The sequence below is a fragment of the Sciurus vulgaris genome (genome assembly GCF_902686455.1).
Source record: "Sciurus vulgaris genome assembly, chromosome: 8".
Taxonomy (NCBI): domain Eukaryota; kingdom Metazoa; phylum Chordata; class Mammalia; order Rodentia; family Sciuridae; genus Sciurus; species Sciurus vulgaris.
The window spans coordinates 67,403,541-67,664,400 of record NC_136468.1 but is presented as its reverse complement, the minus strand read 5'-3'; the positions used below and the strand labels follow the sequence as shown (position 1 = coordinate 67,664,400).

At 37.4% G+C, this 260,860-nt stretch overlaps 1 protein-coding gene and 1 long non-coding RNA gene across 9 annotated transcripts; both read left to right on the top strand.

Annotated features, from left to right (window-relative positions):
• Positions 1–53,374: 53,374 nt before the first annotated feature.
• Positions 53,375–258,161, top strand: SRPK2 (SRSF protein kinase 2). Of its 8 annotated transcripts, none has more exons than XM_079150014.1 (18): positions 53,377–53,521; positions 54,100–54,154; positions 137,682–137,745; positions 187,128–187,282; positions 207,586–207,694; positions 208,572–208,659; positions 208,876–208,963; positions 213,139–213,245; positions 226,368–226,533; positions 227,695–227,720; positions 228,772–229,018; positions 229,599–230,081; positions 239,529–239,629; positions 239,748–239,855; positions 244,673–244,742; positions 245,388–245,480; positions 245,867–245,959; positions 256,516–258,161. In XM_079150014.1, exons 1-18 carry the CDS (start codon positions 53,492–53,494, stop codon positions 256,698–256,700), a joined length of 2,268 nt encoding a protein of 755 aa, XP_079006140.1. In that variant the 5' UTR covers positions 53,377–53,491; the 3' UTR covers positions 256,701–258,161. The 8 variants fall into 8 exon arrangements, with proteins under 8 accessions (XP_079006139.1, XP_079006142.1, XP_079006141.1 ...); XM_079150020.1 differs by lacking the exon at positions 53,377–53,521 and adding an exon at positions 53,945–54,009; XM_079150013.1 differs by lacking the exon at positions 137,682–137,745 and having other exon boundaries at positions 53,375–53,521.
• Positions 100,797–105,971, top strand: LOC306667967. The gene is made up of 2 exons (XR_013765692.1): positions 100,797–101,543; positions 101,641–105,971. It is a non-coding gene; the product is annotated as an uncharacterized lncRNA (long non-coding RNA).
• Positions 258,162–260,860: the final 2,699 nt, after the last annotated feature.

The window sequence follows — 260,860 nt, the reverse complement described above, 5'->3', positions numbered from 1 at the left end:
ATATTTTCAGTGGAATATATTTTACATTTTGTGGCCAATTTGCACTTTAAAAGAAAGCATGTATGTATGTATGTGTGTGTGTGTACGTATACATATGTGTCTCTAGTAACCTGTATAGATACATACATGTATGTGTGCATTATACAGCTACCAGTTTATGCTGATACGTAAGTGCTTTCTTGGAGCAAAACAGATAAGGAGCCAGGCATGGTGGTGCCCACCTGTAATCTCAGCGACTCAGATGGCTGAGATAGGAGGATTGCAGGTTCAAAGATAGCCTCGGCAATTTAGCAAAGCTGTAAGCAACCTAGTGAGACTTATGGTTTGCATGTGAGGTGTCCACCAAAAGCTCAATTGTGAAACAGTGCAAGGTTCAGAGGAGAAATGATTGGGTTGTGAGAGTCTTAATCCAATTATTGAATTCATCACCTGATGGGATTGAGTGCTAACTGAAGGCACTCAGTATCACTGGTGTATCACTGGAGGAGTTGGGACACTGGGGGTGTGGCTTTGGGGTATATATTTGTATCTAGCAAGTGGAGACCTCTCTCTGCTCCTGATCATCTGCCTGAGCTGCTTCCCTTCACCACACTCTTCTGCCATGATGTTCTGCCTCACCTCAAGCCTCAAGAAACGGAGCCTGCTGTCTATGGATCAAGACCTGACACTGTGGGCTGGGGAGATAGCTCAGTTGATAGAGTGCTCGCCTCGCAAGCACAAGGCCCTGAATTCAATCCCCAGCACCGCAAAAAAAAAAAAAAAACCTGTAAGCCCCTAAATAAACTTTTCCTCCTCTACAGTTGTTCTGGTTGGGTCTTTTAGTCACAGCAGTGAAAAAACTGACTGAAACAGAGTCCCTGTCTCAGAAAATAAAAAGGGCTGGGGATGTGGCTCAGTGGTTAAGCACCCTTGGATTCAATCCCTGGTTAAAAAAAAAAAAAAGAAAGAAACAGATTAGGTGAGTAAACCATTTTATTTCATACATGAAAAAGTAAAAACATTGTAGAGTGTGCTCAGGTTCTGACCTTCATAAGTTGAAAAGAAAGTACTACCAGAGCCAAGGATAACTTTAAGGTTTTCTTTGTTCAATGGAATCTTTCTTACTTTGTGGGGCTATATTTCTATAGGAGAGAACTTCTTAATTTTGGACAATGAACACTAAAGAAATATGAACACTGTCTCCAGAGGAAGAAAAGGGGAAAAGTATATGTAACACTTGCTCACAGTTCTCATAGAAGTTAAGATACTTCAGCATATTTAGATTAAGATCCCCTATTATAGATAGGTGCTCTTCAAACTTGGATGTGCATAGGAATCACCTAGCAGTCTCCAGAAATTGAAGAATATATTTAAGGACGTCTGAGTAGTATCTGATACTGCATTTCTGACCAAGTCCCAGAGGGTGAATATGCTGTTGGTCTGTACACACTTGAAGTGGCAAGCAAGATTCTAGACCGATGGTGGCCACAGTGGCTACATGTGACTGCACTTGAATTAACTAAAATAAAATTTAAAAGTGAGTTCTTCAGCCACAGTAGCCACATTCCAACTGCTTCACAAACACATATGTGGCTAGTGGCTCTGTACTGTGTATCACTGCCCTCGTTTCAAAACCAGTCACCCAAGATAGAAGAGTCTGCTTGATGGGGTATGACACCCGGTAATGCCAGTGACTAAAGACAAATGCCCAATGGATATGTGTGCAAGTGGGATTACCTTGTATTTAGATTCAGGGCTCTTGCTGGTTTAGTTCACCCTTGAAATAGATCCCTTTCTAGGAAACTTCCTTTAACTCACTTTCATACCCCTTTTCTGACTTTTTCCAGGATCACCTGTAGTCTGTTCTTTCTTTTCCACCCTTGTTCTCAATAAGCCCGTGGATATGCCCTTATCTAGAGGTTTAAGACTCTAATTTTGTTTGTCCTTACAAAAAGTTTATCCCCTAAAAAGTTTTAACTGTTATAACCAAAAACTTTCCTTCTTTGCTATAACTTCTTAGGAAAACAGAAGCTACAAGACGCAAGAATGGGTAGAGAGTCCATATTATTTCGTCCTATGAGAGTATAGTGTCGATTTTGTGTTAACAGCTTTTCCACCTGTATGTAAAAAGATGACAACAGGAAACTGTAATAGAAGTTATCCAAAACCTTGGTCTCTTAATACATATTTACTATCCCATCAGAATCTCTATGTGTTTTTCTACAGCAGTTCTGTCCAGTGAAATACAATGTGAGCCATGTACAATATTCCTTATTTGTGGGGAATACGTTCTAAGACTGCCAGTGGATACCTAAAACCTCAAATAGTATCAACTCTGTAGATGCTCTTTGTTTTTTCCTTATGCAAACATAAATGCACAGTAAAGTTAATACTAACTGATACTAGAATGGAGGAAGGATGGATCGTATAGAGGAAAATGAGGGGTGAGGAGGGGTGGGGGAAGGAAAAATAATAGAATGAGACAAACATCATTACCCTATGTACATGTATGATTATGCAAATGGTATGACTCTACTTCATCTACAACCAAAGAAATAATAGTTGTATCCCATTTGTGTACAATGAATCAAAATAAATTTTAAAAATAATAACTAATATTAAAAGAGAACAATTTTGCCAGTATGCTCTAAGAAAAATTATATGGATGTGGTCTTTCTCCCTTGCCAATATTTTATTGGTTGACTGCAAGTAACTAAAATCGTAGAAAACAAAACCAAAATTAAGAGAAACTACTATATGTAATTGAAATTGTTCTTGCCACAGTAAGAATATGAAAAGAAACAGGTGAAATTAATTTTATGTATTTTATTTAAGCCAATATACCCTAACTATATCATTTCAAGTTTAATATTAAAAACTAAATTTTTTACATTCTCTTTTATGTACTAAATCCTCAAACTCTAATGTGTAATTTACACTTACAGTATTTCTTAATTTGGACTAGCTATTTTTCCAGTGCTCAATAGCCACATGTGGCCAATGGCTACCATATTGGACAGTACAGTTCAAGAAAGATCATTTATTTGTTACATGTCATCAGTATAATCAGTATAAGGTAGTTTTATCTTGGATATTAAGGCTTAATTTGTAAAATTTTGAATATGTAGGCTAGAAGTAAGGCTGGTTAAATGTGATTTTGAATTGCATAGTGTGGAGAAGTTTTATGGTGATTAGGAGTAAATATTTTTCCTATGGGAGCACACATCAGACATGATTGTTAATAGGTTCTGAAATACTTCAGGATGCTTGAAGTTTTCCTTAAGTAGTTAAGATGACACCCTGCAGCTTTCTCTCTTCTATAAATAATGCAATGTTAATCCCTGTGCAGCCTCTTTGGATTTTAAATTCCAAATTCATGGGATATAAATTGACATTTGGGGAATGAGAATAAGAATAGAGGCAGAAGTAAAAGAAAATTGTGTGAGTAGTTAGCACAGAAAACTGAGAACTCAAGTTATACAAAATGGTAAGGCAATTTAGGCAGCCTAAGCTTTTGATTTTATTTGGTTTTATTTGTATTAATAACAGCTTTATTGAGATATGATTCATATAGCATATCGTTCACTCATTTGAAGTATTCAAGTCAAAGATTTTTTGGGGGGTGGGGGCCAGTATCAGGGATTGAACTCAGGGGCACTCAACCTCTGAGCTCATTCCAGGCCTGTTTATATTTTATTGAAAGACAAAGTCTCACTGAGTTGCTTAGTATGTCGCCATTTCTGAGGCTGGCTTTGAACTTGAGATCCTCCTGTTTCAGCTTCCCAAGCCTCTGGCATTACAGGCATGCACCACCATGCCAGCACAAATGTTTTTAATATAGTCAGAGTTGTCCAACTATTATCACCCCTAAAAGAAACCCCATACCTATCACATTGCATGCTCACCTTAGCCCCAGCCCCTGGAAACCACTGCTTTCTGCAGTTCCTGTGGATTTGTCTATTCTAGTCACTTTTTCAGGTTTCATCCATGCTGTAGCATGTATCAGTACTTCATTTTATAGATTAATAATATCCCATGTATGAATATACCACGTTTTGTTTATTCGTTCACCAGCTAATGGACCTTAGGTTTGTTTTCACCTTTTTACTAAAGAATGCTTTTTAAAAAATTAATGCTGTTGAGCCAGGCGCGGTGGCACACACCCGTTATACCAGCAGCTTGGGAGGCTGAGACAGGAGGATTGCAAGTTCAAAGCTAGCCTCAGCAATGGTGAGGTGCTAAGCAACTCAGTGAGACCCTGTCTCTGAATAAAATACAAAACAGGGCTGGGGAGGTGGCTCAGTGATAAAGTGCCCCTGAGTTCAATCCCCAGTACCAGAATATATATATATATATATGAATGTTGTTAACAAACATTTCTGTACAAGTTTTTGTACAAGCTTTTCTCTAGGGCACACAGGAGTAGCATTTCAGTCATATGGTAACTCTTTAATCTTTGAGGAGCTATCAGCCTGTTTTCTAAATAATTGCAACATTTTATATTCCCACTAGAAGTGTATGAAAGGTCTGATTTCTGTTTTATCCTCATCAACACTTGGTATTGTCTTTTTTTTAATAGCCATCTTGGCAGGTACAAAGTCGTATCCCACTGTCGTTTGGATTTGTATTTCCATAGTAACTAATTATGTTGAACAACTTTTGTATGCATATTGTCTATTTTTCTATTTTCAGATTTTTAAAAAAAATCTGTTGAGAACCTTTGCCCATTTAGTGGGTATGAATTTATGTTGTTAATACTGGGAGTTCTTTATATAGTCTAGGTATACACCCTTTTTAGTATATAATTTAGCAACTGTTTTCTCCCATTCCATCGATTGTCTTCGTGTTCCTGAGGGTTGAGTTCTGAGATGTTCTTGTTTCAGATATCATCTATAAACTCGACCACAGCTTTCCACTCTAAGTGCTTTGTTTCAACTTATATCTACTCTACCCATAGCATTTGAGAACAAGATACCTGCAAGTAGTCATATGGGGAACACGACTCTCCTTAAACCAGCACGCACATCTGCTTTTTACGAGCCACATTACTCTTATTTTCTGTACTTTTGTCTTCCTGTTGGCAAAATAATTTTCAACACATAGCTTTACTATACATGTTTTGATCTAGGCAAAAATGTTTCATTACCAAAACGCTTGGTCAAGAGGACACACATTCGGGCTGGGGTTATGGCTCAGTGGTAGAGCGCTTGCCTCACATATGTGAGGCACTGGGTTCAATTCTCAGCACCACATATAAATAAGCAAATTAAATAAAGGTTCATTAACAACTAAGGAAATATTAAAAAATAAAAAAAGACGACATAGTCATTCCATTTGGCAAGGGAAGTCATATTTCTTTAAATTGACCCTTTGGGAAGATGACATTGCCTTCGTTGATCTTTTTCCTAATAGTACATGTCCAATAAAGTAGAGCTAAAGTCTGTTTCTTTCCTATGCCACCCTAGCTTTTGGGGCCCCTGTGCATTAATTAGGAGGAAGTCATGATGCAGATAACTTCAAAAAGTGAAGGTCCAAAATTAGAGATAGCTTATTTAAATACAGCACAACTCATTGACATATCTAATCAGCTTTCCTGTAGAAAAACATGCATTATTCATTCCATAAACGTTTACTGCATTCCCAGTTTGTGAAAAGCACTGTGTTGATATCTTTAGGTAGACCTTGTCCTCAAGGAGCTCCTGAAATGAGTTTGTCTGGTATCATCTTCCTGTGCATATGCCAACTGATTGCAAGAGGAAAAACAGCTCAAAGGCATGCAGTAGGAGGCTAGGAAAGGGAACCTGGGTAGCATAATGAAGCTATGGGAAGCAAATCAGAAAATGGAAAATTTATTAAGTGGATCATCAAAAGAATGAAGATCACTGTTTTTCACAAAACTTGGAGAAAAGTTTGTAACATTTAAGAAGTTAAGAATATAGTCCTTAGAACACTTGGGGAAAAAAAGAATATAGTCCTTAGGGCTGGAAACAGCTTAGTGGTAGAACATTTGCCTAGTATGTGCCAGGCTCTGGGTTTGATCCCTAACACCACAAGAAAAAAAAAAAAAAAAAAGCACAATTTATTTTATATCTTCAAACAACAAACCTGTTATTTTGTTGTGGTTTTTGGTTTTGGGGTTTTTTGTTTGTTTGTTTTTTTTTTTTTTTTGGTACTAGGGATTCAACTTGGAATTCAACTCTACCACTGAGCCACATCCCCAGCCCTATTTTGTATTTTATTTGGAGACAGGTCTCACTGAGTTACTTAGTGCCTCACTTTTGCTGAGGCTGGCTTCAAACTCGTGATCTTCCTACCTCAGCCTCCCAAGTCACTAGCATTACAGGTGTACACCAGTGCACCCAGCCAAACTTTTGATTTCATTGCTTTTCTCAATTGTTTTCCTGTGTTCGATTCTCCCTGATTTTTGCTTTACTTTTTATTATTTCTTTTTTTTATTTGCCTTAGGCTTAAATTGCTCCTTTTTGTAGTTCTGTGGTAGAGAGTTAAATTGTTGATTTTAAATCCTTTTCTAACCTATTAGTTTAGTATAAATTTCCCTGTAAATACTAATCTTCATGCATCCTAGAAACTTTGATAAATTATAATTTTTTCATAAATTAAAAACATTTTTAAATGTTTCTTGCTACTTCTTGACCAATGTTTCAAATCTTATTGTATCTCCAAATATTTTGAGATTTTTCTAGCCATCTTTCTGATCTTCATTTCTAATTTATTTACACTATGATCTGAGCACATAATTTTTATGATTTGTTTTTAAAAATTTCTTCAAGTAGCTGGCCATGGTGGCACTCATCTGTAATCCCAGCAGCTTAGGAGGCTGAGGCAGGAGGATCGTAGCTCAAAGCCAGCCTCAGCAACTTAGCAAGGCCCTAAGCAACTTATCGAGACCCTGTATCAAAGTAAAATATAAGAAGGACAAGGGTGTGGTTCAGTAGTTAAGCGCCCCTGGGTTTAATTCCCCCCACAAAATTAAGTGTTTTGATGGTGCTGTTCAGGTCAACTATACCTTTATTGATTTGCTGCCATCCAGAACTACTATTAAAGAGGGGTGCTGAAGCCTCCAACTATAATAGTGGATTTGCCTGTTTTTCTTTGCAGTTCTATCAGTTTTTGCTTTGCTTATATTCATGCTTTGTTGTTAGATGCAAAAGTGTTTAGGACTATGTGTCTTCTTGGAGAATAACCCCTCTATCATTCTGTAATTCCCTACTTTCTCCCTGGTAATTTTCCTTCTGCTGAAACCTGTGATATCTGAAATTAACATAGCTACTCCCAAATTCTTTTTTTTTTTTTTTTTTTGTTTTGTTTTGTTTTGTTTTGTTTTTGAGAGGGAGGCGGGCAGCAACCAGGGATTGAACTCAGGGACGCCTAATCACTGAGCCACTGAGTCTTATTTTAAGACTGGGTCTCAATAAGTTGCTTAGGGACTCACTAAGGTACTGAGGATGACTGTGAACTCACTATCCTCCTGCCTCAGCCTCTCAAGCCACTGGGATTATAGATGTGCACCACCATGCCTGGCCCAAATTCTTTTGATTAATTTTAGCTTGATGTATCTTTCTCCAATTCTTTGCTTTTAACCTGTGTCTTTATGTTTTAAAGAATTTATTTATTTATTTATTTATTCTTGTATTTTGCAGTACTGGGAATCAAACCTAGGGCTTGTTCACGTTAGGCAAGCACTATGCCGCTTAGCCACATTCCCAACCCTAAAAGGGCTATAGTTGTGTCTTATTTTGTGATCTATTCTGACAGTTTGTCTTTTCATTACTGTGTTTAGACATTCACATTTACATTAATTATCAACACAGGAGAACTAATAACTACCATAGTTTTAACTGCTTTCTATTTGTTGCCCTAGTTCTTTGTTGTTCTTTTTCTGCCTTTCCTGGTTTTAGTAAACCACTATATATGATTCTGTTTTACCTCTCTTAGCATATCAATTTTTTACTGCTTTTAAAAATGTAGTAATTATCCCCAATTTTTGTAGCTAATCTAAGTTCACTTTCAAATAACACTAACCTGCTTCCTGAATAGTACAGAGACCTTATAACAATATTCTCTATTCCTTTCTACCACTTTCTCAAGCAGTGAAATTTTGCTTTCATTGACTTTTACTTTTCCACATTCTATTCAATTCATTTTTATTTTGAACAGTTACCTATTAGTTCAATTAAGAAAAGTAAGCCGACTTTGGTGGCACATACCTGTAATTCCAGTAATTTGGGAGACTGAGGCAGGAAGATCTGAAGTTCTAGACCAGCCTTAGTAACATCACAAGACCCCCGTCTCAAAATTTGAAAGAGAGGCTGGGGTTGTGGCTCAGTGGCAGTGCGCTTGCCTAGTACATGTGAGGCACTGGGTTCAATCCTTAGCACCACATAAAAAAAATAAATAAATAAAGGCATGCTATCCATCTACAACTACAAAAAAATATATATATTTTCAATAACAAAAGAAAAAATGGGGGACTAGGTATGTAGCTCATTGGTAGTATGTTCAATCCATGATACAAAAAAGTAAGTAAAGTTAAAAAAAAATTTTAAAGGAAAGTAAAAAGATGTATTTTATGTCATTTCTTCCTTATCCAATTCTCTTCCCTTCTTGACATGCATCCAAATTTTTGACGTCTATCATTTTCCTTTTCCCTGAGGAATTTAGCACTTAGGTGAGACAGGAAGATTAAGGGGGCCATATTTGAATAATTTTCCTTTCCCAAGTTAGATAAGGTTCTGGTAAAGTTTTTGCCCTGTTGAATAGGACTTTGTTATAAATAATACTCGGGGCATATTTCAAAATGCCCTTTACTTCTTTCCCTGCCAAAAACACAAGTGTTTCTTGGTCCTTTATAATGAGGACTCAGTCATGCTCCTGAAAGTAAAATTCATTCCAACTACAACCCTCAGGAGTTCCTCATTATCACACCAGTCCATACCCAACCTTTAATAGTTTGTCAAAATTAGCATTGAAGTATTTCTGCCAGTTTCTGTTCAGATAAACTAACCTTATCTGTGATTTTTTTCTGGGATCCATCAGTCATTGATTTTCAGTTTGTTCAGCTTTTTTTCTTGTAAGGATGCAATAACTTGTAAACTCTTTAACATGCCAGAACTGAAACTGGATGTCCCCAATTTTTTAAAATTAAATATGAATATAATTGTATTTAATTATTATATAATACTATATGTATTAGTCCCTCTTTCTTGGAATAGATTTTATGATGCTAATCCATCTCAGTCACCATAGTATTAATCCTAAACCACCTAAAATAATTTGTTAAGAGTTTGATATGGGGCCTGGGGTGTAGCTCAGTGATAGAGCGCCTGCCTAGCCCGTGTAAGGCACTGGGTTTGATCCTCAGCACTGCATAAAAATAAATAGATAAAATAAAGGTATTGTATCCATCTACAACTAAAAAAAAATTTTTAAAGGGGACTGGAGATATAGCTCAGTTGTGAGGCAAGCACAAGGCCTTGGGTTCAATCCCCAGCACCACAAAAGAAAAAAAAATTCTTTTTAAAAAGAGTTTGATGTGGGGGAAAAAAGAGTTGATAGTTTGATGCTGGGGGCTAGAAGTGTGCTTGCTCATTAGTACAGTATGCATTCCACATTTAAAAAAAAACTTTGATGTGATTATTTATTCTTTGTTTATACATGTGTATATACACAAATATATAGATGTTTTATATGTATGTGTGTATCTATAGATATGTTTGTATGTATTTATACATCTGTATTTGTGTATGTACATATATAGTTACATGTCACTTAATGAAGGGGATATGTTCTCAGAAATGCATCATTAGGCTATTTTGTTGTTGTACAACAATATCTACTTACACAATTCTAAATTGTCTAGTCTACTACACACCTAGGCTATCTGGTATATTGTCTGTTGCACTGTACTGTACTGCATACTGTAGGCAATTGTAACACAGTAGGGAGTACTTATGTCTCTAAACATGAAAAGGCACAGTAGAAATATGGGGTAAAAGATAGAGTAGTACACTGTAGAGGGGACTTATCATGATTGGAGCCGGTAGGACAAGAAGTTGCTCAGGATGAGTCAGTGAGTGAGTGGGGACTGCACGTGAAGGCCTAAGACATTACCTGCACTACTGGAGACAATATAAACACTGCACACTTAGGCTGCACTAAAATGAAAAAATATATTTGAGGGCAGGGGTTCATTGGTAGAACCCTTGTCTGGCATGCAGAAAGTCCTCACTTTCTGCACTACATGTGCTACAAAAATTAAAAAGTAAAAAAAATAAAAAATCTTTTCTTCAATAATAAATTAAATTTAGATTACTGTTAATGTTTTTCTTTATAAACTTCTAATTTTTTTAACTTTTTGATTCTTGTAATACCACTTAAAACACAAACACATTGTATGACTATAAACATTTCCTTTGTATCCTTAAAATTAATTTACTTCTAAATTTATTTATTCATTTACTTACTTACTTACTTACTTTTTAAGCTTTTTGTTTGTTTTACAAAACTAAGACACAGACCCACACATTAGCCTTGGCCTCTGGAGAGTCAGGATCACCAGTATCACTGTGTTCCACTTCCACATCTGTCCTACTGGAAGATCTTCAGGGGTCAGAACACACACAGAAGTTCATCCCTGTGATAACAGTGTCTTCTGGAACAGCTTTTAAAGAACATGTCAAGCTCTTGCGGTGTCACTCTTTTCAGAAATACGTCCACAGCGGTTTACTTGGTTTGATTCTTTTGCTTTTCATTGTCACATTATAGTTATGCATACTGATGGTTGAATTACTTTTAAATTACAGTTAATGCACCATGAACATTACTCTCTACTAATGAAAACATTTTAGTGTTGCATTGTGTGTTTTCAAACATCTAAGGAGCTTTTTTGAGGTCTTCAAAAGCTTCTGCTAAATCCTTCACTGTATTTTCTTTGTTTTTGTTTTTTGTTGTTGTTGTTGCTGCTGTTTTGAGACAGAGTCTCCCTAAATTGCCTCATACTTACAATCCTCCTGCCTCAGCCTCCCAAGTCGCTGGATTCCAGGCATGCACCATAATGCCCACCTCCCTACATACATATTTTTCATGTGAGAATTACTATGCCATAATTTTTTTTTCCATTTAATGCTTTCTATACCACCTTCTTTTTCCCCCCTGGGTAGGGATCAAAGCCACTATCTACATCCCAAGCCCCATCTTTTTCTTTTAAAACTAAATTATTTCAACTAATAAAACTTTTTCCTTTAGGTATCTTGAAATTTCATCTATTTTTTTAAAATATTTATTGGTTCTTTTTAATTACCCATGATAGTAGAATCTATTTTGATATAATTGTACAAGCATGGGATATATCTTATTTTAGTTAGGATCCCATCCTTGTGAATATACATGCTGGTGGGATTCACCGTGTTGTTTTCATACTCTATGTACATAGGAAAATTTTGTCAGATTCATTCCATTATCTTTCCTTGTCCTGTCCCCCCACCCTTCCCTTTATTCCTCATTGTTTTATCTACTGAACTTTTATATACTTCCCTTCACTGCCCCCTTATTGTGGGTTAGCTTCCACATATATCAGAGGAAACATTCAATCTTTGCCTTTGGGGACTGGCTTATTTCATTTAGCATGATAGTCTTCAGATCCATCTATTTACTGGCAAATATCATAAAGTCATTCTTTATGACTTAGTAATGCTCCATTATGTACATACACCACATTTTCTTTACCCATTCATCTGTCGAAGGGTATCTAGGTTAGTTCCGTAGCCTAGCTATTGTGAACTGAGCTGCTATAAATATTGAAGTGGCTGTGTAACTAAATCACACTGATTTTAAGTCCTTTGGATATATACCAGGGAGTGGGATAACTGGATCAAATGTTTGTTCCATTCCAAGTTTTTTGAGGAATCTTCATATTGCTTTCCAGAGTGGTTGCACCAATTTGCAGTACCATCATCTATCATTTATAATCACTTTTTTCCTTCAATAAATAAAGTGCAGCACACAATGGCACACCTGTAACCCCAGCGGCTTGAGAGGCTGAGGCAGCAGGATGGAGAGTTCAAAGCCAATCTCAGCAAAAGCCAGGTGCTAATCAACTCAGTGAGACCCTGTCTCTAAATAAGATACAAAGTAGGACTGGATGTGGCTCAGTGGTCAAGTGCCCCTGAGTTCAATCCCCAGTACCAAAAATCAAATAAATAAATAAATATTTATGTAAGTAGTTATTAAAATCTTGTTATTCTATAGAAAACAGGCAAAAAATCTTTAACTCATTTCCCACTAATTTTTTTAACAAGTATTCAATTAACATTATTTTACTAATTTCCCCATAAAAATCAACATATAATAAAAAGAAAAATCTATATTTTTCAACCTTCCATCCTGTAAGAGTTCAACAAATGTTTTAAAATAATTTTTTTGATAGCTACATTTTTAGATACAGTTCTGGTTTAAGATGACAGATTAAATACACACATCTATTTTCTTTCCTTCCCTAGGTGTTGTTGAATTATGGAAACACAGGAAAGAGCAAGAGGAGGGATCATATTAAAAGAGAAAGAGAAGAGTTGCAGTTAGCCCAACTCACCATATGTAACGAAAGAAACCCTGGCAATTGGCAAGCTCAAGGTCAACAAATAGAGCAGGACTGAGCCAGAAAGCCATCTTCAGAGTAACTCATCAAAGAAGCATGATCATAATTGCAAAGACTGTTGGCTCCCTCCCCTCTCCTTTTTCATCATTCAATCATTCCACAAATATTCATTGAGCACATTGCAAAGCACTACACCCTGCTATAAGAGCTCTTGCCCTTGGGATAAAGCCAATGAACAGTTCTCTAAAAAAAGTGAGCAGGTGGCCTACAGAGGGCACCCAAGGAAGTTCAGGTCTCAAGCCTAAGTAGAAGAGAACAGAGCTGCATGGAGCTGAATTCACAACCCCAGCAGATGGGTGGGGAGCACAGGACTAAAACTCTGCCTAAGAGAGAAACATACCAAACCTGTTCCAAAGAAGGAGGACTGCCTCCTTAATCTAGCAATTGTGGGGTTCCCCAGTCTACTGCTGTATCCTCACCCACACGTCTTTCATTTAGTGAGGCATGCCCTGCCCCTTAGTGAAGCATCAACCTTCCCCATAGGGAGAGGCCTGCTAGAGAACAAAGATCATCTGTTGAAGAAATCCATACACAGCCAGGCGGTGACACATGCCTGTTGCAAGCTCAAGGCCCAGCCTGGGCAACTCAGTGAGACTCTGCCTGAATATTTTAAAAAAGGATGGGGAATGTAGCTTAGTGAGATAGCACTTGCCTAACATCCAAGGTTAACTGGGTTCAGTCCCCAGTTACTTCAAAAAAAGGGGGAAAAAAAAAAAAAAAAATATATATATATATATATATATCCACACTCATCTCAGCCCAGATTAACTAGTGGAGGCCTTTTGCTCCTAAATAAGAGAATTTCAGGGCTCACTAGTCAGGAGAAAGGCAACAGCAGCAAGAAGTGAAGGGCCAAGATGAGCAAACGGATGCAGGCCCTGGTTGGAAACAACAATGAGAGTTTCAAGTTGTTCTAACTGGTATGCCCAGAGGATAGTGCATCTGTCAAGCAAAAAAGGCTTCAATGAAAGGGAATTAATCAGACAACTGAAAGAGTAACTGCCAAATGGATTGTTGTAATGGATTAGAATGATCAAGAGATCTGCTGAAGACAAAGCAAAGGAAGCCACCAAGAACATAAATCGAAGACAGCGATGGAGAACATTCAATGTAAAGGAGAGAACAAAGACGAGTGGGGGGGGAAATAATAGAATAAAATTGCCACTAATGGAAGAAAAATATGTACCAAACGGGATTAAATAAAAAGATCCACACTTTCTGGTGAAATTTCTGAAATCCAAGTATCTTTCATAGAGGGAGATAAAGTCATGGCACTTGTAAAATATCCGGTCAGATTGGTTCTCATCACCAAGTGCTGGAAGACACAGATGCAGTGTCCTCCACGATGGAGAAAAATGTTAGGCCCTATAAAACCCATACTAACCAACCTCTGACACCAGCTCGGTATCCTACAATTTAATTCTGACACTATCCACTTGGACTTAGTGTCAGTTTCTACAAATTAAAGAGCTCAGTCCCATAAGACTGCCCTGTTTCAGATGCTAATCACAAGCCCAGGCCTGTTTTTCTGACCAACTTGCTATAGAGGGGGTTTCCTATGACTCCTGCTTCAGGTTTGACAGAGTGGCTTATAGAACTCATGGAAACACTACTTATGTTCACTGGTTTATTATAAAAAATACACCTCAGGAACAGTCAGATTACAGAGCTGCACAGGGCGAGTTACAGGGGCCAGGGGTACAGCTTTCAGGCAGGACAACTGCTGAGCACCTCGCTGTTCACCAACTCAGATGCTCTCTAAACCCCAGTTTTTAGTTTTTATGGGAGTTATCATGTAGACATGATTGATTAAATTTTTGCCCACAGGTGATTAAGTCAGTTCCAGCCCCTCTTCCCTCCCTGGGTAAGGAGAGGAGCTGAAATTTCCAACCCTCCAATCCAACCCTGTGTTTCCCAGGCAACCAGCCCGGATTCTGCAGTTATCTACGGACTATCCAAAAGTTGCCACATAACTTACAGGTGTTGTCGAAAGGGGTTTATTATGAATAGCAAAGACATTCCTTTTACCTCCTGTCATTCAGGAAATATTTCAAAGGTTTTAGGAGTTCTGTGCCAGGGATTGGAAATATATATTTCTTATGAATTATAGTATCACAAATATGTAATTTTGTCATGATAAATGCTGTAAGGAAAATTAAACAAGGGATAAAGAATGAATGGGGTGGAAGGAAAGGGATGCTCTTTTAGTTAAGTTCAGGGAATTCCTCTCTGAGAAGGTTACGTCAGAGCTGAAGTCTGACTCAAGTGGGAGGGAACCTCACAGAGCAAATGCAAAGGCCCTGAGGCAGAAGCATGCACAACTTACTAAGAGAAATGTTAACCAATTAGATAAAATAAGTAGATAAACAGCATATAAATAGTTCATCTTTTTTCCTTCTTTTTTCTTGGAGGTATTGGGGATTGAACCCAGAAGTACTTTATCTCCAAGCAAAATCCCAACCCTTTTTTTTTTTTTTTGAGACAGGGTCTCACTAAGTTTAAGTAACCCATGCTGGCCTCAAACTTGCAATCCTCCAACCTCCAATCTCAACCTTCCAAGTATCTGGGTTTATAGGCATGTCCCACTGTGCCCAGCAATATTTTGTCTTGAAAAGGTAACAATACTATAGCAAAAATTTAGGAGGTAGAAGGAATAAATTCAGTAATAAATTTAGTAATTTACTGATTTTTATAGGGGAAATCAATAGAATCTGATGTTTAAAACTTTAGAAATAGACAACATAATATTTAAAGGCAGAAAGGCAGTCACTGGGAGAAGTAAAAATAGGAACCAACAACAATTTGTAAATAAATAGGGCAAGTCAAGGGGATGTGTTTTAAGTATAATAAATGATTTACCTTATGAAGCACAAAGGAAAATACAGTCCAAAGTTTGTAAGTTTGGCCCCAATCTGTGGTTTGAGGTTGCTATTAGTTTCACAAAAGTAAAGGGTTTGTCTTATCTTCTGAAAAACTTCTACACAGTAGAATTTGGCATTTTGCAGGAATAGGAAGGCAGGGATGAAGGCCTTGTGAATTTGAATTTCCATTAAGTAGAGAGGGAAGACAGTGATTATAGTTTGAAAAGGCCGAATGGGGTATAGCTACCTCTAGAATGCAGCCTGGGCTTCATGACAGTCAGAGTGAATTCCTCAATCAAAACAAAACAAAAGAGAAACACAATTCCCGAAGTTGATAGATTAGCACACAAAAGCAGAGGCCTTTATGCCGCAATGATAATGAATCAAAACCATAAACTATGAACAGTGGTTGGCTCTACTTGTCAAATGGAAATGAGGAAAGAAAGCCTCGCATTTCGTTTTCTGCCTTTCAGTACTACTTCAGTTCTTTGTGTTTTCTTTCTTTTTACCTTGCATACAAAACTATGGTTTAAAGACAGCTTTGCCAGTTTAACTCAGTGAGGAGGATCCTAAGTTTGAGGTCAGCTCAGCCTCAGCAACTTAGTAAGACACCGTCTCAAAAAAAACTATGATCTATCATATGGCCTCCACCCTCATGATTTAATCACCTTCCCAAAACCTATCTCCAAATACCATTATATTGGAAATTAGGGTTTTGACATGAATTTTGGCTACCCAAGCATTCAGTTTATAGCATATTATAGGAAGTCTGAAGCTAGAGTAACATTAATATTTTAAAAATCTATTAAGTACATAACAGGTTTTTTATGATTTAGCCATCAAAAGATTAGTGCTCTGATGACTTTTTCTTGAAATTCTTTTAATTCCAATGGGATATTTTTGCTCAAGACATAGTTATCCACTATAGATATCTGAGGGAATGAACCAAGTAATTTTAGCCAGAAGCCCTTGATTGACAATATGACAGTTTCAAGTCTGATCTGCTTTTCTAACTTTAATGTTGATAATGAGTACCTAAAGACACAGACTGTTCAGTGTTTGTGTGTATGTAATCAGATTTGCAACAAAAGCTGCCTATATTTATCAATTGGTGAACATTTAATGTGTGGTTAATAATTCCTAAAACTTGAGAACTCCTACACTAAAAATTAAAAAATCTTCTGATGACTATTTATTTAGATACTGAGGATTGAATCTACAGGTGCTCAATCACAGATCTTTTTTATATTTATATTTTGATTTAGAGACAAGGTCTCACTAAGTTGCTGAGGCTGGCTTTGAACTCACAATCCTGCCTCAGCCTCCCCAGCCACAAGGATTACAGGCATGCACCACTGTGCCTGGCTTGATCCCAATTTGTAATGGCCCCTTTTAGTTTTTATTTTGAGACAGGATCTCACTAAGTTGCCCCTGCTGGCCTTGAACTTGCCATCCTCCTGCCTCAGCCTCCCAAGTAGCTGGGATTATAGAAGTGGTCTACCATGCTAAGCTAATGGGTTAACCGTTTATGGAATTATATTTTAGGATAAATTAGATGATTAATACATTTTATGGATAATAAGAGCATTATAAAATTTTTGTAATGATCTTTGTCAATAATCCCCAAATAGACCTATAAAATTCCATAACACTTTTGCAGAAAGAATAAATGTTCTAAAATCGTATGAGAATCTGTGGGACCCCAGATAAGCAAAACAATTTTGCAAAAGAAAATCTGGAGGTTCACTTTCCAATTTCAAATCGCATTACTATATTAACGGAAACAATGTGATGCTGGTATAAGAGCAGATATAGGGATTGATGGGGCAGAATTTAGAAATTTAGACTCCAGATGTATTCATCTATGGTAAATGGACTTTTGGCAAGAGTTTAACTTGTTGTTACTAGGGATTGAACTCAGAACCTCACACAGGCTGGACAAGTACTCTACCACTGAGCTATACCCCCAGTTTTAGAATGATTTTTTTTTAACATACGGTGCTGGGACAACTGGATATTGACAAAGACTCTCCCCATGTCCTAACTCTAGTTAGCCTTGTGTAAGCCCCATATACCTCAACCTTCAGTGTCTTGTTGGGTCTACATTCTCCTGGTTTCAAGAACAAACCTTAGTCAGTTTAGAAAGAATTCCAAACTCAATATCTGATCACCTTGACTAGCTAGCTGATCAAATCTCCACCTCCTTCAATCCCCCAGCTGATATCTGAGCACATTGGACTGCAAGAACCCTACCATGTCAACTTACTCAGAATCTCCCCATATTCCTACATTTTGTCTTAGTAATTTTCTATCCATTGACCACCCATTCTGCTCCTTGGCTATAAATACCCATTTTTCTTCAATGTTGTCAGAACTGAGTCCAAACTCTCCCTTACTGCAAAACACCATTGCAGTAGTTCCTTGAATACAGTTTTCTTTACTAATATATTTAACAAGTGTCAAAATGATGTATTCCTTTGACAGTATCTACAAGCAAAACATGAATTTAGACCTCTACCTTACACCATATGTGAAAATAAATTAAAAATGGAACAAAGATATAAACCAAGAATGTAAAACTTTAAAATTCTTAGAAGAAAACCTAACTGTAGATTTTTATTACCTTGGATCAAGCAACAGCTTCTTAGATATGACACCAAAAGCACAAGAACAAGAGAAAAATTTTTTAAAATTTTTTTTGGTTGTTGATGGACCTTCAATTTTTTTATTTATATATAGTGCTGAGAATTGAACTCAATGCCTCACACATGCTAGGCAAGCACTCTACCACTGAGTCACAACCCCAGCCCCAAAAGAAAAAAAAAATTTTTTAAATTAAAAACCATGTGCACTGACTCTTGCTTAAAATCCCAGTCACTTGGAGACTAAGGCATGAGGACCTCGAGTTCAAGGTCAGCCTGGGCAACTAGGGAAGATCCTATTCCAAAATAAAAAATAAATAAGGGTTGGAAAGTAGCTCAGTGGTAGAGTACCCCTGGGTTCTTGCAAAAACAACAACAACAACAAAAGCCTCCATGCATCAATGTACACTATCAAGAAAGCAAAGAGTTTGAGTTGTAGCCCAGTGACTAAAAATTTGCCTAGTATTTGGGAGGCCCTGGGTTCAATCTCCCACACTGGGGAAATAAAAAGTGACAAGACAACCAAAAAAATGGAAGAAAATACTCCCAAATCATATATCTGATAAAGTTCTAGTATTCAAAACATATAAAAGAACTCTTACAGCTCAACAATAAAAGACAATCCAATTTAAAAGTGGACAGAGGATTTGAAAAAAATGTACAAATAGCCAAATATGCACATGAAAAAAAGAATGTTCAACATCATTAGTCATTGGGGAAATGAAAATTAAGGTCAAATGTGATGACCACTTTGTACCCATTAGAATGACTGTGACTCTAAATAATAATAATAATTACAAGTATTGATACAGCTTTGGAAGAACTGGAAACTCATATATTATTGGTGGGAATGTAAAATGGTGGTTCTGTGGAAAATAGTTTGGCAGTTCCTCAGTCAAACACAAAGCTACCATATGACCCAATCTTAGGTATAAACCCCCCAAAAAGAAAAATTTTACCCACAGAAAAACTCGTATATAAATGTTAGTAGAAGCATTAGTTACAATACAAAAAACGGTAATAATCTAAATGTCCATCAGTTGAGGAATTAACAAATAAAATGTGGTATGTACATGCATGTAATATTATTCAACCATAAAAAGAATAGCATACAAATATGTAGTACAACATAGATAAATGTTTTGAAAATGTAATGGTTATTAAAAGAAGTCAGACAAAAAAAGGTCACTTGTATGATTTCATTCATGTGAAATATCCAGGACAAAACCATTGACACAGAAAGATTAGTGTTTACTATAGGATGGTGGAGAGCAGGAGGATTTGGAAGGTATGGAGTTTCTTTTTGTGGTGATGGAAATGTTCTTAAATTAGATCATAGTGATGCTTGCACAACATTGCGAATATAATAAAAATCACTGAATGTTACAAATCAAAATGGTTAAAACAGTGAATTTTGTTTTATGTGAATTTCATTCAAAATTTAAAAAATTAGTACAGGCAATATTTTTATGAAAATATTTTACAGTTTTGAAAGTCTCTTTAATGTTTTCTGCAATAGAAAGTAAACCAGTTGTTGCTTAGGGATGGGAGAGTGTAGTGGGGTTAGGAGGGTGTGAGGACCAAGGGGCCTGAGGAGATGTTGAAAGCGGTGAATATCTGCATATCTGCTTTTGCATTTTATCTGCCGCAATGTGTTGGTTTGGTTGAAGACTAGAAAGACTGGCATTATGCAGAAATATGGTTGGAAAACAGAAATTTCACATAATTTTCTAATATTTAAGTGGGTTTTTTTTTTAATTTTTTAGTTGTAGATGGACACAATACCTTTATTTATTTTATGCAGTGCTGAGGATCAAACCCCAGTGCCTCAACACATGCTAGGCAAGCGCTCTATCACTGAGCTATACCCCTAGCCTTAAACATTGTCTAAATTTAAAATTCACCATAGTGATCATACCCTACTGTTGGTGAGAATGTGGAGCTTCATAACTTCATAGTCTTTCTGTAGAGAGCAGTTGCTGAAAGACAGTTGAGTGGTTTCCTAAAAATGTAAGCATGTGGGGGCTGGGGAGATAGCTCAGTCAGTAGAGTGCTTGCTTTGTAAGCACAAGGCCCTGGGTTTGATCCCCAGCACCCCCCCCCAAAAAAAAAAAAGAGTGTAAGCATGTGTACCTACCATAACCAAGTAATTCTACTTTTGTTTTTGCCAAAGAGAAACAGGAGACAGGGACAGGCACATACAAAGCCTTTTAACAAATGCTCATAGCAGCTTTATTATTAATAACCAAGAACTAGACACACCTCTGATGTCCATCTCCAATTGTATTAATGGATATAAAAATCACAATACATATGTGCATGCAAAGTTATTCAGTAATAAAAAGAAATGACATATTGATACATGCAGTACCGTGATTAATTTCAAAATAATTATTCTGTACAACAACAACAAAATAAATAAATAAATAAATAAAAGGGGAGTTAAATTCTGTATGATGGATTTTTAAAAAATTTTAGAAAATACAAATGAACCTATAGTGACAGAAAGTAGACCAGTGGTTGCTTAGGGATGGGAGAGTGTGGTGGGGTTAGGAGGGAGTGAGGACCAAGGGGCCTGAGGAGAAGTTGAGAGCGATGAATGTGCTCATCACCTCCATTGTGGTGATAATATCTCAGGCGAATAACGTGTCAAAGGTTCCCAATTGTACACTTCAAGATGTATTATATATTGTATGCCAATTATTGCACCTCATTTAACCTATTATTAAAAATAAATAAAGGGGTTCTGAGGATATAGCTCAGTTGGTAGAGTGCTTACCTGACATGCACAAGTCCCTGGGTTCAATCCCCAGTTCCACAAAAAATAAATAAGTAAATAAAGGGCTGGGATTGTAACTCAGTGGTAGAGCGCTTGCCTAGCACATGTGAGGCATTGGGTTTGATTCTCAGCACCACATAAATAAATAAAGGCATTGAGTTCATCTACAACTAAAATTATCTTTAGGGCTGGGGTTTTGGTCAGTGGTAGAGCACTTGCCTAGCATATGGGAGGCACTGGGTTCCATCCTCAGCACCGTATAAAAATAAATAAATAAAATAAAGGTATTGTGTTCATCTATGACTAAAACAAATATATTTTAAAAAATAGAATAAACAGATAAACCCCAAACAACAAAGGCCGAATGTTTTCTCTAGTAAGCAGATTCTGATCATAATGGGCATGGGTAGGAAAGAATGAAGGAACTTTGGATTGGGCAGAGGGGAGAGAGGGGAAGGGAGAAGGGTGGGGTTGGGAAGGACGGTGGGATGAGACAGACATTATTACCCTGTATACATGTATGATGACACTACAGGTGTGACTCTGCACCATGTGCAGCCAGAGGAATGAGAAGTTGTGCTTCATTTGTGTACAGTGTGTCAAAATTTATTCTACTGTCATGTGTAACTAATTAGAACAAATTAAAAAATAAAAATTTTTAAAAAACTAAAATGAGAAAAATAAATAAGTGATTCTCCTGCCTCCCGAGTAACTGGGATTATAGGTATGCACTCCTGTGCCTAGCTAAATTTATTTATTTATTTTAAAATTTTTTGTGGTGCTGGGGATTGAACCCAAGGCCTTGTGCACTCAAGGTAAGCACTCTATCAACTGAGCTCTATCCCCAACCCTAAATTTGTTTTTGTTATGGTTAGGGTACAGTTCAGTGTATTAAGGACATTGACATTATTGCAAAACCATCACTACTTTCCATCTCCAGAACACTTCTTGATCTTATAAAAATGAAACTCTGTCCTATTAAATAATAACTCCTCCTAGTCCCTGGAAATCACCTGTTCCCTTCTGTCTCTAGATTTACTCTAGATACCTCGTACAAGTGGAATTATACAGTATTTTTTTATTATTGGTTTATTTCATAGCATGATTTCCTCAGGCTCATTCATGTTGTAGCATGTCAGCATTTCCTTCCACTTTAAAGCTGAGTAATATTCCATTGTGTGTACATATCACACTTTATCAACTCCTCCATCAATAGATATTTGATTTGCTTCTACCTCTTGGCCATGTGAATAATGTTGCTGTGAACATGGTTGTACAAATACCTCTTCAAGATCCTCCTTTGAATTATTCTACATATGTATTGAATGTATAATTTTAAAAAATATTTTTAGTTGTAGATGAATGCAATACCTTTATTTTTATTTACTTATTGTTATGTGGTGCTGAGGACTAAATCCAGTGCCTCACACATGCTAGGCAAGTGCTCAATCACTGAGCTCCAACCCCAGCCCTGAATGTATAATTTTTGGATAATTTTTGGGGCCAGGTTTTGAGCCCAGAGACATTTTACTACTGAGCCACATCCCCGGCTTTTTTTTTTTTTTTTTTTTGCTTTTTTTTAAATTTTGAGTCAGGGTATCCCTAATTTTCTTAGGGTCTCACTAAATTGCAGAGGATGGCTTTGAACTTGTCATCCTCTCACTTCAGCCTCCCGAGCCACTGGGATTATAGGTATATAACATCATGCCCAGCATTGATAAATGTTTAATTTAAAAATTCTTACTGTCAAAGAATTAAGACTCCCCTCGATGACTGTGAGAAGGCAGGGAGAACCAGCCTGGTCCACAATGTTGGGTCTGGTTGTCTTTCCTGGCACTTCTTCAACTCCTCTCCCACCCTCTAAGGCCCTCAATACAATGATTCAAACCCCTTTCCTCCCCAAAATATGAAGATTTCTTGTAAAAATTAAAAAAGCAGAAGGCTTCTTTTCACTTTTCCCAATTTATTTTCCAAAGGAAACAGGTAGGTAGGTAGGTAGATAGATAGATAAATAATAAGATAGATGATGGATGGATGGATGAATAGATAGATAGATGGATAGATAGATAGATAGATAGATAAACAATTAATCACTATTCTCCCCTGTTACTGGATTTACTGTAGAAACAAAAAGTATTGCTAATGACTAGTCAATGAGGGGAATAGTTAACTCTGCTGAAAGAGAACTTTGAAAGGTTGCAGCAGTTCCAAATCTCCCTGTGGGATCACTAAGCCTCAGGGTTCCATCGCGACCTATCTTTCCCCCCATCTGACCCTGCTTTCCTTCCTTCCTCCATAAATATGGATCCCAAGAGCACTTTCCGATAAACCTTCTACACATAAATCTTCATCCCCAAGTTTGATTTTCTAAGAATCCAACCTGTAATGCAATTATTCTGCAACTGTTTTTTCCTCTTAATCATACTTTGGGCATCTTAACATATAAGGCCATGTAGTCTTATTCTTACCAGTTGCATAAAATTCTATTGATTCTATCATTATGTGTTCAATTTCCTTTTCATGGACTTTTACTATTTTTCAATTATGCCTAAAACTATAACAACGATCCTTTATTTGTATGTAAATAGTTTGTAATGGCTGCATAATTTTTCACTGAAAATACTATGACGAATTTTCCCCTATATTTGATATATACGTAGTCATAGAACAAAGATTTGAATGTATGTCTAGTTGATTAAATTCATGTCCTTTTCCATTGAATTGTGTCAGAAATTATCGAACATCGTATTACTGTCATATTTGAGCACTTCATCACAGTTCACCAGAGATCTCTATATATTCTTCTTGGATCAGTTATAAACAATTCCCCACACTTATAGGCACAGGATTCTGAAAAACAAACACAAAATATTGTTAAGACAAATCTAATTATTTCTTTGTCCCTCTTAATCCTTTTCCCCCTTCTCACAATTCTGAAGTCTGGAAGCTAGAGATCAGGTTGCCAGTGTGGTTAGGTACAGACAGGGCCTTCTTCAGGTTTACAGACTGCTGACTTCTCATTATATCCCCACACCGCTGAAAGAGCACTAACTAGCTGTCTGGTCTCTTCTTATAAGGTCATTAATCCCATGTATAAGGGTAACATCTTCATGACCTCATTACCTCGACCCACCTTCCAAATGCCATCGTAATGGTTTAGGGATTCAATATGTGAATTTTAGGACACACAAACATTTACTCAACTGTACTCCTAAATTATATTTTATTTGAAATTAGTTACATTAACTTTCTTTCTTTCTTTGCATAAAATTTTCTCATTCATTTATTTTCAAAAATGTTTGTGTGACTTTTTGGAAATTTGCCACCACATTATGTCATGTTACTTATTTATTTGGTAGAGATGGGTCTCACTATGTTGCTCAGACTGGTCTCAAAACTGGCCATAGGTTCCTGCCTCAGTTTTCCTAGTAGCTAGGTCTATAGGCTGAACCCAGCTAACAGTAAATGATGTTTTTGTAAGTTTCTTGTATGCAATCTGAAAATTACTGTCTATTGACAAATAAATATAAAACTCTGGGGTACTGAGGTTGTAGCTCAGTGGTTGAGGTTGTAGCACAGTGGGAACCCAGTGCTTTATATGTGCTTTGCTAAGCACATATAAAGCACTGGGTTCTAACCACAGCACCACATAAAAAATAAATATATAAAATAAAGATGGTGTGTGGATCTACAACTAAAAAAAAATCCGTTTGCATGTACCTATGTTATTTGGATTTATTTCATGCAACTTGTAAGGTTTTAATTTACCATTCTTCTTCTTTACTATATTCTTTCTCATGACATTTTATAAACCGATACTATTTACTACCTTCATTTTTTATTTCTCTGCTGATTCCCCCTCCACCCCCCCCCCCCCCCCCCCCCACCCCCACCCCCGTACTAAGGATTGAGCTCTGGGCTTTGCACATGCTAGGCAAGCACTGTACCCCTAGCCAGACTGTTGTTGTTGTTTTTAAATTGGTCTGGAGATCAAACCCAGAGCATCATACATGCTAAGCACTCTATCTCTGAGCTCCACCCCCAACCCCTTTAGTATTCCTTGTATATTCTAGATAAAAATCTTTTATCAGATCTGTAATTTGCAAATATGTGCTCACAGACTAGGAATTGTCTTTTTACTTTCCTAACAGTGCCTTGTGAAGAGCATAGGATCTGCTGTTTGATGTTGTCCAATTTGGGGTTTTTCTTGGACTGCTTTTGGTGTTATCTTTATTTTTTCAATGTACATATGTTATTACAAATGTTTCTAACAAAATCTGTAGCTATTAACTATTTAAATTCTGAAAATGGTCACACTGCTTCTCTTGAACATTTCTCCTTGTTCCAACTAGTTATTGTATTAAAACCCCCAAATTTTGAAACACAAAGTTCATCCAATTATTTTAATATTAATGCTGTTTTTTTATTTTCTTGCGGGGGGGAGGCAGTGCTAGGGGTCAAACAGAAGGCTTTGTGCCTGCTAGGCAAGCACTCTTATCACAGTCCTACTGACTCATTTTTATCAACATCTTCTGTGCTTACTATTATTTCTCCCTCTGAGTTTGTTTTACTTTTTGTTGTTATAGTTATTTTAGTAAGAGCGTTAGAATGCGCAGAAACATTATAACTTGAAATGTTCATTTAGGAATAAAAAATAGAAGTCCTTTCCAAAACAGGTACATTTACGAAACATATTTCTCTTAAGAATGGTATAGCAATCAAAAGTCCATAGAAATTTATGAGGAACAAAGGGAAATTACCAAATAACAGATCCCAAGCTTAAAGATCTATAAATTTACCTTTTTGAAGTAAAGTCATGGCAAACATTTTATGTGAAGTCCTTGATTTGCCACTGTCAGGAAAAAAACCCTACTTAGACAAATGAGTCATTGTTCTCAACTTGCATGACACTTGAAGAATTTTACATCTCATTTTGTCTTTAAATTTCACTTCTCATTATTACTACTATTAAGAACTTCCTATAACTGACACTTATTATTAGATGCCTGTCACATATTAGTTCTGTTCTTTACAAAACCACAAAAACCCCAGGAGGCAAGTATTGTCATTCTCATGTTACAGAAAAGAAAACTGAGACCTGGAGAAGTTGGATTACTTGTCCCTGCTAGAAAATGGCAGAGCTGAGGTGGGACTTTAACTTCGTTGTATTCATTTAAATGACATTTTCCTTCTGATTTTACTTTCTACTATCATTTTATTATAAAGATACAGTGTGCTATGAATGTACTTGTTAACTGAACAGCTAATGTAGTACAGACTTAAATGGAAACACTTTTTTTGTTTGTTTGTTTGTTTTTTGCAGTATTGGGGATCGAACCCAGGGCATTAAAGACTCCAGTAAGATGGGTTTTCACACTTCTCCTTTTTCCTTCCTTCCTTCTTTCTTTCTCTCTTTCTCTCTCTCTTTCTTTCTCTCTTTCTCTCTCTCTTTCTTTCTTCTCTCATTCTCTTCTCTCTCTCCCTTTCCTTCCAACCTTCTCCTGCCTTCAAACCCTTGCTTTACGTTCTCATATGTATGGAATGAACAACCTGCCTTCTCTCCTTTCAATCTCAGCTACAATCCTTCTCCAAAATTATTTCCCCAAAGAACTAAAGTTATTATCCTATTTCTAGAAAGCCAAGGCAGGTACTTCAAAGGTAAGATTTTAGAGGTTCATTAAAGGATCCTAATTCTAGTATTTGGCCTTCATTGACTACACAGGTTTCACCATTAGAAAGTCATTTCTTTGGGTTAAGGATTTTTATCTCAAGTAATTTTTCTTTCTTTTTTGTACATTGAAGATCAAACCCAGGACCTCAGGCTTGTGCAAGTAATCATCTTTAATCCTTCCTGGATTAAATTACTTGAGATAAAAATCAAGAAATTGAAAGGAGAGAAGGCAGGTTGTTCATTCCATATGTATAAGAACCTAAAGGCAAGGGTTTGAAGGCAGGAGAAGGCTGGAAAGAAAGAGGGAGAAGAGAAGAAAGAAAGAAAGAAAAACAGAAAGAAAGAAAAAGAAGAAAAGGAAAGAAAGACAAAGAAAGAAAAGGAGTTGGTGAAAACCCATCTTAAGAGAGTTTAAATAATGAAATTTATTGTGTTACATAATAACAAACCTCGAGATAAGCAGTTTCAGGGTTGGTTTGCACAGTGGCTCAATCATGTTGTCAAGGACCCAGAATCCTTCCCCATTTCCCCTCTACCTAATCTCTTCCCATTAACCCCCTTCCTAACTCCCCCTGTGGTTGCCAGGTATCATGACACACAGCAGAAACAATAGGACCATTTCTTCTTTTACCTGTTGTGGATTCTTGGATTGGTTTTTCTCAATGTTCACTTTATGTCTCTTCTGTTTGGAGATGCTAGAAAGTTTTTTTGTTTGTTTGTTTGTTTGTTTTGTTTTTTTCCAGAATTCTTTGCAGCTAGAGTTTCAGATATGAATGAGGTCCTGTCAACAAGAAGTGGTGGAGAAAGGTCCAAGTGGGAAGTGAGCCGGAAACCTTCTTCCTGAGGCAGAGGTGACTGAGTGGTGAGTGTTTTCAGTCGAGGCCCAAGTCTGCCAGCTGCTGTGGCAACTTTCTGATCTTCGATATGCTCTGGTACAATGCTGAGTCCAGTAGCAACTCTCAGTGTGTTCTGCCAGCCTTTTCAATGACTTTGAAAACACCTCTTCCGGAAATAAATCCCTTTTTGCTTGATATATTTAGAATGGCTTCTATTCTTAAAACAATCACTGGCTGATAAACATTAATTTCTGAAAAAAAAAAAAAAAGAATTAAACGAAGAAATTCTTTCCAAAAGTCCTCTAGAAGAGGGCCCCTCCCATCTCATTAGAAACAACGGGGGTCACCTGCTCACCCCTAAGGGACCACTATGATTGGTTTAAATCAATGAATGGCTCTTGACCTGTGGTCTGAGAAGCTCTGGAGGATCTAGAGATCCTTACAGATAGTCAGAACTTTCTCATAATAATACTAAAATTTTGTTTTGGATTTTCTTTCTGTTTGTTTGATTTTTTGCTTGCCTTTCATTCTCTCCTGAGAAAATAAAATACTTGCAGAGGCTCCATGGAATGGGATGGCAATGGATTGAATCAGAAGCAGATGTGACTATTTGTCTTCTAGTAAGCCATACATTAAAGAGATCTGCAGAGATATAGCTTCCTTTTTGTAGTGCTGTGGATTGAACCCAGGGCCTTGTGCTTGTAGGGCAAGCACTCGACCAGCTGAGCTACATCCCCAGCCCTAGCTCGGCTATATCCCCAGCCCAAGATGTAACTTCTAACTGAAGATTTTGCTTTAGGAAATAATGTTATTTTTCTTAATAAAAAATGTTATTTAAGGGGCTGGGAATGTAGCTCAAGAGATAGAAGTCTTGCCTATTATTTATGAGGCCCTGAGTTCAATCCCTAGCATGGAATTTTAAAAATAATGTTGAGATTCTCATCTACTTTTAGGAATGTCAAAAAGTCCTAAGACGAAAATTTTGGGAACTACTGGCTTAGGCTAATTGATATGTACCTAAGTCACCGACTCGGGGAAGTAGATACAGGAACAAAAACTGGGACTCTGCCAACATGGAGGAAGAGAAAAATGGTTTTAGGGTAGGCATCCAGCAATATCCACTACTGGAGGGTGTTGGTTGGGACCTGGTACATGACAAAGGAGGAGGGGATAACATGTAAGACTGGCTCAAGAGAGATAACAAATAAGCTTCTCCCCCTGCTAAGGTTATGGAAAGTAAGTTTTTAGAAGGTTATTGTTAGCAGTGAGAAGTCTAAAGTAGGGGATGAGAAGAGTGGCTATAGTGTTAGTACCATAGCTTATTTGTTAAAAGGATAGGCTGGATATTAGAAAACTAGTTAACCAATGAAGGAGGTTACAGTAATTCTGTACTTCTAATGTAAAAGAATTTTTACTGAATTGTACATTTACATTTTTGAAAAACCACAGTTTTGACCAGGAGCAGGAGGGGTTCATGACTATAATCCCAGCTACTTGGAAGGCTGAGGCAGAAGAATTCCGAGTTTGAAGCCAGCCTCCATAACATTTTTTTTTTTTTTTTTTGCAGTGCTGGGGATTGAACCCAGGGACTTGTGTTGCAAGCACTCTACCGACTGAGCTATCCCCCAGCCCCCTCCATAACTTAGTAAAACCCAGTCTCAAAATAAAATTTAAACAGGACTAGAGGGCTGGGGTTGTAGCCCAGGGGTGGAGCGCTTACCTAGCATGTGTGAGGCACTGTTTGATCCTCAACACCACATAAAAATAAACAGCCAGGCACGGTGGCACCGACCTGTAATCCCAGTGAATTGGGAGGCTGAGGCAGGAGAATCATGGGTTCAAAGCCAGCCTCAGCAACAGCAAGGTGCTAAGCAACTCAGTGAGATCCTGTCTCTAAATAAAATACGAAATAGGACTGGCGATGTGGTTCAGCGGCCAAGTGCCCCTGAGTTTAATCCCCGGTACCCAAAAATAAAAATAAATAAATAAAATATATTGTGTTCATCTACAACTAAAAAAAATATTAGAAAAAAAAAAAAAAAAAAAGGACTGGGAATAAAGCTCATAGGTAGAATGTTCCTGGGTTTAATTCCTAGTATTGCAACAATACAAAACAAACCACATAACTTTATGTCGTCAAACAAAATAATACAAGGGGGCAATTATTTAAAATATAGTTTCACTCCAAGATGAGGAAGTGGAGGGAACATGGCTGTGCAGGGTCTAAGAATCCTATAAAAGAGCCCCTGAGAGCTATGAGGGTGAATAAACACACACACACACACACCCCACACACGTTTTCTCTGTCCAAGGTGCTACAAGTGAGTGGGCTCTCAAAGTTCTGTAGAAGTTAAAGTGCAACATCAGCCATGGCCCCCTTCTTCCTGTCTGTATTATTACCTTTAAATAAAACCTGCTTAATATGCAAAAAAAAAAAAAAAAAAAAAAAAAAAGAAGTTAAAGTGCAGGATATCACTCTGTAATTGTCATTGTCACTGGTCATGATAGGGCTATTTGTACTTTTGGGAGATAATTGGTCTATTTTTCAGATCTTATCCCACTGAAAATGCATGGTAAACTTTTTGTGTGTTTTATAACTCATTTTCTGGTCACTTCTCACATCATTCTTTTCTAAATTGATTTAAATGCTCATTAAGGAACTATTACCAATTAAGTTTGCTGTCCTGGAGTTCTTTTTGTCTTCAGATAGCTTAACTTGCCTTGCTTCCAGTGGTGCTAAATATACATGTATATGAAGATAAACCGTGGACTTAATTTTTCCCTTGGAACTATGGATTGAGTTACAGGAACTTTGATTCCTCCTGAAATTCTGCCATAGCTGGAACATGTGCCTGCTGATATGGCTATGGTGAGAACTCACTTTTTTTTTGGTCATAGTTTTAATGGTGTCTAGTTCTTTGTATGGATATAAAGGGGGAATTTGTAATGTGTTATGATTCTTTTTCAGAGGAAAAGCCAATATGGAAAAGGAAGGGTACATAGAATCAAACTATTGGGTGTGTGCCAGCTCTCCTATCTTTTCCACAGAGTAGTTTTGAAACGATACAAAAAAATTTTTTTGAAAACATTTGTTTAAACAGAGACTGCAGGATAAATGAAATGTATATTCCTATCAGATTACTTTGTTTCTCATGATTGCTAAGAAAAAAATCTGTTGGCTGACTGACCTTGTGGAGGCATAGGTGAATTGAATTGACAAGCATGCCTCAGATGAGGTCCAGCAGGATTATACATGTATATACACTATGTATACATTTCTGGTAGATTGGTATAAAATCAGCTGCAATGAATCATGCTTCCTTAAATTCACACGTTTCTGTGGTTGCTTTTTGCAACAAGTCTGGCCTTAGGATTTGCTTAAACCAATAGAATATTGTGGAACTGATACTGAGTGAGTTCAGGGGCCTGCACATTTTGTGCCTCTGCTCTCTTGGGACTTGCCATCTAGGAAGTTCAGATGGACTCCTTAATTAGGAAAGATCACGTGATGAAAAGGGCCCAGCCTTCTAGTCAGTCATACCAAGGGTCCAGATATATGAATCTTGGACTCTACAGTCCCAGTTGGCCCACCAGATGGGTGCAGCAGCATGTATGAGCTCAGGTGAGAGCAGAAGAACTTCCCAGAGAAATTCACATAATTATGAGAAATAATAAATCACTGTTGTCTTAAACCACTAATTCAGGATTGTTTTATTATGCAGGAATAGAAAACTAAGGCAATAACCAACTTGTGTTCTTTAGATGTTACATGACTATGAATTTATCATTAGACAGGAAGCAGAACGGAGAGGGAAAGAACAAGAACTGAAGAAATATCTGAGAAGTCAGAAATAGGAAATACTTATATCATGATGTATGATGGTATCAGAACATGATTGCTTCCTCTCTGGTGACATATAGTGTATGAGAAGAGACATCCATTTGTTCTCAGTCCATGACTGAGACTGCCTGTGATGAGTTACAAAATATGCTGCCCATGACCAGAGATTCAAAATAAATTTGAAATTCATAGTTAAGGAAATCTGTGTCTTCACCATTTTTCCTATGAAAAAGTCCTCATTTATGGATTTATTTATTTATTTATTTATCTGCCTGCAATAAACAGTGAGACAGGGTCTCACTGCAATAAACTGGGGATTGAACCCAGGAGTCACTCTACCACTGAGCTACACCCTGAGTCCTTTTTATTTTTCATTTTTGGGTAAGATCTTGCAAAATTGCAAGAGGCTGACCTGGAACTGGGAGATCCCCTGCCTCAGCCTCCTGAACTGCTGGGATTACAGGCACATGCCATCACACATGGCTATGTATTGTTTTAATTACTCTGTTAATGGAACTTTTATAAAGTTGCATTGCTTGTAAAAAATCACAAGAAAGACATGCCTATAATACTGTAGTATATAAAAACAAGTTTTTGCAACTGATAACTGTGTTATTTTAGAAAGCATAGATTTTTTTTTTTTTTTTTTTTTTTGCAGTACTGGGGATCGAACTCAGGCTTTGTGCTTACAAGGCAAAGCACTCTACCAGCTGAGCTATCTCCCCAGCCCTAGATTTCGTTTTAAATAAACAAATACATGTGTTGCTTTTACTCCTCCTCCTTGCCCCTCTGCCTTGGTTTTTCTTAATTGGATATGAGTGCTAGATGGTAGTCAGTCTCCCATATTAACATTTTGGAACATGCTGTTACTTTTCCTCCATGATCAGCTTAGGTTAGAAACCCTGATCTCCCAGCAGGTGCACAAATCTATTGAGGTTTTCAAATCTGGCCTATGAAGACCGAGGTGGGGGTCTACAGATGTGGATTTTTTGTCTTGGGACTTGAACAGGTGATTCTTAAGGCATCATAGACTTTTTGAGTGGGCACCTTGAAGTCTGAGTCGCTCTAAGAATAACTCTTAAAGGGTTCAGTTTCATTTGGGATTCCCTCTTAAAGATTCTTCAGAGAGGATTCAAACTATGAGGTTGATGTACCAGACACAAGGCTGCCCCAGTGTATACTCAGAGCCCTTGCCACTGTTTTTGTGGGATCATCTCAGGTATCAATTCATTTAAGCAGTTAGTGAAAAGAAAATGCTTCTTGCAGAACAATAGAAGCAACCTATGGAAACCAAGGACTGTCCACCTATAGCTGCCCAATAGTGTTTGTGCTGCGATTACTTCCCTAGGTAAGACTGACCTCAATTTACATTACTGATTCATATTAATTCAACTACATAAAAGAAAAGATTTAAGTTTCCCTTTTTCTCCTTCTTATTGATTCAACAGTACCTACTATGTGCCATTCACTGATAGAGAAATTAAGAATGGAAAGTTTATAGCCCTGTGTGGTAGTGCAGGCCTGTAATCCCAGTGGCTTGGGAGACTGAGGCAGGAGGAGATTGGGTTTCAAGCCAGTCTCAGCAATTAATGGAGGCCTTAATCAACTCAGTGAGACTCTGTCTGTCTGTCTGTCTGTCTCTCTCTCTCTCTCTCACTTTGAATTTTTTTTTGATAGTTGTAGATACAGCATGCCTTTATTTTATTTGTTTATTTTTATGTGGTGCTAAGGATTGAACCCAGTGCGCCTCACATGTGCTATGCAAGTGCTCTACCACTGAGCTATAGCCTCAACCCCTGTCTCTCTCTCTTTTTTTTTTTTTTTTTTTTTTTTTTTTTTTGCGGTGCTGGGGATTGAACCCAGAGCCTTGTGCTTGCAAAGCAAGCACTCTATCAACTGAGCCATATCCCCAGCCCTCAGCCTCTGTCTCTTGATAAAAATATAAAAAAGTACTTGGGATGTGGCTCAGTGGTTAAGTGCCCCTGGGTTCAATCCCTGGTACCCCCCCCCCCAAAAAAAAAAAAAAAAAATCTGGAGTAGATTACAATAGCACATGGAGTTTATTGACTTTTTCTCTAAATTTAAAAAGTTCTGAGAATCAGGTATAAAATTCTGGGAATGCTTTAATGTCATTGAAATTATTGCTACAACTGTTTTGGAAAACTTTTTTGGCGGAATCTGCTAAAAATTAACATAGACATAACCTATGACTCAGCAATTCCATTTCTAGGTTCTCTCATTCACCAAAGGACATGACAAGGACATTCACAACAGCAGTACTCAGGATAGCCCACACTGGATACAACCCATTCACCTACTACAGTTAGAATTATGTGTACATCAGAGTGGACACAGAAATTTCTTACTTTTTATTGAACTGGACCAGTTACTTTACCAAAAAGAAGTAATATGAGGAATTGTTTGGGTGACATGTAGAAAATGATGGTGACAGGAACGGCAAGCAAACAGGATGAAATGTGTCCCTTCACGCTTCTCAGGCCTCGTTACCCTATGGTACTCCTATTTGGCAGAATAAACAAGGAACCTATTGGCAAGGTGAACATGTGGTCATATTTGCCCAATTACTAACCTAAACATAGAGGGGTGAGGTTGGAGACAGTAGTTTCATAAATGGCATTAACAGAGCAGGGGATGTAACTTAACAGCATATGCCAAGCTCTGGGTTAGATTCCAACACCATAAAAAAATAAAAACTGGCATCAATAGATTTTTTTTAATATGGCAAATTCATATAATGGTATACAATAAAACAATAAACATATTGCTACACATAGCACAGGGAGGAATCTCACAATGTTGAGCAAAAGAAGTTAGATACAAAAGTAACAAGCTAGTAACTAGCTTCTTATTTCATTTCTATGAAATTAAAAACTGGACAAACAGGTGGTGTTAGAATAAAGGACTGGGCACTGTGGTGCATGCCTCAAATCCCAGCTACTCAGGAGAACGATGGCAAGTCTGGGGTCAATCTGGGCAATATAGAGAAATAGTCTAAAAATGAAAAAAAAGGAGGGGGCGGTGGTGCTGGGGATATAGCTCGGTTGTTAGAGTGTTTGCCTTGTAAACACAAGGCCCTGGGTTCAGTCCCCCAAAAAAACTCAGTAGTAGAGTGCCCCTGGGTTCAATTCCTAATACCTCAAGAAAACAACAACAAAAAGTTAGAATTAAGGTTATCTTGATGAGGGTAGAGTCTCGGGGATAAGTGGGATATTGGCAATTTATTTTCATAAATAGATGTTTTCACTTTATTCTATGCTTGTGATTTATGCGTATTTTTCTGGAGGGCCATACCAAGATTGAACTCAGGGGCACTCGATCCCTGTCCTATGTTGTATTTTATTTAGACAGGGGGTCTCACAAAGTTGTTTAGCGCCTCACCATTGCTAAGGCTAACTTTGAACTCTCTATCTTCCTGCCTCAGCCTCCAGAGCAGCTGGGATTATAGGCGTGACTATACTATATTTATATTATGTAATTACAAAGAAGTTTTAAAAATAAATACAATTAAGTATCATAAGAATGATGATTCTTAAAGCTGCTTTTTCTTTTTTCTTTCTTTTTTTTTTATTTTTGAGACACTATGTCTCACTGTATTTTCCAGGCTGATCTCAATCTCGTGGGCTCAAGTGATCCTCCTGCCTTGGCTTTCCAATGCAGGGACTACAGGCATGTGTCACTGTGTCTGGTTTAAAGCTGCTTTTTAATGGTAAAGTGTATTTTATCTCCAGGTACAATGCCATGTTGCTTTTGCTGAGGCTGTCTTTGAACTCATGATCCTCCTACCTCAGCCTCCAAAGCTGCTGGGATTACAGGCGTGCACCACTGCACCCGACTCTATTTATTTATTTTAACTTTATTTATTTATTTTTTATGTGGTGCTGAGAATCAAACCCAGTGCCTCACATATGCTAGGTAAGCACTATACCAGTGAGCCACAACCCCAGCCTCTATTTTTTTTTTTTTTTTTTTGCAGTGCCAGGGATTGAACCCAGGGCCTTGTGCTTTCAAGGCAAGCACTCTACCAACTGAGCTATCTCCCCAGCCCTTTATTTTTATATTAGATTTTATATTGGAGTTTTCATCAGCTCCAATAAAATCGAAAATCAAGTTTTTTAAAAGACAAAAACAATTTTTAAAGAAAAATATATTGTTTAACCAATTGGTTCCACTTCTAGAAATCTGTCCTAAGGTAATAATCAGAATATACAGTGCAGCAATTATCAGCTTAAACTTTTCAAATTATTTTAAGCCTGAGGACAGGCTTAGTCAGTGAGTTTGTATTTTATCTATTTATTTATTATTATTATTTTTAAGTTTAGTTGGAGACAGACAGTACTTTTATTTTATTTATTTATTTTTATGTGGTGCTAAGAATTGAAACCAGTGCCTCACACATGCTAGGCAAGTGTGCAATCTTTGAGCTACAACCCCAGCCCTATCTATGTATTTCTTATATTTTATTGTGACATTGGGGATCCAGTCCTAACTTTCCACATACTAGGCAAATGCTCCTCCCCCAGCCCTATCGCTGGCCTGACCCCGTTCCCAATTTTTTTTTTCTTTTTTGAGACAGGGTCTCAAGAAGTGACTGAGGCTTGGCTCAAACTTGTAATCCTCCTGCTTCAGTCTCCCCAGTCACTGAGACTACAGGAATGTGACACCACACCTGGCTCCTGGTTCTTTTTATTTTGAGACAAGGTCTCAAGTTGCTTAGGCTGGCCTCAAACATGCAATCATTTTGCATCAAGCCTCCCAAGTACCTGGGATTATAGGTGTGTGCCACGACCAGTGTGAATTTATATTTTAAAGTTCCTTTGATGAGTCAGGAAAACATTCATTACATAATGTGTGAAAACCGCTATATACAAAACTATTATGAAATGATACAATTTGGTTTTCTTTTGCAGTACTCAGAATTGAATCCAGGGGTGCTTTACCACTGTGCTACATTCCCAATTCTTATTTTAAGACAGGGTCTCTCTAATTTGCCCAGGGTGGCCTTGAACTTATTATCCTCCTGCTTCAGACTCCAGAGTTGCTGGGACTATAGGTGTGTACCCCATGCCCAGCAATACTAATCATTTAAAAACACCACAATATCGTAAATGTTTCTCTCTGGATGATGTAACTACAGATATTATTTCCTTGTTTTTTGAGACAGGATCTTGATATTTTGCCCAGTCTGGCCGCCAATTGATGAACTCAAGCAATCCTCCTGCCTCAATTTCCTGAGTAGCTGGGACTACAGGAATATACACCATGGCTGGCTTGTACTGTTTAAAAATATGCTTTTTTTTTTTTTTTTTTTTTTTTGCGGTACCGGTGATCGAACTCAGGGCCTTGTGCTTGCGAGGCAAGCACTCTACCAGCTGAGCTATCTCCCCAGCCCTAAAAATATGCTTTTATTTTTAGTTGACCATAGCAATTATAAAACCAAGTTCTTACACCTAGACAGCTCAAGTATTTGAGATTTATTGTGGCTGTAGCTGTATCTGTGTCTAAATGCTTGGAAAAAATGAAACCCAGGGTATAAAAGTCAGCATAGATTATGGCTAGACCCCATCTAATTTACTTATATATGTGCTGGCATATTAGCTGATATTCTAAATCTACTCTAATACATCCCTGGGCAAACCATTGGGAGCCTTTTTTTTTTTTTTAATGGCCCTGGGTATTAAACCCAGGGATGCCTAACCACTGATCCACATCTCCAGTCCTTTTCTTAAAAAATATTTTTTTAGATGTTGATAGACCTTTATTTTATTCATTTATTTATATGTGGTGCTTAGAATTGAACCCAGTGCCCCACACATGCTAGGCGTACACTCCACCACTGAGCCACAACCCCAGCACTCCCAGCCCTTTTTACCTTTTTATTTTTTATTTTGAGAGAGTCTCGCTAAGTTGCTAAGGGCCTTGCTAAGTTGCTGAGGTTTGCCTTGAACTCACCATCCTCCTGCCTCTATCAGCTGAGTCCTTGTGATTATAGTCATGTGACACTGTGCCCAGTTTTAGGAGTCATTTTCGAGACAGCATATGTAAGAGTTGTGTGTATGTGTGGGGGAGGATATAACTGGGGATTGAACCCAGGGGCTCTGTGCCACTGACCTTCATCTTTCATTTTCAGCCTTTTTCTTTTTTATTTTGAGTTATTTTGAGACAGGCTCTTGCTGATTTGTTGAGAATGGCCTTGAATTTATGATTCTCCTGCCTCAATCTTCTGAGTTGCTAGGATTTGTAAGAGTCTTTTTCTTTTTAATTTTTAGTTGTCAATGGACCTTTATTTTATTTATTTATATGTGGTGCTGAGAATAGAATCCAGTGCCTTGCACATGCTCGGCAAGTGCTGTACCACTGAGCCACGACTCCAGCCCTGTAAGAGTCTTATGTAGTATTTTACTTATGGCAAATTTGTTACTCTTGATGATTTTTCTAGATAATTTATCTTGTCTACATTCTCTTCTCTTTCCTCTGAATGTCGAACTGAAAATTCCCTTCATTTCTACTGTTTAAACAAATAGCAGAACGAGAAGTCTCTAAGGATTCTCACTTGGAATCAAAGGCATTTAAAGGAAAGAAGGAATGACCTCTTGTGGTAACTGTAAAATATCCAACATTCTTTGATAATCCTCTCTTCAAGAAGTGTAGCTTAATGCCTCTCCTTTGAGCATATGCTGTACTTGTTTCTGATGTATAGAATGTGGCAGAAATGATGGATTATGACTTCTGAGGTTAGGTCACAAAAGACAGTTTTTTCCTAGTCTCTTGGATCATTTTCTCTGGGGGAACGCAGCCATTCCAGCAGCCCCATGGAGAGGTCCAGGCTGTGAGGAAGAGATATCTCTGCAACAGCCAGGAAGGACCCACGGCCTCCTGCTAACAGCCATGTGAATGAACCATCTTGGTAACAGCTTCCAGCCTCAGTCCAGCCTTCAGATGACTGCACCCCCCTACTAACATCTTCACTCTCCAGCCAACCTGCTCCCACATTTCTGGACCACAGAAACTGTGAGATAATAAATGTTTACTGTTTTATTTTAAAATCTTTTTGTGGTGCTGGGTATCAAACCCAGGGCTTTGTTCATGCTCTACCACTTAGCTCCATCTCCAGTCCTACATGTTTAATGTTTTAAGTTGCTAAATTTGTAAGAGGTTTGTTATGCAGCAATAGATATGTAATACATTCCTTAATATGCATATATATTACTAGCTAATATTTATTGAATGCTTAGATATTTCCCTAAGAATTTTATGTGCACTAAGTGATTTAATCCTCATAATAAACATGATTATGTGCTTCTCCAAATGTTTTATGTGAATTAACTTGTTTGCGGGGAAGGTAACATTCTTACCTGTATTTGGCAGATCAGACAACTTGAGGCACAGGGAGACAGTATCCTGCCCAAGTTTACCCATGTAAGCTAATGCAAACCAGCATTTGAACCTTGGCAATCTGGCTCTGCTATCTCTACACTAACTTTAAAAAAAAAAAAACACCTATATTTTATTTATTTATTTTTATGTGGTGCTGAGGATGGGACACAGTGCCTCACATGTGCGAGGCAAGCCCTCTAGCACTAAGCCACAGCTCCAGCCCCTACATTAACTTCTATTGTGAAGTTAGTGATGTTACAATGGTGCTAATATCATTAAGAAATACTCTCAAATGGAGTAATAAAAACAGGTTTAAGCTTCATAATGGAAAGTGATAGACATAAAGAGACATTTCCTAAATTTAGAAGCCTTGGGGAGTTTTTAAAAGGAGGCTAGTTTCTTTTTTTCTTTTTTAAATTTTTAAATTTTTTGTTGTTTTGAGTACAGGGGATTGAACTCAGCAGCACTGGACCACTGAACAACATTCTCAGCCCTATTTATTTAGAGACTGAGTTGCTTAGCACTCACTTTTGCTGCTGAGGCTGGCTTTGAACTCAGGATCCTCCTGTCTCCTGAGCTGCTGGGATTATAGGTATTCACCACTGCTCCTGGCTAGTTTCTCATTTATTAAAGGTCCCCCAAGATGATGGATTAGATGACCCCTCAATCCTTTTTGTTTTGTTTTGGTTTGTTTTGTTTTGGTAATGGGGATTGGGGATTGAATCCAGGGCACTCTGCCACCACAGCCCTTTTTAAAAATTTTATTTTGAGACATGGTCTCACAAAATTGCCCAGGCTGGTCTTGAACTTGTGATCCTCCTGCCTCAGCCTCCCAAGTAGTAGGTCTGTGCCTCTATGAGTCAGCTACCTCTAAAGTCTTTTTCTAATTCAGTGATATACTAAATATACCTTCTAAGATACAACATGATTTAATGACTCCACTTGGAAATATCAGAGTGTAATTGGGTTTAAAATATTCTTTTCATTTTCCACTACATTTGGTAAAAATTAATATGTGGATGTCTTGAGTTACATTGTACTAGACTAGGAAAAAAATGTGTATGTTCTGCCCTTTTGTACTTCATTTAGATAGCTAGAGACCAAAATATCTCCAGTTCTAAAACCATATAATACTATTCATTCTTTTTTAAAAATTTTTTTAGTTGTTGATGGAATTTTTATTCATGTATTTATATGTGGTGCTGAGAATTGCACCCAGTGGCTCACACATGCTAGACAAAGTGCTCTATCACTGAGCCATAACCCCAGCCCTCTTTTTTTTTTTTTTTTTGCACCAAGGATTGAACTCAGGGGTGCTTAATCACTGAGTCACATCCTCAGCCCATTTTTTTTTTATTAAAATGTTTTTTATTTTTACAGACACATTTTGATTCATTGTACACAAATGGGGTACAACTTTTCATTTCTATGGTTGTACACAATGTAGATTCACACCATTCATGTAATCATACATATATATAGGGTAATACTGTCTGTTCATTCTACTGTTTTTCCATCCCTACTGGCTCCCACCTCTTTTTCCTCTACATCATCCAAAATTCCTTCATTCTTCTTTTCTCCCCATCACCCCCCTCGTTATATATTGTCCTGCACTTATCAGAGAAAACATTCAGCCTTTGGTTTTGTGGGCTGGCCTATTTCACTTAGTATGATATTTTCCATCTTCATCCATTTACCAGCAAATGCCATAATTTTATTCTTCTTTATGGCTGAGTAATAGTCCATTGTGTATATATACCACAGTTTCTTTAACCATTCATCAATTGAAGGGCATCTAGGTTGGTTCCACAATCTAGCAATTGTGAATTGAGCAGCTATGAACACTGATGTGGCCGTATCACTGTAGTATGCTGATTTTAAGTCTTTTGGGTATAAACCAAGGAGTAGGATAGCTGGGTCAAATGGTGGGTCCATTCCAAGCTTTCTAAGGACTCTCCATACTGCTTTCCAGAATGGCTGCACCAATTTGCAACTCCACCAGCAATGTATGCGTGTGCCTTTTCCCCCCACATCCACACCAACACTTATTATTGCTTGTGTTCTTGATAATAGCCATTCTCATTGGAGTTAGATGAAATCTCAGGGTGGTTTTAATTTGCATTTCTGTAATTACTAGGGATGATGAGCACTTTTTCATATATTTGTTGATCACCTGTATATCTTCTTCTGTGAAATGTCTGCCCATTTCCTTAGCCCATTTATTGAATGGGATCTTTGTATTTTGGGTGTAATGTTTTTTAAGTTCTTTATAAACTTTGGAGATGAATGCTGTCTGAAGTGTGTGTGGAAAAGATTTTCTCCCACTCTGTAGGCTTTCTTTTCATATTATTAATTTTTTCCTGTGCTGAGAAAAAAACTTTTTAGTTTGAATCTATTCCATTTATTGATTTTTGTTTTTATTTCTTACACTATGGGGGTCTTGTTAAGGAAGTCTGGTCCTAAGTCAACATGATGGAGATTCAGGCCTACTTTTTCTTCTATTTGGTGAAGGGTCTCAGGTCTAATTCCTAGATCCTTGATCCATTTCGAGTTGAGTTTTGTACAGGGTGAGAGATAGGAGTTTAATTTCATTTTACTGCATATGGATTTCCAGTTTTGCCAGCACCATTTGTTGAACAGGCTATCTTTTCTCCATTGTAAGTTTTTGGCACCTTTGTCTAGTATGAGATTACTGTACTTATGTGGGTATGTCTCCGTGTCTTCTATCCTGTACCATTGATCTACCTGTCTATTTTGGTGCCAGTACCATGCCGTTTTTGTTACTATTGTTCTCTAGTAGAGTTTAAGGTCTGGTATAGTGATACTTCCTGCATTACTCTTCCTGCCCAGGATTGCTTTGACTATTCTGGGTCTTTTGTTCTTCCAGATGAATTTCATGATTGCTTTTTCTGTTTCTATGAGAAAATGTCATAGGGATTTTAATTGGAATTGCATTAAATCTGTATAGCACCTTTGGAAGTATGGCCATTTTGATAATATAAATTCTGCCTATCCAAGAACATGGGAGATCTTTACATCTTCTAAGGTCTTCCTCAATTTATTTCTTCAAGGATTTGTAGTTTTCATTGTAGAGATCTTTCACCTCTTTGGTTAGATTGATTCCCAGGTGTTTTTTTTTTTTTGGTTTTTTTGTTTTTTTTTTGAGGCTATTGCAAATGGAGTTGTTTTCCTCATTTCCCTTTCAGATGTTTCATCACTTATGTATAAAAATGCTTTATATTTATGTGTGTTCATTTTATATCCTGCTATTTTGCTGAATTCATTTAGGAGGTCTAGAAGTTTTCTGGAGGAGTTATTTGGATCCTCTAACTAGAGAATCATGTCATCAGCAAATAGTGACAGCTTGAGTTCTTTTCCTCTTTGTATCCCTTTAATTTCTTTAGTCTGTGTAATTGCTCTGGCTAGTATTTCAAGTATAATGTTGAATACAAGTGGTGAAAGAGGGCATCCCTGTCTTATTCCCATTTTTAAAGGGAATGCTTTTAGTTTTTCTCTATTAAGAATGATGTTGGCCGTGGGTTTAGCAAAAATAACCTTTAAGAATGTTCAGGTAAGTTCCTACTATCCCTATTTTTTCTAGTGTTTTGAGCATGAAGGGGTGTTGTATTTTGTCAAACGCTTTTTCTGCTTTGGTTGAAATAACCATATGATTCTTATCCTTAAGTCTATTGACATGATGGATTACATTTATTGATTTACGGATGTGACCCAACCTTGCATTCCCAGGATAAACCCCACTTGATCGTGGTGCACAATTTTCTTAATATGTTTTTGGATATGGTTTGCCAGTATTTTGTTAAGGATCTTTGTGTCTATATTCATCAAGGATATTGGTCTAAAATTTTCTTTCCTTTATGTGACTTCCTGGTTTGGGTATGAGGGTGATATTAGCTTCATAGAATGAGTTTGGTAGGGTTTCCTCCTTTTCTATTTCCTGGAATACTTTGAGAAGTATTGGAATGAGTTCTTCTTTGAAGGACTTGTAGATCTGCTTCTAGGCTTTTCTTGGATAGTAGTCTTCTGATGGCTTCTTCTATTTCATTGCTTGATATTGATCTGTTTAAATTGTGTATGTTCTCCTGGTTCAGTTTGGGAGGATCATATGTCTCTAGAAATTTGTCGATGTCTTCGGTATTTTCTATTTTGTTAGAATATAGATTTTCAAAGTGGCTTCTCATTATGTTATGTATTTCAGTGGTGTCTGTCGTAATATTTCCTTATTCATCACGAATTTTAGTAATTTGAGTTTTCTCTCTCCTTCTCTTTGTTAGTGTGGCTAAGGGTTTGTCTATTTTGTTTACTTTTTCAAAGAACCAACTTTTTATTTTGTCAATTTTTTGAATTTTCTTTTGTTTCAATTTCATTGATTTCAGCTCTGATTTTAATTATTTCCTGTCTTATACTACTTTTGGTGTTGTTCTGTTCTTCTTTTTCTAGGGATTTGAGCTGTAATGTTAGGTCATTTAGTTGTTGACTTTTTATTCTTTTCTCGAGTGCACTCCATGCAATGAATTTTCCTCTTAGTACTGCTTTCATAGTCTCCCAGAGAGTGTGATATGTTGTATCATCATTCTCATTTACCTCAAAGAATTTTTTAATCTCCTCCCTGATGTTTTCTATTATCCATGCTTCATTCAATAGCATGTTATTTAGTCTCCAGGTGTTGGAGTAATTTCTTGTTTTTAATTTTGTCATTGATTTCTAATTTCATTCCATTTTGATCTGATAGAACACAAGGCAGTATCTCTATTTTTTTGCATTTACTAAGGCTGCTTTGTGGCATAATATATGGTCTATTTTTCAGAAGCTTTCATGTGCTACTGAGAAGAAAGTGAATTTGCTTGTTGATGGATGGAATATTCTATATATGCCTGTTAAGTCTAGGTTATTGATTATGTTATTGAGTTCTATGGTTTCTTTGTTTAGTTTTTGTTTGGAAGATCTATCCAGTGGTGACAGCAGTGTGTTAAAGTCACCCAGAATTATTGTGTTGTGGTCTATTTGATTCCTGAAATTGAGAAGGATTTGTTTGATGTACATGGATGCACCATTGTTTGGGTTATAAATATTTACGATGGTTATGTCTTCCTGATTTATGGTTCCCTTAAGCAGTATGAAATGTCCTTCTTTATCCCTTCTGACTAACTTTGGCTTGAAGTCCACTTTTTCTGAAATAAGGTTGGAAACCCCTGCTTTTTTACTGAGTCTGTGCACGTGGTAGGTTTTTTCCCATGTTTTCATCTTTAGTCTGTGGATGTCTTTTTCTATGGGATGATTCTCTTGAAGGCAGCATATTGTCGGGTCTTTCTTTTGAATCCATTCTGCCAGTCTATGTCTTTTGATTATTGAACTTAGGCCATTGACATTCAGGGTTATTATTGAGATATGATTTGTAGTTCTGGTCATTTTGGCTTATTTTTGGTTTTTAACTTGACTTTGTTTCTCCTTCAGTTGGTTTTTCCTTTAAGGTAGTTCCTCCCTTTGCTGACCTACATTGTTGTTTTTCATTTCCTCCTCATGGAATATTTTGTTGAGAATATTCTGTAGTGAAGGCTTTCTATTTGTAAGTTCTTTTAACTTTTGTTTATCTTGGAAGGATTTTATTTCATCTTCAAATCTGAAGGTTAGTTTTGCTGGGTATAGGATTCTTGGTTGTCAACCATGTTCTTTCAGAGCTTGAAATACGTTGTTCCAGGCCCTTCTAGCTTTTAAAGTCTGGGCTGAGAAATCTGCCGATATTTGTATTGTTTTCCCCCTATATGTAATCTGATGCTTTTCTCTTGCAGCCTTCAAAGTCCTATCTTTATTTTGTATGTTAGGCATTTTCATTATAATGTGCCTTGGTGTGGATCTGTTGTGATTTTGTGCATTTGGTGTTCTGTAAGCCTCTTGTATTTGATTTTCCATTTCATTCTTCAGGTTTGGGAAATTTTCTGATATTATTTCATTGAATAGGTTGTTCATTCCTTTGATTTGTATCTCTGTGCCTTCCTCAATCCCAATCATTCTTAAATTTGGTCTATTCATGATGTCCCATAGTTCTTGGAGATTCTGTTCATGATTTCTTACCATCTTCTCTGTTTGGGCAACTTTATTTTCAAGATTAAATACTTTGTCTTCATTGTCTAAGGTTCTGTCTTCCAAGTGGTCTAGACTGTTGATAATGCTTTTCATTGAGTTTTTTATTTGGTTTATTGTTTCCTTCATTTCAAGGATTTCCATTTGTTTTTTTTTTTTTTTTTTTTTTTTTAGAATCTCTATCTCTTGTTGAAATGATCTTTTGCTTCCTGCAGTTGCTCTTTCAACTGCTTATTGGTATGATCATTCATTACCTGCATTTGTTGCTCTCTTATCTCATCCTTTGCTTCATGAATCATTTTAATCATGTATAATCTGAAGACCTTTTCTGACATTTCTTCTATCATACTGTCACTGGATTCTATTAACATAGAATCTAGATTTGTTTGGATCATTTTCTTCCCTTGCTTTTTCATATTGTTCATTTATCTTCCCCTCTAGAGTGCAGATCTGGGGTATTGCATTTCCACCCCTATAGGCTTATAGTGACCCTATAGGTTTCCAAAACCTTTTCTTTAAGGGGGAGATCAATATTAGCAGTGCCCAGTTCAGACAGTATGCAACCCAAGACCAAATAGCCCCTATGAGGATTTTAATAATATTGTCATAATAAACAGAATGAGTTCAATTATTATCTTCAGTATACTAGATAGATTTGGAATAAGGTCTACAGTTTCTAATGGAAGACAAAGAGGAAGCGGAGGGGTGGATGTAGCTGTTAATGGGATAAGAAAAGAATATATAGAAGTTCTAGATCATAGAAAGAGTGAGAGTGTAATCAAAAGAAGTTGGCTGTTAGCATGGGGAAAGGGAGAAAGAGACTCTGAGGGAACAGGTAAACAAAAGGAAAAGAGAGTGAGAAAAGTACAGAAATAAAAACTTAAAATTTTTCAATTTTAAGAAAAATTAAGGAAAATTAAGGAAAAAGAAAATCTACACTATTACAGTCATATAGTATTCAAACCTCCCAGTCTTCAGTAGCCTGATATATGAGAGGTACCTGACAATGAGCTTCAAGTCTCCAGCAGGCATCTCAGGATGGGATTTGCCCCACCTAAAGATGGGAGCTACCACTTCCAGGATTATCCAAGATGACTGCTCTGTCTTCCAATTGTGTTGGCAAATGGGGAGCTGCAGCTCAGGGTTGGCTGGAGGTCCTGGAGGTGGGGTGTAGTTGGTCGGGCAGGGGTCCTGGAGGTGGGGTGTTATTGCTCTGATTGCAGGATCCTGGAGGCAGGATGCGATCAGTTGGTCTGGGGGTCCTGGTGGTGGGTAGCAGTCAGTTGATGTGACAGCCCTGGAGGCAGGGAGTGATCAGTCAGGTTGAGGGATCCTGGAGATGGGGCTTAGTCAGTCTGGGCAGGGGTCCTACAAGTCCTGACTGTTGTCTCAAAATGGTGGCAGCCACGTGTAACCAAACCTACAGGTACTGTGACAGTGAACTTCTAGGCAACAGGCAGCTAATACTCCACTGGTGGTCTGTGGTCAGTCTCCCTCAGCCCATTTTTTAAAGTTTTATTTATTTATTTATTTATTCATTTATTTCTCTCTCTCTCTCTTTTTTTGCGGTGTTGTGGATTGAACCCAGGGCCTTGTGCTTGAGAGGCAAGCACTTTACCAACTGAGCTATATCCCCAGTCCCTAAAGTTTTATTTTGAGTCAGGGTCTTAATAAGTTGCTGAGTGCCTCCTTAAATTGCTGAGGCTGGTCTTAAATTTATGACCCTCTTCCTGCCCCAGTCTCCCAAGCTTCTGGTATTACAGATGTGTACCACCATAAGCAGCTCTTAATACTTTCCATTCTTAACTGTATCCACTAAACTAGTGACTTGATGTATACAGCAATATTGATGGTAGAATATAAATTAGGAATAAAGATTTTGTTTCTTTCTTTCCTTCCCTTTTTCCTTGCTTCTGTCCTTCCTTCTTCCTGTACTGGAGTTTGAACCCACGGTTAGTTAACCACTGAGCTACTACAACCCTTTTTATTTTTTATTTTGAGACAAGGTTTTGCTAAATTGCTTAGACTAGCCTTGAACTTGAGATCCTGCTGCTTCAGCCTCCCAGATCTCTGGGATTATAGGTGTGCACCACCACATCTGGCTAATTTGATATATTTAATTCAATACATTTAAAGCAATTTACAAATATTCTAGGTAGTGAATATAGTACTCTCCTAATTTATAGAAGTGAAAGGACCTGCAAAATAGTCTTAAGGCCAGCAGTGCACACCTGTAATCCTAGCTACTTGGGAGGCTGAGGCAAGAGGATTGCAAGTTTGAGGTTAACCTCAGCAATTTAGCAAGACCAGCTCAATAATAATATAAAGCCAGGTTTGGTGGTGCATACCTGAAATCCCAGAACCTTGGGAGGCTGAGGCTGTAGGATTGAAAGTTGAAAGCCAGCTTCTGCAATTTTGTGAAGCCTAAGCAACTTAATGGGAGCCTGTCTCAAAAAAAAAAAAAAAAAAAAATAGGGCTGGAGATATGGCTCAGTGGATAAGCACCTCTAGGTCCTCTAGGTTCAATCTCTGGTACCAAAAAAGTAAAATAATAAATAAAAAGGGCTGGGGATGTACCTCTGTGGAGAACACTTCTGGGTTCAATCCCTGGTACCAGGAAAAAAAAAAAAAAAAAAAAGATAAACTTTAGGTATTTTTTTTAAAGTTTTTATTAGTGCATTATAGTAATACATTATAGTGGGGTTTATTTTGAAATAATCATACATAAACACACATACATTCATATAACTATATATGAATATTTTACATAAATATATATAATATATAGCTTTTATTTATATAACATAATATAAAATGTTCACATATATGTATATATGCATAAATACATATATAAGTGTACAAATATGCAAATATCTCATATATATATATATATATATATGAACATTTTCTTTACCCATTCATATGTTGACAGGCACCTAGGCTGGTTCCATAGTTTGGCTATCGGGAATAGCATTACCATAAACACTGATGGACCTGCATCACTGTGGTATGCCAATTTTAGTTCTTTTGGATAAATATTAAGGAGTGGGAATAGCTGGGTCACATGGTGGCTCTATTTCTAGTCTTTTGAGAAATCGCCACACTGCTTTCCAAAATGGTTGTACTAATTTGCAGTCCCACCAGCAATGTATGACTCTACATCTTCCCCACATCCTCACCAAACATATATTATTATTTGTATTCTTAATGATTGCTTTTCTAACTGGAGCAAGATGAAATCTCAATATATTTTTGATTTGCATTTCCCTGATCACTAGGAAAGCCTTTAGATCTTTTAAAAAAATGTTTTTTAGTTGTAGGTGGACATGATACCTTTATTTTTATTTATTTTTATGTGGTGCTGAGAATTTAACCCAGTTCCTCACACATGCTAGGAAAGTACTCTACCACTGAGTCACAACCCCAGCCCAGTCTTTAGATCTTTAATTAAATGTTACCTTCTCTTCCCAGACCACCTTTACAACAGGTTGCGGATTTTTAGTATTTTTTCCCATAGATATGATCAGACTGGGGGTATAGCTTAGTGATAGAGTGCTTGTATAGCATGTACATGGTCCTGGGTTCAATCTCCAGCCCAGAAAAAAAGAAAAAGAAAAAAGAAAAGAAATTCTTCACCATCTAGTAAACATGGTATGTGTTTCACTCATTTATTTTCAGTCTTCTGGCAGTAGAATGGAAGCTCCATGGGGGCAGAGAAATTTTCGTGTATTTCGTTCACTGGGGTAGACTCAGTACCTAAAACAATGCCTGCTACATAAAAGGTTTGGCTACATATTTCTCAACTAATTCTATTTACTACTATGCATTGAAGGTTTACTTATTTGGTTATTGTACTGACTTGTGAGGATTGGAATTACTATTGTTTCCATTTTCCAGAAGTTGTAATTAAGTAACTTACCCATGGTTATGCAAAAATTAAATAGCCAAAGGGGGGTTTCAACATAAGCTGAGGGAAAGAAGCCTGTCACAAAAGCCCACATATTATATGATTCTATTTATATGAACGGTCCAGAACAGATGTAGAGAGACAAGGAGGCACATTCATTAGTGGTTGCTTAGTGCTGGGACAGGGAAAATGGGGAGGGACTATTTGACTACTGATGGGCATGAAATTAATTTTAGGCAGAACAAAAATGTTTAAAAATTAGATTGTGTACATATATGTAACAAATTCCATCATTATGTACAACTCTACTGCACCAATAAAAAATGTGGGAAAGAAAACAAATGTCGTATGTAGTTAAAGATGTTAACATTAGGGAAAACTGTTTGAGGGGTATGTGAAGACTATACCACTTTGCAGCTTTGCTGGAAATCTAAAACTTTTAAATAAAAACTTTATTTAAGGGACTGGGGTTGTGGCTCAGTGTTAGAGTGCTTGCCCAACATGTGTGAGGCATTGGGTTCGATCCTTAGTACCACATAGAAATAAAATAAATAAAGGTATCATGACCCATCTACAACTAAAAAATATTTTTAAAAAGATAAAAATTTTATTTAAAATATACTAAAAAATTAGATTGTAGTGTTTATCTAAATCTGTGAATATAGTAAAAGCTATTGAATTTTATGCTTTAAATGGGTGAATTGTGTATGTGTTGTATCTCTATGAAACTGTTCAAAGATAATGAAAGAAACTGGTTTCAAACTCAGAGCTCTTTTACTTCAAAGCTTCTGACTACCCCCTAGAAGCAGTCAGAACTGAAGAAATGGCTGGTTCTAAAGACTGAATTAGGGAGACCACAAAGTTTTCTGGAATGCAGAAAGGAAAGGGGTGCACAAAAAATGATTGGGCAATGTCTAAAGAACACTGCAAGGTTAATCTCCCTGGCCAAATTTGAGCATAAAAGAAAAAGAAAAGTGACAGTAGGTACTGTCAATATTGAAACCAAAAAAAAAATTAAGCCTAAAATTAAAAAAAAAAAAAAAAAAAAAAAGAAGTAGGTGGGTGGAGAATTTTCTTTTCTTTTCTTTTTTTTTTTTTTTTTTTTTTTTTTTTTTTTTTTATAGTGCTGGGGATGGAAGCCAGAGCATCAAGCATGCAAGGCAGGAGCTCTACCACTGGGCTACATCCCCACCTCCAAAAAAATTCTTCCTTATACAAGGATGTCACTGGGGCTAAGGGTGTCAGTGCTCATTGTAAAGGAGGCCCTGGTTCAGTACTCAGCATGTACCTGTGTCCCCACCCACCAAACCCTTGAATGTGATTAAATTTCCATAGATAGGATGGCTGGGCTGGGAGTGTAGCTCAGCAGTAGAGATTACCTACCATTGCAAGGATCTGGGCTCAATTCCCAGCACTGCAAGAAGAAGAAAAATCAAATAAGTAAATAAGAAAAGGGTTGGATGATAGTTATGACAATTGATCTAGGCAAGCGACATCAATGGATGATAACCCAATAAAAGATTGTTAGGGAAAAGATATTTACACGTCTTAAAGTATTATCTCACAGACAACTTTTTGGTGTTCGTCTTTTTTTTTTTTTTCTTGGTACCAGGGATTGAACTCAGAGGCACTCAATCCCTGAACCACATTCCCAGCCATATTTTGTATTTTATTTAGAGATAGGGTCTCACTGTTGTTGAGGCTAGCTTTGAACTCGCCATACTCCTGCCTCACCCTCCTGAGCTGCTGGCATTACAGGCCTGCCACCACCATGACTGGCTGCTTTTTTGTTTTGAGGTGAAATTATAACATTTAATGAACAATTTTAAAGTAAACAATTCAGTGATTGGTATTTAGTATATTCACAATGTCGTGCTACCACCACCTCTATCTAGCTTCAAAACATTTTATCACATCAAAATATAAATAACTTTTTTCTTCTTACCTCAAATGCTGGCTGCCACCAATCTGCTTTCTGTGGATTTGACTATTTTATATTTCATACCAATGGAATCATCCAACATGTGACCTTTTGTAAATTTGGCTCCTTTGACTTAGCATAATGTTTTCAGGGTTTGTGTTGCAGTATGTGTCTGCACTGCATTTTTTTTTTTTTTTTTTTTTTTTTTTTTGCTTCTAGAGATTGTACCCAGGGCCTTGCATATGCTGTACCATTGAACTACATTCCCAACCCTGGTACTTTGTTCTATTATGTCATTATTTTTTATAACTTTCTTTTCTTTTCTTTTTTTTAATGTGGTGCTGAGGATCGAACCCAGTACCTCACATGTGCTAAGCAAGCACTCTACCCCTGAGTCATAACCCCAATCCCTTCTTTTTTATTCTTCTTCTTCTTATTATTATTATTTGAGTTTTAGATGGACACAATACCTTTATTTATTTTCCTGTGGTGCTAAGGATTGACCTAGCGCTTCGCACGTGCTAGGTAAGCACTCTACCACTGAGCTACAACCCCAGCCCCCTTAATTATTTTTTATGGCTAGAAAATATCACATTACATATAAGTACTGCAGTTTATTCATTTGTGGATAGACATCGGGTTGTTTTCACCTTTTGGCTACTGTGATAACTTTTTCATAGTACCTGCTCCATTTTACGCTTCTACCAGCCATGTGGGAAGGTTCCAACCTTTCCAATTATGTGAAGGTTCCAAAATTCTAACCAATACATATTTTTCTTTATTTCCCTTTTTTTTTTTTTTTTGCAGTACTGGGGTTGATCTCAGGGGTGTTCACACTGCCACATCCCTGATAACTTTTATGTCTTGAGGCAGGGTCTTGCTAAGTTGCTCAGGTGACCTCAAACTTGGGATCTTTCTACCTCAGTCTCCCAAATTCTAAATTTCTGGGATTACATGTATGTGCCATTGCACACAGCTTGTATTTTTCTGTTAAAAAAATTGTTGTCATCTTAGTAGGTGTGAATGGTATCTCATTGTGGTTTTGCTTTATATTTCTGTAATGACTAGTGGTATTGAGTATCTTGTCAAGTGCTTGTTGACCCACTGTATTTTTGAAGAAATGTCTATTTAAGTCCTTTGCCCAATTTTCACACAGACTCCTTTTTTTTTTTTTTTTTTTTTTTTTTTTTGGGTACTGGGGATTGAACTCAGGGGCACTTGACCACTGAGCCACATCCCCAGCCCTATTTCATATTTTATTTAGAGACAGGGTCTCTGAGGCTGGCTTTGAACTCATGATCCTCCTGTCTCAGCCTCCTGAGCCGCTGGGATTACAGGCATAAGCAACCGCGCCCAGGGCTACTTAAATAAATAAATAAATAAAATAAAAAATAAATTTGTTGCCATAGATAGACAGCATGCCTTTATTTTGTTTATTTTTATGTGGTGCTAGAGATCAACCCAGTGCCTCACGTGTGCAATGCAATGCTTTGCCACGGAGCTATAGCCCCAGACCCAACACACACACGGACTACTTCTTAAATATAAAGGGGAAAAATAAAAAGGGAGAAATGATTAAATGTATCATCACCAATAACGGAACAAACTGATATCACATCTTGATGCACTAAGATGGAAACGTATCATCCGTCTGTGTACCTGACAAATTTATGTAGGGAAACAGAAATTCCAAATTGAGAAACATTTTGCAAAACAGTAGAATGAGATTCTTCAAAAAAGCCAACGTTATGAAAGAACCCCCACGCCCCCAAAACAAAAACAAAAACAAAAACAAAAACCCAGAGATTATTCTAGGCTAAAGAAGTTTAAAAAGGCATGCCAACTAAATGCAATAAATGATGCTTGAGTGTAACCTGGAATGGAAAAAAAAATTCAGCTAAAAGGGATATTACTGAGTTATATTGAAAAATTTGAATATGACCTGTGTATTACAGATATACTGTTTTAGTATTAAATTTTTCGAGTGATCATGGAATTCTTATTATGTAGGTGAGAAGTACTTAGGGGTAAAGGCGATGTCTGCAAAAAACCTAAAATGATTCAGCAAAATAAACCACATTCACACACAGAAAACAAATGTGAAGAAATGTTAAAACCGATGGAAATGTGTTAATGTGTTTATGGCTGCTCATTATACTTTTCTATAGGTTTGATATTTTTGAAAATAAAATACTCGAGAAAGTAAAATCTCTTCAAAATTCCAGCAGCATTTGTTTTGTTGGGTTTAATACCTTCAGAGTAAGATTAGCCATTTTGTTCGGTTAAGGATAGTTGTATAACCAAGGAAGGAGTTAATGGTCAGGATGTGTATCTTTCAAAACTACTGTATTATTTAAAGAAACAAAAGAACACTGTGATTATCATTTTTGTGTCATCAGCTTGATTCACGTTTTTATCAGGTAGCCTGGTGAGGTGGAGAGTGGAACCAGACAAGCTATAAATTCGGATCCTGGCTGGGTGAATTGTTTAGCCTCTTTAAGACTCAATTTCTTCATTGTAAAATGGAGAAAAAAACTACTTGGCATGATTGTAAATCGTTATCACATGGCATTTACAAAACTGAGCTTCAATTAATGTACAAAAGCTTCATCCTACTTTCAACGCTATTTGCATCTTTTCCTTCAGTAAACTCATGCCGTCCCGTGGGGTACATAAGTGGGAAAGAGAAAATGACTTCTCCAAGGTCACACAGCAAATCAAGGACCCAGGTTTCCCAGCTTTTGGTCCAGTGCCCTTTCCACGCCCGCCAGAGAGGAGGAAGCGGCGCTCATGGGGATGCAAGGATGTAGAGGAGCAAAGGGAGAGAAGAGGCCGCGGGAGGAGAGGTGGTGTGAGACCCGCGGAGGCGCGGGCCAAGGAAGGGCGCATGGAGAGGCGTGCGGCGCGACCCGCCGGGGTGCGGAAGGGAGAGGCTGTGGCTGCGGAGGGAGGGTCGCGCGGGCAGGGGGCGGGTGCTCAAGGAGGCGGTCGGCCTGGGCCAGCCGCAGGGTCTCAGGAGGCAGAGGCCCGAGCCGTGGGCTGGGGAGGGGGAGACCGTGGGCGCAAGCGGACGCGAGTGGCTGCGGGCGGCAGCCACTTCTGCACAGGGGGGCCAGACTAGTGGGTGCGGGGCTCAGGGCAGGGGCGCGGCGCTGGGGTCCGGATCCCCCCCAAGGGCCGGCGGGTGGGGGCGGGGCGGGGGCGGGGCCGGCCGGGGGCGGGTCTTATTGGGCCCCCGCGGGAGCGGCGGCAGCGGCGGCGCCTGCGCGGTTCCCGCCTCCTCCCGGCTGGCGGAGCTAGTGGAGGCTGCAAGCCGGCTCGGCTGGGCTCCCGCGTCGCCACTGCCGCCGCCGCCGCGAAGCCCCCCGCCCAGCTTCCGCCGCGTCAGGATGAGCTCCCGGAAAGGTGAGTGGCCCGCGGCGTTCCCTCCTTCCAGCCACGCGGCCCCTCAGGCCGGCCGGCCCGACCGTTAATGTGTGTCTTGTCTTTCCCTAGTGCTGGCCATTCAGGCCCGAAAACGGAGGCCGAAAAGAGAGAAACATCCGAAAAAGTGAGTCCACGCTGCGCTCGACCCCGGGCCCCCACCCCCGCCCCATCGGGGTCAGTTCGCGACCGCGCAGGGGAAAGTTGCTTGGGTCTCCCGGCCGGCGGGCGGGCTGGTCCCCCGGGACGCCGGCGCCCGGCTCCTGCGCGCCCCGCGGGCGACCCGGGGGGAGGGGCGGCGGGCGGGGGAGGGGCACGTGGGCCCGCGGCCGGCCAGCGGAACATCCCCGGAGCCCTGACCCCCGGGCGGGTGGCTCGGGCCGTCGGGGGCGAGCGGGGGGTCGGTGGGAAGGCGCCCGGCGTGCGCGCCCCTCCCTTGCGCGCCGGGCTAGTCCGGGGGTCTCGAGCCCTTCCCGAGAGGGACCGTGGCTCCCGCTTCCTACTCCGGGTGCAGCCGGTGTGGGCGTGAGGCGGCTGCGCGGCTCCCACCTGGACAACCCGGCCATAGAGGAAGAGGACCCGAGTATGTGAGCGTGTACCGCCTCCTCTTCCTCCTGGTCCCCGCCTCTCGGCCTTTCTGCTGAAAACCGAGCTGGTTGTCAAAGTGGTTTGCCTCGGGCGTGTTCCTGGCGCGAGTTCAGCTCCAAGACCTGTGCGTTTCGGCGCTCGGGTTTTTATTCGAAACTTTCTGCTCGGGTCGAGTGTGACTTGGGTGCGTTGCGGCCGCAATCAGGTCTCGGGCAGCGCGGGGCGGTGGGCGTGTGCGCGGGCGGGCTGGTCTCTCATTGTGCCGGGGACTGGATCTATAGCCTGGTGATATTTCACAACGTGCCAGTGCCAGCCACCTCCAGCCTGGCCTCGCATCCGAGTTGGGCGGCCGCTGCCTGAGAAGCTTTTCCTGGAGAGCCGCTCGGAGACTGCAGGGCGCCGCCGGGTCGGCCTCCTTTCCTCTAGCTGTGTTCTTAATCTACCAACGTTCAACATTGTTACCTCTTCCTCGGGTTTGGTTGCTTCTATCTTTCTTTTGAGCAAGAAATCTGTGTGGTATATTTGATACTTTGGGGAATGAAAGTCCAGCATCACCATCGTCTTTAATGAAATTGTGAAAGCATTTCTGTTTGTTTCCTTTGGGGGGTACCCTGCAGCTCGCTTAGACTTTTCCTCCTCGTGTATTGGTCTTGGTTGATGCCTAGCGAATTTCCTATTCATTGGTGACATCTGGGAAAACTCTTAAACAAATTTTTTTTTTAGTTGTAGGTGGACACAGTATCTATATTTTATTTATTTATATGTGGTGCTGAGGATCGAACCCAGTGCCTCACACATGCTAGGTGAGCTGTACCGCTGAACCACAACCCCACTCCATAGGAAAACTCTTAAAAAAGTCGTTACTGATGTGACGATCTTTCATGCCTGGATTTTCTTCATTTAAAACTATGAAAGTATTTTTAGGGGTTCACAAAATGTGGATATTAGTATCTACTTAAAAATATGTTTCTTAAGAAAAACGTATTACGGAAAAGTATTTGCTATTTAAGAACTGGGAAGGATCAGAGAGTAAACATTAGATATTGGGTTTTTTTCCACCTCCTGCCCCCATTTTGCAGTCCTGGAGATTGAAATCACGGGTGCTTTACCACTGAACTACATCCCCAGTTCTTTTTATTATTTTTATTTTGAGGCAGGATCTTGGGTCTTGTGAAATTGCTTAGGGCCTCATTAAGTCGTTGAGACTGGCCTCAAACTTGTGGTCCTCCTGACTCAAACTCCCACCCTCAAGCCCAGTTACGGGGATTATGGGCACGTGACAACACTCCTGGCTGGATATTTAATTTTTAAGATACTAAAACAATGGGTTTTTGATAGTTTGTTGCTTTAAAAGAATTAATACTGGCTTTCAAGTCATTCAGAACCTTAAATTTGGGATTTCCTTTGGTGAACCACTGAAGCAGCAATGCTTCAGATTCTGAGTGTTGGGGTTTAATCATAGCTTTCAATTCAAAGCATTGATTTAGTTTCACGTAGCTCATAATATTCTGAAACATAAAAGGCAATTAAAAAAATCTTAATTTTGAGGATGGTTGTGTGGGTATTATGTATGTATATAGGCGAAGAAAAGCTTTAATTAAAAGTCAGTGTGGGTGCTGGGGATATAGCTTAGTTGGTAGAGTGCTTGCCTCACATGCACAGGGCCCTGGGTTCAATCCCCAGTACCCTGCGGTACGCGTGTGTATTTCATATTTCAGGATATGATTTTCCTGAGGTAAGAACCTTTTGGATTTATGTGGTATGTTTATAAAGAATTAGTGCATATCCACAGTATTTTACATTTACCCTTAGTCACAGTATTTTACATTTGCCCTTATTCCAGTCTGTTTGCTGTGAATTGTATATATGTGATAAGATTTGAAAAAACAGCTAATGCCAGTTGTGGTGCCTCACGCCTGTAATCCAAGTGGCTCTGTAGACTGAGGCAGGAGGATTCCAAGTTCACAGTCAACCTAGCAACTTAGCAAGGCCCTATCTCTAAATAAAATATAAAAAAACGGCTGAAGATGTAGTTCAGTGGTTAGGTGCCCCCCACCCCCCTGTTCTATCCCTGGCACCAAAGGAAAAACAAAAACAAAAATAAAACCCAGCTGAACAAAACAAAACAGCTAGATATGAAGTGAACTGACTGGTCTGCAAGGTATTTAGCAAGTAGAGGAGACCAGCCCAAATACACAACTGATTGAGGCACTGCTGTTTTTTACTTAATTTCTTTGAATCAAGACGTTTAAGATTGCTTCAGAGAGGGGTAGCTTGGTGATAGAGTGCTTGCCTCACCTGTGCAAGCCCTGGATTTGTATTCACAGTACTCCCGCCCACCCAAAAAAAATTGCTTGATAAAATTTAATCATCTGTTCAGTCAGTATTTGACTTAAGGAAATGATGAGAGAGCTTTGACCAAGACAACTTCTCATGAAGCTTACATTTTATGAAGATTTGGGGAGAACCACAGAGGATGACAAATGAGAAATAATTTCAGATTAGGAGTAGAAAGGAAATTATTTTGGAGCACCTTCAGTAATACTTAGTGTAGGTGACATCTGAATACTGTGCCAGTCGTGGCTATTGCTTATGTGTGTTTATACGTAGTGACAACCCTGTGAGCTAGGCACTGTTGTTATTACCATTTTAAAGATTAAGAAACACGAACACACTATTAGTAACATGCCCATCTGTTAGGTTGATTCTAGGTAGCCTGGGAGCAGAGTCCATACTCAACTTTGAGGAGGTGACATTTGAATAGAAGCTAGAGATGAGATGAGAATGTGACAAAGCCCTGGGGAGGAGTGGGTTGGGACAAGGTCACAGTGCCAGAGTGACTTGAATGGATGAAAGAGGCAGGAGTTGGAGTGTGTAGAGCCTTGCAGGCCATGGGAGGCTTATGTCTGGGAGGAAAAGGCTCTGGTTCCTTTTTTAAAGAGCATTAGCTGATATGGGAGGGATAGATTATAGCAATGGGGGTTAGTATAGAAATTGGGAGCCAGCTTGTATGTGGGAAATGAGACCACTTGCTTTGGATGCAAGGAGTGACACTAGAGGGACTTCAGGAGACTTGTGTGTTGGTATTCCTCACTTTACAGATGGTTCTGCCAGTTAAGGTCATACAGCTTAGTCTGGATCAGAATTCAGTTCTGATGCCTAGTGTTTTTGCTTTTTTTTTTTTCAATATTTTTTTAGATATTGATAGATCTTTATTTTATTCATTTATTTACATGTGGTGCCGAGAATCGAACCAGTGCCTCACACATGCTAGGCAAGCATTCTACCACTGAGCCACAATCCCAGGCCCCGTGTTTTTGCTTTTTGATGAAGTCTCTAGAGGAGAAAATGAGTAGGTCTAATTTTAAACTATATTAATATGATGACTGGCAAAATAATTACATGACTCTATATGGCCCTGATTTGATGCATTGTGATTTACTTTTTTAAAAAAATTGAATTTGTTTTTGAGATTGGGTAACGCCATGTCATCCAGGCTGTACTTGAACTTCTGCGCTCAGGTGATCCTCCCACCTAATCCTCCCAGGTAGCTGGGTGTTTGCCATCAGGCCCAGTTCAGTGTGATCTACTTTGTGATTATCTACTTAATCACATATATGTAATCACATATATGTAAGCTGCTCGTCATTAATTTTAGATCATTCAAGTCCATGAGGTTTTATGAATTAAGCCAGTTCTTTGAGAATCTCTTTAATTGTCAGTAATATTCTCTATTTAGTTGAGCCAAAGCTTTTATTTAATTTTTTACAGAGCCAAGGATTGAGTTTAGGGCCTTGCACGGGGCTAAGCTCTTCCCTGCTCTACCACTAAGTAGAACTTTCAACCCAAGTCAAAACTTTAATCTCATTAGATTGTTCCAGTAAAGTTTACTTTACTAATTATCATTAATACTGCAATGTGAGTAGCAGGCAGCAGGGGAGTACTAGATTGTCATTCAAGTATAAATCTTATGACTTAGCTAAATCTTAACAGCTTGGGATAGATTGTTACCTTAGGGCATTTGAATATGAAGGTAAAAAAAATTAAGGTGTCGGGGCTGGGTTTGTGACTCAGTGGTAAAGTGCTTTCCTATCAGGTATGAGGCACTGGGTTTGATCTTCAGCACCACATAATAAATAAATTAAATAAAGGTCCATTGACAACTAATGAAATAAAAAAAAAAATTAAGCTCATTCATTTGTTGATTTTTTTTTTTTCCCACATAACTCCCCCCCCCCCTTTTTTTTTTAGTGGTACAGAAGATTGAAATCTGGGTTTCATGCATGCTAGGTGTGTGTTCTGAGCTACATTCCCAGCCACATTACTTTTTTATTGAGACATAATTGACATACCATAAAATTTATCTCTTAGTGAGATAGGTGTGGTGGTATACTCCTGCAGTGCCTGCTACTTGGGAGGTTGAGGTGGAAGAATCCCTTGAACCCAGTGGGTTTGAGGCCAACCTGGGCAACAGATAAGGCCTGGTCTCAAAATAAGGTATTTTTTTTAAAGTTATAATTCATTGATTTTTAGTCTCTTCACAAGGTTGTTTAGCTGTAACTAATTCCTTAAACTTTTTACCCACCCCAAGAAGAAAGCAGTTACTGTTTCCTTTGCCAGTGACAATAAATGCCTGCCTTCCTTTTTCTTTTTCTTCCCTTTTTTTCTCCCTCTCTCCTTCCTTCTTTCCTTCCCTCCCTCCTTCACTTCCTTCTTCCTTTCTTTCTAGAATTAGGGATTGAATTTAGGCCCTCAGACATGCTAAGCTTGTGCTCGGCCACTGGGCCACTGAGCTGTATCCCGGCTCTTTTTTATTTTGTTAATAGGGTCTTGCTAAATAACAGGGTTGCCTTGAATTTGCTGTCTTCTAACCTCAGCCTCCTCAATAGCTGGGATTACTGGCATACACCACCATGTCTGACCACTGATGTACTTTCTGCTTCTACGGACTTACCTATCCTGAGTATTTCATAGAAATAGAATCTCATAATATTTGACCTTGTGTTTGGTTTCTTTCTTTAGTGTAATGTCTTCAAGGTCCGTCCATGTTGTAGCATGTTTTGGTATTGTGTTCTTTTATATTGCCAAGTAATATTCCATGATGTTGATACACCACATTTTATCAGTTCATCCATTTTTGGGCATAGTAGTTGTTTCCAATTTTTTGACTGTAAATGCACTTTTGAACTTCTTTTAAAACTTTTTAGTAAAACTTTTTAGTTTGGAATAATTTGATTCACAAGAAGTTGCAGAAATACTATAGAGTTTCTTGTGATGCCTTCATTCAGCTCCCCTCCTGTGGTGGTTTCTTACAAAAACATAGAATATTATCATACCAGGAAATTGAGATTGATACAATTTATTCTCTTTTTGGTATCAAGGATTGAACTCCAGGGGCACTTAACCACTGAGCCACATCCCCAGCCCTTTTTTATATTTTGTTAGAGATAGGGTCTCATTGAGTTGCTTAGGCCCTCGCTGAGTTGCTGAGGTTGGCTTTGAACTCGAGATCCTCCTGCTTCAGTCTCTCTAGTCCCTGGGATTACAGGCATGTGCCACTATGCCTGGCAATACAATTTGTTCTTAATTCAAAGAAAACTTGATTTTACCAGTTTTTACATGCATTCCTTCCGTGTGTGTAGGTCTGTCAAATTTTATCATTTGTGTGGATTAGTGTACTCCAAGCAAGCAGGATGCAGAACTGTTTTATCACCACATAGAAACCCCCACTTGTAATCCTTTAATAGTCACACTTTTCCCTTAACCCAGCCTGTGGTGAGTGCAGGTCTGTTCTCTGTCACTATAATTTTGCCACTTTGAGAGTGTTCTGTAAACAATTACATAACATGTAACCTTTTGACATTCATTTTTCATTCAGCATGATGCCCTTGAGGTTCATTTGTGTTGTGCCTGTGTTAGTAGTTCATTTCTTCTTATTGCTGATATTATCACATTGTATAAATAGGTTTTTTCATTCCCCTTTAAAAGGACTTTTGGGTAGTTTTCAGGTTGTGATTCTTAGAAATAAAACTGCTGAACATTGGTATACAGGTTTTTGTGGGAATGTAAGTTTGCATTTCTGAATGATAAATGCCCAGGAGTAAATTAGAGGAGGAGGTTTTTTTGTTTTTTGTTTTTGGTTTGTTTTTGGTATGGAGTCCCACTGTGTTTACCTGGGCTGGTCCTGAATTCCTGGTCTACAGAGATCCTCCTGCCTCAGCATGATGAGTAAGGGGATTTATGGGTATGCACCATCATGCTTGACTGTTAGAGGAGTTTGTTTATAGATGCATATATCCTTTATCATGAGCTACATCCCCAGGCCTTTTAATTTTTTATTTTGAAACGGGATGCCCAGACTGGCCTTGAACTTGTGATCCTTCTGCCTCAACCTCCTGAGTCCCAAAGATTACAGGAGTGCACTATTGCATCTGGCAGAAGTTTGTTTATTTTATTTTGACTTTCTGCCAAGTGAGCACCCTGCTCTTTTGGTGTCTTTTAAAAATATTAAATTTATTCTTCAATGGATACATAAAAACATAAAAATTGTGTGTATTAATGTGGTACCATTTTATGTTTCCATACCTGTATACATTGCATAGTGTTTAAGTTGAACTAAACATCTTCCTCCTTAAACATTTATCATTTCCTTATGGTGGAAATATTCAAAATCCTTTCTTTTAAGTTTTTGAACAGTACATTATTATCTGTAGTCACCCTGCTGTGCAGTAGCACACCAGATCTCATTCTGTTCTAATTGTAACCCCTTGATCAACTTTTCCCACAACTAAGTCCTTCCTACTTTCTCCAGCCTTTTGTAATCACCGTTCTACTTAACTTCTATGAGTTCAGCTTTTTTAGCACCTCTCAAAACAGTATTGATGTCCTTTACACCTCCAGTAGCAATGCCTTCCTTGGCGCTGTCTGCCCTAATTTAGAAAGCTCACTTTTGTTTTATGAAGAAGACGTTTTATTCAGATGCCCCCTGCCCTTTTTTTTTTTGGTGGTGTCAGGGTGAAATCCAGGGTATCCTGCATGCTAGGAAAGCACTCTACAATTGAACTACACCACCCCCCAGCCCTATTCAGACATTTTCCATTTGCAACATCAATGATTAATATCATTAATAATGCTTTTTGATTCAGTTAAATGGCTTTCCATTTTACACTTTGTTTTAAAAGAGTAAGTTTACAGAAAACTGTGAAGATAGTACAGAGAAAGTACATGATATATACTTCAGTCCATGCTGCTAGAGATACAGCATGTCTTGAATCCATACATGATGTCGATACTGGATATTTTTCATTTATCTATTTATACGTGTCTGTGTGTATTAATTAATTAATTAATTAATTTTGTTATTGTACTGAGAATTGAACCCAGGGGTGGTTACCAGTGAGCTAAATTCCCAGCCCTTTTCATGTTTTATTTTGAGACAGTCTTGCTAAGTTGCCCAAGGTGGCCTCAAACTTGTGATTCTCCTGCATTAACCTCCTGAGTGGCTGGGATTACAGGTGTGTACCACCATGCCCTACTATATTTTATGTATCTTATATTTGTGCCAATTAAGTGTTTACAAAACAATGGGACATTTTTAGTTTATTTTGTGGAGTTATGTTTGTTACTCTTGCAATAAAATGACTAACTGGCTGTTTAAAGTGATTTTAGAAAAAAGACTTGTATACAGCATTAATGAGGTTATACCTTAGGCAGTAATTCCAAAAATGTGTTTAGTTTGCTTGCCACCTTTTAAATTGGTTTTGCCGGGTTGATGTCTCTAAGTCTCCCACATTTGTATTGATTAAAGTGATTTCAGACTTGTCAGTTTTTTTGAACTGCTCAGACTTGTCAGTTTTTTTTAACTTCGAGCAGTTCTTAGCCATTTGGCGAGTACTTCACGGGCCGTGCTCCTCCAGGAGTGTATACTCTTGTTACTCAGGGTAGTTTTCTTCACCATCAGCCAGCACAGTCAGCCCTGCTGTATTCCACTTGTTTATTTCTCCTTTGTTTTTGCCTTTATTGTATTAAAAAATAAGATAATTGAGGGAACAGTTTGTCATAAAAAGAGATTTGTAAAGACTAGAGTACCAGGAAACTTTTATTTAAGGGGTAGTTTTTTGGAAAAAGATCTTGACTTACTCTGAGTTCTTAGCCTACACTTGGATGTTTTATCACCTGTGTTTGAATCAAGTTCTACGTTAAATATCTTTATAGTCAAGTGGTTTTGCTAATGTGTTTACAATTGATAATTGGTTTGTCAATTCCAGAGTGCATTTGTTTCATATATCTCTTGGACAAGTTATTGATCTAAATATTTTTAGACATAATTTTCAAGTGAGGGTTTTAAATTGTGAGGCCTAAAAGTGTAGGGACAAGAGGGAATGGTATTGTCAAATACTTTAAACGTGCATATGTTTAGGACATAACACTGTCACTCACTTTAGCTGGGTATACAGCGTGGGTCTCTTAATCTTCTGTACTGCTGATACTTGTAGGTGTGTCTCTGAATGGACTGGTTCGGTAGGTAGGGTAAAAACAGATTTAAGGGTTATATCCCCAGGAAGCATGGGTTTAATTGAGGTGGAAAGATGGAAAATCTGCTTAGAAGAGATTGCTGGCTCTTGGCAGTCCTTACTTGTGTACCTGAATGTTTCTTTTGGTCACCAGGTACTGTCATTGCTTCTGGCATTCAGTGTGCAAAGGTTGATGCTACTGTTTCTGCTGCCTGCTGGCTCTTGCAGTCACTTGTGTAGGGAATCTTTCTAGAATGTCCTATTGGTAATTTTTTTTTTTGGCAGGGAAAGAGGAATGGGACATATTGTGTTTTATCCTAAAAAAGATGTTACTGAATGTTAATTGCAGATTTAATGTAAAATTGACTACATCTTTCACAGATGAAATATACTGCATATAGTGGATCTGAGGATGCATGGAGTGGCAGGGACTTTAGAGAGCACTTGGAGCAGTGCTTTTCACCCTTTGTACGAGCACAGATTTAAAGAGCAGAACTTTTGGGCGCAGTTGTGCATGCCTGTAATCCCAGTGACTCAGGAGGTTGAGGCAGGAGGATTGGAAATTCAAAGCTAGATTTAGCAGTTTAGTGAGGCTCTAAGCAACTAAGCAAGACCCTATCTCAAAATAAAAAAATGAAAAGGACTGGGGGTGTGGTTCCTCATTAAGCACCCTGGGTTCAATCCGTAGTACCAAAAAGAAAAAGAAAAGAAAAAAAAAAAAAGGCAGAACTTTTAAAAGTAAAATCTAAGTAGACCTCTCTCTATATATATAAAGTGGAAGAAGTATCTCTACCCTGGGAGAATTGGCAGTTGACAACTTGGTCCCATCCACCTGGCCTGCCTCTTGCCCACTGTACTGCTCCCTGAGGCAGCTTCTTAGAACACAGTTTAAAATCCACTACCTTTGAGCATTTCATATTTCCATTGAAGGAAGAATGAAGTCCTGAGGACTGAGTTACTCAGTTAAAGTCACTTATCCATTTAGCATCTCAGCCAGCTTTGTGCTGGTTTAGAATCTTGGATTCTGATTCAGTGATATTTGATACTACCCAACTGCAGGAAGATAAGCCATTCTGGGACTGATGCAGAAGGTAAAATTTCTAATCCTCAAAGGGATTAAAGTCTTAATTTTTAACTCTTTCCTTTGCTGGTAGGAAAAAAATGCATTGTTTCCTTGAATGGAGACTCCTTTTATGACATATGAGTCTGTACTATTTTATCATGTGCATATATGTTTAGGCATGCGAGAGAAAATGCTTTATGAAAATCTTAATATACAGGAAGATAGTTTTAAAAAATATTTAACTGTTTTAGTCTTAAAGAATTCATTTTGTTTTTTTTGTGATACTAGGGATTGAACCCAGGACCTTGTGCGTGCTAGGCAAGTGCTGTTGCGCTGAGCTACACCCTCAGCCTTGAAATTAATTAAAATTTTAGTATTAGGGATTGAACCCAGAGGCACTTAACCACTGAACCACATCCCCAGCCCTTTTTATTTTTTATTTTGATACAAAGCTGCCCAGGCTGGCCTCAAACTTGCAGTCCCCTGCCTCATCCTTTGGAGTCTCTGGAATTAACAGGCATCTGCCTGTGTACCTGGCCAGTTTTTAACATTTTGTTTATCAGTAGCTGCAAGGCTAAGTCTTTATAAAGTATATAGCATTGCAGGCATGACCAGTAACAGCAGACGTGATCTCCACTGATGTTAACTTCCGACCATCAATGTTTTTGTTATCAGATAAATTCCACTTTTAGAGAATCCTTAAGCTTTGTAACTTTGCTCTCTTCAAGTTTTAAATCCCATTACTGAAAACCTCGCTTCCCTTGTATGGCAGAGGCTGTCTCTGAACTTTCCAGAGGAGATGTTACTGGTTTCTGATTTCCCCAAGACTGTTTATCTTTGACTGTGTTTTGCGAAGTCTGATATGACTGCCAGAGGCAGCTAACCAGGGTTTCAGTTTTGTTTTATTTTCCTTTTGTTTTTCTGTTTTTCTTTTCTGGTCTTGCTTTGAATTGGAACCCAGGACCTGGCACATGCGAACATGTGCTCTCACCTACACCCCCAGCATGGGATTCTGGTTTCGATGGCATCACTTTTTTTTTTTTTTTAATATATTTTTTAAGTTGTTGATGGACCTTTATTTTCTTTCTTTATTTATATGTGGTGCTGAGAATGGAACGCGGTACCTTGTGCATGCTAGGCAGGCGCTCTACCACTGAGCCCCAACCCAGCCCCTGACTTTTATTGGTGGTGTTAGGTAAGTTGAAAAAAACTGTTAGAAGGCTTAGGTTCTTCATCGTAAAATAGACTTAATAAAACCTACCTCTCAGAGTAAGGAGACGTGAGGATTAATGAGATAATACTTATCCTTTGTATGATACATCATAAATGTAAGTAGTAGCTATTATTTTTTTGTGTGTTTCAGTTATATTTTGGGAATTTTTAGAATGGGAAAAAAGAAAAGCTGTGAAATTATGATAAACTTTTCTTAAGCATCTAGCAGAGTATGCCTTTATTTTGGTCAACTTAAATCTTTATTTTATTAAAAATTTTTTTCTTCAGTTGTTGATGGACCTTTATTTTTATTTATATGCGATGCAGAGAATCAAACCAGGTGCCTCACACATGCCAGGCAAGTGCTCTGCTACTGGGCCACAACCATAGCCCAAATCTTTATTTTTCTAATAGCTTTTATAAGTTATTTATAAGAGCTGTGTCATCTTAGCATGGGTTCTCAGAGTGAGTTAAAGCTGCACAATTATCATCAGATCTAGAAATCATGAACAGATAGTCATTGTTCATAACAAGTGAAACTCTATCAGGTCTGTGGTTTCAAATTTGAATAAGGGGAAAGGGAGAGAATTAAGACGTGATAAAAGAAATGGATGGTTCCAGCAGTTTTTAAAATTATTTATTTAATTGTGCTAACATTTTTAATTTTTCTTTTTTCCTCCTCTTTCCTACCCTTCCTTCCTTTGGATTGAACACAGGGGCACTCACCACTGAGTCCATTTCCAGCCTTTTTTTTTTTTGCGGTGCTGGGGATTGAACCCAGGGCCTTGTGCTTGCGAGGTGCGCACTCTACCAACTGAGCTATCTCCCCAGCCCTCCAGTCCTTTTTTAAGACAGAGTCTCCTTGAGTTGTCCAGTTGGCCTTGAGATTGAGATCCTCTTGCCTCAACCTCTGAAGTAGCTGGGATTGCAGGTGTGCACTACTGCACTTGGCCATTTTAAATTTTTCTAATCATAGTGAAGAATCATAGGTAGAAGATCCAAAAAAGAACTATTTTGGTTTCTGTCTCTTACAGTGGTATCCCTTGTTTTGTGAAATATATATATATTTTGGGCAAAATTGAAAAATCACCTCCTGCTTGGAGTGTGTGGCTAATGCCAGCAACTTGGGAAGTTGAGGCAGGAGGATTGCAAATCTGAAGCCAGCCTCAGTAATTTAGTAAGGTCCTGAGAAAGTTTTCAAGAGCCTGTCTTAAAAAAAAGTGAACTGCATCCCTAGCCCTTTTTTTTATTTTGAGATGGAATCTCACTAAGTTAGTTAGGGCCTTCCTAAGTTGCTAAGGCTGGCTTCGAACTTGCCGTCCTCCTGTCTCAGCCTCCCAAGTTGCTGGGGTTAAAGGAGTGTACCACTGTACCCAGTAGAATTGTAGCTTTCTGTTAGCCTAAATTTAAAAAAGAAAAAGTGATACTTTCCCATTTCTTAAGGCTGGGGATATAGCTCAGTGGTAGAGCATGTGCTTAGCATGTTAACATGTGCAAGGTCTTGGATTCAGTCTTCAGCACTGCCAAAAAAAGAAGACTTTCAGTTATTCATTTAAGTCAGGTTGAGTTGGATTTTCTTTTACTTAAAGCTAGAAGGGCAGCACTACTCCTGATAACCAGGTGGTTAATACAAGCCATTTGCCGTCCAATTGATGCATAGATTACAAAGTGTATTATGCCCATACAGTGAAACATTATTCAGCAATAAAAAGAACGAAGCATTATTCCATGCTACAGCATGGTTATATTTTGAAAACACTGTGCTAAATGAAAGAAGTCAGTTATAGAAGACCACAAATTATGTGATTCCATTTATGTGAAATGTCCAGAAGAGGCAAATCTGTAGAGACAGAATAGATTAGTGGTTGCCTAGGGTTGGCAGAGAGTGAGGGAAATGAGGAGTGATTGTTGATGGGTATATGATTCTTTTTATCTTTTTCTTTTTTTGTTGTGGTACTGGAGATTCAACCCCAAGGCCCTCTACCACTGAGCTACGATCCCATTTTGTTTTGAAACAGTGTCTTGATAAGTTTCCTAGGCTGGCCTTGAGCTTTTGATCCTCTTGCCCTCAGTGCCCTGAGTTGCTGAGATTATAGGTGTGTGCCACCACACCTGGCTGGTATGTTTCTTTTTGCAGTGATGAAAAAGAAAATTGATTATGGGGTGATTGTACAAGTCTGTTAAGGTATTAAAAGTTATTTTTAAATTTTAACTTATTTTTTTAATTAGCACATTATAGTTACACATGGTAGTTGGGTTTATCTCAAAAAATTTATATGTGCATGGAATTCAGTTTCAGTTTATATTCCCTTCCTTTCCCTCCTTTCCTCCCTCCCCCTGTTCTCCTTCCTCTACTCTACTGATCTTCTTTTCGTTCATCCATTTATTCATTTTTGATTGATTCTTTCTGCTTACACATAAAGGTGAAATTCCCTGTGGTTTATTTATATATGCACATAGCATGCTTTTTAAAAAATTTATTCCACACTTCCTTCTCTTCCCATCGCTCCTCTGACCCTGTCACACTCTTCCTATTCTATTAAAAGTTAAGTTTTACAACTTAAGTGGGTGAATTATATGGTATGTAAATTATATCTGATTAAAGCTGTTATTAAAAGTAACAAAAAATGGAGTTCTAATAGATAAACACTTTTCACAAACTGAGGCACAGAAATCTTAGTAGTAGGCCCATTGTTGAGAGCTAGGATTTAAAACTACCAAGTCTAAGCTTACAACTATACAGTACTGTGTACTGCCTTTTTCAAATGATAAATAAGTCATCCTTATGGAACTTTGGAGTTGGGGGTTCCTTAGTAGTTACTTAATCCTGCCCTTTCATTTTACCAATGAGAAAAATCGAACCTCAGATAATGCAGTGATTTAGGATTGCCCAGCTAATTAATGGTAGTGAGGGATTTATGACCTATTCATAAAGACAGACAAGTAAACAACAGTGACATAAAGTGGAATGGAATGTTAGCAAATAGGAGTACAGTCATTGCACTCTGAAATGAAGGGAAGAATCAATTATGTTGATGGTTATAACCAAGAGGATGTGATATTCTGAGGGAATAGCCTAGGAAACTTATCAAGACACTGTTTCAAAACAAAATGGGATCGTAGCTCAGTGGTAGAGGGCCTTGGGGTTGAATCTCCAGTACCACAACAAAAAAAGAAAAAGATAAAAAGAAACATCAGTGTTAAGGAGAGAGGGAAATGCCCTGCATGTCTCTGTACACATGGAATATGCAGGTTGCAGAAGATGATTTGAGTGGAACAATCAGGAAGCACTATCATGGTAATGTCAGGGATTGTTACTTTCTCTATAAGCAGTGGGACCTTTGCAGATTTTTGAGGATCTGAGTAGCATGATCACCTGCTGAGAAGTATAACTGGTAACTGTGTTACCAGAAGGATGGATTGAGGCAGGGCAGGGATTGAAGATTTGGAAAGAGATTTTAGAATGCTGTTAGTGCCTGGGTGTGGGGTCAGGGGAAGGATGGATGGTTGTGGTAGGAATAGAAAGAAGGAGATGGAAATGTTGAATGTTGGTCTTTGCACAGGTGGGCTCATTAGGACTTGGCCACTGATTAGATGCTAGATAGTGAGCTCCTAGGGGCAGTACACAACTGCATGCCATGTGTCCTGGGCATCCAGCGTGGTGCCTAATATATTTGTTGAAAGCAGATGGGGTAGGATTTTAATACAACTTTGGACATTTCATCCTCTATGACTTTGGAGATTGATCTGTTAATGAATACAGAAGGAGAAGCAGGGTTGGGAATGGGGAAGACTGCAAAAAAAGGGGGAAAGGGGAAAGATTAGTTTTTGTTGAATTGGAGGTGTGGGGCATTTATATGGAGATACTGAGCTATGGAGATTGGGATCTATGAATCAGATGGTAGGTGGAGTTGGGGAGTCATCCATAAAGAAGGGGTTATTGAGGATGAGAATTAAGAAGAGGACCAAGGAGATAACTTTGAGGCTAGATTGCATTTGAAGGTGTGGGGAAAGAAGGAACAGCAGAAGTAACAGAAATAAGAAGAGAACCACATTTGTTTATTCTCTGGGAGCCATAGAAAAGGGGCAGTTTTACATGAGTGTTGTACAACAGCAGAAGAGTGACCTTAATGAAGACCAGTGAGAAAAAGATTTTGAAGGATTTAGGGCAGTAATGGAGATGTTCTTTGTTGAGAATTGGGAATTTTTAAAAGCTTGGTTATAAGCCTGGGGAAGCTACTAGTGGAGAGCAGATTAAAGAAGTAAGATTCGAAGCAATAAACATTTACTAACCCTTTATTGCATGTTAGGTACCATGCGACTTGGCTGGTCACATTATTCTATTATTTCTCGTAGTGACTCTGGAGAGATTAGATTAGTGGAGAGATTATTGTAAAATGGGGAGTGTTTTTAAAATTAAGAACTTACTATATCTCATTAACAGATGACAAAACTAAGTTTGAGAGATTGCTCCTTAGGTCACACAGTTTCTATTAAGAAGTGATCTGCGGGGCCTAGACTCCTCTTCAGTGCTAATTTAAATAGCAAGGTGGTCACACACAAAGGTTGTGTTTTATGTTTTCTTTCCCAGTTGTATTAGTTCCTTATTACCTTTTTTAATGAATTACGGTAAATGTTGTAGTTTAATAACAACATTTTTCATCTCATAGTTTCTGTGTGTTATGAATTTGGAGGCAGCTTATTAGCAGGGAGATTCTGGCTCAGGGATGCAGTCTTTTGAAGATTTGGCTGGGGCTGGAGGATCTACTTCCAAGCTGTTGGCAGGAGGCCTTGCTTCCTACCACGGGGGCCTGTCCTTGAGTGTCCTCACAACATGTCAACTGTCTTTGTCCAGAAGGAGTGATCTCGGAGGGAACCAGGAGGCGGCTGCAGTACTTTTTATGACCCACCCCAGGAATTACTGAGTATAGCCCACACTCAGAGGAGAATTTAGGTTCTGCCCTTTAAAGGGAGACATATTAAGTAATATGCAAGTGTATTTTTCAAACCATCACCCTGGTGAAGTATAATTGAGACGGTAAAGCAGTGCATGAGAAGTCAGAAGACTTGGGTTCCAGACCCACCTCTGCTGCTTGCTTTCCTTTGAAGGGTGTGATTTATCCTCCCCAAACCTCCATTTCCTCCAGGAAAATAGGCAGTGAAAACGCATAGTCTTTTCAGTGTGTCAAAAAGGAGATAGCAACTAGATAAAATACCCAAGCTGGGCTTTGTAAACTTGAAAGTGGTAAAGACTTTGTTGATGGATGTGGCTTCTTACTCTGGTCTTACCATTCAATAGCTGTATAATCTGAGTATGTTGTTTAGCACATATGTGACTCAGTTTCCTCTTTTGTAAAACAGTATCAATTATAGCACCTACCTTATGGAGTTATTGTGAAGATCAAATGAGAATTTGCACGATATATTCAGCATAATATAGCACATTAGACCAGGTATTATTTGATAGTGATTTTAAGACTCTTTTTCATGCCCATGTCCTTTTTGTTATGTGTTTTTGGGCTTTAAGCCAGTATTCGACCTTAGGACTTTCATATAGGTATTTATGAGGCACTCTTGATTATGTAGTGTATCAAGTTGTGACTGTAATTTAATGTTACTATTATATTATTACTCTAATTGCTTCATATGTCTTGGCAAATTTTGATATATTTAAGTAAAACTTTTCTTTTTAAAAGCATATCACTGATTATACAGAAGTAGTTTGTTTAGAAAATATTTGAGGCATTCTGAACCAAACAGTGTCTTTTAAGTTTGCCAAGTAGTTATATTCTTATTGGTACTCAGATTTTATGTCCTTTCTATGGGACTGTTGAAAAAGGGTGTAGATTTTCCAGGAAAATTTTCAATTTGATAACTGTCCCTTTGGTAATTAGAGCTTTGTTAAACATTTTTTCACTAGTTACTATTATGAAAACAACTTACTTTTTAAATGAATGAGACAGGGTTTATTACTTTTTCCTGTAGTGGAAAAAACTTGACATAGAGCATTGTTAAAATATATTGTAGCAAAATATCTTTGTAAAGATTTCTAGAGAGCTTATTTCATTCAATTTCTTTTTAGAAGTAAGCTTCAGTAGCAGCAGAATATCATAGATACCTCTTTGGAGATAATTGGGAATAATTTAATACATGTTAGTTTTCTTTTTAGAAAAATACATAACAAGCTTGTGACTGAACCAGTTTAATGTATAAGAAATAATTTACACATTTTTATTGTGATTAAAACAGCATAAAGTATACATCAACACAACTTTGGGCATGTAATTTGCTTAGTTCATAGTACTCTTCTTCTTCTTCTTCTTCTTTTTTTTTTTTTTTTTGTGGTGCTGGGGATTGAACCCAGGGCCTTGTGCATGGGAGGCAAGCACCCTACCAACTGAGCTACATCCCCAGCCCAAGTATACATCTTAATAGCCGTTAAGTATGTAATTATAGTAGTATAAACTATGAGCATTTTGTTATGTTGTAGCATGTGGTTTTTTTCTTTTAAAAATTTTTTTAGATGTTGACAGAACTTATTTTATTCATTTATTTATAAGTGGTGCTGAGAATCGAACCCAGGTCCTCACATATGCTAGGCAAGTGCTCTGCCACTGAACTACAACCCAAGCCCCTTCTTTTTTTTTTTTTGGCTTGGAGTTTGTGTGTGTGTGTGTTTATTAGTGCTGTTTCCTTCTATCTTAAAGGCTGAACATAATATTCCCTTGTAGTTGCACATATTTATTTTAAAGCCCATCAGTCTCACAGCTAAGTAACAGATTAATTTTACTTTTGTGGGGCAATTTGCAGTACTTTTCTTCCCAATGTGTATTTTACTGTGTTTTTGGTGTGTGTGTGTGTGTGTGGTACAAGGAATTGAACCAAGGGGTACTTAACCACTGAGCCACATCGCCAGCCCTTTTTTGGGTCTTTATTTTTTTTTTTCAGGAAGGAGGACCCAACTCAGGGTCTTACACGTGCTAGGCTAGGCAAGCGTTCTGCCACTGAGCTAAGTCCCCAATCCCGCCCTTTTAAATTTTTTATTTAGAGATTGGGTCTTGCTAAGTTGCTTAAGGCCCTGCTAAGTTGATTTTTCAGGGACTTAGAAACTTTGTTCCTGTTTATACCTAGAGTTGTTAAACGAAATCTGACTTTTGTTTTATTTTGACATTATCATACACCTATAGTTCATTGACTTGCATGTAAATTATTTGAATACTTTTTATGTGTCCCGTACTGGGCAGAGGTGACAAAGAAGATCTGTTTTCTCCTTGAAAAGAATTGGGTGAAAATCAGTTGAGTGCAAAATTCTTCACTTAACAGGACAAGGCAATACTGCAATTGGGAATACTCTAAGTACAGTTGAGAGTAGTTGGAAGCTAATAAGGAAGCTGAAAGTTACTGATGATGAAATAATCATTTCTTGAATGTAAAAATTTTAACACCTTGATAAAAACATTTGATGATTATTTTGCTGTTATATATTTGCCTAGGAGGGAGTTTTTCCAGTTTATAATAAACAAATACATCTATAACAAGATCATCATGGGGTACTTTACAAGATGGTGGGTGGTAAATATTTTGTATTCCTTTGCTAATAAAAGTTAACTTTTTTTTGGGGGGGGGGGTGCTGGGGATCGAACCCAGGGCCTTGTGCTTACAAGGCAAGCATTCTACAGACTGAGCTATCTTCCCAGCCCCTAAATTTCATTTAAAAAAAAATCTTTTTAGTTGTAGATGGATACAATACCTTTAATTAATTTGTTCTTATGTAGTGCTGAGGTTCAAACCTAGGGTCTCACACAAGCCAGGCAAGTGCTCTATCACTTGAGCCACATCCCCAGTCCTATCTTTACTTTTTTGAGATAGGAAAATATATAACATTTTAAACCAGATGGATGTATTGTATATTTTGTGCTCTTCAATGTGGTAACTTAAAGTGTTCTTGAACACTTGAAGGGTGGCTAGTGAATCTGAGGTTTTATTTCATTTGTGTTTTGCTGTCCTGGGGTTCAAACCCAGTATCTTGTGCATGCTAGGCAAACATTCTACCTCTGAGCTACATTCTCATCCTTAATTTAATTAAATTTAAATAGCCATATGTAGCTAGTGCCATGACACTAGACAGCCGATATAGAACATAGGTCCATGAGGTCAAAAGATCATGTCTGTTTTGGATATTTCTTTCTTGTTCAACTTTTTATTCAAAATACATTGACTTCTTCATGCATAAAATATTTATAAATGAATCAATGAATCAATGTGAGAAAATAATCATATTTCAAAGGACAGGATGTTTCATCTTATTCCCAATCATAATTTGCATAAGGTGTTTTCTCACTTTTTGCAGTATACTGGATCATATTAACTTCTTTTGTCTGGTCTTGTCCATTTCTTTAAAATCTGAGAATGAGTTTAATATAGCTCATTATCAAACTCAAAATCTACGGTTTGATTTTTAGTTTTTGAATCTGGGAGAGGAAATTAGGACTGAGAATTGAGATACATCATAATGGACTCTTTAGACATTTGTCATCAATATAACAGTTGTCATTGTTCTTTGTTCTATTTACACAACTTAAAATGCCCTTTTTCTTCACTGTTTTAAATCAGAAACTAGATGAGCAAGTTTTTTTTTTTTTTTTTTTTTTTTAAGTGCCTATGTGGGTGAAATTGAATGGGTTTAAGTCAAAAGAATTGCCTAATTGTTCATTTTCCAGAGTCCATCATACAGCTAAGGCTAAGTAAAAAAGACTTGTAGATAAAGTTAATTGTGGTGCTTTGGAAATATGGAATAATGGAAGGCTTATGCAGCTGAATCTTTAAATTAGGTATATAGGATAGGAGTCTACAAACTGGCTTGTAGGCCAAATATAGCCTGTCACCTTGTATTTGTATGGCCTGCAGGGCCATACATTTTAAGTGATTGAAAAAATTTAAAAGAATATTTTGTGACATAAAAATATGAAATTCAGATATCATTGTCCATAAATAAATTTTTGTATTGAAGTCCCTTTTTTTTTTGTTTGTTTGTTTTAGGGATTAAACCCCAGGGACACTTAACCACTGATCCTCTTCTCCAGCCCTTTGTTTAAATTTTGAGACAGTTCTCATTAAGTTGATAAGGCTGTCTTTAAACTCAGGATCCTTCTGTCTCAGACTCTCAAGTATCTGAGGTTACAGGCATGTACCACATTCATTTTGTTCATATGTTATCCTTGCACTTTTGTGCCCAGAAGGGCAGAGTTGAGCAGTTGCAATGGAGAGCATATTATTTACTGTCTGAAATATTTACTGTCTTGGTCTTTGGAAAAAATATTTGCCAACCGCTGGTGGGAATGCTGTTGAAAAATGGAATGATATGACATTATCAACTAAGTGGCATAGGTTTGTGAAAAGAGACTCATAATTAATGCCTGATAATCTTGTTGAATCCAGCAGTGGTTTTTTTTTTTTTTTTTGTTTTTTGTTTTTTGTTTTCTTTTGGTACCAAGAATTGAACCCAGGACTCTTAGCCACTGAGCCACATCCCCAGCCCTTTTAAAAATATTTTATTTATTTGGGCTGGGGAGATAGCTCAGTCAGTAGAGTGCTTGCCTTGCAAGTACAAGGCCCTGGGTTCGATCCCCAGCACCGCAAAGAAAAAAAAAATAAAAAAAATAAAAAATTTTATTTAGAGACAATGATCTGGCTGAGTTGCTTAGTGCCTCACTAAGTTCCTGAGACTGACCTTGAACTCACAATTCTCCTGCCTTAGCATCCCTAGCCTCTGGGATTACAGGCATGTGCAACTATGACTGGCTGGAGCGGTGTTTTGAAACAAGGTGCTGAAATTGAAATGCACTTACATTGAGTCAGAAGATGTGTGTAGGAAATCAGAGTGCATTATGGTTTGCATTTGGGATATCCCCCAAAGGCTTTTGTGTTGAAGTCTTGGTCCTTAGCTGGTAGTGCTATTGGGAGGTGGTAGAAACTTTAGGAGGTGGGACCTAATTAGAGGAAGTAGGTCATGGGGGCGTGCTTTGACTCTATTTTGTCCTCAGCCCCTCCTTCTCCTCCTACCCACTTCTTCCTGGCTGCCAGGGCATCAGCTTTGTTCCAGGAACTCCCTGCCATGATAGTCTGCCTTATCATGGCCTAAAAACAATGGAGCCAAGTAACCATGTGCTAAAACCTCAGAAACCATGAGCCCCAAATAAATACTTCTTCCTTTAAATTGTTTATTTCAGGGCTGGGGAGATAGCTCAGTTGGTAAAGTGCTTGCCTTGCAAGCACAAGGCAGCGGGTTCGATTCCCAGCACCACAAAAAAAAAAAAAAAAAAAAAAAAAAAAAAAAAAAAATTTCAGGTTTTTTGTCACAGAGGTGAAAAACTAACACAGGGTATATGAATAAGGATTCTTTCTTCAAGAAGAGTAAATGCTGATAGGGAGCTTGACAACTGAACACACATTTGTATGATTTTTTTAAAAAACATTTACTTCCTAATTTTTAAGACCTCAGTACATGTATCCTATATGCAGGGTCCCTTGAAAGCAGGTTTAGGCTTACCCAAAAAGAAAAAAAAAAAAAAAAAAATTGGGGGGCCTGTAGCATGTTTTTTAATGTCATTTATATTTGGGCCTGAGCCCTGCAGTTTATTCCTTTGCCTCTTTTTATTCTGTCTACTCTTTGCCTGCTCTATACTTGATATATTCCATTGTTCTTCTTTCTCCTCTCCTTGATTAATTGAAGCTTATCTGCTTTTCCACATGCAGGTCAACCCATAGCTGGAGCTTGTGGGGTTGCATGGGAGGAGAATGACAAAATTAAGAGTGTCTGACCTTCCAATGAGAAGAACAGCAGTTGTAAAGAGTCATGGAGTCAAACAAGAACAAGCTGGATTCAGAAAGTAATTTGGTGTGTCTAGGATAGAATTTTTCATTCAGGGAATGTTTGAGAGGTGAAATGGAAGATCATATTATGAAAGAACCTTTCTTGTAGCAGTAAGTTTTTAAGTCTCAGTTTGTATAAGGTTCTTCTAGGCTAAAAATTCTTTGTCCTCCATCCCCAAAGATTCTGAACCCAAATTGCAAGAAATCCTCAGGGTGTGTGATGCAGGAAGTGACCATGTAAGGATGGGTGGCATGAGGGCATATTATGGAAGTTCTCCATGTCTCTCTTGAGAATGCAGTTTTTGTTAGTAGAAGAGCTATTTTAAGATTCTTCTTCAGACCAGCAAGGCTGTGTGTGCCTGTAATCCCATCTATGTGGGCAGCTGGGGCAGGACTGCTTATTCCCAGCAATTTTAGTGAGATCCTATTTCAAAATTAAAAGGGCTGGGGATGTAAAGGATAGAGTGTCCCTGGGTTCAGTCCTCAGTTCACACACAAAAAGATTCTTCCTCAGGAGAGTGATGCTAAGCCACCTTAAAAAAAGTTATCCAGAATGCATTAGAATGAGGAAACATTTGAGGTGATGAGGTAAGTAAGCTAGGAGACTGTAGTAGTTGTTAATTTGTTTTGACCTCCTTCCAGAAATGATTTGAAGTGGTAAGATTTCAGATTCAGGACAATAATAAGGGGAAAAGAAAGAATTTGGATAGGACTCTGAAATGGAAATAATAAAACTCCTGACACTTGGGATAAAGATGAGGAAAAGTGAAGGAACATAAATTAGGTTAGGTTTTTGAAAATGCAAATGATGTTAGCTGATATTTTGATGAAAAAATTAAAATTATTTTTACCTTTTGGAAAAGGGGTAACTTTATAAATGACTCTTCACTTTTTGTGAATATCTCTTGAAAGTTACTGTCAAATTCTAATTGGCTACAGTCTTACTATCTTAGTTTTTTTTGGTACTGGCGATTGCACCCAGAGTGCTCTACCACTGAGTTACATCCCTGGTCCTTTTATCTTGAGAAGAGGGTCTAGCTGAGTTGCTGAGGCTGGTCTCAAGCTTGCAGTCGTCCTGCCTTAACCTCCTGTGTTTCTGAGATTACAGGTATGCACCATGGTACTTGACTTGTTTTACACTTTCACTATATGCCAGTGCAGACTGTCTTGGAATTAGATGAGATTTAAATAATATACATTCTTTTTATTTGAAATTTTGGTTGGCATATTTCAAAGTAAAGTTGTGGAACATGAACCAGCATTTCTACCAACATTCCTAGTACTACTCTCATTTTTGTATATAGTTCCTTGTAGACCAGTTGCATACATTTTTGTATTTTTCAGCTTAAGGTATAACAGTAAACTGTTATATTTAGCAGTTTTTTTTTTTGGTACTGGGGATTGAACCCAGGGGATGCTTTACAAACATGGAGCTTCATCTCACCTTTTTAGGGGTCGGGTGGGAGGGGTATTTCTCACAAAGTTGCCAAGGTTAGACTTGAATTTGAGATCTGCCTGCCTCAGTCTCCATAGTCACCAGGATTAAAGGCATGCATGTACCCTCCTGGGCAGGGTTTTGACATACCAATGTACCAATCAAACTATCACTGCAAGCTTGATAATAAACATTCCCTTTATCTCCAAAAGTTTCTTTCTGCTCCTTTGTAATCCTTCTCTTGCTATCTCCTCCTCCTCTAGTTTTGAACAACAGCTAATCCTTTTGCCACTTTAGACTATGTATTTTATAAAATTTTCTGACTTTTATCATCAGCATAATTATTTTGAGATTTTTTTATCTTGGAATAGGATCCCATTGCATGGATACTACTGTTGGTTTATATTTGTCATTAGTTGATGAATGTTTGCATTGCTTTCAGCTTTGCCTTCTACAAACATAGCTGCAGAAAACATTTGTGTTTAGGTCTTTATATGGACATATTTTATTCTTGGGTAAATAGATGTGTAATGATTGGATCATATAGGAGGTGAAGCTTTTACTTTTAAGAAAGTGTCAAAGGTTTCTAAAGTACTAATTTTCTCTTCTCATCATTTTTGTATAACACCAGTTCCATCACATCTTCTCCATCACTTGACTTGGACAGTCTCTAATATTGTAAGATACTATTATAGATGTGTGTTGAGATGTCGTTGTAGTTGGTGGTTTGTTGTTTTGGTTTTTGGTACTGGGGATTTAACCCAGGGTTGCTTTACCACTGAGCTATATTTCCTTTCCCCAAGCCTTTTTTTTTTTGAAAGTTGTTGATGGACACAATACCTTATTTTTATGTGGTGCCTCACATGTGCTAGGCAAGCACTCTACCGCTGAGCTACAACCCCAGCCCCTCCCCAGGCCTTTTTAATTTTATTTTATTTCTAGCTAGGGTCTGGCTGAATTGCTGAGATTGGCTTCAAATTTGTGATCCTTCTGCCTCCAGCCTCCCCAGACATTGGGATTATAGGCATGTGCCACCATGCCCAACATTATTGTGGCTTAATTTTCTTTTTCTGTAATGCTGGGAATTGAACCCAGGTATTTATTTGAACATTCTGTGCAGGCACTCTTCCACTGAACTATGTGCCCAGCCCTTGCTGTTTAATTTTCATTTTCAAATGACTAATGATATTGAGCATCTTTTTATGTGCTTATTTGCCCTTCTTAAATTTATTTTTGGATATGTGTCTATTCAGATCTTTCAACTATTTTTTTTTTAAATTGAGGTTGTGTACTTTATTTTTATAAAAATTTCACTACATAAAGCTTTATGGTTGCTGGGGTGCGGTGGCACATGCCCATAATCCCAGTGGCTCAGGAGGCTGACACAGGAGGATCAAAAGTTAAAAGCTAATCTCAACAATTTAGGGAGGTACTAAGCAACTCACTGGGACCCTGTCTTTAAATAAAATACAAAAGAGGGTTGGGGATGTGGCTCAGTGGTTGAGTGCCCCTGAGTTCAATTCCCAGTACAAAAAAAAAAAAAAAAAAAAAAAAAAAAAAAAAAGCTTTATGGTTTCAGAGTTGTTTAATTCTATTCTTTTGATACCCACAAGGCAGAAGAGGGGCAAACATTATAAATTCCAATTTATATTTGAGGTAACTGAGGATTGGAAAAATTTGGGGGTCTTGTCTGATATAACCAGTCTTCGGTAGAGTTGGGATTAGTACAGCATCTATTGTTATGGATAATAGAGTTTTTTTGTTTCTTGTCCATACAATTTCCAAAAAGGTTTGACTGTACCATATTGAATACTAATGACTCAAGGAAAGGTGTGGTATGGACCCAGCTAGCATCAGGTAGACACCCAGTGAATAATTGAGTGAATGGGTGAAAGAGCATGTGTTTTTAGCTTGTTTTCCCTCTTATAGGAATCATATGAGTTTGGTTTTTAATTTTTAGTCTTGGAGACCATAAGTTTGAACAATTATCCATGGCTCATGTTTTTTTTAAATATTTTTTCTAGTTGTCGATGGACCTTTATTTTTATTTATTTATGTATGTATGTATGCATGCATGCATGCATGCATGCATGCATGCATGCAGTGCTGGGGATTAAACCCAGGGCCTTGAGCTTGAGAGGCAAGCACTCTACCAACTGAGCCATATCCCCAGCCCTGGACCTTTATTTAATTAATTAATTTATATGTGGTGCTGAGAATCAAACCCAGTGCCTCACACATGCGAGGCAAGTGCTCTACCACTGAGCCACAACCCCAGCCTTTGTGTTTTTATTTTTAAAACTTTTATGTATTAATTTAAATGATTTAATTGAAATATAAAGTATATATAAAAACATATTTACATGTATAGGTAATTGAATTATCAAACATAAAGATACCCATATAAACTACTGGGTTTTGATTGGGATTGCATTGAATTCACAGATCAACTTGGGAGAATTGACATCTTAATATTGACTCTTTTCTCTATGAACACAGTATATGTGTGCATTTATTTAGGTCTTATAAAATTACTTTCAAATAACATTTGTAGTTTTCAGTGATAGGTCTGTTATGGGTTTGAATATGAAGTGTAATCCAAAAGCTCCTGTGTTAATGCAGGAATGTTTAGCAGTGAAGTGATTGAATTTTGAGAGCTGTAACCTAATTAGTCCATCCTAGTTTGAATGGACTAATTGGGTGGTACTGTAGGCAGGTGGGGCGTAGGTGGAGAAGGTTGGTCACAAGAGTGTGTGTCCTGGGGCTGGGGAGATAGCTCAGTTGGTAGAGTGCTCGCCTTGCAAGCACTAAGGCCCTGAGTTCAATCCCCAGCACCGCCAAAAAAAAAAAAAAAAAAAAAAAAAAAGAGTGTGTGTCCTGGAAAGGTTCATCTTCTCTGTGACCCCCACCCATTCCTGGCTGCCGTGAGGAGGTGGGCAGTGCTCCTCCACCATCTTAGGCTCAGAGCAGCGGACTCCACTGACCATAGACTAAACCTCTGAAACCGTGAGCCAAAATAAACTTCTCTCAGTTGTTCTTGTCAGGTATTTTGGTCACAGTGATGAAAAGCTGACTAACACAAGGTCTTACTTTAGTGTTTAAAGGTCTTTGATGTAATTCTTAGGGCATGTATTTCTGATTTCAATTTTTTACTTTATTTTCTTTAAAAATGATTATATCATGGTCACTTAAAAATAATGTTTTTAATAATTTTTTTTTATAGAGCAGTTGTAGGTACACAGCAGGTTTGTGAGAAAACTATAGAGATTTTATGTATACTCTCTGTTCCATACTTGTACAGTTTGCCCCAATATCACCATCTCCAGAGTGGTATACTTGTTAACGATCCTTTAACCTACATTGATACATTATTACCCATTCTCCATAGTTGAGGGTTCCCCCTCAGTGTTACACATTTTATGTATTTGGACAATATCATAATGACACATAGCCATCATTATGTTATCATACAGAAGAGTTTCACCATCCTAAAAATTCTGTGCCCTGTCCACTCACTTCTCCTGCCCCTTCAACTCCTGCCAACCTCTGATCTTTTTAGTCTCCATAGTTTTGACTTTTCCAGAATATCATATAGTTGAAATCATACAGTTATATAGTCTTTTTGGAGTGGCTTCTTTACTCAGTAATAGCATTTAAGTTTCCATCTTACCTTTTTTTGGCTTCATAATCATTTTTTTCATATCAAAATAATTTTATTTAAAAATTTCATACATCATAAAAAATTAAAGATAAATTAATTTTTACATCATAAAGATTTAAAGATATTTTTCTGTTCCATATTATTTTTCTGTTTTTCCTGTTTTAATTTAACTTAATTGTTTTAAGCATTATTTCTTGATTTTATTCCAAATTTTTTTGAAATACATTTTTTTAATGAAATACATTTACTTGGATACAAGTTCCTTAATCCTACTATTATGTATGATTACAGTGTAGCAATAAAAGTCTTTTTATTAATGTATTAATAAATAAAGAAAATATAAGAATAATGTTATTAAACTCATTTCTTCTTAGCAGAATAGCATTTCTTTGTCTGGATATACCATACTTTGTTTATTTATCTACTGAAGAATATCTTGGTTGTTTTTAATTTGGGCATTTATGAATAAAGCTGCTGTAAACATCTGCATGCATGCTTTTGGACACAGGTTTTCAGCTTTTCTGGCTAAATATCAAGGAGTTCAGTTACTGAATTGTATAGAAAGAATATTTTTAGTTTTACAAGCTGTAAAACTATCTTCCAGAGTAGCTATATCATTTTTTGTTTCCTCCGACAATAAATGAGGGTTCCTTTTGTTTCACATGCATCGGCATTTGGTGCTATCAGTGTTCTGGAATTTGGTCATCTAAGAGGTATGTAGTAATATCTTTTTTTTTTTTTTTTTTTTTTTTGGTGCTGGCGATGGAACCCAGGGCCTTGTGCATGCTAGGCAAGCACTCTACCAACAGAGCTATATCCCCAGCCCCCGTTGTCTCTTCTTAAACTAAAAAGAATGGCATTGTTTTATATTTTTAGCAATATCTTTAATGTCTGCCTAGTAGAAGATAGATGGATTTTCCTATTTGCTTCATTTAGTCATTGGGTTATTATTTTGACTAAAGTATATGAAGAAAATCTGGGTTTGGATATATAGGTAATTAGAAAAGAGAAGAGTATTTTAATAGTTTCTTTAGGTAATTGTGAATATTCTTTGGTACCACACTAAAACTTGGCAGAGGTTAGAAGAAAGGTTAGTTGTATTGTTGAATCTGAAACCACTATATCCCCATATGAACTTTTTGTACTCTATTTCTTGGTTTTCTAATGCTTCTCTTCTGTGATTTTATAATATCATAAATTGATCATTTGGCAAATATTGACTTAGGTATACAGATCTTCACAGATATCTAAATGTTGACAGACATCATTATACAGTATCTAAAAACAGCTCACTAATATCTCATCAGAAACATTTAATTATTGAGACCTCTTATGCTTTTGGTGGAGACACAAATTGTATAAAATTCTAATGTTCCCTTGAAAGCTTGAATGTTATCGTTGGCAAAAACACTGTCATCTGTTTTCCTTTAATTGGTAAACTTGTTTCATTGTGTTTTTAGAAAATGTTGCCATATATCCAATTCTGAATAACCATAGTTTGTAGCCTATTCTATCAAGTAAAAATGTTGTTTCATGAAAAAAATTGATGAGCTCAGAACTCAGTTGCTTAAGTGCTTTTTCTTGAGATAGCCAACATATTGTGGTGTGTTGCATAAGTTCTTTATATATTTTTCTCATTTTGTCACACAGAATTTTACAAAGATATGTTTAAGGGTAGAGATTAATAAAAGAAAACAAAAAGGTTTTTACTCTTTCAAGGACATTTTAAAAGATGGTGGTGAAGAATAAGTGGGTATAGTTGTGAATACCTGAGATCCCAGCTACTTGGGAGACTGAGGCAGGAAGATCTCAGGAGGCCAGCCTTTGCAATTTAGCAAGATCCTGTCACAAAGTAAAGAACATAAAAGGGCTGAAGATATAGCTCAGTGGTAGAGCACCCCTTAGTTCAATCCCCAGTACCTCAAAAGGGGGAAAAAAAATTTCTAGTACAGTTAGGGATCATAGACTTGATGCACACTCAGGCATTAGCATTTTCGCCCACTATTGGTATTGCACTGTCGTTAGACAGAACAATTAGAATTCTTTATTCTCAGGGGCTGCGGGAGTTTGTGGGCTTTACTTTGAGAACTGCTTTTGGACCAGTATCACTCAGTGTTCAGGGCTTGACTGTTAGCTCCTCTGAATTCTTCTGGATATCTCAGATTAATATTGTTTCTTTGTTCATTATTTTGTTACAATATTTAACATCCTGAACTTTGTGAGTTCCCAAAGATGGAGTAGTGTGTGAGTCATCATCCAATTCTCCTGTGCTTGGTGTTCGCTTCCTGGAACACAGTAGGTGGTCAGTAAATGTTTATGGAGTGAACTTGGTAACTGAGTGAACAGGTTTAAGAACTCCCAGACTAGTCTGGAATCTTACTAGAGGAGAAATTCCTTTATGTATCTGTCTTCAAAATTCCTAAGAGCATGTATTTTAGGCACAGAACTTTAAATAATATTTATAGTGATGTCCCAGATTTATACATAAAAGGTGAAATTACTCTTTATTATTCTTTGCTTCAGAAGGGGACTTCTATGATTAATTAATGCAAGAATGGATCAAAGAGCAAGTTTTGAATAACGTTTTCTGTTGGGGACATGCACCCTCCCTACTGAGGATCAAACTCTCAGAGCTTCACAAAAAAACTTTGTGAAATAGGAATAGAAAGATCCTTCTTTGGGACTGGGGTTATAACTCAAGTGGTAGAGCATGTGCCTAGTATGCCAAAGGCTCTAGGTTCATTCCTTAGGAAAAAAATACCCTTCCTTAAAAGCATTAAAATAAAGGTGAGTTTTAACATGTTTTCTGTGATTATAGTTAGTGTTATAAATATTGCTATACCCATTTAAAAGCTGAAACAAGATTGAATTAATAGTCTTCTAGAAATATGTTAGTAGTATTCTAGAAATATTAGTGCAGTCAAAAACCCCCAACAAAACACAACTGATTAGAAAGAAGCAAAGTATACTACTTTCAGATGATTCTGTTTACTTGAAAAATCCTAATTTGGAAGTTAAATTAATTTTAAATATTTTATCAGTAGCCTATTGTATATATAAAATGAAAAATTTTTAGCCAAGTGTGGAAGAGCATGCTTGGAATTCCAGGTACTTGGGAAGTTGAGAGAGATCTCAAGTTTAAGGCCAACCTGTGCAATTTAGTGGAGCCCTTGCCTCAAAATAAAACAAAAAAGGCCTGGGGATGTAGCTCAGAGAAACACTCCTGTGATTAAACCCCAGTACTGTTACAAACACCCTATTTAAAGTAGGATAAAAACAATTTAAGACTTCTCTTTTGTAATTGAGGATTTATTTATTTATGTATTTATTTATTTAATGTGCGGTGAACTCCGGGCCTTGTGCCTGCTGGACTCTTGTCCAGCTCTTACCACTAAGTTACACCATCTAGCCCAATAACTGAGGAAATTTTAAGCAGATAAGTAATTTGGATAAGTCACTTAATTAGACTGTTAGTCTAATTAAGGTCAGTGATTTTAGTTTGAGACTCTTAGGGGTGAGACTCTTAGATTATTTAAAAAATCTTGTAGCAGTTTTTATTAAATTTAAAGATGATAAGATTTCAGGTTACCTTTCCTTTTTTATTTTGCTTCACAATAATTTCGGATTAGTACTTTATATTAAAATATTTTATTTTCAGGTTTTGGTTATAAGAATTGCATTGAAAGATATTTTTTAAAAAATTTACTTTTATTTTTATTTTTGGCACTAGGAATTGAACCCAGGGGTACTTAACCACTGAACCACATCCCCAACCCTCTTTATTTATTTATTTTTATTTTGAGACAGGGTTTAAGTTTCTCAGGGCCTTGCTAAGTTGTTGAGGTTGGCTTTGAACTTGTGATCCTCCTGCCTCAGCCTCCCAAGTTGGTGGGATTACAGGCATGCACCATGATGCCTGGTTCATATGTTCTTTTTTAAAATTTTTTTTTTTTTTATTTCAAACTAGAATTTGAGCGGATGGCATATTAAACCCCCTACTACCTGTCACATAAATTTAACAATTATTAGGATTTTGCTCCATTTCTTCTGTTTTCACTTATTGTGCAAATGCATTTTAAAGCACATCTCTGATATTTTCAGTTGTATTCCATATGCATTGCTGTCATAGTCTGCCTGGGCTGTCATAACAGTGCTTTGACAGCATATACTGAAGTGCCTTAAAGAACAAGCATTTGTTGGAGGCAATAATTTCCTGTGTCATTAAGTTCTGGTGAGGGCCGTCTTCCTACCTTGCAGACCAAGCACCTTCTGCCAGTGTCCTCACATGTGCAAGAATGAGAGTCCAAGGACTCTGGTGTCTTTGAGTTCCAGTTCCATCAGGAAGGTTCCACCTTCATGATTTTACATATCACTAATTAACCCTAAAGGTCCTGCCTCTCATTACCACCACATTGGAATTTAAGGACTTAAGCATATGATTTTCGGAAAGACATACTTTAGGCCACAGAAATAACTAAAAGATTCAGATTTTTTTTTTTTTTTTTTGAAACATCACAATATATTATCACTTCTAACAAAATTAACAAAATTCTTCGGTGTTTAAAACACTGACTTCAGGTAAGGGCTTTTTACAATTGATTTGTTGCATTTGAGATCCCAAAATAGGTACATCTGTTACTGCAGTATGCCTTTTAACCTGGGTAAATGTAACAGTGGTTTAAAAAAAAAAAAAAAAAATTGCAATTGTACAACAGGTAACTTTCCCCCTTTAAACCTATATTGTGTGAAAAAAGGACAGAACACACAGGATGGAAGGGACTGCTATAGAGTAAAAGATACTTAAAATGCATAACAAACAAATGGTACGAGTAAACATTTTTTTTTGAATTCTGATCTTAATTGTACAAAGATGGTAATATCCTAAATTCTTATATAACTCCAACATTCTAATAAATTGGTACATGTAATTATTTTGGTTGTAAAGAAATAAAGAACAGTGTTCTGATGCTATTTTCATTAAATAAGGATTTTATGTTGCTCATGAATTATGGTATTTTAACACTCCCAACACACTAATGAAAATTATGTGTGAGGATATTGTTGAAAGTCAAGATACCATTCACTTTTTTTTTTGGGTACTGGGGATTGAACCCAGGGGCACTTGACCAGTAAGCCACATTCCCCAGCCCTATTTTGTATTTTATTAAGAGACAGGGTCTCATTGAGTTTCTTAGCATCTTGTTTTTGCTGAGATTGGCTTTGAACTTTAGATCCTCTTGCCTCAGCCTCCCAAGCTGCTAGGATTACAGACATGTGCCACTGTGCTCAGCCCATTAACTTTTTTTTTTTTTTTTTTTTTTTTTTGATTACCAGGAATGGAACACGGGCATTTGACCTGAGATACATCTTCATCTGTATTTTGTATTTTGTTTAGAGACAGGGTCTCAATGAGTTGTTTAGTGCCTCACTTTTGCTGAGGCTCGCTTTGAACTCTTGAGCCTCTTGCCTCAGCCTCCCAAGCTGCTGGGATTACAGGTGTATGCTACTGTGCCCGGTTAACTGTTGGATGTAGCTTTCAAAACTCCTCCAATGAGAATTTGTCATGATAGATTAGTAAAACATTATAAAAAAGAAAGCATTACTAAGATTTTTTTTTGTCTCTTCTACATTAATAGTAGTGAATATTTGATGTAAAATGACAATTCACATATAAATTTAACCAGTAGGGGGCAACAAATGAATATGATTTTATGAAAGAAAATAAGAAAAATTGTATAAATCATAAACAATATAACATTTGAGTTTTCCACAAATAAAATTGTATGCTTATGCCCTTCCTATATTCCTTTGTTTGAACAGTCAATATAGAATTTATTCTAACATGCATAATTGGTTTTTAAGGTATGATTGATTTTTTTAAAATAGTTAGATGATTAGTTTCCCGTTTTATTTTAAAACTGAGTGATAAGGCAGTTATTTGATTTATTACCTGGTGACTGAAAAGAATCAATCATGAACTTGGAAAATTTTGTTTTTTCCTGGTGTTTATGATGTGCCTAGAAATTAGAATTTTTGAAAGTTCTGCAACTGATTGTAGCTTTTATTGAAATGATTTGTAGGCTATATTTAGATTCAGTTTCTTTTTCTGGTAATAATAGGGTTTTAAAATAATTTTCAGTTACAGGTCAGTTCTTTGATTTCTTTTTATCTCCCCTCAGTATCAAAACAGTGATTTTTATGTAGTATTTGCTGAATGAGTGAACATAGAATAGTGTTGTCACTTTCTGGTTTTGGTTCTCCTGTCAAAATAAATAGGTTTGCTTGGTGTGATAGTGCACACCTGTAAGCCCAGCAACTTGGAAGGCTGAGGCAGGAGGATTGCAAGTTTGAAGCCAACCTCAGCAATTAAAGTGAGATCCTCAGCAACCTTGTTCAAAACAAAAAATAAAAAGGTCTGGGAATGTAGAATGTAAAGTGCCTCTGGCTCAATCCCTAGTACAAAAAAAAAAGAAAGAAAAAATTATATATGTATATTATGGAAGCATGCTTCCTGAGAGTTTTCAGATTCTCTTTTTTTGGAGGGGTCCTTATTTCTTCATAGGTTAATTTCCAGGCTGCCTGAACCACTAATGCATGTTACAGTTTCGTTAGGATCAGAAGAATTCTTTTTTCCCCTAGCATTTTCTTCGAAAAATTTAACATTTTCAGAAATGTCACAAGATCAAATCAATGGTTTCTCGTATGTCCTTTATATAGGTTCACCAGTTCTTTACATTTTGCCACTTTTGGTTTATCCTTTTACCTCCTTGTCTCTGTTGTTGGTCTCTTCATCCTGTGTCCCATCCATTTTTTGATGTAGTTGGGGTTTCAGATTGTAATGAGCTAAAGAATAGAGTGATTTGTATGTTTCCTCTTGTTATTTGATAAATCTCTATTTCTGGTATCTTCTTGAAGAAACTTTTGTTGGTTTGAGACTTTAGATCAGTTCATCTGCATTTAGTATCTTCTGTCCATTCATTCAGTAGGTTTTGGGTGCCTAGTGTAGAATGGACATTGCAGGCCACTGGGGTTAAACAAGAAGTGGGCCTCATTTTCCAACATCTTGTAATCTAGTTGGGGAGTCAGATGTGTAAAAGACTTCCCAAAATAGAATGCAAACTGCGGAATAAATTTTGGGTGCCAGAGAAAACGGCAATCCTGAGCAATAAAAATAATGCTAGAGGCATCACAGTAGCGGACCTCAAATTATACTGCAGAGCCATAGTCAAAAACAGCATGGTACTGGGACCAAAACAGACATGAAGACCAATGGAATAGAACTGAAGACACAGAGACAAAACCATGTGGATACAATCATCTGATGCTTGACAAAGGTGCTGAAAACATACATTGGAGAAAAGACAGCCTTTTTAACAGATGATGCTGGGAGAACTGAATATCCATGTGAGAAGAATGAAACTTGATTCTTTCTCACCCTGCACAAGAGTCAAAGTGGATCAGAGACCTAGGAATCAGACCAATAACTCTACAACTGCTGTAAGAAGAGGTAGACTCAACACTTAATATTGCCATAGGTACCAGCTTCCTTAACACAGCTCCTAAAGCTCAAGAAGTAAAACCAAGAATCAATAAGTGGGATGGCCTCAAATGAAAAAGCTTCTGGACAGTAAAGGAAATGAGCATGAAGAGGGAGCCTAGAGAATGGAAGATGAGCTTTGTCATCTTCTCAGACAGGGTATTAATATCCAGAGTATATAAAGAACTCAGATAAGCCGGGTGACACCACTGTCATCCCAGTGACTTGGGAGGCTGAGGCAGGAGGATCGCAAGTTCAAAGCCAGCCTCAGCAACTTAGCAAGTCCTTAAGCAAATTAGTGTGAGACTCTGTCTTGAAATAAAATAAACAAATCAACAAACAAATAAATAAAAGGGACTGGGCATGTGGCTCAGTGGTGAAATACCAATGGGTTCCATCCCTGCTACCAAAACAAAAACAAAAACAAAAAAATACCAAACCTCAAAAGAAACAACAAAAAACCAATTAATTAATGGACACAACTAAATAGACATTCTCAAAAGAAGAAATTCAAGTGATCAACAGGTATATGAAAAATATATTCAACATTTCTAGCAATTAGGAAAATGTGAGTCAAAACTGCATTGAGATTTCATCTCACTCCAGTTAGAGTGGCAATGATCAAGAATCCATATAATAATAATGAAAGTTAATAAGGATGTGGGGGAAAAAGGTACACTCATACATTGTTGGTGGAACTGCAAATTATTACAATAATTCTGGAAAGCAGTGTGGAGATTCCAAAAAGTCCCCCAAGCAGCAAATAATAAGAACTAGAAATGGAACCACCATATAACTCAGATCTCCCAAGAGATCTGTACTACCAGCATAGTATAGGGATGTAGCTACTTCAGTGTTTATTGCAGTGCAGTTTCCAAATAGCCAAGCTATCAAACCAGCCTAGGTGCCTGTCAACAGATGAATGGATAAAGAAAATGAGGTTTTGTGTGTGTGTGTGTGTGTGTGTGTACGTATGTGTGTATGTGTTTGATGTCTGTGTATACACACACACAAAATGGAGTTTTACTCAATCATAAAGAAGAGTGAAATTATGGCATTTGCTAATAAATAGATGGAACTGGAGAATGGCATGCTAAATGAAGTAAGCCAGACCCAGAAGGGTCAAATGTTTTATATGTGGAAGCTAGACCAAAATAAGGGGAAAAGAAGTTCTAGTGGTGGTGGTGGGAATCCCATGAAAATTGAAGAGATCAGAGGAAGAGGGGATTGAAGAGGAGGGAGAGGAGCTAGGAGAAGGGAGGAATGGTGGAATATATCTGACCAAACTTTCCTATATATATATATATATATATATATATATATATATATATATATATATATATGAATGTACTACAATAAATTTCACTTTTATGTATAACTATAAATGTACTAAAAATACTGTAAATAAATGGAAGAAAGATCAGTAGAGTAGAATAAAGGCAACAGTGGTAGGGAGGAGGAGAGGGAAAGGGGAAGTACTAGGGACTGAATTGGAGCAAATTTTATTCCATACTTACATAATTTTATCCAGAGTGAACCCCAACATTATGTATAATTATAGTGCACTAATAAAAAAAATAGCATTTGTCAAAAGACCTGATTTCCATTCTTAGCACCCCATTGGGAGGACATATGAAATTCTGTTTTGACATTTCTCTTGACTGGTTTATGTGGACAGCATAGTATAAAATCTTTACAGAGGGATTCTATAGACTCCTTCAGCCATACCAGGCCTTGATTTCATGAAGGCATGGGATGGTCTCATATGACATCTTAAGAGCTTGAGAAATGTGGTTATATAATTGCATACCTATGTATTTTAATATCTCTTCTCCAAAAGCATTAGTGAACTCATAACTAATTTCAAAAGAGCTCTTTACTGATAAGGTGAAATACTTTGTTTTTGATACTTTGTTTTGTTAGATGTTTTCATTTACTTGGATAAAGACTTAGAGCACTTGATTATCCAATTATTGTAAGGTCCTAAAATGGCAAGCATTTTCTCAGAATATCGTTGGTATTTAGAGAAGTCTTGCTTGAGTGGGACCGCAACTCAAGTGTTTGTTAATGTGAAATGACTTCAGGTGACTGACTAGTGCACCTTCTTCAGTGAATAAAAGAAATAATAGGATCATTGGCTGTTTACTGGTAAGCGATGTGAAAACTCCAAGCATGCTGCCTGATGGACCCACAATAAGTGTTGATGAAATTTCTTCCCATTTAGTAGATATACCAGGCTGGCTTATTTATATTGCACATGGATTAGCTAGTTTTTTGGTTATGAGTGGTCTAGTCAAAGATCTTTTAAGGACAAATTTTTAGGATCTTCTAAAAATTTACTTCTGTTGATTATACTTGAGTTGACATTTCGTATCTTGAAAAAAAAAGCCTCCTTAGATGAAGGTTTTTTCTTTAGGTTCACTGAATGAAAATCACAAATAATATGTCCCCAAATCATTCCTATAGTGTTGAATGTGTATCTCATACTTCTTGGAAATATATAATGTTGTGTGAAAGAAGTCAGAGATGTTATATATTGTAAGATTATAAGATTCCAATTCTATGAAATATCTGGAATGATTAACTTCATAGAGAAAGAATGTAGATCAGAGGTTGCTGGGGGTGGACTGTGACTTCAAGATCAGTTTTGAAATATTGAATCAATTAAGCAGTTTAAAAATATGACATTTTATTTTCGTCTTTTTGGGTTTGTGTTTCTTTTGGTTCACCTGATAATTTTTTTTTAAAGCTTTAATTTTACTCATGCATGTAAGTTATGTTTATAAATTAACTTGCAGTTAATTGATTTGTGATGCTGTATTCTTTTGGGTGTACTGGACATGTGAAATACTGATGGTATCTGTTGTCAGGCCAAAATTTTATGCCAGGGGCAAATGGTATAGACTGAAGGACAGTGTCCTTAAACCCCAGAATTGTGTTCATTTGTCGTGTGCCTGAGTTCTGTTTTCTGGAGGGCTAGGGCTTTAATCACGTTTTCCAAAGGGGTGGTGGGAAGCATATCTTTTTTTTTTTTTAAGTTGTGGATGGACAGAATACCTTTATTTTCTTTTATTCCTTTTTATGTGGTGCTGAGGATCGAACCCAGTGCCCCACACATGCCAAACAAGTACTCTACCAAGGAGATACAACCCCAGCCCCTCTTTTTTTTTTTTTTTTTTTTTTAAGATTAATTAAATAAAAGGTTAATTCAGCTAATATTTTGAAAACCAAAGGGTAACAAAAAGTGAGGTCAGTGAATTTTTTTTTATCTTAAGAATGTGACAGAAAGGATATAAAAGACTCAAATACGGAGTAACCTTTCTGTTTATCCAAATAACCTGAATTAATGAATTTGGTAATGGTATTAAACAGTGATTCTTTTTTCTTTAAAAGTGTTTTATTGGTGCATAATAATTATACAGAATAGTGGGTTTTGATGTGGCATATTCATACATGCACATAACAAAATTTGATCAATTTTATTCCTCAATCCCCTCCTTGCCCTCTATCCCGCCACGTGTGTGTGTGTGTGTGTGTGTGTGTGTGTGTGTGTGTGTGTGTGAGAGAGATAAGAATTGAACCCATGGGTGCTCTACCACTAAGCTACATCTCCACCCCAGTTACCCCCCTTCTTTGTTTTTGATATAGGGCCTCACTAAGTTGCAGAGACTGGCCTTGAATTTGTGATCCTCCTGTCACAACCTCCTAAGTTGCTGGAATTAACCGGCATGTGCCACTGTGCCTGGCCTCTGATCCCCTTTCTTTACCCTGTGGATCCCTTCCCGTCTCTCTACCCCTTTTTTCTCTTGCTTCCATATAGAAGAGAAAACATCCAACTCAACTTTCTGAGTCTGACTTATTTTGCTTAACGTGATGTTCTCTGCCTCCATTCATTTTTCTGCAAATGACATAATTTTTATTCTTAATGACTGAATAAAACTCAATTGTGTATATATGTAACATTTTCTTTACTCATTCATTGTTGACAGACATGTAGGCTGATTCCATAACTGGGCTATTGTGAATTCTGCTGCTATAATCACAGGCATGCATGCATCTTTATAGTATGCTAACTTAAATTCTTTTGGATAAGTACTGAGTAATGGTACAATTGGGTCATATGGTGGTTCCATTCCTAGTCTTTTGAGGAACCTCCATACTGACTTTGATAGTGGCTGTACTAATTTACATTCCCAACAGTGATTCCTAAACAGTTTGCTCTCAGTGCTTGTAGACTGTTAAAAATTATAGAGAAATCCAAAGAAATTAATAAATGTGGTTTATACCTATTGATACTGTTTAAGAAATAAAATTGAGAAATTTAAAAAATGTGTTTACCAATTAATTTAAAATGACAGTAAATTCATTGCATGTTAACAAAATAGCATTTTAAAATAGATACATATGAAATTAGTGAGAATGGCATTGTTTTACATTTTTGCAAATTCTCTTTAATGTCTGGCTTAAAAGATTTGGATTCTCATATTTACTTTTGTCTTTAGTCTGTATGATATGTTATTTTGGTTGAAGTGTATGAAGAAAATTTTCAGACCCATCCTGTGTCCTTGCATCAGCAGTTTTCCTGAAAGGAGCAGGTTCATATTTGAGAAGGGACCTGACAAACACTCAGGTTTGAATAATTAAGGTTTGTCTTTCAGTCATTGAGAATGTTGTTCCTGGAAAAAGCAAGAGAAGTAGATGCATATGGGTTTCTCCTTGAGATGTGTATTGCTTTTGCTGTGCAGCAGGAATGCTTCCCATTTTATTGCAGAGAGTTTTAGAAAGTTGTGCATACCCGGGGTTGAGGTTATGTAACTTAGTTTTTCAAAACTGTTCTAAAGAATGTTCTTAAGGGCCTGGAGTGTGATTCAGTGGTAGAGTGCTTGCTTGGCATGTGTGAGGCCCTCGGTTTGATACTCAGCACCACATATAAATAAATAAAATAAAAGATCCATTGACAACTTAAAAAAATTTAAAAAAAGAATGTTCTTCAGTGAAGCTGGCATCATCTTTTAAAAAAATTCTTTAATATTCTTTTTTAAACTTATATGTGGTTCTGAGAATCGAACCCAGTTCCTCACATATGCTAGGCAAGTGCTCTACCATTGAGCTACAAACCCAGCCCAGTTTCCACTGTTTTAAGAAATTTCTTCCTGCAAGTTAATGGATGCATTTTGAAGACTGCCTTGATAAGTGTCTTTTCATTAGTTTACGTTTCTACTTTGTTTAAAAAGACTGGGAGTTTTATGATACTAACCAGGAATTAATTACAGAGAATTTTTAGTGACCAGTACTTGTAATTTGAAAGAGGGTTAGGGAATGAGCAATCATAAGATTTCAGAATTAACAAACATTTTTCATGCAGTATATTACAGTTATGCCAAGTATAGTTTACCTAGACTTACGTTATTTGTATGTTCATCATGAGTATTTTTAGACTTGCCAAAAGGATGAGAATACACATAATTATCTGGAATGACATTATACTATAAGACATTTTAGGGATTAGCCAGTTAAGTGGTTTGAAAACTTTAAAACAGGGGAATCTTTTATCTAGTTGAAGTCATATCGAGGAGTACAATATTTGAACTGTAAAAACAAAGTGGTTAATGTGAAAGTCTTGAACTCAGAATTCTGCTTGCTTTCTTGATTCTGTTTGCCAATTCAGTGAGCACTTGGATAGTAGTAGTGAACAACAGTATTGCATGTTTTGAGTGTTTGCTCTATACCAGGTCCTGCATCAAAGCACTTTACCTACACAAGCTCACAGTTTGGAAAACATTTATCTAGTCTATCTTCTGAATTTTTTCTATGAAGAAACAGGTCCAGAGAGCCAAATTCTGAAATTAGTTTTTAGTAGTTAGTGGTAGCATACTTTTAGATAGTTTAGCTAATTGTATGTGTGTGGTGTTATTTTTCCAGTTGTAAAAGTAACAGATATTCATTGCAAAAAATTTACAGAAGACTATGAAAAGGAAAAAAATGACTTTCACTATTAATGTTGGATAACATTTTGGCATTAATTCTCTAGTCTTCATTGGTATTTGTTTTTGTTTGTGTGCTGTTTAACTTGCAGCCATATATATATTCTTTGTAATATATCAAGTAGTTTTTATTTATTTTAAAAATTTTTATGGTATTAGGGATTATACCCAGGGGTGCTCTACCATTGAGCTATACTCCCAGCCTTTTTTATTTTGTATTTTGAGACATCATCTTACTTAGTTGCCAAGCTCAGCCTGGCCTCAAACTTGTGATCCTCCCTGCCTCAGCCTTGAGTTACTGAATTATAGGTATGCACCAGGGTCCAGCTTGGTGTTTTTTTAGAGAGTAATCTGTTCACTCACATTCTCTGTGTTCATTTCTCAAGTTGTCTGCTTTGTCTCTTGCCTTTGCCTTTATTCTTCCACTTCACTTTCTTTTTACTTGTGAATAGTATGTAGAGATAACCCCCCTCACATCAGAGAGTAACATGATATTAACTGGTAGAGAAATTAGTACAGTCAAAAGACTTTACATTTGCAATTGAAGCTGATATTCTGTCTCTCTTGTTGGGGATAATTGTGAAGTTCAAGTTAAATGCAACCTACAAAGAACCATACAAATGTAAGGTGCTTTTGAGAATCACACTTCTGATAATAACCGAAGCAAGGTTTTGACTTGTCCATAGAAGCACAAATAGAATGTCAGAATGTTAAATTTTCAGTGTTTTGAAGCTTTCTAACATACATTGTGTGCTGTTTCACTACTGCAGATTTTTTTCATGATGATTATGATTTTGCTGTTGGCCCTGCTGCCCTATTACTAGATGCTTGTACTGTGGGCACAGGGAGGGATTTGTTCTGATACCAAGAGAACTTGCTTTTTAGGGGTTTGCCTTCCCTTGGCACCCCTTCTGTCCATTTCTTGTTTGAGGGTTTTTTTTTTTTTTTTTTGCGGTGCTGGGGATTGAACCCAGGGCCTTGTGCTTGCGAGGCAGGCACTCTACCAACTGAGCTATCTCCCCAGCCCTTGTTTGAGCTTTTTGACTGTCAGAGCTGTAGCAGGCCTACATTAGCTTGGCTGATTAAACAGTGTCCCCTGATTTTGGGGGAATTTTTGACTCTGTGTCGTATTTGAAACAGTGTAGTCTTTTCTACCCTACACTCTCTCCGTTTGTCTTCAGGGTGTTTTCTTTTTCTGCTTATTTGAGATCCCCCTTCTAGAATCAGAGTTGATAAAACTTGGCAACTCCTGAGTACAAGCACTGTTACAGGTAGTCACAGAGGCAGGTGTTATAAGGACACATGTTTTGATTGCAGAGCCCTGGTTGACAGCATAGGAGTAAAAGGGTGAATCATGTAACAGTTTTTTTTTTTTTTTTTTTCTTTTTCTTTCCTTGCTGGGGATTGAACCCAGGGCCTTGTGCTTGTGAGGCAAGCACTCTACCAACTGAGCTGTATCCCCAGACCCAATGTAAGAGTTTTGACAACAGTGGAAAACCTAGTGGACATGGGAGCAGTAGTGAGGAAGGTCTGTGGCAGAAGAAGAGAGAGGGTAGAGCAGCTGTGTGGTCTTTCAGGGCAGGCCCCAGGGCCCATGGAAGATGAGTGCTAGTATTAGTGTGCTCTTGGTTCCAGAGAGCACCAAAGGAACACATAGAGCAGAGCTATTGATACCACAACTTGCCTGTTGCTGTTTCCTCTAGTAAAACTCAAAAGATCAGAAAAGAGAAATAGAGGAAGTTGTGTTAAATTAAAAAAGAATAGTATCTCCTTGTGATTACAAAGGTTGAATATGGGAAAATAACATCTGACCAATAGTTTTATTTTAGTTACTTTAGTGTGGGTTAGGTTGAACAATTATAACAAAATATCATAGTATGGGTAGGTTAGATAATAGAACTGTGAAGAGGCAGGGAGATTGAGAGTAGGGCAGAGAAGGAGGGGGACCCCCCCCCCCCCAGCCCCTTTTACCATTAGAGGAATGGAATCCTGGGCCTTGAGCATGCCAGACACGTGCCTTAGCACTGAGTTACATCCCAAACCCTTTCTGTGTTGTTGCAAGGACAGTCAAGTTAGATTAGGGCCCTACACTTCTGTCCTCATTAACTTGAATTATCTTCTAAAGGTTCTAGATGTAGTCACATTGGTGAGACTTCTGGGGAAAAAAAAAAAAAATTCATTTCATAGCATATTAAGCGAGCAGTTGCAGTTATTTTTATTGAGGTGTAATTCACATACCATAGAATTTACCGATTTAAAGTCTATAATTCAGTGTGTTTAATTACATCTCATAATTGTGTGTAACCATCACCATTGTTGAATTCCAGAATATTTTCATTACCCTATAGAGAAACATCTTACCAATTAGCAGTAAGTGCCTGACAATCTCCAGCTTTTTGTGTCTATGGATTTACCTGTTGAAAATTTCGTATATGTGACCTTTGTCACATATTTTTTTGTTTTGTTTTTACTTATGATTGTGTTTTCAAAGTTCATTTACTTCATAGTGTGTATCAGTACTTCATTCCTTAAAAAATTTTAGTTATTTTTTAAAAATATTTTTAGTTGTAGATGGACATACCTTTATTTTATTTATTTGCTTTTTGTTGCATGGTGCTGAGGATTGAACCCAGTGCCTCCTATGTGTGAGGCAAGCACTCCACCACTGAACCACAACTCCAGCCCCTTTAGTTATTTTTAATTGTGGTAAAGTGCATATAAAATTGATCACATTAACCATTTTTAAGTGTATAGCTCAGTAGTGTGAAGTGTACTCACATTGTAGTGAATACAATCTACAGAACTCTTTTCATCTTGCACAACCAAAACTTTGGACCTTTAAACATTAATCCCCCAAACACTGCCTCCCCCACCTGACCTGGCAGTCAAAATTCTACCTTTGTCTCTATAAATTTGATTTATGATTTATATGAAGAAGTGGATTCATATAGTATATGTTTTTTTGTAAGTGACTTTTTCACTTAATGTCCTTAAGGTTCATCAATGTTGTAGTATGTGTCAGTCTGCATTTCTTTTTATAATTAATTGTCTGTTTCTTTCTTTCTTTTCTTTTTTTGGTATCTGGAATTGAACTGAGGGTTATTTAACCATTGAACCACATCCCCAGCCCTTTAATTTTTATTTTGAAACAGTGTCTCACTAAGTTACTTAGGGCCTCACTCAGTTGCTGAGGCTGACTCTGAACTTGTGACCTTCCTGTTTTAGCCTCTGGAGCTGCTGGGATTACAGGCATGAGCCAGATTAATAGTCTATTTTATGTGTGTACCATGGTGGTTTTTATCCATTCACCCATTGATGGACATTTGGGTTATTGTGTGTAGTGCTTTTTGTTATTGTGTGCAGTACTGCTGCAGACTTTTGTGTATAAGGATTTGAGTTCCTGTTTTCAGTGATTTGGGTATATAGCTAGGATTGTAATTACTACGTGATAGGATGATTCTTAAAAAATATTTTATTTTTATTTGTAGATGGACACAGTACCTTTATTTTATTTATTTATTGTTATGTGGTGCTGAGGATCGAACCCAGTGCTCCATGTATGTGAGGCAAGCGTTTTATCACTGAGCCACAACTGCAGCCCGTGATAGGATAATTCTGTGTTTACATTTTTGAGGGTCCACCAAACTCTTCTTCACAATCTGAACTACTTTCTGTTCTTACCAACAGTATACGAGTGTTTTAATTTCTTGCATCCTTATGGGTATAAAATAGTAAGTAGCTCATGGTTTGAATTTGGTTTCTTCTAATGACTAGTGGTCAATTTTTCATGTGCTTGTTGGTTATTTTTATATTTTCTTTGGAGAAATGACTGTTCAGGTCTTTTGCACTTGGTATGTAATTGGGGCATTTATCTTTTTTTTTTAATTGTTGAATTGTAAGAATTCTTCACACATTAAAAGTTTTTTAAAATCCATATGCTATTATTTTATATTTATTTTTGTGTGGTGCTGAGAATCAAACCCAGTGCCTCACATGTGCTAGGTGAGCACTCTACCACTGAGCCACAATCCAGTCCCCTCTTCATACATTTTTGATCCTAGGCCTTGCCAGATATCTAATTTGCAAGTTGACTTTTCCATTCTATAGGTTGCCTTTTTACTTTCTTGGTAATGTCCTTTTATGTGCAGAATAGCTCTTCCTATTTATTACTAGAGTTTTTAGTCAACTGAGACAGTTAAACAGGGTCAAACTATGTTCAGAGCCATTGCCTTGTAGGCTGTGGTTCTTTGGTGAATATTAATAGAGGTTATCTTTCTGGCCTGTGCTATGTAAAAATGTTGAAGCAGTTGACTTAATTTTGCGTTTATGAAAAGTGAGTTGACTTTTTAAACTGATACATAACAGTTTTTGTGCTCCATTTCAGTCCACTGAAAATTTAGGCTTCACAATAGATATGCCAAAATGGAGAAATTGAAATAGATGACAAAAACCAGGGGATGGAAAAAGGAGAGGGGAGAGGGAAAGTGCTGGGGAATAATACTGGCCAAATTACATGGTTATATAGTGTACATGTATGAATATGTAACAAGAGATTCCATCATTATGTACAACTGTAATGTACCAGTTAAAAAAAAGGTGGAAAGAAAAAAAAAACTGGTGATGTAACTCACTGGTAAAATATACTTGGGTTCAATCTTCAGTATCATGGGGGGGAAAAAAAGAAAAAGCAATTCCTCTTCTATGAAGAGAAAATCCTCAGAGTTAAGAAGAGGAGGCTTAGGAATGATACCAAGTCTTCCAAAAATAAGCTGTATATTCTAGTTTTCATATCTTTCTAACTATCCTAAGTACTTTGCTTTTGATATTAATGTCACTAAAATTGTTCTTTAATTTCATATTTGAATTGTTTTTTTGTGTGTATATAAACATAATTGATCTTAAAAAGAGACAAAAAATGAGGATTAAGGGAAAAACAAGTAGAATAAAGTTTGAGGAAAACAATCTCATGGTTCTAGATGTAAAGGAAAAATAGAAATAATGTAGCGTTATGGGTGATATAAAATTTTCTCCTTTGTGACTGTTTTTCATATTTTTTAATATAACATTATTTTAGTTAGAAAATTTTATAAAATATTAAAATTCTGATTGCATTTGTCAGACTTGCTCATTCTCCACACTGGTGGTGATCTGTTCTCATGGTTTTATTTGCTATTTGCAGTGTCTTTAGTCCATTTCTTTTCTCTAAACTTCAGTTGATCCATCTTGGACTCAGGCACCTTCCTTGCTCACCTCCCTAACTTTGCAACTTTGCATTGCATGCTCTCAGTGCTGCAGCCCTGGCACCTCTGCTTTTTCCTGTTTGGTTCAGACCTACTGGAACTTATCTTACATCTCACCCCCAGGGTGAAGACTTTTCTGACTCCTCACTCCCCAACGGCTGACCTGTACCAACTTCTGACTTTGCATTGACCAAATTGTTTATGGCAGTATGTCTGTCTGTTATTCTCCTTCATTGGCTTATGTGCCCCTTGGAAAGACAGACTGAGTTTTCTTTGTTGTGTCTAACAAAGTATGTGGCTCAGGATTGGCATCAGTACTTGTTTGTTAATTGAATAAATAAGACCTGTATTGCAGTGGGGCACAAATTGGAGATGTGGGCTAGATCACATCTTGGATGAGGTAATAGGATGAGAAACAATGAGAAACTGTGTTTCTTTTCTTTCTTCCTTCCTTCCTTTCCTTCCTTCCTTTCCTTCCTTCCCTTCCTTCCTTCCTTCCTTCCCTTCCTTCCTTCCTTCCTTCCTTCCTTCCTTCCTTCCTTCCTTCCTTCCTTCCTTCCTTCCTTCCTTCCTTCCTTCCTTCCTTCCTTCCTTCCCTTCCTTCCTTCCTTTCCTTCCCTCCCTCCCTCCCTCCCTCCCTTCCTCCCTTCCTCCCTCCCTCACCGAGTTGCTCAGGGCCTTGTTAAGTTACTGAGGCCGACTCTGATCTTGAGATCCTCCTGCCTTAACCTCCCCAGCTACTGGGATTACCGATGTTTACTACCGTGCCCACATGGCCTAACAATGCTTTTTTTCCCTTTTTTTAAAATATTTTTTTAGTTGTCAAGGGACTTTTTTTATTTATATGTGGTGCTGAGAATCAAACCCAGTGCCTCACATGTGCTAGGCAAGTGCTCTACCACTGAGCCGCCACTCCAGCCCCAAACAATGATTTTAAACTGGGAATATTTCACACAAAAGTCCCTATTTCTATAGTATGTGGGAAAAAGATGATTTGGCCTCTCTGTGTAAGCATGCTTTTCTGCTTTTCATGAGACCTTTTAGATAGTTTGCCATAGCCCCACCCCTCCTACCAGTGGGCCTGCTTTACCCTCTGCCCCCTTGGGACACTTGGGATTTGATCCCTTATGTAGAAGAACAGTGGTCAGCTTGTATTCCAGTCAAAATGTATTACAAAAATGTATTAGATTGATGTTTTAGTAGAAAATGGGGTTTGGGTCTCTTGCATATTTCTGCCCTTCTGGCTCTGTTTGAGGCCAATTAAGGATAGAGCCTCAAACTTTAATAAACATTAAACTAAAACATACAAAATGCTGAGGAATTGAATTTCCAAGGACTGCAGCAGAATGTCTGACCTAGGATACCCTAGTGACACAAGCTCACATAAAAGAAATATTTGGATTTTGGGAAAGTTTATCATTCCTAGATTTCTTTAAAAAATTTTTTTTTTGATATGTAGTCTTTATTTAAAAAAATTTTTTTTGGGTTAGAAAGTTTATCATTCCTAGATTTCTTTAAAAAAATTTTTTTTTGATATGTAGTCTTTATTTAAAAAAATTTTTTTTGGGTTAAAATAACCTTTTTCTACCTTTCGCAAAGGTGTTTGGACTTCCCTGAAGAAATATTTAAATCCTCTATGAAATTGAAAATGGAGGTTTTTTTTTGCTTATGCTTGGAATTATAAGACATTGAGTAGTATTCTTGTGACTATGAAAAATTTGCGTCCACTATTTGGGGACATATGGTCCTAACCCCATCATTTTTTACAGGGGACTGATCACAAGCTCACTAAAGCAAAGAGCTGTGGCTGTAGGGAATTAATTGGTCTGCAGAAGGGCATTAAGCAGGGCAATAATGGGATCAGCAGTCTGCTTCAGAAATTTCACTGCATCAATGTGGGTCAGAATTAGAAAAGTGTGAGACACCCGATTAGGGGTACCAGTGGGGGATAGAAATGATGAGGGGCTCCAACTAGGATTATGAACCCAAAGCGGGAGATTTTAACTATTTACTACTTAAATTAATTATGAAACTCCCTTTGAGATAAATACTAGTGCCACAAGAATACTGGCAATAACGTTGCTGACAGTATTCACTTAATAAGCTGTGTGCAGATTGAATAAAGAAAAGGGTAAAATAATCTCATGACTGTCTTTTTTCTCTTGATACATTAAAGGCTTAGGCCTTAGGTGCTTTAGAAACTATAGGCATGGTCCTGGCAATCCAAATAATATCACAATTATAGTTTTGTATTAATAGTTTTCTAGGTGGTTCTTAGGTTGAAGGTTATGTTAAAGTCTGTATAAATAAACCATAATCAAAGGGGGAAGGTATTGGGGAATGATATTGATCAAATTATATTGTATGCATGTATTAATATGTAACAATGAATCCCACTATTACTTATAATGCATTAATAAAAAAATGGAAAAAAATCCATACATGTCCACCTTCTCTTAAGGGAACCCTGTCTTTTTGTTGATTGCCCCATAAAGGAATTCTACTATGTTGGGGGAACACAAACACACACATATATATATCTAGCCCACATAAGAAGGAGTTTTCTAGGGTGTGCAGAGAAAATAAATCCTGAGTGCTTGTGAGATGAAAAGGGAGAAGGAAGAGCAAAAGAAATGTTCAGGTTCCATCTTAGTCTCTTTCATAGTTGATGGCAAAAGGACAGGGCTTGTTCCAGGATGTTTTAAAAAAATTGGCCTTTGTACAGAATTAATTTTCCATGAAAAGTGTCATAAACTGTTAGGACCTCCAGGTGGAGCAAGAAAAGCTCTATCCCCAAACTCTAATGTGGGAACGTATTTGAGTGACAAGTCCTCAACTTACTAGGAAAGCTATCGGCTAGTATTAAAGTTCCTCCACTTTACCAAATACTTTGCAAAAGTACTTTCTCATATATTTGTGTCATTCTCACCACAGTCTTATGAGGTGCTGGTACTCTTAACTCTGTTTTTGTAGATGATGGACTCGAGGATTAGGTATAATAAGTAATTTGAATTTTTGGAGCTACTGTTCTAGTCCAGGTGGTCTGCCAGTGCCCACAGTTCTAATCACCATTGTACATTTCATGTCATTGTTAAATTGTTAAGATGATTATAAAAATAATTTTTTTATTATAAAATATATGCTATGTATATTCAATGCAGGAAATGTAGAAAGAAGGAAAAAACATTTTCCCACAGTGATATACAGTCTCTTTGAATATAAATTCAGCTGGATTCTATATTAAACTGTATTTCCTGATCTCTCCACCCAGCACTGAGGATTGCTGCCATTGTGTGTTCCTCTGAGCCCTAGGCCACCATGCACTAGACTGAGCTTTAGAGTGAACACTTACTTACTATACATAGAAAAGAACACTTCCTTACTTATAGGCAATCATTTGGTTCTATATATACTCCTTTGTTTGATGATTTATCCTTTTAAAAAGATCATGAATTCTTTTTTTTTTTAAATAATAAGGCTTTCTTTAGGAAAAGCTTCATTGTATCCACTATAGCAGATGGAGTAGAGTTGTATTTCTAAATTTTTCAGCAGTAAAACTATTAAAATAGCACTAAAAATTAATTACTTTAATTGATAAGTCTCACTCTCCTTCCCTGTGGGGAAAGTCATAGTTAAGTCTCCTTCAAGTGAGTTCATTATCTCTTTTACATTAAAAAATTTGACCTCTCAACTAAATCCTCTCTAGCTGCCTTTGTGTTTTCAGGCCTTAGTTGGCTGCACCTGCCTAGAATAAGAGGAAAAGGTTGTGTTCCCTTTTCAGAATTAGGATGGCGTGGTGATTTGATGCCTGACCAAGAGTGTCTGTATTTCCACACTGAAATTGTGAGTTCATGTTCAGACATTGTATTTTCCTTTTCTATATTTAACCTGATTTCCCCCTTTTGATATGACTTTCTTTTAAATAAATGCTCCTCTCATAGTTCTGATTCTGAGAAATTCATGAGATTTTCGTCTTAAAACTTATTTTCTACTTAAGCTAGAGATACATACAACATTAAGGTGGTCTGCAGATGAAGACATTTGTGAGTGTGTGATTTGGCTAAATGCTTCTGCAACTGAAGGTGGCAGCTTGCCAGGGAGAGGGCCACAGTGAACCAGCATGTTTTCCTTCATGACTGTTTTTTTCTTTGTTCAAACAAGGTACAGCCTGATACTTCAGTGGTAGAAAACCCCTCACTCCTTATGAGACTTCAAAAGAATGTTGTTTGCCTGGTTTAAAAATTTTGACCAGAAGATGACTGTGGTACAGTCTCTTAAGTTTAAAAATTTTTATTTAAAACAGGTTAGTTCTAGTGAAATGTCCTTTGCAGTGGTAATTGATAGTTGTTATGCTTTCATTAATATTTGAAACTATATATTTACGGTAATTTCATTAAACGTATTTAAAGGTATGAAGTGAGAGTGTAGAGGTAACTAACCCTCCAGGGCCTGACTAGGTCCTTCAAAGGCCTGAGGTACTGAAAAGATCACAGTGCTTCCTCTCTCCTTACAGGGTGAAAAATGACCACACTGAAGTGCAAATTAGTGTACAAGCATCCAGCAGAATTCTCATGGTTACTCAGGGCTTCAAAAAGTGTATCAGATATAAATTCTATCCATCAATCTATCTGTATCTATATATACATATAGAATTTTTTAAATTTTTAAGAATTTGTTCTAATTATACATGACTAGAATGCATTTTGACACATCATATATAAATGGAGTATAAACTCTCATTCTTCTGGTTGTAAGTGATTTAGAGTTACACTGGTTAAAAAATTTTTTTTAAAGTTGTAGATGGACACACCTTTATTTTGTTTATTTTAATGTGGTCCTGAGGATCAAACCCAGTGCTTCACACATGCTAGGCAAGTGCTGTACCACTGAGCTACAACTCCAGCCCTCTATTTTTTTTTTAAAAGAGACATCCCCTCCCCACTTTTTGTGGTGCTAGTGATCAAACCTAGGGCTAGGCCAACACTCATTCTTAGCCCCTTCTAATTTTATACCCTTTATTATTGGTTCCATAAGCATGTCGAAGGGGAATCTGAGTATGCCTCTAAATATGCTACTTTGGTTTAGGAAAATGGTAATTTTTAAGTGGAAGGCAGTTCTCTGCCCATCCCCTTTCTAAAAGCAGTACATAATTTTTCATATGTGAAAGACGTTCCTTACTAAACAACTCTTATTCACCTTATATATCTTAGTTTTTTTCCCAATTTACACTTCCCCCAAAGCCCCAAACTTCCTTTCTCTAGCCTCTTCTCTACACTGTTACCTTTTGGTCAAGATAGTGTGTAAGCCCCATGCTTGAGACCCTGGGTTCAATACTGACACTGGGGGAAAATTTTTTTAAAAAGTACATAAACCCAAATTCTAACTACAACTTTGAGTCATTCTGTCATTGGAGTTCTCCTGTATGTGTATTGCATGAATGAGTAAATTTTTTTTTTTTGGTCTATTCATCTATTTTCCTTTTGATTCAGGGGTTGTAGCCACCTAATTGAGGAAGGTAGAGGAAGAGTTTTTTCCTACCCTACAATATGCTTCATCTTCCTATTGAGTAATTGAGTACTGATTCCTCTGAATTACCCAAAAAAGTTAAAATGACAGAGGAATGAGGAAGACAGCATAGATTTAAGAAGTTATTTATCTAGAATAAATGAAAATAGTAATTCCTTTGCATGGACTTTTGTGTAGTGCTGTGATGAATTAGTAGGCAGTAGAATTTTTGTTAAGTAAACATCCTGTGTTCTCTCCATTGAGGGCTTTAGAAATCCCAGAGAATATAGAAATGTATAAAAATACGATTTTGGCCTAAAGTACTTACTTTATTTATTAAAGAAAATTTTTTTTTAGTTGTAGATGGATATATGTTCATTTTTATATGGTGCTGAGAATCAAACCCAGTGCCTCACACATGTGAGACAAGCGTTCTACCACTGAGCTACAGCCCCAAACCTAAAATAGTTTTTTTTTTTTTTTGAGCATTATTTATGCCACAGTTCTAGATTCTTCTAGAGTCTACACTAGAATGATACCCTTTTTCAGTGGAGTCAGGGATCTTCTTTAGGTAGTCCAGTGGTTTTAAAACCATATACTTTCTGATTTCTTTCTAGTCTAGGAAGGGTTTGTGTCTTAGCAAGTTGTCCTTAGTTTGAGGGACTCTGTAGATAGCATGTAGTGATTGGTATAGTTAATTGGGAGGAGAGCAGTCTTTGGTGCTTAGGTTGGATTGCTCACACATCACATACCATGAGTCTCTGGATTTCTGTACTCACAATACTGAATAGATGGACCAGATATTTTCTTTAGTTTCTTACTTTTTATTAACCATTGGTCATCTTAGTAAAGCTTAGATACTATCTAATGAAAAATGAAGAATTAAGACAAAATCAGGCAAGTCATTGGGCAAGGAATGCAAACATGCATGTCCTGCTTTGTTCCAGAAAGCTTTTAAGGTGTCACTGCTCTGCAGTTTTTATGGTCTGAGTGAGATTTATTTATAAACACACTTATTAGTCTCAAGTTGAAATCTGACTTCCAAATGGTGTGTACTTATTTAAACAATGCTGCTATTGTATCTCAAGATCTTGTTACACCTTTAGGGTTTGAAAATATTTGCTAGTCATAAATCTTTATCCTTTGATGTTAGAATCAATTTTTGGAATCAGACAGAAGTCATTGGGTGCCAAGTCTGGTGAATAACTGGGATAGGCAATCTGAATTGTTAGAACTTCTGGTTTATTGTTTTGACTCATGAACTATGAGCCAAAAACGTTTTCAGGATGATGAAACTACTTTCTGAACCACAGTTAACTCTTTGTTACATCCAGCAGACTCGAACAATGGGTCCAATTGACTCTTGTCTTTGTGGGATGTTGTCACTGTAGCAGTGCCACTGAGATCAAATAAACAAGTTAACATTGTCCTCACTCGTGAGTTTGATGTGGATATGTTCTTGGGTGTAGACTATAGCAAAGTTTTCTATTTCAGATTTCATGTTTTCAGGTCTAACGAGAACTTTTAATTATTAACTTTAGTAATTTTCTTGAAATACTATTTTCCCCAGCTCTGAGAGATCCAAAACAGAGAAGGTTCTAACTGCTCTTCATCACTTAGTAAAAATGTGCTTGTGTTTTTTCCTGTGTAATCATTCAGTTCGATGAATCATTTTATAAAATGAGGAAACAAGCTTATGGAAGCTGAGACATAATGTAAGGAGTCAGATATTGAGAAGTCAAGATCCACCTTTTGGGGCTTTAATAGAGTTTGAATATGTTTAGTGCTACTTTAAGGCACATCTATCATACCTTCTTTAATTTTCTTATATGACTATAAAAATTAAGAGCCCCTCCCTTTTTATTTCTAGATCTCATTTTTTATTCTAAGGTGAACATTCTTAGTTGAAATAAATGAGGAAGACAGAAGTAGCTGACAAGTAAACAAATAAAACAGAATACTCCCTCTGCACATGAAAAGAGGAAGAATAATGGGTTCCAGATGAATGACCTAAAGAAGGACTCCATGTTCTGGTTGTGGTAGTTTTTAAGGCAAAGGAGTTATCAAGGTCCCTCTCTCCTCTAATTTCTGTGAATGGAGAGCAGTGTTATCCTGAGTTCTTTGTATTTCTCCCAGGAACTGTGGCCCTACTGACCTGCTGAAAGGCCTCATGCTTCGGAAACCAAATGAAGCTGGGTGAGAACAAAGTCCTGGGGTGAGGGAAAGAAGCAAGAAAGCAGACTAAACCCTAAGGACAAGCAGGTTTCCTTTCAGCAACTCATGTGGTCCTTACGTGCTGGTCTGGCTGAGAAGTGAGACAGGCAGGGGTGTGATCTGCTGCCATGGTCGGCATAGATGTGCCTCTCTCATGCTTCCTGGGGTCTCTTCTACTTTCCTGACCACCAGAACTGATGTTCTTCTGGGGAAGCAGCCCAAGGACTACCTTCCCCCCCATAGCTTTTTTGAGGTAAAATTGAAGTTTAATAAAATGTACATATATGGAATTTGATCAGTTTGTGTGTGTGTGTGTGTGTGTGTGTGTGTGTGCGCCAGGGATTGAACTCAGGGGCACTTGACCACTGAGCCACATCCTCAGCCCTATTTTGTATTTTATTTAGGTACAAGGTCTCACTGAGTTTCTTAGCACTTTGCTTTTGCTGAGCCTGGCTTTGAACTTGAGATCATCCTGCCTCAGCCTCCCTGGGCCACTGGGATTTAGGTGTATGACACTGAGCTCAGCAGTTTGATCAGTTTTGACATGTATGTAGCCAATACAGTCCATATAAAAATCATTTACATTACCTTCTTTTAAAACTTGAAATCATGCAGACTGTTTTTTTCTGCATGATTTTTATTACATTAGAAGTCAGTCACCTTAAGATATATAGAATCCCACCCTCACAGGTCAGCTATTTCAAAATTAAATAGCACACTTACACATATCTCAGAGGTCAAGGATGCAAAGAAAAGTAAATAAAAAGTGCTTTGAACTGAGTGATAATAAAAACTTAAAATAACAGGATCTCTGGGATGATAGAATACTCAGATGAACATTTATAACTTAAAGTACTCATATCAGAAAGAAGCTAGAATAATAATCAAATTATTTTCAATGTATGTAGTAGGAAGGAAAAAAGTAGGAGCAGAAATATATGAAATAGAGAAGAAATAATAACAGCTAAAATTTGAAAAAAAAGTCATAAGAAAAAATCAGGCACACAAAAAAATACTAGTAGAAAAGGATATATAAAAACTACATATGCTAAAAATACATTAAGGTAATATTACAGTTATATGTCAACATATGTACATAAGTTGTGTAATGTATCTTACATAACATGGTCTATATTAGAGAAGCATCCATGTGCTGCTGAAAAGAAAGTGTCTTCAGTTATTGATGGATGAAATATTCTACACGTCTGTTAAATCTAAATTATCAGTTGTATGTTTTGCTTCTATAGCTTCTTTATTTTTCTTTTGGAGGATCTGTCCATTGGAGACAGAGGCATGTTAAAGTTACCCAGTATTAGTGTGTTGTGGTCTACTTGATTCCTGAAATTGAGAAGGGTTTGTTTGATGTACTAGATGCTCCATGCTCCATTGTTTGGGGCATAAATGTTTACAATTATGTCTTATTGGTGTATAAATCCCTTAAGCAGTATGAAATGACTTTCTTTGTTCCTCTGATTAACTTTGGCTTAAAGTCCACTTTATCTGCTATGAGGATAAAAACCCCTGTTTGTTTATGGGATCCATGTGAGTGATATTTTTTTCCCCATTCTTTTATTTTTAGTCTGTGGATGCCTATGAGTCTCTTGGAGATAGCTTGTTGTTTTGTCTTTTTAAATCCAGTTTGCCAGTCTGTGTCTTTTGATTGATGAATTTAGGCCATTCATGTTCAAGGTTATTATTGAGATATGATTTGTATTCCTGGACATTTGGGTTTATTTCCAGTTTTTAATTTGAAGTAGTTTCTCCTTTGATTGACTATTACTTTAGTGTAGTTCCTTCCTTTGCTGGTTTTCATTTTTTTTTTTTTTTTAATTTCATCTTCATGGAATATTTTGTTGAGAATATTCTGTAGTGCAGGCTTTCTAGTTGTAAATTCTTTTATCTATCATAGAAGGTTTTTATTTCATTTTTCAATCTGAAGCTTAATTTTGCTGGATATAGGATTCTTGATTGGCATCTGTTTTCTTTCAAAGCTTGGTATGTTATTACAGGACTTCCTAGCTTTGAGGGTCCAGGTTGAGAAATCAGCTGCGATCTGAATTGATTTCCCCCTATATGTAATCTGATATTTTTCTCTCATAGCCTTTAAAATTCTAGCCTTATTCTCTATATTAGGCATTTTCATTATAATGTGCCTTGGTGTGGGTTTTTTGTAATATTGTACATTTGGGATCCTGTAAGCCTTTTATATTTGATTTTCCAATTTATTCCTTAGATCTAGGAAATTTTCTGACATTATGTCATTGAAAAGATTGTGCATTACTTTGGTTTGTATCTCTGCACCTATTTATCTGATGATAAATCTTAAATTTGGTCTTTTCATGTTATCCTATGGTTCTTGGAAGTTCTGTTCATAGTTTAACATGTTCTCCGTAACCTGTATTTCAGGCCAATCTTGGGTTTGCCAGGAATCAGTTCCCTCATCTGGTGCCCCCACACAACTACTGCAAAATGATTCCTTCCTTAGTCCTCTGCAGGCTGCCTGGAGAGATTGTTGTTTCTTTGTCTGCATATGGATATTGTGCAGCAGGTCCTTCAGGTTTGTGGGGCAGTGTCCTTGATCTCTCAACTCTCTGCTCTATACCCAGACACACCTTGGACCTCCTCAAAATGCTGGTTCATTTAATTCCATTATCTCTCCACTATGCTTATGGAGGGACATCTCTGGCTTCTAGTCTGGCCACAGTAGTGGCTCTACCACTGGGGATTTCTTTTGTGTTTTATTATATCCAACTATCTGAGTCCTCCATCTGCTTTGAATGTTCAGTTTTTAATTCTAGTAAAGTTCCTTTGCTTTTTTTTTTTTTTTTGTTGTTGTTGTTTTGATTTTTTGTTTGTTTTGTTCACCCACCTTGCTGAGAAGGTGCCTGTCAGCTTTCTTGGTTTTTATTCCATGGAGCATCCGGGAAAGTGACCTCCTCTATTCCACCATCTTAAAAGCCCTCTTCTCCTTTTTATTTTCATACATCTCACTTTTGGATTTAATGTAACCCAAAATTAAATGTTAATCCTTTACTTACTATAGTTATTTTAAGTTTTATGCCAACATGAGGCTCATGCATGAATTCTTGCATGAGTGTTTTGACTTTGAAAATAGTTGTTATTTAGTTGTTATCCTCTTGGGGCTATTCCTTTGTTTCCATAAATCATGGAAGGAAATCAGTTTATGTATTGTTTCATTTGTATTTTCTTTTAAAGTATTAGTATATAGTAGTCATGATGTAAGGTGTGTATCTATAAAAGTCACACAAGTTTATTGTAAAATATTTGTATTCTAATATTGTTTTAAAAATTGTATATTTTTAATGAGGTTGATACAGAAAGTGTTTCTCTGTTAAACATTACTAGATTTCATTTGTGATAGAAACCTCATGCGCTCTGACTTGAAGACATGAACATTTTAATTTTGGGAATATTATAGACCTGTATATTGTTTGCTTTGTAGTCTGGGATTATTAGGACTGAATTAGTTAAGGTCACTTGCCACCAGATTTATATCCTGAGGAATGTGGTGTAATCTGCTGTGCATCTAGCCCAGGTGGGTGGCAGCTTTACTGGAAATGTGAGCATTGGAGAGGAATGGGTCCCTAAATAAAAATAGAATACTGATATTATAGGCAAGAAAGTGGAATATAATTTCCTGTTCTTGTGGTTTTACATGATGTGGAGTTATACTGGTTGTATATTCATGTATGAACATAGGAAAGTTATGTTTGATTCCTTTTACTCTCTTCCCTGTTCCCATCTCCTCTCCCTGTCCTTCATTCCCCTTTTGTCTAATCCAGTGAATTTCTATTCTGGTGCCCCCTATCCTCCCACCCCCGTTGTGTGTTAGCATCCACATATCAGAGAGAACATTGGGTCTTTGGTTTTTGGGGATTGGATTATTTCACTTAACATGATAGTCTCTAGTTCCATCCATCTACTGGAAAATGTCATAATTTCATTCTTCTTTATGGCTGAGTAATATTCCATCGTGTATACATAACATTTTATTTATCCATTCATCTGTTGAAGGGCATCTATATTGTTTCCATAGTTTAGCTATTGTAAATTGAGCTGCTGTAAACACTGAAGTGGCTGCATCAGTATAGTATGCTGATTTTTAAGTCCTTTGGAACTGGGTCAAATGGTGGTTCCATTCAAGTTTTCTAAGGAATTCCCATACTGCTTTCCACAGCAGTTGCCCCAGTTTGCATTACAACTGTCATCCTCATCAACGTTTATTGTTATTTGTATTCTTGACAATTGCCATTTTGACTGGAGTGAGATGGAATCTCATTGTAATTTAATTTGCAGTTCTCTAATTGCTAGAAATATTGAACATTTTTCACATATTTGTTGACTGTATTTCTTCTGTGAAGTACCTATTCAGTTCCTTTGCCCATTTATTGATTGGGTTATTTATTTTTTTGGAGTTAAGTTTTTTGAATTCTTTGTGTATCTTGGAGATTAATGCTCTGAGGTGCAGATGGCAAAGATTTTCTTCCTTTCTGTAAGCTCTCTGTTTATATTCTTGATTGTTTCCTTTGCTGTGAAGAAGCTTTTTAGTTTGATACCATCTCATTTGTTGATTCTTGACCATTCTTCTTGTGCTTTAGGAGTCTTGTTGAGGAATTTGGTTCCTAAACTGACATGATGGAGAGTTGGGCCTACTTTTTCTTCTATTAGGCTCAGAGTCTCTGGTCTAATGCATAGATTGTTGATCCACTTTGAGTTGATTTTTGTGCAGGGTGAAAGATAGGGATTTAATTTCATTTTGTTGTGTATGGATTTCCAGTTTTTGCAACACCATGTTTTGAAGAGGCTATCTTTTCTCCTATGTATGTTTATGGCCTCTTTGTCTAGGAAGAGAGAACTGTATTTATGTGGTTTTGTCTCTTGTGTCTTCTATTCAGTACCATTGGTCTTAAGTCTGTTTTGGTGCCAGTACTATGATGTTTTTGTTACTATGCTCTCTGGTAAGCCCTAAGGTCTGGTTTTGTGATGCTTCCAACTTCCCTTTTCTTGCTAAGGATTGCTTTGGCTGTTCTGGGCCTCTTATTTTTCCAAATGAATTTCATGACTTCTTTTTATATTTCTATGAAGAACATCATTGGAATTTTAATAGGAATTGCATTAAATCTAGATAGCACTTTGGTAGTATGGCCATTTTGACAATATTCTGCCTATCCAAGAGCACAGGAGATCTTTCCATCTTCTAAGGTCTTCTTCAAATTTCTTTCTTTAGTGTTCTGTAGTTTTCATTGTAGAGGTCTTTCACCTATTTTGTAGATTGGTTCCCAGATGTTTTGCTTTTTTAGAGGCTATTGTGAACATGATAGTTTTCCTAATTTCTCTTTCGGTTAATTCATCACTGATATATAGGAACACAACTGATTTATGGGTGTTAATTTTATATCCTGCTATGTTGTTGAATTCATTTGTGAGTTCTAAAATTTTCTGGTGGAGTTTCTTTTTTTCCTCCTATTTGTATCCCTTTAATTTCTTCCTTCTGCCTAATCACATGACCAAGTGGGGTTTATCTGAGGGATGCAAGGTTGGTTCAACATACAGAAATCAGTAAGTATAATTCATCACGTCAATAGATTTAAAGATAAGATTATCTCAATAGATGCAGGAAAAACATTTGACAAAATACGGCACCCCTTCATGTTCACTAGAAAAACTAGGGATCGTAGGAACGTACCTCAACATTGTAAAAGCTAAATATGTTACACTCAAGGGCTGGGGATATAGCTCAGTTGGTAGAGTGCTTGCCTCACAAGCACAAGAACCTGGGTTCAATCCCTAGCATTGCCAAAAAAACAAAACAAATCAACAACAACAACAACAACAAAAACCTCAAGGCCAACATCATTCTAAATGGAGAAAAATTGGAAGCATTCCATCTAAAAACTGAAACCAGACAATGATGCCCTCTTTCACTACTTCTATTCAACACAATCCAAAGGATTTGTTATTCTTTAACAAGTTGCCTGTCTCTGGGCTACTTCCCCAAGGTAGAAACTGTGGGAATGTGTTTGGGGTGTGGGGCATGTGGGGATAGGTGAGATTTTCTTTGAAGTTGGAGGTTTTGAAAAAAGAAAGTATTAATATTCAGTCAATCAGAAGGAAGTATTATTTGTTTTGGCATCACAGATCCTAGAGTTTTACTGTTTTGGATATAAATTATTTCCAGCTGACTTTTGATCCTATCTTTATATAAGGTTCATTCTTCTTGTCTTTTATTTTTTATTTATTTTTTATTTTTGTTCTGGAGATTAAACCTAGGGATGCTGTACCATTGAACTATGTCCCCAGCCCTTTTTATTTTTTAAATTTTGAAACAGGGTGTTGCTAAGTTGCTGAGGCTGGCCTTAAGCTTCTGATCCTCCTGCCTTGGTCCAGGTTGCTGGGATTACAAGATTGTGCCACCACACCCAGCTTTATTTTCTTTATTATTAATCCCTGAAATGTTAGTTTACCAGTATCTTTTGAAAATGTAATCAAATACGAAATCTTCAGTCCAAAGTTCTATCTTGTACCTTAGCTGTGGTCTTTATGGAGGATATTATTTTACTTAAAAATATGTCTATAGATGGAAAAAATGCTGTTCCAAATGCTGTGATGGGGTGAAGGATTTTAGTTGAAGAAACCTGAATGTCACATGAAAGTATTAGATTCTCCCCCATTAACTCACCTAGTTGATTTTAAAAGTGGGATCATGAGATCTTATTGCCCCACCTTGATCTAGGCCACTGGAAAGTAGGATGGTAGAGAAACAAGGGCCTCCATTTCCAGGACCTGAAGCAAGAGGAATGTCTTCAGGGACTTGCAGTCCCATTTGGTTGTATTTGGTTAAGGAGTAATTTTTTTCCCTCTTTCATTGTTGGGGGTCAAACCCTGGACCTTGTGCCACTGAGCTATGTCCCTAGCCAGGAACAATCCTCTTGGGGACATGGAAGATTTTTAAGTTATAGTGGACATGGAGAAAGGGTCTCTGAGGATGTGGGGCAGTTACTGGGAAGTTAGGGTACTGGTGATAATGGATCACCAAGATTCTGGCTCTAGGCCAGTTGAGCTGAACTGGGTGTGAGATGTTGGCTCCCTTCATCTCTTTTGGAAGGATGCTGTCAGAATGTGACCCAGGGATGAGTGTAGACCTCCTCAGGGGGAGGCAGATCTTGTGGGTGAACTCTGTGCCTGCTCTTTCCTGTTGTAGTGGTGGGAGTCAGCTGGGAAAGTACAGGGATGACTTCTTCCAGGCAGGGGGTTGCAGGGTGTTCTGAGCTGAAGGTCGAAGATAATAGACACAGAAACACTGTTACACTGTAGTAGTGATTGGATTGGATTTTATTCCTTGTTTAGCATGGATTTTTTTCCAAAGCATTTTAGTTCCCTCGAAGTCTTGCCCACAGCATGCAGATGTCTGTGCCATGAATGCAAAGCTGTTGAGAATATGTTTCCCTCTGCTCTAGTTATTTCCTGAACACTTATACTTTGACATCTTGTATGTTGCTTGTGGTATGTCCTTTTCCTAGAATGTCTTTTCTGCCTGCTGTAGTAGCTTTAGTAGCTCCCATGATCCCTCCTAGCTGTTAGATGCTGAATCCCTCCTTTTGCCGTCTTTGACGAGAGTTTATGCCTATTTTTACACTGCCGACCTCACGTTTTTAGTGAGTAGATTTTGCTGTTTCCTGTGTTAGTCTGTGCCCTCTTACTTAACTCTGACACTGTGAGGCCAATGCAGATGCTCAGAAAACCTTTGTCAAGTAAATACTGTGTAAAGGTATTGACTTTGGAGCAAGCAGAAAAAAATAAGACAGCAATTGATATCTTGTATAATATGAAAAATTAGCTAAAAATGGATCATAGACAATGTAAAATTAAAATCAGGAGAACTTTGGGGTTAGCCAAAGATTTCTTATGTGTGATATAATATTTAAAAAAAAAAAAAAAGAGGGATGGGAGATAGCTCAGTCGGTAGAGTGCTTGCCTTGCAAGCACAAGGCCCTGGGTTTGATCCCCAGCACCGCAAAAAAAAAAAAAAAAAAAAAAAAAAAAAAAAAAAAAAAAAAAAGGAAAAGAAAAGAAAAAGAAAAATTGAGCTCCCATCAATGTCTACTGCTCTTTCAAGGACTCTTGAAAGATAACAAAAAAGAGAAGCCACAAGTGGGAAAATGTATTTGCTTATCTCAAAACCTGGGAAAGGACTTGTATCCAGAATATATAAAGTTCTTTGAAATTCAGTAATGAGTAAAGACACCAGTTTATAAATGGGTAAAGGATCAGACATTTCAATAGAGAACACATGTGAATGGCAAATAAGCATATGAAAAAATGATTTATGCCAATCATTAGGGAAATATAAATTAAAAGCATTATATACGTCTTCACATGGTTTTAGAATGGTTAAAATAATAAAAAGAAACTTACCATACCAAGTGCTAGTGAAGATGTGGAGCAATTGAAACCTTGCACATTGCTGGTTGAAATACCATTTTGGAGCTAGGTGTGCTGTGGTGGTGCATACCTATAACTCCAGTGACTGGAGAGGCTGAGGCAGGAGGATTGCAGGTTTGAGACCAGCCATAGCAACTTAGACCCTGTCTCAGAATAAAAAGTAAAAAGGGCTGGGAATACAGCTCAGTGGTAGAGCATCCCTGGTTTCAATCCACAGTATTACAAGTGGGAAGGGGGCAGAGAAACAAGAAAGGGAAAGACTACTTTGTGAAACAATTTGATGGTTTCTTTGAGTCAAGTCCATGTATCATACGAACCATTCTTGGGTATTTACCCAAGTGGAAAAAAAATACAGGTTCATACCAAACCTGTATGCAAATGTTTATATCAGTTTTTTAAAAAAGTTCAATGAAACTAACCATTCAGATTTCCCTAAGTGACAAACAGATGAACAAATGCAATGCAGCCATAAGTGGAGTACTATTCATCAATAAAAAGAAATGAACTACTAACATGGAGCAGATGGATGCATCTGAAGTGCATTATGCTAAGTGCAAGAGCTAGACTCGAAAGCATAAATACTGTAGTGTAGTATTGTATTGGAGAATGCAGGACTGTTGTGGTCAGCAGTTTCCAGGTACTGGGGAGAGGGGAAGGGTTGGCTGTGGAGTAGCACAGGGGAGTATGTGGGTGATAGAACTCAACACCTGTGGTGGTGGTTACAAGACTATGTTAAAAACACAACTGAACACTTGGAAGGTATTTATGTAAATTATACTTTAAAAATGAAAACAGATACAAGTAATTGATAAAGATGACTTAGCGGAGTTTTTTTTGCCTTTGTTAAAGTTTGATAGAACTTGGTAGTTTGGGGTTTAACAGTTTGCCCCACAATGTGATAATCTTTGAAAGCCTATCAGGTGATTGCTGCAAGGACCTTCCATATGCCTAATCTTTTACAGAAGTGTACAACCAAGGAGGGGGCGTCTAGGACATTCACAGAGCAGGAATCAGATGGTCATTGTATCAGGGAAAGCAAGTATTTTGAAAAATTTGCAAATGTTTAATGAGACAATTATGTGCAGTTTATGATGGAGGAAAATGTCACATACATTCTACCTTTTGTTTCCAGTGTTTTGGCCACCATGGTTTATGGACCACAGGTCTGTATCACTTTATTTTCTGCCAATGTAATGAACTCATGGAAAATTAAATTTCTGTGATTCACATTTGGCTTGCCACATTTCTTATGGTTTGATTTTACTTTATAAAATAAAATGGGATCATAAAAATTATTTCAGTTTCAGAATTTTATTACATCTGTGAATTACTTTTAATGCAGATTCCCTTGAATACTGCCCAGGGGGTATGTGAGGAGGACTCACTTAGTATTATTGGTATTTACCTTTTAATTAGTTTGTAAGACTTGAACCCCACCATAAATGTTACTCTGGACCCACTATAAATATTAGGAGAGGCAGAATATAGTAGTGGCCTCTGGAGCCAGATTGCCTGGATTTGTTTCCTAGCACCATTTACCAGTGGTGTAACCTTGGGCAAAGTTATCTAACCTCTGTCTATGCTTTAGTTTCCTCTTCTGTAAAAGCGGGGTGATAATTAACAACATCAGCTTTATGGAAAAGCCCTGTGCATTAAGTAGGCTAATAAATGGAAAGACTCCACAACATATGTGGCATATGGTAATCTTGATAGCAGTGTTCTTTGTCGGTGAATAGGCTCACAAGCTTTCCCTTAATATTGATTGACTGACTGGGGGAATGGAACCCAAGGCCTTTTGAGTGTGAGGTAAGTGCTCCACACCCCAACCCCTAAATACTTAAGAGTGACTATAGTGCATTCTCCCATGTGCTCTCCTGAAACCAGATTTGCTTAGTTTCTGTAAAGCCAGTGGACTTACACCATTTATTTCTTCTCCTGTTAGTCTGTAATCCCTCTGTTATGCTTCATTGAATGTTTGATTTTTCAGCGAATATGCTTGATATAGGTTATAATTAATTTGTCTTCTGAAGACTTACCATATAAACTAACTGGGAAAAATTCGTACATAGTATATCATCTATTGTGTTCAGAGATGCAAAATTATTTCATTGCCTTAAGAAATACCAGATGAAACAATGTATCTCCTAAATGAGGAACCAGGCAGTGTGAGGGCTGACTACTGTAATAAAAGAACATCAGCTTGTTTGCTTCACTGTGTACTATATTACTTTTGTAAAATTGTGTCTTTTATACAGAGAAGTGCTCTCAGTACAAAGCTGATTGTGCTTGTCAAGAGTATTTTGAAGATGCTTGTTAAAAAGCACTTGTAGAATGGCTTGTGGAAATGGCTGTGAGGTTGTACAAAATATTCTTGGTCTCTTCAAATCCATTTTTAGTAGGAGAATATACAGTATGACTTGTAAGCTTGATAGCAAACCAGTTTAACTTGGGAAGTGTTCATTAGAAATACTTAAGGAAACCATGAACTGATTTGCCAATAGTGTTTATATCCTCTATACCGAAATTTAAGGTAACTTCTGTAGTCTTTTCTACTCCCGAGGCTTCCTTTTGTGTGAATTCCGAACTAGATATCTAGAGTGATGCTACCAATCGAAATATCCTATAAGCCACATATATAATTTTAAATTGTGGTAATATATGCACAAAACCATTTTAACTTGTAGTGTTCAGGGGCGTTAATACATGCTCATTTTTGTTTAACCATGACCACTGTTTTTAAAGAGTGTTCATTATCCCAAACAGTAACCTCCCATTTCCCTTTTCAACCTCTATTCTGATTCTTGTGTCAGTGGAGTTTTCTTATTCTGGGTACTACAGATAAATATCTGTTCTTTTGTATCTGGCTTATTGTACTTAGCATGTTTTCAAGGTTATCTATCCTTGTTGTATCATGTGTTTTACTTTATCTTTTTATGACTGAATAATGTATATAAATGTATAATGTATATAAAATTTAATATATTTAGCCTAATATATTCAAAATTCCATTATATATGTAATCATAAAATATTGAGTGTAATATTAATTTTATTTATTTATCTAATTATTGTAGTTGTCAGTGGACCTTTATTTTTATGTGGTGCTGAGAGTTGAACCAGTGCCTTACACATGGTTAGGCAAGCCCTCCACCACTGAGCTACATTCCCAGCCCATAAGTAATTTATAATTAAGATATTATGAATATATAAAATTCACATGTATTTATGTTTGTATTTACATATTATATAAAACAGATTTATGTTAAAATAAATGAATACTATATAAACAACTAAAATATATATTAAAATATTAATGAAATATTTTCATCCCATCTTTACACTAAGCATAGCTCAATAGCTAAAAGTGATTAGTGGCTACTGTATTAGTGTGTATCTAGAATAAATGAAGAACTACTCAATTATTTGGCAGCACAAACTGTTTTGTATTTTAAAAATAAAACCAATATTTGCTGAAAGATGTTATTTTGAAGAATTTAGATCAACCACGGGGCCAAAAGGATTAAAAGTGACAAAGAGGACATGGCTTGTAGCTCAGCCTAGCATTTGTGAGGCACTGGGTTTGATCTTCAGCACCACATATAAATAAATAAAACAAAAGTATTGTGTCCATCTACAACTTAAAAAAAATGACAAAGATTTGGGCATAGCTTTGCATTAAACGTCACAGAGATTGAGAGCTTTTAGAGGAAGAGATATTTCACTGTGAATTTCTTTTCACCAGAACCTCTGAATAAAAGACCTTAGGAACTCTTGACAGAATTTTATTTGATTCACACCTTCCAAAATACAGTGTTATTGTTTTGAATATTGAGTAAGACTGGAGCAGAAAATTCCATTTGGTGCTTTGAAGTCTGATAAAAAATTCTTGCCTAAACTGTAGTTTTTCTTCTTCATCCCCATTCATTGAACATGGGGGATTGTGCCTAAGTTATATCAGTCATTCCTTTTTTTTTTTTTTTTCTTTTCTTTCTTTTTTTAAAATATTTTTTAGTTGTCAGTGGATATTTGTTTTATTATTTGTGGTGTGGTGTGGAGCATTGAACCCAGTGCCTCACATGCTAGGCAAGCACTTTACCACTGAACCACAACCTCAGCCCATGTCAGTCATTCTTCTACTCTGTCAGAACCTAGAGAAACAGTTGGAGGTGTAGAGTAGAGATACCCACTGGGAGCCCTTTAGGATATGGTAGTGTTGTGTGCTGTATTACCATGAGGAGTTGAATTAGGCACTTAGGTGTGTGTCCTGACCTTAGTTCAGGCGATCCGCAGGTAGTCCAGCATCTTGTGGATGATAGCTTGTGGCTTGAGGCAGTGCATTCCCTGTCTGAGAGGAATTTGGATTCTGAAACTGGGAGGTTAGGACAGTTTGTTGGGGCTGGTATATCTTGTAGATATTAATAGCATTGACTTTAGAGTTAGTTAGATCTGGGACCAAGTTCTAGGTCTACCACTTATGAACCTGGGTGACTTTAGATACACTAACTTGCCTTTTGACTCCCACTTCCTTTTCTGTAAAATGGGGATATTCGTATCTACCTAATAGTATTCCTATATAAATAAAAATATGTAATACTTGTTACATTCAAGGGTGATTATTGTGACCATAATGCAAAACAAAGCAAGAATAATTTTTGTCACCATATTTTAAGGGGTCCTGGCACACTTATACGTTCCATATGCAAGCTTGCAGGTATAGAGCTGATCATAATCACTTTGGAAAGAACCTATCAGATGCTCAGAGAGAAGCAGATATACTGTGGCAGTGGGACCCTTGAATGAGAGCAAGACCAGACTTCTGTGTGAGCCTGAGATGCTCATTCAGATGCTATAGATCATTTTTTTTTTTTTTTTTTTTTTTTGCTATAGATCATTTAAGGAAAACATGAACAGAGGGGGAAATCATTTATAGTTTTTAGTAAATTCAGATCAGCTAATGAGATTCACCCATTGTAACACAAGGCAGTGATCTGACTGTAAGGAATGAAACAGAAAAACAACAGGCAAAAAGTATCATCTCAGCCTGGGTTCATTGGTACAGAAGCAGACCTTCAGGTTCATTTTAAAAGTCCTAAGACTATCCCAGCAGTACCTGTGATGGAAGGCCATGAGTGGCTATGAAACCTAATAAAAACCTTTAATCAGATATCAGTTTCAATCCAGAATGGTAATCTTTGAACTCTCATGTCCAGAATCACTTACTCCTTGAAAACCCGGTGACTGAGGTTTTATCTGTATTTCAGAAGAAGGAATAAGAGACCATGGTGGGATAACAATTGAAAAATAGGAGGTGACCTGATAAGCAGCCTTCTGTTTTTTTGCCTGGGGCTATCTTTAACTTATTCTTCTTGTTTTTCAAGTTGTGAAAATTTTAATGTATTTACTGCATGAAATATGTAAATATGGAGTAGACATAAAGTAGACACCTGCATATCCACTCCTTAACTCAAGAAATAGAATGCTGTCAATGGTGATAATAGTATTCCTTTCTCCCCCATTCTATTTATTTAAAGAAAATTCAAATTTCAGATGGAGTATAGAAGAAGGAAAAAGTTGGGTATTTGAGATGAATGAAAAAGTACATGGGCAAGTATATTTAACTCTGCCTTGAGAAACTTTGAGAAACTATTTTATTACAAAAATAATGATGTGACTTGGAAGGAGGTTGTTACAGAAGAAAAGATGACAAGAATTTATTAATGCTCTGTTCTGGAGCCATTTCACTCTCAACGTCTTTATTATTATAGTGGCTTGTGTTTCTTCCTGGGTAAGTGCCCAGGCATTTGTGACTCCCAACTTCTTGAGGACATTTTCTTTTTCTGCATGTTCTAGCAAAGTATCTGTGCATTGGCACTACTTTAAGAGTTGAGTTTTATTCTATATTCTGAGCCATAGGACTCTTCTGTTTCTTTAGCATTAGTCTGTCTTTCATAAGCACGTACCCATTTCATAGTAGAGACATAATATTTTTTTGGACTGCCTAATTTATACCTGTATTTTTAGATAAGGTTCTTTAGGTCACTGATTTATTTTGGCATTTTTGTTCTGTTGTAAGAGTCTGCCATAGATGGAATTAGAAGGGACAGACTGGGTTCAGTTTTCAGAGTTTGTCTTTTTAGAAATGCCAGTTGTACAGCTTTCTGGGTGTCCCTCACCTTTTGTACTAGGGACTGAACCCAGGGTTGCTTTACCACTGAGCTACATACCAGCCCTTTTTATTTTATTAAATTTTGAGACACAGGGTATTGCTAACTTGCTTAGGGTTTTGCTAAGTTATGAGGGGTCCTCCTTGTCTTAGCCTTCCCAGTATCTGGGATTACAGGAGTGTGCTGCTGTACTTTGCTAGGCTCCCTTTTTTAATGATAGAACAATTTCAGAAAAATTTGATTGTCCTTTTTTTCCTTCAGTATAACACTCTCAAAATTCCAACAGAACATTGCTCTTACCTTGATTAAACTGTGAATTTTATATGAAAGTGAAAATTGGCGTTTTGGAGGCTATTTATAGTGGTGAGATGGCAGTGTTTTTGCACAGTGTCCGTTTGAAAGCTGTGTAATGAAAGGAACATGTTTTAAGTGGGGCATCCTTTGGTTGTGACATTATTTTTAAAATAATTTTTAATTACACAAAAATACTTGTAAAAAATTAAAGTGCAGATAAATGCAAAATTCCTCTGACCTTAATTTGTGCATTCTATGTCCATCTAGGAAGTAAGAAGTGGCTTTTGTTTTAGTGGTACTAGGGATCAGATCCAGAGGCACTTTGCCACTGACTACTTCGCCAGCCCTTTTATTTTTGGGTTTTTTTTTTTTTTTTTGGGTGCTGAGGATTGAACCCAGGGCCTTGTGCTTACAAGGCAAGCACTCTACCAACTGAGCTAACTCCCCAGCCCTGCCCCAAGCCCTTTTATTTTTAAAAAATTTTCCCCTAGCCCCTTTAATTTTTCATTTTGGGATAGGATTCTGTTAAGTTTCTGAGGCTAACCTTGAACATTGCCAGGAAGAAAATCTTTTTCTAATATTTTGGAATATAACCTTCCTTATCTTTATTTTTTATTTATATACATACATATATATGCTCTTGTGAAATACATATCTGTAACAAAAGTTATATTGTTTGGATTCTGTAAGGTATTCTTTGTAATAATAATTATGTTTTGGATGTCATTCTCAGTATGTATGGATCTACTACATTCTTTTCAAAATACTGTGTTATGAATACACATATTATGACTACACATATGAATTTAGCATTGCACATTTATTTAGAGTTCATTTAGCATTGAGTTGTTATCCATTACTTCCTGTTGCAAACAACATTATGATGAACATTTTTGTGGAATTCTCCTGAAACACATGCATGAATGTTTTTCTAGGGTGGATTTGGAAGATGTGTAGAATTGCTGGAGTTTATATATCTAACATTTCTCCATGTTTAATTCAATAAGTATAATACTGTTTGGCATAATTGACTAATTGTTTATGATATGAATTGTGTATTTATAATGCAATAGGATAGGGAGATGGGAGGTCAAGGGCCAGTGTGGATTCTCTGCACTGATTATGCACCAGAATGGGACTGGTGTAGGACTGCTGGGCACCATCACTCCAAGAGTGATGTAGACTTAGTAGATCTTTGAATCAGTACAGCTGGCCTTAATGTGCAGGGAAAAGTTAAATATAAGTAATATATCTTGAGACTTTCTTTGTTAGGATGTACAAAATTTACCCAGTGCCTAAGTTTCTCTATTAAATGCATCAGGAAAAGAATACAGCAGAAATTTTTCTTTAGACTCACTCTTTAAGTTAATGTGTCTTAAGTTTTCCTATCTGCAAAATGGGGATAGTGATAGTACTTATCTTACAGGGATATGGGAATATCAGGAGAGTTATTATTTATATAATAAATAGAAACATGCCTGACACATTACAACTGCTGAAATGTCAGCTGTTAATTGATGTTTTCATTTATTACAAATAGTTATTAGTAATCCTAATGATAATCTTCAGGCATTATCACATGCTTAAAATAATTGTTTTTATGTGATTAGGAACCAGCAACTCAGTACTCATGGCTGAAGAGGATAATGATGAAGAACTTGAACTCTGGAATATTGATTCAGGGTCACTTTGATATAACAAAGTCAAGACTTTCTGAGTGTGTGTGTGCGCGTTTGGTACTGCAGATTGAACTCAGGGGCACTGTACTATGAGCTATATCACCAGTCCTTTTCATTTATTTTAGTTTGAGACAGGGTCTCACTAAGTTGCTGAAGCTGGGAGCCTTCTGCCTCAGCTTACTGAGTCTTTGGGATTACAGGAGTGCACCACCTTGCCCAACTTTTGTGTTTTTCTTTTAAAAATATTTTTAGTTGTAGATGGACACAATATCTTTATTTATTTATTGTTATATGGTGCTAAGGATGGAACCCAGTGCTTCATGCATGCTAGGCAAGTCCTCTATCACTGAGCCACAACCCCAGACCCAGCTTTTGTGTTCTTGATCTGTTAAAGTTTCTCTGCGTTGATTCTTGCTTATAAAAAATGGAGAACTAGTTAAGATTCCCTGTTTATGAATTTAGTAGCAAACCCCACAGGCAGTAAGACTAGAATAAAGAGACTGTTTACTTTGCCAAAGTGTGTTTGGTACTTCGTTTTGTGAAAGCAACAAAGCTTTGGAAGTAGATTTTACTATTGCTTGCTGCTGTGAAAGATTTTTGTAGAAGTGAAGAACAACTGATGCTTGAGGTGAGAATTTTTGGATTTAAAATTAGAGAAGTGATAATTGGCAAAGTTCCTGAGGGGTACAGTGTGGGTATAGATACACAAAATGAATTGTGGTGAATTGACAAGCCTTATAAATAACTCCATGAAGTTTAACACCACCCCGCCATGTCATAAAATTTGCTTTTAAATGTTATTCACCTGTTGAACCTTATATGTAGTTTTGAGTATATAGTTGGTCATAATTCTGTCCTATGAAAAACCAGCATGAAACCTGTTCCACCAGTATCTTTGGCTTCATTTCCTACCAGTACCCTCTAAACTCCTAATAGCCAGCAAAACAATAGTGCACATGGCATGTTCTCCATAGTTTTGCTTGTGCCATTTTTCTACTTGGAATGGGCTCAACCCTCCTTTCTTCACTTGGCCAAGAACTCCTAACCAAACTCAGATACCTTCTCTGACCACTTCCTTTCTCCAGTAAGAATCGTAATTTCTTCCTTGCAGTCTCTGCAGCACTGCTGTGGAATTAGGTCTTGGAGCTAGATCTCCATACTCTTGAATTCTTAAACAGACTTGGCCACATATAGCTTTAGAATCCTTTTTTTTTTTTTTTTCTTTTTTCTTTTAAAGAAAACTGGGGACACACACCTTTTAATCCAAACAATTCAGTAGGTTTTAGCATAAGCACAGTGTTAAGCAAATCACTGTATATTTCCAGAATATTTTAGTTACTTCCAAAAGAAACTTCTGTGTGTTAGCTTATAACTCTCAACTCTTGTCTCACCTTGCCTCAGTCCTTGGCAACCACTTATCTGCTTGCTTTCTGTCTTGATGGATTTCCCTGTTCTGGACATTTTGCATACATGAAATCATATGAGTTGTGTTTCTGACTTCTCTCATTTAGCATAATGTTTACAAGGAGCTTCTGTGTGGTAGCATGTTATTATTACTCTGTTCCTTCAGTGTATGGATATACTGTAAGGAAAAATGCAGCTCAGCTCGGGTCCCACGGTAACTCCAGCCCCTCCGACAGAACTGGTGCTCCATACGCCCGGTCTCAGTTGCGGCTCAACAATAGCTCCCAGAAATTCACAACAGACATGGGAAATCACATAAGGGAATTTATTAAGCAAACAGAGTGTCTCCCTGCAGGTTAAGAGAGAAAATGAGAGGAAAAGAGAAAGGAAAGAGAAAGGGCATGCACTAGAGAAAGTGGAAAGCGAGGAGGAGGAAAAGCAAATGTGTAGGAGGGAGAAGCAAGAGAGGAAAGATGGCAGTTGAATTCCACCGGGCTAATGGGGGACTAATATCGGAGAAGGATACTTGCAAGCTGACTGATGAACCAATAGCTAGCTAGGATGTTCACAAATTGAACAAGTGGTTGGGAGGCGGGGAAAATGGCTGCACCAGAAAGGGTGGGGGAGCAGCTTTATACATTACACATACCACATTTTGTTTATCATTCATCAGTTGATGGACATATGGATCGTTCCTGCTTTTTGATTATTTTGAGTAACACTGCTGTAGACATTCATGTGTAAGTTTGTGTGTGAACAGTCTAAACATGTATTTTCATTTCTCTTGGGTGTATACCTAGGAGTGAAATTGTCGGGTCATCTACTAACTAACTGTTGGAAGAATTGCCAAGTCCATGCCTGAGGATTCCAAATTCTCTGTATCCTAGTAGTGCTAATTGTTGTCTTTTTTGTGGTGTCCATCTTGGGGGGTGGGAAGTGATATTTCAGTGTTTTGATTTGCATTTTTTAATGACAAATTAGTATCATTTTATGCGCTTATCAATCATTTGTATTTCTTTTAATTGGGTTTTTAAAAAAACCGTTGAGTAGTAAGAGTTCTTTGTATATTCTGTGTGCAGGTGGTCGCTTATCAGATATATGATTTGCAAATATTTTCCTCCCACCTTGCAATTTTTCTTTTTATTGTCTTGATAATATCTTTTGATGCAGAGTATAATTTTTATGATGTTCAATTATCCGATCTTTTATATCTTATGCTTTTCATGTCATATCAAAGAAAATATACCTAATTCAAAGTTACCTAATTCAAGCCATGAAGATTTGCACTTTCTTTTCTTCCTCAGAGGTTGATGGTTTTAGCTCTTGCATTTTGATCTTTCGATCCATTTTTAATATTTTAGTACATTGTGAGGTAGGAATCCATCTTCATTCTTTTGTATATGACTATCCAGTTGTCTCATACCATTTGTTGAAGAGACTTGTTTTCCCATTGAATGATCTTGGTGCCCTTGTTGAAAATCAGTTGACTGTACTAAGAGGTTTTATTTCTGGAACGTCAGTTCTACTCTGTTGATTTAAATATCTTTAGGCCTTTTTCACATTTGTTTTGGTTCATATAGCTTTGTATTAAGTTTTGAAGTCAGTAAACAGGAGTCTTCCAATTTTATTCTTTTTTCCAGGATTGTTTTGGTTATTCAGTGTCCCATGTATTTCTATACAATTTTTAGGATCAACCTTTCCGCTTCTGCAAAAGACAGTTGGAATTTTGATAAGGATTGTGTTGAATCTGTAGGTTAATTTGGGGAATAGTGAATCTTTATATAAAGTCTTTCAATCCATGAGCACTGGATATCTGTCAAACATTTATTTACGTCTTCAGTTTCTTTCAAAACAATTTTATAGTTTTAAACTTATATAAATCTTCCACCTTCTTGGATTTATTATTACCAAAAGCTTAGTCCTTGTCCCTGATGCCAATTTAATAAGAAGGACACAGTTTTGAGAAAAAGGAAAAGGAAGGCTTATTGCTTTGCTAGCAAAGGAGAAACAGGGCACTCCAGGGGCTGTGGTTCTGCCCATCAGGGAAAACGGAGGGCTTACTCTTCAAAGGCTGCACTCCAGGTGTGCCCTGTCAGGGGTGGGGATGGGTTTGCACTCTGATAGTGTGTTGAAATTCACTTGTTAATTTGGGAGATAATCACTTCCTGGATATTCTGGTGACTTATCCTTCCTGTGGTGGGTGTATGCTCAAGGACAGATAACTCTGCCCAGGATGGAAAAGGCAATCTTGTTCCCTGCCCCCAGGTTAGGAAGGGGGAGAGGGAGAAGAGGAAAAGAAAAGCATGTTCCTTTTAAAATAGGCCTCAGAACCCTGAGCAACTTAGGGAAGGGAACTTGTCAATCAATCAATCAATAAATAAAATTTAAAATAAAATGACTGGGGATTTGACTCAGTGGCTAAGCATCCCTGGTTCAATCCCTGGTTACCCCCACCCCTTCCAAAAAAAGCTTAAAATAGGCCTCAGAGCAAGGAGGGCCAGTTCAAAGGGCAAAGTGGGACCACTGTTACAGTAATATTTATTCCTAAGAATTTTATTCTTTTTGATGCTATTTTAGATGGAGTTGATTAGCTCTGAGATCTTGAGCAAATTTCTTCAACTTTGAGAGGTTCAGTTTCTGCATGTTCAAAGTATTAAATGAGTTCATATAAAGAACTTTGGTAAGTCTGATGGATCAAGTAGAATGAAGCATCTTTATGTTTTTGTGACTTTCCTTTCCCCGCCAGCCAAGGATAGCAAACTAACTCAGTACTAGTTGGTACTGAGGAAATGCAGAGAGATGGAAATCTTAAGATTATATCTCATCAGTCTCCCTCTTTAAGGTCTAAAAATTGTGATGTGTGATTTAGGGACCCTAGTACCTCTTATAAATAAACAAATGAGTTTATTTTGATATGTCTCCACCCACCCCCCCCATATTGAGAATTGAATCCAGTGCCTCATAAATGCTGGGCAAGTGCTCTATCACTGAGCTACATCCTCAGTCCTTTTTATTTTATTTTGAGATAGGATCTTGGTCGAACTGGCTTTGAATTTTTGAACTTTCTGCCTCAGCCTCAGGTGTAGCTAGGATTGTAGGAGGGGCCACTATGTCCAACTATGACATTTCTTATAGGCCTTGGCTTGGCAAAGGAGTTGGAAAGCAGACATTCATTGCCTTGATGAATTCAGTCTTGTGTGTGTGTGTGTGTGTGTGTGTGTGTGTGTGTGTGTGTGATGCTGGATATTGAACCCAGGACCTTGTACATGCTAAATACTTAATACTTGCCTTATTCTGTGATGTAATTCCTAAAATTTGTATATTGTATTAGAAATAGGCAGTTTTGCAGAGAAAGCTTTAAAACTTGGCCTCATGGTGAGTAGAGCATTGGATGACACCTCGAGTGTAACAGCTTCCTGTTATCTAAGAACTTGTGTTACTTTGTCTGACCAACAGTGCCTTTGTTTTGAGAAGATAGATTAACTATTAATGATAATTTTGCTGTGGTGAGAAACCTGTAACAGTTTTTAGGGATTAATTTTATTACATTTCTTTGCTCACAGAGTGATGATGGTGAAACTAATAAAACTGGGGATGTAGTTAACCATTTCTATTTTTATATTTCAGTATATTTTTCATATTTAGTTCTCAGAATTCTACAGTACCAAAACACTAGTAACAAATACTGTCTGACGAAATGCAAAGTTTTAACAATTCCAGGGTAGTGTTTAGGCTGAGTAATCTGAGGTCTGGGATGGCATAGACAATCTAAACAGGGATTTCTTTGCTCACTCTCTTGCTGACTTTCAGTCACACCTTCCTTGGAGTTGGGGAGGTTGGAATTCAAATTTGGGTGGCTTGACTTACCTCTTTTTGGACTAGAATTTAGAAATAAATAGCAAAATTTTTAAACTAGTATTTCTCTTGGTTTATAAATTATACTCAGAATAAATAACAATTTAAAAAGTGACAAAAAAACATTTCCTCTAGTAAATGAAGTTTCTGATAAGTGGCATAGCAGCTGCTTTGGAGTTCTAAAACAGAAACTTTTTTTTTTTTGGTACTGGGGATTGAGCCCAGGGGCTCTCAACCACTCTCAGCCCTTTTTTTTTTTTTTTTTTTTTTTTTTTTTTTTTTTATTTAGAGACGAGGGTCTAGCTGAGTTACTTAGGACCTCATTAAGTTGCTGAGAGGCTGACTTTGAACTTGAGATCTGCCTGCCTCAGCCTCCCGAGCCACTGGGATTAGAGGTGTGCACTACTGTGCCCAACTTCCTTAATCAGTTTGAGACATGTCTTTTAACTTCTCCCTTACCTCCATTCCTGTCCCATTGCAGTTTAGAGTAAGGTTTAGGAATACAATCCTGTTTTGGAATTATAGCATGAGGAAAATCGATAATGGAAAAAGACTGCTTTTAAGGAAGGGGGTGACATTGGGAATTTATTTTGAAAAAGGAAATGAAATTCTCAAGGTTAAATTTAACAAAATTTAAGTTGTAGTTGAAAAATGTGTACTGATTTGTTAAAATGAACAAAGAGTGTATCAAGTGTTGATTGTTTTGGGTATATATTTCGTATTAATTGAAGTAAGATATGTATAACAACATGATTGGACATCTTTTAGATTACAGTGCAGTCATAATGACGAGCATTTTTGTAAGTTATGTAAAGATTTTGTTTCTTTCAGCCCTAATCAAGTAAATTAATTATCATTCTTTTAAAAAATTATTTTCATTTTTGGGCTGGGGATGTGGCTCAGTGGTACAGTGCTTGCCTAGTGTGCTGGAAGCCCTGGGTTCAATCTCTAGCACCCCCACCCCCAAAAAACAAATTCTTGAGGCAATTTAGCATATTATTGTCCTTGTTGAATTTTTTCCTTTGGAATTCTAACATAACTTTAGTATTTTCTATTCCTTTCATCAAATGTTACCTTATTCACAAATTTTAAGTTTTCACTTTATTCTACATTTGCATTTTGCTGAGTTGTTGGAATGTTTGCCCATCCTGAGAGACTGACAGTGAATGGTTTTGAAAAGTGGGGATAAAGACTGGTGATAAACAGGGACATTTGAATGATTACCTCATTAACATTATTTTTATGTTTGTGCAATTTTTGCTTTCCTGTGTATTGTCATAATAGAGACTTGAATGATAAACACTAAGTAAACAAGGACACCCTTTTTAGGTTAGAATGACCTTTCCAGGTGTTGGTCAGTTAATTATAAACCTCTTGGACATCTCAAAGGATTTCCTTTGTTTTTGCACTTTTATGCAGGGTCTCTTATTTGTCTGTCTCTTAGTTTCAAGTCAGGATGTTAATACTTAGCCCCTGATGGTAGGTAGCATTGGAGACAGAAAAGCCTGTGCAGGACTTTTGCATTTCAGTGGGAGTCAGAGATATACTCCTAGGCAATGAGTGTGCATCTGAGGCAGTGGAGTCTGAATGTGTGAAATAGGAGGAGAAGCAGTTAATTGGTAGTGACAAGAGAAATGGAATTGGGAGTCAGAGACATATTATAATCCTAGAATGGTGGAGCTTAACGGTAGAGAGAAATCCCATTGAGTACCTGGTAACAAAAAAACTTTGTGAGAGCTGCCCGCCTTCTGAAGAAGAGCCTTGCTTGAAAGTTTACTGTGACATTTTTCCTACTAACTTCTAGATATATTTTTTGATTTTTACCCTGTCATCTAAGTTACCTTTGCATACACGTTTTCCTTGTAGCCCAAAATGACTCCTGATAAATGTAAGGCAGCAATTTTTAAAAACCTTAGTTATGTACATCCCAAGTAAAATCAGGTTTGAGGATGGTTATGTAAGAAATTTGGCAAGTGAAAGGAAGTTTATTACATTTGTCAGGATTTAGGTAGAACTTTCTGCCTAGTAATTATCTTTTTCAGGTACTACAAAAAGTCAGGGGCTATGCTGGATGTGCCATGGTGGAGGTGATGCAGGATGACATCATGTCCATGGCTTCTCTCTCCCTCCCTCCCTCCCTTTCTTTTTAGGTGTAGATGGACAGCATGCCTTTATTTTATTGTTTATTTTTAACCCAGTACCTCATGCATACTAGGCAAACTCTCTGCCAGTGAGCTACAGCCCCAGCTCACATCCATGTTTATTATGCTACCATCACTCTTAGAATTCTGGGTGGATTCAGTATTGCCTGATTCCCTCCCTAGCACCTTTATGGTGCTTTCTTTGTTGGGACAGTACGTATTGGTCATCTGCTACCCTCTATCAGGGTTTTTGGGAATTGTCTCAGCCCTGAACTCCTAGCCCTAATACAGGAGTTCTAAACCTCAGTGTGTTATATAATGGAAAAGGAAATGTTAGAGATAGGAAGCCATTAACTAAAGAGTTGTCTTCTTGTGAAATTTGAGTATCTCTTAAGGTGTGAAGGAAAACAAGAACAAAAGGGTATCATGAGGAAGGTCTTTGGGTTGGGTACAAGAGAATGAATAGGGGAATTGAGTGAACTGGTTTTTCTTTTATTGGTATATTAGGTAATGTGTAAGAATATGATGTCACAGACCAACAAATTATTTTAATCAAGAAAGCTGATTAGTAGTGATGATTTTAATTGATTGGAGATACATAACAGTGTTTGAAAAGAATGCAGAATGTTTTGCTTGGATTGCTAGGGTCTGTGAAAATTTAGGCATAGGTCTCAGAGACAATACTCCTTTGAAATAGGTGAAAAATGTGTCTGACTCCAATTGTTTATCTTTTTTTTTCGTATTTTTCCTTTATAAACTCATGTGGCTTAACTGTGCCTATTTCGAAGTGTACATTTAAGAAAATGCAAATTAGCTTAGGTAGATTGTAACTTTAATACTAATTAGATTTACTAGAACTGGCTAAGAAGACTATGAAGGAATCATCACGTAAGTGTCTGTGATACGCTGGTTCTGTGAATTGAAATGAAAATCCAGGTCCCATTCCTTAAGGCAGCTAACAGAGTCAGAAAAGTAATTGATATATTTTAGTAATTGTGTAATGCAAATATTTACAATATATAAGGAGGCAGAAGAGGTAAACTTTTGTCTGAGAGGACATTTAGGAGGAGGTAGCATTTGAGGCTGAGGTTAGAAAAATGAGTTGGGTATGTAAAGGAGGTGAACTGGACAGTGACATTTCTGGGAGAGGAAAATGTATGACAGATTTAAGTGGTATGAAAAAGCTTGATGTGTTTGGGGAACTACCAGTAGTGTTCAATATATAAAAAAGGGAGAATGTTGGAAATTATATCTCAGAAGAGTCAGGGGATCAGTCTGGGGTTCTTCAGAACTTGTGGCTTGGAAGGGCAGTGGTGGTGCAGTTTACCGAGTTGACTACAAAGCGGGGTGGGCTGTAAGTGGAGCTCAGTGATAGAGTGCCAAGACCCCGGTTAAAACCTCGAGTGTGTGTGTGCAGATGTGTGTGCTTGCCTGCATGCATACACACGGAGAGAATTATAAATAGGAACATGAGGTTGGAAAATTGATGAATTCAGTTGTAGATATTGTGTTCCAGGCATTCAGTGACTGGAAAGAAATGTCTAGTAGAGGTTGGAGGATGCATTGTTTTAGTTGTGTTGTGGCAGTGTATTGGGTTAGCAGTTCATGTATGATCTTCATCAGTGCCATATTGTCTTTTTTTTAGTTTTAGTTAGACCCGATACCTTTATTTTATTTATTTATTTTTTATGTGGTGCTGAGGATCGAACCCAGCGCTTCACACATGCGAGGTGAGTGCTCTACCACTCAGCCACAACCCCAGCCCTCATATAGTCATTTTTATCAAGGGCGTAGATAGAAGAAGGGTTGGTGAATGACTGAGAGGGTCCTGCCAGTATCACCAACATTTAAGGACTGGGTGGAAGTTGATGATCCCGTAAAGGACCTAGAGTATGAGGAGAATTATAAAAATAAGGCATTAAAAGAATAAACCGTAGTTGGGTGAGGTGACTTATACCTGTAGTCCCAGCTACTCATGAAGTTGAGGCATGAGGATCAGGAGGATTGATTGAGTCTAGGAGTTCAGAGCTAGCCTGGGCAACAGGGAAACTCTGTCTCAGGGAAAACAAACAAAAAATAAAACTTGTAATATTTTTTAGAAATTAATAATTTCCTATAATGTTATTTTGAAATTAAAATCAAAGTTATATAACTAAATCAGATTAGCCATAACTAAAATGTTTGTTCAACATACACAGGAACCGCTTGCTTATTTTTTGTTGTTAAATTAGTAAGTTTTCTTTTTGGGGTGTGTGTATGTGTAGTGCTGGCTTTGAACCCAGAGTACTTTACTACTGAGCTATATCCATAGCTTTTTAAATTTTGAGACTAGGGTTTTGTTGAGTTGCTGAGACTGACCTTGAACTTGGGAGCCTCTTTGTCTCAGCCTCTGGAGTTGATTACAGGTGTACAATACTGTGCCTGGCAAGAAAATGTGGTCTTTAGGTGGGAGTAGGACTGGAATCATCAGGGCAGTGGCAAAGGATTGATTAGAGACTGAAAGATACAGAAGGAACTGATCAATGTACTGTCAAGCATTTTGGAGTGCTGTTTAAGTGTAGCAGAGTGGTGGATAGATTGCAGAGGGAATACAGATGAAAATTACAGGGAAACATTCAGGTTAATAAACTTTTTTAAAAAACATTAATTGATCTAAAAATATAAAATAGATTGTGGGTTGTTGAATTAATAGTTAATTGCAAGGTGTAAGACCGCTGTTTTGGAAGAACCAAAGAGTGGTGGTGAAGAGAGCCATTTAAAATTGTGGGGGTAGGGTGTGGTGTATGGTTTTAAAATGTGACTTACAAAATCAGACTGGACCTCTATTATCAATTCATAGATAAGAATAAATTCTAGAAGGATACTTGTAGAATGCTACCATAAAATAGGATATTAAAAATATGTTGATGTGGAAAAGAGCTTCCAAATTTAATAGACTAGAATTTATAAAGAAAAAGATTGGGCTGAGGTTGTGGCTCAGTGGTGGAGCACTTACCTCGCACATGTGAGGCACTAGGTTCAATTCTCAGCACTACATAAAAATAAATAAAGTTCCATCAACAACTAAACATTTTTTTTTAAAAATTGGTTGAATTAATAGCAGAAAAATAGAGTGTATGGTTTCAGATCTTACCCTAGGAGTAATTAATAAAGTTGAAAAACAGTTGACTAATTGTCGGAATATATTTGCAGTATATATAAGAGACTGTGCTAAATGTGGCGGTGGGAATGGGTGACTCAGGTGATACGGAGGTTCAGAAGCCCTTTGATTGAGGATGCCAAGGTTCATCAGTGCAGTACGGACAATGAGAGTCTCCCAGGATTATGGTGGATGTTGTATGGAATTGAAGTTAGTGGAATTGACTTCTGAAATTCTTTATTTTTAGTTGTAGATGGACCAATACCTTTATTTTTTTATTTAGTTTTTTGGGTGCTTTGGATCGAACCCAGTGCCTCATATGTGCTAGACAAGTCTCTATCACTGAGGCACAACGCCATACCTTGAAATTCTTAATGTGGGGAATAACATACCCAGGGAGAGTATGGATAATAACATAGATGGAATACATGTGTTTCACGGCATATGATATCGATGCAGTGTTTTTCAACATTCCTGAATCTTTCTGTTCTTTTGGAAGTATAAACAAATCTGACTGTTTGGCAAAAATAACGTTGGAATCCTTTTGATGTATTACTAGAGTCCTCTTTGGCTCCCAAAGTCACCAAATCATAAAATGGTTTATAGCTTGAACTTTTCTTCTTAATGTTTACAAGATGAGCATAAATATCATTAGAGCTGTGTAATTTAATCTTGAACTTTTTAATCTTAAGTGCACTAATTTTATATAGATATACTGAAATATGAACTGTTTATTTTTTGGAATAAAAAAATAGTCACAATGAAGATGGATTTAAGAGTAATTTTATTTTCAAAGCAGCTAGTTGATAAAGAGTAATTCTCTAGAAGGGGAATCAGAGATACAGATTAAATTTCCACATACAGTTAACACTCAAGTGATATAAAAAGGTTTATGTTGAGGTTGATGACAAGGGGGAAAAGTGAATTTAAACTATGGGAAAACTATTTAAAATTGGGCAAGGTCTGTATGCTTCATTGACTCATTCAGTAAATATTGGGGGGAATAGACACTGCATAATAATGGACAAGGAGGGCTTCCCACATGCCAAGCACAATACTTACTGAACTTTTCATGGATTATTTCAATAAATTCTCACAGCAGTCTTTCAAGTAGGAATTATTATCCCCATTTTACAGGGAAGGAGAGAGAGGCTTGTAGAGTTTATGTAATATCCCCAAGGTCACATGCTTTTAAAAATGATGGAGAAGCCTTTTCTTAAATCCAAGGCAGAGCTGGAGCTCTTAGTCTGTTCTTTTTAATATGGGGTGGGTGGGTGGGCGTGCGGGGAAAGGGGCCTTCACTAGTGTTCACCATGGCACCATTTGTGCAGCTCTGTAATTCATCTTAGCATACTCAAGGTAAGTTTATTTCTCATCCCAGTTGTTACCAGTTCTATAATGCTTATTGGATGAAAATAAGCTTAGACAATTGGAAAAAGCTTTATTTTAACTACATTGAGAGGTTATTCATCTACAGGTCCATTGCATTTTATGCAACTAATTTTTATTCCTTTTTCCTTTAAATTTTCTTGTATTATACTTTGATTTCATTTTTTAAACATCAGAATTAGTTTGTCTCTAAAAAATAAAAAAGGAAAAATTATTGAGGTCTACTTTGAAATCCTGAGACTGCTCATAGCATTTCAGTGGCACTGTGCTTTATTTTTAGTATGTGAACTTATTATTATGAAAACATACTTTAATTTTTAAAATCGAGTTAGAAATACTTTTTAGGAATAGGAAAACAGCCTTACACATGAAATAATAGGACTGTGTTAGTTTTATTCACTTAAAATTATGTGCATTAGATCAGTCGTTGGCATTTTAAAGGAAGTGTTTCATTTTTTTTTTCCCTCATCTCTTCCTTCTCCCTCTTTATTTTCACCCTTCCCTTTTAGTCTGTTACTTCCTTTCCAGAGCAGTATGAGCAATTATCTTTTGATTAAGTTGAACTGGTGCTTACTTTTCTGTTGTAGATGGCATTGCCAGTCCTTTCCTAAAAGGACAAGAATGTTATCTCTGCTCGGTAACTGGGTGTTGCTGTTCACTTGTACTGTACTGTGAAGGAGGAGGGGAAAATTAAGGTGTAAAATAACAAGTCTTTTCTAACGGAGCTAGGAACTAGATATTAGCTGTATCTTTAATGAAAAACAAGAAATTTTAACAAAGGTTAAGCATTTTTAATTGTTAAGTTGGAATTCTGTTTTAATATTTCATTCTTAAGTGACAAAAATGATTCACTGAGCCATATTTTTTAGGGCCAGTGAAATAGAAGCAGCCAAGGGTTGCATATTTGTTCACCATAGTCTGAAACATTATTATCCAGGCTTATCAAATTATCCAGTATATTGAATTCTGATGTTAGCATTTCTTGTTTGTATTTTAATTTGCTAAACTTAAAATCATCTTCTAGAGCCATGCAAGTTCTACCTTAAAAAAGAAAACACCCCTCTGCTTAAATGAAATGGTACTTCCTGCTTTCATAAACAGTCATGTGCATAGTTTAGCAAGGCCTGATGCCTCTGGAGCTTTTTCCCTTTATAGCACCATTGAATCCCAGTCCTAACAGAAGTACTGTGAATCTTGTGGCCTCATTCTGAACAAAAGGGATTAGAGAAGAAAAATCTCTTGATATAAGGCTTGGAAGCAAGGGCAGGCAATCTTGGTTGTGAATATTTTCTGATTTTTCCAGAAATCAAGCAGAAGATTGAGCTGCTGATGTCAGTTAACTCTGAGAAGTCGTCCTCTTCAGAAAGGTACAGCTACATCTCTTGCATGAACAATTAATGGTGTAGCCTTACTAAGAAACAAACAGGACATTTTTTTTTTTTTCTTGTCAAGTTTGCTACATAACGTATTGTACTGCATGCTGGTATTGTGCTGTATTGAAGATGTGTATTTGGGGAAGCGGTTCTGCTTTTGCGAAGGTTAATTGATTTTCTTCTTCTTCTTTTTTTTTTTTAATAGTGAAGCCTAATCAGCTGCAGCATGCACACCATAACACAGTGGACCGCTGGTTTATGTGTGACAGCTGTTGAAGGCTTTACAAAATAATTTAACAAACAAAAATCTTGCTTTCTTTAAGGAAATACTACTACTAGATTTTCTTCCTGTATTTTGAGGTTGTTGCTGTTCAGAATTACCAAGGTTATTTGTAAGAGACTTAGGTTAAAAATATTTGATTTTTGGTTGAAACAAATATTTTCTTATGTGGAAAGGGAGTGCCATTTGTAAATAGCTTAGGAATTGCAAACCCACAGATTAGTCACATTCTGAAAGAGAGATATGATGCTTCTTCAAGTCTGTGCTAGGAAATGGAACAGTCACTGCATGCAGTAATGGTTCATGCCTGCAGGTAAGGACAAAATGACTCAGAAGTATTTTTAAAGCAATTATTTTACCTGCCAATCATATGATTATACCTGTAAGGAGATATTTCATTAAAATGACTATTTTGCCTTACAAACAGAGTTTAAGATATTTTTATCTTTAGATAGTCCGAAATGAGTCTAGAGTTCCCTATTTTGATATGTAAATACTGTGTTTACTTCTGTCTACCAAAATTGTGTATACTACATAATGTTTTAATTTGAGGTTCTTGGTTATACCATAGATGCTTACCTTTCTCTTGGTTATCCAATAGTATGTACCTAATGTTGATATTGTATTTAAGGTGTATTGATGTATCTCTTCTATGGTTAATTTTCAGGGTTATCTTTTTTGTTCATAGATTTAAAATTTAGGAGAATATTATGGAGCAATAATTTGGTGCTTAGGGAATGATGCAGGAAAAACCCTGGGAATAAATAAGAGTTGAAGGACCTACCACAGCAAAATGGATTAACTTAAAGTATACTAGTCTATGAAGGAGATGAACTGATGGCAAAGTGATCATGCTATAGAGATTTATTAGTATAATTAGATGTTACTGCTTTCTGTAGAGACTGAAAATAGAAAAGTTGAGAGTCACTTGATTATTTTTATGTGGCTTCTAACTTCTGGTTTGAGGCCGACCATCTGATTTTAAGTATTCTGTTTGCTGAGGTGAAACCCAGTTTTTAGCCTTGTGAATATTCTGCCATTAAAATGGTGGTGGTGGGAGGGGAGAAAGTGTTGAGTAGTGAGCAGTCCCAGTGGCAGGAAGAATGTACTTAATGAGATGGCAGCAGTGATTGTGTTAGCCTTCTGTAGTATCATGAGTTCTCTGTGGGTAAATGGAGGGTGCAACCGAGTGGATGAGTATTATTGAGAAACAGACTAGAAATGGGTAAAGTTAAGATAGTCTAAATTTTTTTGGTGATTTTATTTACTTGCTTAGTCTCTTGTGCTCATTTGAAGGAAAGCCAAGGACGCATGTGGTTCTGACTTTGAAGTTTAGAAATCAACCACTGTGCTGATAATGTTATAAGCAATTCTAGTGGTGCTTACTTTATTGTTTTAGTAGTATTAGGCAGTTGTGATATGCTGACTTAAAGAGTGATGAATGTAGCTTATGGATCAATATAACATTTGTAAGCTCAGGAATTAATATATTAAAATCAGAAAATACCCTTTTCCCCTGCCTTTTATTATGTCATACTATAATGATTTGTTATATCATTTGGCTTTTTAAAAAAAAGAACTTGAAAAATAAGAACCTGAAGTTAAAAAAAATTTAATGGCATTACACTGTGTCCTCCCTGATATTGTCATACCTCACAGTATCTAGCATTTACCCACACTCTTCAATTCTTAGCTCATCAGTTAGTGCATTTAAAAAATCTTTGCACTGACTCAGATTTTTCTATACTTTAAAAAAAAAATTTTTTTTGTTTAATTTTTAATTTGGTGATGGGGATTGAACCCAGGACCTCATGCATGCTAGGCAAGTGATTTACCACTGAGCTATCTCCCCAGCCCTAAAATTTTCTATTCTTACTTAGTTATTATTACTAGTTACTTATTATAATACTGGGGATTGAATTCAGGAGCATTTTACCATTGAGGTACCTCCCAACCCTTTTTATTTTTAATTTTTGAGTCAGGGTCTCCCTAAGTTTCCCAGGTTGTCTTTGAGCTTGCCATCCTCCTGCCTCAGCCTCCTGAGTTACTGAGATTATAAGTGTGTGTCACCCATGCCTGACTGTTTTTAAGACTTAAAATTAGTAGTCTGAGGCTTGGTGACCTCTGCATTTTAAAGGTATTTGGGATTTTCAGTGTTTCTAAGTATCTATGGGACGGAAGGGTAAAGAAACCTGATTTTTTTTTTTTTTTGTGGAGGGGAGAAGCTCCTTGGGTATGTGAAACTAAAAGCTGCCTTCAGCACAGCTGATTTTGTTCTTACAATGTAAAATGATCTTTTGATATTTCAGGGAATAGAGCAGAGAAACAGCACTTCTAAATACAAAATGTAATACATAGGGAAGCTGTGATGTGATGGTTCTAATATTTTCATCTCATATTTTTAACCTGTGGAAATTGCTAATCTTGTGAGAAGTGTATTAGTTGAATTATTTGTTTAAACAATTTTATAAAATGAGAAAAGCAAAATAAAAAGTAAGCAATTTATTTTTGTAGACTTTGATACTGCCTTCATCGAAAGATAAAAATGTGATTTCAAGTGAAATTATAATGGAATTTTAGTTTGTTTCAGGGGCTAAATTAGACTATGTGTTTTCCCAGCAGTTCTTAATACCACCTTGATTTTTTTTTTTTTTTTTTTTTTTCCTTTAATAAAACTGGAGGTCCACAGAGCATTATTTTGTAGGGGTTGCATTGAGTGCTTCTGTTGAGAATGGCTGACTCATAGACCAAAATTAATGGGCTTACAAAAGTTACAGTTTAGTGTTTTTTTTTTTTTGGTGTGTGTGTGTTTGTGTGTCTGTGTGGTGCTGGGGATTGAACCCAGGGCCTTGTGCATTTGAGGCAGGCACTCTACCAACTGAGCTATAACACCAGCCCTGGTTTTATATTTTGAAAAGAAAAATTCCAACTTACTCATTTTAAAAATTAAGAGCAGAAACCAGGCATAAGTTGTAGTTACCTGTAATCCCAGCAACTTGAAGGCTGAGGCAGGATCTCAAGTTCAAGGCCAGCTTGAGCAACTTATTGAAACCCTAAAAAGGGTTGATGGTGTAGTTCAGTGGTAAAACACTCCTTGGTTCAGTCCCCAGTTATCCCGCTCCCCCAAAACAAAAAGATTAGAGAACTTCACTGAATTATTATTAATAATAATAAATATCTGATGATGAATAAAAAACAAATCATGTATTATGGCCAGTTAAGAGGAAGCCACATCTGCTGCAAGAGAGTACTCTTCAGGAGATTTTAGGAGTAAATTCTATGAAGTTAGTCGTCCCCCACCCCTGTATTGGCATCAAATCCAGGGCATTGCCCATACTAGGCAAGTACTCTGTTATTGAACCACACCCCCAAGTCCGCAAGTTTTTCCTTATACCTTTTTATTTTTTTTAATTGAGTGTCAGTTGAATGAATTAATGCATTCATCTTAAACATGGTGGATACAGTGATGGGCAGTTTTACCTCCTTGTCTGCTTCCATTGAACTTAACAAATTGAATATTTCATGAAAAAAAGTTGTTATTTATTTTTATCCTTCCCTAGCTGTAGACTCCTGGGGATTATTAGGTCAAGCAGATGGTGAAGAGGAGGAATAGTAGTAATCATAATAGGTGGGAAAAGGGTAGTAATCACTTATTAAACTGTTCAGATTCCATTTCTAAGTTCTTAACAGAAAGAGGGAAGGAGGGAGGAGAATGAGCAAGAGGTGTGTATGTGTGTGGTGTATAGAAGGAATGTCTATTGGAGGACTGTGACAGATCATCCCAGAAGATCCTGAAGAAACAGAAAACATTTTTGCTGTACTAACATTTTTGTTAAATTATATTGCTACTTTTTCAATGAACTCTTATAAAAAAAAGTGTGCAGTTCTTAATAAGGAAGAGTTGAACCTAGAGTGTTCAGTTATTCCCAGTCCATTTAGGCCAGCCCAGGCAGGACTGAGGAGTTTGTGAGGGGGGAGGGTTTCTATGTTACACTCAACCTTGTGTCCCTCGGCTTAGCGTTAAATGTAAATTGATGTTGTAACCAGTAAAGTCTACAATCAGCTAAAATTTAATAACTAAGTAACAAGGCCCTGTAGGTTTGCAATTTCTTAACAGGATCACTTATTTATGTGGGTGTGGGGGTGTGGTAAGGGTGGTGTTCGGTATATTTAATTATAAAGGGTGGGTCTTATGCTAGAATAGATAAGAAGTACTCTTTTATTTCATTACTATCCCACATAAGTAGCAAATACTGAGTTCACAAATTGCTAGCTGCTTGTTCAGGAGAGTAGAAACGTCAGGGAGAAAGGACTATAATGTTACATTGTGGCCTATATTTTACCACTGCTGAATATACAGGATTGGTGAGAAGTGATAGAGATTATATATTTTCCTTTGCACAATATAAGGGCATTTCAGCTACACACCTTGTGAAATTTTCATTTGTGCACTTTAATTCTCTTTCTTGTTTGGAGTTTCTTACGTGACGAGACAAAGGACATGTGAGAGTGATGCACAGATGGAGTAGGCAAACAGAGAAACCCAGGAAAATGAAGAAAGTAACAAGGAGAGAATTAAAAAAAATATGGAGGGAACCAAGTGAAAGAAGGATATTTGATGAAAAAGAGTCTAGGACTTCATTTGCTCTTACGTTGAGTGTGTTTTTCGCCATGTCTTGGTGGGTGGGTACTTACTGACTGGCAGGAGAGCCTAAGATTTTTTTCTTTGTTCACTTTTCTCCCCCACTTCTCACCTCTTTCCAACACAAAGACCAGGTCAAACACTTACTGATAACTATTGTTCCACGTTTGAATCCCTGCTCAGGCGGCAACATGGCGCCTGAGGACAGTTTTTCCCCCAAGTGGTAGATTGAGATGGCACAGTGGCTGGCTGATTGTGGTGTTCCTTTTCCACTCAATTCTTATGCTTATTTTGTTTTTATTTAATTAGCATTTTTATTGAAGACATGGGAAAATGTGTGAATCATAAAATCATTTTGAAATTTAGCTTTTTAATTTTTTGTAGTTTATGCTTTTTGTGTGGTTACCTAAAAAGTCTTTGTCACATGTAGAGTTAATAAGATTTCTCGCTGTATCTATTTATAGAAGTCTTATGCTCTTAATATTTAATGCTGTGATTTTTTTTTTCCTCCCTCTTTTTTCTTCCTCTATCAAACCCAGGTCCTTGCAGATGCTAGGCAGGCACCTACCACTGTGCTACATCCCCAGACCTTTTTATTTTGAGATGGTCTTGCCAAGTTTCTCAGGCAGACCGTGGATTTTTGATTGTCCTGTTTCAGCCTCCCAAGTAGCCAGAATTGCAGGCATTCGTCACAACTGACAGTTTCTACTTTTGAACAGTTTTATAAATAAAAACCCTCTGTATGAGCTTTTGGTCTGCCATCTCCCAGTGTTATCTATGTGAGAGACATCCATGTTATGTGTAGTTACAGTTGATCCAGTCTTACTACTTTACAGTATTCATTGCATGCATATACTTCAGTTTATCCATTTTACTATTGATGGGTGTTGGGGGATATTTGTAGTTTGTGGTTATTAGGAATAGTGCTGCTGTGTGCATCTGTGTATCTGCCTTTTGGTAAATGAACCTGTATGTGCATTTCTCTTGAGTCTATTCCTAGGAGTCGGAGTTGGGGAATTTCACTGGATATTGCCGGTTTTCCAGAGTGTGCCAGTCTGTATTCCCAGCAGTTGTGCTCTAGGGTCTTACCAACTTGGTATTGTATGTTTTTTCTCCCTTCCTTTCCCTCTTTCTTCTTGTTAGCATTCTGGTGGGTGTGCCAATGTCACTCAGAGTTTGGGCCATTTTGAGAAGGATAAGCAAATAGAGGACTGTTTCTGGGTGCTGATGTTCACAAAGGAGGTCATCCTTAGAAGTTTAACCAGAAAAGCACTGTAGGGTGTAGTTGTCTGAGGTACTGCTTTCCTATGGGCTGATTGTAATCTTTTCTTAACAGATCCTAGAGGCTATATATGTTAACATTAGTTTTCAGATTTGGTTTGATTTTAATAGCAAAATCTTCTTTTGAGTTAACTCTCCCTCCTCCAAGTGCTGGGGATCAAACCCAGGGCCTTGTGCATCCAGGGTAAGTGCTGTACCACTGAACTATGCCCCCAGCCCTCAGTTAAACCTTATTGGAAACTTATCTTAAAACATGTAAGAAAAATTCCAGTTTAGAAACTGAGGAAGCGAATCTGGGCCTCAATTATTGGTGCTTAGCCATTTCATCCTTGGGGGCCCCCCTCTTTTGAGCTCTAAGCTTTTCTACTTGAAAATCCCACCCCCTGAGGTAGGTAGGCCATCTTAGGTCTAACCAAGAAATCATGATATTTTTGATATGTTATAAAGTTTTCAAATTTTAGGTTTTACCTAGCCTCTATAATTTATAGAGGCTATCTTATATCTAAATGAAATTAAAATGCACTGTTAATTAATTTCAGTTAAAAAACAATAGGACAATTGTCTGAGCTGCCTTTCTGTTGATCATTATTTGATTTGGATGTAGTACTTTCTAAATTATTCTGTTGAGATTGATTTAAACTTCGATTCTATCTGATTTCTAGTGCTTCTCTGGAGCATTGTTCATAATACAGCTAAAGCAAACCTTTTAGAACGTAGATTTGATTAAGTTGGTCATTCTGCTTTTATTTATTTTTAAAAAATTTCAGAAAATTTTGTTGTTTTATTTTTTATTCTAGGGATTGAACTCGGATGCTTCACCACTGAGTTACATCCCTAGCCCTTTTTTATGTTTTATTTTGAGACCATGATGGCATCCAACTTCCCAGGGCTAGTCTTGAATTTGTGATCCTCTTGTTTCAGCCTCCTAAGTAACTAGGATTACAAGTGTGCCACCATGCCTGGCTCCCTCCTCTTTTAAAAGCATCCACCCACCTTCCCATGGTTCTTGGGATAAAGGTAAAACTCTGTCTGGACCAGTGAGCACCTATACCCCAAGGTCCTGGTCTCCCCAGCTCACAGTTCTCTTGATGATACTTCTATATTCTCCATCTCAAGAAAGCCCTGCCCAGGTCAGACTACACCTATTATAAGCTCTTCCAGGACTGTGTGCCTCTCCATGATAGCATTTGTCACATCTGTTTCTATCATTTGCAGCTAACATGTTACAAACTTTGCGGGAAGACTTTTGGTATAGGGTGTTGTGTATTTCTATGGTATTGACATAGATCATTAAATTATGATCACACTCTAATTGACGTTAACTATTTTGAAGTGTCAAGGTTGTGAATGTTCAGTTTTTTGATCGCCATGAAAATGTAGTTTATCATTACTTCTTTTGCATTTGTTTTCATTTAAAGTGGAGATTAAATCTGACCACTTTATATATCTCTGCCAAAAACGGCAATGTTAAGCCATAGTCATTTATTCCCTAATGTCAGTATTTTGTGTATCACTTTGTTGGTTTTTGTCACCTTTGCACTCCACACTATACTGATATTTACTTTATCATGCCATTTTACTTACATTTAATTGTAATAAAATACACAAAAATTTTAATTTTTTAAAAAACTAATCTTTCAAAAGGAATCTTTGTATCCTACTAGAAATGGAGAAACAATTATCATTACCTTGAAAAAACAAATCCTGTCTAGATCCTATTGTCTAATAGACTTCACACCTCAGCCACATGTTCTTATTTCCACAAGGGAAATTAAATTGTCAGGTATCATAAAGGGGCATAAATATGTGTTAGCCCAAAAAGCGAGCCTCGCTTTTTGATAGACTCAAATTAAAAGACTCTTGGACTAAAGAAGTAGCCTCTTTCATATGTGACTGAGTATGATTCAATACCAAGTCACAGATACCACCTCAGGTCATTCTGCATACAATACTTGGACCTCCTCTTTACTTCAAGTTATAGATTACGATGAATTTATCATGAACTGTTCTGAACAAATGTGAGCTGCTATTATAATAACACTGGCAACAAAAAACTCTTAACCGTAGTGCAGAATCCTTTACGTACGAGGGCTGGAAAAAACAAGACTAATTTTAGTAGATTATATTTGTTATTCATTTACCCAGCATTTATCAGCAACTGCTCTAGACTCTACTCAATGATTTTAAAATCTATATTAGAGCCACAAAGGCAGCACAAACATGTAGGATTTATATAGACTATTGGTATACAGAATTTGTACAGAAGATATGTTGGAGAGTGACTTTCTCTTGAATGGTTTGGTTCACTTCTTTTGGCATTCAGTCCTGAGCACTGTGTCATGGATGGTGCCACAGTGGGCACATTTCATATAACCCATAATTGCATTTCTGGAAAACTTTAAAAGATCAGAGGTGTGGCAAAAGGGTTACAAACACAGCTGCTTACCAAGCCATAGCAAATGAGTGATTCCTGGTCTGCTGTGACTGATAACTGCCATGTGGAAATATAGGCCAAGGTTTCTCAGCTCTTCTGCTTTGTTTTAGAAGTTGAAAGTTTGGATTTTCATGTCAAATCTCTCTTATGGTGGTGCAAATTAAAAAACCAAGACTCACTGCAATCTCAGAAGCAGAGTATCTGATACTAAGATTCAGCTCACAGTAAATGTTTTTCTTTTGTGCTGTAGCACATTAGTTCACAATATGTGAGCCACAGACTTGTGAAGATTTATTGTAAGGGATTTTAAAATCTTAAGTGTTATATATCTATAAATTGATACATACAAGTAAAAATTCACACTGTCTCTAGATATCTGCAGCTTTTCATATGTGCCAAACGCTCTTGATCACTGCTCTAAGAAATACATATGAAGATACCAAAGTTTACTAAGTTTAGCTGTTTGGAAGAGGAAGGGCTACTGATAGATATAAATTTTTCAAATTGAGTTTCATTCTTTTGTTCTACAAATATTTAATAACCACTGTGGTGAAACTTTAATACTTTTAGAAATAATTTGAAAACTATAGAGGTAGAACGATGTTCTCTTTTTAGTGCTGCCACCTCATCCTTGTCTCATTTCCCCTTCTTCTCCCCAGCCTCCCAAGCTCCCCCACTACCCTTCTGTTCACAAAAAACATGGAGGCTAGTTAAAAGACTACCTACAATGCAACAGAAAACAGGGTCAGAGAAAATGGAGGTCGGGATAGGTGGTTATGTTAAAGAATAGTCAGATACACACCCAACTATGTGGTATTTGCTGGGCAGTTACTAAACGTGACTAACAAGTTTAACCTTGTTTACTTACAACCAAACAAAGGAAAAAAGTAGCACAGCTTTAAAAAAAAAAAAAAAAAAAAAAAAGAACAAAACTAGTTCTTCTAGGAGAACTAAACCTTTTTATCTAACTATATTATGTTAAAGTAACCATTTTCATATATCTTGAAAGAAATGATATTTGTTTTAGAAATTTCAGATAAAAAGGTTAGAAAAAACACATGCTTTTATTAAAGGACAGTTACCATGATTCATATTGTTCTTAGTTCAGTTTTTTGTTTTAATCTAAGTAGATCTGTAAAAACCAAGCAGAGGTACTACATTAGTGACACTATCACCAACAGTAAAGTCCAGGATCAAAATTACCAATGATTTTGGAATTGGCTTTGTACACTTTTATGATTTTCTTGTGTTTTATGATTTTCTTGTGTTTTAAAATAATCTTATGTGTGTACACAGCTTTTGTACTGGGAATTGACCCAGGAGTTCTTTAACAGTGAGGTACATTCCTAGCTCTTTTTTAATTTTTTGTTTTGCGACAGGTTCTTGCTAGGTTGCTGAGACTGACCTTGAACTCTAGATCCTTCTACCTCAGCCTCCTGAGTCACTGGGATTACAGACTTGTGCCACTGGGCCTGACTATAGCCTAGTTTAATTATAGTTTAATTTTTAAAGGCTGCATAGGACTGAGTTCATGATATAGATTAATGTACCATCATAATTTCATTTATTGATTCTTGATCTTAGAAGTAGAATCACTTGTAAAGCTAATGTGTAAGGCTCGTGATAGGCAGTGTTGAATCGCCCTTCAAGAAAGGTGCATACATATACACTTATATTTTCCCTGCAGCACACAGAAGGACCTTTATGACTTAAGCCCTTATTTGAGAATCCTGAGGCAGTTTCTTTTTGGGTGTTGGATAAGTGGCATTGAACAACATGCTAACCAGTGTTGACTTCACAGTCTCTCTGTCCTGTAGCTCTTTCCTCTAATAAAGCCAAATGATGATATGCTTTGGGCTGTTCTTTTGTGTGCATGAGTGAAAGTAAAGTCTGTACAATCAGCTTTGACAAGCTAAAAGACTGCAGTAGATTCTTACATTTGGTCAAGCATTTATGAAAGGTGTACTTAGTGTGCCATTTATTAGAGACTAGCTGTTAAGTGACAAATCAGTCAGTGAGAAACTAATTTAGGTATTCTGTTTATGCTATGAATCTCAATTTTATAAGGGATTTCAAGAAGTTATTTGATCCAAGCTTCTCACTTCAAATAGTTGATAAAACATTTAATACGGATGGTTAACTCTAGTTTTTTGTTGTTCTAAAAAAGATAATGCCTGGATTATTAGCCCCTCTTAACTCTCTGTGTTAAACCAGGACCTTGGATTGGTTAGTATTCGGTAATGTGATTTATTACAAAATTTAATCACCTGTATAGTTATGATCTGATCATTTTTCTTGCTGGAATATGAATCTTTTTATTTAGGGAAGGTGTGCTCTGTACATTCTGAAGATGGTTGGACTCTTAAGTTCCGATTCCTTCGATTAACATTGTGGACTGAGGAAACAGCATGTGAAAAGTCAGGGTGAAATGAAACATGGCAGGACCATCTTGAAACTCTAAATAATGCCATAAAATTGGGAAGGAGTTGGAGGAAAGAATGAAAATATGCAGAGGGATGTTGTGTCCAGGTGGCCAAAATGGTCTTTTTGAATTTAATGCTGAAGTTCACCCAGAAACACTGAAAGGTTTTAGGAAGGGAGATATTTACAGGTTTTAAAAATATACACACACTCCTCTGTGCACAAAGTAAAGTTTAAGAAAGTCTAAAGAAATGCTTCCTCTAGAATGTAAAGTTGTAAGATAGATTGTAGACTTGATGGCAAGAAGTTATTCTTCTGCTCTGTAAATGGGCAGAAAATTTATGGCAGTTTTTGGCATTTGTGCTACAGAGGGTAGATGAATTTCTTGATACTGAGAGTATTAAACATAGAAATGGACTACCAACAGAGGCTTTGATATTTATTTAAGTTCCACTGAGTTAACCATTCTCTTTGTTTTCCAGTGAGAAAGACAGTGAACTCTTTGTTATTTTAACTTTTATTTTTTATTTAGAAAATAATATTTTTTCCTTTATTGGTTGGTCTTTTATTTTTATATTTTTTTTAGTTGTCAATGGATCTTTTATTTTTTTTTTTATATGTGGTATTGAATATTGAATCCAGGTCCTCGCACGTTCCAGGCAAGTGCTGTACCACTGAACCACAACTCCAGCCCTGGTTTGTTTGTTTGTTTTTTAAAATAATGAGATGACTTAATTTTACTCATTTATTTATATGTGGTGCTGATAATTGAACCTCATACCTGCTGGGCAAGCGCTCTACCACTGAACCATGACCCCAACCCCCCTGATTTATTTCTTAAGCCTCACCCTGCTCATTCATTTTCTCATTTATTTGCCCAACAATCCTGACAATATTATACTGTCTGGGTAAAATGGTTTATTTCCTTTATTGTAACTCACATTAAAAATTTAAAGGAAGGGCTGGGATTGTAGCTCAGTGGTAGAGCGCTTGCCAGCATGTGTAAGGCACTGGCTTGGATCCTCAACACCACGTATAAATAACTTAAATAAAGGTATTGTGTCCATCTACAACTAAAAAAAATTTGATAAAAATAATTTAAAGGAAATTGCATTCACTCATTTGTCCTTTGATAATTACCTTGAGTTGATTTCTTAGAAGATACTTAGTTTTCCCTTTTTTTAAGGAGAAAAATGTTGGTTATTTGTCATCTTACCACTTATCAAATTTCAAGCCTTTAAATTCTACTAGCTTAAAATAGGATTTTAAGGCAAAAGCGTCAAATTAATTTTTTTCTTTCTGCAGGGCTTGAACGTGGGGGACATGGTTTGCAGTGAGACTGAGGCAGGAGTTCACATTAATAGTGTTTTGATTCTTCAGATCACGTATTTATGGTAGTTTTATGTGTAGAAAAGTGATAATGTCATGCAGATTAAGCATTTCCCTAGAAATTTTGTCAAATTTTTTATTTTTAATTTTGAATTTTTATGGTTCTGCTAACATTTTAAAAGTACATCTATTGAAGATCTGAACAGAACTATGCAGTTTCTTAGGCAAAGGGAGCAGTATTTAAATATAATTCTGACTGTTTAGGAATTTTTTTTCATCCATTCATCCACCAATGAACTCTTAGGTTGGTTGCATAGTTTAGCTATTGTGAATAAACATGGCTATGTATGTATTAGTATAGTATGGTGACTTTAATTCTTTAGGATAAATACCAAGGAGTGGGTCATATGGTGGTTCCATGCTTGATCTTTTGAGGGACCTCCATACTTATTTCCATAGTGGCTGACAGTCCCACCAACAGCGTGAAAGTGTTCGTTTTTCTCAACATCCTCTCCATTTTTTATTGTTTGTATTCTTGGTAACTGCTACTCTATCTAGAGTAGGATGAATTCTCCGTGTAGTTTTGATCTGCATTTCTCTTAATTATGCTAAAGATGTTGAACTTCTTCATATGTTTGTTGACCATCTATATTTCCTCTTTTGAGAAGTGTCTCTTTAGTTCATTTGCCCATTTATTAACTGAGTTATTTCTTCTGTTGGTGTTTTTTTAGTTCTTTCTTTCTTTTTTTTTTTTTTTAGTTCTTCATGTATTTTGGATATTAATCTTCTTTCAGAAGAGTAGCTAGCAAAGATTTTCTCCTGTTCTGTAGGTCATCTCTTCACATTCTTTCCTTTGCTGTGCAGAAGCTTTTTAATTTGATGCATCCTCTCTATTATTCTTGGTATTATTCCTGAGTTTTAGGATTCCTATTCAGAAAGCTGTTACTTGTGCTTATATGTTGGAGTGTTGATACCAGCTTTACTGTAAGACACAAGAAAATCATTTACCACAAACAGACATGAAAGTACACCTTTCACAGATATGCTATAATTTATAATAACCCCAAATCTTTCTATGTAGGACATTTCATAGTATCCTGCAGTTAAGAGCATGGATCCTAGAGTTTCACCATCCCGAGTCAAGTTTGTGATCCACCAGAGTAACTGTGGAATGCTGGGGAAGAGTTCTGCCCTCTATTTAATTTATTTACCTATTTACTAATATTGGGGTTTTTTTTGTTAAATATTTTGAGTTCTTTAAATATTTTAGATATTGATCTTCTGTCAGAAGAGTAGCTAGCCAAGATTCTCTCCCGTTCTGTAGATTCTCGTCACATTTCTAATTGTCCTTATTCTCTCCCTCTTTTTCTCTGTTCTCTGCATCCCCTCTAGGCTTATATTCCTAAGTGAGACTAATGAGAATGGCTTCAGAAGAAAGTGTTTCACAGTCTGGTGGTCCTCATCTGAAGTCCTTACTGCTTCTACTATCCCTGGTCATTCCATCCTTCTTAATAACATGCTCCTCTCTCTCTCTGGCCCTTACCATTGATGCCATCTCCCCTGTAAACTGATCCCCTCTCCCACTGAGGAGGCCTCTCTGTCTCCTGATTTGCCACTTATTCCCCTATTCTGAGAAATAGTGCTTGTCACTTTGTGCACTGTGAGATACAATGGGTTTTATCTTACCTTCGTGATCCTGTTGCCCAGCATGTCCTCTGATCCATCAAGTGAACACAAGTGTTTTTTGAATAAAGATTTTGTTCCCAATTGGTAAGAGAAAAAATATTCTATCTTTAATATTGAAAGTGCTGGGCAATAATCCCTTATTTTCCGACACCTGGATTTTGCAGCTTTGTTTTTTTCCATAGCTATTTTATTCATTCTCTTTGTGTTTAGCTCCTTGGAGGACTTCCATTGCCATCAAGGGATCTCCAACCTGCATGGAGGTTTTGTTTAGCTGGGAGTGGGGTGTCTAGAAAAGCCTTCCGACAAATTGGCTGGACTTGGGCCAACTGCCCCTGCTAGCACTTCAGCCCCACTGGATTCCTTGGGGTAGCTCTGTTTTCTAGAAGAACCCACTCAGTGTTGAATTGTCCATGAGCCCTGAGCCTTGGAGGCATACCCTGTAGTTCCTTAATGGCAGGTTCAGTCTTCAGTGTAGGAATGCGTGATTGTTCCCTTCCATGATGCTGATACCAGCAGCCAGAATACCAGGTAGAGCTCTCTGAATTGAAGTGATGAAATTTACTTTATACTAGTTCTCACTTTTAAATAATCTGTGGAATTGCAGATATTTATTAATGTGCTATCATTTAGAGATAATATAATCTTTATAACTGAATTTTTGAAAAGTTATTTTTATCTTTCCTGAAAAATTTAGAGTTTATTAAAATTTTCAACTTTGTTCACAGTCCCAAATTTGTAGTTCATTATTTAAGGGTGTATTGCAAATAACTTTAGGATTAATTTTAATCTTGCCACCTGTGATCCTATCTCAGGCTCTTCAACTATGAAATGTTCTCATCAAGACTTAGAAACTTAAGATTAGCAGGTAAAGATCCTCATGCTTTTTGAGCCATAGGCACACATACCTTCTACCAGAACAAACAGAATATATATTTGAGATGCTACTTTCATTCCAAGCTTTAGACTTTCATACTTTTCCATTTTCACATTCCATTTTCTCTTTTCAAACACTATAGTCCAGTCAGAGGTCACTCCTTAGGACTGGAGATCTGGCTGGCCTCCAGACTCACTGATGAGTCCTATTGACTGTTGTAGACCAGCCTTGGCTCTCCCTTGAGTGGATGTGAGCTTAAAATAGATGATTCGTTCTAGTTAAAACTTAAGTTCTAGATCATTTTATTTCTTGTTTTAGATTGGACCTTGTGTGTGCACCCGACAGAGTGTAGGTCTTTGTGTATATGGTACAACCTAATAATGGTTACTTTGCTTTACTTATTATGGGATTTCGTCTGGCCCTGTCAGTAAATTTCCATTTTGTTCTTCACAGCATCAGGTAATTTAGAGCTATAAATTCGAAGGATCATTTAAGATCATATTCAATTTAGAGATGAAGTAACGGAACTAGAAATGTTGCCTGCTGTCAACCATGTGATAAAGACATAAGGAATAAATGATGAAGGAAAATATTTTTTATTCAAAAATATACATAATTTGAATTGTGTATTAAATACAAGGTTATTGGGCAGATTGTGGCAGACTATGACAGTGGACCAAATGACCTTTCCTTGGAGGGAAGATTTTTCTTCTGATTTTTTTTTTTTTTTTTTTTTTTTTTGTTTATGACCAGCTGCTTGAGAAGCGGGATAGAAGGAATGATTGATAATAATGCAAAACCCATGAGAACGTCATATTTTTCTTGGGAGAAAAGGAGAAAATGGAGCGCTAGAAAGGTCAGGTCTAACTTGATCTTCCTGCACAGAATCATTTCCTGTAAAGGAAGGGATGACCCTGTGAAATAGATTCATAGAATGTTAGAACTGAAATAATCATGATATACTGGAAAGAGTTATATGGGCTTTGGATCCATCAACCAGAAGTTAAATCCTGGCAAGCTACGTAACCTCTTCAAGTTTTCTTTATAATAAAGATGGTATTACCGATCTCATACAGACTTGTGAGGATTTAAGGAAGATAATGCATATAAAGTGGATGCTGAAGAGAGGTGGTGAGTGGGTTGAGAGGCAACTTGACATAGAGGAGTGATCACATCTTTGGAGTCGGGCCACATTTTAAATGAACTTGGCTATATAGAATTGCTTTATTTACCTTTAGCAAGTAGGAAACCTCTGAACACCCATGTAAGCAGATATAATAATGCATATCAATTGTGTAATCATGAAATTTAACTGGAATAATAATGTCTATAAAGTGTTTAGGATAAGACAACCATTCAATAAATAGACTAGAAGCTGGTGGATGCTTCAAAGAAGGAACATCTAAATTTAGCTTAACAGTCCTGGTATAATATACCTCAATATGTCACCATCTAATTTTGGCATCAAAATTAGAGTTCTTTAGAGGCAAAAGTACAAAAAGAAGTTTATATCCTTCAGTCTTTTTAAAAAGTTAATTTATTTTTTATTCTGACACCATTTCTGTGCTTTTACTTAACACTTAAGCTTTTTTTTTTTTTTTCCTTTGAATCCTTCCATCCAGTTTGAGAAAAATGTTCTTGAACATTATTTAAGAGGCAAAAAAGAAAAATAAAAAGCTTGCAGTCTGTGAATTGGAAAGGGTATTTAAGCAACTTAAACACTTTGGTAATATTTGGCAAATAAATGCTTTGGTAAATATTGGATAAGTATTTTCATGTATGGAAATTAAAGATCCACAGTAAATCAATAGCATATTTAAAATATAGCATATGAAAGGGGAAGAAATCACATTTTAAGAATTATTTCAAAGCAATATTTTTTTTCATTGCCAGAACTCTCCCCATTTTTATTGTCAACTGCAGCTCAAAGGTTAACTTTATCCTGTACTTTCTGAAACCATAGATATTAACTGTTTAGGCTTGTAAATTTTTCAAAAATTCCCATCCCCCCCTTTTCTTTTTCTATAGTTTCCAGGGTTTATAAGTAGAGAATATTATTCCAGGCATAATGTGTATGGCACCTCACATGATATCTGTACTTTTTTCTTTTTTCTTTTTTTGGTAGCAGGGATTGAACCCAGCGGTGCTTAACTACTGAGCAACATCTCCAGCCCTTTTTAAACTTTTTATTTTGAGTCTTGCTAAGTTGCTGAGGCTGTCTTTGATCTTAAGAGTTTCCTGCATCAGCCTCCAGAGCTGCTGGGTGTGCGCCACCGTCCCTGGCTTATTTTTGTACTTTTGCTAGATTCTTATGACTCAGTTTAAGGAAATGTTCTTATGTTTATTCATTTTACACTGCCTCTAGGGAAAATGATTATTTCACTATTGTTCCATAAAAGGATGAAAATAAGTTTATAGAAAAATTTACTCTTAACTTTGCTGTTGTCTAAATGATGTGTCTCCCTTACCCCAAATCTATATGTTGGAATCTGTACCCCTAAGTAGGAGGTAAGGCATTGGAGAGATGATTGGATCATGAGAACAGACCCTGACAAGTAGGATTAGTGGTCTTATTTAAGTTTATTTCACTTTTTTTTTTTTTTAAAGTTAGAGAAAAGAGGTGTATTTTGGCTCCTGGCTCTGAATATGCAGAGTTGAGCATCCGTATCTAGTGGTGCTCTTCCTGGCAGTCCCAGGGTGCCACTCAGGACATCACAAGTCAGAAGACAGGGAGAGTGTGTAGGTATGTGTCAGATTAGTGCCCTAATTAAAAAGACCGGAGAGGGCTGGGGAGATAGCTCAGCTGGTAGAGTGCTTGCCTTGCAAGCACAAGGCCCTGAGTTCAATCCCCAGTGTCACAAAATAAATGAATGAATGAATGAATGAATGAATGAATAAGTAAATAAATAACCTGAGAAAGAGACCCCTTACCCCATGTAGGTACATAGCTTGAAGGCCTATCTGTGAACCAGGAAGTGGCCCTCATCAGACACTCAGTCTGCTGGCATCATGGTCTTGAACTTCCAGCCTCCAGATCTGTGAGAAATGTTTCTGTTGTTTAAAAGCCACTTGATTTGTGGTATTTTGTTATAGCAGAGCAAATGAACTGAAGACAGACCTTTTATGCTGTGCCCAGTATATTTGGTCTAGAGGTTGAACTTACTCTGTAAATAAAATTTGGTCAGTGGAGATGGGGAATTTCAGCAGGATCAACCTTTAGAAAAGAATACTTTGAGACAAGAGGTTTGAAAACAGCTTGAAGGTAAGAAGCAGTTTCTGAGTTAAAACAGAAAGGCAAAAGTGAAGCTGCTATGATACAAAACCGTTGTTTTAAACAGGGAAGGGGATTAAAAGTCACTCAGGGCCTGATTCTTAGTCTTATCAACCATGTATCAGTATATTTAAATCTGGACTCCATAATGGTTTTTCTGTTGTTGCTTAATTTTGTAGGGCACTATTCCTACGCCTGGCTCATTTTTTGCTTTCAGCCCATCACATCTGGTCAGCTTCTAGGAGTATGCTTAAAGTAATACATGTGGATGTTCTGTTTCCTCCCCCTAACTGCCTTCTCTGACCCACTTATAGGGGGAAAAACAAAGATGTATTATTTGGTGGCAAAAAACGTAACTTCTCCAATGTTACCCTGATAATTTAGTGGGGAAAAAAAGTCCTTTGTTCTCCATATATTTCTTTTTTATTGATTTCCTGTATAAAGATAAATTGTCTCAATATTTTTTCAAGCATAATAAGAATAAATGGGTGTTCATATTATGTATTTTCTGACCCTAATTATATTGTAGGTTTTGTTTGAGAAGTGTTTTTTTTTTTTTTTTTTTTTTTTTTTAAAATAAAAAACCTAAGCGTTTCCTGCTAGATGCTGTGTCACATGCCTGTAACATTGGCTTGGGAGGTGAAGGCAGGAGGTTCGTGCATTCATAGTCAGCCTCAGCAAAAAGCGAGGTGCTAAGTAACTCAGTGAGACCCACTCTCTCAATAAAATACAAAATGGGGCAGGAGATGTGGCTAATGGTTTAGTACTCCTGGGTTCAATCCCCAGAAGGCTGGACTATTCAGACATGTAGGGCAATTGTATACTTGTTTGCCTGGGATAGCCCTGATTTCTGTGTGCTTGTAGCTTATTAATAGGGAAGGAAGGAAGAAGACCCTTTACTCTCAGAAGTGTCCTGAATAATAAATTATGTAGTCACCAAGGCTTAAAGACTCTGAGATCTCAAGTACAGTTCTGTTTCCAGTAGCCAAGCCCTGCTTGCTGGATTCATTTGCTCTCCTGCATAAGAAATAAACAAATGATGGAAAAGGAAAAAAGTAAATGTAATGCAGTTTGATCAAACTGAGTAGAAGCAGCTAGATTGTTTATCCCCGGTCCTGTTAAGAAACAAAAGCCAGGAAATAACACATTCGTAGGTTTAGCTAAGCTGTGCTAGCCTGGGATAATAGACAATTTCTGCTTCCTTGGCATCATCAGCCTAGGCCGGGGGGTAGTTTTTCAGTTTCCATTCTCAGCATGAAGAATTTTGGGAGTTTAAACAATGAAGAGTTTTTAATTTCAAAGGGACTCTTTCAGTTTCTTCACAGTTTGATGATACTGCATTACATTCATTTTTACTTTTTACAGTGTTTGCTTATTTCTGCCATTTGATTATTTCTTAGGCTGCTCATTGAATTTTGCCAGCCAGGATCAAGGCAGGTTTCTTCATTTGGCTGCTGGTAACAGTTACTGCCTCCATATGCTTTGTTCCTTTTGTGTCAAAATGTCCATTTCAGAAAAGCTTGGAAGAGTGAGCCTCTAGAATGGTTGTGGTTGTTTCTGGTTAGGTGATGGGATTATAAATGATGTTACTTAATTATGCTTGTCTTTCCTTTCTAATTTTCCTCTTTTCCTCCTATCTCCCCTCCCCCTTCTCACCTTTCCCCACCTTTGAAATTTTTTTAAATTAAAAATTCCATTTCAGGCTGGGGATCTATCTCAGTGATGGAACACTTGTCTAGTGTGTGCAAGGCCTGGGTTCGATCCCATGTACCATTTTAAACATGAATAGTTGATTTTGTTATTCTTAATAACAATTGACACAACCTTGCATCAGTCTATAATAATTATGTCCTAACTTCTTAAAAATAAAAAAAAAAGAGGAAAACAGTAACATTTAAAAGAAAGGAAAGTGTTAAGTACATATTGAACTCATAGAGTTAACAAATACATTACATCAGATTCAGGATAATAATTACATCTTACAAAAATATTTATCAATTAATATTCCTGACAGAACTCTAGAACTTTTTGGCTAATTCCTGCTCCCATAGTTACATAGTATGAAATAACTATGAAGTTAACACTAAATTCTAACTAGACATGCCATCTTCTAGATTTATATTTTCTAGCTTTCTACTAAATGAAATGATTTTGTTATTAAGTTAAAATAGCTGAACAACAAATATTTAAAAACTTAATTTTCACAGAAAACAAAATTAAGACATGATAAAAGGCTGTCAGTCAGAATTCTGGGTTTCAAAAAAATACAAGCTGACTTTTACTATTTAACTAGAAATACAGTTTACTGGAACGATTGAAGCAAGTGATCGAATCAACAGAAAAGCTGGGGAACCAGGTGGTCAGGCAGCAACCATGCCATAGTCATGCCACTGGATCATCCTTGGGAATCGTGGCCCCCACTGGCATGGGCTGCCACTGTAGTTGTACTTCCCCATCCTCACTGTGAATTTCCCCTCTGGTTTTACTGTGGTTAGACTGTTAGCTCCTCTGAACTTTGAACCTTGAATTTTTGCATCAGACATTTGTATCCACCATTGGGAGTATTCCAAGCTGAGGCTTGGCTGCGGACCTGGCCTTGGCTGTCAGAGAGCAAGGGCAGACCACATCTCCTGAGACTCATGGTGGGAAGCAGTACTATATCTGAATCTTCTTTTGACCTGTTCTTAGCATCTGTTCATATCCAAGGGATGATAAAAATATAATAGTAATAACATTAATAACAATAAAATTTGTTATCTTAATATTGATTTATCAAGGATTTGAATGATGTAAGCACAACTTTTAAAGGAAGCCTCCCTTGACTTGAAAATGATTGTTGATTGCCAGTAGCAGTGAGTCTTAAGTAAAGTTGCTTTACTATTTGCTCTGCATGATTCAGCCATTACATAGGGCCTCTTGTCATTTGTCTGGTTGGGGCAGTAAAAAATAGTTATTTGGATAGAGGAGTTGATTTAGGTACATGCTTTTACTTTAACTCTGGGTTATTTTGCTCATGAGTTGTGTCAAACATCATAATACTGTAGTTCTTTTAGTGCTATTATTATTAGAAAATATTGCTGCTATTATTGTCTGCTTATAAACATTTAAATGCTTCCCCCAAATCAGTCGGTACAAGACTTACACATATATAAAGACCTGAAAGCCAAGCAGGAGAAATAGAAATATCTTGAGTTGATTGCTCTAGACAGTGCATAAATACATTGTTAAGGTGTGTTGTAGCTTTAATGGAGCACCCAGGTGTCTTGTTCCTGGTTGTGGATCCCTTCCCCTTGCTGTCTTTGTGATAACTCTTGTTTTAAATACGTTGAAGTGTTCAAGTTTTAATGTATGCATTAAGCAAAAGCTTTGTGACCTTCTCCAAGTCTGTTCTTCATTTCTCTAGTCAGAAGTTGAATGTGAAGTTTAAGTGGTAGAGTTTCTTTCAGACTTGAAAACTGTCTAGGCCCCGGAGGAATTTATCACTTCAGACTGTTCATTCCTCTGAGCTTTGAATTGTTTTAGTGAGGAAGGTTTGGTGAACAAGAATATTTGCACATTCTTCTCCTAGGAATTAGAACATTTAACTGAGCCAAGTAAAGGTGTAAGTGTGCTTTTTAGAATATACTGCATAATTTAATGTTTTTTAAAAAAAATTATTAGGGGACTTGGCTGTAGGGAATATACAGGATGTTACGACAAATAATAATGGTTAGATTTTCTATTCTAAGGTTGTCTTTAAATTTAAAAAATAAAAGTTTGGTGATCTACAAAATGGTATTTCAGAAAGTCATACCTTTCCAAACCACATTTGATCAGAGTTGAAGCTTGTGTTTTTGAAAATTGTTAGTGTTCGATGCTGCTGAAGTGTCTTGGCTTTCTGGTAGTCTCTCTTCAGAAAGCTAATCATGCATGGTATTCCGGCTGCTTTCCCAACCCAGTGCCCATCTTGACACAAACCTGACTTCATGATATCTCCCACTATAATTTAAAGTGAACCCTCAAACCGGTGTCTGTTCATTGGAGACATTATGTCATGTTCTACATCTTGCATCCCTGTATGAAAGTGTTCACAGGCTGCTGTTCCGATTCTATCTGGGCATTTGTGGAGGAACTTCATTTGACTGTTTTCATTTATTTATAGGTTCTTAATAAAAATCTTGAAGCAATTCATTTCAGTTGCTCAAATTTGGTATTTCACACCCTATGCCCATAATTCTATTCTTTGCTTCTGTAGTTGAAATGTAAGGGTACATTGGTTTGCCCTCATACTCTTTCCTGAACAGCAAACAACAGGTCATTGTTTTTAAGCCATATCATATATGGAAAAGATGTTTGGTTTATGTATGGCAAAAATTCTGAATTTTCTAATTTGGGGCCTGTCATTTGCTAACTCTGTGAGTTTGAATGGATCTTACATATTGTCCTGAAATACATTTCCATATTTATAAAACAAGAATAAAACTTGCTTTCCCTCTTACAGCACCACTGCATCAGAAGGGATAACATTGTATTTCAGCAAATCAGCTGCCTGCAGATTATAATTCATATCCATACTTTATGCACTACTACAGAAGGAAAGTCATTGCTGATTACACTGTGATACACCATTGGTAGATACAGTTATCAGAAATTATAAATGTGAAAAAAATACATGAACTGGGTTATTTGTGCAAGCTCCAGTCTTTGAAATTCATGTCAAAGTGATATTTTAAAAGCCCCAAATCTTGTAATATCATTTCCCTGCCTGAGATGCCTCAGTGCACAGGGTCTAGCATAACCTAGATCAGTGTGGTATTAGCAACACCTGAATACTAACTAGAAATGCACCCGCTCAAGCCCCAGAAATGAAGGGATGGGCCCAATAGTTTACTCCTCCTGGAGGAGTTGCTAATACATGCCAAAATATGAGACCACTGAACTAGATCAAATGTTTTAGGTTCCTCCCCCCTATCTTCTCTAATGTCCATATAGATGTTAATGTAGAAGTCTCTAAGATGCTAGCATATAAGGGAAATTCCTGGAGAAATTGTCTTCCAGAAAAGAGCACTATACAGCATATTTCATGTTAAGGGGAATTTTCTCCAAGACTATTTCAAATTACAAAGAATTCCTTGTGAATGATGTATTACAGATTGAAATGATTCCAGTTTTTGGTAGTTTTCCATTTATTTAGAATTCACTAGCAGAATGCCTTTGCCTTTTTAATTATTAACAATGCTTATTTTGTAATTATTTCTTACAGTGCATGTGTGAATGCCTTCTTAGTGTCTTTTTTAAAGAATCACATAAACAAGCAAAAACAATCAGCATTTGTGATGTGGAATTTGTGTGTGTGTGTACCCTCATGTGTGAAATCAAATGGAAAAACTGACACGAATGTGTGGTTCTTCCTGACTTGGGATAACAGCTACTATGGCAGTATCATATATGTTTAAAACACATGTGCACACACACCCACACCTCTAACTCAACCTAGAAGTGAAGATGCTACACTGTGGAAAATGGAGTTTAGATTAGGCTGAAGAAATGACATGTTGTTGAGTACCATGGTAAAAAAGGTGAATGTGATATAGCACTGGAAATAAACTTGTTTCATGGTGGCGGGATAAAAAACTTTCTAAAGTTCTATAATGGGAATTTATTTATTTGGGGACTGGGGATTGAATCGAGGAGTGTTCTTCCATTGAGCTACAGCTATTGCCCTTCTTATTTTTTATTTTCTAAGTTGCTGAGACTGTTCTCAAGCCTATGATACTCCTACCTCAGCCTCTTGAGTAGCTGGGATTACAGGCCTATACCACCACACCAACATTTATAATGTAAATTAAAATATATACTTACTTTTAATTTAAAGATTAGGTATTTTAAGTACTCATTTGACTATTTCATCTCTTTTCCTAAAAATTGGTGAGACTTTAAGGGGAGCAATTGGTAAGATTTTGAAAAACTGCATTGTCTCTGCCTCGAATGCTCTACCAACACTTTGTCTTATGGGAGACCTGTGTTCTTTGAAGCTCTGTGACCACCCTCTTTCATGTGTGTGATTCCCTCTTTTCCTTTGTTCTCTGGTTAAGAATACCTTTTTCCTACCTCCTGTGGCATCTGTGAATACTTTCATCAGTGCATTTATAGGGCCATGCATAGCTAAGTGGTTAAGTGCATGGTCTTTGTAGACAGTCTTGGTTGAAGGATGGCTTATTCACTGTTTAGTAACCTTGGTCAAGTTCCTTAGTCTTTCTTGGTTATCCAGAAATTATTAATAATAGTTTGGTAGATTATTTAAGGATTGAATGAAGTAGCACTTAGTATAATACTGTCCTTAAATTCTTTCTTCACAATGTTTAGCACAACACAGGGACCTGAGAAATATTTTTTAAATGAAACAGAGGAACTTCTTTAATTACCTCTGGATACATTGAAAAGCAACAGTAATTCATAAATGAAGTTTTAAAATCCTATTTACTAAAGTGTTCAATTCTTTCCCTTAAAAAAAAAAAAAAAACCCACAAGTTCACCCTCAGTGGCAACTACTGGTATAAATTTTTGAAATCTTTTTCCTCTGTTATAAAGAGGAAAAAGTACTTGGGATGCTTCATCTCTTTCTCAAGTGATCTCACCCTATGCAAGTTTTCCTTTGAAGAGCATATCAGTGCGTTACCTTGGATAATTTTGTCTTCTACAATCCTTAGTCTGCTAAGTTCTTTGTCAGCAGCTTTTCTGTTATTAAAGTCGGCATCTTTTATTGCTACCGTGAGACCTTTGTAAGATAATCAATTTTATTGAATTATATCTGCATTCTGTTGGCAGATGCTTAGTTTCAGTGAAAAACAGTTGCTCTCTATCTCCATTAAACAGGTTTTGTCTTTTTTTAAGATGGAGATAATTGAATAGGGTCTAATTTTATGAATGGTCATTTCCTTCATGAATATTTTTGTACTATAATTATTTTTACTTCATTTTCTAGCCTCTTCACTTCAGATACTTTGATTACAAATGTTTGCATATTGATAGTCTTCTAACTACAATTTTTATTGATTTTATTTTAATGTACTACACACTATAAGCTTTAAAATGTATTTTTAATGAATTCAAGAACATTTAGTATATTAGGTCTTATATTTTGGTTATTGCTTCTATTAACTTTTTTTTTTTTTTTTTTTGGGTGGTACTGGGGATTGAACCCAGGGCCTGCTGGGCAACTGTTCTGCCACTGAGGTATATCCTCAGTCCTTTTTGTTTTGTTTTGAGAGAGAGTTTTGCTGAATTGCTGAGGCTGGCCTTGAACTTGTCATCCTCCTGCCTCGATCTTCCCAAGTCACTGGAATTACAGGCATGTAACTCCATGGTGGGCTACAAGTGATTATTTTTGATAATTTTTGTGTGCTTTTAAAATTTTTAATTTATTTACTTTTTTTTTTTTTTTTGAGCCAGGGTGTAACTGTGTTGCTGGGCTGGCCTCAAACTCCTGGGCTCAGGTGATCCTCCTGCCTCAGTCTTCAAGTTACTAGTACTACAGGCGCTTGTTACTGTGTCTGACTTCTTGTGTATGTTTCTTAAACTGAAAAAGTTTGGACTCCCAATCCCTTGGATACATTCCTAAGAATCACAAGATATGTCAGTTTCCAAGAATTTTGAAAACATTCAATCATTTTCACAATTTTATTCATTAGCAGCATATGAATGCCCATTTTGGTGCACCTTTATATGTATGGCTTTTAAAAAACTGGCACAGATATGAAGGGTGGAGAGCATTGGTATGTGCTTTCATAGGGAAAAAGAAATGCACAATCTGGGTAAATCAATTTCCGCTTTCACTGTTCTCCTAGTCATCTTGGTTGTATGGCAGAGTAACCCTTCTAAGGCACGTGTATCTACTTATTTATCTTTGTGCGAACTTAAACCCCTGGTAGTGATGATCTCAGCATTGGTGGTGGTGTCATCATCAAACACCCCAAACCTCCCTCCTCCATCTTTGTACTAAGCTTGTTGTGTTTTATGTACCGTATGCTGCCGTCTAGGTGGAGGGGTGCAGTTGTTGGCCAGACTCTTATTATTCTGGTTCTTGTTCCCTTTGTCTGAATGGCTCCAGCCTCCATTTCTGTCAGAGTCTTACACATCCTTCGAGGTCCATCCTAAGCACAGTTTTCATTGTACTTTGAGGATCTTAAAATCTCTTTATGGATATTGTGGTTTTGGTTTCTCCCTGCTATGGTTTGGATGTGATGTGTCCCTCAAAAGCTCCTGTGTTATTACAGGACTATTCAGCGATGAAGTGATTCGATTATGAGAGCTGTAAACTAATCCATTGAGTGGTTCATTTGATGGATTAATAATTTGAAGTGCTATGGCACTAGGTGGTAACTGTATGCAGGTGGGTCATGGCTATAGGGAGGTGTGTCAGGTTGGGGTGAACCATTGGGGTTATTTCTTGTCCCTCTGACTCCCTTTCCCTTCCTTTCCATCTACCATATGCTGGGCAACTTTCCTCTGCCATGCCCTTCTGCCATGATATTCCACCTTACTTTGGGCCCAAAGTGAAAGAGTTAGCCAACCATGAACTGAACCTCTTGAAGCCATGAGCCCAAAATAAACTTTTCCCTTCAAGTTGTTCTTGTCGCATATTTTGATCACAACCAGCAAGTGCCAACTAACACCCTCCCAGATATTCTTGCTGTGCTCAGGCCTGAGCAATGCAGTGTCCAACTGACAGACCTTGTTCATTCCTGCCTTATTGTATGGGATGTACTAATTCTTTACAAAATGCCTTCCCTCCTGCTGGTTAGATTCTACCTCATCAGTAGAATCTACCAACAGTTCAATCCTACATTCCTTTGAAATCTTCCTGGATCACTTAAGTCTTCATTAAAACCAGTTTGTACTTAGATTGTGTGCAGTGTCTGCCTTGGCTCCTGATCTGTATCCTTAGACAACAGCTTTGCTTCCCAGCTTCGTTTACTGATGCTTCCTTGCCTGTAGTGGAATGCAGCAGAGCTTCAGAAAATGTTCTCACTTGGAAGTTACTCAGATGTTTTTGCTTTGTATGTGAATGAGTGAGATCTCTCAGTGCTTAACCTCAGTGCTATACAGTATAGCAACCAGGACTTATTCCTACTTTGTGGTCAGGTAATCTGACTCAAGATTTATTTCCACCCCCCTCCATCTTGGGTTAAGAGGGAAGGAAAGATGTTTCCTCATAGCAAAAATTAAGGCTATGCATGTATAATAAAGATGAGACATATTTTGCAGTACTAGAGTACTCGGGATAGAATCCTGGGCCCCCTACCACTGATACACGACACCAGCCCTTTTTATTTTTGAGACAGGGTCTTGTTAAGTTGCCTAGACTGACCTTAAACTGTGATCCTCCTGCCTAAACCTCCTGAATATCTGGGATTACAGGTATGTGCTATCACACTGGCTACAAGATCTTTGTTTTTAAACCAGTAGGTTAGAAATAATAAAAACAGCATGTGGATATGGTATTAACATAATTTATTGGCTGCATTTTATTGCTGACTAATTTTTCATCGTATGTACATACCATGTTTTGTTTATCTGTTTATCAGCTGATAGATACTTGGGTTGTTTATACTTTGGGGCTGTTAATGGATAGTGTGACTATGAACATTCATGTATAAACTTTCAGGTAGATGTGTTTTTATTCTACTGGGCATATATTTAGAAGTAGGATTGCAGTGTCACATGTTAACTCTCATGTTTGATCTGACATAACTGTCAGAATGTTTTTTAAATCAGCTAAGCCAGTTTACATTCCTGCCTCCAGTGTAAGAGGATTCTAACTTCTCATCATCCTCACCCACACTTGTAGGTATCTGTCTTTTGGATCATAGTTGTCCTACTTGGTGTAAAGTGGTATCTCATTGTGGGTCATCCCCCCCCCCCCCCCCCCCCCGTTGGAGATGGACACAATACCTTATTTATTTATTTATTTTGCTGAGGATAGAACCCAGTGCCTCACACATGCTATGCAAGTGCTGTACCACTGAGCTACATACCCAGCCCCTTTGTTGTGGTTTTGATTTGCATATCCCTGAAGGCTTATGTTGTTGAGTATCTTCTTATGTCTGTATTGGCCATTGTATTTCTTCTTTGGAGAAAAGTATCTATTTGGATACTTTACTCATTTTGAAATTTTGTCATTTGTCTTTTTATTTCTGAGTTGTAAGAGTTCTTTATTGGCTTTTAGTAATTCCGTTTGAGAACTAAGTATCTTTGATTTTAGGAGGGAAAAGGACCAGGCAGTGTTTCATAGCCCCAATTCCCACTGCTAAAGTGTTTCCAGTAATCTGACACAGTAGGGTTAGAGAAAGCCATGAATGAAAAATGGTTTCATGATGAGTAGATGAAGGAATTCAGTGTTTTCCTATCCTGACACCTAAATCAAGATATTCTTTTTGATTTAACCCTAAATATGAAGGGGTAAAAGGTTTTCTTTTGAAGGGGTCATTCTTTGCAGCCAATAACTTGGATATCCTTTTAAAGCACGAATTTTGTTTCTTCCTTAAATATATATGCAATGGTTTTTATAAAAATTGAGCACAAAATAATCACAAACATGTTTTTTGTATTTTGAGAAGTATATAAATGTAATAATTCCCTACATGCTTCATAAATATGTGAATTTATTTTATTGAAATGTTTACTGTTTTGACATGTTATTAACATGTTTTGGGAGGTCTTTAGATTCTGAGATGCAAAATAAATTTGTACTTGGTAGAAACAAGCTATATTTTGAAGATAATTTTTATGAGTACAGCCCACAACCTCTATTAAATGGTACAGTGGCCTCGTTCTGTAGAACTGTCTGTGGTGTTCTGTCCAGTACAGTAACAGTTCTCAACATGTTGAGCGCTTGAAACATGCTTTGTAAACCTGTTGTGCTGAATTTTAATTTTATTTATTGTTAATTAATTTAAATTTAAATAATCACGTGTGACTAGCCTACCAGCATAGCTGGGTCTAGAACCTTAATCTACTGTTCCAGTTTTTAAAAATTGTGTTTGTAAGAAATAAGTATAAGATACTTTTCATAAATATTTTTACTACATTTATTTCCTGTTTTTACTACAGTCTTAAAGAGTGCGTATTTCTAGACACAGCCTATTAAACTTTATAAGTAAATTAAACTCTGTGTCTGTAACTACAGTGTAAAAAAGTGGCTTGATAGATGTCCACCAAATTTAGATTTGGCATGTTTCAACTGAAAATATAGACTGTATGTTATTTGCCATAAAAGTGACTTCCAGGAGCATGGTGACTGTCACCCTTCCTTTAGGAAGGACATGAATGGAGGGAGCAGCTAGTGTTTTCACAGTCACCATCCTAACAACTGCTGGCTACCAGCTCAAGGCAGCTTGCTGCAGGGGTAGCAAACATAAAGATTTTAAAATAAAAGTAGAGGATAGTTGCTAGTCCTAAATAAAATGGATCTTACATACAGCCATACCTTTTATAAAAGGAAAACAAGCCAGATTTTGGGGAGAGTGTTTGGATGGTGTCAATCTTCTAGGTAAATTTAACTTACTAACATGATTGACAAATGCTTTAGGAAGGAAAGAGTCCAGGTTAACTTAATAGTTTTAACACCCTTTATATATTGAAGTTTACATATATTTTGAAATCAGGGTTTTTTTTTTTTTTTCCTCTTGAAAATTTAAACTTTGTTTTAGCAAACAAACATGTGAAACTTTTTGGCCAGGGAGAATGTTTAATTCACTTTGAATACTAGCTCTGTACTAAATTTATGACATAAAATAGGAATAAACTTCAGAATGTATTTTTAACAGTTTGCAGTTTGATTTACATTCTTAATGTGCCAAAATGGAAGATGATGGTAAACTGAAACTTGAGCCGACATTTATTAAATGATAAGTGAGGGATGTATTCACTGGTTAATTAGATCTGGGCCCGGATCTTCAGACCTGTTGATCCCATTTGGAATATATTGCTTTATTTTGAAGGCAGAGGGATTTAAGATAGAAATGATAATAGTCAGCTTTGTGTTTTTTCTTTTTTTTTCCCCCTTCCCTTTTCCTGAGATAGGATATCAAGATGCTAAGCTCTGAGGCTGGCCTCTGACTCATAATCCTCCTGCCTCAGCCTCCCAAGTAACTGGGATTACAGGTTGTACACCACAGTGTGCAACATATTTGTGCTTTTCAATGACCATGTTCACTAAGGTGTGCAAAATAAATTGGGTGCGCAGAGTCTGAGGGAAACATAATTTCAATGAGGACTGTTGTGCTTGAGACACAGCAGGGCATGGATAGAGTGATGGAAAGGGGAAGGGTCTGATGGACATCAGGGAGGTGGGCTAGTGGTCGATCAGATATGGGGACAGGAACTCAAGCTAGGGGATAACGCCCAGTCTTCCCTGTTCACCATCTGGGTATGCAAATGGTGGTGCTGCCACCTGGAAGGGAGAACAGAAAAGCTAATTTTGGTCATGAGTGATAAATGCAAGAACTAAATGATAAGCCAAAGTTTTTTAAAGGAAGGTGATTATGCTAGTAATTATCGACTTCACTATTTGAAAGAAATAAAAATTGTTTTTATTTAGCTATAATAAAAAAATATAGTTATTGTTTTTATGTTCCCTGAGGCATATTTAGGGGGATTTGGGTTTGATTAAAAAGATAGGATTTTTCATTTGTTTGTTTGTTCGTTGTTTAAGATGGAGCAAGGAAAGCTGAGATTGTCTTGACAAAAGACAAAAGGTAGAATAGTGATGGGGCTTTGCAGAATGATCATAGAGAATTGGTTTTCCCTCTTAGTGCAGTCTGGGTTTCCAGAATTCTTAGATATAACAGTAGGTATAGAGTTACAAGTTGTATGTCCTCTCCCCCTCTCCCCACCCCCAGAATTTAGCTTTTTCAAACATTGCAAGAATTTCTAACGTTCTACCATTGTTTCCTACGTCTACAATTTTAACGTTTCAGTTGCAACTTGTTTCAAGGAGCATCCTTTGCATCTCTTCTTTTGTATTGTTATTTTCCTTTTGATAAAAATCAATGTTGCTAAAGTTGACATTACAAATATAAACTCTTTTTCTATAGGGACATTTTGGAAATGTACCTGCTAGAGGAATGGAAACTACTTTGCTTCTCTGCTTTTTTTAAAAATTTGAAGCTGGTGCCTGACAATCTTTATAGAGGATGACATTAGTAGGCATCCATGCAAACAAATATGGGCTGTTATACTGTGTTTCATCACCAGAGATTCTGACCTCTTGCTTGTGAATGAGTGTAGTGCCCCGTATGGTGCTTACACATAATTGGCCTTTAGTTAGTACTTGTGTTGAATGAAAGAGCATTACCAACTCTTTTTTTGTGTGAGGAATTGAACCCAGGGGCACTAACCACTGAGAAACACCCTTTTAGTTTTTTGTTTTGAGACAGGGTCTTACTTACTTTCTTAGAGTCTCCCAAGTTTGCTGAGGCTGGCTTTGAACTCCTGCCTCAGCCTCCACAGCTGCTGGGATTGCAGGTGCAACACTGCCCCTGGCCCAACATGTTTTGTACTTAAATCTTTCACAGTTTTTAGTGTTTTTTTCTTTCTTTCTCTTTTTTTGTTGTTGTTTGTTTTATTTAATAAGGAACTACTTAATATTTTTGAATTAAAATAGTTAAATGTTTGCCCATTTACTATGTTATATTGACCTAATAGAAAGATTAAGTGTCTGTAGAGTAAGAACTTGGTTTTCCATGTTTCTTTCTTTCTTCTCAACTATCAAATATAAGCCAGAGAGCTTTAAATTTTGCAGTGTTGCAGGGCAGTAAGCCAGGTGGTGTGGAGGTGGTGCTAAACCCTGCAAGTACTTTACCTCTAGTGGGAGAGGAAAATGTGCATATAGTTAATTAAAATGCAGGAGAAATAAGAGAAATCGCAGTAAGTGCTGGAATTGAGATCTGTGGGAGATACAGATAATTCACCCAAAGTGGATCAAATTTGAATTGACTGTTGAAGGAAGAATAGAATCTGGCTAAAGTATGGCTCCTATAAGGCAAAAGAAACAAAGTTGAGCTGAGATGGGAGATATTTAAGCTTTGTATCCTTCTGATTTATAAGAACAAGTTAGAGGAGGAAAATTTATTTTGGCTCACATTTCAGAGGTTCAATCCATGGTTGGCAGACTCCATTACCCTGGGCCTAAGATAAGGTAGAACATCATGGTGGAAGGGTATGGCAGAGGAAAGCACCCATGGTATGATAGCCAGGAAGCAGAGAGAGAACTGGGCTCACCAGGGACAAAAATAAACCCAAGGGCACATCCCCAATAATCTACTTCCTCCAGCCCCATCATATGTGCCTGCAGTTACCCCCAGTTAATCAGTATTAGTGGTTTAATTTATCAATTAGGTTACATCTGATAATCTAATCATTTCTCATCCATATGTTCTTGCATCATCTCACTCATGAGCTGTTAGGAGATACCTCATAATAGGAGACATTTAATTTTTTGACATTTATTCGGGAAGGCACATCAGGAACAAACTGAAGGAACAGCCTTCAGTTTTATGTACTGACTGGGTTCTTCAGATGTGAAAAGGGATCCTCTGTGACTGTCTGGTAAGCACATTAAAAACCTCTCCAGAAGATTTTTTGTTTTAATTGCTGTTGGGGAAAGGATCTGGAGGAATAGCTGTTGCAGTTGAGATGTTTTTAGCTGGACACATACACATCATGTTGGAATTACTTGTTGTGTACAAGTCTGGCTGGAGGAGTTAGGTTGTGAGATCATAGTGTCCCAGCCTGGCTTTTCTAGGTGGGGACCCTGGAGCTCTCTGTGTAGTTGGTGGTAGAAAGGGCCACTTCATCTTACATCTTGATTGTTTAGTTCCAAGAGTAATTTCCTCTCTAGTGGAAATTTCTTCTATACCATTTGTGTCTTAAGAATCAATTTTTCTTAAAAATATATTTGGATAAGCGTGAAAGGAAATAGATAATAAATAGATAATAACTGACTTATTAGTTAAGTACTAGACTTTACCTGACTTTTCCCATCAGTAAATTACAAATTTCCTTGTTCTAATTCCAGAGTAGTTCCACAGGATAATCCACAGATTCAAAGGTCATATCACTTTGTTTATTGTGAAACAGACAGAGAACTATTTTATAAATTTCAATTGTATTCATATTTGTCGTAAGTGCAAGTCTTTCTGAAGTATTTATACCAGAATTCTGTATTTATACCAGAATGCTTTTTTTTTTTTTTTTTTTTTTTTTTTTAAAGAAAGTGTAGTAATGGTGAAAAACTTTAAGGAGTACTATGAGATAAGTGTTTGAAGAGTTATGTATATAGGAAATAACCAAACCCAGTCTTTCCTATGCCCTTACAGCAGACTTCTGACACCAGGTATGTGAACTCCTGACCCCCCATCGCTGCTGCAATAGCAGATGCCAGATGGGCATCCTCTAACCCAGTTCAGTGCTGACACTGCCTACCTGGAGATAGCATGGGCTCACATAGGTTGAAGGCTCTGTTCCTGAGACTGCCTTCCCCTCCTCAGGTGCCAGATTCAAGTCCCGGGTTGTTTTACCTGTGCTTCTGACCTACCAGGTATAAATTGGGGTTCCCATAGTTCCCTCCTTAAGTTTAAGTACTTTACTAGAGCTGGGCATAGAACTCCAGGCAATACTTACATTTTCTAGTTTATTATAAAAAATATCACCAAGGATGTAGATGAAGAAATGCATAGGGTGAGATATGGAGAAAGGGAAGCAGAACTTTACATCCTCTCTAGGCACAACACCCTCCAGGAATCTCCGTGTGCTCAGTTATCCAGAAGCTCTCTGAACCCTGTCCTTTGGGTTTTTATGGAGGCTTCATTATATAGACACAGTTGATGAATCATGACCATTGGTGATCAACTTAACCTTCATCCCTTCTCCAGACTTCCTCTCCCTTCTTCAGATTAGAACCTTCTAATTCTGCCTTGGTCTTTCCAGTATTGAACAGTTCCCATCCTGAAGCTGTCTAGGGGCTGCCAGCCTTCAGTCAACTCATTAATAAATAAACACATCACTTTGGAGATTCCAAGGATTTTAGGAGCTTGCCAGAAAAATGGGGATTAAGGCCAAATTATATTGCATAATATCACAAGTTAGCAGTGCTCAGAATAGATACTGAAGCAGGCAAAAAATAAGTTTTAAAACTTGGCTGATGATTTTGCTGTCAAAAAGTATTTTCTGGTTAACATGCTCACATTGTTAGAATATTGTCTTCAGTTTTGTTTGGTCAGATTTTCCTTCAGATTGTTAAATTTCAGATACTATCAATTATATAGTGCCTGTTATGGTCTATATATGAGGTGTTCTCCAAAAATTTCATCTGTTAGACAATACTAGAACAATCAGAGGTGAAATGATTGGGTTATGAGAGCTTTAACCTAATCAGTACATTAATTCAATTGCCTGTTTTAACTGGGTAGTAACTGTAGATGGGTAGGTCATTGGGGCTCTGTCTGCCTTTGGGATTTATATTTTGTTCTTGGTGAGTGGAGTCCTGTGTCTGTCTTTCTGTCTCTATTGCTTCCTGATAGGATGTCCTGAGCCACTTTCTTCCACCACACTCCTCCATCCTGATGTTCTGCCTCACCTTGGGTCCCAAAGAATGGAGCCAGCCAGTCTATGGACTGAAGCCTCTGAAACAATAACCTTTTCCCCTATAAATTGTTCTTGCCAGCTCTTTTGATCAGATTAGTGAAAAGCTGAAAAAAAAAACAGTGCTTTTAATATTTCTTTAAAAGGGAATGCTACCTGTTAGTCGTGTGTTACCATTGTAAGGAAGAATTTTTTTTTTTTTTTTGGGTTGTTGTTGTTGCTGTGATGTTCTATTAGAGTACATTCAGGAACCCACCTTGAGCAGTTAACCCATAAAAACTCTACCTGGAGATTGAGGTTGTGGCTTAGCGGTAGAGCGCTCGCCTAGGTGCCGTGAGGTACTGGGTTTGATCCTCAGCACAACATATAGATAAATACAAAATAAAGGTATTATGTCCACCTACAACTACAAAAATAAAATAAAATTTAAAAAAACAGAAAAGAAAACTTCTCCCCTGAGGAGAGCATGACTTATACAGAACTTTGCATGGCATTTCGGCAATGTTTGCTTTTTAAATGTCTATAATCTTTGATCTGTTGATTATATTTCCATTATGTCCTAAGAAAATAATTGGTAAAGAACAAACAAAGGTTCCTAACAAAAGATGTTTTTCATAGTGTATGCACTCTTTCCCAGACTGGAAACAAAGGAATAGTTAAGTTGATTTGACAGATTTGTATGATGAAGTAGCTTATCCTTGTTACAGTGATACTTTATGGAGTTTTTAGTGACACGAGACTATGCTTATGAAAAGAATGATTTCAAATTCTATAGAATATATCTGGGTAAAAGTTGTGAGGAAATACATGGCAATATATTGTGACTAACCTCTGGAGACTAGGACTGTAAAGATTATTTATAATAGCTCTATAGTTTACAAATTATTTTTTGTAAACTTTTGGTACTGGGGATTGAACCCAGGGGGGCTACCACTGAGCCACACCCTCAGGCCCTTTTTATTTTTTGAGACAGAGTCTCTCTAAATTGCTTAGGACCTTGCTAAGTTGGTGAGGCTGGCTTTGAACTTGCAGTCCTCTTGCCTCAGCCTCCCGAGCCACTGGGATTATAGATAGATGTGTGCACCACCACACCCGACTGGTTTATAGATTTTTAATAACCGGTATTTCTTTTGTAATCTGAAGAAAAATACCGTGCACACAGATGAATCACAGGTCATATCTCTACTTTGGAAAGTTGGCTGTTGTAAAGGAACTTAGGGTAGAGTGGGAGGGGGATGTTGCATCAGAGAAGATGATGAAGGAAGGTGCTCGGATGGCTCCAGGTAGAGGGAATGAACAAGGGATGCACCACTGGGGAAGCAGTCCCACAATACAGGGCGTGAATGTTTTAAGGAGTAATGAGGGACTGCTTTGTGATGTCCACCATGATTGATGGGTATGGTTCCATAAGAAATAAATGGCCAGTCTTCTTCATCAGCCAGAACTTCCTTTTGCATACTTTGGTAATATATTATGGTATAATTTGAATGAAATTTACCAAAAGTCGCCTTTACTTATAGTAAGTTGTTTTTGGGGCCATTGTAAATTAGTGTTTTATCTGCCTTTCTTTGTCTATGTCTATTTGTGTTTGCTTTTTATTTGTACTTGGATCATAAACACACTGTGGTAAGTTGCCAGTAGACCTTAGTGATAATGACTTCTTAGAGCAGTGATGCATAACCATGGGTGTGTATCAGTCTCCTGGGGACATGTGCCCAGGCCACATTCCATACAGACCTGTGTCAGGATCTCCTGCTTCTAGTTTCTGTATTGAGGTTGGAGGTTATGGTGTATAGTCCTGTTTATAGTGTTCAAAAAAAGTGTTAATTTTGTGTTGCATTTTATTTCCTACCAGATAAACTCCAAATTCTTCATGAAATGGTGTCAAAATATGGCCCTAACCTTTCTAATATTCTTCTTTGGGTACCTTGTACAGTAGCAAAATGTAACAAGCCCTCTTCTGTTGCCGTACTTCTGGGCATACACACAGTACCTCCTGCCAGGATTTGACACCTACTTCTGTTCACACCTTTTTCTTCCTTGTATGTCTCTTCAGTTCTCTCTTTCTCTAAGCATTCCTAGAGATCCTGTCATCCAGAGAACGTTTCTGCCTTCTTGATATATTTTATTTTTGTTGTTGTATCTCCTGGACCTTAATACAACACAGGAAGCTATATGCCTTAAGTGTATGTTGAATTAATTGAAGAAGTTATATTATCAAGCCATTTTCTCCCTTGTTTTGTATTGTTATTTGCATACGTGTGTTATGGTTTGTGTGTGATGTGTCCCCCAAAAGCTCATGCGTTGAGACAGTGCAAGAAGGCTTAGAGGTAAAATGATTGGGTTATGGGAGTCTTTACCCAATCAGTGAATTAATCCCCTGATGGGATTAACTTAATGGTAACTGAAGGCGGGGAGGGTGTGACTGAGGACATGGGTTATTGGGGGTGTGCCTTTGGGGTATCTATTTTCTATCTGGCAAGTAGAGTTGCTCTCTGTGTTTTCTGATCATCATGTGAGCTGCTTTCTTCCACCATACTCTTCTGCCGTAATGTTCTGCCTCACCTTGAACCCCAAGGAGTGGACCTTCCTGTGTGTGAACTGGAACATCTGTGAGCCTCAACGTAAAATTTCTTCCTCTAAAATTGTTCTCATCAGGTCTTTTCAGTCACAGTAGCTAAAAAGCTGACTAAAACAACCTGTGTGATGGTAATCTGTTGGGCAAGTCCTGGCTCTGTGAGAGAAGACTCATGTTTTACTCATTTTAGCAATAAAATAGTTTTATAAATATTTCATGAAGAAATAAACAAGAGATCTCTCTATACATTTTGTTGTCAAGGAGAATTTGGAATGGTAGGAAAGAATCCCAAGATTCATGACACAAGGGAAAGAGAGTAACAGTTCTGAGAGAATAGACTGAGTTCTCGTTGGTGATGTTGGGGGGATGCCCAGGCTGGAGGGGCTTTAATCCCTGCACTGTCAGGTGAATGCAGTTGATGGTTCAGAATAGTTTTCAGTTGTTGGATATACTCACATTGACATGGAACCTTACCTTCTATGAATGCAGGAGAGAGATTTATAGTGTTTGGTTTCATGGGTACCAGTCTCAGTACCACCTTATGCTTTGAATTTCTGTTCCACCTTAGGTAAGTCACTTTTTAAGTTAAACTTTAAATTTTTTATTTTCTCATCTATTATATACTGCTCTTGCAAGTTAATGAATGGTTTAAAATTAGGCAGTGAACATCAGGGCTGAGTTTCCCATGTGTTAACATCAATGACTGTGAGGGGTTTACAGAATTTTATAGTTGATAATGAAAAAAATTGAGTTTAACCAATAAGAGTGTGATGGGAGTATTCTGATCAGCTCACAGAAGAATTTGCTGGTGGTTATAGTGGCCTTTGGGGTGGTTGCATAAAATAGAATTTCATCAATTTTAGGGGTACCATTCAGTGAGTTGTGAAAAATGGACAGAAACATGATGAGGAAACATTTCATCACCCAGAGTTCCTGAAGCCCTTTTACAGTTACTAAGCACCCCCACCCCCATTCCCTGGCTCTTGACAACCTTGACCTCCTTTCCTTTTGCTTTGGGTTTTTTAAATGGCATCTTGGCCAGGTACACACTTGTAATCCCAGTGGCTAGGGAGTCTGAGACTGGAGGATTGAGTTCAAAGCCTGCCTTAGCAATTTAGTGAGGCCCTAGGTAACTTAGTAAGAAAGACCTTGTCTCAAAATAAAAAGATAAAAAGGGATTGGGAGGTGACTCAGTGGTTAAGTGTCCCTGGGTTTGATCCCTGGTATCAAAAACAAACAAACAAATAAATACATAAAATGGGATCATACATCATGGGGTTATTAGTATTGGCTGCTTTTTCTTAGCACAGTGCTATTGAGTTCATGTTGTATTTTTTGCTCATTGTGTTGTTATTGCTGATTAATTTTGCTTTAACCACAATTCATCCTTTTCAGAGTGATTTTTTTTTAAAGGAGGAAAGGTTTATTTTGGTTCAAAACTTGGGGTGCATGGTCAGCTGGCTCCATTGCTCTGGGCCTGAGATGAGGTAGCACACCTCGGTGATAGGCGCGTCTGAAGAAAGTTGCTCAGCTCATGGCATCTGGGAAGCAGTGTGTGAGAGCCCTTTGCAGAGTGATTTTTTGAAGATCCTGAAACTGGCATTTTATTTGACTAGGGATTTACTTTGATCCCTGATGTCCAAACTGTACACAAGCACATTTAAAAAAAAACTGCATTAAAGTAAAATAATAGATTAAGGCTGTGAATATAATGATAATGATGGTAGCATATGCAGATGGTGACATTTCTTAGTGTGACCTCTGAACCATCTGCATCAAGGTCTTCTGGTGTGCCTATCAGACATGCTGTTCCCTGGGCTTTCCAAATGCCTTAAGTGGATGTGTCAGAATTACTGGTGGCTCGTCTCATCTCAAAGGGTATGCTTCCTAAATGTTTCTGGTTCATACTCTCTTTATAAATTGATAATTTATTTCTGTAGACATAGAAGCATTAAATTGAAAGAATATGGAAGGGATATTAAATTCTTGAAAAGTAAGCTGCTTTACTTTTTCATTAATCACTGAATTGTTTTTTTCTGGTGTGATCCCTTATTATCTGTTTCTTGTTGCTCCTTAACACAAGGCACGTTCTTTGTATGTTATATATAAAACAAATTGTGCCATACCCAATGCTCTGTGCCTTTTCATTCATCCATGGTGTGTCGTTCATAATAACACATATAGAACGCCACCTCATTATTTTTATACCAACTTTGTTAAGAGATTATTCCCATATCATGAAGTTTACCCACTTAAAGTATATAATTCTGTTTTTTGTATATTCAAAGTTTTGCAACCATCATCCTGCCAATTTTAGAAGATTTTCATCACCCCCTAAAATAAACTCCATATATTTGAGCAGTTGTCTCTGTTTTCACCACTATTCTACCTTCTGTCTTTAAAAATTTCTCCCCTTTGACATTTTGTATAATGGAATCATATAATATGTTGTTTTCAGTGACTGGCATCTTTGATGTACTGAACTGTTTTCCAGGGTCACCCATGTGTTAGCATTGTTCAGCTTTGTTTGTTTCTTTTTCTTTCTTGTCAGGTAATATTCTATTGTATGCTTATGCCATCTCATTTCTCTCTCTCTTTTTTTTGTCAAGTAATATTCTATTGTATGGTTGTGCCATCTTTTTATTAATTGGTTAAGTGACTTTTGGGTTGTTTCCTCTTTGGACTGTTAAAAATAAAACTGCTGGGCTGGAGTTATAACTCAGTGAAAGAGTGCATAGTTAACATGTGTGAGGCTCTGGGTTTGATTTCCCCAGCGACTAATAAAGAGGGGGAAAACAGCAATACTGTTGTGAGCATGCATGTACAAGTTTTTGTGTGGACATGAGTTTTCATTTCTCTTGGATATATACCAAGGTTGTGGTATTGTTGGGTTTTGTGGTAACTGTTTAACCTCTTGAGAGTCTGACAGTCTGTTTTCCAGAGTAGTTAGTTGTACCAGTTTCCATTTCCCTCAGCAGTGAGGATTCTGATTTTTGCCCAACCTTGACATCATAGTATTACTTTTTTTTTTTTTTTTTTTAATCGTGGTTCTCACAGGTGTGAAGTAGTATCTCATTGTGGTTTTGGTTTTCACTTTTTTCATGACTAAGGGTGTTGGTCACCTTTCCTAGCAGTTTTATAGTTTTAGCTTCTATATTTAAAACTTGATCTATTACAAACTAGTTTGCTTTTGTTTTGTACTAGGGATTGAATTCAGGGGCACTCTTATCACTGAGCTACATCCCCAGCCCTTTTTTATTTTTAATGAGATGGGGTCTTGTTAAGTTGCCAAGATTGGCCTCAAACTTGTGATCTTCCTGCCTCAGCCTCCCCAGTTGCTGAGATTGCAGGTGTGTGCCACTGTACTCGACATGAATAAGTTTTTTGTATATGGTAGGGGTAGGAGTCCAACTTTATTCTTTTGCATGTGAATGTCCAATTGTCCCATTGCCATTTATTTGTTGAATAGACTGTTATTTCCCAATTAAATGGTCTTGGCATCCTTGTTGAGAATCAGTTTATTGTAAATGTTAGAGCTTGTTTCTGGGTGTGCAGTTCTATTCCATTGATTTACATGTCTGTCCTTATTTTAGCATCACTCTCTTGATTACTGTAGCTTTGTATGAAGTTTTGAAATTGCAAAGTATGAATCCTCCACTTAGTTCTTCATTTTCAAGATTGGCTATTCTGGAACTATGCATGACTGGGAATGACTGATCAGCTTCTACAAAGAAGGCAGCTGGGATTTTGATAGAATTTGCCTTGAATTTGTAGATAATTGAGTCATATTGCTATCTTAATAATATTCTCAATATGAGATGGACTGTTTTTCTGTTTGTTTAGGTCTTTAATTTCTTTCAGCAGTGTTATGTAGTTTTTTAATACATTTTCAACTTTTTTATTAAATTTATTTGAGTATTTTATTTGTTTAGATGTCATGAATAGAGTTACCTTAATTTCATTTGTCTCATTCTTTATGGCATTTACATTGTATAGATGTGCAATAATCTATCATAATGTTATTAACAAGTTTCTGTTGAAGGACATTTAGATCTCAGGATGTTGCTGTTTGCAGACATTGCCACATTGAATGTATCATTAGGGTAAATGCTGATAAGGGAATTTGCCAAGTGAAAGGGTATTAAGATACTGATATTATTTCTCTAATGTAAAATTGTTATATCCTTTCTATTTCTTTTTACTGCTTATTTTAAAACATCCCATACGTCTTTTAGAAAAGTGTTCTAAATTCTTTTTAGCTCATCTTATTGTTAAAAATAATGATACAGTGGAAGAGACTCATGTTACTAAAAATTTTCCCAAATCACTGCTGTTCAGTAGAACTTTCTCTGAGGATGGAAACTGTTCTATATCTGTACTACCCATGCTGAACTGTCAGCTCTAGTCATATGTGACTTTAGTGTTTGAAATAAGGGTAGAGTGATTGAAGACTTTTAAACTTTATTCAGTTTTAATTAATGTGTAACATGTGCCTAGGGATTTCATGTATTTCGTTTATCTTCTAAATTACCTTAGAGGATAGAGAGTTGATTGCACTTGAATTTTGTTGATTCATTTTATATTGGTAATTATAGATATCTTTAAAGTTTGTGGAAGTTTGCAGAAGTTTTGTTCAAAGTGGTACATTTGCATTATTTCCTGAGTAGCATGAGGCAATTGTTAGTGGTTACAGCAAATTTCACCATTACAGTTGTTAATAAACAGTTCATTTTAGGAGCAGCATACCCTGAACCAAGCTGGGTTCTGGTTACCTACAAACAGAGCTTTTAGATAAAAAAAGGAAATGGGTCCTTAGTTTACTAGTTCTTAATAAAAGCCTTCAGATGCCAGCTACATGCTCATAACATCTGCTTCTATTTGCAGCTCACACCTTTGTTTTTTTAGTTATAAATGCTGTGTCAAGCAATCCCTACTGTATTCTATGCTGCTGGGTATTTCACTTGCCCCTCAAACTCATTTGGACTAAAGTAGAAGTTAACTTTTCTCTGAAACCCTTTTCGCCTCCTCGTCAGTGTGTATATAATGAATAATAGCACTGTTTCACTACCAGAAATGCAGGAGACACACATCTCTAACAAATTAAATCTAAGTTCCGGTGTATATTCTCTCTTCCTTGGACCACCAGTTCCAATATTTCCTTATTAATTTCTTTGCATCTTGCTTTTATTCTTCTTACCCTTTCTATGCACTGATTCTTTGCCAAAAGCAATTCTCTGATGCTCATTCACTTCACTCACTGAGTGAGGTAAGAAAGTACATGTATTGGTTGATTTTATCTTTGCTTAGAAATACTAATTGGATATTTCTCAAGCTAACAGTCAACACTAAGAGAAGGAGAGTAAGGAGGAGGGAGGGAGAGAGAGGGTTTTAGATCTGGAAATGGATATGGGTAGGAAAGGAAACTATTTTACTTTATGTGAACTTCCCTAAGGAAATTCTCCTGGAACGCATTTTCCTTGTATTTTGATTAAAGATTAATTGGACAGCATTTCTTAATTGTGTCATTTGCCACCTAAGCTGGTAACAAAGAGAATGATTTTTTTTTCCCCTCTACTTATTGTATAGTTTACTTGTTCTTTCCTCTGTGCAAAAGAAATAAACAATAGCAGCTGGAAAGAAATCCCATCTCCCATCTAGTTGCCTTGGCAGTTTAGGGCAGATGATGTGTGTGTTTTGCTGGGTTGTTCAGTTTTTCCTTCCTTTTCTTATATAAGAGCAAGTAGACATGCAAAATGTAATATGAAGTTGATAAATATAGTAAGATAATTTTAGTATTATAGTATAATATTGAAAGAACAAAATTTGTTGGTTTTTAAAACCTGCATTTTTATTATGATCCTGTATGGAGTGATGATTAGACTGTGTTTTATGTAGGGCACAGTGTAGTTCTTTGTGAACAATTCAAGTGGCTAGTTGGGAGTCAACTTTAAAAATTTTTTGTCCTTGTCTCTGAAATGTGGCATATTTCTTCTGTGAGAACATATTCTTAAATTAGCACTTTGTGTAAACTTCAGACTCTGAACTTTTTTATTTTTTTTGGTATTAGTGATTGAACCCGGAGGTGTTCCATTACTGAGTTACAGCACCATTTGTTTGTTTATGTATTTGTTTATTTTGAGACTGGATTTCACTAAGTTGCTGAGGCTGATCTCAAATGTGTGATCCTCCTGTCTTAGCCTCCCATATTACAGGCCTGTGCTACTGTGCCCATCAGCCTGCTTTTTAAAGAACTACATTATGCTTTTCACCACGAATTTAGGTGAAATCTGAATGTGGATTTTTCTGATTTTCTTGGAAGTATATACTTTGTAAAGGTATAATTGTGCTCCAAAAATATTCATAGCTGTATAGATTTTCTTTTGTATTTTTAAAATAGCTTTTTGAGGTATGGTGCACATACCAAGCATTTTACCCATTTAAAGTATTTAAAGCAGAACATATGTGCCTGTTGAATTGTATAACTATCACCTCATTAGAAAATTGTAACATGTATGAACACTTTATTTCTTTTTATTGTTGAATAATATTTCTTTGTAAGGTTATACCACATTTTGTTTTTTCATTTATCAGCTGATGGAGATTTGGGTTATTTCTGCTTTTATTTTTTATGAATAGTAATAACACTGAGAAAACTCCTGGACAAGATTTTGTGTGGAAATATATTTTCATTTCTCTTCGTTATAATCTAGGTTAGATATGTTGTGTTGTATGTTAACTCCATATCAACTTTTAAAGGACCCTCCAGACTGTTTTTCAAAATCACAGTGCCATATTACATTCTCATCAATACTGTATGAGAATTCCCATTTCTTCATCTTTCCTAATATTTGTTATTGTCTGATTTTTTTTTTTTTTTTTAATACTAACTAAACTGGTGGATGTGAGGTGGTATCTTAGGGTGATTTTGATTTCCTTTCCCTAATAATTATGATGAGCACTCTCTCATATGTTTTTGTTATTTGGCATTTCTTCTTTCGAGCAATATCCTTCATAATCCCCCACCCTTCAGTGGTGCTGGGAATCAAACCCATAGCCATGTGAATGACAGGCAAGTTGCATGTTGCTCCACCACTAAACTACTTCCTGTCCTTTACTCATTTTTAAAAATTTAATTTATTTTAACCTTTTTTTCTTTTTTTTTTTTTAATTTTTGGTGCTGGAAATTTCACTCAGGGCCTGTGCATGCTAGGCAAGGGTCCTACTACTGATCTATGCCCCAGCCTCCTAAATTGGTGTTTCTTTTTATTGTTCAGTTATATATTCCAGATATCAGGCCCTTTTCAGTTATGATTTGCAAACACTTTATTTCCATTCAGGGGGCCATTTTATTTTTTTGGTAATACCCTTCGAAGTCTAAAAGTTCTTAGTTGTAATGAAGTTCAGTTTATCCTTTTTCCCTCTTATTGTTTATGCTATTGGTGGTGTATCTAAGAAACATGGCCTAACCTGAGATCATGAAAATTTACTCCTGTTCCCCCCACTTCCCCAGAGTTATGTAGTCCTGGGTCTATCGTTTCTTTGGTTCAGTTTGGGTTAATATTTATATATGGTATAAATATCCAACTTTTTTTTTTTTTTGGCATATAGGTATCCGTTTGTCCAGTACAATTGGTTGGAAGGACTGTCCCCCCAGTCATTTAATTGTCTTGGTACCATTGTTGAAAATATTTCTGGGTCCTCCCTAATCCCATGGCTGTTTTTATGTGCTTCTAGTATCTCTTGTATGAAATAGTTTCTTGAAGGTGTTTCATTAGGATTAATGGGAGTTGTCTCTTTTCTGACCTTCATGAGCATATATTTGGTGAGATAATCTGTTCCCTCTCAGCTTTTTAGTTGAGATTCAACCAGCTTCGCATTATTCTAGAATCCTCTACAAAATGACTTGAAGATGGTGTGGCATGGCTTCTGTGTGCCTGCACTGAGGGAAACTTACCCACCTACTCTTGTGTGGTAGGCAGTAGCAAGGTGAATGGGTTGAAGAAGAATCAATGATTAGAACTACAGCATTTGACTGTTACATGTTGAATCAATACTCACTATGATGAGCTGAGCCATTTGAGAATCTATGTTAATTGCTATGTAGTAGGTTAGTAAGAGAAGCTTTTGAGAAAAGAATCACTGATGTGAATGGGAATCTATAAGCAGAGCTGCAAGTATGGTACAGGTTGAATCCAGAGTCTAGAGTAGTAACATCCAGTAGAAATACATTGTGTTCTTCTTGTAATATAAGATTTCAGTAGCCACATTCAAAAAAGGTAAAAGAACCAGGTGAGATTAATAATATACTTTAACTCAATGTACAAAAACATTTTAACATGTAACAATTACTAATAAAATACTTTACTTTCTTCTACTAAGTCTTAGAAATCCAGTATGTATTCTATATTTACAGCACATTTCAATTTGAACCAGACACATTTCAAATGCCTGTTGCCTACCTGTGATCATTGGCTAATGTATTGGGTGTGCGGTTCTAGATATTTTGGTATGACACCATCACTGAACATTCTCTGTACTTCATGATATCCTGACCTCAGTCTTTTAAAAAAAATTTTTGTGGTTGTAGATAGACAGCATACCTTTATTTACTTATTTTTATGTGGTGCTGAGGATCAAACCCAATGCCTTGCACGTGCTAGGCAAGTGCTATTCCACTGAGCTACAGCCCTAGCCCCTGACTTCTGCCATTTTTTTTTCCTTTTAAATATTTTTTTAGTTGGCAATGGACCTTTATTTTATTTATTTATATGCAGTGCTGAGACTCGAACCCAGTGCCTTGCACATGCTAGGCAAGCACTCTGCCAGTGAACTACAACCCCAGCCCGACCTCAGCCTTTCAACTTGGTGTAGAACTGGCTTTTGAGGAGTTTTCTCACTGGCAGGATGTAATTTGACTGCTCACTTAGACCAGAGGGTCTGAGAATTTTGTTAAGCTATTTTGGCAGCTCAGCATTTTGTTAAGAATAATGGAGACACACATTATGAAGAATGTGCCTGAGTCTCTGAAGTGAGAGGAAATGGACAATGAAAATTTGACTCTGTTCCCCCAGATAGAGTCTGTTCCACTGAGGGAAATAGAAAATATCTCTAGTGCAGTGGTTCAAGTTGGAATGATGCTCTCCACCCCCGGGATATTTGTTGATGTTTGGACATATTTTTTGGTGGGCACAGTTGGGGTGTGTGTATGTGCACTACTGACATGTAGTGGTAAAGGCCAGGAATGCTGGTAAGTATTCTACAATGCAGCAAACAGTTCCCACAACCATCAGTAACTTGACCCAAATGTGAATAGTGCTGAGCATAGTAGTGTACTGCACTTAATAGAACTGGATCTTTCTTTTGTTCTTAAATCATTTCTATAGTGAATACAGTGTGCTTTAAATTTAGTGAATCAACTCACTTTGTTTTCATACAGAATTTCGAAGTTAGGAAAAAATCGCTTTCAAAATATATCTGATTGACCAATTTGTTAGGTAGAGTGTGCCCATACCCCTGAACATGCATCTGGAAGCAGCTTACTGTCAAGCAGGGAGTAGTAGTGCCCTTCAGACACTGTCTCTCATTCTTCCCTTCTGTGGTAAGACTATCGATTCCCCTTCTTCAGAACTCCCGTAAGCCTAGGACTTCTTTGAGCTAGGCTACATCTCTTAAAAAGAAAATGAGCATTTACAAGATTGCCAGAAATATTATTGCACTTCCCCAAGGCCTATTAGAAATTTGGATATATTGTGAAACTTATGTGTGTGTTTGTGACTATTCCCTTTTAGTGTCCCATTATGACCAACAGGTAACTCAGAATGTTGTCACTGCCACACTCTTAATGTCTGTTATTTAGGGAGCTGTAACTTTTGAGCCTTTATAAGTTCTAGCAAGTAGAAATCAGTGCGGTAATTTTTTACTTTCTTAGGTGCCCTGCTAAAGGTATCCATACTTGTTAGCATTTATATTTCACTTTACCTTTTGTATCTGATCCCTTCTCTTTCCTCATGATATTTGTTGTTTCTGTTGCCTTTCACCCTTGTACCTTTGTCTCAGTTGTGGCAGTTTGAGCTTTTGTTGGCAAGCCACATCCATTAATAGCTATAGTTAGCTTAAGCAAGGTAATAAAGGATATGTGAGAACTTTGAGATTGGACAAGGATGTAGAGGATCATCTTAGAAAGGGGCAGTGGTTTAAAAGAAAGAAAGAAAGAATGAGGCAGTAGTTAGGGCAGCTCCTCTCTCCCTGATTTTTCATAGCACCTAACGATGACCTTGGCTCCTGTGACAGATTGCCTTCTCAAGGTTCCAATGCTGGAGAGTGAACTTTGGCTTTGTTAGGCTGTACTAAAGTAAGGGGAGAAAAGATCTGGAATCAGCTTTCTGTCAAGCAGGGAATAGCAGCAGTCCTAAAGGAAATCCAGGTGTTTTTTTTAGAAAGAGAACTAAGTACACTGGGCAGGCAAAAAAGGGTACATGTCTGCCATTTTGATGCTGGGATTCCCCTTGCCTCCCCATGACTAGGACTCCTTGCCTCTTATCAGCCTACTGAATACTGCCCCTGGGGAACGCCCTCATCAGCCCAGTGCCCTTGTACCTACCACATCTGCTCCCACCCTACTTTTTACCCACATCTCCAAGGCTAGTTGAGGAGAGCAGCTTAAGAGATAGATGGGCTTCTGGCATCCAAGTTAAGACATTGGGTTCATGTTTTCCCCCACTGAGACCTGATTAGAAATAGCAATTAACTTTCATATTAAGTGCAAGTTTGATTTTATAGAATCCCATTATGAGTGTTTTATTTTTAAGCAAATGTAATTAATATGTGTGTGGGTTTTTCTAGATTTCTCAAAGTTTGTATGTTTAAGACCTCAAACTTTTTTGCTTTATAGGTTTTTCTATTCTTTATAAAATATACTCTAAGTATCATTGAACCTTTTTGGGGCAAATAGAAACGACCTTTGCAAATCTTGTACCTCTATGTTATTTGTGTTTGACCCAAGAGTAGATCTGTTCTTTATTTTAATTCATTAACTAATTAAATGATTTTGGTACTGGGGATTGAACCCAGGGGCATTTTACCACTGAGCTGCATCCCCAGCTTTTTAAATTTTTATTTTGAGACAGGGTCTCAATAAGTTGTTTCAAATCTCACTAAGTTGCTGAGGCTGGCCTTCAATCTGTGATCCTCCTGCCTCAGCCTCCTGAGTTGCTAGAGATTTATTTTTTTATTTTAAAAAGATTTTTTAGTTGTAGATGGACATATACCTTTATTTTATTTATTCATTTTATGTGGTGCTGAGGATTAAACCCAGTGCCTCACGTGTGTGTGCGAGGCAAGCACTGTACCACTGAGCCGAGATTCCAGCCCTGGAGATTTACTTTATTAATTTCTAGTTTGGGCCAATGTTCTTGATAAGTTAGGTTGATAGATAACTGAATTCTTAAATGAAAATAACTGTACTTTAGTTACTGTATATATTAATTACCTTTTATGAGTTATTCTAGAAACAGTCTCCCTCCTAACTCCTTCTATGGGAAGGAAATTCTAATTTCCAAATAGGAGAAAACATACCCCTTCATAAACTAGTGCTGTTTGCACCTGTCTTTTTATAGTTGCTGTGGGATGTTTTCTAACTAACTAACGTTGTATATCATGGGATACGCTTTCATTTCACTGATATTTCACAGCATTGTCAAGCCTTAAGAAATATTGAAGCTCCAAGTGAAAAGAGGTCTAAAAAAATATGCTTTAGTTAATAAGAGTAGTTCCCTCCCTCTGATGTATATATTGAAGTACTACTTGAATTCAGTCAAAATGAATGAAGTGACATTAATCAGCATTTGTTTTTAACATGTGACAAGTTTTCTTTTTTCCTATATTCAGAAACTCCCTTATGTGTCCATAATGCAAGATATACTTCTGAGTAAATAGGTGTTTTCTTTCCACTGTTTCAGGCCGGAGCCTCAACAGAAAGCTCCTTTAGTTCCTCCTCCACCACCACCACCGCCACCACCACCACCGCTGCCAGACCCCACACCCCCAGAGCCAGAGGAGGAGATCCTGGGATCAGATGATGAGGAACAAGAGGACCCTGCAGATTACTGCAAAGGTGATGTGTGGGCGTGGCTGTGCAGACACAGCAGCCTGGGTCTGCTTTCCTCGCTCGGTCACTCAGTAACTTGGGGAATGGTTGAGGGGAGTTGGAGATGCACACTGCTTGGTCTTTACTAAATTAGCCTCCTTGTTCATTGACAATATAATGATACCAGAAACAGTATGATATAAAAGTAAGTTGTAAGACATGATAACATGTACATACATACTATAGGTACTTTGGAAAGTTTTGAATTTGATACAATTAAAGGACATAATAAACCAGCTAAGGAAAGATCATATGGAGTAGAAGGTACCAGGCTCCTGAGAGGAGCTCATTATAATTGAATTTGACTTTCAGTTTTCTGGCTGTTGGGCCAAAAAGGACCATTCCCTTCTCTATAGAGCATTGAATTGCATAGTATTCATTGTGGAAAGAAAGCATGCACATTTGTTTACAGAGAGAGATTTTTTTCCTGGCATTGTACTTAAGGAAAAAGACACTCTGTGGAGTCTACTATTGTGTGGAATGGTAGATTGTTTTCTGCTGTGATTTCACAGAAGACATAGAACCATTCAAGTGAAGTGTTCTTATATTGATACCTTAAGACTTAAAATACAAAATTGGATTGCTGAGGGCAAGCATGTTGTATGATGAATACTAAAAATTGTGTGACCTAGACACCACACTTTGTGGACTAGACTCTAAGAATCTAGGAGAAAAGGAAGTCCCTGTGTCCATTCAGCTGCCTCTGTTTCTTAACTTACTCATTTGTACTTTAATTCCCTAGAATTCAGAGCTTCTGAGCAATTGATAAGATAGTTTAATGGCTATAGATGTTTAAAAATGTGAATCAGATTTCGTGTAGCAGAAGAGTAGATGACAGAAGATATACAAATGAACAGACCTTAAAACATTAAGGAATTGTTCGACTGTAGTTTCTTAGTAATTTACTTTTTATATGATAGATGCAGATTATTTGTGTGTTGATTAAGGAACAATGTACTTTCAGTTATCTGCTAAGAAGAAAGTTTTTCTGCTGTAGAAGTGTAAGAACTAAATTTCCACTCTAAACCTAATTTTTCCACAGGTGCAGGCACCTACACACAGAATCAATATTCTCCTTAGCAAAAAGAGTATTGGGATCTTAGCATTCTTGTCTAAATAGTGGTCATGATCCCAAAGGTTTAAGTCTATGCTGTCTAATAAAAGAAAATATATAGAAAATTTGGATAGGTGAGAAGTACATATTCCCTAACCTGTCTCTTAATCTACATTTCTTGGCTTGGAAATGAAGTAGTTAAAAGAGGAAATGTGGACTATTATTTTTCAGTCTTACTGCTGTGGCGAAAGCATTAGGCTGGTCCACTGGAACCATCCTTCAGGAGCTGTTCTCTTCAGCAGATTGACTCTACCATGCTGGAAGGAAACAGCCTGCTCTACACTTGACTCTCCTGTCTGTTGATCAGGAGATGGAGCCAGTATTCTCATTCCCTTTCCACCTCTGAGGACCAGCACAGGGACATCTAGTCCTCAAATACAGGGCCAGGAATAAAAAAGTTCAATAGCGAGGGATGATTCTAGATACCACTCACTGAACTCTAAATCTTTGAGTTTAGTCAGTCTCAATAAGGTAGGTTAGAGATGGTAAGATTTTCTCCCTATGTGCATGAATGTACATACATTCCTACACACGTGCATGTGTGCACACGTACTGTTTTTCATCCTTAAATTTGGTGAGTAACTAGTCCCTTTAGTTAGCATTACAAATGCCAGATGCCATCCATACTTTGAATTTTGTGGTATAGATCATAACAATTTGTGTAAGATAATTGACAAATACATTCAAGGAGTCTGTGTTAGATTTCTGTTGCTGAGGCAAGATACTTAAAAGAAGGGAAAGACTCATTTTGTTCCAAAGTTTCAGTTTGCAGTTCATGGTCATATGAACCTGGGGTGAGGCAGAACATCTTGGCTGGAGGCCATAATGGAGAAAGCTGTAACCTCAAGAGAACTGTGAGCAGGGGCATCGGGGCTGTGGGAGGAAGGGGCAGGGTCTCGATGTCCCTCCCTTTCAAGGGCCCACCCCCAGTGAACTAACTTCCTTTTAATGAGGTCCCACTTCTAAAGGTTCCACCACTTCCCAGTAGCCACAGGCTGGTGACCCAATCCTTCAACACTTGGCCTTTGGGAGACATTTAAGGTCCAAAGGAATACCGGAGTCTAAGGAATTGGACTGGAATGTCTGGGATAAGACCTGTGACTGTCACATTTCTTTCCTTACTGGGTGAAAGAGGTAGTTTTTTCCCACTAGAACTGGTTTAGCTTCAGTTACTAATGATGCTTTATCACCTTTGAGTATTTAGTATATTACCTGCCATCAAGTACATTCTCCTGTAAGCCACAGTACAATGACCAGGATCAGCAAGTTAACATGTTAATACTATTCAAGCCTCAGGCACCATTTAGCATTTGCCAGTTGTCCACTTTTGCCCAGTATATAAAGTAGTTTCATGGCAGAATCACACGTTACATTTTCTTATCTTTTTCCTTTAATCTCCTTTATTTGGACCAGTTTCTGAGTTATTTTCTTGGCTTTCATCACCTTGACAATTTGAAGGTCGTAGGCCAATTATTTTATGATGTTTTTCTGTTTGGAATACCCCACAAGTGATGCTGCGATCTTCTCAGTGCATCCTGTTCAGGTGGTAAATGGTTGTGATTCCATTTCATAGAGGTGGCACCATCAGTTTAGATTGTACCTATCAGATATCTATACAGTTAATCTCCCAAAATTAATAAGTATTTTGTTGGGAGTTATTTTGAGGCTTATAGATATCCCAGTCAACGTATCCACCCCCTATCCCAGCTGTCTGAATTTCTGTTTCAGATAGATTTAGTCATCATAGACTTCTGTTTTTATTCAGTGGGTTACAATCAGTTACCCTCTACTTGTTATGATGACTGAATTTACCACAAATTTAGCCATTTCATTTCAGTTCTGTGTTCTTTTGAAATGGCCCAATCATTGTTTGAACAATTATTTATCATCAAGAACAGTAAGATATTTCAGGTTTATCTTGTATTTCCCTACCTCACCCTGGAATCAACTCTTTCCATAAAGAGCCCTGGATCTTTTTTAGTGAAGAATAGTATTTAAAAAAGCAAGATCCAGGAGTTAGGTATGTTTGTTTATAACTGTCAGGGTAATTGTAATTATCTGAGTAATAATAGTAATTGTTACTATTGCTTACAGATCTTAATACAGAACTAGTCAGTCTCTGCAGCCATATCAATGTTCATAGCTGCTCAATTCACAATAGCTAGATTATGGAACCAACCTAGATGTCCTTCAACAGATGAATGGATAAAGAAACTGTGGTATATATACACAATGCAATATTATTCAGCCATAAAGAAGAATAATAATATGGCATTTGCAAATAAATGAATGGAATTGGAGAATATCATGCTAAGCGAAATAAGCCAACCCCAAAAAACCAAAGGCCAAATGTTTTCCCTGATAAGTGGATGATGATATATAATGGGGTGGGGGGGTAGGGAGTGAGAGAAGAATGGAGGAACTTTAGATTATGTAGAAGGAAATGAGAAAGGGGGTTGTGAAAAATGGTGGAATGAGACAGACATCATTACCCTACGTACATGTATGATTACACGAATGGTATGAATCTACCTTGTGTACAACCATAGAAACGAAATGATGTGCCTCATTTGTGTATAATGAATCAAAGTGCGGTCTGTAAAAAATAAAAAAATAATCTGTACAAAGAAAGGAAAAAAAGAACTAGTCTCGCCTTCTCCCTTTCTCCCTCTCCTCCTCTCTCCTCCTTCATGTTCATATTTCTCTTATTTGTGTATATATTGTAATCCATGAGTGTAATCTGATACCTCCAATCCTACTGTGATATCAGAGGATTCTGCTCAGTTTTCTACTTTCCATCTTGTGGTTTCTTTCTGATTGTAAGAGACCAGGCTCTAATTTTCTCTTTACAACTACTTGGCTGATTTATTTCCTTGTGCCGATGAGTCACCTGTTGCTGTCACTGAGATTTCAGTCACCTCTCCCTTCTTTCCTTACCTAGCATGGGCACTGACACCCTTATGCCTTGCCCTGACTAATGGCTTTGGGACTGAATTTTTCAGGAAAGTTTAAGGGGATGGCCTGCTCTCCCATGCTGGGAGAATGTTTTACTTCAGCTGAGGTGTCTTGTTTGGATCCTGTTGCTCTGCCTGTTCCTCTTGTTGTCATGGACTTCTTTCCTGGAAAACTCCTGCTCTGTCAGTCACTTTTCATTTCTCCCCAAATACAATGAAGCATCCACCACATATTTTTTCTCTTTACAAAAGTATTATTCATCACAGGAAATACCAACATTTTGGGGCAGGGGCAGATGTCTGTTGGAACCTGTCACTCAGCAACCACTATATGAACTGTTGGGTCCTTGTTGTTGTTAGTCATTCATGACTGGCCACATTGTATCTGATCTTTTTACCTCCTCACCAGTAGCATGTCTTCCTTTATTCAAAACTTGTGAGCCCACTGTCACTTACCAGAAGGCACTATTTATAGTTTCAATGTTCCTAACCCATTATTCATTACTTCTATCTTCTTGCATTACTGTTGTCTTTGGAGTGGGACTCTCTTTCTCCTTTCTTGATAGCCAGCTTGTTTAATCTTAGCTCTCCAGGATTGTGGACTGGTACCTGAGAGATCTAGGATCTGAACCTGGCTTGCACAAGTTCCTTTTCTTACAGGCTTTTTTTTTTTTTTTTTTTTTTAAAAATCTATGCTATATATATATAATAATACCTTCCTTCCTGAGATTTTATGGGGATTAAAATTGAGATAACATGTAAAGTGTGTGGTCATAATACATAATGCTAGAAGATTTCTTAGGAAATATGAATTTTAATTTCCTGTTTCCCTGACTTTGTTCCACAGTTCTTCTGTTGGGTGCATTTTCCTACTGCTCCCATTGATGGGTGCCTTAGTGCCCTGCCTGGCTTTATAGCGGGGAAATGTTTCCTCAGCCTCCAGAGAGTCATCAGCGCTCTCTGTCTTTTTCACATGCCACCTCTGGTCAATTGTCTGGGCAGGAACCTAGCCCCAGGCTGTGAGGTTTATTCAGATCCTGCTTCCAGGGTAGCCTGTAAACAAGCACTGTGGGGGGCCTTGTGCAGTATATGCTCACTTCCTGCACCTGCACATAAAGACTGTGTGTCACAAGGAGATTTGAGAGTCTCCAGAGTCATTAATGTACCTGGAAGGCATTCGTAGGCCTCTGCACGCTCCTGAATTGGAATCCTGGGGAGTGGGACTAGGACTGCAGGTGACCTTTCTACTTGTTGAAATTTGAGGTCTAAGACTTGTACCAAACTTCTAAACTCTAGCGCTACAACGGAGTGAAGTAACCCTTAACTCCACCCCATACTGACTCACAGAGTAAGGGAGATAATTGCTTGAATGACTTCATATTTCTTTTGGGAACCCTCTGTACATACCTGCTACAAGGATCTGATAAATGGCGACAGCAGCAGCATTGCTTTGTTCTGTCAGGCTGCCTGCGCTGACAGACTTCTCAGGGACCCCTTTGTAGCTCTCTTAAGTCATCCTTCCTTAGATAAGTTGGCATTATTGTATATTTTCACCACATTACTTCTGGAGACATTGATTTCAATGCAGTTGTGGTCTGACTTTATATGAAAACATGTTATTTACTTGGAAATGCCTTCCTTTAATCCCTATTCATATCTTAGGCCCCTCTCCTTATTACTCGCAGTATTCTTCTTGCATAGTACTTTTCACAGTATGTAATTACACATTTATTTTTGTGTTCATTTATAATCTTTCTCTACGCTGAAAGTTCCCTGTGGTCAAGTACTGTATATTTTGTTATCCCTACTACATTTGAGTCATCCATGATGAGTGAATATGTTTTGTTCAGATAAGGGAATTCCTTTTGTGTTAAGCTACAGCTGAGGAATAGACAAAGCCCTGATGCTGGCTGTGTGTCTGAGAAGGTGTATCAGCATGAATAGGAAGACATACCCTGCAGAACCCACAGATTGGGAGTCCAGGACCTTCATGACTGCTGTCGATCTTAAATTCATCCATAATTACTCAGATACTTGTATATTACACACATTTGAGTGACGTACAGATTGTGTCTTCTCCAAAACAGAATAAATAATACAAGTATTTATAAAATTAAAAACGTGTGATGACTTCCTTTCTTACATACAAATTGCTTTTACCTTTGTGTGTCCACTATCCATATCCAGAAAGTACAAACTAGCCAAAATTGAACTAACTTTCAGAATTTAACTAGTGTTTTATAAGTTTTCACTGACCATTTCCTCTCCCCTCTTCTCCTCTCTCCATAGTTCATGACTCACAACTCTTTTGTAGCTTCAATTTTATTTTTATTTAAAGAAAAGAGCAGTCAATATACCTTACATTATGTTGCCTTAGAAATGATGGTATATAAACCAGGTAACGGTGGCTGTCCTGTGTTAGTGGTTCTTCACTGGAGAACATTTTGCTTCTAGGAGCACACTCGTGAATGTTGGGAGATGTTTTTGGTGCCATAACTGAGGTTGCTGTTAGCATCTAGTGGGTAGATTCCTGGGTATTGCTACAACATCCTACGATGCATAAGATAATTATCTATAATAAAAATCATACAGGTTCTAATGTTGGTAGTGTTAAGATTGGAAAATCCTGCTCTACAAAATGCCTGTTTTTCTTTATTAAAATGGCGTCATTCACTCTGAATATGTTATGGAGATGAAACCTTTGTTTCTGTTCTTTTTGATATAAATAAGAACCCTTATTCATTCAGAGTTCTTTTACTTGAAACACTACTGCTGCATACAAACTTAAATTAAGAAATAATAGATGCTTTGAACTTATTACATAAGGCCTCATTACATTTTCTTTTTTGGAAACTGAGGAGATACTGACTCCTTATAGACCTATTGGTGCCAAGTTGACAATGGAGTATGTATTTGTTGAATAGCAGGGAATTATACACTGAGGTCTTTGGCATTCATTATATGTAAATTTTCTTCAATTAAAAAATGTTGCTGGGACTGGGATTGTGGTTCAGTGGTAGAGCCCTTGCCTAGCAAGTGTGAGGCACTGGTTTCAATTCTAAGCACCGTATGGAAATAAGTAAATAAAGGTTCATCAACAACTAATTATATTTTTAAAAAATTTTGCTAATAGCTAATTATATCTTGAGCGTAGAATTTCTATTTTTATTTCTTTAACCTCCTTGTTTCGGAGTTCTTCTGCATTCATCACGTATTTCCTTGTAAATAGAAAAAAAAAGATGAGTTTAAAAAAGAAAAAATTAACAGTGAAGAACAAGGGTGAGTTTTGTGTAGGGAAGTCCTGTAGGAAAGGAAGATTAATTTGGAATTTTGCATTATTTATATTGGAGACAGAAGTTTTGTGTGTGTGTGTGTGTGTATTTATGAAAATATATATACATTTGAGAAAATAAAAATAAAGGAGAGGACTAAAGCAAAGAGCTTCACTGGGATAGCAACTTTATTTTGACAAGTGGTTGAACATTGAGGGCAGTAGTGAAAAAAATGTCAAGTTTTGCTAGATTTGGCGGCACATTCCTATAATCCCAGCATCTCAGGAGACTGAGGCAGGAGGATTGCAAGTTCGAGGTCAACCTCAGCAACTTAGTGAGACCTTATCTCAAATAAAAAGGACTGAGAATGTGGCTCAGGAGTTAAGCACCCCTGGGTTCAATCCCTGGTATAGTCTTATGGACTGTTCCTTAATCTTAAACAAGTATTACAGATTTAATAGGTAAACAAATCACATAAAGATGATAAATGGTTAAACATCTTTGAGAAATTTCATAGAGTCTAAGGAGAAAGAATTGGCAAAAGAAATAGACAGTAATAGTCCTGAAGGTAGGAGAGCAACCTGGATTGTGATCAATTTGACATGGAGCAGACTGAGCAGCTAAAGGTGGCAGCTGTATAATTCTGAAGGAAAAATTTCTTCAGAACACATTGAATTATATAATTCAAATTTTCCATTCTTTGTGTATAGCAATCATTCTAAATGTCACTGGTTCTTGTCCCTACCACATAGCTCCTGCTTTCCCCGGAGAGGTGCCACAGGATCTAGGCCGGAGTCACCAAGTACAATTTATTGTGATCTTTCTGCTCCTTACTCCTACCATGCTGCCAGTCTCCACTGTTCTCAGTGCCACAGCAAAGTGAGGAAGGCCACCCCAAGTACCTTCCTAGCATCCCCTGTCACCTACTACATCTCAGCCTGCTCACTGCCCTGAACTGCACTGGCCTCCACCACTGCTCCCTGGAGTTTGGTTTCAGAGGTCCACAGCCAACACAGTGGCTGCTGCTTTACTCATTCAGTCCCTTTCTCCTTCCACACCCCTGGAACATAAAATTCCATCCTTCATACTCCTGGCCAAAACTGAATACTCTTGCAGATTCCATGTTGTATTCTGGCTGCTTGGGGCTATCCACCTTTTCCCTGGAAAGGTTCAGACTTATTTTGGGGGGTCTCAGGATTTTAAAAACTTTTTTTTTTTTTTAAGTAGACATTTTAAAAAGTGAGTCTCAGAATCAGTTATTGCTGAGGATCGAACCAAGTGCCTCACATGCTAGGCAAGTACTCTGCCACTAAACCACAACCTCAACCCAGATTTTAAAAACATTTGTAAGCAGAACCTAGTATGGGGTTAGTTTAAGAGTAATGTATTTTTTTATTTCCCACTTGGGCTGATAGAAAAATGGACTGTATTCTTAAGAGTCTATCCAGATTTCTTTTAACATGGATATTCTTCATTGGGTAGAATTGTGACAATTTTTCCCTATTGTATCCTGTTTCAATGTGTAATTGGAAAAAGTTAAATGAAAAGTTTCAGGTGCTGGAATTACAGCTCACTGGTAGAGCATTTGCCTAGCATGTGTGAGACACTGAGTTCCATCCTCATGACTACATATAAATAAATAAATAAAATAAATGTATTGTGTCCCATCTATAACTTAAAAAAAGAAAAGACATTTTAGATTTTGATTTTTTTTCCCTTAGTCTATTTTATGTTGACTGAGAGTCAGTAATTGAAACTTGCTATTTTCCCCCTCATATACTTTTTTTGAGATACAATTCATACATATAACATTCTCCCCCCATATTAGAAGACTCTGGAGGCTGAGGCAGGAGGATCATAAATTCAAAACCAGCCCCAGCAAAAGCGAGGTACTAAGCAACTCAGTGAGACCCTGTCTCTAAATAAAACACAAAATAGGGCTGGAGATGTGGCTTGATGGTGAAATGTCCCTGAGTTCAATTCCTGGTAATCCTATCCCAAAAAAAGCAAGCAAACAAACAAAAACAGTTTAGCCGTTTTCAGTATATTCACAGAATTGTGCTACTATCTTCACTATATAAAGAACATTTTTAGCTCTCCCCAGAGAAACATGTTAGCAGGCAGTCCTCTTCCCTCCCCCCTAACTTACATTTTGTCCCTTGATTTATCCATTCAGGATATTCCATACAAACAATTTTATAATGTGCAGCCTATTGTGTCTGGCTTCTTTCACTTAGCATAATGTTTTCAAGTTTAATCCATGTTGTATTATATAACATACTTCATTTTATGATGAATGTTTCATTGTCTGGATATCACATTTTATTGATACATTATGAGTTGTTTTTACTTTTTGGCTGTTAGGAATATGCTGCTGTGAACTCCAGTAACTCTAATTACAGTGGACATTGTTGCATTGCTCTTGTTGTATAATGGAGGTAGATACTGTCCATACCTCCATGTCCAGCTTTTCAAGGATCTGCTGGATGGTTTCTCCAAGAAGCTGTCTCAGTCCGTATTTCCATCAGCAATTGATTATTATGCCTTAATCTCCTTAATCTTGATATGTATTTTTCTTGTGACTTATTTGCTTATCTGATTCTATTCTAATTAGTTTTAGCAATTTTTTTAACCTTTGAGCTTACCTGTAGCCTCCTGACTTGTATTTACTATACCACCCATGTTCCCCTTGAATCTTTAAACCTGAGTATCTCACCAGAGCCACCAAATCCTTTCTTATGATAGTAATTTCACCTACATTGGTAACACAGAGATGGTGATGTTTTCTCCAAGATTATATGGTTTGAGGCATGAAAGGAGAGTTTTTAAGAAGGAAGGATTCAATCACAGCACCATTCACTCTCATTCAGTTTGATGAGGGTGAAGGCTATGAGGCCAATCGACTACCTGTTGGGAGGATTTCTAGTAACCCTTTCATTGAGACCAGTGATGGGTTGTGCAGTTGTCAAGGCGAGTGTATGCTAGAAGAGAGCATAGCACATCCTTCAGTGAAATTTAGCAGTGACCTGATGGGAGTTTGTAGGGAGTGGAGTCAGACAGGGGCAAGGGAAAGTCTTTTCAGTATGGAGTATCAGAGTGTATTTCTAAGCAGAACAGAAGAAATCTGAGGAGAGGTTGAAAGGCTAGCAAGAAAAGATTAAATGAATGATTCCTAGAGATTGTGGTTTAGTCTTTTAAAGATTGAGGGCACATCTTTATTACAGATCAATGGAGGAGGTTTTGCCCAGCTGTTGTGGTGAACAGAGAAAGATCATTCTTGTGGTTATTGTTACATAACAAATCCCTAAGCTTAGCAGCTGCCTTCAACCATCTTTTTTATTTTGCTCATGGTTTTATGTACTAGGTGGAGTGTAAGTGCTAATCAGAAAGACTGCCTGATTTACCAGGGAATAATCAATTATTTTCATGTTTTATTACACAGCAAAGCTTTAGGCCAAAAAAACAATAAAATAATACTTGTAATATACCCAAGGAAAAAAATGTGAACCAAAAATTCTATATCTAGCCAAATTGACCTCCTTCAGTTATCTAGGTTTTGTTTTGTTTTGTTTTGTTTGTTTGGTACTTGGAATTGAACCTGGGGGGGGGGGGGTACTTAAGCACTGAGCCACATTCCCAGACCTTTTTTTTTTTTTTTTTTTTTTTGTGGTACCAGGGATCAAACTCAGGGCCTTGTGCTTGTGAGGCAAGCACTCTACCATCTGAGCTATCTCCCCAGCCCCCCAGACCTTTTTTGTATTTTCGTTAGAGACAGGATCTCAGTGAATTGCTTAGGGCTTTGCTTAATTGCTGAGACTGGCTTTGAATTCATGATCCTCTTGCCTCTGCCTCCCAGGCCGCTGGGATTACAAGTGTTAGCCACCAGATGATGTTGAGTTATAAATGTGCTATATAAATTGTTAATACATGCAAGCACTGTGGGAATAAGCTTTCTGGAGAGTGTCTTTAAGAAACAACAACTGAGCTTATGTAGAAGCTATCAGAATCAATATAGAGGTATGAACACAAAGACTAATTTCACAAAAAAAGTTAATGTGTAAAAAATTAAACCTTTAGTTTTTAGTAAATTAAAGGGCAGCTTCAGCAACTTATATACTAAAAACTACAGGTTTAATTTGTTTTTACACATTAACTCTTTTTGTGAAATTACTACAGTAACTTAAGTAGTTAACTAGACTTGAGAGAATCTATATTTGGTTCCTATAGTCTTTTTTTTTTTTTTTTTTCTTTTTTTTTAAAAGGAGAACTTTACCACTGAGCTACATTCCTCGACTTTTATTTATTTTTTATTTTGAGGCAGGGTCTCATTAAGTTGCTGAAGCTGCCCTTTAATTTACGATCCTCCTATCTCAGCCCTAGTTGTTGGGATTATAAGCCATGTACCACTGTGCCTGACTACTGTTTTATGTTTTAAGGATAATTTTGTAACAATGTATTTCATAGAACAATGATTTGGATTCTTCTGTCAAAGATACCCTGAACAGAGAAATCTGGCATTTTATAATTTAAAAAGTAATAGATGAATGTTGGTAATGGAAGCAACATGTACCATTAACTCTTTATCCTTGGTTAACATGAGATTTGGAGATATTAATGTATTCACAGTGTGTTCAGTGAAGTTGGACACTTAATTGTGTGCATGTACATGAGAATAAAACCTTAAGACCCAAATTCCAGTGTTAAAGAGAAAAAACTGAGGACATTGCATTTACAAGTTTAGTTGAGCAAGAGAAGGGTTCTAGAACCAGGCAGCATTGTAGACCAAAGATGGTTTAGAATGGCCCACCCTACCATATAGCAGGTTATAGTTATAGCCAGAAAAAAAGGAAATGACAAACAGAAACAGCCTTAATGATTGCAGTTAGCACTTGCTTGTATGGTCACCTTCTGGCAACTTTCAACCTCTGATTGGCTGGAAGTTCAGCTGCTATGTTTGGCCGAAATTTAGTTGCTTGGTTACAAGGATATACTTTTATGGTAGATTGATTACATGTTATTTGTACTATAAGTTAGGTTACAGTTCACTCTATAAGGAATCATTTTGGGAAGTATGGAGAGGCTGGTTTAGTCCAAATTTATTTTGATCAAATCTCTATGCATGGTCTCTTAAGAACAATTATCAGCCATTTATAATATAACTTTTTAAAGTTTTAGAATTTCTACCTATACCCATGGTGCATTTAGAATGGGTTCTAAAGCACTCAGGAGCTTGAGAAAAAGATGATGTCATGGTCTAGGTTCTAGAATGCAGATGATGATTTTAGACACTGGCTTGTCTCAGAATGTGACTTGCATTTCCATTTTGGACTCTAATCATTTTTTAGAATCGTCTCTAGAAAAGTAGAAACGTCAATATCAGTATAAGAAAAATTTGCTGCAGCTACAAATTATAGCACTGTAATGACAAGTAAGATAGATTGTTGACCATAGAAGCAGAAGAAATCCTTATTTTATTTAACATTGTCTAGAATCTGATCCCAGTTTTATAAATATAGAGAGCTATTAGGGTACTTTAATCTTAAATGTCATGGACAGCATGATAGTTTTGCTCAAGATCTCATCAATAATATCACAGCTTAGTATTTTTCTTACCTATGTCCCTTAAGGTACTATACATTTTAACTTGGTAGAATAATGATAAATATAATATTTATACTGTGCAGTTTGCTTTACAGTATTATTATATGATATTACTTGTGATACATTTAGATTCCTGGTCATAAGAGGAATAAAGGATATGCTTTGTTAATCCCCCTGCTCCCTAACCTGGCCCCATTAGCAAAGTCAGAACTTTGGCACAACTCTCAGGGCTCTTCTCAGTCCCAGTGTACCATTTTGTTTTCTTTCTTAACCTCAAATGGAACTATTTATTTCACAGTAAATGTGTTTTCCCTTTCTTTTTTCAGGGCTTTCCTCTTTTCATATTATAGTATATTATTATTTAAAAATTAAATTTTAGCCTATATTTCAAACTAGGGGAACCTGCTCCACTTTTCCTTTATGTCTTGCCAGGGAACAGAATAACTTATGTTCCTTCCATCCATATCTGTCTGTCTTGTACTTGGGTTCTTATGTTTATTGAGTGCTTATTATGATGTAGATACTGTGTGCTAGGTGCTGATGATACTAAGCCCTCCTTGGAGTTTATAATCTCCTGGAGAAGATAAGTGAGGCCATAACAGAAATATCTGATAGTTATTTTGTGTAACAGAACCTGAGGAGGCATTATGGAGGTGAATAGGAGAAGTGCAGAACAGGGGCCTTACTTGAGCCAGGAAAATCAGGAAACACTTCCTAGGAGTGGGCTTTACTTGAGTTTATCCTGAAGGGTAAGTGGCCATTATTTGTATCCTAATACTTCACATATAACTTGAGAAATTTTACAGATAGATACATTAGGCAAATAGATGAAGAAATATAAAGTTAGGTTATGGTTAAATAGAGATCTGTACAATTTGAAAGAATGTTACAAATTTGTCTCTGGGGTTTTTAGTCATCAAAGCGAGAAAAACTATAGTTCTAAGACTAATAGTTTTCATAAGATGAAAAACTAGTTAGCAATTTTTATAGGACAAGAAAAAGAAGAAATTTTTTTTCTCATGCCAAAGATAGATTTATCAAGAACCAAGAAATTTTTTGGGTTTTACCTTATTTGCAAGCTAACAAGATAACTTGCCACAGTTTGATTGTTTTTTTTACACAAGTCATGAGATTCCTGGGTCAGAGACAAAGGACTTAATTTCTCATAGCATTGCAAGCAGTTTGAAATTCACGTTCATATTTGTTCCCATTGTTTCACAGATCTAACCAAGATGATGTGTACTCAGGCGCAGGTGGATACTGTGGTGCTTAATGAGGGGGGTTTATGTCCCATCTGAGGAACTCAAAAAAACACTAGGAAACCCCAGTGTTTTATGAGGGCCTACAACAATGCCTGCCTAGGGAGATATACTTGTTTTCCTGGACAGCAAAATCATCCTGCCCTGTTCTCTGCAGGAAGACAGTGTTTAGTGTCTCTTTTTCCAAGGTTCTTAACAGTGTAATCTTTTAAAAGGTAACCTAGATCAGAGGCCCTCAATATCTATCATTGTCCAGTAAAAGTACAGAAATACAATCATACTCTTGATGTGTTTCCATTTATTTTCTGATTATACTAGCTAAAGCTAGTATAAAACTGCCAGTATAATGTCAAGTAAAATGGTGTTGTTAGTTTCTAATCATAGGTGGGATGTCTGATGTTTTCTGTAGTGTTTTTGTAGTCCTTTTATTTCTGCTTTGTTCAGAATTGTGATAAGGAATGTTTACTACTGTCACTTTTTTTCCTGTGCCTGTTGAGCTAATCATATGAATTTCCTATTTTAGTGTGTTAGTTATGAAGCGTATTGATTTTTGAATGTTAAGTTGTTTGTGTTCCTGAAATAAACCCTATTTGATCATAATGTGTATTGTCCTTTTTATGTGTTGATTGATTGTTGAAGTTTTGACTAAAATTTTTATGTTTACATCATGGCCTATGGTTTTCTTACGTGGCTTCAGAATCAAATAATGCTGGTTTCATAGGACGATATTGGGAATATTTTCTCTGTTTTTAGGAAGAATTTTTCTGCAGTTGGTGGTATTTCTTCAGAAATGTTTGTGAGGACACTTTTTTAAAGTTGTTAATGGACTATTTATTGATTGATTTATATGCGGTGCTGAAAATGAAAACCAGTGCTTCACACATGCTAGGCAAGCACTCTACCACTGAGCTATAAGCCCAGCACAGGACACCATTTTTAGGGGAAGGTTTTTGACAATATATTCAGTTTTTCAAATAAATATGACATTATTCAGGTTTGTATTTCTTTTGTTGAAATTCATGCGGTTTGTATCTTTTAAGGTATTCATTCATCTCATGTATGTTTTTATATGTATAGGCATAAAATTGTAATAGTCCCGTAATTATTCTTTCAATATCTGTAAATACATTCTGATGTCAACTCTGTTATTCTTCATGTTAGTAAGTTGTTTCTTTCTTTAAGTCTCTTTCACCTGATTGACCTGGCGAGAAATTTATTAATTTTTTTCATATTCCCCCACCAACTTTTGGTTTTACTGATTTTTTTTTCTATTGTTTCAACTTTTTAAAAAAAATTTCATTGATTCTAGCTTATATCATTATTTTCTAGTTTCTCTTCCCTTTTTCCCCCTCCCCTCTTCCTTCCTTCCTTCCTTCCTTCCTTCCTTCCTTCCTTCCTTCCTTCCTTCCTTCCTTCCTTCCTTCCTTCCTTCCTTCCAGGAGGAAGGTCCCTTCTTTCTTATCTCCCTCCCTCCCTCTCTCCTTCCCTTCCAGTGATTGAATCCAGGTGCATTCTACCAATGAGCTACATTCCTCAGCCCTTTTTATTTTTGAGACAAGATCTTGCTAAGTTGCTGAGGCTAACCTCAAACTTGTGATCCTCCTGCCTCAGCCTCCTGGGTCATTGGGATTACAGGTGTGGACCACCATTTCTGGCTTTTCTTTTCTATTGTAGGCATTTAGTGCTATAATTTTCCCTCTGAGTACTGCCTTAACACTGTTTCACAGGTTGGTATATGCTGAGTTTTCATTGTCATCTTAGGAAAAAAATATATTTTTTAAATATATATATATATTTTAGTTGTTGATGGGCCTTTATTTTATTTTATTTATATGTAGTGCTTAGACTCAAAACCAGTGCCTCACACATGCTAGGCAAGTGCTCTACCACTGAGCAACATCCCCAGCCCCATGAAAAATATTTTATGATTTCTTCTTTTTTTTTATTTTTATTTTTATTTTTTTTCCATTTTTTTAAATCATAAATTTACATAGGGCAATGTTGTTTGATTCATTCTGTTATTTTTTTCCCCTTCTCCCCCACCCCTGATTTCTTCTTAAAGCCCATGAATTGATTTGAATTAGTTTCCAAATTTTGGCTAATTTTCTCATTGCTTTATAACTTAATTCCATGTGGTTGAAGAACATTGTTTTTGTGACTTGTTTTATGGCCCAGTATATTATCTGTCTTGATGAATATTGTGTGTGAGAAGAGTGTATTGAGTGTAGTGTTCTGTAAATGTGAATTAGGTCAGGTTGATTGATACCATGTTCATATCTTTCATATCCCTACTGGTTTTCTGTATCTTGTTGTCAGTTTTGAGGAGGAATATTCAAATGTTAAGTGACACAGAATGTGTCTGTTATCTTACTATGAACAAGTTTCTTTTCACTATTCCTTCCTTTTTTAATACTGTATGTTAGGATTGATTTTTCAAATCCTTCCTTAACCCTTTGAAAGCTTTCAGTGGTTATCCAAAGACACCCTCAATTGGAAGGCAGGGAAACTGGTGTCATCATACAATATTATTTTTAGTAGAAAATAGGCTTTTGAAAATCCTTCCATGCTACTATCAATTACGGAATTCTGAAATTTGATTTAAATAGAATCTACTTTTTTCTGGGGAAGGAAAAGGGAATTGTTTTTATCTTTGGCCAGCACATCTCCCAAAATAGCTGAGAAGGTAAGTTTTAGATTTGTCTTCTTTGGAGTCTTGTTACTAAGTAACAAGGTAGAGCTTTAGTTACAGTTTTCTTAAGTGCACTGGAGAGATTAGAGCAGAAAAAAACCATAGCAATGAAATTGATGCTTAACAGTGTATTTTGTTTTGTTTGTATTTGTAATTCAATCTAAGATTTGTTTTTAAGAAGAGAAAAACTTTATAAAGTGATAAATGTGTGTTTTTTGTATTAAACAATACAATAATGGAATACAGATATATTGACCAAACCTCTGAGTCATGTAATCGTGAAATAGTTGACATTTCTGGTACTCTGCCTCATGCCATTAAAGGGTCTGTGTAGCACTATTGTTTTCCTATATTCCTTTTCTATCCATTGATGAAGCGGCAAAAGAAACCAAAGAGAGATTGGGTCTTTGTCCGGTTTATGACTTGTCTCAAGATTCCTTATGTGTGCTAGACAGTGGAGTAGGCAGTGACATGTCCGTTGATGGCTGTTATCACACAGGGAACTGGAGGAATTTCTGAGGGAGTTACTGGAATGTCCTTTGTCTCAAATTCCCTGGGCATTGGCTGGGTTGGTGTAGGTCTGCTCTGTAGGGACATATTCCTCTTTTCTCATAGCATAGTTTTTGTTAGGTAGAATAGATGTCCTGTTGGCAAGATTATTATTCTATGACAAGGGAGTGAGAGATGAATGGTCAGGAGGGACTCTCATATAGTAGTCAAGGAGTTGGGTATGAGAGTATATAGAATATAGATCTGATATTATATATGTCATGTTCAAAATTAAAAGTTATTCAGTTAAATGTTTTTGTACTTTCCTTCAATTTATATCTTTGTGAGTAAGAATTACTTCTGTGTTCCTCTTATATGATTGGCCCATTTTTAGAAACAATATTGTAGCTGCCTGTGGGCTCCAGAGATTCTGGACTGAATTTGTTTTTGTTCAACTTTCAGATTCCATAGAAAAAAGGAGCTGCTGCACTTCTACAGTGATTACAGTGGAGATGATGCCTTTTCTGTTTTTTTTTCTTTTTTTTTTTTCTCACAAGAACCCACTGACTGAGAAATTGAATCTGAAACATACACTGCAAAGCTTTCTTCTCTTTATGCCTAATTAAATTATTTTCAAGTTTAGAAATGTTAGTGTTAGCAATAATATGTACTTAAGCACTGTGTAGCTTTTAATGAAGCCATTCAGCATTCCTATGTATCAAGTTTAGAAAATAGTCCTCCAGTTATTAAAACATGGAGTGCCTTTCTTACTATGGGAAGAAGAACATGGACTTTGGAATTGCCTTGTTTCCAGTTCGTGTCCAACTTAGTGCTTAATATCTGACAGTTGGTGCCCTCTGCAGCAATGTGGAAAGAGTAACATCTACTTTGCAGAGTGGTTGTAAGAGTTAAGCAAGATAGACATCACTGTTTCCTAAATACCAGTATTACAAAATCATAGTTACTAGAAGTAGTTTCCTGTGCAAATATGTGTGAAATGTGTAGCATGTGCCCTGTGCTCTTAGAGGTTCACACAGTGTATTAAGACATTAGGTCTTTGGTCAAGAAATCTGCTTTGCTTTGTTTAACTTTTCATTTCCCAACTTCTTCCTTCCTTTCTTGATTTTTGTCTCCCCTGGTCCTCTGTAGAACACTTGGAATATATCATAATTCACTTTTGTTTCATGGAACACAGATTTCAAAATAAAATAATGTTTGTTTCCTGATTCATACCTGATAGGGAGGGTAGGCTTTCTTTTCCTCCTTTGAGGTGTTAATTTTTAAAGTGTAAAAACTATACTAGAAACCCAGAGATTGTTTCTTTTAATTACTTAGAGGATTAAATAAACATTAAGAAGCTATTTAATAATTTGCTGTATTTTATTCCTGACTTAATATCATAGCTCGTATTTCTAGTCTATACTGTTGTTAAAGAGTTTGATGTTAAAATCTAGGAAAAGCAAGTTCAGTGTTCATAGCAGTAAGAATCTTAGAAATTGTCTGGTCAAATTCCTGCTTGATTAGTTTACCACAGTTTAAATATTCATAGTATTTCTCAAATTGTGACTTGGAGCCTTCTGGGAGTTCACAAATATTTATTGAAAAATGTAGTTTAAATACTTGTCGCACCTGTTTTGAGCCCGTTGGTACTAAGCAATGAACCATTCATGTCTTTCTTGATGGATTGGTAAGAATTCTAAAGATTAAAAAAATCAGAAATAGCTGCTGGGGGTATATGTAGGTCAGTAGTGGAGTGCTTGTCTAGCATGCACAAGTCCCTGGGTTCTATCCCGAGCACTGCCCAAAACAAAAAAACAAAAACTAACAACAACCAAAAAAAAAAAAGGAGGGGGAAAGAGGGAAAGAATAGAGAGAATATGAATATGAGACTACTAATGTTTCCATAATAAAAATCAATTTTAAAACTAGAAGAACATTGTTTGTTTTAGAAAAAATGAAGAAATTGGGGAAAACATGGTTAAAATGTAGATAAAGAGAATAAAAAGAATTTTACATCCAGGGGTAGCATTGTTAACATCTTCTTAGATTGTTTCTCATGTGTTTCATGGAATTGATGCCATATTATAATGCTGTTTTGTAGTCTACTTCCTGTACTAAAAATTCAGAGTGCCTTTCTGTGCTAGATGTCAGTAAGGCACCCTCCTCTCCCCTAAGAGTTCACCTACATAGGGTACCAGTCTTGCTCTTATTTCTAAAGAATGTTTTTCCATGCAGAAGTTTCAGGTTGGAGGAACAGTGATAACAGGAACAAGCCATTTGGAGGGTAAATTAAGATATATGTGGGCTGGGGTTATTGCTTAGTGGTGGAGCGCTCACCTAGCATGTGTGAGGGAATGGGTTTGATCCTCAGCACTACATTAAAAAAATAAATAAAATAAAGGTATTGTGTCCATCTACAACTTAAAAAAACAAAAAGGTCAATGTTATCCTGTTGCTTACTGGATAGAAAAACTGTTGGTGTATGCAAAATAATGCAGACTAAGCATCCTTTAATTTCCTGAGATTTGTACAGATGGAAAAAATATTTGAGTTTAATTTTAATTTAGAAGAAAATTCTTTTGTAAATGTCAAGAGTTGGTATACATGTAGAAACATTGACCGAGAAACAAAACTTCAATTATTGTTAGGGAGTGCTGGATGGTTTTTTGCCTTTTAAATTTTTTATTAAAGATTAGCAAAAAACATAATGGGAATTCATCGGATACTTTTCTGATGATGAAAGATAATCCTGGAAAAAAATATATCTTAAACATTTTAATCATGCTGTTATTTCAGACCTTTCATTCATGACATCCAGAATTGACAAAAGACACTGAAAAGTAGTACTATTTTCCTGGGATTTTGAATTTTCTTTTCTTTCTTTTTTTTAAGGTGGCTATCATCCAGTGAAAATTGGAGACCTCTTCAATGGTCGGTATCATGTCATTAGAAAGCTAGGATGGGGGCACTTCTCCACTGTCTGGCTGTGCTGGGATATGCAGTAAGTGTTCTTCGTCATTTGTGCACTTGATTCCTGGTCTACTTAAACATTGTTTCCTAAGAAGATGTGGCTGAAGTTTTTCTCACTGTTGTAGCACGTAATGTGCTGCTTAGCACAGGCCTGCTTCAGCTAGTTAGATTTATATTTTGAAGTTCTTTAGGTTAGGTTTTTAAACATAATAGCTTTCTTTTCTATTTTTTAAGCTTTTTCCTTGAAATTGCTTTTCATTGGGGTCATATTACTTTTCTAGTAAATTATCAATATCAGAAAGCATTCAGATATAAAATTAATAATGTATAGGCTTTTCAAATTAGTGTTTGTGACATTATTTAAAAGCCATCGTCCGGCTGGATGTGGTGGTGTATGCCTATAATCCCAGCAACTCTGGAGGCTAAGGCAGGAGGTTCTCAAGTTTGAGGCCAGTCTTGGCATCTTAGTGAAACCCTTTCTCAAAAATAAAAATAAAAATGACTGGGTATATAGCTTAGTGGTAAAGTGCCTCTGGGTTCAACCCCCAGTACAAAATAAAAAGAAAAGCCATGATCCCCAGAAAGAAACTTAATTGCTTCTCAGTTCATATACACATGTATATGTATGTGTGTATGTATATGAAGTGAAATGAGTCATTCTTCCTTGCTGTGTGTTAACTGACATTTTTCTGGTCTACTTAATTTTAGTTAGGGAAGAAAAAAAGCATAAAAGTAATTGTCTTGACCCATGGATGTACTACATAATTGTGGCCCCCAAATTTTAAAAAATACCATTGTAAAAGAAAAATCTCCCTCTAATGGATAGATCTCATTGTAATAATCACTTTTTATGCTGATAATATAAATTACTATGTTTTGTTTTGTTTGTTTTTTTTTCTTTTTTAAAGGGGGAAAAGATTTGTTGCAATGAAAGTTGTAAAAAGTGCCCAGCATTATACAGAGACAGCCTTGGATGAAATAAAATTGCTAAAATGTGTAAGTACTGCAAAAATGTGAATAATATAAGAAAAATAAGTGACAAATTTTACTAAGGGGTTCTTCTTGGTGATACTCAATTGAAGTAGAATCTGTTTTTTATGAGTTCCAATGCCAAATCTTTTATTTGAAAAATACCACTTTGTTGTTTGGCCTTATGGTAAAAATTCTCAACTTCAAACTCCTCTGTTTTTGTGTCCATTTTTCTTTCCATAGGTTCGAGAAAGTGATCCTAGTGACCCAAACAAAGACATGGTGGTCCAGCTCATTGATGACTTCAAGATCTCAGGCATGAATGGGATACGTATCCTTTCCTTTCCGATGACTGAAGTATAATTTACTCTTCTATTTTTACTTTAAAAAAAAAAAAAAAAAAAAAAAGAGGTGTTATTTTATGTTTTTTTTGTAGACGTTGTTTCTGCTGCATCCCTCCACTTAAGTCCTCTTAAGATTATTGTGAAGTCTAATAAGTAGTACACCTAGACTGCTGTGTTAGTGGTTTTGGTATAGTAGCATCTTAGAAAGTGGGAATTAAAAAAAAAAAGAAAAGAAAAACTTGACTTGGTTTTTGAATAAAATTAGTTTATTTTTGCAGTGATAGGTGGAAGTGTGTGCCAGCACTTCTTTGTGCTTTAAACCTTTTAAAATCAGTGTACAGGGTCCATGTAGTATGTTCCAATAGCTACAAAGCACTGTATGAGGCTGAAGTATTTGCTGACTCAGTAATGAGGAAAAATGCTGATATCCCAAAGTTAAATTCGAGTAATATTGGTATTACATGGTCCTAATAACACTGAATTCATTTTCTAGAATGATACAATTAATTGTTCCTGCAGAGTATAATCTTCCTGCTGGTGAACATGGAAGGTTTGGTATTTTTGATTTTTGGTGTGTGCATTTATTTTTCCAGTTCTGGGGATTGAAGTCAGCGCTACCTGCTTAGTAGGCAAGCACTCTAGCACTGAGCTACATCCCGAGCCCCTGGTTTTATTTTGTTTCCTTCCAATTTGTCTGCTCTGTAAAACCTTGGTAAAAGGAAAGTGATAATCTTAGTAGTAGGTAAATGGAAGAGATCGCCAGTGTTTTTCTATTAAAACTTTTATTATGAAGAGTTTGAAACATACATAAAAGCAGAGAGTATAGTACAGTGAATTTCTGAAAATCCATTACCCAGATTCAATGATTGTCAAGATCTGGCCTTAATTTCTTCATCTATCTTTTCTCTCTTGCCGAATTATTTTAAAACAAATCCTAGAAGTCATGTCCTTTTACCTCTATAAATTTCAGTGTGCATGTTGTTAAAAAAAAAAAAAAAAAAAAAAATTTGTGGATTTTTTTTTTTTTTTTAACGTGACCATAAAACACAATGAATAAGATTCATTCAGAATTTCTTGGTATTGCAAAAATGACTTTTTAACTTTTTTTTTTTTTCTTTTGTACCTGGGGTTGAATCCAGGGGTGCCTAACCAGTGAACCACATCCCCAGTCCTTTTTATTTTTTATTTTGAGGCAGAATTTCCTTAAGTTGCTGAAGGCCTTGCTAAGTTGCTGCAGCTTATCTCAAACTTGCCATCCTTCTGCCTCAGTCTCCTGAGTTGCTGGGTTTGTAGGTGTGTGCCACCACACCCTGTGCAAAAATGACTTTTTAAAGACTTGTTAAAATCACACTTCAAGAAACAAGGTTATTTTCTAAGTTATCTTTCTCTTAAGTCTTCATCCACTTAATTTAGCTGTGTAATTTAAGATTAAAGGGTTCAATTTATAGTTTTTCTCTTTTTTTTTTTTTTAATTGGCATACTACAAAAAATACCTGCTTTCTTGAAAAGAAATTATGCTGGTAGAAGTAAATGTTCTTGAAAGATGAAATAGTTTCTTGTTTAGCTTATGAGTAGATGTTCCTGTTGCTTTTTAGAAAGTATGGCCTTCATTTTAATTCTAGACCCTGTTAGAAAATAAATGTGTCCAGCCAGAAGACAGAACCAAGCCATATCATGACTTCCCTTTCTCTCGTGAGAACATCAGTTGTGTAGGTACCTGTTGGTTTTGAGGGACCTGGGAGTAAGTGATTTGGGGTTGTGGAAAGGAGTGGTCGGTTTATCCTCCTCTCCCTCTGCCAAGAAAGTTGGGAATGGGCAGCCCTAGGGAGCAAATGATAGAGAGCAAAGTTTCCTAAAACATATAGTTCAAAGCTGAGAGCGCAATGGAAGGAAGAGGTAATTTGTGTTGTTTCCATAATACTTTGTCCTTATTTTCATGTTGGATCCTCTGAGATGCCCTTTTTGTATTTGGGGCAAGTGATGCTTTCATTTCCTAAGGTTCAGGAAGAGTGCAACTAATGAGTCCTATAGGGTATGTCAAGAGCTAAAGTCTCTGGCTCATTTCAGAACTTTTGCTCTCTTGCAAACGTGGTATTTGAACAGATCCAGTATCTTGATACTTGACATTCTCAAGCTCCAGGCACTAGGTCATTTCCCTTCTTAAACCCTAGAATGACATTGCTGTCAGCATCTACTCAGTTATGATCCTTTAGGGAAGTACTCTGTCACTCTATATGCTTCATATTTATTACAGAAATTGGACTCAGATACTGGGAAATACAAAGGTCTGCTGATGTTAACTCAGTCTTTGCCTTAAGACCATTTCTCTTAAAGTACTGAGCTCATTTTTTTTCTAGTAGGTAGGTAGGTAGGTAAGTAGTGCTGAACTTCACTGTCCCTGCTTGAGTCTGTTTGTTGAAGTGCATGATTGCAGTTATTTTGTGTTAGAACCACAAGGCAATTCCTCAGACCACAAACAGGGAGATGGTTTCTTTGGAGAAACCACCTGATTTGTAGGTAAACAGATTTTTCTTTAAAAAAGTATACATGGTATTGGCTATGTTTAGTGTTAAATAAAATGCTAAGAAATCATCATGGTACAGATTTACCAATGCTTTGAGACTTGGGTCATATGTCTGCTACTAACTTTAGTCCTTAGTTTATAATAAGACTGGGAACTAGTAAGAAATGTCTGGCTTTAGATCATCTTTGCATACATCTGTAGTGCATAAGTTCCTCAACAGAATTAAAATGTTTTTCTTCTTTTCACTAGAAATAATTAATAGCTATTATGATGTTGTGGTAGATCCAGATATTGTGTAAAAATATTTAATCAACTTATCTTTTGTGATCATAAAGTGTACTGTAGCCTCCAGGGATGATCAAAATATTCTCAAAGGGTTTTAAGGCCATTTAAAATCTTCCCATATGAATGGCATAAAGGTATTACATGATGAAATTTGTGGATGATGGTTCTGGATGGTCAGTGGTTAGTAGAATTTTTAATTTTCAAAAATCTTGGGGTGGTTGAATAATGTTCCATTGTATGTATGTGCCCCCATATTCTTTATCCAGTTGTCCATCAGTGGACATGTAGGCTGTTCCTTCCTTGTCTTGGCTGTTTTGAGTGGTGCTGCAATGGACATAGGATCCTGATTTCAGTTCCTTTGTATATACCTTTATGGCCTTAGTGGTGATGTTTTCATAGGTACATACTGGTCTCTACTCACATTAAGAAGTATATATTAAAGATCTACAACTTTTTATATGTAAGTCCTATCTCTGTTAAGTGACTTTAAAAGGTTTTGAAGGGTTTCAGATTTCTGAGTTTCATTGTTACAGAGTGGCCCTAATACTCTGTCTTAAATTAGAATCATACATTCTTAACAGCTGCCTATAGTATTAAAATGGATCTAGTTATGCAGTAAAAGATATTTTTGAAGGAAAAGATTAATAGCTCTTCTCACTGTGTTTGGTAAACTAATTAATTAGTTAATTCATTCATTGATTCATTGCTTACTTCTGACTGGGGATTAAACCCAGGGGCACTGAACCACATCCCCAGACCCTTTTTTATATTTTATTTAGAAACAGGATCTCGCTGAGTTGCTTAGGACCTTGCTGAGTTACTGAGGCTGACTCAGCCTCCCAAGTACTGGGAGTACAGTCATGTGTCACTGTACCCCATGTTTTGTGAAATTTCTATTTGATAATGTATTATTTGTGACCTGTTCATCAGAGGTTTAGGCAGGCAGTTAGGATTCTTTGGACGCTGCAATTTTGCTCACATCAGTTCCTGTGAGGTTTCAGTCTGGACTGTTTTCCTCTTCCTCTGTAAGTGCTGAGAGAAACTTTGGGGGACAGGAGAGTGCCGTGCAGTGTGAGCTGGAGTCTGCTTTAGCCACCATTGGACTCTGAAGTCACACTCTCCTCATTCCCACAATGGGGCAATTAAATATTTCCTAAGGTGGTATAAAGTACACATTGTATAATGTATAGCATATAATAAATACTATCACTTTTGGATTTACAGATACTATTACTGTGGTGTTTTATGAAGAAATAAATGTTTTATAAGTGACAGAATGCTGCTGCTTCTGCTTTTCACTAACTGCCACATTCTAGGAAGTGCATCCATAGATGATCCTTAACCGTGTCCTAGATGTCTGCATGGTCTTTGAAGTGCTTGGCCACCACCTCCTTAAGTGGATCATCAAGTCCAACTATCAAGGCCTCCCAGTACGTTGTGTGAAGAGTATCATTCGACAGGTGAGGCTTCCGAGAGTACCTCCATCCCTAATGCCTAGTTGGCTAGCTTTTCACCATGGATTTTTGTTTTGAATGAGTGAATGAATGGAAAACATTTTGAAAACACCTGTGAAATCAGATTGATGTTTATTTAATAATAGTCCATGCTGTGTTGTAAAGGAAGAACAATATATAAATGTAAGGCATACATTTCTTTGGTTATATCAGTCCTTTTTGATGTAAGTGATATGATATAATCACAAATTATTGTATCCAGTATACTTACTACAAAATATTCCATTTAGGCCCTTACAAAATAATTCAGAACAAGTAATTTATTGCATTCACTTACTATTTCTAACTATCCTTGGATGGAGTGAAAAGTCAAAAATAACTTGTGTAGTTTTCAGACTCACAGTAATAAGGGGAGTAAATTTAGGGGATCGAATTTACAATGGTGACTGTAATTAGCAATATTTATACTTGAAATTTACAAAAGAATTGATCTTAAGTATTTTCTCCACACACAAAGAACTATGAGAATAAAGGTTTATTAACTCATTTATAATTATTTATGATGCAGTATATACACATATCAAAACATTACTCAGCAGATGTATTCAATTTTTATTGTTAATTATACCTCAGTTTAAGAGGAGTTCAAAAAGTTAGGGGATAGAATATGTAGGTCATGAAACAAGGGCCTGGAGAGAGAAAGGCTTGACTTATTTCAGTTGGATTGAGATACTAATACGTGGGTTTATGTTATATAGGGAATACTGCATTAGATTTGTCATTTGTTCATTTGCCTTGCTGAAAGAAAATCCTGACCTAAGGACTGACTTAACAGTGATGCTCTGTCACACATATATAGAATAAAAGTCTAATGATCAGAAGATGTCCTAACTAGCCATGTTTACCAGATTCACTTTTCTGCATAGAATACATAGATCTGCATTCTATTTGTTGCTTATACCTTCTAAATCAGGAACATTGCAGATGCGATTTATCCTGGATTACCTGTTATGGTGTAGTGGAAAATTACCATGAATGATCCTATAGATTAGTATATCAAGGAGATTGTTTGGTTTGCTTGAGAAGAGGGCTATATGGCTAGGAACCCCTCCCCTATCACCAGGCCCAGAGCTTGGACTAGGCCTACCCAGGGGTTCTAGACATAAAATACACACCTCAGTCCAGAATTCCAAAGTAGGAAAAGAATCACAAGCATTCAAGAAGTTTCGTGAATTCAAGAGTTAGGTACCTAGAAAAGAACCTTCCTAGATAGTATAAGTTTGCATACAGGCACATGAGTAAGCTTGTTTTTAAAAAACATTTTAAAAGTTATCAATGGACTTTATTTATGCTGAGGATTGAACTCAGGGCCTCACACTTGCCAGGCAAGCATTCTTCCACTAAACCACAACCCTAGCCCCTCTAAGCCTATTTTATAAAAATTTTGAAGCTTAAATTTGTGTGGTATAAACATCTTGGGTTTTGCTTATGAATTGTTTGCAAATAATTTTGTTTACCCTGCCTATGTATAAATTTCTTCACTTATCTTTTACCTTTTGTGCTGAAGATTGGCAGCTTGTCTTCCAGCATTACAGATGTTATTTGAGAAGGAGGGGTTGGAGAGGGAATGCTTTTTCATTGGCTCATTTCAGTTAGATTGAGATACTTGTACATAATATTATGTTTAGGGGTATATGCATGCTTTTATAAATGCTGTGAATTTTATTAAATAATATATCTATTCCCTTGTAGATTCCAGGTAGTAGCATTTCATTCATCTAACATACGGTAATATCTCAAATGAATGAATAATTTTTCTTTAATGTGGAAGAGGTTATGTGGTGATGGTGAAATTAATGTTACCTGGAGTCATTCTATCCCTAAATGACACTCAGGCATTTGTAACTTTTAGTGGCACCTCTAAAACTCTTTTAAAAAATTCACATTGTTAACACTTGGGAAGACTCTTGTAATTATCTCTGATTAAATAATTAAATATTAAAGAATTTGCATATTCTAACAAATAATAAATAATTTCAGAAATAGCTTCCTGTATGCATTTCACTCAGGCTCCATCATTTTCCAGAACTCTATACTTTCAGAGATGTCTAATACTGTATAGGTCTGGCAGTGTAAGAAGGGGTAGTTGCAGATGAATCATTGGTGTTCATTTTATATTCTAGAATGGCCAGATTTGCCATTCTTATCAAGTGAAGCAGTCTATGAATTGAAGGATGAAGTTCTGTTTCATGGAACTTCTGTGTATAATTGTATAAATAGGTGATTTGATGACTACATTATCCTCACAGAATTCACATGACCTTGTCTTTGTGACAACTGAGAAAGAACTCTTATAGTGTTTGTCATTGGTCCAGAAAAATTTTGATTTTGCCACGTAGCCTTCACTTTGTTCTATAAGTCATATTAATGGAATTAATTTTGTTTTGGGGTGTGTGTGACCCCACCTTTATTTAAGAAGAATATCGTGAAATCGGGATTTTTTAAACTTATAATTTTCAGTGTAATAAATTGTTACATCTCTTAGTTAATACTCTGTATACCTGTGTTTCCTTTCATTATCGATTCAGCTTGTTTTCAGTATTTCTCCCTTTTGGTAGTAGTGGGAAGATCCTTTACTGATAGACCTCACAGTTATTTAATTTCTCAGAAAAAGGCAGGTTAGGGCAATTTCTTAATATTCTTTCACTATTAACCTTTCTTTGCCTTAGTAGCCAGGTGTATCGGACCACCTTTCAGTAACTCTTGTTGCTCTGTCACTTGTGTTACATCACCAGGAATATGGCCATTGAACTCTCCTGTGCTCATGCCTTTTACTTTTGAAGTTCCTTGTATTTTCAGTGCCATAATCATCAGTGAAGACTTATCACCTCCTGCCAGCACCTCTCATAGGCCTCTCTCTGCTTTCCCTGCATCCAGCCCATCTTAATCTAGTTTGTTTTCCTTTCCATTGCCAGTACCTTCTGAAAAACAAGACTTGCCTTATTAGTGCCTATTCCCCACTTACAAACCTTTAGTGGTTTCCATTGCCTAAAGTTTGCTCAGACTTATGAAGAAATATATAGTGATTAAAAACTTGGATTTGGAGTTAGCCATATCCCACTTGACCTAAAGAACTTTGTCCATAATGCTCCTAGCCACAATTTCATGAATAAAGTGGGAATAATTCAGTAATAATGGTACATTCCTCCTTAGATTATTGTGAAGATGTAGAGACACTACTATTAATATTAGCAAATATTTATTCACACTTAGTATGTACTAGGCATAGTTGTGAGTACTTGATGTGGTTTAATTCACTAAATCCTCACAATAGTGCTATAGAATAAGTGTTATTTTCCTGACTTTATGGAAGAGGAAACTGAGGCATAGAAATACTAAGTAATTTACCTCTAGTTGATTTAAAAAGTACTACGTAGGAGAAATGAAACCAGGAAAGTCTGGCACCAGAGCTCAGTGTTCACCATTTTTTGCCAAGCAGTATATTACATATTTGGAATTTTCCTGGGCCTGTGTTCAATAGAAGTTAAACCACTTCTTCCAGAGAACCTGTTTAAGGTTTTCTATCATCTGGTGTCATCTCATATTTCCCCTCACAAACAGTAATTTACATCTTTCAGGTACCCCAGTTTTTCCTCCTTCAAACATGTCCTAACACAATTTTTATTCATAAGTTTTTACTTGTTTCATTTTAGAGTTAGTTTCCTGAAAGTACTTAATGATGAACATCTTGACCCATTAATACATCTTGCTGTTTTTTATCTCTGTATCTTTGTTTCTTTTGTTCTAGGTTGCTAAAAGTGCCATTCTTTTTGTTTTCTTTCCACATGTTTTAAGGTTTAATCAAAATCCTCTGTGACAAAGATCTCTCACCACCCCAGGTGACAGTGCTATTTCTTCCCTCCCTGGGACACCTACAGCCCACACTGAGTCCTTTACTTGATTTCCAGGTCTTCCAGGCTTTCAGGCCAGGTCTTCTCAATCCTGGCACTGTTGACTTTTTGGACTATATAATTTTTTGTTGGGGAGGCCTGTCCTGTACATTGCAGGTTATATAGTAGCATCCCTTGCCTCTATACCCTAGATACCTCTAAATTTTGTCAAATGTTCACTGGGGAGCTAAATTCCCTCTCTTTAAGAATCATAGGGATAGGGTAAAGTGCAAGGTGTATGTGCTTTAGGAACAAGATTTGATTTCATATTCTACTTTGATATTCTGTTTTGTGACCCTGATCAAGCTATTTATCCTCTGTGAGTCTAGTTCATGAGTTTTAAACTTTGGATAATAATGAACAAGTTGTAGCTTTAATATGAAGATTAAGAATAAGGGACTGTTTATGAAGCATCCATCATAGTGAGCAGTACAAACTGGTCATCATGTCTCCCTAACTCCTGTGGTCACCTTGAAGTGAAGGATCGTGTATTATGAGTCACACATCTCTTGTTATCTTTTTTCATATATTAGAGTATACAGAAGTATTGTGGTAGGTTGTTTTTCCTAAATGATGGAAGAAATGTATGTTACCCCTTGTTTTCTAAAATGACTGACTTTTCTACGATTTAAAGGGCTCATAGATATATGTTATCATTTTTTTTCCCCAAAGGTAATGACAAAATAGATTCAACTGCTCTTTTAGGAGTTCCTGTATACTATAATCAATCCTTTGATCAGTTCTTAGCTGTCCCTCTTTAGCCATGCTGTTTCCTGTGCTGGTGCAAAAAAAAGTGCCATCCTGATGACTGTTGGTATGCATGTTGGGGACACACTGTGCATCCCCACCCCCATCCTTCTCCATGGATGCTTCTGTGGCCTCAAGCGTGATGGAATCTTGTGGCTATTTATTTGCCTCCTATCTTTCATGTTAAATCAAGTTAATAAGGTCTATTTTATGTCTATCTCCCCTCCCCCCTTTGAAATTTTAAACATTTGCTCTTTTTATACATGAGGAATGTAACTTCTCATTGTTGTGGTTGTACACGATGCAGTTACACTGGTGGTGTGTTCACATATGAACATAGGAAAGTTACGTTGGATTCATTCTATCATGTTTCCTATCCCTATCCCTGCGTTTTCCCCACTTTCTAAACTGAATAGAAAGGAACTTGTTTGGCATGACTTCTGTACATTAAAAGATGTACCTCAGGTGATGATTTCTTTAAAATCCTTTGGTACCATTTAAAAGTGGTTTTGACTTTCTTATGTAATTCAGATGAAGTTGGACTTTTACTTTTCAGAGCTTTATATTTTAACCACACTGCTCTTTATAGAAATCTTTTAAGAAGGTGACTACTTGCCATCAGTTAAAGGAGGCTTGCTAAGGGCAAGACTCTGATTTTGGTGACTTTATTGTAATGCTGGAACAATTCAGTTATAGCTTATAGCCCTGAACTTTTAAATTATTAGTCTGTTATTGTGATCATATGCTCAGTTTTCATGTTCTGTCAGGCATTGTTGCTTTATGTGCTTTATTTGTATTATGCTAACTATATACCATTGAGGACAGCAGTGTTATTGTCTCTGTTCCACAGAAGATACTGCACAGAGAGGACGAAATTTTCCCCAGCATTCCATAGTTACTCTGGTGATTGGGGACTTGAATCTAGATGGTGTAACTCTAGGATCCATGCATTAAACTGTGGGATAGTGTGAAATATCCTACATAGAAAGATTTGGGGTTATTATAAATCATAGCATATCTGTGAAAGGTGTACTTCCATGTCTGGGGTAAATGATCATCTTGTGTCTTATAGTAAAGCTGGTATCAATACTCCAACATACAGGCACAGGTAACAGCTGTCTGAATAGGAACCCTAAGGCTCAGGAAATAACACCAAGAATTAATAGGATGCATCAAATTAAAAAGCTTCTGCACAGCCAAGAAAACAAGAATGTGAAGAGAGGACCTGCAGAATGGGAGAAAATCTTTTCTAGCTACTCTTCTGACTGAGGATTAATATCCAGAATATATGAAGAACTCAAAAAACACCAACAGAAGAAATAACCCCAGTTAATAAATGGGCAGATGAACTAAGGAGACACTTCTCAAAAGAGGAAATACAGATGGTCAACATATATATGAAGAAATGTTCAACATCTTTAGCAATTAGGGAAATGAAGATCAAAATTACATTGAAATTTTATCTCACTCCAGTTAGAGTGGCAGCTATCAAGAATTAAAATAATAATAAATGCCTGAGAGAATGTGGAGAAAAAGGAGCACTTTCACGTTGTTGGTGGGATTGCCAGTTAGTACAGCCATTGAGGAAATCAGTGTGGAGGTCCCTCAAAATATTAGGCATGGAACCAGCATAAGACCCATTTGTACCACTCCTTGGTATTTATCTAAAGAATTAAAATCATCATACCATACTGTTGCATGCATAGCCATGTTAATAGTAGCACATTTCACAATACTAAACTATGCAGCCAACCTAAGTGTACATCAGTGAATGAATGGATGAAGAAAATGTGCTATATATACACAATGGAGTTTTATTTGAAATCATGTCATTTTCAGTAAAATGAGTGCAAATGGAGAAAATTATGTCATGTGAAAACATCAAACTCAGAAGGTCAAGGGTAGTATGCTTTCTCTTATGGGAAATCTAGAGAGGAAAAAGGAGAGGGAATGGTAGGGGAAAATATTATGAAGATGGAAAAAAGATCAGTAGAATAGAGGAAAGGATTCTGGGGGAGGGAGAAGTAGAGGGAAAAGAGAAATTGTGGGGAATAATACTAGCCACATTATACTATTACCTTGTGTGCATATACACATATGTAACAATGAATCCCCCCATGATGTACAATTTATAATGTGCTAATAAAAAATATGGTGGAAAATGGAAAAGTGGTAGCACTAGAAATCTAATTTTTAAAACAGTACAGCCATTAGTTTTTATGAAATAGGTAGATTATAATATATTAGCTAATGAAAATGTTAAAACCATTGTTTTCTCAAATCCACTCTCTGGGTTGGCAGATCCTGGCAGATTGTTTCCTTTTTATCACTAATTTTTTTAAAATATACTTTTCATTCATTTACCATGTTAATGATATCAGTTGTCCTAGGTATCAGTGAATTCATTGTGATTGAACTAGTATTGTTCAGTTTTAGATGAGAAACTTTAAATTAACAGTCGTTTCTAAGCTGGGCCCAGTAGTGCTCATCTGTAATACCAGCAACTTGAGCTGAGGCAGGAGGATTGTAAATTCAAAGCCAGCCTCAGCAATTTAGGGAGGCCCTAAGCAATTTAGCAAGACCCTGTCACCAAAAAATAAAATAAACAAACAAATAAATAAATAAGTAAATTAACCGACATTTCAATATTGCATTTGTTTGGTGTGGTGTAGTTCTTGTGATTCTGCATAAACTTGCAATTCGCAGAATCCTCGGTCGGCAGCTCACAGTGTGGTTAATGGCTCCCTTTGAGTAGAAGTAAGTCTCCTTTGGGCTCCCTGCGGGCTGAGTGCTGGGTACAGCAGCTGCACCTTCTTTCTTCTTTCAGCAGTACAGCTGCTAGATTTTCTCATTCATTTTCACAAGTTAGAGGAGGTTTCAGAGCAGCATGGCTAAAGACAATATCCACAGAATTTTACTGTCTGAGCATGTGTCTCATTCTTGTCCTCTTTTATTATAACATGTATTTCCCATACTACTTCATTCATGTTAACATAATGGTTTTCACAACCAGTTTGCAGGATTTGCCTTATGTCTGTTTTATTGAGGAAGAGCTTTGCTAGTATGAAATTTTCTGGGCTTGTGGAAAACCCTCTGGTGTTTTCCCGTACACCCACAAGTAATTAATATCTAAATTAAGGACTCCTGCTTGGGGCCAGCCTCCTCTCCTCTGCCAGCCCATCTGGCTGCCTTTGAAACTCCCTTGGAACTTCATTCATTAACTTGTTACCAACAGGATGGGAACCAGGCAGTCTTATTGCCCGATGTCCTGTGTTCAGGTGTGGAAGAAAGAAAGTTCCACATTGTTAACAAAATCAGAACATAGCTTGGAAAGTTGCTCTCATTATTTACTCTTCACAATTACAATTCGAGGCGAAACTTCACTCTCTGGACAGTGATGGGCCAGGGAGATAGCCTTCTAGACTAGGCTGCACACTTGTTCCTCCTTTTATCTGCAAGATTACAGGACTTGTTTCAAGCAAGTCATGTTGGAGAGGAGCGTATTTAAAACAGTAGATGCTATCTGGAATGGCTGATGTTCAGAAAGAAATCTAATCATCTTGTCTGTGTTCCTGATTTTACAGGTGAATTTGAGGTTTAGGGACAGGAAGAGACTTTCTCTGAGCCTGTAGCTAGTTCTTAAATAAGAAACTGAGGGGCTTCTGCCTCCTCCCTTGAATTCTGCACTGCTTCACATGGAGAAACCTGGCACCTGCTTCTGAAGTATGTGATCTAGATTGATGACCCTGCCTCTGGCCTATGTGTGAGTGGTTTGATGTCAGCTTTGCCAGCAAAGGGATCTCTGCAGCTTCTCCTGCTGATACCAAGTATGTTTTTTAGGCAGATGAGAAAAATATACATTGATTTGACAAGTGAAGACAACAGAGGGAAATATTAATGAATTGGGCATAGTGACACACATCTGTAATCCCAGCTACTCAGAAGTCTGAGAGGTAGGAGAATCGCAAGTTCCAAGTCAGCCAGGCAACTGAGGGACATCCTGTCTCAAAATAAAAGGCGTGGAGAAAAAAATTAGTAAAGGTTCCTTAAGTTTAATCAGATTTTTTTAAGGGGACATCTATCTTTGGGCATGCAGCTTAATTCATTGTTTTTATTTTTCCTCTATCATGGTTATTCTGTATACATGGTTGTAAGATTTCTTACCAGTGTTGGTCTAGGATACTTTATTACTTTACTCTGCACTGGTTACAAACAGAAATGCTGTTTTTGAAAATAAATTGTTATTAGCTATAGCTGAAGATTGTTTTTTTAAAGATAAAAATTCAGAATGTAAAGAAATTATGAAATCAGAAGTTTTATTGCTGGGATGTTCCATTTTTAAAAAAAAATCAACACAACTCTTAATATATTAGAGATTGAGACAACTGAGACCAGAGAAGTTTTATAGTAAGTGCCTTGGGAAATTATGGTTATGTAGTCAGTATAAATACAATTCATCTAACTTAGTTCAGTTCTACCATTTGTTCTTAGTCCTGTGTGGTAGACTTTGCTTTTGAGTTTTCTAGGGCATGTCCAATTGTCACTATGTTTCCCCCCTTTTTTAGACATGAAAATGGAAGCTCATAGGGGTTTACCACCTGCGCCGGGTTAAAGAATGTTTGTGCAGCAGTGTAAGAACAGTCTGAGTCTCCAGGTCGTGTTGTAACACCTTCTGCATGTTTCGCCTTTCTTCATTTACTTGGTCCCAGTGGTGGAGTCTTTCCCTTGTGTTCTTTGTCAGACATTATAGCCAGTGCCTCCCAAAGAAAGTTAGCCCCACTGATTGCAATAGCCAATATTTTAAGAAATCTGGAATCTTAAGTTCTTACTGAGAACACTTTGCTTGTCTTGAGACAAGCATTGTTATCATTGGGAACGAGTTAACACATTTGCATACTGAGTCACATTAGCTTTTACCTGTGTAGCCTCCCACACAGTGACACAGTCTTTAAAGGGAAAGAAGCCAAGGTGGAAAGATAAGGGCAACTTGTATATGAAAAGATGGTCAAAAGGTATTTTAGGAAAGGAAATATTAACTCAAAGTAAATTAGTAAATATTTTTACTTTGAGTTAATTTTTGATAACTGAAATTTCAGTTGGAATAATTCTCAGCTGTTTTTAAAACTTATTCAAAATTTTGTTCCTTTATGCTTGTTCATTATTGTAATTTTAAGAATCTATCTTTTTTGGATGTAAAAATATTCCACATTCTTACTCATTTGCACAAGGAAGATACATGAAATGTCAGTGAAGAGCTTATACACTCATTAGCTTATATTCCCTTTGGGAGTATACCCTATACTTTATAGACATACATAATGATGTCCGTCTGACTTGGTTCTTTGACATTCTAAACATAATTTAACATATTTTAATTGAGGTATTAAACAGTAAGTATTCTAAATTAAAAATCTGAAGTCTTTCTTTAGGCTTATTTTTTTCCATTTTACTGGTACTTACTAACAACTTGTCAGTATTTTGATAAGATATATTTGTTTGCCCTTGATTCATCTTTTTTTCTTTTTGATTAGTCACTGCTACCCCCAGTCTCTGCCATGAATTGAGTAAGCTCTATGCGAACAGAAGAACTGTAAGGACCTTTAAGTTGGGGAACTCTCTTTACTGCTGTATATCAAACACCTCATATAGTTCATAGTCTCTGATCAGAGTCTAGCTGATGTTCTTTCAGAGAATTCATGTGAAAATGTGTCTATGGAAAAGTTATTTTATGTGATCATAGATGTTTTAATATCTATGTAATGCCTATTTAAGAGACATAAATTAATTTTCCTTCAAAAATTTCTGTTCCTTCTCACTTTGTAATATTGTTGTGTCATCCTTGAAGGTTATTTAGCCAGCTACAGATGGTAGGCAGACACATTGGGATTTTGTTGGGTGTTATCTAGTTTTGGGTGATACAATGTATCTTCTGCTTATTTCTATTACATTTCCAGTTTCTTGTGGACAAGATGCTTAAATGACTTAATGTTAAAATGGTGATGTTAGTATTTCTAATGTACAAAAATGTGTATTCTAAAAATTAACTTTTATGTGGAAATAATTGAAGAAATTCCTCTCCATCAGAAATATTTGCAGAGAAACATGGGCCTTGCATTGAAGTCATTGGCACTCTGTAAGGTTTTGTTTGGTTTGATGTGATAAGCATGTACATATTTTGGTTCAATATTTACTTTTAATTTACAGAATCAGCTGTAGTGCTATTTAGAAACCAAGGCTATTTTTTGTTTAAATTATATCCTTCTTGGGACTGAGAATGCTTGCTTACCATGCACAAGGCCCAGGGTTCAGTCCCCAGCACCACCAAGCGGGGGAAAATATATACATGTATTTTCCTCCTTTTTCTGAAATAGTAAAAATATATATGCATCATTAACCACTAGGGAAATAAAAATCAAAACTAAAAGTGCTAGTTGGGTATGGCAACATTCCTGTAGTCCCATCTACTTGCCAGGGTGAAGCATGAGGATTGCTTGAGTCCAGGGCTTTAAGAGCAGCCTGGGAAACAGTGAAACCCTGTCTCAAAACAACACCAGCTAAATGAGGATACCACTTCATACTCAGTAGTGTGAGTACAATAAAAAAGTAAGTGTTGGTCTTAATAAAGAAATTGGAACCCTCATATGTTGCTGGTAAGATTGTGAAAAGGAGCCGAGTGTTGTGGCTGAGTCATCCCAGTGACTTGGGAGGTGGAGGCAGGAGATCTCGAGTTCAAAGCCAGCCTCAACAAAAGTGAAGCACTAAGCAACTCATTAAAACCCTGTCTCTAAATAAAACAAAGAATAGGGATGGGAATATGGCTCAGTGGTTGAATGCCCCTGAGTTCAATGCCCAGTACCAAAAAAATTCAACAAAAGAAAACAAAACAAAACAAAAAAAGAATGTAAAAAGGAATAAACACTGTAGAAATCTGTGTGGGTACTTCATCAAAGGGCTAAATGTGTAGTTATCATATGACTCAACAATTTCCCTCCAGGTCAAGAAAATAAAAAAATATGCCCACACAAAAACTTCTCCATATACTTGAACATAGCATTATTATTTTCAGTAGCCTTAAAAAGTGGATATAATCCAGATGACCATCTAATAAATAAACAGAATGTTGTATTCCACATAGCAGAATATGAGTTAGCAAGAATTTTGCACAAGAATGAACCTTGAACATTATGCCAGTTGGAAAATCATTCTGTATCTTTTAAATATCATGTCCAGAATCAGCAAGCACATTCGTGACTGGTCAGGGCTTGGTGGTGTTGAAGGGAGATGGGTAGTGACTACTAAATGGCATGGTGTTTCTTGTTGGGGTAATGAAAATGTTCTAAATTAGGCAGTGGTGATGGTTGCCCATCTAAACAACGTTGTGCGCTTAAGGTGAATTATACATGTGAATTACTTTTCAATGAAGTTGTTATTAAAGAAGTATATATAGAAATTTTCTTCCATGAGCATAAATGATCTCTGTAATATTCCACATTGGTTGCTTATAGAAGGGAGAGGCTGAATAATATTCATTCCATTGTGTATATATCACAGTTCTTTATCCATTCATCTGTTGAATGGCATCTAGGTTGGTTCCACAATCTAGCTATTGTGAATTGAACTGCTATAAACATTGATGTGGCTGCATTACTATAGTATGTAATTTTAAGTCCTTTGGGTATAAACTGAAGAGTGGGATAACTGGGTCATTCCAACTTTTCTGAGGATTCTCCACACTGCTTTCCACAGTGATTGCACCAATTTGCAACTCCACCAGCAACGTAAAAAATGGTGCCTTTTCCCCTAGAGCCACACGAACATCTGTTATTGCTTGCGTTCTTGATAATAGCCATTCTAATTGGAGTAAGATGAAATCTTATGGCATTTACAGATAAATGAATGGAATTGGAGAATATCATGCTAAGTGAAATAAGCCAATCCCAAAAAACCAAAGGCCGAATATTTTCCCTGATAAGTGGATGAAGATATATAAAGGGGGTGGTAGGGTGGGGGTGGTGAGAGAAGAATGGGGGAACTTTAGATTACGTAGAGGGAAATGAGAGGTAGGTATGAAAAATGGTGGAATGTCACAGACATCATTACCCTATGTACATGTATGATTACACGAATGGTATGAATCTACATCATGGACAACCATAGAAATGAAAAAATGTACCCCATTTGTGTACAGTGAATCAAAATGCATCTGTAAAAATAAAATTTTTAAAAATTTTTTAAAAAGTGGAAAAAAAGAAGGGAGAGGCTGGATTCCTGTGGAGGCAAAGGTGGGAGGGTTTTGTTTTTGCTTTTGCTTTTTTACCAAATACCCTTTGTGTCTGTTAAATTTTGTGCTATGTGAATGTATTTTGCAAATAAAAATTAAATTATAAAAGTATTAATAGCTCCTTTCCTCTTTTGATTTTACTATAACTAGGTCCTTCAAGGTTTAGATTATCTACACAGTAAGTGCAAGATTATTCATACTGATATAAAGCCTGAAAACATCTTGATGTGTGTGGATGATGCATATGTGAGAAGAATGGCAGCCGAGGCCACTGAGTGGCAGAAAGCAGGTGCTCCTCCTCCTTCAGGGTCTGCAGGTAAGGGAGCTAGCTGATCCTTCTTCATTTCAGTTGCCTTGAGGGCATTGTGATATTGCAAAGTTGTACATTGATCGCAGTTGAGTCAAATATGTATATGCATATTAGGAACTTTTTGTAAGAACTTGTGTGCTGGAAATAACTGGAATGTTTTCTTTAGAAGATGTTCCAGTTACATGATATATTAATATTTGAATTACTCACCTTTGTGTCCTCCATTTAAAGACCACCTAGATTCTTAACTGTTGCTTCATCTGTATCTACATTTTCTTGTGTTACCCACTTCTCTAGGGAGGAACGTAGAGTAACCATTTTCTTGTGGCCAACCTATGGTCATGGGAAATTTTTTTCTAGCTTCAGTTTGTTAGGATTCTCTATCAGTCTGAATTTATAACTAGTGCATTTGGAATTAAATATGAAAGACCTAAGGGGATAGATAGGGAAGAAGACATGTAACTTGAATGTTGGCATATAGGGGTGGTTCCCCACTCTCCCAAATTTCACAGAATTCAGTACTAGTAGTGTTGGCATGGTCTTTTCACAGGTGTACAGGGCTAACACTCCTGTGACTACGGCTCTGGGGAGATGTGTCCTCCCTCACTGCACCTACTGTCTGCTATAAGGGTGTTACTTTAGATCATAGAAACAGCCTGTCAAGCTTTTTGGTGCTGGTTAGGGGTCTAATGTGATTTGGAATCGTTGCTGCAAATTGCTGTGTATTACTAATAGAATTTCTATATGATTTGGTTTAGTTTATTTATATAAAGTTTGCCAAGTGAATTTCAAAAGTAAGATATATGTATTCTCATCTAAATTGCTCATTATCTATAAACAAATTTGGCTTGATGACTATGATTTGTGAACTCTTCATTTTCTTAAATTGATAGGGGATGCTTGAGATTGACTCTTTGAAATGGATTGGGTTTAATTTTACATGAATAAGAGAAACGACAGTATGAACAACTTTTGCTCTGCCCTTTAAGGATCAGTCTTTTGAGTTGAATAAATTTTCTGTGGATCCCTACAATAAAGAAACTCTTAATTTTTAGTAGTTTTGAAGTTGGATATTAATAGATAATAATCAATTCATTTTACAGTTTGAATTACCTAAATGTGTGTGTCTGTTTTCCTCTAACATCCATTTTATTTTATGTGTTTTAGTGAGTACGGCTCCACAGCAAAAACCTGTAAGTACTTAAGTATCTACTTAAATTCAGCATGTCAAAAGGGACTCATTACTAAGCTTTTCAAATGATAACAAATGTCCTAATATATATTAAATTAAAAGTAGACTTGTTTATAAATGCTCTGTATACTTAAATATGTAAGACTTTGTCTTAAGTTGAAGTGATTTCTGCCTAGTTGGAGTCATCAAAGCTGTTGAGTCTTCCTTACGCACTTTCTAGGTTATTGTGGGCAGTCTCCTGAATTGTGAGGTGATGCTTAAGGGTTGGAAATGTGGTTATTTCAAAATCAATTTACATTACTTCTCACTGGATTCTCAGTTACCTATTCTTCTGACACTGATACTCTAATTTTTTTTCTCACATAATTGTTTAAATATGAGAGAGTATTATCTATTTTGTGGGCCTGTCGGAAACCCTGTGTGCAGCGAAGCAGCCCTCCTTTTGGAATGGAAGTTCCGATATAGGAGGAGCTCTGAGACTTTGGCTTCCTGGCCATGTGGGGAGCCCGAGTCATTCCACAGTGCTCTCTAGTCCTGTGAAATGCTGAAGGTTCCTATTTCCTTTGCTTTCCAAGTCAGGTGGCCATAGCTGAAAGCAGGCAAAAACTCTGGCTTTTTGATTTTTTACCTTTTTACTTCATGGGCTCATTTCTTAAAGTTCATGTTGTTTTGGATGTTGATAACAGCTCATTGTGAGACAGACTCAGTGAGTGCTGTTGTCTACCTGTTTTGGCAGACATTTCTTTTCTGTCAGTAAGGAGGTGAGAATTATGTTACTTTGTATAAAGCAGCAACAAATAAAACTTTCAAGAAGAGCTTCTTGTTGAAATCCAGGTGTTTCAGCGATTCAATTCTCCTAGAGTTGAAATGATGAGGAGGTATACTGCTCTGAGGGTAAGACCTGATAGTAGACACAGTACCACAAGATAATCTCTCTTTGCTAATGAACTTAATTGATTGTTAGTGTTTGCCATACTGCCAGCACTTGTACTGTTATATGGTGCTTTGCAAAGAAGCCAACTGACCTATGGTATTTTCTTAACATGTTGTAGATAGGAAAAATATCTAAAAACAAGAAGAAAAAGCTGAAAAAGAAACAGAAGAGGCAGGCTGAGTTATTAGAAAAACGCCTTCAGGAGATAGAGGAATTGGAGCGAGAAGCTGAAAGGAAAATAATAGAAGAAACCATCACCTCCGCTGTACCTTCCAATGAACAAGATGATGAGTACTGTCCAGAGGTGAAACTAAAAGCGGCAGGATTAGAGGAGGCAACCGAGGAAGAGACTGCTAAAGACGACGGTCAGTGGCACCCGGAGTCAGGGTTGATGGGGTCTCAGGAGCAGTCAAGTCACCACAGAAGTGGGCTTTGTGCTGCTGCTTTGGATACTAAGGAAGAGTCTCTCCATCTCCTTATTGGATAGTATGGGAAGCAGCCTATTTAACCTGTACTTCATTAATAAAAATGTATGCTAGACATAGTTAACTTTGCAGAGTAGTTTTTATTAAAAATAGAAAACACCATGTTTCTATACGTGCTAATAATGACCCTTTCTTTATTTCGTGATTAATTTTTTACCTAACACACTACAGACCTTTTTCTCAAGGTTGAGGCAAGAGTAGAAATTGAAACCCAACTTTCCTTATAAAAATTATTTTCCCCCAAAGCTGACTTCCTCTAAGGAGACTAGACCAATTGTTAAATAAGTGAAAAAATAAGATTTAGAAAATCTACAAGGTTTACCCTGAAAGCCAAGAGGTGTTAACTCTTGGTGTGGTACATAAATTAAGCACTTTAAAAAGTATGTCTTGTCAAAGGAGATAAGTACCTAGAGTGCCTCTGTGTCAGAGAGAGTAATTCTTAACTCCTGAACTTTTTAAGGCGAAGCTGAGGACCAAGAAGAGAAAGAAGACGCTGAGAAAGAAAATGTTGAGAAAGATGAAGATGATGTTGAACAGGAACTTGCGAATATAGACCCTACATGGATAGAGTCACCCAAAACCAATGGCCATATTGAGAATGGTCCTTTCTTACTGGAACAGCAGCTGGAGGACGAAGAGGATGATGAAGACGACTGCCCAAATCCCGAGGAATATAACCTTGATGAGCCCAATGCAGAAAGTGATTATACATACAGCAGCTCCTATGAACAATTCAATGGTGAATTGCCAAATGGACAACATAAGATTCCAGAGTCACAGTTTCCAGAGTTTTCCACTTCATTGTTCTCTGGGCCCCTAGAACCTGTGGCTTGCGGCTCTGTGCTCTCTGAGGGATCTCCACTTACTGAGCAAGAGGAAAGCAGTCCATCCCATGACAGAAGCAGGACAGTTTCAGCCTCTAGTACTGGGGATTTGCCAAAAAGTAAGTGTCCTTTCCCATCCATTGTCTGCTTTTACTGGCCCCAGGGTCATGCTTTTGACAAATGCTGTGAAAGGTGCTAACTGGTGGTGGTAAAGCCATGTACATGTTTCCAGCCATTTTAGTTTTATTGTTTTTATACTCATGAACAAGCAGTATGCTTTAAAAATTTATTCTGTGCCACTAGGCTTTCTCTTACTCTCTGCTTATGAAATCCCATTTCTGAGCTTTTCTTATTCTTTCTATATTTAGTCAGTGACATCTAACATTTGCAAAAACCTTGAAGGTCTAGCATCCTTGTAGCTTCCTACAGTGCATTAATTTAGCTTATAATTTGTGACCTCTTTCATCTGACAGTGTTGAATTTAGTTTTTTTGGCTTGTTTTTATTTGAGAAAATATCTTCCTGCTCTTTTGCTGTATTGCGAAAGAAGAGTCTTATTTTGATAGTTGTCCCTGATTATAGAACCCTGCTATCAATAACAATCCCAAGGTTATAATTTCATAATTTTAAAGGAAGTGACATGATTTAAACATGAAAATAGGTTGTAGGTCTGTCTACCCAGGGCCCTGTCTTATTTCAAACCCTTATTTTGGGAGCAAATGCCATGTGACACATGCTAAGTGACTTCAGTAAGTGAAAACTGGGCTCACATTTGATTTCCATTCTGCCTCACAGTGGAAAAGCTCAGAAACCTCCTCTGCTCCCTCTACTGATAGGAGTGCTTAACACATGGCAAGTAATTGATGAGCCAGCCCTACAGGCAGCCCCAGAGATTCTGCATCCCCTTCCCTCCAGAGGCTGACAGCCTGTTCTCTGAGGAAGCCAGCCACACCCTTGTTACTCAACAGCTGAGACTAATCATTCTAGCATGTGTTTTCTTAACTTGGTGGGACATGGTTAGCTCCCGTCACTTTTTTCCTGGCCAAGGGAGTATTTGAAGGCTTCACATGGAATGTTGGTTCATTTCTAGGAAAAGCAGCAGTGGGAATATACCTTCTCTGCTTTTATTATTATTGTTGCAGCTTAATTTTAGATTTACTCATAGATTCATATAGAAAGGAATTTGCAAGGAAGCTTTTTATTATTTTGCAAGCAACAATTTGGGGCAGTGGCTTCAAATACATGCAATTAAGCTGGGTGTGATAGTGTACACCAGTAATCCCAGCAGCTTGGGAGGCTGAGGCAGGATGATCTTGAGTTCAAAGCCAGCCTCAGCCATGGCTAGGTGATGAGCAACTCAGTGAGACCCTGTCTCTGAATAAAATACAAAATAGGGCTGGGGAGGTGACTTAGGGTTGAGTGCTCCCGAGTTCAATCCCTAGTACCAAAAAATAAAAGTCAAATATATGAGATTAAGCTGGGTGTGGGGGCTCATGACTGTAATCCAGCAACTCAGACTGAAGCAGGAGGATCCCAAGCGGGGAGTGTGAGGCCAGCCTTACCTACTTAGTGAGACTTCTTAAAATAAAAACAGTCCAGCCAGGTGAGAAGGCACTTGCCTGTAATCCCAGTGGCTTGAGAGATAAGGCAGGAGGTTTGCAAATTCAAAGCCAGCCCCAGCAACTAGTGAGGCCCTAAGCAATTCAGCAAGACCCTGTTTCAAAATAAAATATAAAAAGGACTTGGGGATGTGACTCAGTGATTAAGTACCCCTGGGTTTACTCCCTGGTATAGATAGATAGATAGATAGATAGATAGATAGATAGATAGATAGATAGATAGATAGATAGATAGATTAGATAGATTAGATAGATAGATAGATAGATAGATAGATAGATAGATAGATAGATAGATAATTGAAAAGGTCTGAGATATAGCTCAGTAGTGAAGTGCCATTGGAGTCAATCCCTAGTACAAAAGAAAACGAAACAAAAACCAAGATTAAATCCCAGCTCAAAACAATAGCTATGGGACTTTGATTTCTAAACCTCCCTGAGTCTCTGTTTCTTCCTCTATCAAAGGAAATCAGTGGGCACATCTAGGATAGTTTTTAGCTTCGAATCAGATGCTACCTATAAATGGTTTAGGTAAATAAATGATAAATAATATGTAATGACAAATAATGTATAGAACATTTCTCAGTGAAGGTACCTTGTTGTCACAAACCCTGGCAGGGGACATGCTTACTGCTACTATTGCCATGTTGTCCCTGTCAGAGGCCCAAGTGAGTTTTAAGACTTAGGACAGTTTCTTGCTAGTAGCCAATAGATTCTGAGCACAGGCCTCCTGGTTACTGGTTCAGTTTTGTCCACCACATTATAATTCACATTCACATGGGGGAATTAGCAGATATACGTTTAGGCTTGAAAGAAAAAAAAGTTTCTGTGGAAAACAGAAGTATGGGGAAATTTAAAATTGTGGTAAACGAATGAATGAATGAATGGGTGAGGAGAGAGAAACATTCTAATTTAGGCAAAATGTAAAATCCTGTTGGAGACATTATTTAACTCAGAGCATGTTGCTTGAATTTAAAATACACTTGGGCACTCCATCAGAGAGCTGTGCCACAAACCTTTCTTTCCTTTTTTTTTTTTTTTTTTTTTTTTTTTGTGGTGCTGGGGATTGAACCCAGGGCCTTGTGCTTGTCAGGCAAGCACTCTACCAACTGAGCTACATCCCTAGCCCCACAAACATTTCTTGATTGACACAGGTTGTGCTGCCGCCCCAGCCTGTGTTTCACAGCGGGGTGGGAGTGTATAACTCATACTAGAGCTGCACTCCACAGACCCTGCTGCCTGGCCCACCTGAGTCTCTGTCCTCCTCCTGCTTTGCGGGCTGCACTTGGTCCTGCTGTTTCCTAGGGCAAATCCCTAGTCTTTTTCAGCAATCCTAAGCATTGATGTTGCCTTGCTCTCTGTGCTCAGCCCATTCCTCTGACACTCCAGTCTCTCTCTCTAAATGACCTGAGCCTGCCCATGATTACAGCAGCCATGTGGCATTGCTGACCAAATCCCTATTCATTCACTCAACTGTTGAGTCCTGGCAGTGTTGTAATCCCTGTTGTGAGTACTGAGGATAATTGTCTACAAACCAACAGTGCACCTGCCAGTGCAAGCCAGCTAGTGTTGTGAACTGCTGTGGGTAAAGTAGGCAGTGGTGTGGAGGGCTGCTCTAGATCTTAGAGAGAGCACACCTGCCTGACACAATAACCTTTGTCTAGAGACCTGAAGGAGGGAGGAAGCAAGTCCAGAATTCAAGGACAGCACATTTCTGGCAGAGGAATCTTCCTCTGCTTTCTATGCTGGAGATCCATTTATTCAACAATGTTCAGGATAGCCTGATCTCTTTAGTCACAAGGGGACTTCAGACATATAGAAATCAGAGCACAATTTGCCCTCTTGACTGACTAAACCTGCTGTATTCCCTTGATGATCCTTGATGCTCCCTCTTTTCTGTCATACTCAGTAGTTCACCTTGTTTTGCCAGTCATACCTCCTAAGTGGAGTTCCTTCTTGCCTTGGCCTTAAAGGGAGGATGGTCATTGCCTGCCTGCACTGTTACAGAGACTACCTTCTGATCTCTTGGCTTTGTGTTCTTTCTAGTTGCCATCCCCAGTTGTCTTTCAAATTGCACTTTTAAGTCATGGCTAGACTTAATTTTGGTATTAATACAAATCAGATCATTTTACTTCTGTGGTCACAATTTTTTACAACTCCCCATAATCTTGAACAGTTGTCTCCACAGTGGGGCATATGTGTCCATGAGTAACCAGCACCATCCACTGAAATGCAGGAATTATAAGAACACCCCCCGCCCCCCCTCTATTTTTTGGTACTGAGGATTGAACTCAGGGTTGCTTACCACTAATCTGTATCCCCAACCTTTTTTTATTTTTTTTGAGATAGGGTCTTGCTAAATTGCTGAGGCTGGCCTCAAACTTTAGATCCTCTTGCCTCAGTCTCCCAAGTTGTTGGTTTTACAGGTGTACACCGCCAATGCCTGTCACACCTCTGTATTTAAAAAAATATTTTGAAAGAACAGTACTTCTAAATACTTCAGTATTTGTCTCCTGAGAGATGAAAGGACATCTTTGTTATAATAATAGTACCATTGTCATAAGTAAGAATATAAGTGATCTTATAATATCATCTGTTAATCATTATATGCTCAGATTTCCTCAGTAGTTCCTTTTTTTTTTTTTTTCCCTGTGCTGGGGATTGAACCCAGGGCCTTGTGCTTGGGAGGCAAGCACTCTACCAACTGAGCTATATTCCTAGCCCCACTCAGTAGTTCTAAAATTTTTCTTTTTTCTTTTCCATGATCCAGTATATGACAATATATGTATCTCCTCTTGGGTACTTGCTTCTGTATTCCCTAGCAGACCTTTGCAATCTTTCCTCTTTTCCTACTGACTATACTTAGTTGTATGGTCTTTGCTCATTTGCTTTATCTTCTCTTCAAAGGAATGTAAACTCTTTGAGGGTGCAGTAAGTTTTTATCTTTGTATCCTTAGCACCTGTATGCTAAGATAAATATTTATCAACTAATAATTGAAAAAATTAGTGCTTTCTGATTATATTTTATTCTTTATCTTCTCCCACATTTTTCTTTTTTTTGCGGTGCTGGGGATTGAACTCAGGGCCTTGTGCTTGCAAGGCAAGCACTCTACCAACTGAGCTATCTCCCCAGCCCCACATTTTTCTTTTTACAATCAAAATTTACTCCAACACATTACCAGCCCTAGAAGCCCTGTCTATTGCATCAGGTGAAAGTGGGTGGTCTTGGGCTGGAGATATAGCTCATTTGGTTGAGTGCTCACCTCACATGCACAAGGTCCTGGGTGCAATCCTCAATACACACCCACACACAAAAATGGGTGGTCTTTTTTTCATTGTCCCCTACTTCTTACCAAGCAGAACTTTTCAGTGTTAAATTCTGGGGATGTACCAGAGCAGGATCTTCTGATGCAATCATTTCTGTGGAGGCACTCCATTTTGGTTTCCTGCTTGGTCATTCTATAACCACGAACAGCCTCCCCCATGTGGGAGGTGTTTTTTATTTCCCACACTAGGCGGGTATGGTCTAGAGGCTTATAGTCAGTAAACAGGTACTACACGAGCACAAGGCAAGAGAAGCAAGCTTTATTGAGAATTTGTATGGGTCCTTCTCATTAGAGCACAGTGCATGTACATGAGGAAGTAATACAAGAAAGGTTGGAGTCAGATGGAGATGTGTGAAGAACTTAAATACCAGGCTAAAGGATATAATATTTTTCCAGCATAATTTGACAGCCATTGACCGTTGAGAAGTGGGGAAGGATTCCTCTTAGGGTATTATTTGCCAGAACCTTGCATAGATCTTGAGTCATGTCATCTGAAGGGCAGAGGTCCCACAGCAGAGTGGTCTTTGTTTTTTCATACAGGGTCTATACTGAGTCCTTATATCATCATCTAGTCACTGTCAGTCTTTGTCTAGGCTGCACTGTACAGCCTCCAGCTCTTATTCCCCAGGCCATTCTTGTCTAGCAGTCCACAGACACCTTTTTTTCTTTTTTTTTTCTTTTTTTTTATTTCATATATGCTTTTATTTATTTATTTTTTATTTTTATTTTTTTATTGTAAACAAATGGGATACATGTTGTTTCTCTGTAGATGGCATAAAGGCATACCATTTGTGTAATCATAAATTTACATAGAGTAATGTTGTTTGATTCATTGTTATTTTTTCCCTTCCCCCCACCCCTCCCACCCCTCTTTTCCCTCTATATAGTCCTTCTTTCCTCCATTCTTGCCCCCCTCCCTAACCCTAACTCTAACCCTAACACTAACCCTTTCCTCTCCCCCCCCTCCATTATGTGCACAGACACCTTTTTAAAGTGTATGCCCTCATGTTTTCCCCACATCCAAAATGACCTAGTATGTACTTCTCACATAGAGCCATACCCTGAGTTACCCTTGGGAAGCTGATGTCCCCTGCAGTGCTCTGATGTGAGGTGCTTTGTCTGTACCATTCATACTGGCTTCTTCCTAAAGTATCTCAAAACTCTGAATTAATTTCTGCCTCTTTTAAACTTACTTACTTACTTACTTATTTATTTATTTTTATGTGGTGCCTCTCGCCTTTGCATTTCCTTCTGTCTTCTGCTTAGAACTTCTCCCTTGAATTCAATTCTCTTCTTGAATGTCAGCTCAGAAATGATCTCTCCTGAACATTATCCTCTTTATTGTCTATCTCCCTTCTTTTATTCATAGCATATGTAGTTATCTGACATGATGTGTGAATTACTTACTTTATCGCCTACCATTTACAGGTAGTATGTGAGTTTTCTAATTTGGAGTGTATCTTCTTCATGCTGTGACTCTAGTGCCAAGATGGCACCTGGCATACAGAAGGGACTTAGTAACCATTTTATGAGCAAATGGGTCAGTTGTTGACAGTAAATCTCCTAATTTTAGTGTTTCCTTGGGTCCTGACCCTCCTCCAGATAGAGAGGATATTTATGTCTCCCTTGTGGAATGTTCTAAAATTGAAGGATGGGCTGAGGTTGTAGCTCATTGGTAGAGTGCTTGCCTAGCTCATGTGAGGCACTGGGTTTGATCCTTAGCACTACATAAAAATAAATAAATAAAATAAAGGTCTTGTGCCCATTTACAACTAAAAAAAAATATTAAAAAATAAATACAAAGAGGGAATGCATGTTTTTTGCATGTTGCCTTGCTCATGCAAAATGGCGGCTGTGTCATGCTGAGGCACTGCTAACTTTCTTTTTGCTAGTTTATAGGATAGACTTACCAGTGTTGCCCAGAGATTGACTTATCAGAAGGTGACCTCAAGGCCCCAGCCATTCCTGAGGTGAAATCTTCCCCCTTATTCTCTACTTGGTGGAAGCAGAGAGCAATTGTAGTTTTTCATTTTGGAAGAGACAGCATGAGTCTGTCATTTGTGTTAGCATTATCAGTGAAAAGGAAGAGCTCTGACAGGTTGCCACAGTGGCCACTTAATCAGGGGAGGCGATCTGATTATATGCAATACAAAATTAGAATGATTATGCAGCAAGTTTGAGCGTCCCCGTGTTTACCAAGCCTTTTGGAGTGTTGCATTCAGGTCCCGTGGCACAGGAGCTATCATACTGATAGAGGAGATGAGAAACATAAACACAATCTATTTTACCTCCTGTTGTGTTCTTACACAATTAAATTATTTCAATGAATTACCTAGTATCATTTAGCTCACATTCAGCTCTTATTGTGAGCTGAAAAACTGTTTACAAACCTGAACCTGGAGGATACTAGCATGTCACCAAAGAGATTTTGTTTAGTGAACATAAAAGGAAGAATAGCAAATATAAAGAAACTGTATTTAAAGATGAGGCAATGGTGTCTTCTCTAGTGTAACTGAATTGTGTGGCTCCTTGGAGGTGTCTTTAAAAACAAGAACTAGGAGTGGGTGGCAGATTACAAATTGCCTCCTTCTGCATGAGCACCCTCAGATAAAAGCCAACTCAATTACCTGTTTTCATGGAGAAAAGAAATCAAATCTTTTGGTTAAGGGAGGCCACAGAATGTCTATAACGAAGCTGCATCCTCTTCCCTCATAAACCGTGGATCTAGTGTTTGGAAGTTGTTTGGAAAGGGGAACCCACTCTTGGGCTCCCGGCCCCTGCCTGCTCTTTGTTCTTCCACTGACCCAAGAGGATGACTCAGTTGGTCACAGCAGAGTGAAGCCCCAGGATCTGGCCATTCAGCCCAATGCTGCCTTAACACTCCTGTGTTTGTTTCTCTGGGAAGGGGTGATCTCTTCCATTACCTCCTTTCCTGAAAACTGAGCCACAAAGAGTTTGACAAATGCCAGTCTTAAAACTTATAGGTGTTGAAACCTAGATTTGAATCTAGTTCTGCGAACTTCAAATTCTTGTTGATTATCCTTGATTAGATGATAGGAGAGATTCATCTAGCAGTTTCTAGTGTTTCCATTTATCTGTTGGATTGGCATTTTATGTTTATCACTCTTCTTAGCCCCTTATACATTTCTGCCTTCCCTCATGAGTCTCTGCTACTTGCTTTCTCATCATTTTCTGAGTCCCTGTGTTTATTTTCCTCACTTCCTGCCTGGCCTTTGGTTATGTGCCACCATGGATTAGCTTTCTTATAAAGAGGGTTGCAGGTGTAGGGTATGCACCAGGAGAGCCTCTGTGCCTGACCGGCCTGGGTTGATCCATGAACTTGAGAACAGGTCTTGAGAGTTCCAACACTGGCCCAGATTCTCTCAGCATCATGTAGAGCCCTCCTTGGGAGCCCTGTGGGTACTGTGGGCCTTTGCTACAGTTTACCTTGCTCACAATTAGCAAGGCTGACCTTCCTCTCTTTGGTTTTTGTCAAGGAATTGAACCTCCTCAAGCCCCAAAGTTCCATAATTCAATGTACCCAAAAACTGTTGTAGTTGATGTTAGCAGTGCTCACCTTGTGAGTAAGCAAAAGGGCTTTCTGGGGTGGTTGTTAAATGCCCTATTTTGAGCAGGCTTTTTTAAATCTGTAAATACCATTTCAAAATTACTTCTATAATAAGTGAAAGCCCCAGTTACATTTCATTCTTACCAGAAATCTGAGCTGGTAGGGTGGTTTGAGATTTGATGATGAAGATGCTGACTCACTTTAGGGTATTGTCTCTGGGCCTCACCAAGTTCTTTTTCTTTGTCCGCTGCCTCTTTGGTTAATGGTGCTTGATATGTAGGCACGGTTTGTAATTATCTGAGAAACTTTCTGGCTCCAGAACTCTTGGGTAGCCTGGCCTTGTGCCTGATATGAAGAAACCCTCAGGGTCTCCCTGCAGTTGAGTGACCTAAGTGGGTGACAGGTTCATGAGTGACCTCCTAGGTTGCCTTTATGGCCCAGGCCATCTCAGGAGATGTCTGTTCTAGAGTCTTTCTTGTCCATAATTAAACCAGAATAGAGTAGTTCTTTCTTTACTTTATATTTGTTAATTAACTGTCATCTAGCCCTGTGTGTGCTCAGCCCAAGCAGGAACTACAGAGGATGCTGTGGATACAAGTACCAGGGGCCTGGTGGTCACCCGTGTCAGATGAGCTGTGTGTCAGTAGGAAGTGACTGCCCGCCCGCCGATGGCAGTATTCTGTTTGCCTCTATTTTCCTTGTGGTAATGCAGCAGTGAGTTAGATACGGCCCATGAGGGACTAGCTTTGATCAGATGAGAAGCAGCCACAAAAATACAGTCAAGGAATAGAGCAAGGCTGGCTAGTCATAGGGCTGAAACAACGGAATTAGGGATAAGAGGAGGTATGTTTGGAGTCCTCTGAGCAGCCAGGTTTACTCTCCTTTGTGGAATATTTTCCAGAAATGGAAACAAAAATTTTTAATTGTTGAGTTCAGCTAAATGGTCATCATCTCTTTTTTTCTAAAGAAGGAGGTGGTCTGTCTTGGCTAACACTGTGCTCACACATGCAAACCCATTGTCCCAGTCACTAACCTTGCTACTGTTTGCTCATGCCAGCAAAAACTCGGGCGGCTGACTTGTTGGTGAACCCCCTGGATCCTCGGAATGCAGATAAAATTAGAGTAAAAATTGCTGACCTGGGAAATGCTTGTTGGGTGGTAAGTAGTTTTCTTTCTAAAACATTTTGGTCATGATTCTGTGTGAGAAGACACTTTTTTTTTCTTCCCCCCTTTTTCTGTTCTCTGTTGCTCTGGTAATGCTTCTGTTCCTTTCCAGCATAAACACTTCACAGAGGACATCCAAACGCGTCAGTATAGATCCATAGAGGTTTTAATAGGAGCAGGCTACAGTACACCTGCAGACATTTGGAGTACAGCATGCATGGTAAGGATAGCCTTTGCCATTTTCTTCCTTATGAATTGACTCTTCCCTTTACTGCTCTTGATGGGGCATTCTCCCTGGGGCACAAGATCTGTTTTTCTAAAAATGAAAATTGTCAACTGTGGAATGGATGAGGGCTAGGAGATTGCTGCCTTAGGTGTCTTAAGAATTGGAAGAAGTCTACCTGGATGCAGTAGCATATACCTGTAATCCCAGTAACTTGGGAGGCTGGGGCAGGAGGACTGCAAGTTTAAGGCCAGCCTCTGCAGTTTAGCAAGACCCTAAACAACTTAGCAAGACCCTATCTCAAAATGAAAAAGGGGTGGGGATGTAGCTCAGTGGTAAAGTACCCAAGTGTTTTTTTTTTTTTTTTTTTTTGTGGTGCTGGGGATTGAACCCAGGGCCTTGTGCTTGCAAGGCAAGCATTCTACCACTGAGATGTATCCCCAGCCCTTAAAGCACCCAAGTTTAATCCCCAGTACCAAAAAAGAAGGAAGAAGTCTCCTCAGTTGTGCCTAGGATTTTTTTTTTTTTTTTTTTTTTTTAATGTTCTACAAGAGATGGTCTCTTCTTCAGGTCATTTGGGGTGACACAGGGCTTTCAAAGTTGTGCAGAGCTTCCCTGTCATTCAGGATGGTTGAGGATGTGGGGAGACAGTCATCCCTTAGTATAGGGTTGCCTGGGACTGGAAGGTTGAAGCCCTGCCAGGTGACTAGCTTCTGCCAGGTCAGTTGAAGATGCCTTTATGCCCCTGCTGATGAGGAAGGGATTTCCTTGTATGCTAGTGTGTGATCTCTTTCTCCATAGAGTCAAGTCTAAAGACTGTTTTGGCTAATTGCTCCGGGGAGTACTGTCACTTCTGAGATAGTAGTAGTGGTTCCAGGTCCCTTGGGTCAAGTTCATTGCCCTGGAGAATGTGGTGATGCTTTCCTGGGGCACTGGAGGCTACTCCTTTCACCCTGGAGTCATGACAGTGGTTGGGTCTAAATGTAACCCAGCCCCACCAGTGCTCATTTGTGCCAGTGCCCTGCATCCATGAGCCAGTTTCAGTTTCTCTCTTGCCCTATTTCAGTTCAGCATGTTCCTCTAGTGGGCCTGCATTGTCATTCCTGAATTGAAAAAGAAGGTGGGGAGTGTGGAGTTTCATGCTTGTCCTGTCATTTTTTTATCCAAATTTTTCTCTGATTTAATTTTTTAGTTATTTGAGGTTAATTTAATAATTCTTTTGAATTTACTAAATTTTACATCCACTAATATCAAGTAAAAACATTGTGTTGGACTGACAGGACCAGAAAATAAGAGAAAGTAGATGATTTGTGTTTTTCAAGCCAGCATCATCTGAGACCACATTATGGCAAGGTACTTCTAAAACACCATGCATTTCTGTTTCCTTGTTGCTCTGATAGATAATACCAAATAATTTTAATGTTACTGAAAATTTCAGTTTTTAGTGAGTATCAAAAACCAAGTCCTGCCTTAGTAAGTTATGGACAGGAATGGTTGAAAGAAGTGGCAGTCATATGGTAGTTGCTTTGAATTTAGAGCCTGCTGTGTGGAGAGGCCTTTGCTTGTTCTGTGTGACTGGAAGGCAGAGCCGAGGTGGAGGCTGCAAGGCGCAGGAAGCAGTCCAGGTCAGCGGGAGGGAGTGCTTGGAACAGTTGGGCTGCAGGGAGCAATGGCCCATTTCAGGAGGTGGCAGGGCCAGGCCATAGTTGTCCCTAGCAACACAGAAGCCCATGTATCAAGGCTGCCCTGAATTAGACTCTGAGAACTCTTTGAACTCTGAAGTCCTGTGTTTCTAATTTGGGATATTAAAGTTTGGTGATATAACCAGCAAAATAGGACAGAAATCCCAGATATAGGGATAATGGGGGACAGTCTTAATGCCAGGTTGTCTGACTTGCCTCCTGTTCAAATTTGTCCCTACACACCATACCCCTGCCCATCACACTCTTCCAAAACTGTTGCTGTGAACTGTGTTCATATGTAAACAAATCACAAGATCCTAACCAAAAACAGTCTGTGTCTCCTCTCACCTACCTCCTTCCCAGGGGTTGCATGTGGACCCCCACACTTCTGCTAGGTCTACTTACGGGGCTTCTTTCTAACCAGGTGGTTCTCAAGGGTAGTTTTTCTAGGGGGCAAGCCTTCATTCACTGCCCAAGGAATGCAGCTGAGAGGTCCTTCTGTTTTTCCTAGAGAACGTAACAAAGGAGGCAGTGTTTCCTCACCCCTACACTTTTGCCTAAGCTTGGAAATACTTCAGTATATTAAATTTGACCTCATAATACTAAGCATCAATAAAACCACAGTGTATTCTTGGTGGTAATGCCTGTAGTCCTTCCAGTTTTATAAATAGTATCAATTATGGCAGAAACTCCATTGGAACTAAGAGCTGGCAGGTGGGTGACTAGTGCCTGTGCTGCTGTCAGGGAAGAGAGTTTTGGGTTTGTAACTGGAGAAGCACAATAAAATGAGACAGAGTAGCTGGAATATGTCAGTTGCTGGATTTGTTTTCCTTTCCTTGAACTTTGGGACCTTTCCAGATGCAATTGTGTAGTGTTTGACCTAAAAACTCAGTGTGGACTGAGGCACTGTTCCCTGGACTCATGGGTCATAGTAACTGAGTAGATAACTTTCTATGGAGTCCATGGTGAGTCTTGGTCAATGCCATGGAATTAAGCAACTCTGAAAAACTTTCAAGTTTTTTCAGCACTGGGCACATAGTAGAACAAAGAGGTGAGCAGTTATTTAGAACTTGCACTTGGACATAGAAAGTTATTTCAGGAGAGAGGCACCTGATCTCTTGAATACCTGAGAACAGAGGCTGTCCGGGAGAAAGCCCTCTGAGAAGACTAGGCCAAGACAGAAGGAAGAAGACAAAGTTCCCATGTTTAGTTAAAAAGTAAAAGTGATAATATTACAGGTTATATCAGGAGTAATATACTGAGTTGAAAGCAGTACTGTTTCATATTTTCATACCTGCCAACATGAAAGGTTTTTGTGAAGCACAAAGTCTGATGTTTTATTGTGTTGTATGTTTGCCCTGTTGTGCTTATCATATTTGTCATGAAAACATAGTCAACTTCCAAAGAATCAGAACTCTGGGTATCATGACAGGAGCACTGTCATCTTCCCTCTTCCTTAAAAATACAAAAAACATTCCTTTATAGGCCTGTGTAAGCAAGAGCCGCCCCAGGACTAAGGAGGGGTCATGGTGGTCAGAACTCTGCCTGGAGCTGCCATCTAGGCAGCTTCTCAAGGCCTCCTCCTCACATTAGGGAGATCACATTTTTCTCCTGGCTTATAAATTATTGAATTAATTGTTTTGCTGGCTACAAAGACTCTTTTGGCCATTATGTGATCTAGTTGTTCCCTTGATATTGGGGCCAAAAGGGAAGTTTTCCTTCCTGACTGGGGATTGACCTTGCTGTTATTCTTGCTTCTCAGTAGAGAAGAGAGACCCTGGGTGTGGATTGCCATGCACTCTTTCAAACCTTTGTCCATCTGCAGCTACTGGGATGGTCAACTCTCCCTCTCCTGAGACTAACATGACCCTATCCTGCTCAGATCCAGGTCTAGTTCAGGGCAGAGATCCTGGGTTATGAACTGGTGCTCATCACAGCGGTAAATGGCAGTAGTCTTCTCAGCCTTGCTTTTCTCCTTCAACTGATTCATAAGTCTTTTATTCTTTAAATAATTAAAAAATAAATAGGTGTGTGTATGCGTGCATGGGCAGGGGTTGGGGATGTAGTCCCAGGCTTACTGCACACACTCTGGTTTGTAAGGACAGAGCTGGTGTGATATACCATTACCTGGGTAGATGAGCCCTCCCTTGAGGGACCTTCTTGGCACTCTGGTTATTGGTGGGCTGATGCCTTGCACACCCCTCAGTGTTGGCTCCTCAGCAGGAGACTGGAGGGCCTCCCTGGAGAGGGTGGGGGTATGGGCATGGCCACTGATCCCCAGGCACCAGTGAAAAGGGCAGCTCATTCAGAGTGGCAGTAAGTATGGGAGGTATTTGAGATGGGATTTAATGTATCCTAAACATGGTGTCTGGTCAACAGCGTAATAGTGGTTGCTGTCTTTGTTTATTGTTACCAGATTAAACCCATGATCTTGAGTTTTTTCTTTGATCAAGGAAAATGAAACAAATGACCTGCTCCACACACTGGCATGCTGAGGGGTAGCAGGTGTCAGCCTGGGGAGGAGCTCTCCTGTACAACCTCAGCAGGGCTTGTAAGGTGATAGGCTTTATTTGGCCCCAGGAACAGAGGAAGGTCTTTCTTGGTTCTAAGTTTTCTTTACCTTGAATCAGAAATGAATGAAATGATGAAGAGATGCTGCAGATAATCTTTATTTATTCATGTGTTATGGTCTTTGCCTAAAGAAAGCAGCAATATCTGCTGTACAGGGACCAGGTTAGCCTGATGGTAAGGACAGGCCTTGAGCTTAGCCTGGCCTTTTTGAAGGCCTGGGTTGAACCCTCTCTCTGCCATTTACAGCATCTGTGGCATTCTGCCACCAGACTGCCCATAGGTGCTGCTGACTCACTGATGGTTTGGTTCTGCTTCCTACCACATGAAAAGGGCCATTCTTGGCCCTTAAATCTTCCATTGGGAGAGAAGTAAAAATATTCCTGAACTTTCTTTGAACTTTTTGGAAGAAAGAAAAAATAGGGGTTGAGCCATTTTAGGAGGTTCTTTTGTTTGATTGAGATCCTCATAAAATGTAGGTCTCTTCTGTAAGGAGAGAACTTAGAGCTGATGGCGTTGGGGCTGGTCTCTGAAGTGCTCAGCATGTTGTCTGTTGTGTCCTAGGCATTTGAGCTGGCAACAGGAGATTACTTGTTCGAACCACATTCTGGGGAAGACTATTCCAGAGATGAAGGTGAGTGTTGGTGCCTGCTGAAGACCTCAGTCTGGGTTTACTTCTTTTCCTAAACTTCTGAAGAAGTTGTGGTTTTGTACTGAAATAGAGCCATGTTTTGGTTTTCAAACAGCAAATTCAGATGCTTTTCTTTTGGTTTACAGTCCCTGAGTTTCAGTGAATGGGCAGTGCCTGCCTGACACAAGCAGCACTCTGCAGAGCCCTCGGCCTTGGGCTACCTCTGCTCCTGGCCTCCCTCAGTGCAGGCCCCCAGATGGTGGGAGAGGGCAGACTTGAACAATTCCAGAGCCTCTCCCAAGTCCTTTTGTCCACTGATCTGCTGCCCATTTACTGTCCTGTTTGAGGCTTGAGTTGAAAACCAGGGAATTCTGGCTTGAATTCCATCTGTAAGCCTGACCATCTCCATGCTTACTTGCTTGCAGTGCTGGGGTGGCCTGGGGTGAGCTGGCATCAGTCACTGGACACTTCAGAGGGTGCCTGAGGCCTGCTAGTCCCCACGAGCCTCTGCATGGATGTGCTGCAGACATTGTTGATTTGAGTCTATTTCTGATTTTTTACTAATTTCACTTTTTTCCCTCTTCTTTTATCCCATCCTTCCCCTTGCCCCTCCCATTCCCATATCCTTTTTTTTTCTCTCCTCCATAGACCACATAGCCCACATCATAGAGCTGCTAGGCAGTATCCCAAGGCACTTTGCTCTATCTGGAAAATATTCTCGGGAATTCTTCAATCGCAGAGGTAGTACCTCTTCTTTTTGAAAAGCGCCACGATGCAGACAGAAACGGAATAGCAGCTGCTGATTGTAGTGTTATGGTGACAAAGGCATTTCTTCTAAATTCCAAATACAATCCAACAGAATTCCTGTGCTGATTTAAAAGTCAATGGGAAGACCGTGTTTGGCCCGTGCTGCAGTAGCCCTGTGTACTGGCCCCTCCTTGGGGCCGAGACAGTTGGGTGCCCTCCAGCTCTGGGTCCTGAATTCAGCTGCATGGGGAAAGCCTGTGCTTTTGATCATTCAGGTCGCGCTCTGTTTCTGTCTGCGCGGGCGATGGTAGTGTCTGCATGCAGTGTACTGATTAAACTGTCGTGTGTTTCTGTTTTGCTGGCAATGTTTCCCAATGCAGATCACATAGCATTGATCATTGAACTGCTGGGGAAAGTCCCTCGAAAATACGCTATGTTGGGGAAATATTCCAAGGAGTTTTTCACCAGAAAAGGTAACGGTATTTATGCAACACTAATTTCCAGCATAATCTTCTCCCAAGAGGAGAAATTGTGCATTCGTGTTTGGGCAATGAAGAAAGACCTGGACTTTTACAACTGGGGAATTCTGCTGAAGAAAGTTCTCAAGAAATAATCTTGAACCATCTAATTCTGTGGAATAAGGATTTTAAGAAAACAACCTTCCTCAAATCCTTTCTCTCCTCCACTTCCCACTTCTACTACTACAGGCACCAGATTGTATATTCAGATATTTGTAAAAAGGATCTTAATAATTTTAAGAAAACAGACTTACCTTTCCATTTCCCTTGCTCATGGAGTCTCTTTACTGCAACAGAGGCAACGTAGAGTCTGGACTCAGTGAATGTCCATGGTGACTTCGTTGATCTATCTGGGTTGTTTACAGAGGGGTCCAGAAATTGCTGTACATATATCACATTCTTAGGAATCAAATCTCATTTTCCCCTTATGTTATGTCATGCTCCATTATAGATGATTTTTTTAATGTTAGTTCTTGCTGACCTTCCCTTGATGTGACTCAAACATTTGTGGAGTTTTTTGCCCTTTGTAGTATTCAGTTAGTGTTCAGTTTTGTTTGTTTGTTGGTTTGTTTTTTTAATACTACAAACTCCTACCTCACCCCTCATCCCCTCCACAGCCCTGGAAATTTTGTTTAATTTTGGTACTGGGGATTGAACCCAGGGCCTGATGCATTCCAGACAAGCCTCTGCCATTGAGCTGGATCCCCACCCCAGGATTTTATTTTTCTTAAAGAAACCCTCCCAAGTGCTATATTGTTTTGTGATGGACATAATCATTGCTCTTATTTCTTATTTTTCCAGCTTCAATTTGTTTTTGGTTGCAATATGCTTTGATAAAGTTTTTTTTTTTGGTGGGGGTGCTGGGAATTGAACCCAGGGGTGCATAACCATTGAGCCACATCTCCAGCCCTTTTTACATTTTATTTAGAGCCAGGGTCTTGTTGAGTTTTTTGGAGCCTCGCTAAATTACTGAGGCTACTTTTCAAGCTTTGAACTCGAATTCTTCTGCCTCAGCCTTCAGAGCTGCTGGGATTACAGGTGTGTACCATCACTCCCAGGTTAATAAAGACCTTTTAAAGTTGGTTTGAGTAGAACATGGAGATTTTAGAAATTTCTGAAATTCTCAGATTCTCTATCGTTTCTTTTTTATCCAAATTTGAAGAACCAGTTTGACTTTTTAGTTTTCTGTGAAATAAATTCTTATTGAATAAAGTTCCACTCCCCAGATGCAGATAAAGTGGCTTTGCTATTAAACTGTTCAGTGATAGATTGTGAGACCGGGGTATGTTATGGACTCTCTTGATCTTATCTTTTGATGGCGGATTATTTCATGTTGCAGTGTTATTGCAAGGAGGTGTAAAAGGGTGCTTGTACGTGTTGGGCTGGGGTTGTGGCTCAGTGGTGGAGCACTTGCTTAGCATGTGTGAGGCACTAAGTTCGATCCTTAGCACCACATATTAATAAATAAATAAAGGTTCATCAACAACTAATTTTAAAAAAAGAATGCCTGTGTAGCACATGGCACAGCAAATAGCTGTTATTGATAGCAGTAGTACTTAGAAAACTTTAGAAAATATTTCAGAATGAACCAAGGAAAAGCTCTGGGTTATTGTGGCCTGGGATTCAGTGTTACTTGGGAAATTATGTTTATTTTAATGAAGACAGATGACTTCTTCCACATTTCAGAAGCTTTCCAAGGCCGATGGGATATGGCCTGCCTCCAGAGGATGTGTCTGACTTGATCTCTCAATGGTCTTTCTCTCTCTAGTCAAATGGGAGTTGGGTGAGAGAGAGTGACTTACAACACATTGGTCTGGTCTATTGCAGTGTTAGAGAATGTTACTGACCTGATGAGGCTCCAGAGAAGGAGGAGGCAGACCTGAGAGGCAATAGACATAGCACGTGTTCCTCCCAACAGGCAGATGCATGCGTTTTGGCATCAGGACTTGGAAGCCACCTTGCCCACCACAGACATATGGCACTGATGTGGACTGACAGTAAAGGCATGCAGGGATTAATTATTCTTTCACAAGCAACAGGGATGGGCTTATCCATTGTCAGGGTAGGTTGTAGGACCAACATACTGTGTACAGCAGGGAAGGAGGGAAAGAGGGACAATAGAAAGGGACTTGAATGATGAGAGAATGAAGTCACATGATCAGAGGGTCTTTCCTTTCAGCTGATGGTCATTGGACTGGTGGCTGCTCTTAGGTTTTCATACTGTAATACTCTGCCCCTGGCCTGGAGCTGTGAGTTCCAAGGGTCAAACTTGCTAAATGCCAGCACAGAAACAGCAGCAGTAATAACACCTTTTGGCAGGAGCCCACTTCAGAGTGATACCTGCTGAATGGGGATTTGGTGGGTGAGAGAGATCTACCTGTCCTGTGACCCGTCATATATGGAAGGCAGCTTTCACATTGGCCTTTCCATTAGCCACTTTGTGAATGTGTAGCTGCAAGTTACCATCATCATCACATATGCTTTAAGACTTGATGCTTGTGTTCTTTTTGAGCACTTGTGAAATCCCCCAAAATGACTGAATTTATGACATGTGTTCTTTTCCTGATAATTGCTTGTTTATAGTGCCTGTATAATCAGAAGGAATTTGGAGTTTTGACAGAAGTCACAGGAATAATATGAGGAGTGAGGACTTGTCATGAAAATAGATTTCACCACATCCCTAAGGAAGAAGGGAATGGTTTGTTGAAAGATGTATTTTGGCAAATACTGTATGAATATATATGTTTGGAAATAATGGAACCTGGATATATATCCATTTAAAATGTTTTCTAAAATTACCATTATGTTAGAACTGATAAAAGCAAAATTGAAAGAATTGAAAAGAAGTAATAGTACTTCCTTGGCCAGGAAATTAAAAATTGAACTGGATTTTTTAGCAGGAAAAATTAATTAATTGATTAATTAATTAATGCCGTCCTCCTATTACAGTGTTGGTGATTCCTTTAGCTGTAAACATTAGCCACCAAAGATGGTTAAGAAACTAGGGTGTTGAGATGTGGCCCAGTAGAAATCAGCACCTCTGTGGATTTTGTTCCTATTTTGTCCCCAAGAAGTAGGTGGTCCCTTAGAAGTGTCTCAGCTCACAGTGAATTTTGGGAACTCAGTGCAGGTAAAAGCAGCCCTCACTGGGCAATATTCTTCTGACCCATGAACAGATACTATTTTAGTAAAAATTAGGGTGTTGAGAATGGAAGTATCAAAGGAGGCAGTTTACTTTAAAAAACAAACTGGTCAGGCATGGTGGTGCACAACTGTAATCCCAGCAACTTGGGAAGCTGAGCTACAAGTTTTAGACCAGCCTCAGCAACTCAGCAAGGCCCTAAGCAACTTAGAACCTGTCTCAAAATAAAAAGGCTATGGGGCTGTGGCTTGATGGTTAAGCCCCCCTAGGTTCAATCCTTAGTACCTTATTCTCCAAAAATTAAAGAGAGAGAAGTGGGGAGAAAGTATATTCTATTTAATATTTGCGCTAAAATTTGTTAGAATGTTTTCCTTGTTTATTTTGGTGCTGGAAATTGAAACCCCGGCCTTGGGCATGCTAGGCCAATGCCACTGAGCTATATTCCCAGCACCAGATTGTTTTAGCTTATTTCCAGAATTACCTAAAAAGTAACAGATTCTCTTAATAGCTGTGAGGAGCAGAGCTCTATATGGGTTTTACCCACACCAGTTACACATTACCAATTTTCCTAAAAGGTTCTTACATTATCTCACTTTTACAACTGCATAGATAAATGCCAAGAGTGTGCATTAATTAGAACAATTCATGATCTTGTGGGCATACTGTGAGGACTTCGTTGCCTTTGGAAACCTTGCGAAATACAGACATGACCTCTCTTGAGGCCACTTGGGCTCTAGAAGAGTCATATTAGGGTTCTTTGTTCTCAGTGTGAGCTTGACTGTAGAAGTAGCTAAGAAAAGTTTCCTCATACTAGTTAATGAATCTTAAATTTTTCATTTCACTACAATTTCATCTTAAAAACATGAATTCTAAGTATAGAGAAGCATTTTTCCCCTTTGTGAGGAGACCTTAGCAAAAAATTAAAAAGAAGAAAAAGAAAAGATGTTAGAAGATAAGCTCTCTGAGAGCTAGGATGCAGGGGCTTGGTCTGGTGTACAGCTGGATCTCCAGGGCCAAATTTAGTGCCTACACAGAGTAGCTTGTAGCTTCAATAAATCTTTGCTGATTAAACGTAAGCACATTAACCTGTATGTATTCTTTGTTTTGGATGGAAACCTGTGTGAGCTAGGAGTAGGGTAAGCCTGTGTTCCACTTTGCCTGGGCTTAGTGGAATCCCAGCATAAGGATTCCCCCTCCTTGCTCACACCGGGCCCCCTAACTGGAGGTGTGGTGAAAGACACAGGGGTGCCACGTCCACGATTCTGTGCCCTGGAGGCAGAGTGCTGATAGAAAACATATAGCAAAGACATTCTGTGAAATAATAGACCATAGTCCACACCACTGCTCAGTTTTTAAATTAGTACTTTAATAATTTCATTAAAAATTTTAGCATTGATGGTGCAAAAAGCAGTGAAATTATTGCTGAAGCAAGTTCAAGTAATTCCATTATAAAAGTTGAGTGTCCCTTATGCAAAATGCTTGAGACCAAAAGTACTTCAGATTTTAGATTTTTCTTAGATTTTGGAATATTTCCACAAATACTTAAAGAGGTAGCATGGAACCCAGGTCTAAGTGTGAAATTCATTTGTTTCATATGCCTTATACACATGGCCTGAAGGTAGTTTAAATGCAATAATTTTAGCATACATGTGTTTTGACCACAACTTATCTTATGTGGTCAGGTGTAGAATTTTCCACTTTTTAGATTAGGGCTACTCAACCTATAATTCTATTATTTACTTTGATCTATTAATTAGCAAATTAGTGCTTGTTTTTACTCCATGCATTAGCACATTGAAATTCTTTTGAAGTTACTATTTTGTTGTATACTATGTGCCCATTTTAAAGAAAAGTTTCATTGAAATATAATTTACAAACCATACAGTTCACTGTTCTCCCCTTAAAAAGTGTGCAATTCAGTAGTTTTTGATATATATTCACAGGGTTGTGCATTTGTCATCATTATTTAATTTTAGAATATTTTCATCATTTCAGGAAGAAGTTTGTCTTCATTAGTGGTCACTCTAGTCTCTCCACCTTCAGCCCTCAGATTTGCCTGTTGTGTGTATATCATATAAAGGGAACCATACACTATGGTCTTTTGTATTTTGCTTTTTTCACTTAGCATAATATTTTTCAAGACTTAGCCACATGGTAGTATGAACCAGAACTCCATATGGATGTAGCACCTTTTGTTTACCCATCCACCACCTGATAGGCATTTGTTTTGTTTCTCCATTTTGGCTTTTGTGAATAATGCTAATATGATTGTTAATTTGCAAGTGTGTGTTTGGACATATGTTTTCATTTCCCTTGAATGCACATATGTGATGGTTGAAGTATAAAGGCTTTTTTAAAAAAAATTTGTTTTTTCTTTGTTCTTTTTAGATATACATGATAGTGGAGTGTATTTTGACATATTATATATACATGGAGTATAACTTACTCTAATTAGGATCACATTCTTGTGGTTGTACATGATGTGGAGTTACACTGGTTAATACTGGGCGTGTATTCACATATGAACATAGGAAAGTCATGGCTTAACATTCTGCCGTCTTCCCTATTCTCTCCCCCTTCCCTTCATTCTCCTTCATTTAATCCAAAGAATGAAGTACAAAGGTTTTAATTTTAATGTTCAATTTATATACTTTTCCATTATCTTTTTACTTGTGATTTAGATAGCCTCCCTAAGAAATCATCTACTTGAAGGTCATGAAGATTTATTGTTCTAAAACTGTTGCAGTTTTATAGTTGGGTGTCTGATCCTTTATCTTTTTTTTTTTTTTTTTTGGTAGTGCTGGGGATTGAACACAGGGCCTGTGCATTCTAGGCAAGCACTCTACCAACTGAGCTGTATCCCAAGCCCATCTGATCCATTTTTAGTTAAATATTTCTATGTGATGTGAGGGTTTAATTTGAACTCAAATATTTATATGTACTTTGTATACTTATAAAGGAATTTGTTCAGATTTCTTAAATTTTGTCTCTTGCTTTGTATCAATATTTATTGGTAAGTTTCCTTTCTCTGTGTACAATACTGAAATTTAGCACAATCATTTTACTTTATATTTACCAATATTCACTTAAATACAGTGCCATTGATTTGCCTTTATACTCCTCCCATGTGGTATGAAACCTCATGCTTCTGTATTTGATTTTGGAATATTATAATTTTATGGACAAAATAACATATTTTCCTTGGTAGATTATTTAACATTCAAGAGAAGTGTAATGGAAATAATCTGGAACTGGCAAATACAGTTGCTGTCTCAAAGCCCCTACTTCAGAGGAGGAAACCTCCCTTTGAGGCTACTTCCTGTCAGTTTTCCTTAGCTCTGTTGAGACATTTCTCAGCAAATTCAGAAGTCCAGAGACTCTGAAGAATAGCACCTAATGGTGGTTATGCCACCTGGCTTATGGATCTCTTGTGTGCTGTGTGTATGAAAGGGTAGATATTGAGCTGACAACTTATAGCTGCAGGAAAGGTTCTGATGCTCAGTATTATTTTCCAGCACTGGGGATTGAACCAGGTATGCTCTTACCCCTGAGCTACATGTCCAGCACACTCCTCCCCCGCTTTTTAAAAATTTTTTTGTGTCCCGGGGATTAAAACCAGGGTTCTTAACCACTGAGCCACATCCCCAGCCTTTTTTATTTTTTGAGACCGGTTCTTGCTAAGTTGCTGAGGCTGACCTTGAACTTGTGATCCTCCTGTCTCAGCCTTCTGAGTTTCTGGGATTACAGGTTTGCTCCTCTGTGCCCAGCTGATGCTCAGTGTTCTTTTAAGAAGGTTGAGTACATAGCTTAGTGGCAGAGTGCTTGCTTATCATAAGTGAGGCCCTGGATTTGATCTTCCATGCCACAAAAAAGGAGGAGGAGGAGGAAAAAACCTAGAAACCTGGATTTAAAAAGATCATCACAATTAAACATCTAATTATCTCCACATTTGTTTCAGTAACTTCTTTGTATATTCTCCTAAGAAAAAATTATCAAGGTGTAAATTCTTTTTTAAAAATTTTTATACCTTTGTTTTATTCATTTATTTTTATGTGGCGCTTAGGATCAAATCCAGTGCCTCATATGTGCTAGGCAGGCACTCTACCACTGATCAAAAACCCAGCCCAAGATAAAAATACTTTAATTTGCTAGGGGGCTAATTGGACAGTAGGAGCAAATAGGAACCTCATCAGCTACTGAAATGATAGCATTTCTTCTTAATCTATCAAGCATGATGATTTGTATGTATAATCATAAGGCATCTACATAATCCATGTTTTTCATTTTAGAAATAGTTCTGTGTATTCAATGCCTGAAGGTGTTTAGGATTATTTTGCATATTGCATACTTCGCTTTTTTGAATCATATTTTTACATAGAGTTCATTATATGGGACTACCTAGCCATGAGTATGTTAGATATTTTAATCTGCTCTTAGCAAATTATTTTTTTTTTTAGGGTGAGAACAGGAGATTGAACTAAGGGTGCTTTACCATTGAGGTACATCCCCAACCCTCGTTTTTCATTTTGAGAAGAGATCTCGCTAGGTTGCTGAGACTGGCCTTGAACTTGTGATCCTCCTACCTCAGTCACCCAAGTTACTGGGATTACAGGCATGCTCTACCATGCCCAGCTGCTTTGAAAATATTTATTTCAGTTTATAGTGTGGCTAGTTATGTGAATACTTTTTCATAGCCTGTGTTCCCATCAACATTATTGTGTATTGTGCAGTTAAGAAATCTGTAGGGATAAAACTTATCTTTTCATGGAAGGTTATGCAGTGAATCCTTAGTGTATCCATGGATTCCATATCACGTTTAAACCAACCACACATCAGAAATATATATTACAACAGTTGTGTCTGTACTCAACACATAACAAACTTTTGTTCTTGTCATCCAGTAAACAATATAACAGTTGCAATAGAACATTTACACTGTATTAGGTGTTGCAGATAATCTAGAGATGATTTACAGTTTTACTGGAGAATTGTAGTCTGTTGATTAATGCAGATACTTTTTCTTCCCAGTGTATCGTGTGTGTGTCTGTGTGTGTGTGTTGGGGAGGTGTTCTACAACCAATCCCTGTGGAAACAGAGATGACTATGCTTAGTTTGATATCCACTGAAGGATTTTAGTTTAGAAACTGGCACCCTCAAACAAAAATTCTTTTCCTGTTCTCATTAGAATGTTTCTCAGCATTTACATTGATTCGCAAACCTGTGTATTTATTCCAAGACAGGATAACTGAATGTCCAGAAAGTTCTCTTTCCTTCCCAGAGAACTTGTTTTTGCATATATGTGAGTTTTCTTTAGTGTTTTTCTGATAAGCTCAGTTTTCACTGAGATAGTCACATTACTGAAGATAGGGAAATTCAGAGAAACAACCTTACAACTAAGAAAGCTGGCATTTTGGTGCACTTGCTTTCCTTCCTACGTATTTAAAAATCAGTCTTGTGATTATCTGCAGAACAGAGTTTTGAGAATGTTGTTACTACCTTACATTGTCCTGTATGTTGTTAAATAATAGTCATCAAATGGATATACCTTGGTGTTTTTTAAACCACCATTCTCCCATTATTGAGCACTTGTGACACTGCAGTTTTATAGAGCATATTTGCTAGGGTTTTACCTCTGTAAGTTGGATTCCTAGAACTGGAATTTGTGGATTAGAGGGATAAACCTTCAGTGGTTCCTCAGACTTTTTTCTTAGAGACAGTTTCCTTCACAAGAAACCCTTTCCACCACTAAAATTATGTCTTCTTCCTCATTAAACACAGACCTGACCTCCAGTTTAGAAGCAATGCTTAATTCTAACCCAGTGCTCACCCTGGAACCAAATGTTATTTGTCACCTCAGCCTCTTCAGCAAGAAATCTTCTTAAACGTTTCCTAATACAAAAGCCTGTGTACAACATGATCACAACTTGGTAGACAAACCAGTCCATAAGAGAGTGCATTGAGCATATAGCCAAAAAGGAAGACCACTGTAGGGTAGGATTTAGGTGATTTCTGCTTTTGTTCTTGTAATTTTTTGGTAATGTTCTTTTATTTTTTTTATGCTTCAAAAGGGGGGAGGGTGTTTCTAAATTGACTTGGATAAGTGGGTGAAATAAAACAGCCCAGGCCTCCTGAGAAGACTTTCATGAGCGCAGCACTACTCTCTGGATACGTATCATGAGAAGAATTTACCTCGTAGGTTAGACTACAGCAGGTGAAAGAGAGGAATCAGCCCCTGCATGAGGTGCTGGGTGCTTGAATCCCTCTGTGTGCCCCACTGAGACCTGGCTGTGTGTCTGCAGACCCTGCGGCTGGCTCTGGGGCGTGCGCGGTGCGGTGCTTCCTCTGTCTGCAGGAGCTGCTCAGGGGCCCACTCTGAGTGACACCCAGGAGGCCTCTATATGGACAGGGGTGGGGTGTCCTGTGAAAATTTTGAACAAAGAAAATGAGTTACTCATAATGAAAGTTACCCTGACCTTTTGGCCGTTTGACTTAAAAATAACCTTTTTTCTATTATGTAAAAGACCATTTATTTAGCTTATTAGTCATTCTGTTATGTCAGTCAGAGTTGCCTATAATCCAGCACTTTTTTTTCGAGTAGCACTTTTTCTACTACAGATAGCACATTTTGACAATTATAAGTTAAAGTTTATGAAGAGATGTCCCTGGACTCTTAGATTTTATAGCAAACATGTAAACATGAACTATTTGTTCTGGTCTAAAACTGTGTTGCCCATTACAGTAGCTACTAGCTGCTTGTGGCTGGTCAAATTTAGACAACTTAAAATGTTATTTCTTCAGTTGCACTAGTTACATTTCATATGTCCATTAGCCATATGTGGTCACTGGCTTCCATATTGGACAGCACAGATAAAAAGTACATCTCTACCATCACAGAAAGTTCTCTCTGTATTGTTCTACAAGAACAAACTCCTTTTTCTTTGCATGATAACATGAAGAGATTAATTGTGCAAGGACTTCAAATGGTATATATCTACAGCTTTTTCTAGGCAAGCTTGCAAATTACAAAAGATCCCAACTTGCAGGAAAAAGCCTTTGAAATGAAAACATTCTTGGCATACTTAATGTACCTACTTAACCTGGAACTGATTTGGATGGACTGTTAATTAACCCTTATTCACATTCACCAAATTTATTTGAAATATGATATTGTCATAGTGATAATTGCTTAGGGTGGGAAAGCTAGCCTTCCTTTTTGTTGCCATAAAGTGTTGAGCCAGGTAGGTTGTTTGCTTCAGTGAAAAGAACCTGGCTGACCAACTATGGGAAATGCAAATTTGAAGCTTTCTTGATATTGGCATTTTTTTTTTTTTTTTTTTTTTTTTTTTCTTCTTCTTCTTCTGCCCTGCAGGAGAACTGCGGCACATCACCAAGCTGAAGCCCTGGAGCCTCTTTGATGTACTTGTAGAAAAGTATGGCTGGCCCCATGAAGATGCTGCACAGTTTACAGATTTCCTGATCCCGATGTTAGAAATGGTTCCAGAAAAAAGAGCCTCAGCTGGCGAATGCCTTCGACATCCTTGGTTGAATTCTTAGCAAATTCTACAAATATAGCATTCTGAGCTAGCAAATGTTTTCCAGTACATTGGACCTAAACGATGACTCTCATTCTTTAACAGGATTACAAGTGAGCTGGCTTCATCCTCAGACCTTTATTTTGCTTTGAGGTACTGTTGTTTGACATTTTGCTTTTTGTGCACTGTGATCCTAGGGAAGGGTAGTCTTTGTCTTCAGCTAAGTAGTTTACTGACCATTTTCTTCTGGAAACAATAACATGTCTCTAAGCATTGTTTCTCGTGTTGTGTGACATTCAAATGTCATTTTTTTGAACGAAAAATACTTTTCCCCTTTGTGTTTTGGCAGGTTTTGTAACTATTTATGAAGAAATATTTTAGCTGAGTACTATATAATTTACAATCTTAAGAAATTATCAAGTTGGAACCAAGAAATAGCAAGGAAATGTACAATTTTACCTTCTGGCAAAGGGACATCATTCCTGTATTATAGTGTATGTAAATGCACCCTTGTAAATGTTACTTTCCATTGAGTATGGGATGGGGACTCAAATTTTCAGAAAAGCTACCAAGTCCTGAGTGCTTTGTAGCCCAAATTGCATGTAGCAGACTCTTACTGCTCCAAGGAGTTGTGCAAATTTTTCATTCCATAATAGTCCATTTACATTAGATTTTAAAATGAAGTGGCTCTGGATAATAAGATGTCATTCCCTATATGGCACTTTAAAAGAAGAAAAGACATGCTTCTCATTCTAAAATATACTTTATAATTTGGCAGTTCCATTTGTATTTTTGCATATTTTTTAAAGTACTTAAAAAAAAGTGATTTCTCTTTGAAAATGTGATGGCTCGGTACCACGTTGTGTTGCCTCCTCCAAGCACTGTAAGTTAAAATACATAGATTAAATTGGACAAGAGAAACATGTTCAGTTTGTGTGGAATGAAAAAATATATATATATTTTGGAAAAGCATGATCGTGTTTGTCTAAACACAAGGTATGGTATATACAGTTTGCAGTGCGGTGGGAAGAATACTTTTCACAGCTCAAAGGTAACAGTGATCACTTTCATTCCATAGGCAGCTTTATGTGTGGCTACAGCAGCTTATACTAGCTTTTTCTTTGTCTTTCCATGAATGAGAAAGTGATTTTCCCTTTGCAGGTTGCACACAGTTTTTGTTTATGCATTTCCTTAAAATTAATTGTAGAATTCAGGACACAAAAACCATTAGTAGGCAATACAATTTTAGAATGTTAATATATAGAGGTATATTTAGCCTCTTTTAGATGTCAGTGAATTGAATGTCTTTTTATTTTAAATTTTACATTCATTAAGGTGCCTCTTTTTTCTTGACTTTGTCCATTAACATTTATTCATATGCCTTTGCAATAACTAGATTGTGAAAAGCTAACAAGTGTTGTAACAATAATCCATTGTTTGAGGTGCTTGCAGTTGTCTTAAAAATTAAAGTGTTTGGTTTTTTTCCAGACATTGCCTTGGTCATTGCCCTATATTTGAAGTGACAGAATCAACAAACATTTGCTTTCAGTGTCACCCAAACTAAAAAGAATACCAACATTCCTACTGTAGCATATGTAGTTGTAGAACATGCATTAAAGCTTATTATAAGAAAATCATTTATTATTTTTTTGAGGGCAGAGGGGATTTAGGGAAGATGCTTATTACAGTATAGATTCATTATCTACAATTTCAATCATCTTTTTTATCCATGTTTCATCAAAAACATACTAACTGCATTTTAAGCTTCTCAAAATTTTCCTTAGCAGCATTCACTCTGAGGGAACGAGAGACATAATCTTAGGAATTGGCATTATATCTTATAAATTGCTGTGAGGTAGAATGTACCATTCATTGGTGAAATCTTGATGCTAAGTTTTTCTAGTGATGCTGTAGGTTTCCATGAAGACTGTATGACAGTCGTTGACAGATTCTACGACCAGTGATCCTATTATCCACGAATTCCACAGGAAACATTCTTAACAGGAACCAGAGTACCATGTATGTGTTCTCTGGGTAAGAATTTTCAACAGAGTGATAGTATACTTGAATGGAATTTTTCTAATGCAGTTTGAATTCATGTTGGGAAATAAACTAATTTTAAGGTGATATCCTCATGGTAAAATAACCTAAATACTAACTTGTTTCTCTATGTAGGAAGTTTTCTAGGAGGAATATACATTTGTATCAGGAACTATATGATTTTAACAGATTCTTGGTGGCTTGTTGATAAAGAATGCATACAAGCCAAAGGAGAACCACAGCTTGTGCTAAACATTGTAGCCTGCTTAGTGAACTTCGTTGAATATCCTATCGTCTTTGCCTTTCTATGGTTCATGTGAAGTCTTGATGGAAAATTACAAGCAGTGGATCACATAGGTGATTATAGCAGATTCAGAAGCTGGCTATCTGCACATTGGCCATTAGTACTGCTCAAGGGCCAAGAACAAATGGATATTAAGAACTTCAAAGGGGCAAAAAATATACTTTTAGGTGAAAACTGATGTACTACTTGCTTCTTCCTATACTTGGACCATACACAACTTGTTAACAGGATAAAGGAAGGAAACTTTCCATTGGTGTAGAGAATTTGTTTCTGTAGTTCAGGCTATTTCTTAAAATTTCACATTTCTTTTTTTTTAAATGAAAGTTTGGTAGAGAACAAGGTTTAAAGAGTGTATGTGTCCTTTATCAAAGAGTCAAAGAATTATTTCCTATTTCACAGTTTACACAAAAGCTTCTGTATATTGTGTAGTAGGACAAACTAGGAATTTTTTAAAAATGCTTAGGTGGGGGCCTTCTAAAGAGATGAATATTGATATTTCACATGCCAGTTAACTTTGCTATGCTGGAAACTATCAAGAGGACACATGATGTAAACTCATTTATTCGCAAATGTTTCTTTAGTCAATAACATAAGTAGCATTTTGTTTGAAGAGTCAACAATGGCAAAGTTGACCTTTGTTCTTAAAGCTGATTAGGACTGAACCCTAAATAAGCTGTATTGATGCACCTTCGTTAGCTAATTTTCAAAAGTGGAAATTAAAATCATAAAACATGACTTAAGATACTATCAAATCTCATTCAGTCATTTTTTAAGTCTGTTTTCTTTCTGCACAAAATGTCAAGTATCTGGATGATGGAAAAATATGTTGATAAAACAGTGTGATTGCTGTTGTATACACTGATTAGTACTCCTGAGAGGTAGAGACAAAGGCTGGGAATTTTCATTTTTCAAAAATTGAACTAGAATTTTGTATTTCAGCAATAAAATACTCACTTGAGAGGCCATTCATTTTTCTTGTGAGATCTAAGAATAATGCCATTTTCCTTTTAGTTTTGTATACCCAAACCAAATTTAAAGAAACCTTTTCAACTTAAACTAGACATTTCAGTCGTGTTCTAAAATGTGCAAATTAGATATTGCTGTTTTAGGCAGACTAATATTTTTTAAATAACCTGTAAACTGCAGTCTGTAACTATTATGTATATAATGCAGTAGTTTCTGGACTCATTTTGTGATGTCACATACTTAAGTTACATTTGTACAGCATGACTATTTAATTTCCTGTGACTCTTGCTCCTACAAAAGTGGCAAGTAGGAAACATTATGAGAACAACCTCTTACTGCCTCTAGCTGTCTTCCTGAGGTGTAGTAGTCACTAAAGCAAACTGAAGCTTCCTTACAAATTATATTTGAAAACTGACTTTTGTAAAAACACTCAAGCAGACCCCCATCTCAGAAGTTGTACAGGACAATTTGGTAAAACTGACATAATCGTGATTTATTAACATGAATTAAAATGCCCAACCAGTGCTTCAATGTGACAGTATATTTAAAATAAAAAAGAAATGAAAGGTCATATACTGTACTACTTTCACAAAGATCACACAGTTTTGCAAAAGACTTGTCATATGTACAGTGCTATATATCAAATGAAAAAAGCTGTAAGCAATTATATACGCAAAAGAAATGCAGTATTTACAGTTTGTCAGGAGACATTAGAAACCATCTATACATTAAATTACATTTTGCTTGCAAATAACTGATAAAACAAAATGAGCCATGTCCACACCAAACTATAAAAATCTGTATTGCATTTTTATACCTAAGATGCACTCACAGAACTGCTGACCCCCAAAAAAAAAAAAAAAAAAAATCTT

What these genes read in the sequence shown, in the direction of transcription:
- SRPK2 (XM_079150013.1), top strand. Translation starts at nt 53,395, where the DNA reads ATGGGGATGCAAGGATGTAGAGGAGCAAAGGGAGAGAAGAGGCCGCGG. An exon ending in TGAAGAGTATCATTCGACAG is followed by an intron (nt 213,246 to 226,367) that starts GTGAGGCTTCCG and finishes TACTATAACTAG; the next exon opens with GTCCTTCAAGGTTTAGATTA. An exon ending in AGACTATTCCAGAGATGAAG is followed by an intron (nt 244,743 to 245,387) that starts GTGAGTGTTGGT and finishes TCTCCTCCATAG; the next exon opens with ACCACATAGCCCACATCATA.